The 202,506-nt window shown below is 41.6% G+C and overlaps 2 protein-coding genes across 15 annotated transcripts; one reads left to right on the forward strand and one right to left on the reverse strand.

The window, feature by feature from the left end:
• Window positions 1-17,223: 17,223 nt before the first annotated feature.
• Window positions 17,224-163,046, reverse strand: WDR7 (WD repeat domain 7). 7 transcript variants are annotated; one of them, XM_075021897.1, is made up of 29 exons: window positions 162,930-163,046; window positions 149,963-150,134; window positions 148,659-148,765; window positions 143,815-143,893; window positions 143,113-143,278; window positions 141,151-141,227; window positions 137,946-138,065; window positions 137,604-137,749; window positions 136,433-136,535; window positions 135,236-135,377; window positions 134,474-134,722; window positions 133,243-133,463; window positions 132,312-132,507; window positions 130,924-131,138; window positions 124,008-124,777; window positions 123,315-123,403; window positions 119,489-119,578; window positions 117,344-117,462; window positions 115,620-115,743; window positions 108,295-108,408; window positions 85,514-85,735; window positions 66,066-66,252; window positions 55,501-55,618; window positions 54,516-54,665; window positions 53,765-53,847; window positions 47,075-47,174; window positions 20,511-20,615; window positions 17,603-17,807; window positions 17,224-17,433 (listed from the first exon to the last, which is right to left on the reverse strand). In XM_075021897.1, exons 2-28 carry the CDS (start codon window positions 150,119-150,121, stop codon window positions 17,604-17,606), a joined length of 4,455 nt encoding a protein of 1,484 aa, XP_074877998.1. In that variant the 5' UTR covers window positions 150,122-150,134; window positions 162,930-163,046; the 3' UTR covers window positions 17,224-17,433; window position 17,603. The 7 variants fall into 7 exon arrangements, with proteins under 7 accessions (XP_074877998.1, XP_074877994.1, XP_074877996.1 ...); XM_075021893.1 differs by having other exon boundaries at window positions 143,113-143,287; XM_075021895.1 differs by having other exon boundaries at window positions 143,113-143,287; window positions 162,992-163,009.
• Window positions 163,047-165,727: 2,681 nt separating this feature from the next.
• On the forward strand, window positions 165,728-185,486 carry TXNL1 (thioredoxin like 1). 8 transcript variants are annotated; one of them, XR_012649146.1, is made up of 11 exons: window positions 165,729-165,988; window positions 168,323-168,419; window positions 169,529-169,702; window positions 173,259-173,381; window positions 173,762-173,831; window positions 174,471-174,643; window positions 177,649-177,753; window positions 179,429-179,465; window positions 181,768-181,815; window positions 182,837-182,877; window positions 185,238-185,486. XR_012649146.1 is itself a non-coding variant. In XM_075021690.1 (9 exons), the coding sequence occupies exons 1-9, from the start codon at window positions 165,891-165,893 to the stop codon at window positions 179,918-179,920; spliced, it is 903 nt and encodes a 300-aa protein (XP_074877791.1). In that variant the 5' UTR covers window positions 165,728-165,890; the 3' UTR covers window positions 179,921-179,935. The 8 variants fall into 8 exon arrangements, 5 of the variants coding, with proteins under 5 accessions (XP_074877791.1, XP_074877795.1, XP_074877792.1 ...); XR_012649147.1 differs by lacking the exon at window positions 179,429-179,465; XR_012649148.1 differs by lacking the exons at window positions 179,429-179,465; window positions 182,837-182,877 and adding an exon at window positions 183,159-183,372.
• Window positions 185,487-202,506: the final 17,020 nt, after the last annotated feature.

The raw sequence follows: 202,506 nt of genomic DNA on the forward strand, positions 1-202,506 counted from the left end.
GAAAAGCAGCAAAGCAGCAAAGCTTACCAATAGCCCCAAAGCTATTTTTTCTTGCCAAAAAAGTTGGGCTTTTTTTTCTCTAGAAAATGCAAATTCAGCTTTACTTTGCAGAAATACAGCTATCTAGGTTAATGAATAACTGTAAAATGCCCAGTATCCAAACCAGAACCTGGCCTGGAGCACGGTGGGTGAGATCCAGTCCAGGGGACGGGCAGCAAAGTGGGCAACCCCCCCACTGCTGCATTTGCAAGCCACCGTTTCATCCCTCTCTGCACCCTCTGGGATCCGCTCGGTCCCTCCACACCCTCTGGGATCCACTCGGTTCCCCGCTGCACGTCCACCAGCAGCTTATTCAGGGAATGGCTTCACACTCCTGACAAATTAAAGCTGCTTGATACTGTTCCGGCTTGGCAGAGCAGGCGTCCTTCCCGTCAGTGACAGCCGCTAATCACTCCCGGTTCGTTAGGAGTGACAGCCTCCCTCCCCTCCTGTCGCACCCCTCCCTGGGGGCTCCGGTGCTGCCTTTCCTGGAAGTTTTTCCTCTTCTGGTCCCCACGTTTTCGCATCAATCCGTAATTGGTGCGATTTCTTGCCCGGAGGTGCCCTGCCAGCGTGGAACCTGAGCTGGGCTTTGGGGTGCGTGTGTTTTGGTGTGCCGGAGCGATGGACCGCATCCTGCCTGATCCCAGAAACCACCCACTGGGGCTGGCAGAGCCGGCGCTGGGGAAGGCACAGGGCAGAGGGGAGGTGAGCAGATAGCAGGCTGTGAGCAAACAAGAAGAAAGCCCTTGTTCATCCCGTGCCTAACAAAACCTCGGGTCTTGCATCCAGGGGATGTCGCGATGGTGAAAAACGGGCTTGAAAAGTGCTCGGACACGCGGCTGGCTGGGGCTGCTCCCCTCGACACCGCCATCCTGCGCCGGGGCAGCCGCCCCTCGGTGCCGCCATCCTGGGGGGAGCCCTGTCCCCGCAGCCCCTCCTCGCTCCGTCCTCGCCCCCTCAAACGCGTGGTGGGACACGTGGCTGGCAGGACCCCCGCTGCCACCTTGGAAGGTGGTCCTGGGGACAAGTCCCCCTCCACGTCCCGCCACCGCCGCAGTGCCGGCCGAAGCACCGGGGCCCCGCCGAGCGGAGCAGACGGCATTTGGTCGGGGCAGTTTAAGCCAGCCAGGATTTAGATTAACCCAGAAAGAAGAGCGGACAAATTGAGAGCACTGAATTGGGGCGTTTAGCTGCAAATCACAAAGTTCGGTCTAAAACACGCCTAATGAAGGCACTTGTCCGAAGGCGAAAGCCCCCACGTTTGGCAGTCCAGCCCCTCACCGTCGGCACCCCACGGCAGCCCGGGTGCTGCAGCTGCTGGGGGTTTTGGCAGGCACGGCTCTGGTCCCGGTGCCGCTTCGGCACCCAGCCAGCCCCCGGCTCGGAATCGCACGTGGCCGTGGCCTGGCCACCCTCGGCGGGGGACGCCGGCTTCCCCGAGGCAAGGATCGGCCGTCCGCATCACACCACGCCGGGACGAGGCGGGCAGGAGCTGGGCATGACCGACGGGAGCCATGGTCTGGCCTTCTCACGGCCACATTCCTTCTCCCAGGCTCTCCCAGCAAAGCGCCTGCCCCCAGCAGTAACCCCAGGCGGGGACCCCGGGGGTCCCGGCAGCACAGGCAGCCGGGACAAGCCCCCAGGCACGGTCCCCGGGGTTGGCACGGACCGTCGCCCCGCAGCAGCATCACCCTCGCCTCGCGCTGCAAATGCCCACCACAGCTACCCCAGCACAGGCGGCAGGGCTGCCCTGTCTGAAAAAAAAGCCAATACGGCTTTCTAATGCCAGTTTTACTGCTGGTTGTTCTTTTTTTTTTCCAAATTTGGGCCCAGATTTTGCAGCTACCTATTTTATATACGACTGGGAGCTGAATTTTCAGCTGTGTCAATCCCCTGCCTTGCTGGGAAACCTAATATCCCAAAATAAAAATCTATATTTAATACTCTAAGCACATCCAATAGTTACATAATTCACATCTATTAGCTAAGTACAGTAATGAGTGCTCTGCATTTTTAAAACATCAGTTAATTGTCTCCCTCCTCCCTGGCAGCGCAGAAGAACAGACAGAAAAGGCACAAAATGAATCCCACAAAACCACATCTGACAGGTTTAAAAATCTATTTTCCTACAAGGAAATATGGGAAGGACGGGTGATTAATGAAAGACTATGAGGAAAAGGTTTTATCCAGCAGATTAATTTCAACGTGTGTTTAAATCCTTCGCGGAGTTGGACAAGATGCTTGGAGGCGAAGCCGGGGGGGCTCCCAGGGGCTGACCGGGCGGCCGCCCTGCCCGGCTCCCTTGCGCTGCCGGCTCCATCGCCCTGCCCGGCTCCCTGAAATCCACTTCTGATGAGCACTGAGTTTGGCTGGACAAAAGCATGGGCCTGACGGGGCGAGGGGGCCGTACCCGGATCGGAGCCGATGCCGGGGGATTACAGCGGGGAGGGAGCGCTCAGCCCCACGGCGTGCGGGATGGCATCGCCGGAGAGCTCACGCCTGGCGTGTGACCGCCGTGGCTAATCCCTGAGGATGCCATCACCTCCAAGAGCTCAGCCCACAGCACCGATCCTCCTTTGGGGGGATTTATTTATTTATTTATTTGTTTTCCCCCGTGGGAAGAGGTCTGTTAGGTTCAAGGGTGGTGATGCTGGGGAAAGCGCAGGGTTTGGGTATCGAAGGCAGAAAGGGATTGCCGTCCCCTCCTCGGCAGCGGGCTACTGGCCCTTGCCTGTCACTGGGCACTTTTCCGCAGTGGTAGTTCTAAGCAGTTTGGAGAGACTTTGTAGGAAATCTTAATTTTAAGCATAATATTGATTTACCTGGAAAATCAAGTAAGCATAACTGCATAAGCAAAATTATAACTTTTTAGAGTCAGCCCCCGCTCTGAATAATGCTGACTGGGTTTTACAAAAAGAGAAATATTTTTAACATCCGCGTGTGATTTCCCCCGCAGAGACAAATAACGAGGGCAGGAGAATGAATCTGGCATATATGGAGGGCAATCATTTAAAGCTTTCATGTTTAGGGAGCAATTAATTATCCAAACCTCCAGTTTTGGAGAAGAAGATATTTAATCTCTTTTAATCCCTTGTGACTCGAACCTCTGACCTGAAAACCATGACCTTCGGCATCCCACGCTGCCTCCCTTGGGACAGAACTGAACGAAGGACCGTTGTTTTGTAAACAAACCTTCCACAAATCCTGGGAAATGTTGCCCAGGAAAGCTTTGCTGTCGGCTGCCTCACAAGATGGGCTCTTAAAAATATAACATGGAAGCAAGTGACGTGCAGCATCGTGGATCCTGCCAAGTCCCGGAGCCCTGGCACCCACAGCCAGGGCACGCACAAGGCTGGGGGTTTGCTCGTTTAGTTATCGGTCATCAAACCCTGATCGAGCAACGGCAGGATTTGGAAGCTGATCGTTTGGTGCTGCATACACCTTGCTCGTGGCATGTTATCAGCTGTTTTACTGACATCAATTCTAATGACTTGGATTGTCCCTCACCTACATAATTCAAAGCTGACATTACGTTGTGCAAAGTAAACCCGGATACACTTGAGCGGGGGCTACTGCGCGTTTCCTAGCATAGCTCTTTGCTTGCCTTCTGCTCGTTCAGCTAAAGAGCCAGGGCAGGGACTTACTATTTATTGTTGTGCAAAAACAGACTTTGATGAATGATTGTAAAAGCTCTGGACCCCCCCCCCCCCCATAAATCTGGAAAAATCACTCAAATTTTAGTCTAATCTCAATCTCTTTTAAAATAACGAAAGATGGCACGATCTGGTTTTTCTCCCGTAGTTTTTTTCCTGCACCCTCTTGATACCAGAGCATCCATCCGAAGACAGAGGAAAGGGGATTTCTTCCAAGCCACTGGGAGAACCTTGCCTTTGCCTGACCCATGCCCTGGGGATCGTGAGGGCTGGGGTTCTGAAGGTCTGCAAGAGGTGTGACAGGCAGGTACAGAGCCGGGGCGATCACTCCCTCCCAAACGGAATAATTACCAGTCATTGCGGATGGAATAAATAAACTGTCCCTGATAGGTGGCTCGTGGTTCCAGGTTCACGAGTCCCATTTATGCTCCTTCCAAATACCCTATATCATTTGTAAGACAGCAGACCATTAGGGAGTTGATATTAGCCTTACCTGCAGGCTTATACGCGAAGATGAATTGCTGTACATAGTCAAAGTATCTCTTCTGCGGGGAAAACAACACTGGGATACAAGTGAGGAAAATGAGAACACCGAGCGATGCTTTCATTTAATTTATCTGCGGATGGTGCGACACGCTTCCATTAACCGTGGGGCGGGATACGTACGTTAACCACGGTGAGGGTCGTGCAGGCTTTGCTAATTAATGTTTGGCTCATGGAAGGAAAGAATCTCCCTCCCGCAGCCAGAGGTCTGCAACACTTCATGAGCAGGTGGATGTCTTCAGTAAACTGAAAAGTACAGAAAATTGACACTGAAACAAGTAATCATGGTGCCGTTGGCTGAAGCTTGCTCCGCTTCCCATTTCCCATGGTAAGCCTTCCCTCGGGAATGCGTGCGCCTGACCCTAAACTTTCCCCATTTTCCAAGCCAATGCACTTGATGGGAACTCATCTTGCTGCTCGCGCCCTGATTACATACCCCGCGGATCTCCAGGGGTGGGACCGCTGCCAATTTAGAGTTGGCCGAATCCATTTCACTTACGCAGCTTTTCAAAGATTGGGTTCGGGCTCTGGGCTTTGTTTGTTTGTTTCCATTCCTTGCGGCTCAGCAGACGGCCTCGCCTGTGAAACAAACGCCATTCGGCGTTACCCTCGCTCTCGTGGAAAACACGCACACGTATATCGTGTTTCCTTTAAAACAAACCCACGTTGGGGAACGACCGCTCAGGAAACGATGCTTTAGTGCCAGGTTTTTAAGGGTGTTTGCTCCCCCCTTTTCAATTTTTAGTAAGCTAGTAAAAATCAATAGGCCTGTGTTCCCATCTGCACGCCACCTGACATCCCATGAATGATCAATGGGGCTCACGGAGGGGCTCTCAGGAAAGCCGAGCGCTGCAGCGGCCACGGCAGACGGAGATTCCGGCGCTTCGGCTTCTTCCTCTCCCCGTTCGGTCTTTGCTGCCGTCGGGCCGCGGTGCCCTGCACGAGAGCAGCCCCAACGGTGCCGGAGAGGACAAGCAGCAGCAGCGGCAGCTCGGCAGACGTACACCTCCGTCGGCTCCGCTCGAGGATTTGCCCGAAACTCCAGGAGTTACACCGGAGCAGCGGCACGCAGGCGAGCTCAGCCTGCGAAGGCTGGGAGCGAAGCCCGGCCGGGGACGTTGCACAGGTCCCCGATCCGCGCTCCCTGGGCTCGGCAGAGCTGGTGGCATTAAAAACCCGAAAGAGCAAGTGCTGCGCAGAGGGCGAGCATCGGGCAGTGCCACGCAGCACCGGGACCGTAGAGGCTCAAGCAGTACCTGGGGAAAAATCGCTTTCCAAGTGGTTCCCCAGCAGTTCCTCGGGGAGCCGGGGATGCTGCCCGCGAGGAGGCAAAGTGCTGAGACCCTGCCGAAAACACGACCTCCATCTCAGCCTGAGGCTGAGGCTCCTGCGCCGGTGGAAACGTGGGAAGGGGCCCACGGGGGCTGGGGGCTGGCGGTGCCGACGTTCGGCCAGGGCTGGTCCAGCAGGCACCGGCGGGAGGTGGGAAGCATCCCCGGCCACAGTGGCAGGGATGGGGGTGGGAAAAGCAGGAGCGGGAGACACGTCCATCTCACCTCTCTCCCTGCCGAGACAAGCAGAGTTTTATTTCTGGAAGCAATTTAATGGTTTGCTGATAACTTTGATTGGTTTTGTGTCAGGTTAGCTTTTAATCTCTGCTCTGGTCCGCTTCATTCTTTAAAATAACTGTGATTAAAGGATGCTGTTCCAGCATCGCACGCGCTCACGGGCATGCGTGTGATGGTGCACGGGCAGATGGCTCCTGCCTGCTGACCCTCCCTGCCCGCTGCTGACACGTCCGAGATTCAGGCTGGGACCATGCCGCTGCCATCGGCACTGCTCCTCCTGAGGAAGGATGGGGAGAAAACGGCCACGGAGGAAGGAAAGCTGCTTGGAGAGAAAAGGTAGTAGAGACACTGATAGCTACTGATCTGCAACACACAGGGAGGTGTACCCCCACCCCAGGGAGGTGCACCCACCTCGGGCACAGCCTCACCACCTTCCCATCCCACCGACCCCAGTGTTGCCCCCTCTTGTCCCCGTCCCCTCCACTGTGCACCTCTCCCCCCCAGTCCCCATTCCAGCACCAGCCCAGAGGACCCTCACGTGCTCGTGCATCCTCTCCGATTGCTGCTGCGTGTCCAACTTTGTTTTCCAGGTGCCTGAAGTGAAACGGATGGGCATTTGCACTGCACTCTGGTAAGGCAGGTGATGCTGCTTCCCCGGCGATGCTCCTTCAGCTCTACTTCCCACGTCCCGCCTCCTTCCAAACTGCCCCCATCCCAGGAGCAGACCTTCCCATCCCAGCCTGGCCGGTTGGGCTGGGCCGCGTCCCTGGTGTGTGTTTAACCGGCGTTTCTCTGGCCAACTGCTGCCACGAGGCTGGGTGGGCAGAGCGTGCTGCTGCTCGGGGTCAGCTTCCCACCTCTGCTTTCGCCCGGGCAGAGCAGGGTGAAGCCTTGGACACACGCACGGCTAAATGGCAGCATGTGCTGGGAAGAGTTACGAATGGTGGTTTTGGGGCGTAGGACCCCCCTGCACCCCTCAGGCAGCCCCTTGCTCCCACGGGGCCACTGAGCAGCTTTTGGGAGAGGATGCTGCTGGCTGCCGTGCCTCTCCGCAGCCCCTGGAGTCGCAGAGAACCCTCAACATACCACACCTTTCACGCTCCCAAACGAATTTTCTTCAGATGCAGCCTCTGGGCAGAAAACGGGCCTGTTCTTGGCAAACACACCAGGAGGGGAAAGAAAACCCCAGCCTGAAGTTCCTGGGCACGCCGATGGTTTCCTTCACTCCGGGGCAGATGCAGATTTTAATCAATGAGATCGATGGCGAACGCTCACGGGCTGCAGGAACGGAGAAGGGGCTGCCGGCGAGCGGCCGCAAGATGGATGACCAGCGGCAGAGGAGCTGGGGGAGGTCAGAGGTGACCGTCACCTCGAGATCTAATCTGCAGCTCGCCCCCTCCGCGACGGGCGCTGCCCGGGCTCCTACGGCAGCTCCTGCCCTCTCGCTGCCTAACGGCAGGCAGCCCTCGCCTGCCCTCTCCCACGGCCCCACTCCCCGCTGCGTAACCCCCTTACCTTCCCACACGCGCTTCGCGTGAGCGGGGGTTTCTCTCAAGTCACCATCCCCAAGCAGAGGATGCAAATCAGATCTTTTGCCTGCAGAGCAAAGCACATGCCAAAAGCTGCCTCGTCTCCTTCTGTCGTTTGCCTTTGCCTTGCCCATCCTGGCTCCCCAGACGCCATCAGAGACCCTTTCCCGAGGCCCGGCCGCCCCGGAGCCACCTGCCCCGAAACCCAGCGCTGGGGAGCAGCCGGTGTGATCCCCACAGCAGGCACGGCCGGCCACCCAGGGCCACATCCAGTCTGGTCTGGAGCATCTCCAGGGATGGAGACAGCACCGCCTGCCAGGGCAGCCTGCGCTGGGGCTTGGGCTCCCCCACAGCCACCTCTGTCCCCTTCTCCCTTCTTCCTCCAGAAAGCTCACCTGAACGTGAAACCTTGGCTCAGAACCCCACATCCCCTGGGGCGGACAAGGACAAACTGGGCCGCCTTGTATTTCGGAGCAAGCACTGGGCAAGAAGGTTTCCTTGAGAGGGTAGCTCTGCCTCTCCTCCTGAGCCGTACAAAATGCGCGAGTACCTGCTCAGCTTCGTTCCCACCTAGCTGCACGGGATGCTGCAGTCCAAGCCTCCTCTCCGAATTAGGAGGCGGCTGAGGGCTCCCTTCTCCCAGCACTTGCCCCAACCCAGAGCATCACATCTCCTCCCCAGTCCCCTCCTGCCCGGCACAAACACCCCACACCAACGCTCCCAGTTTGTTCTCTGCCTTTGGTGTCGATGGTGAGCGCTCTTTGCCGGTGTCACCTTGACTATCTGAATAACCTGGCTGCACAGAACAGCATTTTCCAGAAAAACAATGATTTGCCAAAATGACTTTGCCTGGCCCGAGTTTTTTGGCAGAGCGAACAGGAGGCCTAGCAGTCCGCTCTCATAAAAAAAACATTACCCAGGTTTGAAAGCACGGCTCAGCGAGCCCAGGGAAATGGCTCTGCGTGTCTCGGCAGATCGCACCGGGATTTGGGTTTGGCCCCGGAGCGTCTGGTGCTCACTCCGAAGGCTCCTGCTCAGCCACACACGCTTTGCAGTCGTTCTCTGATCGTTTGGTTCCCTCTCGCGCAGTCTTTGGCTCCCAGGGTTCGTTCTGCTCCCCATCCTCCTCCCTCTTGCCTTCCCTCTCCTTGAGCCGGGCAGTCCGGCAGCTGGCGGAACCACAGTTGCATTTGTTTCTGCAACAAATCCGGGACTGCTCTAAAATGGATTTTAAGTCACTTTCTGGCTAAACTGCAAACATGGTGATAATATGCAGCCTGCCTTAATAACTTCTCTGTTCTTAAGGCAGAAAGAAATATTTTTTGTGACTCTGCAGCAGTGCTGTGCATTGCTGAACAGGTTCCCATTTGGCTCCATACTGTTTTGCATTTCATTGCAATTCATTATCATACTATCTCTGTCCTGATATATCATAAAATCCACTTTTGAGAGCCTCCTGGAGTAACAAGATAATTAAAAATGGGTCAACATTATCCTTCAAGACAGAAAGGTAGAAAACACCTTCTCCCACAGGTACCCGCGCTGCCGGGCGGCCAGCTGGCTGCAAAGCAGCCCGTGCAGCAGCAGCGGTGGTCCCGTCTCCAAAGGGCACGTCCAGAGCATCCGCTCCCCTCCTCACCCCTGCCCACCCCCAGGCGCCTCAGACTCAGCGCTGGTGCCAGTGGGGTGACCGCTTAGGTGTATTTGTGAACCGAGATGACCATGAAAGCCGACCAAACGGCTCACTGTTACTCCTAGTCCTTGCAGGCTGCCAAAGAAGCCTTTATCTTTTAACGAGACCTAAATGAAAGAAATATCATTCATACTATAATCCGGGCTAAATTTATAAATGGTGTCACCCCACTCCCACCAGTGGAAGGGGATGACGACTGGGGTTGGACCCAGAGCTGGTTTTTACAATGTCATTATTCAATAAGAAACACAATATTTCATAACGTATAGTATAAAAGCAGTCAGGTGCAGTGAGAGCTGCAAAACATGATCCTTGATACTCATTACCATCAAACGCACCTCCACGAACTTGACCAACGGCAACGGTCACGGCAACCCCAACCATGGGGAAACTTCTCTTCTGGTTTTCCCTTCGTCTCAGGCAGCTTGGTACCGGCAGTCTGATGGTCAGGACAGTGGCTGTGCTCTTGGACAAAGCCACCGTCGTATTTCAGACAAGGTGGGATGCTCCCTCAAATGGTCTGTTCTGCTGGCCCGGACCGAGCATCGGTGGCCCCAATGCACCCACACACAGTTGCCATATTTCTTGCATTGCTACCAGATCTCAACTGACAAACACAGGCGACATACATAAACTAAGGTGTAAGAACACACTCTTACTAGAGAGTAACAGAAAAAATAAAGCCAGAAATCTTTGAGATATCGAAGATGTAAATACCATAACACTGCATCAGGTCCCAAGCGGGTCCTTGAAGGTGACCTTGGGTATTCTGGCAGTCATGGCCCAGCTGATCTACCACCACACATAGTCACAGCTCTGTCACTTGAATATCTTCTCATCAGCTGTATCTTTGCAGATTGGACTGGTAAGCAATGGAGGATGAAGTCAGCCAGACTGCCAAGAGAGAAGCCTTCTGCCCAAGCCAGCTGATGGCACCTTTGAAGCCCTAGGCCACGCAGAAGATGAAGAAATGGGTCTTTTAAAATAAACATGCAGTAGGTGAGATCGGAATGTGAATACTGATAAAAACAGTACTGCAGTCAACTTCCCTCCCCCTTGGCTCTGGATAAACTTGTAAGAAGAAATACTCTTGCTAAAATCACCCCGACTTGACCGCAACATTTGCTTTGACTTCAGAGGAGGACTAATCTCAGGGAGGAACGAGTACAGCAGCTTTCCCCAGCGGCCAGCCCTACCCGAGACACCAGGACGCCCCGGCTGTCCCACGACACTGGTCACGAGAGGGTGACACCAGGCAGCGACACTGCCAGCGCAGCGAGCGAGGACACGCGCCTGAACAGCGAGGGGCAGGAGGCACGCCTTGATGTCAGAAATCAAATTTAAACTTGGAAGATGTGCAGATTCCACCACCATTTTTATGATAAAAACATCAGCTTTCTTTTACTGTATTGTAAATTGGGAGTAGCTCTACAGGAATGAATAAATGCCTGTTTAAAGCCAGTTACTTCAGTAAATAAACATCTCCCCCCCCTCATTTTAAGCTACTCCAGTCCTTTGCAAATAGGTTTCCAATTTACAAAAATCAATTAAAATCATATATTCTAAATGTAACAACCAACAATGATCTTCCCGTAGATGTCATTCAGCCTTCATTTTAAAACCAAAATCAACATTCAAAAAGCTATGCTGCTGCAGCAGAAAGTTTCACCTTTTAATTTTTCATACAGGATTAATTTTTAATTTTCAGACATCAGAGATAGAGGGAAGTTCCCCAGGAGCCCTCCTGTTCAAAGAGCACTCCAGGCAACTATTGCCATCAAGTGTCAATTTATCCCACTGAAGACTCTGATGCAGATTTTTACCGATATTTTTTGTTCAGACAAAAGTATTATCGCTGGTAAAGTTTCAGTGTTTGCTAAAAGCCCGGCACAGCCTGGACCACTTGTGGGGAGAACAGAAGAAACCCCTGTCCTGCTTTCTCCTCAGCTCCCCGGACCGTGGCGAGCACTGTCCCTGCCCAGCGTCGGGCACCCAGGACCTTCCGAGGTCCCTCACCGCACGTTACGCCAGGCAGCGTTGGTCCGAAATCACAGTGGCATAGGTGTTACCAGACGTGCGCTCCTTCCACGCACGCTCAAAGACCTTGAACACAGGAAGGACCATCCGAGAGGCTTAATTTACAAACTGAGATACTCCTGAATTTCTTACAGACTCGATGTCCCACAAATCCCACAAAGGGTCCTGACGGTTTTGCAAACCTCGGGACTGAATACCCGCGGCAGCCCATCTCGGTTTGCTGTGTGCTCCCCAGTGCCCACAAGCTCTCCGAAGCTCCCGCGCAGCCTCCCGTGTTCCCAGGACAGCAAACCTGGCCGTCAGTCCTGCTGCCTCTACACGGGAGGGAACAAGGAGGAAGAGGAACTTTTTCCCTGGTTGTGCTTTCCTGGCAATGGAAACAGAGGGAGAGAGACCAGGGCTGTAGCTGGCCAGGAGCTCTGTTTTCTAAAGGGAAAAGTAACTTGCACAGCTTCTGGAGCTTGCGGGGTGATGTTCAGAAGATATATTCAACTTTGGGTTCTTCTGCACATCGGTTGCTTGTGGAAGTTCCTGCAGCATCCAGAGGGCAAGACACCTTTGGGTCCCCTCCAATTTCTGCTATTAATGCATTGGCTTTTAAATACGTAAGCTGCTGCTAAGCAGGTTAAAGGCCTTCCACTTACACTTCTTTGATTGCATACAACTTGTCAATTTGAAGAAGTGTTTTGGCTACAAAAAATCACTGTTTGAAACTGAACTAACTGACTCCCAAATGTTTCATTTTCTGAGCACTGGCCTTACCCTGCCTGCATCTGAAGGGGCACATCCAGCACGAGAGGAGCGGGCAGCAGGAACGTCCTCAGCGCTGGTGCGTTTCGTGGCCGCATCCCTCTCCGTGGGATGGGAAGCCTTGCTCTCGGGACACGGGGATCAGGCTGCTCTAAGCTGATGCCTGTCTGGCGACCAGGGGATCCCAAGGCGAGCCTGTCCCAGAAACCTGCAGAATACCAAGCACACCAACATCCAAGTTCTGACCGTGCCCTGCAGGGCACAGCATTGCCCGAACGCGTGGGGAACTCCGGCAGAGAGCAGGAGAGGTGGTACCCACCCCTTCACATCAGGCCAGAGGGAGCGAGATGCGTATGGACGGATTTCTGAGTCAGCTGCAAGGAATGCTGATCGTCGGCAAGACACACGCCACGTACGACCGTAACATTATGCTCTTTGGAAAAAACCTCTGATCAATACATTTGATGGAGTTTACACTGACCTCAGTGGTCTGCATTTTCAAATAGCTTTGGTTTTAGGCACGATTGACGTATTTTGAGGAGGACATCAACCAAACGCACACGCAAGCCTTGAACACAGCCTGGCTCCTGCCGCGGTCGGCAGCGCTGCCGGCAGGACGGGCTCCTCCGGACGGGAGGCACGGCCGCGGCACCGGCAGAGCCCCTGGGTGATGAGCCGTGACGAGGGAAAGCGGGGGAGCCCTCCCTCATGTTTTATGCAACTGAAGGCAGCAGATTTGATGTGCCTGGTATAATTTTTCTGGAGGTTTTTTTTTTTTTTCTGTAAGTCTCAAGTGACTTCTCATTTCCAGCATCTTACTCCAAATAACGCTAATTAGTGGATTAGATGCTAATTAGACAATCTCCATTGCATCAGTTCAGGCAGAATATTGTGTGACAGTTTGGAGACAATCACGCATATGCAATTAATAATGCACAAGTCCATCGCTCCGTATCCCAATCACCTTCTCTCAGGTTGGCTCGTTTCCCTCAGCCTTAATGCATGCTCTTTCAAGCCGGAGAAAGGAGCACCTTCCCATTCGATCTCATCCGCCCCTTCCTCTCCCTCCCCTCCTCTGTCCCAGCGGCTGGCCGTCAGTCCGTCCCCCGCGTGCCGCCCAGCCGCTCCCCGGCACCGTCTGAAGGCCGGTACGGCCGCTCCATCGCTAACGTCGTCCCCTTCGGGCCGCGGTGCCGCACCGCCTCCGTCTCCGACGCGCAACGTGGCCGATTCTGCCCCTGCCCCTCCCCACCTTTGGCCGCCAGCTCCTCACCGCTGCCGTGAACATCCCGGGCGGTCCCTCACGTTTCCAGCCACGGTGCGGGCATCGCGTCCTCCCTCCTCCTCCCCCCAAGGATACGCAAGACGCCGCTTGGCTTTACGCAACGCGTCGGGGCAGTTTCATTACTTGGGTCGGTATTAAACGAGTCCAGCGCAACGTCCTAATCGTTCACGCCACTCTGCATCGAGTTCCTCGCGTGAAATTCACCTCGACGCGATTTTACAGCTCTCGGCCAAAGGTGGGGTCGTACGTCCAGCGCCAGGACAGGGACGGAGGTTCCCAGCCAGCGCGGCGTTAAGCCACGGAGGATGTCGTCCTCCATCGCGGCCCTTGCCCAGATCCCGCCCGGAGCCGCAGTCGGGAAGGGGTTGGCACCGACCGCCCCGCTCGCTCGCTTTGCGGCACGGGCACGGGCGCAGCTCCGTCAGACCTAACTCACCCGGCAAAAACCGCAGGTGCCAACAAAACCTTGGTCAAGGAGCGGTGGAAGGGCCGCAGCGCTTTTGATCATTTTGAGTAGTACCCAAGTACATGGCCAGATATTTAATTACCAAAAAATGATGCTGCATAAATGAAAAAAATATTGATCTTTTTGCATCAAAATGCAATCATGCCAAATCAAAAACAATTAATGTCCTGAATGCAGATATATAGCAGGAAATAGGCACGTACTTTTTATAGGTAAATTGCTTAAGGTATAATCTAGGCTTTAGTATATTTTCATTTCTATTAAACGAGGAGACAGCAGTGAGCACTGAGCTCACTACATTTGACCGTCTCTCTACACAAATCAAACAGTTCATATTTTGCGAAGTAAAGAGCAAAACCAGCGCATCTAATTTTTGAAATTCTTCTGGCTTTTCTTTTTGACCTTTGGTATTTGTACGTATCGATGCTCTCTCTAAACCATTGCACAAAAACACCTTGAAGTGTCAAGCTTTAAAAATGAGTCTTCTTTTCTCTTTCTCCTGTGCAGCCTGGATTATCTTGGCCTTGTCAAAATACATTCTCTAGTTAGAGGTTGGAAATATTTCCCTCCTGGCTCCCCAGTATTGATTTTTCAAGGCTCAGCTCTGCCTGTCAGCCGAGGAGGGGAGAGGTGAGAGTTCGCCCGGCGCTGCCTGCCTGTGCCTCCCGCGCCGCCGTGCCCCGTCCCTCGCAGCCAACCCCGCATCGCCCACCGAGCCGCCACCAGCGCGCCTTACCTGCAAGGAAACACCGGAGCCACGGGTGTTTTAACACGTTCCCGCACCCCAAAATTGAGGATTCACATGATTCCTCTGTGGGTTTTTCGTTTTGAAGGCTGCTGAGGTCGTGTGTGACCGGGCTCCGGCCGTCCCTGGCTCACCCCATGCCCCTTGGCAAGCCGCACGGCACTGGGGCTTCCTCTGCAAGCAAACACAGCTACCATTTTTTAAAAATAATCTGTATCGCAGATTCCAACCCAAACACAATGCTACATTAAATGCACTTGGTAGTCCTGCACGCCACCTCAGAAAAATCTGTGTTTAATTTGTTTCAGTTACTTTCTTTGGGGAAACACAAACCAGAGGATGAGGGAAGAGCATCACCTGGCACATGCCAGTGTTGGTGAATTTCTGGAAGATGAGTATTCCCTTGTTTGCCTGGATACACTGCTTTGGGAGTTAAGAGACCTTTACTCTCAGCACCCTTCTACCTTCGTTGCTTGTAACAAAGGCTGAAGCCTCTTCACCACACCCCCCTGCCTGCTCTTACGGTGACTCATTCTGCTCTCATTCGTGCTGATTTTCAAATGAAAAGGAAGAAGTTTCTTAAACAGTGTAAAGACTTCAGAGTACTGGCCCATAAATCAGCAGCAGGCAATTATTTACACACCATCAGGCTGATGCCACGAAACCAACACTCTCCAATACAATTCAGTTTTATTTCACAAGCATATTTACACCAGGAAGTTTAATACATACAGAGGACGGGGAGTGGATTCGTCAAGAAGTTGCTGGAGAGGCAGACACTTGAACCATTCACCATACACGGTGACTTCAATCATCACAACATTTTCATACAGGTGTCTCATCATGTCATCTTTTGCTTGTAAACTGCCAGTGAAGCCACATACGTCTCTACATTTACAAGGACAAGTCCAAATACAGTACTAACAAATCAATAAAGCACTAAAAGCTTACACCGGAATGACAATACACATTTCACTGCAGTGCTGAGAGCGCGAGGCTGGGCAAAAGTTCAGGACTGGGCTTCACAGAGTGACCGAAGCGGCGGGCTGGGTTTAACCGGCGCGCACAGCAGCGAGCTGGGGAGGGACCTCCAGCCCAGCGGGGACCATGCCGGACCCGTGCCCAGCCCGGCGGCCGGGGACGTGGGGCAGACTGGCCCCAGCTCCAGTCAGGGACATTTGGGGGGTTAGCGACTCCTCCGCAAGAGAGTCTCTCTCCACTAACGCTTCGGCTCTTGCTACATGAACTGATTTTCAGGCAGGACGGCGAGGAAAATTACCAGCTCTCTTCCGTGTTTGAGAAAATCCATTACGCTTCTAGCTTAAAACAAACATTTTAATGCATATATAATTCAAGATGTTTGTTCACTATACCACAAAGGAAATCACTGCAGGGGCACGGTCCCCATTCCTACTGGGGCCGCATTTTGTTTTGAAAATAAACACGTATACATAACGTGATATCTACCGTAACCTAACGGATAGGATCCTGGGATACCGGTGGGAGAACGTTTACAGGCTACCTTAGCACTCTCCTCATAAGCCTACACTGAAAATTACAGCATTTCATTCTACGGATGAAAAGACTCTGTTAGCTCTCCTTTTTTTTTTTGATCTCCAAGGTTACATATATATCTGTATAAACACAATGTACATGCATGTTGCATTAGTTCACTTAGAAAAGACCCTGATATTCTACTACAGAGTTCTCCACTATATACTACATTCCCGCCAGAGAAAAGATTAAACTTTACGGCAGTTTGTGTTAAACATTCCTAATGGTCTTAATTTCTTGCTTTTTAAATTTTTTAAAATTATTTTTAAACAGCAAACAGATATGTAACTTCTGGACTGTAAATCTCACTTTCATGTACAGTGTACTACACAGACCACCTAAAAAAAAAAAAATCAATGCTTTTTACATTTAGAAGCCATTTTTAAAATTAATTTATTCCTTTTTGGGGAAGGGAAGATTCTATAAGTACCATTTTTACTTTATTACGTAAAGACAGCCTTCTTAGTTCTGTGAGCTTTTCAGACAAAAATGGCAAAGAAAAAGCTATACAAACATATACATCAATATGTTTAAATAAAATAGTATTTTATAGATTTTTTTCTTTACTGTGAGCATAAACCAGCATACTTTCACACTATTAAATATTTCACAAAATTAGATATGTAAGAAGAGGGAAACACAGTCACAGGTAATGTTACACAGGAATATTCCTACTGAAGAAAACGTTTCAATATATCCATTCAAATAACTTACCTTCTACATACTTCTCATCATTTTTCCAGCTAGAATTGCTCCCCACCGTTGCCATTTGTGCCGCCTCCCTCCAGGACCCGTGTCCTTGCCCTCTGGTCCCCCAGTGAAGCCACCGTGGGAGCCGTGGCTGTGACACAAGCGCAGGGTGGCACGGCGTGGTGCAGTCTCACTGCCCTGCACATCTCGGCACAAATGGGAGCGGCTTTAGGAAGAAAAAGCTTTTTGTCTTTTTTTTTTTTAAAATAAATACCTGCATTGGTAGCAAAAACCACCTTTATATATAAATACTCCTTTTTTCAAGTTTGCTATTCCATCTTAAAGAGATTTTTTTTTAATTTATTTACATGTGGACTATTATTCTTTCTTCCAGACTACAGGAAACAGTGACTGGGCACAGCAGCACTTCCAATTCTCTTGAAAACTGAGACTTTGCATGAGGAAACATCCCCTTCAGATCAGAACACAGGCCATCCACCCCCCGAAACTACTCAACCCCCTCCCCATCTCGAGGCAACGAGCCCCTCATTAAGAAAGCCAAGTGCCTAGCTCTGAGATGCATCAGCCACCATCATTCAGTGGTCACTAGGAGAAAGTATATGTAAACAATGAGCCTTTTTGGTAAACACTGAGATTCTGCAAGAGTCTCCGAAGGAAAAACGTGTTTAATGAGGGCTGCTGCATTAACTCAATATCCAGCGAGGAAGGGGCTGGGTTCAGCCCGGCTGCAAAGCCTGGTTTGATTCCTGCCGCTGCAGATCTGGCCGAGGAGCGCCGTCACAGTGTTACTGATCCCCCGCTTCTGCTGCGCCACGCAAGGAGCACGTTCCCCAGCACCGTCGCCTTCCTCCTCCCGGCTGCAAGGAAAAACCAGCCGGCGTCAGCGCAGCCGCCCCGCAGAGCCGGGCAGGAGCCCACCGGCGGTCTGCAGGCACTGGCGTGGGCAACCCGTGTGAGGAGCACAGAGACAGGGAGAATTACGAGGAACTTCGAAAAAGAAATGGATTTCTAGCGCGGGGGATTTACCCTAGACCATAAAGCGATGCTCCTTGCCGTCGTGAGCCATGAGGATGACGTTTCGGTTGGAGGTCCAGATGAGCCGTGCCAGCCTGAGGGCGTTGTGAGAGCCCGGCGAGGCCGGCTGGACGGGGGGGACCTGGTAGGTTTTGATGCAGCGGAGCTGGGGCGCAGAGTTCAGCATGCCGATGCTCCCCAGGAGAGAGGTGTTCATCTGCAAAGACACCCACGGGTGACCCACCCTGCCTGCAGCTTCTGGGGCTGGGTCACCACCCGCAACGCGCACCCGGACCTCCTCCCAGACATCGATATCTCTGCGACCCCTGGGACCAGTGCTGTCTCAAAGCAGGCTTAATCAAAATTTCATTAGACTGGGGCCAAGCAATGCCGTTTACTGGAAGGGTAGCTGAGCGTTTAGGTGGCGTGCTGGGTGGTCTGGATGGTGGTTAATGACCACGACACACAACTGTGCACAATGGAGGACCTGCTGAACTCAGTGGGCATACCCTACTGCGCTCCTTGCGGGGAATTTATAAAGGCATGCTAAGCATAAGCATACACAATCAGAATTTAAGGAAAAACCATGAAATATTAATAAGATTATATTTATGCTAGAATATTATTTATGAAAATCATAAAAAAACTAAAGCAGAATAGATGCAGACTAAAGAGCAGTCATCATGATAGGTACGAACAGACAAAACCCACCAACAAGAGCTTTTTTATTGTCTGGTAGATGAAGAGGCCATTCAGAAGAGATCTGTTGAGTTACACTCTTTGGAAAGCAGGCCAATTATTGCTGATGCATCGTCTCGCTCCACATTTTTAAAAATGATTCTCTGATCTAACTCACCGAGATACACAAAATCCTACGCTTTCTGAAATGCTGCTTTACTCTCAAAAACCTTTCTATCCGCATGCATCGCAACCCTAGGATTTCCATCAGCAGGCGGCCGGCCGGCTGCATCCCTGAGACGTGCCCCGTGAAACCTTGGCAAATCCTGGGACATTTAAGGCGCGTTATTGCTGATGCCACGTCCTGAATTCTGATCAGTACAAAGTACAAGCCATTACTTTTTCCTGGCTCTTCTCGGCAGCAGAGCGGTGTCAGAGGGTGTAAATCATGGCATCTCTAGCAGGGAGCATGCAAGCACCACTGACATTTTCACAATTTAAATCATCTTGAGTAATAACCCTTTTAAGATGACTAATGTTACTGATTTTCCTGCATTAATAATAGTGCCAAATAGAACACAGAAGGGAAAAATCACTAGTGCACGAGGTCACATTTTAAAACTAAATGTGTAGGTATATTTAACTCTTTGTGTAAAAGCCACTTTAATGTGAACGTTTATACACCTGGACGAGTGTGGCAGATCACAACTTAAAACTTGTGCCTGACTCTTCTTTCCCTGCCAATTCTAAAAGATCTAGACCGACTGCTTTCCAGATTTTCCCCAAGCACTTAAATTGAATAAATGTAACTGATGGATGAAGATTCTTGCTGTTCTCATTTACTGTTTCAGAAAGCACACAATATAACGATGGATAATAATTTAGGAATTTTTTAATGGCACCTGTAGAACTACTGAATGACAGAAAACTGGGCAAGTATGTTAAAGAATGTAACTGGTACTTATGGGCATACTGAGTTCTGTTCTATAGTCTGATTACTGTAAGACTCCATGATTTTGATAGCACACATTGGTCAATCAGATCAGTTGCTGCCAAATAAAGTATATTTTAAGTCTAACGCCATTTGAAAGAAGAAAAAAAATCCTGCTTGGGGAATGTAGGCAGCAGCCTACAACCAACACAAAATATTCATACTAATGTGAGATTACAAAGAAAAGGATTGCTCGTATGTTAAAGGAAATAAACCTCTAGATACATCACAAAATGGTGGCCTCTCAGTTTCTCCTTGTGTTCCAGACCCTCTTTATATCGTTTATATCTCAGCTTTCCTGCTTTCAGTACCATTAGGGAAACAGAAGACAGCTCCACACTGTGTGGCACAGCCCAGCACAGGGGTCCCTGATGCTGCCACCACACAAGGGCTTGGAGCGGAGCTGGGCACAGGGGCACCGGCACCACGGTACTGGGAACCAGTGTTTGACCTGAGAGTTTTGCATCAAGCTTAAAAAAAAAAAAAAAAAAATAGGAGGCATGTTCCTGAAGCTTACTCTCTGTTGGAATTGATGGGCTTGCAGGAATTGGAGAAGAAAACTTCCTACTGGTAGGAAGGGGACAGGTACCAGGGAGAAGCCGCTGCCCTGGCCTGTGCAGAACTAGCCAGGGGTCTCCTACATGGCTCTACATTTTATCCAGTTGATATCTTAGGTATGTGAAGTTGAACTATTACAACAGTATCGTACTCAAAATATCAAACATGAAAGTTTATCATTTGAGAATGTGCTCTGATTGCCCAGAAGTGACGTACGGATGTGTATGCAAACAGCCCCATCCCTCACCCATGGATACCTGCAAGAAGTGCTTAAATAGAAATAATGACAGGAAAAATCCCCTGCATTACAGGGTCACCACTACTCAAAGCTGTCTTCACAAGCCTGCAGGGATGGTGAAGGAAGAGTTGTGCAGCAGAGAGGCGCAGGGGACCGGGGGACCGAGCTCAGGCCAGCAGCCGACCCTGCCCTGCCCGCACGGGTGCCTGAAGGCAGAGGAGCACGCTCGCTTCGGGGTAAGATGGGGGGGTAGGATGGGAGGGCAGCGTGGGGCTGGCTGGTGAGTGACAAAACTCTGTGCTGAGATTTCAGCTTCTGCCCTAACTTCTGGGACTCGCCTGTTGTCAGCATTTCCTTATGTATTACACCATTATGGAACAATGTTAAAAGAAAGTCTCAAACGTGAGTTTACTAACCACGTGCACGCAGACAGACGGACGGTAACGCATCCTTACCTGCCAGAAGGAGAGGTGGCTGTCGGAATTGGAGTACGTGGCGAGGTACCGGCCGTCAGGGGCAAAAGCCACCGCAGTTATCGGTCCTTTATGGCCATGGATAGTCTGGCAAGAGGGAGAGAGAACAGGAACATAGAAGATTAACTACCCATCATCACGACGTTGCTGAACAGACTTTTAAGTAAACACAAATGCACATGTACGTGAACTTCTACAAAACTTTTTTGGAAAACTGAGGGAGACCATTACCAGCAGTAAAAATTAATACTATGTGGAAATGCCTCTTCATATTCACCTGCATTTTCCGTTATTCTAGCACTCATTTTCTGACTGTCATTGTGTTAATCGGCAAATACCCCTGAGGAGCAAAGAAAAGCTCTTCTGCAGAGGTTGGTTCCCGTCGGTCGGGGAGGACAGGAGGGCGGCACGTGCTGCTCCCGTGCAACCGAAGGAATGGCATGAAATGTAACTCCTGCTGTCACACGCAGGGACTTGTGCTCAGCACAGAGCATGCCCTTTCCTCAGGGCATTTAATGCCTCCAGACAACCCAAACCATGGAAGTACACCACTGAAATGTCCTTCTTACCAGGTGGGACTTAAGCACGTACCGCTCAGTATTAAATATCATGACAATTTCTTCTAAGTGTTCTCATAGCTGCTTAGCTAATAAAACAGAATTAAATCATCATATGAACACATTCCCTGCCAAATCCGGTTTTTAAACCAAAGTAATTTGTCAGGTATATGAACATAAATGCGTCTTTAACGGGAATTTTTTTAAAAAATGTAATACTTAATGCTCCCCAAAGGAGGTTGTAAATTGGATGTCTAGGAGCCTCCAGGTGGCTAAGCAGCAGGCAAGGAATGGTAAGAAGCACAACTTGGCCGCCCCCCCCCCTTTATAAACAGTCTTTGCAGAAATGTCACCCCGTTCAGAGTGCTAAACTTTTTCAGTGGGGTCCCTGGCCCCAGCGCGAGAGGCCGGGAGCAGAGCTGGGCAGCAGGCATGGCTGCACCCCCAGTTGCTCCAGCACCCGCTTCCCCCACGGTGGTTAAAGTTACTGCACTCGTGCCACTGCTCCTTCGGCAGGACAGCCATAGCGTAACTCTACGCAGGAACAGTAACAAGAAGACCACAAACTCCGTTCCAATGGCACAGGAACGTAATCGCTTTTTTGTAAAAACCTCCCCAAGAGGCAGATGATGGGCTGCAGAATTACATCCACCCGCAGCCAGACCTGTTCATCCTTTACAGCTGCACCTCTGTGTGCACTGACAACCGTTGCACTCTCTACCCCAACAAACAACAGAAATATTTGCATTGCAATGTAAAGGGTCTAGGTATGCTTACACAAAACATATCCCAAACACGGGGAGTGGACTGACAAAGCAGACACAGCTGCCCCCTCACAGCACTGTGCCTGGCCACCGAGCGAAGGCATCCTTTATGCCCAGTTTTGCTTCAACTAGAAGCATGCAATTAAAATCCTTTGAACTACTGCCATAATAAATGTAATTAAAAGTTCAAAAAAAAAAAAGTTCACCTTTTATTGTAGGTGAAGCATAAGGGATTTTTTTCAGAAATAGTACACCTGGAAGGTACCTAGTATTTTCTCAGATTAGAACTTCAACTATTATGTGAAACACATACTTTTCACGGCAGCGCATCATAGATGCATAGACGTGCACCACACATTTGTGATGCACATCTTTTGCCATCAAAAAGTTTTCCAAGGCCAAGTAATGGACTCCTAGCTCCAGACAATCTTCGACAACATGTAATGTTACAGACCCCGCTACCGTCGCTCCCTTACAGCACACCCTTCTGCACAGCGTTACGGCAGCGACGGGTCCTCGCAGGCAAGGCAGGAGATCGGCACTCCACGCTCCACCCGGCTGTGCTGCCAGTCGCTGGTGTCAGCTCAGCAAGTCGCACGTCCTGCCGCTCACACACCACACCTACAGCTGCAGCCTCACCAGCATTAAATCATTGTTTCTTACAATATCCAACAATATAAACACGTATGTTGGAAACCGCATGAAAAATTACTCACTTATTCCATGGTCAGAGTCACCGTTAAGATCTTATTTACTCATTACCTGAGGTTACTGTTCAACAGCTGCAAAACACGCGGATGCTTTACAAGAGACAGACTCATTTGTGCTATGTCTTCTCTAACGCTTTGAAGATCTTAAAAGGGACAAAGCCAGGTAGCTCACCTACCCTCCCACCTTATAACCCAGCGGTACAAAACCTGAGAGCCCCTCTCGTAGCTGGTACCCCCGCTCCGGTCAGCACCAAGGCCTGGTTTCTCCCACCCACTCCCCAGGGACCCTGCCTGAGGATGGGGAGAGCACCGGCCAGTGCCGGGGCTGGTATCGGAAGCGCACAAAGTATTTCTTTGAAAATCAACAATAGCAGCTCTTTTCTGCATTAAGAGGCTCTGTGCCAACTTTAAATTGGCAGGGCTTAACTGTGCGAAAAAAGACTTTGTAATATTTATTGAGTAAAATGAGGCTGCAAAAATGAAAGTACTGCTCCTGTACCCATCACTGGGACATTAAAAGATGAAGACCTTCTCAGAATGGTACACTGCATTTTAAAAGTTAGCCTTATATATTAAGAAACCATTAATATATTCGTTTTGTGTTTATCATGTAAAAGGTGAGTCAACTCCAATAGAACCCCCAACCTATGTCTTTAATGTAATCACCACAGCTTAGGACAAAAGTTTGAAAGGGCAATTAATTAGATGATCCAATGTTTAGACCCATCAAACTCTTTAGCGCTTAACAAGCAAGTAATACTTGTCAATAAAATATGTTTTGGTAATACAAAGGTAGAAAATCAATAGTACTTGCACACTTGTTGCTCTTTTTACTACTGAAAATGTGTTCCAATAAGTACAATCCTTAAGGGAATTAATCTGCTTTGTTATTTAAAGGAAGTGCTTCTCTAATTGATGCTAATCCTTTCAAGCCAAGATTTATTTTTTGGTGCGCTATCTAAACTTGTGCTTTGCAATGCTCATCTTGTGTTTCCGAGGCCAATGAGTAAGCGTAACAAAAACAAATTATTGCTGCTCATTCAAAATATTCTGCTTGCACCCATACATTTGGTGCTTAGACTCCCCTGGCTGGCACCGCTTTGCTGCAGTGCTGAACGCTGCATTAATGGATTACAGCACTAATGCTTCAGCGGAGAACGCATGCCAAACACACGCTCTTTGGGATTGCTTTCAAGTTACTATGTGCAGTTTTTCAGCTCCAAAGCAGTTATATTGGCACATGATGAAAAGTATGCAAAAATCTGCACAATACTGGTTTGGAAAGAGGCTTCATTCTGAACGGCAGAGACGGTGGGACAAAGTGCAGCTGTTTGCAGCTTCCCTCTGCCCAAGCAATTGTTTTTTAATGGAAGGATGCTCCTGGGAGACTATTTGACTTCTGCACCTGCCACTGTCGTTGTCCTGTAACACATGATATACTGAAGCTATGACAACCTAATTCTAAGTCCAATATTTGGTAAACTCTGCACTGAACTGCAATATTCTGTTAAAGGTGACATAAAAAATAAACACTGTATCACTGCAGCAATTTTATTTTCATAAATATACTGAAATGCATACTTTAAATTGATAAAGTAACTTATGTACTCCTATAGAGACACACTAATATTTTATCACCTTTATTATTTGATATTTATCTCCCCAATCTCTAGGGGTACCTTAACTAAAGGCAAACAAAAAATTCACTTACTAAGAAAGCAGCACGCCTAACGCATCCCCAGAAGCACTGCCTTTCCAGTACCCATCGTGTGAAAGACGTACAAAAGCAGAGGTTTGCCACAGCTGACCCATACCCTTAACATGATGCGCTTGCTTTTAGCTTGGAGCAGTAGGAAAATACCAGCTCCAACTTTTGCGTGGGATACAAATAATCTCTGGGCAAGGGATGGTTTTTTGAAAATTAAGGAGGCGGCAATTCTGTAAGTCCTTCATGGATCAGTGAGGAATCCCTGGCAATGACTTCACGGGCAATTTCAGCAGCCAAGCTGGGGCAATCTGCCACAGCAACTGCCTAGAAGTGTTCTTAGACATAAATGAAACATGATACAAGAACGTAAGTAAATCACAAACATAAAACTCATTATGCTAAAGGCAAAGCAAACAACAGTCAGTTAACAACTGAAATGTTAAGCTGAAAATCATTGGTGTTGATGGCGCTACTGAAAAATGTACCTCTCCCTCTACTTCCCCCTCCCAACTAAATAAAAATAATACAAGTTTAGAATAGATCTTAATAAATAAAGCTAGGTCTGACAGATCAGTCATTCCTAGAGGATTTTTTTTTTTAATTGCATAACAAATAACAACCAGAAATGAGCCAACAAGAAAAAAAAGAGGTTAGTAGTGCTTTACTGACACGCATATATCTCTCTGAGGCTGCCTGGCAGTGGCATACACCGAGTGATTCCACATCACAGAAACAAAAGTTTTCTTTTCTTCTTTTTTGTTTTTTAAATTAAAAATTAGAAGTTGGATTTTAATGCTAACGTAGGATGCAAAACCCTGCAGAACATATACAGAGCCCAAACTGTGGGGAGGAATAAATATCGGCCTTTGAGATAATGAGAAAAATGGCAGACCTATGAAGTGAATATATAAAAATAAGTACTTACGATGACTGCTGCAAAGGTAAACAGAAGCCCCTGCAGTGCCTGCTCGGCTGCTCTCACTTCAGTCACGGGGAGATTAACAGCACCTTTGCGAGGGTGCGATGTGCTATGCCCAGGACCCATTTTTCTTTTTTCAGAGATTGTGAATCTTATCTTTGTTTGCAGCAGCACTCCTTCCTGGGCTCCTGCATATCTGTCTTCTTTTGCTACACAGGTCTTCACATCATACTTTCATGTGACAAATTTACTTATTTCAGAATATATGCAGTTAAGATCGGTACCTGCAATGGAGGGGGTACCAGGGATTTTCAACAGATGGTAAGAAGTCCCCATTTGCCACTACGCTCCTGACCTTCTGCTTCCAGCGGCAGTTGCTCTAGCTGTGCCTCTTGAATATTAACCTGCAGTTGAAAGGGTTCTGGATCTACAGCCCTGGCTCTCCAGGAGCTGACAAGCACGGGAGTACTACAGCAAGCATGGAAACCAGCACGGACCCTACCCACAGAGGGTCAAAGTTGGTATTTAAACACAGTGGACATCATCTACTCACGCGCCACCAACACAAGTAGGATTTATGTAACTTTTTACTATGTTTTAATTCTGTTTCTATAGAAATATGATGGATTCTCAATAACATGAAACTTAGAACTCCTATGCTTAAAAGTCTTGAATAATATAAAGTAAGTATACTCATGTTCGTGTTTAAAGAAGAAGAAAACACACTTATTTACAGCTGTCCTCGCTGGATGAGCCTGCCAAGCGAAGTCTTTCCCTCATGCTGAGCACCTCCCTAGCCAAGGCCAGGCACCCCCCAGCCACCGCGCTGGCCCCAGCCCACAGCAGGCAGGGGCAGGGCATCCTCAGCCTTTGGTTTTTATGAAAACAAAGTTCTATAAAACTAAACGGCTTCACCTGAAAAGATATCTAAAATATGATCTCATTTTTCGTACCAATAGTAAGTTCTTTCAAGATGGCCCTTCAGAGGTTTTTATGAACACTTTAAAAAATAACTCCCCACTTTCCAAGCAATTTAGTGGAAATATCTAAAATACTATTAACTTAAAACAGTTTCAGTATCTTTAATAATTTAATTTCCGTGTTAGTTCCAGGAATACTAACAACTGCAGTAAAAATTTCAGGATGGTACTGAGAAAAAAGAGTATATTTGCATCTTTAAATTAATTTTCTTCCTGTCCTTTAAGTGGCTTCTCAATAATATCAAGATAAAATCAAAGTGCATGTATTACATTTTTTAACTTAATAAAATATATAACTTAATTTTTAACCTTACAGTAATACAGTTTTGCATCAGCCAATACAATTACTCAGTATTCAAATGTGCCGTGCATGATCTGACAGGCAGCATTCAATGGGAGCAGAAAGTGCCCTTGAACGGCCGTGTATAAAAATACATTTATCACCCGACTGGCAGGCCGGCTGTCAGTCAATATATGCCTCTCATTTGTTAGGAGGTTCTCCTGCTGTGAGTCCCTCATTACAATTTGCTTTTACTTCCTGGGCAAATGACAACCAGAAAATGAGGCAGCTTCTTTCTCGACTGAACTTAATCCAGAAAAAATTAGATGACAGCTGCAGCCACCCAAGTGTTACAGGATGGTTTAAAACCGTCCCCAAATTGTACGGCTCCAGCCCCAAACCACTTTTTGATGCTGCACAGAAGAGCTGAGAACTGGCCTTCTCTTTCCCGAAACCATCACTGTAATAAAAGCGTGCACTTGGATCTCCAAAAACCAACTCAGCCTGCCTTTCAAACACCCCCATGTTCACAAAAAATTGATGTATGCTCTTGCTTTAAGAAGGTACTTGTCAGTTCAAAATTTTCACGGGGACCATGAAGATCCATCAATTAATTGCCCCAAACTTATAAAGCAGCCACCTCATAATATCAGCAGTGATTTTTTCCTCTGTGAAACTAATGCCGCTGCACTTTAAATAAAGGTTCATAATACTGTAATGTAACCTCAGAATACCTACATAAGTATGTTAGACAACTTGGTATTGTTACTGAAATCCATATTTTCTTGACACTGACCACTTTGAAAGAGGTTTCAACAGCTCATAGGCTAAGATTTATGGTTTAACATCTAGGAAAATAATTTAATATATAAATTCTGAGTATGATTAGGATATTCTTAAATCACTGTTAAAAGGGGTATAATAATAATTGCAAGCAGTTTGTGTAAAAAAACCCCAACCAACCAACCAACCAAAAACACCAAAAAAACCCCCCAAAACCGAAGTATAGATAAGAATCTAGACAAGGGTTCATACTGGACAAATACCAGGGCTCTGGATTTGCACACGCTTGCTGCTGGGAAGCCCTATAAAAGCTTTAGATCTTGCACCACAAATCCCTCAAGGCTGATATTCAACGGTAGTGAGGAAGTTTGGGCTGATACCCCAGTGCCAGAGAGCACTTTACAGGGAGAAGACACATTGAATGCTCTCCAAAAAATCCCAACATGGACCAGATTTACCACTTATTACATGGACTTCATCTAACCAACCATCAAAATGCAAATCACATCCTTAATGAGAACAGCTGTATAAATTGTTAGAAAGACAAAATAAAACCAAAATAAATGACAGCAATCCAAGCAGCATGGTGTACGGCTGATCAGAGGTTGCATCGCAGCGGAGCACCGTGAGGAAGGAGGCAAGGGTAGGAGCGCAAGAAACTTTTTAAAACATTAATCTAATGGGTCTCCAATTCTAAGGGCAACAAAGGGAGTTCATTTAATGACTACCTGAAGGCCTTAGGGAAAAATACTTACTCTTTTTAATAGCAGAAGGAAGGCAGGCTGTGGAGGCTACCGGTACCCCCACCCCAGTACAAAACCCACAGCAGCACTGTCCCTGCACCCCACACCACTCCTGCCATGGCATGGCAAGCGCTCCAAGCAAAACCCAGTCAAATCCGTTATTCAGCCACGGGAGAACACACAACCCATGGACAAGAACTGAGAAGAACGATGGATTCTGGCTACACGATTCAGGCGTGATTTGCAATTTTAAAAAGTGAGAGTAAAAGTAAGTATTATTAAAACAGATTTCAGGAGCAGATAGGATAGGTGACATTATTTTCCTAGCAAACACGTAAGTTTGATACAATTCATCAGCGACCTGTACTGAAACAGTCGAGTTCATAGAACAGTCATTTTTAAACATAAGAAACTTAGGTAAAGAACGAAATTGTCACCTAGATAACCCTGTATGGCTTAGAGCACCAGAGAGTGATGAGAGAGGGAATGTGCTCTCTTATAGACACTGTTTGTCAAAACCTACTGAAAGAAAAAGCTATCGAAAATTCTAACTAGACTAAGAATGAAATGCTGCCCTACAGTGAGTTAACAGGAGATGGGAATACATGGAGCATCCCCTCTTCCTATGTAGTTACTTACTGTTAGGGAAATACTGCTTAATAATAAGAGTTAAACCAATCAAAATCTGCTTTTCACCTGCCTACATATGCTGACTTCTATTTGATAGCTGATAATCGGAGTACATAGCGGCTGGAGCAGGAAGCATTTCCAACCTCTAAAGCTCCTCCGGTGACGAGCTAGATGTGGTCACAGCAATCCCAGTTCTTCTCCTTTCCTATTCGACCAACCGTCATGAGATCTGCAGCCAGGCACAACGTTCCCGTAAGTTTCCCACTCCTTCCAGCCAAAGTGCATTTTGCTAAGGTATCCTTTGGCTAAAATTCATTCTAATCTGTGTCAGCATAGATGAAACCATGAGAGCTATGGGATTTTTGGCACAGTGAGAAGCACTTGTCCTCAAACATTCTGTTAAGATGCAGCTCTTCCCTTTCAGCTCCAGCTTTACCCACCCAAGTTTTAAAGAAAACTAGTTACAACGGTGTCACAGTCATAGCTGGAGCACCAGAGTATTTTTAACCTTTGAATTCAGAGCCTTCAATGCACTTGCAAAACACACAAATCCATAATTCCCAAGTGACCCAAGACTTTAAAGAAAAGCGTTCAGCAACTCCGACGGAGTAGGAAAAGCTAACGAGATCAGTGCTTCCCACCAGGATGGTGGGGTTTGGGGACTTAATTATCCTTCTAGAAGTGTCTTCTGCCCTGCGGACTCTGGGAAAGCAACTCTGCTGTCACTTTTGAAGCTAGTCTTCTGATTCTCACCGCTTCTTGCTCTAATTTTCTAATCAGCACCAGCTGTATTTCCAGGTCTTTAGCAGCACCTGGGCAAACTGTCACATGCTGCAGTGCTCCCTGACACTGCTTGCTCTTTCCACAGTTACCACTTGTGTCCTCTTCCAAGGGTCACAAGCATCAGCATCAAGATTATCAAAACAAGTGGAAACTCGGAAATCACCGTCCTCAATTTTAAAATTTTTGGAGAAGATTTTCTTACAAGACTAAGTCTTTCTTACAAGTAGTTTGTGTATGATGGTTTACGCTTAGCGATGCAATATTGTTGCATTTGAAAAACACAGCAGCTTTCGGAATTTTTTTTTTAAATAATTTATGCTGCTTTTGAGGCCCACCTTACTCAACTGGGAACACTGAGACCTCCATGTGCAAATATGCACATCCAGTGATCTCCACCAGGACACTGTGCCACCTTCTTGTCACCGCAAGCAGCGCTAGACAGGAACACCAGAACTGCAGTGCGTAATGACTAGTCCTCCTTGCACCACATCCCAGTCTACTGTGAAAAAAGTCCTCCACCTAACAAGAGTTTCACTTTTCTACCATCAAAAAAGCATATATTTTTATATTATTCAGATCATGGACATTACTACATTCCTCAATATTTTGCAATTAAAACATCACTAAACAGCGGTTGGGATGGGTGGAGAGGAAGAGGTGAAGTCCTCTGGGCCCTACATTCAAAATGCACCTGGGTGTTCAGAAACACTGTGAATAGTATCAGGGCCACTTAGTTCACACAACTGCTCTAAATTTCAGGAAAATACATTCATGATAAGAGTAATAATACCTGGAGCATTATATGCCATTGTACAGCTATAAAACCTTAAAACAAGTTAGTGCTCAATAATTACTCAACAATTGACAAAGTATAAGAGAAGCTATGTTCACAAATCTTTCTGGTTATGAGTTATTAAATATGTTAGGGATACAGATTTTCTTTGCTTGGTGTTAATTGTTTCAATTCCTTCTGATATGCACTTCTATATCTGGATTAAAAGCTTTAGTTTCATCGCAGATTCCTAAGTCCCTCTCTCTCCACAGCTGAAAAGCCATTTTGCAGCCACTTCAGCAGTGCTGGGACTGAATCACAAGCAGGTGTCCCCATGCCTCCGGGAGAAATGCAGCCCCGGCAGCACAGTTCTCCTTTGGATTCAGGAGGTCTCACTGAGACCCTGCTCCATCACCATTCCAGCCCTTCCCTGTGCTCAGACACCTATCGGTCTTGCACTTACGGATGCGACAAGCAAAGCAGAAAGCAGTTGGGCACAAAGCCCGAGTTCAGGACTGTGTTTTTCCCTAACGGAGAACAAACCCCCGAAAGCAAAAATGCATTCACAAAGGTCATGTCTAGATTGGAGAAATAGGTCAGTTAAAAAAATGGGTTAGCAACATGATTCTAAACAGTTCTGTACAGCTACAGAGAGAGAGTCATGTTTAAATATGTGCTTGTTGGCCATGGGCAACCCTAAAGGGAGAAACCCAGATTTGACCCTCACCATTTAATGCATATTAGTGCTCTGTTTATACTTAAAATATGGAATATAAATTAAATGTGATTTTGCAAGTTATGAATTGGGAGTTAACATTAGACTTAAATCTTGTTTTTAAAAGGTATTTGCATACACTCTTGTTTCAGCCTTTCTTTAACGGAAGTGATAGTCTTTTAAGAAAAAGGACAATAGTTCTTACACACAGAGGTTACTGACAACAATTTATCTGGCTATACACTGCCAAATCTGCATGGGGTAATCTAGGGATTCTCTCTTTAACAAAAATAGCATTTCTGAGAAATTATTTCCTATGAAAGTTATAAGAACAATTGAAAAAAAAAAAAAATCCTTATTCCCCTTCCCAGCTGGATGGTTCCCTGGACAGCTCCAGAAAACTGCTTTAGCAGCATCTGAAGAAAAAAGCTTTTTATAGAAGGGGAAAAAGAAGAGTCAAGGCTACTTTTTGTGTAGGAAATAGTGTCTGAATAGGAAGTAACAGCTACACTAGATATAATCTTAGATACATGGAAACGCAATTTTCTTTACAGACCTCAGTATAAAATCTGTACACCGACTTTTCTGTCACTGCTCCTATGGATGCTACTCAGTGCTGTACGAAATCTGTAACTCAGCAGGGGGCTTGTGGCCTCTGAGCCTGGTCAGTAAGTTTAATATCTTTTCCCAGTCTATTTGACTTTTGTATACTGAATTGTAGCACTTCAAAAAGGAAAAAACCCCTTACTGGAATGGATTACACTGTCAGCTCTCCACTTTGGAAGCCGAGAGCTGAGGCATAAGAGTTAAGTAGAAAGCCATAGCTGAATCAATTTTTTATTTCATTTTTACTAACTTTGATTATTCAAGAGCAGTCCTGATTTCTGCTCTTGGACTCACAGTCCTCACTTGGCATCTATCCCTGCCTTCCCACTTCCAACAAGATGTTCCTGTACCTGCAAACGTGGTATGCATGCAAAGGCAAGAGAAGTAAGCTCCTTTAAACTAGTCTCCAAATCAACTATAAAAAAGTACAGAAAGAGAAAAAACCTGTCTTTTAGCAAACTAGCACTGCTGATCAGCATGACCTAAAAAGCAAATTTAGTGATTCCCGAGGCTTCGTTACTTAGCCTTCTGAGGCTGGAAAGTTGGAGTGGAGTTATGGTATGAATTTATAGTACACTTGCTAGGCTGTACGTGAGGAGTCTCAGTTTGCATTTGTTACTTGTAGCTTAATGCATATATTTATATGTGCAAAGTAGATTTATCTGCAATGCACAGAGGCAGATTTGGTGCAGATCAACAATATCCAAGTGGAGAGCTAATGCGGAGGAGTTAGTGTGCTGTAAATTCACACCTTGGCTAAATCTCCACCAGTCTCCCATGTAGAAGCACATCAGCACAGTTTACTCTCACAAAATATACTGCTAAATTACCACCAGCTAACCAACTGGGCATAATTAAACAGTGTTTTTAAAAGACATTTGAGAAACTTGAAAAAAGTGGCTATTTTGTTATTGCATCCCTAATGTAGCTGGGATTTGCTGTTGATAGGATAAGACCATTTCTTGTTACAATGAAAATGAATAAAATCCCTCAACTGTATTATTGGGTGTGTTTAGAAAATCGGGGTAAAGCTACCGCAGCCTACCGGGAAAACGGGTCTGTCTCACACAGGATAGTATGATGCCTTCCTTCTGCTGTGAGGCTATCCTGCACTGGCAGTACAATGTAAGAAGAACTAAAGAGCGAGGCTTGCATCTGTATCAATGAGGACATGAAAATGTAAGTCCCAGTGCAGCCAAAGCATGTCCCCTTAAACTCCTGTCTCTCTTGCTAGCGATGCACTTATTACTGCCTTGTATTATGTTACTATGGATTTTTCCTTGTGAACTTTGCTATTGCTTATGTGAGTCAGATTCTAAACAAAACCAAAGAGAAAGCATCCCCAGCCCCCCTTCCACATTACCATGGCTGTTTGTGCCACAGACAGGGCACAACAGATTATTTTTAGAGCAGAAGTACACTGCACTAAATGTGCTTCCACATGTGCTACGTGCCTAGAGGACAGTACGATGGCATTCGCGCTGCAGCCTAACGGCTTCTTCCCTTCCCTTCCTGCCTCCAGTCAGAGAAGGATTTTGGCCTATGAAATTAAAAGGTTATACTCACTAATTATCTTTTATCTGCAATTTGAGGATGTGTGTTTCTACTAACAAATTTTCCTGCCTCATCTGAACTTGTCAGTGCGACAGTGTCAGTAAATGCACTTACAGGTTCAGATTGTAGGATAGCTAGCTATCTTTTTCTACATTTAAAATACCATATTTGAGAACACTGTCTTTTATTCAGTAATCAAACTAAACCAAGCCATCTCGCATCAGCAACTACTCATTCTAAACATAATATGAAATAATTTTCTGCCTTACATCAGAATAAAAATTTGCAAAGGCATCTAGGTACTGAAATAAAATAATACTATGCACAATTCGATTACTGCTTTGACTGCCAAAGCTCTGATGTTAATTCTGCAGTGAGCCAAATAAAGTACCCCGGACCAAACAGTATTGATTCTAACCAATGTTTAAAAGCATCTTTTGCTTTGAAATAAACCAATCCAAAACTCAGGCTTCTCTTTAATCTTCCATTGAAAATGACAGAGTTTTTACGTACCAAAGCTTGTATCTGCACCATCTGCAGATTCCTCCTGGGGAGGCACTCTGCGGCGGTGAAGCAAAGGGATGCTCACTGCAGGGATCCCATAAAGGGGGCCGGGGGCTCCCCCAGCTATGCACCCTCCACCGGCCACTCTCCCCACGGACACCCGGCCGGGCAGGAGCAAGTGCCAGGGTAAGGGAGTGATTACAGAAGAAAACATCTAAAGAATGAGATACTACTCAGCTAACTGAACCATTTGTTTCCATGACAAGCCCCTTACGCATCCAGTGCTAGAGGTGTACAGCAGGTTTACACTAGGCATGGCTCACTTTAATATCAGCTACAAGTATCTCTATGAAATGCAGTTCTAAATATCTATGATGAAACCCAAGATTTAATCAATGAAAATAGAATACTTTATGGCTTTCTTGACTATACCGTGAGCTTTTTCTCTGCGTGCGCTTTACCAAGCCATTCTCTATTCACAGGGAACGCAGACCCGACTCTAAGTCCCAGCTGGCATCCAGACCCCAGGAACGCCTTGGTGTACACGTAACCGTATCAATAACAGCAATGACATTGGCTTCAGCAGATTTCTTTACAGGAGACAAAGTTTTCATAAGTTACCCATCAAAATATACTGCTGTATATACTACCCTATATCACCTATAGCTCAATGCTGGTGAGGAGTTTCTGTTTTCAGAGGGAATGCTCCATGTTTCCAAGCCTGGAGCCACCAGCCAAAAGGAACATATGGACAGGCATGCAAAATACCCAGGCTAAGTCAACAGCCAAAAATCCCCTAAAAAATGAGAACAGCACTGGAGGTACACTGATATTTTCCCATAATAAATTCATGGACTAGGTCAGTTTGAGCCCCCTCAGTGGGAAGGACCCAAGATGTATTTTCTGAAAAAGGCTCCACCTCTTACACTGGTAAGGGGCCCAGAAGATGTAACAGCAGCAGACAGCTTTAGTTCTCGTGCTTCAGCTAAAGTCTTTGATTAGTGACTGTGTAAGGGCAAGTCTCCCATTATATACCCAAACACTTACAGTTCTAAAGGACAAGAAATATTAGCAAATAGCTTGTATGTATGGATTAAATGGAGGATTTTGGACCAGAGTCTGTTATCCAGCAAGAATTTACCTGACAACTTTAAGTAAGAGATAATCACATTGACCCCAAGTTTCTGGGCTCCATGTACAGTCAATGAGAGAAACAGATTCTCGAAAGCTTCGTGCAGGAGCTCACACATCCCTCTGTAGTAGACACGTTACACAAACTAAATGAAATGCCTGCTGCTTACCTGCACAACAGGGAAAAGCCCCCAAAGAATGTAGGCGAGTTAATTCTTACGGATTATCATGATTAGAATTAATGAATAATGACACTAAATATGTTTTGGCTATAAAATAGTGCTAGAGACTGCGATGAGCAAAATATTATTAAGCAACTTCCAGATGCTAATACTTTCCCATCATTCCAAAGTCAACAACAACCATGTATCCTAAAATCTAGTTACCTGAAATATATCTCTACAGTCTGATAACACTGATTTAGTGTTCAATTTGAAAAAAAAAAAAAAGTAGCAGAGTATCATTCTTTTTCTGTACTACTGCACCTCTAAGTACAGGAATTTCAATTGCATGTTGACGATAAATTTACAATCTTATGCAAATTATTAATAATTTGCTTAGAATTTAACACGAACCTTTAACTGCTTCCAACCTGCTGAGACTGCTTCTAGCCTAGCAAAAATGACTATGCATTTTTTTTCTTCATATTCTTAATAAATATATTTCTTTAAAAATAAAAAAAAGAAAGAAGCACATCTCCTGGGTCATGACTTTGCACAGTATGTAAGTCACTTCAGAAAACCTCAAAACTGTCAGTTTGTAAAATCAATGGAAAAGATGACGTTTGGAATGGGAAGCGTAATTCAGCCACGCCGGCAGCGGCAGGAGCACACTGCGGCGGCATCAATGAGCTGCAATGTGGCACGTTTATCATTAGATAATCACTCCCCCAGAGGATTAGCAGCACACAGATGAACCTTGTGCCACACAACACACTTGGGGTGTCATTAGCTCATGATAACCCCACTCCCTGCCATCTCCTATTGCTTAATTAGAGGTTACAAAGGTTATAATAGGACTAAAAGAACTTGGGCGAACAGAACTTGCAACGAGTGATACCTTAATCAATTCAAAACCGGGGGCTGCACATGTGTAGTCAACAAAGGCGTAGATGAGAGACCAGAAGCATGCATTGTGTTTTAAATTAATGAGCTAAAACTTCAGGAGAATGAAGAAATCTAGACATACACTAGGCCTTATTTTCCCTTGACAAATTCCAACTTTTTCAAGTAGAATTTTGCCTAATTCAAAAGCCATGTATAAATACTAGAAAAAAAGAAGGATTTTAGGATATAAAATTTAGGAAATAAATTACCAAGTGCATCCCAAGCAGAAGAAACAACATCTCCAGGGTGTCTCAAGCAGAAGCATGCTAAGCTACATACATGTTTGAGAAACTTCATCGTGACTGCAAAATTACAAATCGTGTTTCTCCGTCTAAGTGTTTTATTTTTGGTTAAAAATTGCCAGCCATCCTAAACCAGCATGTTTCATGCAGAGCACTGTGGCTGAGAGGTTTAATGGCATGTCTTCTGCTATGTTTTGTAAACAAAGGCCACATTTGCAGATGGAGCAGCCACAGATCTGCTGCACTCAGAACTGTTTTCCAATTCACTGTGAAACATCAATTATCTTTATCAAATAACAGTATCTCATCTCAGTCCATTATCAAGATGGAGTCTTATTTTAGCTGGACTGCAGCCCTACCTGTATATCAAGGCTGGCCGCAGTGCCAGAGTGAGTGAAAGGCTGTGAAATAATCAATAATCATCATCAAATTGTGGTCGACAGGTTGTGAGGATGGAAGTTTTTGATGAAACCTCAACCTTTTTTTGTGCAGCTGATAAAGCTTAACCTTTGCAATACCTGATAACTATGACTCAGTTAAAGGCAGCTCTGCATACACTTAAAAGCTTTGACTGCTCGAAACCCCGCTGGAATCGCTCAGTTGAAGTGGGTAGCACCTTCACGCCATCAAACATCCCTCTGGTGCTGAGCAAGTCAGCGGACACAGAACCACTGCAAACCTGTTTCGGTGAGTTTTATACACACCCCCTCGTCTTCCAAGAAAGGCGAACCATGCTTGGTTCTGAAGCTGTACCAGTAAAAGGTCAGCCTAAAAAGGACAACCTGTGCATAACAATGAACAGGATCAAGAGAAAAATTGCCAGCAAGTATTTGTCTATTTAAATGTAGGCAGCTTTCTGTTATCCAGAATAAAAGCGGGATGAGATCACACAGATAAAGGAAAAAAAAAAAAGCATAAAAACATACATGCATTAGGCTAATCGCACAGCAGCCTTTCTGTTGAAGTTGTTATTCTTATTCAGCCCTTTTCTTATGGTAATTTCCTTTCAAAATAGACTTAAGAGAATAAGGTTGTAAACATTTTGTACCGGGTTTTCATTTTTGAGCATAGCATGAGTAATCTGCAACCTGAATACAACCTCCCTGGGAAGAATGAAGAGGTGATTCAGCCATACATTTTCCCTTTTAGCAATCCATCAGTTTCTGTAGAAATAGAAATTTGAGGAAATTTGTCAGAAGTCACATGAACAAGCAGAATGGGAATTTCAAGGAGAATGTACATCTCTAATTTTCTGGGCTGGAACAGTGTTTAGGTAGCGCATGGAAACAGAAGTTCCACCAGACAAACCACACATAAGCACAAAGTCACCGCTACCTTGAAAACACACACAACCAACCCAACCCCACCCCACCACCTTGACCAGCTTTCTCAGCACTCGAGACAACTGTGGAAGTTTACTGTTGGCCAGACTGAGCAAGTAACACAAAAACAGTCTGGAATTTTGATTAGACAGATGGAAAGCCTTCATAAAGCTTCAACAAATTCTGTGGGATCTGGGAATACCTTTCTGCATTATCACTGAAAAATCAGTCATAAACTTCCAGGCCACCACAACATGCCCAAAGGGACAAGCCAGCCCTCACGCTGCCTTACGGACGAGTGAGTCCCAGTTGTTCCCCAGGGAAATTCAACCAGAAGAGCTGGCCGTGCAGAGACCCGGCTGCGTGCAGGACACTCTTGCCGATGGCAAGCTGTGCCATGAGCTGGGGCAGGAGAAGGCCCTCCGTGAGCTCACACCCCGCTGGAGCATCCATGGGTCCCAGCTGCGGCAACAGCACATCTCCTGCTCAGGGAGGCTCTTGAGCTCCTCGGTGGTGTGAAGTTTTTGCCCGCCTCAGTTGCAAGAGAGGCAGCTACCCTGTCTGCCTGCACAGAACTGCAGCTCGGCTCATAAACAGTCATTTGGCCTCAGTAGGAATAAATAAATAAAAAATTACCTCTTGGGCATTAACTCCTCAGGCTTATCAGGCCATGAAAACTGATGTAAAACCAACAATCCATTCAGAATATAGTCGCATTTCAATTCGGCAAGTTATTGTCAAAACACCAAATCTGTGGTCCCTTTCCTACACTGAATCCCTGTTACATTGTTTAGCCCATATAAAGATCTCAGTCTCAACCTCTGAGAGACACAGGAAGACACTGGAAGGCTAAAACAATAATTAACGTCTATTTCCTGGCAAACCCAGAAGTGACACGCAAGATTAAAGACTTATTTATGCCCATCGCCAGATATTTTCAGAACCTTGCTTAAAACTGCTGATTTTCTCTTCAGACAAAAGAATAAATTGCAACAAAGTCATTTGCTTTTCCAAATAAAAAACTTCACAAGACATGCACTGAGAATTGTAGCCAAATGTAGGAGCTTTGAATGAAGCAGCCAAAGAGCTCACAGCTCATTAACATGGACTCCCAACAATCGTTAGAAAAACCAGGACGTTCCAGGGAAAGGAAGAGAGCTCACGGTATTAGTTGTACCTTAAAGAGCAGAGAGAAAGACCTGAATAATTATAGGCTTACCTACCTGATGCTAATTGCCCCCAAGAAAGGTATGTTTCACATGAAATTGATACTAATTAAACATTTATATAAATATAATATAAACATTGTCAACAATGTAGTTTTATAGAAAAGAGGTTGTAACAAGCAAGCTTAGTGAAATATATGGTTTTGATGATAAAAGTCAAAGCCCTCATGTGGCAAGACTTCTGAAAGGTATTTGGTGCAGTCTTACACATTCCTGGGAGAAATGAAAATGATACATAATGAACAGGTTGGCTGTTAGATGGATTAAATATTGGTTAATCGATGTGGTTTGGAATGCAGCCGTAAACAGAAAAACTGCTGAATTGGTGCATTTCTCCCAGGGTCCCAAAAGGGCCTGTCTTAACCTAAAAGCCATGCAAAAGCTGCTGCTGATAGAGCTTGAGGAGAACACCGAGAGGGTTTGGGGAGGTAAAAACAGAGCAGCACTATCCTTGAGAGCATCCTGGGCTGGCTGGGCCTGCCAGCATCCCTCCAGCCCAGAGGAGCCTCATCTCTGGTTTGTCGAGTACAATGGCAGGACTTTGACCACAGTCTACAGCACTCACGTGTAGGAAACAAATTAACAATTTCTTACACAAATTAACAGTTAAACGTAAAACGGGACCTGCGGGTCAGAAGTTGAAGCTAAAGCAAAGTCAAACTAGAAACAAAATATAGCTTTAATAATGAAAATAATTAACTATTGAAACAACTCATGATGATTCTGGCAGATTTTTCCATTACTGGAAGATTTAAGATCAAGATGAGATGATCTTCTGAAGATACCCATTGGCCAGTGATGCTGGATTTAAGCGCCCTGCCCCATGCAGGAGGTCAGACCCGATGATCGCAAAGATCCCTTCTCACTTCTCTCCTTCCCTCTGCCCGGGAGCCGCCAGTCATCAGCTCCCTCCATTTACAATTTCGCTTTCCTGAGAGAGACATCACCCGTGATGAATACACACTGAACTGCTAAATGCCGCTCTGGAGACCGCCGATGTCACTCTGATGGATGTGGCACCAGGCACTATTAAAAAATAAAAAAATCTGCTCTCACAGGGAACTTAGGTCCTCCCTAGGTGTGGAGGGGGCTCAGCATCTCCCAGAGGGCTGCTCGACACACCGCCGGACTTGGAAATCCTCCTACAGAGCCTTTACCTCCCACCGTCTGTCTCGGCATACCGTGTTTTTGAAGGATTTAAAAATATTCTGGTCACAAACCCATTACTTCTCCAGCAACGGAAGATGCTAAATGGATTCAATAGCAAATACTGTATGAATTTATTTCTAAAAATGTGCCAAAGTTTAGCTAGTATTTTAAATAATTCTAATTTAAGCTTCAGAACAAAGTTCCTGGTGCAGTTTAATACCAGAAAATTGCTTCTTGTGGAACAGTCCTATTTATGAAAAAGCAAAGAAATCCCCCCACAGCGACAGTTCACAGTAATAATCTAAAGTACAGTGTAAAATAATATTAGTGTAAAAACCAAAACTATTGCAAAGGAGTCCTCCCCATAATCTCCTCCAAGATATGGCTTTTTTATAGTAAAATATAATTTAATGGATTTGAAAAAAACCCCACAGCTAAACTGTTTGATATTTCTATTCATCATAATTATTTTGGAACTTATTATCAAAGCATCTAAAATTTTAAAAGTGATCTTGACATTTTATGTTGTCTCCCTTTTCATAACAGTTTTTTTGTTTTGTTTTTTTTCTTTTTTTTTCTTAAGACCCTCACAAATTCTTTTGATTATTCAAACATTTCAAAAGCCGTGCTGATACAGCCTCACACAACCTTTCTCTGCGATTTGCAGTAACAAAGCACAGCCGAAAGAGCCTCCTCTTCTGCAAGTCCGCTGCCGCCGTGCAGGACGGAGCTAAGCGCAGGGCACGGGTCCCCGCTGCAACGGGGTACAAAGACAACCCTAAAATGGCTCCAACACCTTGCTCCCCATATAACGAAATGGCTCTCCAGAAAGGCGGCAGTTGCTCTTCGGCTAGATCGGTTGGCTTCCAGAGCCACGTAGCAATAAGATAGTATGTTTTATTATGAGTGTCATGGAGACGGTGTGAAAAATCAAGAGCCATAGGCAGTGAGCGGCAATGGGTCAATACTGTTCACCGAGACATTGTGTAGATAATCAACAACAAGGCCCTGGGTTCTCTCTGCGCTGCAAACAGCTGAAGGGCAAATCAATACCGCCATGGGAAGGACACTGCCCGGCTCCGCTCCCCATAATACACCGCTGCTGCTGCAGGAAAGCACCGAAAAACCAAATGAATTCCAACTTCGCTTGTGTCTCACGCTGGGCACTGGGAATACCAAGTAACACTTGGAAAATATTTAATAAATAATTTAACAGAAAAGAGAAAGAGGGAGAGAGAGAACCTAATCTCTATATTAAATTATGGAAAAAATAGTTAAAAAAAGATACGTATTTGGAATACTCATGGAATACAAAGGGGCTGTAATTTCCGTTCTGATTTAATGTTTTAAAAATAAACTAAAATCCAAAACCCCTGAAACGAATAAGATACTTCCTTGAAAGTAAGATTAAATGTAGAACATTGTAAATTTTTTAAATCTTATAATTAATAATCTATATTTTAGAATATTAGGTAGAATTCACAGCTTAATATGCATATCTGAACAGCAGTAATGCAAACCAAAAGCAAAATACTGAAATGCTGGCTTTGAGGCAACATTTTATTGGTAGTATTAATAATTGACACCTTACTAAATAAGTGATAGTAATATAGTAAATTTTACTGGAAAAAACCCATCACATATAAATGTTGATTTATTATTTGTTAAAAAAGGTGATTCTTGACATCCATCATTCTGTTAATCATTAGATGTAATTTCTCTGCCAGTATGTACAACCACCTTTCCTGAAACAAAATAAACATGTCCTGGAAGGAAAAAACCCTATACAAAATGTTTTTGTTTTCTATTATTTCAGTTAAAATGCCTCCCTTTTTTCTTCAAGCAGATGAAAAAATTCCTGTCATTTCACCTATAGCGTAAAAATAAAGTAACCACATTGAGTATGCATATTTAGGCCAGCAGTTTGCTCTTTGCTCTACTGCTGATAATTACTACAAATTTTTCTACCAACTATAAACTGTCAAATCTGTGACATAATTTCAGTAACACAAACCCCCACACTGCTCAGATCCTGCCATCAACTGAACTTAAAAGTGATTTTTTTTTTTTTTTTTTTTAGTATGGCTGCGTGATGTGAAAAACTAACATTTTAAGCTTTATTTTTGTCACCATAACTATGTTAGTATGCACAGTGCTAAGTTACCAGATTATAGTTCCATGAATTATTCAACGCAAACATCACAAAATCAAAAGCAACTGCAAGCAATGAAATCTCTTTCTTTTATGAGGATTTCTGATATTTTTCTTCAGGCATCTCCAGGGCAACGCGGCTTCGGCGCACCGGGGCGGCACCCCGTCAGCGCCAGCGGTGCCCCGACAGCCGCCCGCTTCGTCCCCCCGCGCAGCAGCACCCCTGGGGCTTGGGAGCGAGGGTCTGAGAGTGAGGAGCTCGTCTCGCTTCTGCACTGAGCCAGCGGACAGGTCCTGCAGCAACCACCGGCTTGCCTTGGGGCTGAGGAGCCTGCCTGCCCTCCTGCCCGCAGCCCCGAGCCGACCACTGGCACGGGGTGCCCAAACCTGCGCAGAGGGATCCCCAGCAGCTCTAGCAGACACGGCTCAAACATCCCCTTGCAAAGGAGGCTCCCACAAGCTACCACAGCTCACCTGAGCTTGCTGCCTTGATCTCAGAGAGGAGAAGTGGTGGCCCTAAAAGCAGGTGTCCAGTTTGAAGCACCAGAGCAGAGATGCTGCACAGACCAAGTAGGAAGGAAGAGATGTTCAGTTCCAGGAAAAAGGAAGCAGAGAGCCTTTATCTGTCTCCAGATGGGATTGCCTAATTTTGCACGTGACCCAAAGGAATGGGAACACGTCGGTGTGGGCACAGGTTCCCCCCCGAACAGTCTCACGACCGTCAGTCACACGGCTGTTGGAGCACGATCCGCTACTGCACATCAAGCCCATGAAACTACCCCGCCCCGCTTTTGGGAAAGGTAAGCATGAGGAATGTGGGGTGAGCTCAGGGAACCCCACTGTTCACTCAGCTTTTTGAGAAACACGAAGAACAACATTTTTAGTGATACTATATCTAACTCTGGCTTATACACGCATGACATACTGAATTCATTGCTCTCCGTAAATGCTACCAGCAGGTCCCCTGGTGCTGCTCTCCAGAAGCATTTGTGAAGCCAGAGGTGATGGGCAGAGGCAGCAGATCCAGACACCAGGACTGAGCTGGGGGACCACGCACTGCATAGCCCTCCTGCTTGGGAGACAGGTGGCATCCCGACCATACCACTGGCCATAGCACACTGACCCCCGGCTTCAGCGGGGCCAGGACAGCACACGCGTGCCCTTGACTGAGGAGAAGGATGCTGGCTGTCTACAACACCTTTTGCCATAAGCCAAGGTTTTAATTGAAGCTGCAATGCTTTAACTGATGGAGAGCTTTTATTCCCAAATGCTCTTCATAGCCGCTGCTCCCTGATACTCCCTGGGACCACAGGAGGTGACGGTGGTTTAGACTGGCTTTGGTGTGAAAGAAAAGAAAAACCCAAAGATGCACCTCCCCACGTGAGTTCTTGAGCCGTGGGGGTTCGATGACCTGAGTCCCACACCCTACGCTAAGGGATGGCCTCCATGGTACTTTGGTAATAAACCACCAAAAAAATGCATCGGGAGCAAGAAACAAATCTAAAGGGAGAAGAGGAGGTTCTGCATTACAGGAACACACACGGGCACAACAGGGACATGTCAAAAACGTGAGCTTTCATGTGCAGTTTCATCTGGCAAAACAATATTCAGATAAAATGCTTCCCAAGTTCTGCTTTTGTGTGGTTTCATAGAAGGTGAGAAGGGAAAGATTCGGGGTAACTCAGCAGTAAGACTGGAATAAACACTGAAGTCAGTCTGTGTGAGCCAAGAACATAAATGAGTATTTTGCCTAAGGAGGATTAAGAAAAATGCAGAGTATGTTACAGAGAAGGAGTTTTTAGGGTCCTCTGTTCTTTTCACCTTTCAAAACAAAGGCTGAAAGTGAGTGTTAAGGCTGTCTGTAAATAAGGCAAAAGGGTAAAAACCAAGGAGAGGAACTGATTATTTAAGCTAAAGGTCAAAGGTGGTACAAAGACTCAGATAGCCATAACTATATTGGTGTGGGAATAAAAAAACCAAACCAAAACAAAACCATTTCTAACCCTTGATTATTTTAACCCACCAATATTCTGGAACAACCTTCCACTGGGTGTCGAGAAACTTGCTCAGGTGTTAGAAGATGCCATGCCTGCTGCAGCAGGAACAAGCCTTCACATCCCAGGGAGGTCCCACCTGCAATACCCACAGCTTATTATTCTCCCCTTCTGCTTATCTCAGCATTAATCTCAATTAATGTATACCCTTAATGATGAGTATAAATGGGGTGGGAGGAAGGGGAAAGCAGTTCCCCCTCTTCTTATCCAATAAGTAATTTTGACACCTGATTAAAAACAGCTTACATGTGAGTTGTGATGGGGCAACTAATAAAACTTCCATGTGTATTTCATACTTTTACTTGCAAAACACCAACATATTTACTAAATGCAAAATTACGTTTATGGCTTCAAGAAAAGATTCAAAGAATCATCCTTTTTTTAAATAGTGAATGACTAAGCAATTTTTTGATAGTATGTTTCCGGTAACATTGTTCAAAAAACATTATAAACAGAAAGAAGCAGAATGAGCTTAAGCTAGATGATGGCCTGTGTTAGACAAACATTTTTCTTGTTAGAAATGAAGCAGCAATTAGTACAGAAAGTGAAAAGGTCCCAACAGGAGAGCAGGAGGGAGGGAGGCTGGCCCAAGGGCTCCAGTGCACCCACCGTCCCAGCGCTGGCGACTGCTCACCCAGTTCTTCCCACATACGTGTCCTAATTCATCCTCCAGTTAAACACACTAAGGCAATTAAAATATTTTCATAAACATTTTGAAACTTTAATTTTGAAGCTTTAACTTCTGTAAAAAAGTAAACTAGAAATTTGAGCTTTTTTCCAATTTCAAAACTTTTTAATCTACACAGTCCTGAAGTTATTTCACATCTTCTGAGCAGCCTGAAATCTGCAACTGTGAGAAATAATTTAAAAGATCAGATTTGGAATAAGGAACCTGTATCCAATAGATGGCGTTGCCCCCTAATAATCATATATCTGGCACTCACCAAATTTTTCTATCTCATGAATAATAATAAAATCTGCAAAGGACCCTGCCCTAATCATCCTGAAAGTCCTTTCACTCATACCCATCTCTGCTTTCCATGATCTATGTGGAAGCTTATTAAGAAAGTAAGAAAACAAATGCTGTGCATATTCACCAACACATCAAATTAACTGAGCAAATCATTCAGACAATTTACTGGTAGAAACCTGGAGTTAGCTCCAGGAGCCTCAGAGAACAGGCTGCCAGCTGACACGGAGGAGAGGTCACTTCAGAGAAAAGGCTGGCAAACAGCTACGCACAATCCCCTTCAAACAGCTGGTGGGTATTATGCAGACTCCACTTTAAAAGAACCAAAGAAAAAAGTAAAGGAGAGAAAAATAGGGTATTTTAGCATGCCTGCCAAACCAAGGGCAAACCAAGCCGGAGGGGTGATTTTCCTGGAAGATTTAGCCCTAGACATACATGCAGCTGTAAGCACACTTTGCCATCCTGCCTACCAGCACTTCTGGGCTTCTGCAAAACTGGTGCGAATCACCAGGTTGTGTAAGATGTGTTACAGACCCACCCAGAACTCACATGGCGAAGCCAGACATGCCAGAACTACCCTGTATACTAAGAAACTCCTCTGCTCACCTTGGCCCCAGCTCAGTAGCTGAAGTACGAATTAGACAAAGTTAAAAGTGCAAGGATGACAGCACTGGTTAAATGCCGCTGCTAAATGGAAGGACAGGTCTTGTCACCACTCTCCTTGTGCTCTGAAAGCAGAGACATAAGGAAGTGTATAGCTGTGCTCTTCACCTCTCCCCCTCCAACAGCATCAGGAATTAGCTGTTAGTTTGAGATGCCAGGACTTCCCAGACTTATCTGGACTTCGCACTCTCCATTTTCAGTGCAATGATGCACACCGAAAGGGATTGTGGTCAGTGTCTCCTAAAGGCCAGTGGGAGACGTTCAGCTGCTTCATCATGCTGGCTGCTGGATAGGTGGGAAGAAAGTCATGCAACATGTGCAGGCTCCTTGCACAATCAAGGAAACGTATCTGGAAAGAAGGCTACGCTCAGCTCTGCAGCATGTTGGACGTCTCGGCTAGGACTGCAGGACAGCAAAGATGCTCAGTGACATTGGATATATCAATATACAGCAGTTCTTGTGGACCCATTTCATAGTTAAATTAATAAATCATGATCCAAATGACTTAAGCTAAAACAAGATAGAGCAGTCCATATATCCTATTTGCCTGCATTATATAGCTATTTATAAAATAAATCTGGCCATCTCAGCTTCCACAGGACAGCTGTCTAAACAAAAAATACTAGAACATACAGTGTCATCAGCTACCAGATTTGGGAAATAAAACTCAAAATTTCAGAACAGAAAACGAACCAGCCGTGTACACCTAAGCATGCAGTTCTGCCAGCAGATCTAGCAGGAAGAAATTTATGCTACCTTCTCTATAATGCACGTTTTGTAAGGACCAAAGATAACAGCTTTTAGAAACAACAAAAAAATTATATTGACACACACACAAAAGAATAAGGCAGATTCAAAATATAGATATTTTATCCAAGCCTTATAAATGGTATTGAAATTCAATAAGAAATAATAGCTGATCACATAGTGCAAGGAATAATAAAGAACATTACCAATGAACTTTTCTGAAAAGATACAAACTTTTCTGAAAAGGCAAATACTTTGTCATTTAAACATTTTTAATTCCACACACTCATTTCAACATTATCCTTAAGTATACCCTCTTCTAGGTCACTAGTAACTGGTAAGAAATTAAGTATCTTATTTAACAGCAAAAAAACTGTAAATACCTCAAACATAAGCATCATGGCATTTTGTAGAGAGGAGTTTTAGGAAAAAAAACCAAACCAAACCTTGGTGGATTTTCTTTGTGACTTCTATAGTAGAGAAGTATACTGCTATAAACCCTAACTTTTAAAAATCAGATTTTTCATTTATTTCAGAGCAGGGGTATCGCCTAACTTTAGGCTTTCATTATTAACCCATCTGTGGCACCCATTCAGTTCCAGTGAATGAAGACAGTAGGGCTCTATATACTTTGAGTCCTTCATTAAACTATTGATCCCCTCAGCATTATCCATAATGTTCCAGCAGCTCAGCATGTCAACTGATGCAGAGCTCGCTGCTCTTTCCTTTCAATAACTTCCACACTTTATGGGGAGGAAGTCACAATGATTTATTTACCTGACATTTCCCAGTCCGGATGTCGTAGAGGGCCACTGAACCATGGCGAGCTCCCACTGCTATTCTGTGACTCCGCTCGTAATAGCTGACCATGTAGAACCTGAATTGAACATTATAACAAGTAACAGGTGAGATCTGACCTGCTTGCATGATGTTAAAATTAATTTGCAATGCCATTGGGTAATTAACATTAGTGCTAGAACAGAGATTTGATTTAAAAATCCATCAGCTGCCAGTTTTCATACTTGGCATTCAGCAAACAAAGCCAACTGATGTTTGATACATTACCACAGAATCAGATCAGATTTATTTATTTTTACTACCCGGTGCTGAACGCTTCCACTGAGTTTGGGAATAATCTATGTGATAATCATCAGGTCCCTGAATGTCCACGGGCATATCTTGTTTACAGTGCAATACCACAATAATGCTGGATGTCAAATGGTTAAACAAGACAATCTAACACCCTGAATGATTTCAGAGCACTTTTACTTGAATATCAAATGAGAAAGAATGAAAGAAAGTATAGGGAAAAAAATATGCACACTCATAAATTTTTGATTGGCATTAAAAAAAAAAAAAAGTCATCAAATGCTCTCTAATCCAATAACATCCTCCAGGTGAAAAGGGACCGAGAAGCCTGCAGTAGTCTTTAACATCCAGTGTGACTGTACAGCATTGATCTGAATTCAAACAATTGCAAAAGTCAAGGAATTTCTACACCTTGAAACACGAGAGAGTCTAAATCCTTATTTCAAATTCAAATCTTTGGGAATATCATTGTGCCTTTCTTATAAAAAGGAGAGCAGACCTGTGAAAACTGCCGACTGCATTTCCAATTAAATTTTACTTTTACAGGTAAATTTTACTATAACAAAGTCTGCCAGAGATTCCTAGAATCAGACCACAAAAATATGTTGCTGACCATATTTACGGCTTCAAACAAGAAACCTTACAATGATCTATCTCCTTGTTCTTCAGGATTCCCAGAGTGCCATAGCAACTGCTCTCATACAGGTACGATACACTTGTTTCTACAGTGCAGGATGGCAGTCAGGAAGAAAAACAGCATGAAACATGGTGTTACAGAAAAAAAAAGAAAAATAAGAAAGAAAATCGCTAGTTGTTGTGCAGGAGAAAGGGCAAGGCTAAGTAGCTCAGATGCACTTTTGCATCCGTGTCCACCCGTCCCCGGGGTCTCCCATGCCCATCACCCCTCCCCAGCTCGCCGCTTTCCGTTTTTCTCTTGGACTCTCGGCGATACTTTCCACAAAATACCTTCCCTCGCCCTTCCCCATCCCCTCCTGGTGGAAGGGGTGCCACCCCCCGCGGAGGGCCCTCCCGAGGTGCGGACCCCCCAGCACCCACAGCCGGGTGCCTGGGACCAGGCTCACCAGCTGCAGCTCCACAAAAAAGGGTGCTGCAGCAGGGGGACGCAGGTGGCTTCAAGCAAGACCGGAGGGGAGGCACCGACCGTGAAAGAGCCGACGGCTCTGCTGGCAATTCCCACTCGAGGGCAAGACAAAGATTATTTCCTTGTCTAACTCTTACTCTACCTGGCACGGCCAACCGATACAGCAAAGACCTTCGTGAAAGCCTACCAGTGCTCAGACATGCTGTCCCACACCGCATGGGCTGTGGCCAGCACAGAACCCTCCTTTCGCAAAGCGTGCAAGTAGGGTGATGGGCAGCTTTTTAACACTCCCTTTTCTGGGGATATGGAAATATTTCCAGGCTGCATACCATCTCTGTTACTTTCTTTTGCAGCCAGCATCTGCCTCATCAATCTGCTTTTCGTATTCCTTTGGTCAGTGGCGGCCACACAACTTATTTATTATTGAGTAATAATAATTTCTCATTTATTATTTAGACAACAAAAAGGAGTGCTTAGAAAAAAATCAAAAGCTGTTGGTAAATAGCTTGGGAGCAGGAGAGGCAGGAGCCAGTCACGAGAAAAAAGAAGAGAAAAGGGATAAAGCTGTGGGCAAACAGGTACCCGCAGGGTCTAAAGCCCGTCATACGTGCTGAATAAGGCATGGGACTGTAATTAGAAAGCATTTGCATTTTTCACTATTTCATGTCAAACTGCAAACACCTGCATAATTAAAGTGGTGCCCCAGGTGAACAGGGAAGGGGCTATTTTTAAGGCTATTTTATATGCCAGCAAACTCGGGATTTATATATAAACATAAAAAACCCCACAGGCTGCTTGATCATTACAAGTAAAACGGACTACAACAGAAAGTTTCTATGTAAAATGTTTTATATCCCCATTAATTCTATTACACTACTGAATGGGCGCAGTCCACTTGTCTCCTCCAATAGATTTAGAAAGAGAATATCACATACTGTTATATGTAAGCAAACAGCATTTCTCTCCTTACTGCATTTAAATGCCCATTTAGACAGAGCGCTGAGTCAGTATTTTTCTTTGAAAAGAAGAATCCATCAGACTAAATAACAACAGAGGGTTTGGGAGGAAAAAAACCTTCAAGGAAATAGATGGTTTTGAGTATAATTTTCTAAAAAAAAAATTACTCCTTAAACTGACATTCAGTTGTCAGCTCTTTAGCCTCATTCTTTTATCTTTTAGTTAGGTTAGCACTGTTACAACCACAGACAGATTTAAATATTTTAATCCTTTGCACCCCTTTCTAAACTTCTATATGGTAGAGTTCAGTAAAGAATGATATGCTAGCATGTATTTAGACTATGCTACAAATTCAGTTTTGCAAGTTTAGCTGGTGCATCCATATCCATAGTCGGCATCTTAATGGAGACCCTGCTCTGAGTCCTGCCCCATTACTGCTCTGCAGAGAAACTTCTGTTGGCCAGCAGACCACTGCTTCCAGCTTTTGGAGGAACTCTGCTGGAACTGACAGAACCGGGCTGCTGTTGCTGGTATCAGCTAATCCTCTACATTAAGGGACAAGCCCACAGCCTTCTCTTCTACCTTGTTCCAAATGAAAACTGGGTACATCAAGAGAAAGACGGCCCAGCCTCCCCCTGCTGATCTCGGCACCCTCAGCGGTCTCTTCCACACATACCTTCAGGTCCTCTGCAATACAAGTCATGATGCCGGGGTAACATGCTGCAAAGGCTGCAAGCTGAGTGAAAGCTGGCATCCTGCAATGGGCTGACCACCGGGATACCACACTGCAGGGTGGGAACTCAGCATAAGCAGGCTGCGTTAAGGACTTAGTAGGAAAATGACCTTTCTTCTTCCACCAAATACTAGCAAGCACGCTTGACAGTTGGAAATGGGGCTGCTTGGGCTGGCTTGGGTTTAATCTGATACTGGAAAAGCCAACAGCAGCCACACTGTGGTTCAGTGAAGGCCCACCAACTGTTTTAAAACCTGAATTAGTGACTGCTAAAGTATCTAAGGGGTTCTAAAACATTATTGTTTTTTTAAATTAACATTCTAATTTAAAACCAGCACAAAAATGGAATGTTAAATCTTCATTAAAAAAAATTGTTGTTTAACATCACAGCTTCATTAAATCTTAATTTCAAACTTCAGTATCTTGCAATAGCCAGAGGGATTCTGTATTAAAGTTTCGATATTCTCCAGTCCTATTTCACATTTCATTCTTTTTTCTCTCCCTTCTACAGAATGAGGCTTCAGGCTCCCTTGAGCATTACCACAATAGCACCTCCAGCTGATGGACTCTGATTCCTTCAATTATACTCTCCAAAATCCTAGAAATAATCAAGGTATAAAATTTTGTTGTACAACCTCACTTTGTCTAATCCTTGAAATTCTCACTCTGCCTGCAAGACTACTCCCTAGTAAAAAAGCCATAAAAAACACTTGTTATTTTAAATTTAATCTATCTTCCCATGTGAGACTATGCTGTTACACAGACCGCTTTAACTCAGCAGCCTGTACTAAATACATGACCTGACCAAGCAGAGTCCATCAGGGACCACTCAGCTCCAATGCAACTGCTGAATCTGGAAAAGGCTCAAGTCTAACAGAATTTTGCAACCTTCAATATTATCCTTCGCAATTTTAAAGAAATTCAGAAATATTTCATATTCATTGCATTGTACTTCAATACTTATTTTATTTTGATAAGAAAAGGGTTTGCATACAGCATGCCAAAAGGCAGTACGAGCCTCTATAAAGAATAACACTTATGGGAAAAACAAATAGACACCATAATCATATGCTGTAAGATATGGTATCCAAAAATATCCACAGCGATGGATTTACCTCATCACCACCCATCAGGATTGAGTCACGCTCACAGCAATTAGCAGCATGACTGCTACATTTGTACAACAGTAAAAAAGGCTGAAAACCCGAGAGGAATGATAATCAGGTACTTTAACCCAGCACACTGCTGCTCCCAGCCCTGGGTTTAATGTTCTGCTGAAACAGGAGCATCACTTCCAAGAGACCGCAGAGGCACCAACAAACATGAGTACAGCCATGAGTAAGGTACCTCCATAATGTCCTCGAGGAAGCAGAGTTTGCACACCAAGCACTGAGACACCTGAATGATTTTGCCACAACAGGGGTGCACATAATGCAGTACAGCAGAAAGAGTACTGGGATATTAAAAGAATTAACAATAGGATTATGTCAAAGTGTTTCCACTTGGAATCTCTCCAGAGGTTCAACCACTTGTTAAAATCTGACGAAAATTTCCATTGGGCTGAATGATCACATCAGTGGGGTGCTGTATCATTTTTACAATGGCCATAACTATGTAGAATAGGAAATATTACTAGTAATTTAACTGAATTTTAAAATAACGTATCACTATAAAAATACAACAGGAATAGGGAGATTTTTGCACTTATTTCTACTTATCCTTGCATTTATATTTTAAGGTAAGCCTTTTAAAGTATCAGGAAGAAGGAAGATTACCTCTATCGGTATCCTACCTGTCAACAGGATAATTGTTCTTTTCTTGAAACTATTTAATATTTTAATAGCTTATTACATTAAAATGTAATTGTTGACAGGTGATTATTATAATTTATTGGTTGCACCAGCTTAATAGTATAACTGGGATAGTTATCATAGTCTAAAGATACTGTAAGTGTTCACATTTTATAAATCACATTTTACTATTTGAAAGTACCTTTTTAAGAGTGAAGTAGAAGTAGCCCAAGACAAAGACAACCAATGATGCTGAATTCCCAAAGAAGGTCAGCAGGAGCCAGCGTCTGAACTGCCACTCGTGCCTTTCGGCGAACTGCCAAGTCACTGACAACGTGAGCACAAGACAGCCACTGCACTACTCTTCCCCTATGATTTTGTGCAAATTCATACTTGTTATTTTACTGAGCTACCTGTCACCAGGGATGGAGAACTTTAAATGCTGCCCAAGACGTTTCCACACGCTGCAGAGTGAGGGGCAGCTCAAAGCGACCAGCAGCGCTCTCTACACTTTGCAAGGTTTAATTTCAACTGAATCTCCTGCATCTAGTGCAAGCATCCCAAAAATATTCCTAAAACCAGGGGAGAGGGCAGCCTGCTACCATAAGGGCGAGGGTTACATTCTCTGCCTACAACAACAATTTTGGAGCACAACCTGGTCCCTTGGCAGACACCTGGGAGACAGTCACAGGGCAGTGAAAGCAAGGCTCTATTCCAGGAAGGCATTTGGTGCTATCTATTTCTTACATCCATTTCACTGACCTTTCCTATGGGATGGCACTGCTATGCCTGTGTGAACAGCTCAGAAGGACTTGGAAGTGCCTGGACAGGAGATGGTCTCCCCCGATAACTATGCCCTACCGCCAGCTACTAGGCAAATTACCACAGTTAGCTATTGCCACAAAGGAAGTAACATTTATTCTCAAAATTCTCCATTAGAGAATGTTTCAGAGAACAAAACAGAGTCAGGCTTAAGCTTCCTATGAATGAAAAGTTTACTTGGTATTTGGCTAAACTCCTGGCATGAGAGCATGCTTTGCTGAAGGACTGTGCTGCTGACAACAGATCTTGAAATGCAAGTAAAGAGCTCCTGGTTTGACAAGCCCTGGGCCCTCAGCACACCGGGAAATCTCACTCTGACATACCTTACATTGGCTGCTCATGGCTTAGTCTGAAGGTACTAATGGACAGCAGTTGGCTGCGAGGTGTTTATGCAAACCACCACAATGCAGGTCCCCTGCACGGGTTGTCTAGGAACACCACCACCACCACCACACCCCCAAACCACATCCTTATTTTCTGCTGTCACCATTTTCTTTTTTCCCTAGTCGCTTTGATGGTGGCAACTAATTCATTCAGGCAGGTTGTACATATTGGAATCTAACTTTGTTACTCAAGTACATTATTCTCATTTTTGTAACAACAAAGATATTGATAAATCCTTTGGAGGAAGCTGCCCAGCTTCTGTGGCTGTTCCAATGGAGTAGATAGGATATATGGAGGGGTAGCAGGACAGTTTTTCATGAGATTACACAATATTTTTCTGGTTTTGGACTTCTAAAATATCCAAACTTCAAGAAGTTCTTAATGCTTTTCTTCTCTGATCCACATCTCTGTCAGATGTGGCAGAGAACTAAAAGCCTACAAAGGCTCATACCTGAGCTAAAAACACTCTTCACATTTGTTGTTTTAAGGGGCAAGCACCATGTAAAAGAGTGTTTTACTCTTAAATAAGAAATATATCCTGCTGGTGACCCTACAATTTACTTTACAGTATTCTTGGAGGAAGAGCTCACCTGCAGATGGCTGGAAAGCATTCCTGAAGACCCTTTTTCTTAACTAAAGATCCTTCAAGGCAATACATGATGATGTCCATAACCTTGGAAACAAAAGTTAAAATCACATGACATACTGTATTTTATGTTTCATAATAGAAGTTCTAACAGGCAAAAATAGAGAATTTCTGTGCCTGATTGCATCTTTAATACCTAACTTTAAAATGCAATTGGGATAAAACAAACAATAACTGTCTTGCATATGATAGAGTTTACAACAGCAGTGGTACTGGCAACTGGAACCATTCAGAGTACCCATAAACAGTTCTAAACCAACAAACTACTGGTAAACATAAGTATCAGAGCTCTTTAAGTAGCTCTGGTGTGAAAAAGGCCTCTGGGCATCAGTATCAAAGTTACAAATCTGATACATCATCTGTACCATTCTTCAACAATATTCGTTAGCACCAACAAATGCAACAGACAAAAACATCCATGTGATCCCCCAGCACGTCCAAGTACCAGCGCGATGAGCACACCCGTATCTCCAGCATACTCTCTTGCTTGGTTTTTTTCCCAAACAATGCAATTTAATGAAATTTAAATGCAATTTTGAAGTTCAAAAAATGAGCTGGGTGGTATAAAACAAATCCTCTTCACACACACAAAGGTTGTGGTCCATGGAGAAAGAAATCCTACGATTTGACTCCAGGCCAACACATTGTTCACTGTTATATCAAACCCACAAGCAGATATGGCAGAACAGCCTTACCTCCACAAGAAGGTCCACAACATCAGTAGGCATCTTCTCAATAAGTATCTCAATGACTCTCAAGATCTCTCCTTTAGCCCGAGCAAGAGTGGTGGTGTGAATATTCTGCTGAGACTGTGTGTTCGCTGCAAGGGCAGTGTGTCTGTGCACCTACCAAAGAGCAGGGTTACAGGTGGAGACTCGCATCTCTAAATATTCTCCATCTGTGCTTACTGTTATACACATGTGTTACATTAAGAAAGCCTGTACTGCAGAATGCTTTGCTTTACTTTGAGACCTATGGATTGTTTCTCCCTCCCCCGTTACTCATCATCAGTAGAGCCACTAATGGTTATCCTTGATGTAGTTTTTAAACAAGGGCTTACCTGCTTTGAGTAATTCTTAATCTCTTAAAACTAAAGGTCAAGATAAGGAAATGCCTGGGTCTCGATTACATAATTTCCACATACTTGTACATCTTTCTTCAGGTATTAGATGGCTGCTTTATAACAAGCTTTTTTTGGCCGGCCACTGATCATCACCCATCCTATTGCTTTAGCTCAGCCAAAGCTCCAGGCTGCATCTGGGTTCACTCAGGCGACTCTCAGACAGACCATGCCCAGCCTACACTAACCTCACAGCAGTGTCCCTTCCTCCTCACCCTCCAAACCCCATGGCTAAGTCTCCACTCTGTCTTAATCCATACTTAATGGGGTCGTGTCTGCATTGCCTAAAGCAAGCAGGAATTTACACATTGCTATTGGAAGTTTACATAAATGGGATACAACAAATTAAGACAGACACAACTCAACGGACTCAGTTAAATATTGCTCCTGTCATAAACTATGGGTGATTTGGATATCTGCAAGAATACAAATATTACACTTGCTGTTTCCCTTTTTGGGAGGAAGGGAGGGACATTTGGTTCTCTATCTCTGTTCACAAGCCAGAAGTCTCAAAGCTCGGAGGAAAAGCTGCTGCAGCCGAGCTGACTGGCCCTGCTCACCTCCTTGGCGATGGTGGTGATGAAGGCGGGTGGTCTGGCGGTGGCGATGAGGGAGAGAGCGTGCCGCGCCGAGCGGGCAGAGTCGGCGGCTGGACTCAGGGGCAGCCCCATTGTGATGCTAAACGGGCACCAGACAAAGAGAGGAGAAAGAAAAGGAGCATTAGAAATATAGAGTGAAAAGATTAGAAACAGCTTATAATGTCAGTTCAAGGTCAACGGGAGCACTCAAACAGTTAGAATATAATGGACTTCCAACAATGAGCAGTGATTAGGAGTCAGGGTGTTCTATCATCAAATACAAAATCGAATAATTAACCATGAAGATTGAAAACAGTATGTGCATCTGTCCAAAGTGTTAAAAAGGCCTTGTTAACAAATTATCTGTATGTGCTGAATACATATCACCCAACTGAGGACAAGGCAAACACAGAATGTCTTCCCAAGAATTTATGGTTTATTCTTTTACAACATTTTAAACGCAGGCTGAAAAAATACCCTGTTCATAGTAATTCTCCTTAATTCAGCTAAGTACTGGTTATAGGAGAGAAAAGCAAGAAGCTTCTTGAAGAACTAAAACCACCAAATCTATTCGGTTTGATTTTCTTTACTGCATGACTCAGTTGCAGCAGCATGATGCGATGACAGACAGCCCCATACCGTATGTTTTCTAATTACTGAAATTATTCCAAACCTCTTTAGAATCTCTAACACTGAGGTTTTAACTGCAATTCTTCAAATAACAGTAAGGGATTAACTGGCATCTGAATTTCCCATACACAATGCTTTTATTTGCTATGACAAGATAAATGCAAGAAACAATAAAGTAGTAAGTACCCAATAAGTACACTAAGCAAAAATAAAATCTGGTATTTGGTAATTGAGATCATATGTACCTGACAAAGACGACACACAAGCTAATTTTTGTCTGAAAGCTTCCTTTCTTGAAATTGTACTATTTTAATTATCACTGTTGTGTATGTCACGGCAGAGCCCAGTTTTGTTAGGCTAGTTGTACCTTATCCAGCAATTCTACAAATCCTTCCTGCGCTCCCACCCATGGGCCACCCAAAGCACTCCCAGGCCATGGCCCCAGAGCATAGGTACCTCTCCGGGCTATCAACGTGGTGCTTTTAGTAAATCAAGCTAACACATACAGGTGTATCTGATCCGTGTCTAAATACGAGAGTACAGAATTCAGCAATGAGGGTTATACAGATTAGGGAAGAGCAGCGTTGTGGCAAGGCAGTATTTCAGTGCTGGTTTTGATGCACTGCAGGCACACAGGTCTCTCTGGGTGAGGACATTTCAGCAGGGGAAAACTGCAGCAGTGCAGGGGGAAGAAATGGTGGGGAAAGAGCTGTGGGGAAATCAGGGATGAATGTGCTCTGAGATGGAATCGGGCTTTTACAGAAGGGGAGGGAACACCTGGGAACCAGTGTGCGTTGGGATTAACGTGAAACATTCGACCTACCTCACAAAGGAAACTTTCTCTTACATGACTATTGCAGCACAGAAAGACAGTCCACAAACCAGTTTGCCAGCTCTAAAACATTTTAAAGTCTTCCTATAACATATAGTCTGATCAATCCTGCTGCTATGACCACAATTCCACCAAGCAGCAGCCCTAGAAGTTTGTGGGGTGTTTTGTTTAGTTCTTTCATTTTAAGTAAAGGAAAGACAAAACAAAAGAAAGCTAATTTCTTTTGCTCTGTCCTGGTATCAGTCCACCATTTGAGCATGTGGCAATTCTCCATGGATTTTACTAAGTCATGAAAAATGGTGTTTGAGAATGCACTGAAAGCCCTCCTCAGCTATCCTTTGTTATTTTACTTAAGAGATTAAGTAACCAAAAAAAAGCATTAACCTGTAAACAACATATATAGGTTTACTCTTTTTCTGTGGAAACAAAGTACTTCTCTGCATACGACCATGGGCAGCAATCGCCATTTCTGAGGCTCAGAGAGGGAGCGGATCCTCCCACGCTGCACAGGAAGATTGCAGCTCCCAAACACATGTAAGTGAACAGCACTAACCGGCCAACACAGAGGGATCAAGTTTTGAAGCTGTTCTGACACCTTAGCTGGTTATATTACAAGTATATGTGAATGCTAAACGTTCATAAAAATGAAGCTTTTTGTTAAAGCAACTATGTCATTCGAGTGCATGTTAACAATACAAGACAGTTTTATTACATGAAAAGAGATGGTATCTGCAGCTTTCACTGCTATCAATGTGATTTCAGATGGTTTAATACTTTGACAGATGCACATGAGATAAAAATACTTTCAAAAAAATGAGTACTAGTCCAGTGAAACAATCTTATCTAGAATCTACAGTTTCAGAAGAATACCATGCATTTCTAAATGCCGAGGATGGCCCAGTTGGGTAAATTATGGCTCATTACAATGCACAGTACAATGACAACAGAGCACCAGAAAGCTGTTAGCAGCTCTGCACCAACAGCAACCATAACCAGGCATCTCATTCTGCAGCCTTTACACATCTGCGCAGTCCTGCCGCTGCCAGAGGATTACTCATTTAAGTAAGGGCTGCCACTGCCAGCCCTCCCACTGCATCCATTTTACACATTTGATGCTATTAGAATGGCCAAATGGGAACACACTGCTCCAAATCCCTAGACTACCTACACTAGTTCAGATGCTGCTGGCCAGAGATTCAGCTGTGTCCACTTCGCTCAGCATACCTGGGAGGCAAAGGGCCAAAAGATCTCTCTTTTTACTCCTCCGGACGTACTGGGCTGTTTGGCTTAGCCCTTACTTAACACCTTAGAGGATCCTCAATACTTCTTTAAACCAGAAAGCTGCCAGCAACCTCTATAGCAGGCAAGCCACAGAAAATAAAAGCGGAGTCATGGAGAACTGTAAAATCATTCCACACTTCTATCCCTTTAGCATCTTTGTGTGCTTCCAAACTGGTAAAAACTGGTTTATCAGGGTCAACAAAGTTCATTTTGCTCTGAAAGCAAAAAGTTGGACACAGACTGCTCTGAAAATAAACGAGGGAAAGGAGAAACTGTACCAACCCCAAAGGTGTGGAAACCACAATACACGTCTTGTATTCCAGGTGCAGCACTTCCCCCCCCCCACCCCCCCAAACTATACAGCATCAGTGTTTCTACCATGCCATGCCACAAAGCCCACATGAAGTCCAAACCCATAGGAACTTGACATGGCAAGCAAAAGCATTCGTTCACTCATTCAAACTCCAAAAATATTTGGGTTAATCTGTCTATTCACCTTGTGATGTCAACATTTGAGAGCTTCTCTTCTTTTGGGCTAAACCAGAAAATTTACTTATCTGCAACGGAAGTTATTCTGATGTTTCCTATCCCAGATCTTACAATGACATTATCTGGAAGTGAGATGGGAGGAAATATACATTTTCAGAGCCAGGAGGGAGAGTACAAAAGGTGTCCCATCCCGTCCCCAACACTTCAACAAGAGACCACATGTGCAAATGTGAGTAAGAGAAAATAAGCGTGACATGGCAATTCCTCAGATGCAATGAAAATCTCCTCTTGGGCACTATTTGAAGGGGTTTTTCCTCCCCTGTGCTCTTCTACTGATTTTTTTGGTAAAGAGTAACAGAAGTTTACGAACCCACCTAGCTTATCGCAAAGTCTTTTCATGATTTTGCAGAGGATTTAGGTAGCATATGGTAACTGAACAGTTAGCTTACTTATTTCTTTAATTCTTCCAGTTTTTGAAAGAGAGAGGTGTCTATAGAAGACAACACACTCTCTTGATTTCTTTTTTAATTGTCTTTAAAAATAATTCTATATGCAATATCTAATTTAATATTGTGAAAGCTTACAAACTGAATACTTTGCAACAAAGAACTTCAGGGTGGTTAAAGCATTCTCTGTCAAATTAACTATTTTTCCAGAGCAACAACAAGATGAGGTATGGATCAATCACCATTTTACAGACCTGAATTCACATAAATACAAACCAAAGTTTATTATAATTTTCCTTCCCATTCCTCAACATCATTGTATGCATTAAAACTACTGAATTTGAAAATGAATAAAGTCTCTGCAACAATAAAGGTGCCCCCATTGGCCTTTTACTTTTAAAACCACATTTGAATATAACAAAAAATCCTGTACAGATGTTACAGACAAAGCGATGAACCAGGAAGAAGGTGGTATCAGAGTCAGGCTTTCAGAGGGCCTCATTATCTCCCAAAAGCAATCACACCCCTAGCGCCTCAGTACTTTTTTCTCTAAAAAAGCTTCGTGTTTCTGCCAGGAGCATTTTTCCTTACAGGATGCTTGGTAAAGCGTGCATTTTCCTGAAAAGCAACAGGCTTTTTGTTAATTCATTAGCATGGCTCAGCAGTGGTAGTATGTGGGCAGAGATTAACCCCCTCCTGGGGCTGGGCCAGCTGCTCTGCACGTCCTCTTTCAGAGGAAAGCCCTGCGAGACTGGACAGGCACACTGCACCAAAACCCACAACAAAACCAAAGCAGATGTAAAACTAACGTACAGAGGGAAACGCTGGCTTTCACACCCAGACTTCTATTCTTTTACTGATGAGTTTTAGGACTCCTGTACGTCCAGCAAGAGTCGGCAGCATGTGTTGTCCCTCTTGTCCTCATCCTGCCCCCTGACTTCCCACTGCACCATAAGCAGACATTTGAGGAATCGTTTCTGTACACATAACAGACAAAATGGATGCAGCTTGTCCTGTAACGCATGCCTTTAACACCAGAGATGATATTCTACCTGCAAACGACAGTAAAAAACTTGGATTTATTACTGTATTTATTTGTGCTTTTGATTTGTGCCTTTTAGCTCATTTCTAGAAGGCTGATTCTCAGTGGCCAGTATCCTGCATCATCAGGGAATGATGCGTTTTCTTTTCCCAAATCCATCACCAACTCCCCCCACACCAGTAATCTGAACATCTTGATTATTTGGGGAACCAGTATGCTATCTGAATAATGTTTTCAGTGAAATACAGACTTTTTTAATAGATGACTTTATATGTTTAGCACAAGTTATCAAAACTGCAGAGTAATGTTTATGTACTACACTATATACAAAAAATAAGGAAGATGCATTTAAAAAGCTGATTCTCAAAACAAGTGGAAAACAATGAGCTACCTGGGAAGAGCTGTAGGTAACACCTAAGAAAAAGGCAGGCAGAAAAGGTTTCAATGGCAATGAACAGAAATCGTAGCAATCGGATCTCTACATTTCTTGACTTACATAAAGCAATGCCAGATGAAAACTTCATGGGACTAAGAATGTGAAATTTCAGCACAAAAGGTAATGATCGTGATTAATATCTTTTTGCTAACTGGATTCAAAGAAGGAAGCTGAGCACTGACCCAGCTGGTTGCACAGAGATCCGAGAGGGAACTCACAAAGGACGTGATTCCACAGGGATCTTTTGAAGGGTGTAGAGACGGGGCCATCTCGCCTTTCAGGGAAAGCTGCTATTCTGCAAAATGGATGGGCATTAAGCCCCTTTTCTCTCCTCTGGCTGGAGACTTCACTTTGATGCTCCGAGGTCAGCGGAAGAGGAAAAAGGGAAGATGGGTACATCCCACCTCATTTAACAGAAACCTCTATGTCAATACACCTCAAAACCATTCTTGTTTATATGGGCAGCCTTGAAGTGAAGGCTGAGTGAACAGGAGGAACCAAACTCCCTCTGCAGCATAAAGCCAGCAAGTGTGGTATGCTCCTCTTCCTCCTCCTCCTCCTCCTCCTCTTCCTCAGCCTCCATGAGAGGCTGCAGGTGCCAGTGGACCACTGACCTTCCTGTGGTACAGCTGCGGCTCATCTATGCTGAGCTCCAGCCTCCTGGAATCCAAGCGCTAAACCAGAACTGACACGGACAAAAATCCCTGCCATTTCCAGGTTTAAATCATTTCTGTAGTGGCAGCATGTGGTAGCTTGCCACATCACCTTTAGGACCAAGTACCCAGCTCACATTTCTCCTTTAAATGCCTCAATTTCAGCAGTTGTTTAGGCAATGTTCTTAAAATGTTCCACTGTACTTGAAAACTAGGGATGTCCCTACTATATATCCTATGGCTCCACAGATAGAATCCATAAGAAAATAAAAGTATAGTAAAGCTTTCCACTAAACACAATCAAAACTAAAGAGATTTAGCCTAATTATTTTAGTACACACATATATATAAAAACATACGGATCGATTAGAATGCAATTTGCTAATTTTGGTATATTATATCATAATCTATATCAAACCGTAGCTGTAATTCAAAGAGCAAAAATAATGGACAGCAATGATCCCTACCATCATCCATGCCAAGAAATCAAAGCCTAATAAATGCTAGAAAAATACTCTTAATCCTCACAACTGAGCAGTTTCATTTGGCGTGGCAGGCTAGCACAGTATAACCTTTGGGGACTAGGATGAACTGGGAGAGTGGAGGAGTTATAAATACCAGAGTTTTGGTTAACAGCTTATATTTATTTAATTCAGAAGGGAAAAAAAGAAAAACACTGCTATTTTTTTTGGTCAATAAATGTGAAGTGATTTTTTTTTTTTAAAGCAGAAGCTTGACATAAAAGCTCTTTCATAAAACGTTCTTAACATCAGGGAGAGAAGCCAGGCAGCTGTGCGCTGTTATTGTGTACACGGTAAATCAGGCACAAAAAGGGGCAGCTCAGCAGGGCACCGGGAGGGTAAGATGCACACTTAACCCCCTGCACACATTGTTGCTCTATTTCTTTCCATCTTCGTCTGTCTGCAGTCGGTACTGTATCTGTCATGAATGTAACAGGCCATTTTCAATCTAAATCTTGTTATGGATTAATAAGCAAACACTTTCTCGCTTATTATGCAATTTATCATGATGAAAATTGCATTGGGCTCCTCAAGGCTACATGCTGATACATTCATTTATTCAGTGCTCTGTGGATAGAGAGCCATACTAATCTTTATGACAGCTAAGGATGTAATCGCAAGATGAAAATGACTTTCTGAAGAACTGTGTTCACTTGGCTTCTGTAGGTCTACATTTACATACAATAGGGCTTAGGAGATTCTCTGGGAAGGTAAAACATTCTGGTTTCTTTTGTCACACTACAAGAAATAATTGAAGTTCAGTCAAGTAACAATATTAACCCAGTTTGTACATATTTCTCCATTAACACCCCCCAACACACGGCAATCCTTCATTCTTTACATCTTGAGGAAATTAAAACTCTTATATAAAATGGGTAATACCTGCCCTAGTATAATGTAAAAGAAAGTCAGAAACCTTAACACCTCCACAGATGGATGATAAAATGCATACAGGGTATTAAGACAACCCTGGTCAGTTCCTTATTGCATGTAGCATTTAAAATGTGTGTGTTTACAAACATTTGTAAACACATTTGTAATGTAAAATTCATTCACAATAGAGCAGTTTTCAGAACTGTAAGATTTGAAAACGAATTCTAAGGTTAAATGCTATGGGCAGGTAAATGCTCACGGTGTTAAATGTTATTGCTACAATCAAAAGAAATTCTTGACTAAAATAGAAAAGTAACTAAAAATATAAATACATAGCTTAAACACCTGACTTATTTCCAATTAGAAGGATATTCTACAGTTCCATAGTGAGACATAAAAGTAAAGTGTTTGCTGTGATTTAGCAAACAATAGCCTTAGAATAAAACGGAAAGCTGGCTAATCTTTTAAGGATTTTTTTTTTTAATACCTAAAGTAATGTTACTACTGCAATGCTGCCAACAAGAACATCTGTAAGCTAAGCAAACCTCCTCCTTCTGCTAAGCACACTGTTTTACATGTACATGAATATTCACCTGACCGCTGAAGGCCTACTGCAGTTTTAAAATAGTTTTAAAGTACTGCAGACATTTCCTTGTCCTTTAATGTAAAACTCCCTTCTCCCACATGCTTCAGGATACATCCAGAAAGCTTGACAGACATTAGCAATGCCATCAAGCAAAATATTACCTGCTGAAAAATGAACCTCTGCATTTTATGAAAGGAAATACAGTAAAATTAATACCTAAATAATCAATTATGATGACCTCGGCAATTTCAGACACTGTTTTTCTTTTTTTCCCCAAGCAAAAACCTCGCAAAGAAAATGTCACGGACCAGTCAGCCATCTTCCTTTAGGAATTAAATTGTTTCCCCATTAACGAATGGTTTATCAATTACTGAGTCGCTTACAGTTTAACTCTTAAGGAACACTACAAATTAAAATATTACGTAGAAAGCACTATGTAAATTAAAAATTAAGCACAAAATACATTCAAAAAACCTCGAGAATATTCATGCAGTGCTTAGGATGCCAGACATAGAAAGCATTAAAACTGCACTTGGTGCAGATTAGGAAAGCTCTACTGAAACAAACAGCACCACTGCGATTCATAACAGCTGAAGGTTTTGTTTATATTCTGCATGGAAACACGCCCCAGCAGCACAGATTCAAAATGCAGGACTGCGAACGCGCTAACGGCCTATGCATTTAAGAACATAAACTTGCTTAACAACAAAAACATGCTGGGGTTTTATTAGAAAAAACATCAATGACTTCTGTATTTTTGTGATGAAAATTATTATTAAATTTAAATATTTTTAGTAACAGTTGTTTTCCAAGGGGATATCTGCAGAACTTTAATACTACAGTATTAATTCATACTGACAACCAAATAAATACGAAATTTGTATTTGCCCAAGGCAATCCTCCACCTAGAGCAGGAGCTACATGTTTTGTATGTCCTAACTGGGGACTGATTTGTTCCTATGCAAGAGCCGTGTACCTACAAATGAAAATTTTGTCTCAGTGGCACTAATGTATATCCACTTATATTTTCCAAGGTTTTCCATTAAAACCAGGAAGCTTGAAATAGATTTCAAAGCCAATTACATAAAGCATAGTATCATTGTTTTATTTCATATAAACAGCCTACTGTGGTTGCTTCTTATAGTGACTTTTTGTTTTTTTCTTTATATATACATAGAAATCAAAGCCTCTCTTTTTGCATGTTTAAGTGGTTTGCTTTTTTTAATAAAAAGTAAATACAGAAAAAATTGTTCAGATAGAGATTTAGAATAAGTTTCAGACGAGATGATCAATTTTACAACAAACAATAATAAAAATAAGGACTATATTGCAAAACCCTTTCCTGCGCAAATAGTCCTGTTGTCATTAATCAGGTTAATGGTGTGAGTAAGGACTGTTCATGTGAGAATCGGGGCCCCAGTTGAAATTTATTACATTTAGTCCTCGGATCATAAAATTCATGGCTACTCAACAAAAATGCTACTCATGTCCTGCAAAGTTACACATATTAAATAAATCCCAAGTGCTAATATTCCAGAATCCCATTATCTTAACACAAATGCATTAGAAAAAAGCAAGACGCTACCTTTATTACACAAGTCATCTTAATGACTTCACTTACGCATTTAGCCATAATTATTTGATTTAGCCATAATTATTTGATGGTGTGATTGATAGTACATGACACTGTCAAGTGTAACAACTTTTGTACACACCTGTGTATACAAAACTAGAAGTTGTACAATTATAGTAACTGTTAAGAAGTGGAACAAATAGGCACTTATAGTTCCATGCACACACACACAAAAATTATAAACAGTATCACATTTTTGCTGTGCATTTTATGTCAAAGTATCAGACTTCCTCATTAAATTTGTGTGCTCCCCCCCCCCTTACAAATACTTAATTGAAAGATTTTATTTCAAGGAGGTTAGAACAGAGGTACAAGACAGCATACCATATAAATCTTGATTTAGGATGCTTTAATAAGTTGTTCCCCGACCCTAGAGACAGGCTGTGGTCTACTGAGTTTATGATTTCTTAGCAATCCTTAAATCTATGAGTTACCTTGATGCTATTAACAGCGATGCTGTTGATAAAATAACCACCTTTTCGAAAACATACTTTCCGAAACAATTTAAATCTCGATGGGGTGGCTTGTAAAACCATGGGAAAAAAAATAATCCACGTACTCAGACACACTGGTGGAAAATACCTTCTGAAAAGACCATTTTTACAGTTAAGAAAGGGTAAAAAAAAAAATATATATATATTATGTTAAAGACAGACAGACATATTTTAGATATAAAAAAATGTTTTAACTTGCTTCTTTTCTCAAAATTACTAGCAATGCGACCAGAAGATTAATGCTGTGTAGCCCTGGGCAATGTCTACCAAGTGTTTGGTGTCTCCTACTTTTAGATGGGGTGACCCACAGTGCCAAGAGAAGCCAGCACCGCAGTGCTACTGTGCACAAGCGACTGGATCTCTCCTGCTGTGGTTTAACTTTCTCCTTTCTGAGATCGCCCACCAGAGCCGCCTGAGGCTGCAAACCAAGCCAGACTAAAGCAGATTTGAAATTGTAATTTAGATGGTACTGGTTCAAAAGCAAAACTTGAAACAAGGAGTTATTCCTTGGTCCCACCTTCTTGCCAAGTACCACAGCTGTTGGGATTTGAACCAACTGCTGCAAAACCGAGATCTACAGGTCAGAAAGAATGCAGGTAAGTATTTGTAAGTGAATAAATGAGATACCTACTTCGCAAGCTGTTTCTCCGCGTCAGCGCAGAGCTCCAGAAGGCCCATCAGCACGGCAGAGACATCCATGTAGGGCTCCCAGACGGTAAAGCCGCGGCCGATGAGGTCGATGGCGGTTCTGCGGATGGTGCTGTGCGCAGGCAGCTTGGGGCTGGGCGGCTGCAGCAGCAGAAACGTCAGCGCCTTGCCTGCAGTGCAGAGCGGGAGAGAATGGGACAATGAAAAGAGAGCTGCAGAATTGATTTTGCCTTGTTTCCAAATACTTGCTGTTGGGAAACGTGTAGTAAGGAAACCTGCTCATAAGTCACCATATTAAAGCTTTATCTCACCAAGAAACTGCAGAAGCTTACAACTGCAGGGTCCTCCCAAAGTCAGCGAAAAAGAGAAAGACATGTGGGTATCAGTTATGTGAATTAACTGTAGGGTATGTGATGCCCAGAGACTCCCTGGGCCATGGATTTCATACGGAATCCAGGATGGCAACCACAGTAGTCCTCAAACGCGGACACTAATGACGCTTGGAAAGGCAGTGGATACTAGCGTAGACGGTCTCAGATAAACGGTATCCATGCTCCCTGACATCACTCTTAGCTCAACAAACAGCAGAAGGCAAGGAGACTGTTCTGCTACGCACAAGCACAGGACGGATTAGAAGTGTGCACCCCGTTAGCAATGCTGCAACCCTGCCAGTTGCTGCCTATGAGAATTTTAAAGCTTTCTCAATGGCAACGATGGCCAGTTTGTTACTGAAACGCATCAGACTACACGGCACAGCTTAATCAAACTGGCCAATATTGCCAGTGTGGACTCTTAAACATAGTATTTTCACTACAAAAGAAATAGTACTAAATGTATTTTTTTGGAAAAAATATAAGAAGTCTACATGCCTACATATTTCTGCCCAGAAATTGTGCAAAAGAAGTCAGAATAAATCAAAACAGAAACGATAAGAAAAAATCCTCCCTTCAACAGACACTTGCTAAGAAAACCCTGAAAATCTGTAATAACATTAACATAGGTAATGAAGTTTTCAGAAAAAAGGCACATCATTTTGAAAGGATGTCTAAGAAAAACTAGCTTAAAAGATGAAACTCAGGAAAATATCAGTTAAAATAAACCATGTTAAGATTACAGTTGTTCATCAGTATCTCAGCTACAGGTAGAAGCAAATCATGCTAGATGTGCTTAACTGAGTGAGGAACAGCAAAAATAAGTCACTGAAGTCTCCAAAACAACCTCTTGTTTCCAAACGTGCCACGCGCCTGCCCGTGCAGGGACTCAGAGGAGGTGGCACCACCAGCTCCGTTCTTTAAAATCCTGTGCTCACCACGATGCCTTCACCTCAGCAATCAGCAGAGATGACGTTTAATTCAAGTGAACCACGCAGTGACTAGCGCCGCAAGAGTGATGCTGTCTCGCTGCTTAGCACGGGGTGCCGGCGAGGCACCCTCCCGCAGCCAAAGGCAGCTGGCTGGGGCTGGGGGCTCTGCCCCGAAAGGTGCCCGCTGCGCTGGGAGCCCACCCGCAGCATCACCTCCCTTCCCGAGGGCTGCACGCCCGACTCGTGCGTTTTACTGTCATCACCTCACAGCGTTGGTGTCCATCCTCACTAACTCACTCTCTCTCCTCCCCACAATGCCTTTTTTTCTTTTAGAGAGAAATATAGCTTAAGGGGGTGGGGGCGAGAGAGAGAAATGATGTCCCAAACAACTTCAACACACCTGAATTCTGATCCAGGTTCTGCATATTGAGAAAACTTGATTAATAATGTCATTTAATAGACTGTTTTTTTACAAAAATAATTACATCTATAAAAATGTGTAGGAGGGCTAAAACAAGCAAGTCTTCCAGATAAAGATAATTTATCATTAGCTCTACATAATTATTTGTTACCTCTTAATAATGTTCATTTAGCTTGCTATTGTGATAAAGATGACCTATTGATTTTAACAGGTTTTTCTTTAGTTTTCAGAACCATCCTCTATGAGTTGCTCATTTTGTTTATTAAATAAACCACCTGTCATTTTAAGCACTCAGAAAAGCTGACAAACACCTTTTAGTCCATTCACTCTAAGCCCTTATACCTGTGAAACAAAAGAACTGAAAGTTTCTTCTTGAAGTGCATAGCAGTCCATGAAGCTCTAGTTTGTGTGAATTTTATGTCTCAAATATAAGAACCTTATTAAAAAGTGTGACTACTCAAACATTACTACAATGAAATATGCCTACCTTTTTCACAGGAATCCTCCTAGCATTGCTCCTGCTGACACCTACCTTGCGTAAATTGAGCTAAGGAAAAAGATGAACTAAACAAAAGTCATTCTGCTGCCCGTTTCTCAGCCTGGACATCTTTGTTTAAGCTTTGACTTGGCTTAAATGAACGAATTAATATTGACAAAAACATCAACTAAGCTAATGAGTTGTTAGTTAAGGCAATAAACATGTCACATTAGAGTCAGCGCAGTAAAGAGGTAATTAGCCCTGGAAAAGCTCTGCTGATTGGGGCTGCGGAGATCCTTTGCTCTTAACCTTTGAGTCCATTATGCGGAGCAGGACCGGGAGCAGCCACGCTAATGTGCATCCCCGGGACCCGCAGCCTCACCCGCGCAGCCCAGGGCAGGTCCCTGCTCGCGCCTGGCGCTGATTCGGCATCTTTTAGCGAACCGACACACTCGCGCTACCATCAGACGGGCAAGACAATACCTATTTAAAGGCATTGGGCTATCACGGTGATGTGACAGAAAAGATCCTACCAAACCAGAATGCAGCTTGTGACTGCACTTCAGCGTGCTCCTCCTGCTATTCAATGCATACTGAAATTACTATAAGCAGGGAGCTGTGTCCTCCTTGCTGGAAGTCTAACTAACAACATAGTCTTTAAACAAAAAATAAAAAAATCTGCCCTAGCAAAAAGTAAGTTTTGATGATTTACATGTACTTTCTGTTATAAAAAGTCATTAGAAACAAACTTAGCAGAAACATAGCTCAGGAAATTACATTCCTATATAAATTTGTATTAAAATATAATTTTGTTCCAGGTGTTTTAATTTGCATTGGTACACATACGCCACAAGCATATGGAAATGAAAAAAGCCGTACAGGAAGTAATCCAGGGTGCAGAAGGCAGTGATTTTGTCCCTGGATAGAACTGACTACCTCGTCAGTACCAGGGAGTTATCAGGACTACCAAAAACAGACTGGATTTTTCTCAACCAGTAGAGAAGGATAAAATTTTGTACACAAGTACTGAAGTGCTTTCAACATTTAGGATAGAGATAGCCAATCTGCCAGTTCTCTGAAACTAGTTCTATATATCCTCACAGGAAACACCCTATGTGACAGCACACAGATACCCCCACAAAAAGCTAGGCCTAGCAAACAATGGCGTAGTTAAAAATCTTTCTACTTTTTCACGTTTACTTGAACACTAAAATAAAGGTGTGAGTCTTTGCTCTTTATGTCACTTTTATTAACGAAAATATGACATGAATACTAAAGCTTATCAGTTATCTTCAATGCATATAGCCCCCTGGATTTCTAAAATGTCTTTCCTTGCTGAATCTCAAGAGCTTTGACCATATTACATCAGTCAGCATTGTTATCCCCATTTTGCCGATAGATTTAAAAAAATTAAATAATTTGCACAGGAAAAATCAATAGCGCAGGCATGAACAAGACACTGATAACTCTGATTCCCATTCTCATAATTTGCCACAAGATCAAGTTCCAACTAAATAAAAATGATGAACTCCAAGAATATGATTTAACTTGCTTTGCATCTTTTTCTTATTTTCTATTAAAAATAAGAAGTGAAGAATCATAGCTCTGACTTTTTTTTCAGTCTGCCCTCTCTCCCTGTGTCCGTCAGCACAGTGTTCTTTTACAAGACATGAAACCAAACTGTGACCCTTTCTGAATGATTTTTTCCTGATTTGACGTATACCTGTGTGAAATGTCCAGAGAAAGATAGAAATACAAATTTGGATAGCTGGGTTAAAAATCCATATCCCTTAATCCCTCCCTACTTCTAGTGCAGTGAATTTTTATTACATATCTTCTCTCATCTTTCAGACAGGTATAAAACCAGAGGCTATATTTAGGCCTAACTTACAAATTAACTAGTCAAATTATTTGAAGAATTTTTTCTAAAAATGTAATAATGAAAAGATTTTTTTTTTCAATCACATTCAATGTCAAATTTCTTAATTTTTATAGAACTCGTTTTCAGCATTTTTTTTTGACCTTTAATGTCATTCTGACACTTAAACGTTTTCAACTGAACTTATGCTAGGAGATACTTCCTTTTTGCTGATGACCTCTCCAAGTCATTTAAGTACCATTCTTGCAACAGGTGCAATGCCTGCAACTTCTAAGGTAATTTCAGAATTTACATGGATGTGTAGTTTTTTAAATTTCTTTTCAAAAGTACAGTCTTCGAGTATATTAAGAAGCTAAGTAGTTACTGTGCGTCACAGTAACGAGACTGCATTTTATTCAAAGTGAAAAACAATTTAGAATTACATTAGAGTTGCTCCTGCATAAAAGGAGAAAAGCAAAGAGGCTGAAAAGAAATGTTCCCCAATTGCCACATGTCAGAGCAAGTGACACCACTAAAATCCCGCAGAATCCCCCGGCAGGCGAGCTGCAGCGCTGGGGCAGCTGTGCTGTCATTGTGCACTGCGTTACCAGCCAAGGGGATGCCCGGCTAGGGAAGGCAGAGACATCCCTTCAGAAAGCCTGGATTGCTGTGCAGCCATTTTGTTCTGCAGATCAGACAAGATAGCTGCCAGGTTTCTATCTGCGGCTCGCGCTCACGCGAGGACTGTCGGATCGCGTCGCCGGTTGGTCACTTTGCGCCGTTTCATTCGCTGTGCAACAATTCAAAATTAATTCTGAATATTCCCGACGCAGTCAGATTTTCCAGGGGCGGCGCAGGCTGCCCTTACCTGCTGGCGGCCGAGAACAATAGGACATTCACTGTGCAGGCAATCGATAGCCCCCACCCGCTCCTCCCAGCCACTGCAAAGGGAGAGAAACAATTCCCGCTCGCGGGGCTCGCCGCTCGGCACGCAGCCGCTGGAGGTTTGGCTTTGCTCTTCTGAGGGCTGGGGGACAGCCCCTTCTATCACAAATACTCAAGAAGTAATAGAGTTTTGAAAAATCTCTAGAGAAAGGTAGTCCCTGCTTACTTTGTCAGTAAATTTAAATTGTTGCTTGAGGCTCCCATTAGCTGAAAAAAAGAGCAAAAGTTCGGATTAGCAAAAATGTCCATTTAAAACGACATTTATGACTTGCTGTAAGTCTTCTTTTGCATTTACATCGAAAAGGCGAATGTTTCTAAGTGTACAAATGCTAAAGGATGGGTAACGGGAGCACAGCAGAGGTGACGATGCAGCACGTGCCAGCAGGATGCCGAGAGACCCGCTCTGCCATCCCGCCCCGTGCCGCAGCTGCCTGCCGGCTGCCAGCCTGCACGGGGAAGCAAAGTTTGTCCTGAAATTTATAACAACCTCAGGATTTCGCAAATTAAAAGCTTCCTAATTTAATGTGTTTCTGCAGCACATATATAACTTGATGCTTTATTGAACAGTTAAGATTTCACTGTTTAACAATAAAAGAAAAAAAATAGTTTTTTTTGTCTCATACCTGATCAGAAAGGAAGTGTCCTCATCTACTCTGAAGACTTAAAAACATCAGAAATGTTATTTAAGATTAAGGGGAACATTTCCTCCGTGTTAATTATCTATGTAAATTCTGGAAATTTAACAGAGCTTTAACAGGTCAGAGCAACCAATCCTAGATACAGTAAATTCCCAGCATTTCTATTAAATGGCGTAATATCTATTGCTTTTTACATTAAGTGAACAGACAGCAAAGAATATTTGTAAGTGGGGCCAGATGAACGCTGCCCCTAAGCTGTTTTAAAATTAGGTAAGATTTTGCATAATTCGTTAGGAAGGGAGACAAAGGAAAAAGAAGAAAGCATTTGTAATAGCTGTTTTCCCAGTCTTTTCTGTCTAACTCTGGCCTAGTTAAACTGACCTAACAATGCCATTTTTCTTCCTCTCAAAATCTGCAGTGGGGGAATCAAATGTGAAAGCAAGATCAATTCTGTTCCAAGACAGTAAATGAGTTTTAGATCAGACTTGTTTCAATTTATGGAGAGAACCCAACTATGCTGGCTTAAATGCATTCTTCCTCTAACTATGAGATTGTATTACGGTGCTATAGAAAGAGTAAACTATCATTATTTTAATCCAAAATTTGTTTATAATCTAGTGGGAAGGAGAAAGCCAATACGACTTGGGTCATAACCGTGCATTAAACTTTGTATTTTCATTCCCCTTAATTGTATAATTCCATTAAACCATGCTATTTATTTTAATCTAAATTATGTAATGTTTTCTAAATAAAGCTATTTCCATAAAAATGATCATCATTTCATAGGAAGTAGCTGTTTTTTCCATCACAGTGCTGACCAAACTATAAGTCGATCTCAGAAGTTTTCTCCTATTACACATAATTGTAAGAAATTTTCTTAAGCAGTTTCGACAACTTGTGACCTACATGACAGTGGAAGATGCACAATATCAACAAAGTAAGTCAAGTCAATGCAACAACTTGCGAGACTCAGGGGTCACAACTTAACATTCTCTATAGCACCGGTGCCTGATACATAAACATATCCATACCAACAATGATATGTATTTTATTCTCAACTGCTGCAAAGCCACATGAGCAATACAAAATCTCAGGGCAGTCCAGCTCCTTTCTCCCCAGGCTCTGTCACCCCAAAGGTGCCTGTACCCTCAATTTTGGTAGCACACCTATAGCTGGGTCTGTGTTGCAGCTGATGTCACCGTCCTTACGCTCTTTACAGGGCAACCCTGTAACTGATTCAACCAGGTTTATCTTTGGAGAAAATAAACCCCAAGTTACCAGGCATTACTGGAGCAAGGGGTTGTGTTTGTGTGTACTTGAGTACTTTTGAAGATGAAATCAAAGCTCTCCAAAGGCAGGACATATGGTAAAAATGGCTCCTTTTCTTTTTGGGTATTGCCACACATTTTGAATAACAACCCATTCAAGCCATCAGTTGAAACAAAGACTCTAGCAATAACATCTCTTATGCTAAACTGGTAACTACAGCAACAGAAAGATAACCACACAAGCAGCGATTAGTTTTCCAACACACAGATCTCCGAACCAGCTTACTACAGTGTCAGCCCAGTGCCGGCGCTGATGGATTGCTTCCCTGGCAGCAGCTAGCTGTGTTAGACAGTTTGAAATTGTACTCCTAGACAATGCGCTATCGTCTTTACTCTGCGGAGGACACAAGGACTAGCTGAAGGAGTGACTGAAGGAGTTGGGTCTCTTCGCCCTGGAAAAGAGAAGGCTCAGGGGGACCTCATCACAGTGCTCCAGTACTTAAAGGGCAGCTGCAAAGAGGACAGAGGGTCTCCCTTCACAAGGAGCCATACAGAGAAGACAAGGGGCAACGGGTACAAGTTGCACCATGAAAGGTTTCGTATTCACAGAAGAGTTTTTTTTACAGCGAGAACAATCATTCACTGGAACAACTTCCCTGGGGACACGGTGGAGTCCCCATCACTGGAGGTTTTCACGATGCAGTTGGGGCAGGGTGTTAGATAGTCTCATCTCAGCTTCCTCTCCCACAAAAGGTTGAACAAGATGATATTTCGAGGTCCCTTCCAACCTGGGCTGTTCTGTGATTCTGTGATTTCTACTGCTGTTCTCCATAGTAATTTATTCCAACCAGCTGCACACCACCATCTCAGAGATGACCCCCAATACGATACTCAAGTAATACACATTTGAGTTGATTACGTGCTCCTATGCTATGACACTTCACAAGGATTAATGCAAATGCTTACAAAACATAAAATTAAAGAAATCTGAAGTTAACAAGGGATGTATATATTTAAACAAGTTTTTGTTGTTGTTTGTTTTTTTTTTAATACACTAAAAGTGCTATGTACAGCCAGTTGCACAATGACACAACTCTGTTGCCTACATGGAAAGAGGCACACAATGAAAAGGTGGAAAATAACATTGATACAGTATATGTAATATAAAAGACTTCAAAATTTATGGCCACACAGATGCCCTTACATACATGTAAGGATAGGACACGCCATTTGATGAAAGACTGTCATCCAGTCTTATCACTGTGAGCCACTGATACAGTATCTATTTAAAAAGTTCCTGCTGTAGACAAGCAGATAGGGAAACTGCCCCAAACCCCCAGGCTCCCACTGCCTAACTGTCAGCAGGCTGGACTGCATTAAGGGTTAACCCTTCAACATACCCTGTTTACTGCAGTTTCTACTACTCCTTGTTATTCCATGAATGCTTAATCCTGCTCACATCTTCAAGCAACGAATTCCCCAGGCCAGCCTAATGTGCTTGGTGCTGGAGCAACACAGTGAGCCTGGGGGAACAGACAGAGAAGTAGGAGGGGAGCCCTGGCAGCACCCCAAAGTGACTATGTTTCTAATGCTTACATGGCTCTGGCAGCAGCAGCATCGCTTGAGACCAGAGCCCTCCTGCTCGACTGCGTTCTGACAACACAGCTGGTACTTCTCTGAAGAACAAGGGCAACAAAAAGACAACTACGATTTTCACACATTTCTTACTCAGCAAATCCCACCTTCTACCCAATGAACGCAAAAGCTCCCAGCAAAGACTATTAATTAGAAAAAAAGGTCAAGTGAGACTCCAAAACAGTTAGGAGAAATAATTTCCAATAATTATAATCCTAAGCATTAATCAACCCATCCATTGTAAATCCAAATCCCTGCTAGCTGCCTCAAAAGCAGTATTATGCCAATTATTTTTGTATGCTGTCTCCCACATTTCTCCTTCCTAAAATGAGTAAGTCTAATTGTCTCACAGGTGTTTTCCTGGGTTTGCGATTATTCTTATCACATGTATCTGTGAGACGGCAAAACTGATTCCTCTCCTATTCTTTTAAGGTAAGGATGCTTGGCTTGGCATCTGCAACCTTAATGAAGGAATAATGTTAATTTGTATGATGAATTAAATTAGTTTCTGAGTTTCTCTTCATCTCACTCATTACAAAGGCAAGCACAGGCTGATTTATCGACTTGTCACAGCTTAGGAAGCAGCAGTTCATAAAAAAGTTATTCTGAAGTGTTTTTTTAAAACATGCAAACTATTGATTGACAATGTTTGGACACTATTTTCTTAGATACAGACACTGAACAGCAAAAAGCATATGCAGCTTTGGTTTTCCCATTTGACATATGAAGAATATGTATTTTAAGTTGGCAACATTGCATGTAGATAATGTAATGGAATCCTCAAACACACTATTGTTTGCTGGTTGTTTAAGCCCCCTTTAACATTTCAATACCTGCTGTGTCAAACACTGACTCTAAATGTAATGCTAGTTTAAGTGCAGGTATCAGCCATATAAAAACATAGCAAAATAAAACTACAATTTTTTGAGAATATTTTTTGGGGAAAGAATTCCTCTTTTCCCTTTAGCACATCTATCCCAGCTAGAACATGCGTGACCAAAATGGAACGATAATCTAGACTTTGCACATGATCTGTCTTACTAAAGACTGTTATTGCTCGTTGTGCCATCAGTGGTACTCAGCGCATTTCATCAGCCTCCCAACCAGTTGGCTATTTGTGAAAAATGGAAATTGTAATCAGATTCCATTGAGAGGACTTTTCACCACCCATATCAGGAAGGAAAGAATGTATCTCAGATAATAAGCCCGATCACAACGCTCTGTGGCCAGAAAACATCTATTGCAATTATGAACCACAGCTGCAAAGTACAAAACTTATCTAGCACAGCAAACAGGTAAGCATCCCTGCTCTCGGTTCTCTTTGTTACCTGTCCCTGACACTGAAGCTATACCTTCCTTCAGATATGCATAGTACTGGCAGCATCAGTTCTGTTGTTCTCACAATAAAACTGCTTCATAAAAAATAAGCAAAATAGCTGTATACACAAAAAAGTGAATTTATATTTTTCTGAATTTCCCACCTAAATGCAAAAATGGATATTACAGAAACTGCTTTTAAATATTCAGATACTCATAGGCAAGGACTGTTGAAAAAGACAGTTCCTTCGGGAGACGGCAGGGAGAGGCGAGCCCAGCTGATGAGTGGGTACCATCTGCTATTGCCTTGGGGTGGCACACTGAGCAACCCCGGCAGATCTGCTCAGTGCTGAGAAACGCTTGCCACTGGACTGTGATCTTTACATAAATGCTGTTTCTAAGGAGTGCAAACGCATATACACCCACAAACATGGAAATAAAAAACGCTCTAATTAATCATGGTACATCCCGCTAGCCTGATATTACATTTACTCGGGTAGGTATCCTCCTCTTAAGCTACAGCTGCTTCCCGTACATACATTTCCCTCAGGACATTAAAACACACAGCTGTAAGTCTGAAGTCATAAGAGCTTAAATCAGGAATTATACACCTCGCAAACGCTATGAGGTTTTCAGCAATGTTACGTATCTCACCCCAGCTTGAGGAGGGGCTGTGAAGAGCAGTGGGAACAGAACTGTCATGGGACTGGACCTAACCCGAAAGGGCCAATTCCTCGGGTCCCCCGTGCAACACAAGGCACTTGGTCATGCAAGGCGCATTTTGGAGAATTAGGGGCTCACATGAGACACGACTAGAGCGAGGAAGGGGGTTCTGGGGCGTCAGAAGGGAGCTCTTGTGTCTGGACCAAAAAGACAGAATCCCACTCGAACTGCCTCTCACCATAAAACACCATATTATCCAGATCACCAAAAGCCACCGGGGCTGTGCTCTCCGCACTTTTCCATCAAACATCAACATGATCCCTACACCTGTCCAACCACCCATTTTCAGAAGAACCACAGTAAACTAAAGTCTCCAACTCTGGTGCCATCAGCAGTGTTTTCAGAGGGGACTAGGGGATGGCATGCTCAGACCAGCAGCGAAATCATACACATTTTGTTTTCTCAGGAAATGACTAACGTGTCTATCTCCTGTGATACTCTTCATTCAAATAGATACCTGAGTTACCCTCGCATACTTCTACAAGAAAAACTTCTGTTCCTTATCTGTAAAATGGGAATAATATTGTCCCTTTAAGTTTTGCAAAAACCCACTCATATCTGACACATTTGTAGAGCAGTTTTTTCAGTACATTTGGTACTATACCAAACCTTTTACCCTAAACCAGCTTTCCCCAAGACCAGCCGCACCTGCAAATGGCTCGGCTGTTGGCAGTGCGGACCCGGGGATCAACTTGCAGAGCTCGGCATCTTGGGGCAATTGCAATTATGAACCATGGGGCAGCCAGAGCCTCTGCACTGAGCGGGCCCACACTTTGTGCTCCAGGTAACGTGGGACACGCAAGCGCGTCCCCTCCCAGCACGCTCTCCTGCACACAAGGCACGCTTTGCTGCACCGGCTCGCCCCGGGGACGGGCCCCTTCCACGTGCTTAATGGGGTGAGCTTGGGAATTACCATGAAACTGCAGCCTGCGACATTTAACGGCTTGAATTTACGACCTCGGTGCTCATCAGACAACAAGTCTGTGCCTCCTCTCTGCCCGCCCGCAGCGCACGCACACCGGTGCTGTCATCGTGGGCAGAGCGGCTCCCACGGCCCCGCGCAGGCTCAGCTCTCCCTCCGGCACCTTCCCAAGGCACCTTCGCTGGGTTTAGCCTCTCCTCGCCCCAGCGAACGCAGCTTTGCCCTGTCTGCTCGCACGCAGCGGCACGCCAGGTCTCACAGCGCTGCTGCTGCCCCACGAGCAGCCTGGAAAAAACAGGGTGTTTCGGTTTCCTGCCCATCAGATGAAAACGTGTGTGTTCTCTGGTGGAAGTGTTTGCATTTTGCCCAGTATTTCATATGAGGGCCCACGCACAAACATTTGGAAACGGAAAGCAGACAGAGACAAGGTCCATGGCCACAAATGCGGTTACGGCCGTCCGTCACCGAGACGCTTCTTGGCAGGTCTGATGCCCTCCGGGGGAATGGCCCATGGCTGGTCCGAGCAGCCTGCAGGACTCTGGAAAGCTGAAGTTGGAGGTAAAAATACAGTACCTTGAATTTTTATTGCCCCCAAATGGGGTATCCGTCTCAAAGCTAAGCCTTCACTTACAGAGGCAGAAAACACAACTGATGGGGACTTGTTTGGTGCGGAGGCTTCCCCATAGGCTAAACACAAAGAAGAGAGATTTTAAGTTTGCTGAGATACAACCCATTACAACAGCCAGAATACTAAATACGCAAAAAAAATCTCTGACCAAAAATTTATAATTCAAATCACTCATCTCCTACAGGATTTGGGGAAAAAGGTGAATATAATTTTTAAGATTTGATTTTGTTGCTAAAGCCAAAACCCAGATTTAAATTAGGGCATAATATCTGCCACAAAGATTGACTGTTTTCTGCTATACAGATTGACTATTTTTTCTAAATATTATCTCTGAGGCTAAGATATAGATTTTCATAAACCACCGTTTTTCGTTTTTTGTTTTTTTTTTTTTTTTTTTTTTTTTTTCCTTCAGGGACAAAATTCTGCTCGAGACACTGATCTAATCACACCAACTGAAGGAAAAAAGCACATTTTAGACTTACTAGTACACTGAATTTCACAGCATGCTGACTGAAATGTACAGATCCAAATACAGAGAATAATGTAAAGAACCACAGGATCCGTGCAAATCTGAGTAGCTTTCTGCATAACTGATCTAAAAATACAGCCAACAAAATGGCACGCACTGCTAGCAAGCTCATTATGAACAATAAAATCAGTTATTTGCTTTAATCACGCTGTTGTGTTTTTGTTTTTGTTTAAATTAAGTTACCGAGCCATTTTGCCTAATTTGCTCTGAAAAGCTGCGGTTCAGGTGCTCAACTGATTTATTGCTTCTGTAAGTGATGATCCCAAGCGCTCGCTCGTCTGTATTAATTGCTGCTGCTAGCTCAGCCTATCAGCTCTGCAGTAGGTGCATACAATTAGTGGGGAGTGACCTCCTCCTCACAGGGGTTGTCTCCTCCTTACTGGAGTGGCAACTTAAATAATTTCACAATACAAAACTAATGCATCAAAAGGCATTAGAAAAGGTTTCTAGCTAGGTGATGGAGCAAAAAATCCCACATTCACCAAGAATCTCAAGTTTATCCTGTGTTAAATTCTATTTTCAGATGAAATACATTTGGGATACTATTGAAAAATCTGTAATGCTGGAAACCTCAATTTAACAAAACATGTGAAATACCCAACTGCGCGCTCCAAGTAATCTTGTGCTTGCTCACTTTTTGTGTGCCTACATAAGCGTAAAACTGGATTGCAAAGCCACAGCACATCTTGAAAAGTAAACCTCTCTCTAACATATGCAGACACAACTCCATCAGCAAAAGAAATATTGTGAAGATAAATATATGGCTTAGAAAAGGCATTCACAGGCTGTACTGATGAGACTTTTAGAAGATAATACTGAGTGGTGAAGCCTGAATATCAGGCAGTAAATAATGCAAAAGAGCAGAAATCCAAAATTGAGGAAAACAACAACATGCGCGATATCTCATCCACTTTGTATGGCAACGGTCCCATACTAGAACTAGAGACCTGACCTGTGATCCTCACCACATGCTGTTTATCCTTGCCTACCCTCCTCTACTTCCAGCCCCGTACCAGTGCTGCCCAGCTCCCCCTCAGCAGGTTTGCCTGTGCTGCCCTCATCCTCAGGTTTGACGTACATCCCTGGGAGAGGACAGAAAAGGACAAGGTGGACATACACCTAATGCAAAAGCTGCTTCCTTAATGGCAAATCCCAGCTTTAAACACAGGTGTACTAAATTTCCAACGTTTTTGAAATTGTATTTACTTTGAAAAATAAGTATTGTCTTCATCCTAACCTAATGACTTAACTGCTTTGGCTGAGGGTTTCCAGAGACATGGCTGAACAGTATAAAGGTAACTGCTCAAAGGTGTAACATTTTACAAACATGGCTCTGTAATGGAAAAAGTGTCTTAACACCAGGCAGTACAACCCTACGCAGCTATGCAGACAAGTGTATTTCTATTTCTGCCCAGAAATTTCACTTGCTTCCCCTCCTGCCCGACAGGCAAGAAGGTCAGCTGCCATGAATTTGGGACATCATAATTAAAAAATGAAAAATGGTATCATGAGTCTGTGTTAGGAATCTAACTGCTGGCTAGCTTATTCAATCCAGAAACCAGCAAAACTGGAGTGACTACCATGGATTATGTAATGTTGAAACCCTAAAATTCACTTTGGAAGAAAGTATGTACATGCAGCGTGCTAAAACAATATAAATAACTCAATACCATGAACACGCTGTCGCATATGACACTGACTGAGTTAAAGGGCAAACCGCTTATTAAAAACTATATTGACGGCAGATGCTTTGAAAAAATGCATTAACAACAGAATCAAGTATTTTCATACTCAGGACAGAACAGTCATTCAGATTTATCAGCCCATTAACTTTATATACACAGTATTAGCTGCAGTTTAAGTGTGATGCGGTGCATCTGTAATGAGAAGTTCTTTGGGTGGCATTTTATAATTAAATATCTCATGAACTATTTGTAAGGTCAACAGAGATTAATGCAGGATGTCAGGCAAGGTCACCACATGGATTTCTAGAGAATTCCACCCTCTCAAAAAGGCGTTATCACAATAATTATTTTCTTAATACAGTAAATCACAACATGCACAATTTATACAGCAAAAACTCCACATGCATTAACAGTATAAATGATGAAATAATTTGTTTTGATAACTTATTTTGAAATAGAAAATACTGTGGCTTTAGGCTACACGCAATGTTTCTCATTACTTTGGATAACTCACAGCATAGACTTTCAGTATATGATAACAAAATATGATGGTTAAAGAGGTATTGCACCTTAGACTGAAGAGGAGGAGAGGCATCATCAGGAATGGTTTCTGGAAACGCTGTCACACAGGTGGCCAGCAGAAAGCTGCAGCACCTCCCAGCTCCCCCCACCCTAGCATCCCCTGGTAGTGAGTGGGGGGAAAGGAAGCTGTGCTCCTTCCAGGAGTGGTTACAGGGCAGCCACCCAGCACCAGGCTTCGGTCAGCTCGAACTGCATGCTGCAGCACCAGCAAGTCAAATATACAACTTGAAATGGAGGAAAACTAGTAATTTCATTAACTGTTACTGGCTCACACCATCACTTAACGTCCTACAGCCAGCTTTCACAAGACCAGACTACACCTTATCAACTCTGCATCTGTTCTGAAGGGCCAAAAAGATTTTCTGTGCCACTGGAAGACAAAGAAATAACCTGTATGTATTTTAGTATGGTGTCTGAAAGTCACAGTACGACACATATCAAAAAGAAAAACCTTAAGTCTGAGTGCGTACTAGGAATTTTGCTTTTTCTTGTTCAAAGAACTGAATTTCTGAACAACTGTCCAGTTGTCAAAGTAATTCCTTCTGCAGTATTACATATGTGGTGTAAGGATTTTAAGAAGCATGATCACATAAAGAAAAAAACCTTCACGATAACAGCGTTTCCTGGCAAGCAATATTTCCATTTTCAGCAAGTCTTCGCCTATCCTGTCCCCCTTTGGGGGCACCTTGCTGCAGTACAATCCCCTCACAGGTGCGCTGAGGAGCAGGCTCACACAAGACTAGAGCAGACCTCCAACAGCAAACGTCAGCCTGGGGCTTCACGCTGACACCCTTCTATTTCACGGCTATCCAAAGAACCTGCTCTAGATGAGACGTGTTCCAGATGGGTATGGTGGAAATGCTTCAAAACAAAGCTGTTCCGAATACTATACCTGCTGTTGGAGGTACTGGCATATCATGCTCTACTTGAGCAAAATATCTGAGAAAATAGCATCCTCTCACCTGTGTGGAAATGCAACATTGTACTGTGGGTTCAGGGCAGGTCACACAAGCAAGACAGCAATACTGACTTAGATCAAATTTTTATAGTACAGGCTGTATGTAAAATGAAGATCAAGTTTACTGCTAATGCCATCATCAACCAAAAGTGTAACCCAGTATTTCCTGTATTTTTTTCCCTCCAACTAGTCTTTATTCTTGATCCTCCTCTGGCTCTTCACCTATTTCAGATATTACTTTACAGCCTTGATCTAAATTTTCAGCATTTAACGTGTCAAGCTTCATCTACATTAAAGACTGAATTTCAACCTATCAGTCAGCCAGACAGTTGTGCAGTGTTTCTGAGAGTATGATTAATAGGCGTTCAAAGCTGGAGTTCATAACTCTGCTAAGCTTAACGTAACAAAAATAACATGCAAATAGATAAACAAAGACACTGGAGGAAAGAACTTGTGAGGATCAAAGAAGTGCCTCAGCCATGCTTCTGATAAAGCAACACCATCAGCTACAGGCTCACATCAGACCTATACAGCTGTGAGAACAGCAAAGACAAGGCACTGTTGATGGAAATGATCTGACTTCTTTTCCATGGCAGATTAGGCAACGTTAGGCTCAATAGCCTTTTGGAAGTATAGCATAAATGAAACCAACTTCACTTGTGGAATGTGCCACTGGGAGACTGGAGAAGACAAAGCTCATGTCTGCATTGCTAACAGCTTTCAAACAACGCAGAGAGCACTCTGCACTGCTTAGAGTCTAATGAAGATGTCAGCATGCTCTTATTTCAGGAAACTCGAAAAGACAAATAAAGCTTATTTTGACTCTGTGCCCAGGTATCAGTCTGGAAAGATAAGAAGCCTGACTCAGCCTCGCACTGTAACAGAAAAACAGAGAAGAACCTGTTTTGTCCACCTGAGGACAGACAATCCCTTGTGCTGGCTCATTCAGAGACATGGGAAGGTCTCCTCCATCCTTTCATTTCCTGATACCTTTTGAAGAGACAAATAGCTTAGAAACTTAAAATGGGCAACAACGCAGAACACAGGAGAAAACAAATAAAGACACAAAATAACCCCCTCATAACCCCAGTTTAAAAAAAAAATAAAAATACAAGTATTTAAAGCAGAGTTCCGTATATGTGCAAGAAACTGTAAAAGATGAGGAAGCAGAGAACTGTCAGACTTTTTATTTCAGTTTGCAAAGGGCTGACAGAATAGTCCTGTTTACTAAAGCAGTGGATCTACAAATGAGTTATATGAAGATGTCAGCTGAAAAAAATGACAGACCTTTCTCTAGGATTCTCAGACATACAACTTGGTTTGTGAAGAGCTGCATAGCCAACCCTACATTTCGACACTGTCACAACCAGGACTGCACATGTTGCAGATGTGAGCACTGTGTTGCATGTGTGCTCTCTCAATTAGCCTTTGCTTTGCCTTCCAAAAAAAAAATCAGTGGAAGAAGCACCATGCTTCATGGAAGATGAATTTCAGCCATCTACTGTGTGGAAGATGGAGGCTGTGCCTACACCAGTGACTTAGGCAGTGCTCCACGATGTTCCTGAGCTTCTGAACATGTTCTTCTACAATTCAGTTGAAATGCCTGCTAGCACAGTGCTGTTGTGTGCCAGCTAACACCTTTCCACGCAACTCCTGGGCATGGCTCGGGGCTGCGTGGGCAACGGACCATTCCCCACCTTTTCTGGAGGTGCACACCACCACCTTTTCTGGAGGCTAAGTGAATTTATCAGTATGGGTGCAAACCATACCACGCTAGCAGTCCTCAGCAGAAGGGAATAGTCTACAATATGTTTAATCTATTAGTACAGTAACAAAGCTGTATTTATCTATTATTGTTATAGTATTACATTACTGTGTAACTAAAAAGGCAGCACTTTCCCTGCACTTCATTAAAACAAAAATATAAAATTTATCATCATTATGAAACTCATTATCTGCATATTTTATAGGAAAATGAGTTGGAGTAAAAAATTACTTAGAAAAAACCAGAATGAGTTTTGCACCTTTTCTGACCAGAACTCTTTGTTGCCTAATACAAACCCTGGGAGTGAGACGACTCTCTGGTACAAGCAAGCAGAAACACAAGTAATGAAACCAATACAAAGCATGTGCTCAGTCATGCTGTGGCAGACAAGGCCTTCAAGACTTCTTGTGCTAAAGGGACAGAATACTGCTCTGCGAGACAATCAGCTCCTCCAAATCATTTTCAGGTTTGATGCACTGAACAGTGCACTTTGGAAGTAAGCGTGCACAGCTAACGTAACCAGGGCTCCCAACGGAAGGACAGTCCTCCTCTTTTATCATTACTACCAGTCCTCTCCCTGTAATAGCTTTGAGTTGAGACAATACGCTGCTTTTCAATTATTTGGTTTTTTTTCACTTCTCCTCAAAGGGACTTGGGCATCAGGTGAAGACTGAACAAATGCAAGAGGAGAAATCCACTGCTGTGGAATAATTTTAAAGCTAACCAGAGTGTGGATGTTTTTTCAAGCAATACTGGCAATGAGTCTGTAGTGCTACAGAGATCTTAAAGAGATGACAAAGGGGACTTTTGCCAAACTCCACATAAAACAAATACCAGCATGCTCAGGAACCTGGCTAAAATAATTGCATGAACCCAGGGCACTGTACTTGCATTTGCTTCTAGTGGATTTTGCACTATTAACATCGAATAGTCAATGCATAGATATGTAATTATCTCTGGTAAGATCACATTTACTCTCCATACTAAGGATAATCCCAGCAACACTGCAGTACTAATTTTGATATAGAACCAGAAAGTAACACTTTATACAGCACACCTTGAATTCCACCATTTTCTATTAAACTCATCTGTGTCTGATTTTTATATCAGACACTTTGCATGCTTCCCCCACCCTCATCTCTCCTTATTGCCAAGTATGTTTTTCTGTAGCCTACCGATCCACATCCCCAAAACATATGTGTGTGAAGTAAGAAAACTCACCACCGCTTAGTTACAGGGGGAATTGCTCCACCAAGAGCAATACCTAGCCAAATGCTGAAAATGAGGATTAGTCAACGGAAGAGTCAGGAGTAGTGCTGACAGTCTCCTCTCTCTCTCTCTACTAGCCCAAGGAATGGTTTTGGGATTTAAAAAAAAAAAAAAAAAAAAGAATTACATACATAAATGCAGTCTTAAATGCAAGTGTTTTGGTTTAACTGGGAGGAGAATAAAGGATGTCAGAATTTCAGCAGAAGAGCTGGCCAATGCCGGGAAGCGCCGAGCGTGGTTGGGGCCTCCCTCCCAGCAGCACCACTGCAAACCCCAAGACCAGTCACCAGCTCCACCGCTCTGTTCCGCTCGCTCGGCGCTGATTTCTTGGCAACCTCTTATTGTGGTGTTGCTTATTGTACGTTCAAAATATCTAATCTTTACCTTTTCCACTGAAGGACATTTTAAATGAACCAGTCTGTACTGAAATGTAAATAACTCCCCTTCCTCCTCACCCCCCTGCCCCAAACACCAGAGCAAGGGAAAATAGTATCCTGGGTTACTCACATGTGTGCCTCGCCAAGGAATAATTTGATCCACCGCTAGTCAAACCAAATCCCTCGGGAATTTGACTGGAACTACGTGGCCGAGTGAGAAGTTTCGGAGGTTCGATTTCAGCTCCAAATTCTGCCCCAATCACCCCCAGCAGGACAATGGCCGTGGCTTGCTTCCGTCTCTCTTCATAGGACGTCGATATTTTTTTCATTTGTGGGAGACCAGACAGACAACCTAAAATGAAAAGTAAGAAATATGACAAAAATCAAAAGCAGGGCTGTTCTTTAATACTCTAAACAACATTGTGTTTCCCAGAGAAAATAAAAGAGGTTTCTGTTTAACTTAAATCATGTCTTCAGGACAGTTACTGCCCTTACCAGGATTTTTGGCTGGTGGAGATGATTCCATTTTACTTTTCAAAACATACAATGCACGATAAAAGTCTAAATACCACCTACTGCAAGGTTTGTCTTCAGTGAAACCCACCCTTCAAAAACTGTCAAGATCTCACGGGGAAAAAAGAGCCACCAGAAAACTGTCTCGTTTCACAGCTTTTAAAAGATCTGTGGAATTCTGTTTGTCTAGTTTTTATAAAAGGTGATTTTTGGTTTGCTTCTTGTTAATTTTAAATTTGCATAACAAGTTGTAATTTATTTTTTTTTTAAGAAGAGAGATTTTTAGGATAACTTATTTGTATTAAACAAAAGCATCTTTTTGTTTTAGAATCCATCATCACATTCAGATTCTTACTACATTTTAGCATAACAGTATATGCATTAAACCAAACTACTATTTTGTACACTAAAATGTTACCTATGGTATTTCAACAAACATTCTTAAAAACAGTGAAAAAAACTCACTGTATTATGAGCTTTAAATAAAACTGAAATTTACATTGTTAGTCTAATATAGCCCAGAGACTTTGAATTTCACTAAGCAGATGAAGTTTTTTGGGTTTTGTTTTTTGTGGTTTTTTTTTTTTTTGAGTAAAGAAACAAAACCTTACAAGAAATTGACTGGAATGAAAATACCATATTCATTTACTCTGACAAGTACAGTTCACTTTTACCTGTAATACTAATTCACGGCATACTAGGAAATGTCCTACCATATATTCTACAAAAATAATGGAGTCTTAATCCACTGTTAAACCTTTGCCAAGAAGTCGGAAGGCACCACCTGGCACTGAACGAGACTTATCGGGCTTGTGGATTAATGAAGGGTGAATTAGCGAGTCACACTGTACATCTCTCTCTGCTAATGGCATTCACACAGCTCGATAGGAAACGAAACATTACCTACGAGAAAGCTAACCAAATTTTAGAACCTGTGTTAGAAGACCATCCTCGTTCAGGCAACCAGGCTGCGGATGTGACGGCGATGTGCCAGCCAAAAGGGAGAGAAAAACAACAGAAAGCTTAACAATGGTAGTAGGGGAGGGGAAAAAAAAAAAGGAAAAAAATCAATAGTAACTGCCTTCAGAGGAAGAAGGATGAAAACGGGCTGTAACAGCCAAAGCAAAAAATCTAACAGTTTTAATTGCTTAGCCATGGCTTATCCCAGTCGCGCCATCTGCAGACACCGGTTTCTCATCAACATTTGCATATAGCCCGTTTGCACGTTACACCTTGCCGCAGCCTCCCGTCCCCGGCGCCCAAGGGCCGCCGGCGGGTGCGCGGCAGCTCCCGCCCGGCCGCGCGCAGCGTGGCCCAGCACACCCCCTTTCCCGGGGTGCCCCCCGCCAAAGGGCATCGCTGCGAATGACGGATGGCGGCTCCCTCCCGGCTCCCCGCGGCCGCCCCTCGCCCAGGTGCTCAGACAGAGCCCGGCGTGACATCTTAGATCAAGATGAATTGGCACAAACTCCTGATCCAAGATTGTTTTATACCATTTAATTTAGTTTCTTCCCCTGCTTGGATGAGCACAGCCCTGGTTATGGATTTCTATTCTAATGTGCTGCAGCAGGCGCGGGGAGCAGGCAGCGGAGCAGATGCTGGAGCAGGGGACGGCGGGATGCTGATCAATAGGCGAGGCGCTGACCCCGGCCACGCCGCCCGCGCCGGCCACGGCTCCCAGGCGAGGAAGAAAGGAAGAGCGAACACATGTGCTGCTTCCAGTAGGAAATTAAACCGCGGGGGCACTCGGCGCGATGCGCCCTCCCCCCCGCCCGCCTTTCATTTGATTACAGCAATATGAAGTTAACCCTTCGTTAGGTCCCCGAGGACGGATTTCAAGAGCATCCTTCAAATTCGAGGCCCGGCTCAGCAGAACTTTGGCTTGGCAACTTTAAACGGCCAACACCGAACCGGTGGGCGTCCGCAAGCTCCGCGCCTCCCTTGTCCCGCGGCCGGCCGGGAGCGCTGCCGTCGCGCAGCACGCGACGATGCGTTTCGTCTGCAATTAATACGGGATCCAGCGGGAAAACTCCCGGGCCTGCAGCGGCATGGTGCTGTGCGCTCGGCGTAGACTTGCAGCTGAGCTAATTCCTACCGCTGACCCCGCGACTCCAGCACCCAGATGTCGAGGAGATAATTCTTTGTTAACCAAACAATGAATTCCAACCAGAACAGGGTGGGAAATATTCTTAGAATGTTTCATTAGCAATCTGGCACGGGATGGTCTTTATCCTGCTCGCTGCTGCAGCGTAGGATTTTCTGCCTCAAAACAACAAACCCAAGAAACTAAAAAAACCAACAAAACAAAACGAAAACAACCCAATAAACACCCCCCGTCCCCAAGTCAAAAAAACCCCAAACCAACAAAATCCCAACCCTCCTCCCAGCAACATTCTTCCCCAAAACCTCCAGATGAGAGGGGGAAAAAAACCCCCTTAAATATTTTTGCATTTACTTTTTTTTTTTTTTTAATTACTAGCAGAAACACACAATTAATTGTAATGATTTCCTCCAAATAAACTGGCAGCCATTTGGGAGATTTTAAAATGAAATAATGTCTATAAAAGTAGTGCTTTCTACAGTTTCATTTGTCTCATGAAAATTTGGTATTTTCTCACAGCGACGTGCCTCCATTTAATCATGCTAAAGGGTGACACACAGATCCATTTTCTTGACAGGACGGTTGATCACCCTATCACAGTAAGAAAATTAATAACCTCAAATAGCTCTATGTGGAAAACAGAAGCTACACTGGTGAAAGGACAAAAACGTTCTACGTTTTAGTTGTAAAAATAACACACTTCCAGATCCACACACCAAAAGAGAAACCTATCGCGTCCATGCGCTTACCCAGCTGGGTTTTCTTTAGACAAAATGACCTTATTAAATATTTCAAAATATCTCTGTTTTTGGGAATTAAACATCCACAACTGCTTAGAGGAGACAGCTTTACAGATAGCGCAAAGCATATTTATGAAGTCTTTAAAATATAGGTAAAATATTTCAGAAGTTTAAATTATTTAAAAGGCTGTGAGATATTGATTACTTCATTTAAAAAGCAGTCAGAGAGTACAGCCATGAGGTCAGGATAAATTTAACAGTTTGAACCACTTTACTAAATAACTCTAAAGATCACATTAATTGGCTTTGCACAGTTCTTGAGTAAAATTAATTTTATCCTAGCTTACAATAAAAGGATTAAAAGACAAATTAAGTTCTCCAGGTTTAACTGGAATAGGAATCAATGGATTTGAATTAAGGCTGAGGTGGTTTTATGAGAGATGGACTGCTACCAGATACTTCATATCTGCTATTAGGCGCATACTGATGGTACTCCCGTATTGTATTAGGTATTAAAGCATCGCAGAAGTAGGTGCCAGACCCATTTATTACTATCAAACATACCGTCTGAACCCGTGGTGCTGCCGTGGTGGTTCTGAGCACAGAAGGGTGGCCTCCGGCGGCCCCAGTCCACCAAAACCATGCCCAGCCGTGCTCCATCAAACGGCCACCGACATGGAGAGCCACCCAGCCACAGCGTGGTGAATGACAACCCAACACAATTAATTAGAGGGTTGTAATTGCGTCCTATGATTTAAATGAAAGTGTAATCACTGAGATTTAGTCGCAACGTTTAATGTACATAAAAGTCTTTAAAGTGAAAAAACCCAGGAAAGATGTTGCAGTAGCCCCATTTCCATATGCTCCAACAGCCAAGAAAGAATCCTCATCTGAGCTCAAATACAGTGCCAGGTACACCAGAGTGAGGGTCTACAGGTTTTTGGCAGCGGTAAGCCCATTAATATATATAAAATTTTGAAAACATATATTTGAAATGAATAAAATAATTTGCTCAAGACCACAAACATACTTTGCATCAAATGTGGTGGAGAACTCAAACCTTGCATCCCAATCTGGTTTTTTAAGGGTACAGAGAAAACTGACAACTAAAGGCCTCTCGATTTTTGTCACAGCTCATTATTTCCCAGCACTGAATGCACGCAAGTCAGAATTCACTATCTGTAGGTGAAAGCTTGCAAACTGAACTCCACGGAAAGCATCGCCATTTTTCTGTCCTGTCTGCCAGGTCTCTCTCTACATTTCTTCTGACAAGTTTTCTGTTTATTTATGAAGGGGAGGTTTGTAAGTGGGCAGGTTGGGATAAGGATTTCCAACCATCCTTCTTTTTCCTCTCTCTCTTTCAGGCTTGAAAAAAATACATAGTTAGTTAAATTCAGAGAATCCTCACAGTCCTTCCATCAGATGCCAGGGAGGAAACAAACACACACCAAAACGCGGTAGAGACTGAACGTATTGGCAACAACCACTGAAACTGTTCACATCTGCAACTGTAATCATTTTTCTGTACCAGATGGGATATGATAAAAGAATGCACAAGAGCTACGGGGGGGAATGCAATTTTGCTTAGATTCATCTTAACTGTCAATAATTTAAAATATTTCTTCATGTCAATTGCACTATTTTCTTACAGTAAATAAATTTACATAATGCTCTGCGTGTGAACTAAAAAGGAAATAGCAAAAAAATTTAAGAAAACTGTATACTAAATGTGCCTATGAGAGATACTTACTTATCCTTACCTTTAATTGTTCAGGATTCTTAAACCAGTCAAAGCCATGTAGGGTTTGCCTACATTTCTAGTTTTTCAGATTATACACAGATGAATAATTACAGTAATTTCAGCACCTCCTGAAAGCTTATAAAGCCAGAGAGTTCACAATAAATCAGAACTGAAAAAAATATTATAAAGAAATAACAATAACAGAAAGTGGCCACGAGGAAAATATAGAAAGACAGGAAACAATCTATTTTATCTAACGTTATGAAAACTGTGGTTACTCATTACTAACCTTACATTACTAAAAGTATTTTGATTGCTTGAAAGTGCAGCCATTCCTATATACACAGCTCCCTCCACCGGCACAGCAGAGAAGGGTCCCCGTGAGCCCAGGAGGGCAAACGGCGAGGGATGCTCTGGGCCGGGACAGGCGGCAGCGGGGGCTCGGACCCATCTCACCTGACTGAGCTCCCGACCCCTCACTCTCAACGTGTTACTACAAAATATTAAGTGACTCCATACAGTCTCTTCACACCTCTACAGTTTGGCTTAGTCTCGAATAACCACCTTAGTTTTTAAGAAAATGAAGCACCTTCCCATGACAGCAACAACAGCAGCAGCAACAACAACAAAACCCAAACCAAACCACCACCACACCCCACAACCCCCAAAAGACAGCGTGGGTTTTGGATGCGGGTCTTTTGCTTACAAGTGGTCTTTGCTAAATACACTTCTGGTAGTTCAAGTTACATTTGCTTAATTATTGTTTGTTCCTACTATCAGAGTGTAAATGCAACACACATGAGAAAATTTGGTCCAACAGAAGGAAAAATAAATCTGTGTCTAAACCTACCTTTTCTTTGACTCCTTTCTGCTGTGCACAGCCTCTACACAGGAGCTGAAGTTCCTGCCTGGAAGTGCCAACACCAATGGGAAGCTCGGGAACTTCTCCCAGTAAAGCCCTGTCAGCCCACCCGCAAGACAGTAACTTCTCACAATGTATTTCCTTATTTCCTCAGTTACTACATGCACTCAGAATGCTTGTACTAAAGATAGCGCTAAATACCACAGAAAGACCTCTTCTGATAAAATAATGTATAAAGAACAATTGTGAAAGGACACGTACCCGGGTGAAATATGCCACCGAGTGCTGCCAAGTGTGTGCCAAAGTTAAAGCTACCTTGGTGAAGGTTTATCTTACACATTCATTCTCCTACCACTTACAACAAAGGCAAGTATAGAAAGCTTTTTTCTTTGGAGCAACTTATTTCTATTTCTGGTCTTTTGTTCATTGATAGTGACAAAATATCTGCAAATAGGGAAAACTGACACATTCCTGAAGTTGTGATCCTTACCGCTTCTAAGCCAGAGCAATTCCATAGTCTTCAACATATTTATGAGATTTACATGAGTGCAGAATGAAAGCTCCCATATTTTGTGAAACTAATTTTTTTTCTCCTCCCACATTAAAAAAATATTTTCCAACTTGACTGCCACCATGACAGTCAATATATGTCAGTTGAGCACAACACAGAAGTCTGGCAATACAGTGGTTAAAGAGATTATCTGTGATTGCTAACTCTGAAACATAATATTTATCTTCTATGGTTATTAAGCATTTTTTACCATTTTCATGTTTGCTGTTTTCATAGTACTTCATGTTGGGATGTTCCAGGAAACACATATGAGAGGGAGAATCAAACACAGATTTCAAACAGTAGCTTGCTCACTAAGACATAACACATTTTGTAATCAAACTTTTTACTATTCCTATAATTGAGATGAGCACTATAAAAGATTAAAACCAAACTACACCGTAGCATTATCCATATATAGTTGAAATTCACACTGTTTGAATTAAAATTTACTCAAAAAAAGAAGTACAGGCATCTTAGCATTATAACAATTAGTATTTTTAAATTAATTTGCTTGCTGTGTTTTATAAAGGTATCTGCTAAAAACTATTAGACACGGGAAGGGAGCCACATAAGAAAAAAAACAAATACATTTTGTGAAAGTTTCCTGCACATTTCTATTATTCTCATTGATAAGGTACATATGTTTTAAAAAGAGATATGTATGTGTTTAGATAGTGAAAGAGGACTCGATAAAACCACTTGAAAATAAATTAGGTAAGGATGAGCAAAATAACTGCTCTGGAATAAAAACAAGAGCTGGTTTTGGGGGGCTTTGTTTTGTTTTGTTTTTCCTCCCCCCCAAAGTCTCCTCCCTGTTGGCACACTGAGCTGATTTATTTGATAATGCCTGTCTTGCTATTTTCTTCTCGTGTCCACAGTGAGGTATTTGAAATAATGGAGTTTTGTTACTACTGTAAAGACTGGAAATATTTAAACCTTATTTTTTTAATATTTCATAGGACATCTTACAACAGCCAAGTTTAATAACTAAGTATCATTAAATCACATAGCTTTGTATTATTAAAGGCAGGACATTTTCTGGTTTACTTTTTGATAATGTATTCCCTGTGTGACGCCAGTAATATGGTTTCATGCAGGTAGCCAGCTGCAGCAACTTCAAAAGACAGGAGAATTATAAAACCTCTCATGGTGAATAATAACATTTATTAGGTCAGTATAGAATATTATTTTTAGAAAAGACCATTGCAGCCACCAAAAGATTTTAAAAAATTGGGGAAAAAAAAAGTTCCTCTTCCTTAAATCTTTCATTTAAGACCCGATCTCAAATCAAAGGGTCTGACCCCACCGACGACCTCAGGTCAGACACCTGGGGAGGTTAGAGTCCACATGTAAATCCCCATAGTTTATCCACACGCTACACTGAAACATGCGCTACTGAAAAATGGCAATGTATTTGTTAATTAAAAATGGTAGTTTTCAGGATAACGAAACCTGCCAGGAATCTGTTAGCCTCCCATCAAAGCATTACATAGTAGCTACTGGCAGCCTTAAGGGTTAAGACACTGATTTTCTTCTGCATAGGTGGTGCTATTTTAAGCCAATAGTGTGTTTAAACCCACACCAATGAAATCAATACAGCACGGCTCTACTCAAGGTGAGACCAAATAAACCTGTCGGAAGCTCTGAGAAATAGGCTTTGCAGTACACACCGAGTGCTAAGTGCCTTTCAGCCCAGAGATCTGTCATTAAATAATCATTAGCCATCATTCATTCTTCCTAAAAAGCTCAACGCCTGAACTTGTTCGGTATCCACTAGGCATTAGTGCAGCCCCCCGTGCTCATTAGCGCTTCGGGATGGTTGCGCCGCTCCTCAACAACGCGCTGCCTTGGTCCAGCACGCCTGGAAACGACCGCTCCTCCACGAACAGTGCTCATGTACCTCCCAGCCTGCCAAGCCTACTTCATCCACCAAGCACGCCCTAAAAATTTTACAAATGAGTGTTTAAGTCACTTGGCCTTCTCTTGCAACAAGACAAATGTGTAGTACGGCTCTCTGTGTTTACCCATGCACTGAGGATTTGCCAAAAACATTCTGTACCTTGGAAAAGCGGAACAGCATTGCCTAAATCCCGGGCTGTTTCACGCATTCAGATTAAAGCTAGTGAGAGAGGACATGTATTAATTACTTTCATACAGTTATAGATTCTTACCTGGCCTTGCTGCAACTTTTTTTGCAGTAGGAAACATTGACTTGAGTGCCAATTATTACTTTATAATGAAGCTATATGAAACTAGCAGCAAACTGGTGTCATCTATGTAACTGTAAATACTAAGGTTGCTAATGTCAGTCACTGTCCGTCTGTAACATACTAATAAAAACCCAAGAGATTTCATAGTTACTGAATACCGGAAGCAAGGAAAACAATGATAAATTTCACCTTTGGAATATACAGGCATAGAGGTTAACCTGTTTTCTCTTAGCAATAAACCTTCCTTTTTTCACCAATGCTTTGTGAACTCTATGCTGAAAACATCTGTTTGCTTTCAAAAAGCGAGCAAAAAAATGAGTTGTTTTCTTCAGTATGCATTTTCACCAACAAGCTTGACTAAGCAATCATCATCATAAACTAATTTAATTCTATTATATGCCATATAGCCCAAAGTATTTAATTACTTGAGAATAAATTTTACCAGTGACATTTGATTGTTTCATACCACATCCAAAAGACACACGTCAGCTATGTAAGTACTAATTGTCCCCCAACATTGCTGTTTCAATTTTTAGATGTAGTTTTGTGCTGCAATTTCCAGAAATCTGTATCTCTTCATAACTGTCTACATAAATGAATCATAAATAAAAGCATTTTAAATGTTCGTCATACCTTTTCATAATTTTGATTATAATCACTTTAATGTCACTTCTAACAAGGGAAGTTTTGATGCATTAACTCAGTGCTTTAAAAACAGCAAGTCACACTGAATAAAATGTGCCTGATATTTCCCCAACTGAACAGCAGAGAATCCATTTTGTCTTTGACTATTTCCCTGCTCTCAGCCCTGCAAGGAAGCAGCATCCTCACCCATTTTGTGTTCCCAGATGCTGCAGCACAGTGAAATATTCCGTCATAAAAGAAATGGCACAGCAGAAAATTCCAGTAAACTGCCACAGATTAGAATGGTGGCTGCAAAGAGTACTTATGCTATGTAAAAAAGCACATTTCCACATGAGCCCAGCAGCCTTATGAAAATTACAGCGTGATGTCTGTCTTGCAGTTTTCTAAATGTATGACAACTCTGAGCATTTAAATAACTCTACCATTAAATTATACATATCTTGTAATTCCATCAGAGAAACCAAATATTACAGACCAGTGAAAGACTGTATTACTAACATTTGTATTAAAAGTAACTAGTTTGCACATAACTAAACCCAGATAAATGTAAACATAAGATTTTATTATTTTTTTCAACAGCACTTAATAAGCTGTTAATAAGAGACAATTAAATAAATTTATTGTTGAGTTCCAGATCTCTTTAGACACAGGTAAGACTCCAATAAAACCAGTACAAATCTGGACTTCACATTCTGAAGTATGATTATTATTTTATTGAAAGGAACATAAGAGTAAAGCTATTTTAAATTATAGTCATTTTGAAACCAAATGGCAACTTTTTTGATGCTTTATGAAAAAGATGTTGTTCCTATTGGAAATCAATAGAAAGGCAGTAGAAATTAGATAGCTATGATTTGCCAAGAAATCAATAAGAAATAGAGCAATATCAGAACCCACGTTCTTTAACTTTTACATATTAAAATTTGACTTGCATGTGAACAGAAATTTAAGAACTTACAGGAGAAAACACGTGAGGTGCCATTATATTTTTGTGATGTGTCCATCATATCATGTCTGACAATTTAAGGTATTTTGCTTTTAAGACCTTTCTGATTTTGACAGACTAAAATACATTCCCACTGCTTAAAGACATTATTTAATTTGAAATGATTTAATACATCCTTAAGAACATTCTGTAACACAAAAAATCACTGTCAAATATTTATTTGCAGGCACCTCCTATGATGCTTTGCATCAGCCATCACTGGGAGGGGCAGGGGGAACCTACAGCTGCAAAGGCACCAAACCTGCACTTAGTAAATCATGGCGCAAGAACAACGGGTAGTGCTGAGCAGCACCCCACAACAAAGCAAGTTTTTCTATATGGCAATATTCGGGGCAAAAGGAAAGCTTTTAGCTGCATAACAGAGAGAATTTAGACTAAGATGGGGGTAACTTTCATCAGGAATTTTTTGCCCCAACTTACCCTCCCTGTCCCCGTCCCCCCCCCCCAACCCCAACAAAAAAAACCCCAAACCCCTGCGTTGGGAGGTACTTTTCAGCACTGTTCCAGAGCCTTCCCATACAGCCTTTGCACTCCAGGTACGTCCTGGTATGACAGTATAGGTACACAAACACATTTCAGTTCCTGCCCCATGCCTACAGATGGAAAGGAATTCCATTGATACTGTGAAACACATTTTAATATTTATTTGTGGCTTATTTAGCAAAATAGAGAGTCTTTAGACCAACATTCTTTAATACTTAAACAAGTTTTACTTGAACTATAGTAGGCTTTACTTTTCCATGGGATCATTTTAATCAAACAGCGAAAGCAACAAGAGGCAATTCTCATTTTCTGATTCGCTTTCATCCGATACAGCTAGAAACTGGAAAAACAGCATCTCTTCAAGAGGCAGGTGCAGGTTTGCGTGGGAGCAAGAAGTGGCAGCAGGGAGGGAGGAAGCCGTGGGGCAGTACCAGAACCGCACCGGCCCTGCAGAAGCTGAAGACCCTCTGCCGCGGCCAGGGAGCCCCGGGGCCGGGGAACCCCAGGGCTGGGGAACCCCAGGGCCGAGCTGGTGCGATGCACGACCCTGCGAAGCAGTTCCCACCCTGGTACAGGCAGAGAGGGACCCGGCGCTGCCTTTCAGCACGTGCGATTTACACACGGCTTTATCGAGGGCTCCAGTGCTGAATACAGAACACACTCTATTTGGCTTTCAGTCAATTAAGCTTTAAGCTGTCAGCAAACAAGACTTTTAAGTTAATTTTGAATCACCACAAATCAAGTTGAAGGTTGTGAAAGGGCACGCTCACATGCCGGCATGAAAAAAGGCAGTTTAATTGCCTCTGAATAGCTATTATATGCTGCAATTGGCCTATTGAATCTTAGATGATCTATTTATTTATCAAAGTGCAAAGACTGGTAAAAGAATGAAGTGTATGAACTTTAATCATCCTCTCTCTTGCGTAAGTAGGTAAAATTAAAGTTTTTGCATATAAGTAGTACTCTCAAAATTATATCTTTTAACACAGGTCAATATGTTTACATTATATTTTACTTTTGAATAGTTACAGCTGTCCAAACTACAGCTGAAATGTGAAAATAAGCAATTTCCAACACAACAAGGCATTGCTATTTTTTTTTTAATCTTCCATCAGGTTTTTCATATACTATGTAGATAACTGATGTTTTGAACCTGCTAGCTTGAAAACTTGACTATCCAGAAGGTGTAGAAAAATGCTGTAAAATGCTATAAAACCAGCTGCTATTAAAGTGTGTTACAAAAAACTGCTACAAATTTCATACTAGACCTCTGTCTTCATGAAAAATAGTTTTGTTTAGAATAAAATGACATTGGACTGCACCCACAGGAATGGGTCTTCAGAACTTAGAAGTTTTTTCATTGATCTACCTAGAAAAACTGCAACACAAACTACAAAAATGCCATTTTTAAAATGTATCAGCAGAACTAATTAATTTTAAGAATAACATTCTCTAACTTTGCTGTGACTAACCCTATGCTTACAATACACAGTTAACCATGAAAAGGGTCCAGTTGGTTTCTTAAGACAAGGCATACATATATATACACGCACCCCCACAGAACAGTAAAGTCTAGAATTATCACAAGTGAATGGACAAAATTTCTCTTTTTGTAACTAACTACAAGAAGATGCGTTCAAATGTTAATAGTCCAACCAGCTGCAATTCTTCACTTGTTAAATGATGCAAGATGCTGACTAGGTATTCTCCTTCCCTTCAAATCCTACTCACAGAACAAGACAGCCTTGGGGAATTCACATCATGTGTTTTAGGTACCCGAAGGACAACCCACGACCCTAATTGCCTTGAGTTACTGGAAAGAGGTATGGAAGGAAATTCAGAATGCCAAAATCAGGAGCCTCAAGGTACAGATTGGTACCCACTGTTCATTGCTCCAAATGTCAGCCTGGTCCCTTGTACAGCTTTTGTTTTTCATTGCTCCTTTCACCCTGGGGGAAGATTCACAAACTGAAATTGTGATAATGGCTCCCTTACCCACTTAATATTGGCCTCAGTCAAAACACTCCATGTTTTATGTTCTTCCTATCATCAGGTCCTGCAAAACTTGCGTGAAGAAGCATGGTTTGCATATAAAAACTGAAGAATTATGCGTAGCTAAAAAAAACTTCAAAGAATCATTGAGAAGTAGTGAAAAAGTTCTGCCAATGATGGAAAAAAGTAACCAAAACTACATGTGTGAAAAGTTTGCTCTTCCAGCACTAGAAGAGACCAGGTGTAAGGAAAAGATGTGGTTACAACTAAATTTCTCGTTTCACACCTGCATTTAATCAAGCCGTCCCATGTCATGAGGAAAGTCCAGCTGGAGCTCTGGAAGAAGAGGCCACTGGTCCGGTGACTGCTCAGGCTCTGCGGGGCTGGAGAGAGGGAGAGGAGAGGCTGGCTGCAGGCTGCAGCACAGAGAGCATGGGAAGCAAAGCCCAGCACAGTCCTGCAGGCACGGGCCAATCTGCCGGTCTCACGCTGTTACGACTACCTCCTGCTTGCTCTGAGCAGCACAGCTTATTACACGGCATGAAGAGAGATGGGTCAGGAGGATTTTCTGGAGAGAGAAGCAGAGCTTCCACAGAGCACTTTGATTCATGCAAGAAAGATGAATGTTTAGAGCAAATGAGATGCAACAGCTACTCACTACATCCAGGTGACCACACAAGCCTTTCCTTGGACAGGAAGGTGAAGGATGGGGGTTCTACGGCACATATTTATGATCTCATCCTGGCATACCATGCAGACTGGTACAGACCACAGTCCTGCTATCACAAACAATTACCTGGTCAACAATTTCTGCTCAGCCAGTTATTGTGCTACTGGATACCTGTAGCTAGTTCTGGGATGTCAACACAGAGAAATATTTTCTTCTTTTTTTTAAGTCAAACATAGACCTTAGTGCTGAGACAACACCTGATATTTTTGAGAAGGAAAATAGGTCAGAGAAGGTGATAGGGCATTAAAGTCACAAGAGCAGTACACAGAGCAAATGTGTTTTAAACTGATGAAGTGGGGACCTCTGAAAGGATTACCCCAAGAAATGTAGCCTACATATTGTCAGGGTTACAGAAAGTGTTCAGATGACATATGAAGGCATATGAACCCACGGGTGAGCAGACCACTGGATCCATGCAGATTGTATCTCTTCCTTCACAAATCAAAGCAGACCCTAACGCACCAGCGGTTTAACTCTGAGTTATAGAGATGTCCTGTACCCACACAAGTAAACTCTGCCCATGTTTGGTTCTTTTAATAAGCAATATATAATTATAAATGAAATTGTAGCTTGACATTTTAAACCTTATTTAACTTCTACGTAAATTTTCACAAGTGAGTCCAAAAACATAAATTAAAAAAGCACAGAGGTTTCAGGTCTTTGCTTTACATCGCTACTTCATTGCCTCGGGAATTCGTATAACCTCAGGGCAATAGCATTTAGATATCTACGTAACAAACACAGCCATTTCAGAATTGTTATTACTGCTGTTGATGCAGTAAATTCATATTCTGTAATGAACTTACTGGATTACAGATGGAAAACAGCTCATCTGTTGCATAAAACAGTAGACAGTGATCTCAAACTACGGATGTCCAGTAAAGTTAAACAAAAAAACCCTTCCCAATTTCAGAAGTTGCTTCAAGACTAAAGGAAACCTTGAAGTTGTATGTTATATTTAACAATATATTGGTCATCAAATAAATGATTCATGTAATAATAACCAGCACAAGCTTCTGGGAAAGTAATCTCCACATGAAATTCCTAGACTCCAGTAGTTCTTATGGCGACACTCGTAAGAACTGTCTTCCATGTGGAAAAGGTTAATTTACACAAGAAAATACTGCTAAAAGCCATGGATACTATGTACATTAGCAGCAGAACAGCTTCTTAAAGCATTTGGTCCATGATTAAAGCTAACATCCCAAGACACTTACACCTTGCCAGCACTGTTATATTTAGCACGTGCAATCAAGCTTAAACTTACTGAGGTGGATTAAGGGAAATCTGAGAGATGTTTGTCACCACACACCTTTCTGAAATGCTGGACGTTAGAAGGAGCTGTACCAATGCTGTCACAGGTCCCAAAGCCAGCACAGGGGTAGTGTTACCTGCATTAGCTGTGTTTTACCAAAGGCCTCACTTCTTGCTGCACTTCTTGCTAGGGCTGTGGCACGCGTTGCAAGAGACTTCCCAGCCCGCTACCATGCAGGGAGTAAAACTCCCGTCGAACATTAAAACACAAAGGCTTGCTGTGCCTCTGAAGGAATTCTTCAAATCTAAGACAAACATGACAACATAGACTTTTTTTTTTCTTTTTGCAAAACAACAGCTGTAAAGAAGCTGGCTAAGAACTGTAGCGAAGCTGGTGGCCTTGCTATGTCCCAAATGCATTGCCCAGCAATGACAGAAAACAGAAACTGCTTGTACGCTCACGTGCCTCAACCATCGAAGAAAACATTGTAGAGAAATTTAAGCATATTCCTGCCACACACTTTAATGCCATTACGCTATTATTAGAATGAAAAAAGAAAACCCAGGAAGTATGAGACTTATGAAGCTTTTGGTTGCAACGCTAACCAAAAAGGAGGCATAACAGAATAAAAAGAACACAAAAAATGAGGACTTGCAAGAACATTAGGAAAACTGTGCTTCAATACATTGCTTTTATAACCTGTGCCTCTTTAAAACTCCACTTCTACACCTGAAGAAATTACTCTAAATAATTTTTACTGTAACTATCTTTCAAAAGTCTTTGATTGAGTTAAGGAAAACACCAACACTGAAGCGCCTCTGCCTAATGTCACTGAGAGAAGAATACAATTAAGGTACAAATGTTTTTCTAAGACAAAGAGAACTAACTTTTCCCAAGTTAATACGGTTTTTCAGAGTAACTGCAGCACAAAAGGAGACTGCGCAGCGCTGGAAGAAGACATCTGCCACCAAAACAACAAAAGAATTTCAGACAAGAGACCCAGATCGATTTTCACAAAGTACTGATGTATAAAGGACACATTGATGCCGACTTCCCACTTTCACACACAAAATAAGACTGTGTAAGGACTGATACTACTTAGACACATTCTGCGAAGTTTAGTATGAAGCTATATATCACCAAGTAATTATAGATACCAGAAAGTTTACAAAACTAAATGAAAAAGTTATGTTTTCAAATACAAAAGCAAGCATTTGTAGATGAATGCATGTTAAAGACCGCTTCTTGTGCTACACTAAAAAATCAGTATTTAATACCATCTTTATTCAAAAAATATGGCTTCCATGTAATATACTGATTCCACTGAAATATGTGATAGATGAAGTAAATACTTTAAAATTTGAAAAGTTACTTGCTCCTGTGATTAAGTTCTGGCCCTTAAATTAGTACGACACAGTGTAAATACATAGGTATAGAGAGAACGCTAAACTGAATTAACGCACTGAAACATCCACCCTGTGGACATGGCAGCTCTGCCAGGTTTTTAGGCTCAGCGGATTCGCTGCCCTCGTGGGAGGCAGGAAGAGAGGCCGGGCTGTCCCCAGCAGCTTTCACTACTAGTCCGTAACTACACAAACCCTGCAGCAGACGGGTAACTGCAATCGGAGTTCTGCACACCCTTTCCGAAGCAGCTCCCCGAGATGACACCTTCCAGCTGGCAGACAAGCAGCTGCTGAACAACGTGAAGCTGGCACACATGGCCACGTGCCCAGGTTTTTCTGTGTTCAGCTCCGTGGCTCACAAGCTGAAGAAAAACCGATGTTGCCTCCCACAGAGGACAAAGATATTTAACAATGCTGCAATCCAAGTTGGAGCTTAAAACCTATGTATATCGCCTTTGTTAAGTAAATAATGTTGAAATTTTTATTAAAGTTTTTGAAGTGTTAGTTATTTCTAAACCAACACACACGTTACAACTCAAGGCGCGCTGGCAGCCCTTGCCCAGCTCCTGCTGCAGCTGCCAGGCGCTGCTGAGGACGGACCCTGCAGCGCTCAGTGCTGCCCACAGCTCCCAACTCCGCAAATGCTCTGCTCTACGCTTCTCCGTTAATTAGAAAACACCCCACCAGTACGCAAACAAACCAGTTTTCTTGAATTAGTACTTCCTTAATGAATACATGTAGCACTCTCCCAACGCTGACAGATGCCATTCAGACAGATGTCAAGCCCATAACGCCCTCACAGAGAGCGGAGCTCTTAATGGCGTTTACTGGGCGACATCTGCTTGACTGGCAGATGCCCGTATCTTTTCCAATACATGCAGCTTTGTTGAAAAAACTCCATGTTTTTACATGAATTATGTTCCCTTAAAAAAAAAAAAAGGAACAGAATTTTACCCGTAATTTCATGCTTCCTTGTAGACAGCTAATTACAAATTCTAGGAACCTAGATTCTCAATTAACTTGGTATACAATTATCTATTTGGCACATTTCTCAAGGTGCTTCAGAATTCCTGTTAGTACACAGGAAAACTCCATTAAAAATTAACTTTTACATGTTAAATAACCTGTGTCTGTGAATTCATATTCCGTTTTTAATTGTAACAGAGATGAGTCACTGTGTATTTTCTCTATTTTCTTAATTAGCATCTGAAAGGGATGAAGTTTGCTTTAGATGATAAAACCCTCACTTTTCTGGTGTTTTACACAATAGTCAGTGCATGATATGGTAGATGGTTTTCCAATGAGTGATTAAATACAAACTAAAAGCTTCTTTGATCTCTCTATGGTGGGCTTCAGAGATACAAAAATGTATGTGACAGGATTTGTGGAAGGTACTCAGGTTCAGGATAACCTACTTAAAAGAAACCCAGCAGGAACTTTGTCCAGAGGCTGACTCTTTTGGCACCCTCATTGTGCTGAACAGTGGGCCACTGGCTTGTTTGCTGGGGATGGCAGATGGTTTCATTTGTTGTGTACCTCCACTCCACCCCAAATTTTCAGTGGAAGTCTGGCTGGTAACGGGAGGGACGCAATGGGCAATGGCACCTGTCGCTCCCACTTCATTGAAGTCCAGCTCCAGCAGTAAGAAAGAGAATGAAGAGAAACCACCAAAGTAGTCCAGAAACTCAGTATATTATTAAAAAATAAAGAAAAAAGCATAGTACATGACTTAACAGGTGACTGTCTACAACTTTCAGTTTGCAATTTGCTGAAATATTTTCTTTTGTTACAGGGTAAGCCTTTGAGTAAAAAATTGTAATAGCACACAGAGAATAATAATACATCACCTAGGAACTAATTCAAAACTACTTCAAATTAGTCATATGGTACCAAAATCGGAAAGCCTAGACAGTGCAGGTAAAATAAGAAGTGCTCAAAATACGAGAAAATGCTGGAAGTGAAAAATGTTTGCAGATGCCTTCCATGTACTGCTGCACTTCAACAGCAGTGACGGTGCGTAAGATACAAGATGAATCACAAGAAACACAATCCCTGCCCTTACACTGTTGAATCTTTAACACAGACAAATACTGCCACTGATTAAAGAGCTATTTTGAAGTTTAGAATATGGGTTAATCTAGCAATATTTCTTGCTTCTGACTTTACCAGTTAAGGGATAATTATTGCTGAAAAAATACTAGTCATTATGCACAAAAATAGATTTGTGAATATTGAAAGAAGAGACTTAAAAGAGTAAATTTTCATGTTGACAGACATTTATCAGTAGCATTGCCAGATTTTATTTTCCATATAAACTTTCGTATGTGCACTACTATAACTGCTGGAAGTCTCTTGTATCAGAAAAAATCATGTCTGTACAATGCAGAAGTCATACATTAGCATGTGCTTGACTAAGACTCATTTTGGTTACACGGCTAAACAAGGAGTATTTTTAAAGCACCTATTTACTGCCTTAACCTGCTACAAGATGTTTTCAAACAGGTCTGTCTTTCTCTGTGCAAGGGATCACCAAGGGACAAGGAGAAGGCTGACCATTATTTCTTCCCATTCTGTGCACTAACATGTCACAGCAGCATGCAGAAGGAAATGGACTGGATCAAATAGTAAGCCTTATCTCTGTAGCTAAAGCAGTCCACGTACCCTATGGCCAAGCTTTTTGGAATGACAGATCCTAAGGAATAAATTGCATTTCAATTCAATTCCCCACTATCCTGATGGAGCTATTGACTATGCTATATCACAGTGTTTCCCAAAATGATAAACGTTTATGTTGGCTCAAGTAGAATTTAATGAAAATGTATCAGTTACTGGTTTTATTTATGGAAATACCAAAAAGAATAATTGGTCCAATAACAGTGTATTTAACTGTCAACTGTCAGGCCACCTGTTGGAGTGTTATCATTTTACAAGCAAGTCAGCTTAAGCAAGTTGTTGGTGCTAGGTTTCTGCTCCTCAGAGCAGTGTTACCCCCTAGGAGCGGGCACAAGACGGGGCACAGCAGTCTGTGCCTTGGATTTCCCACCCACTGACATTTTATTTTCACATAGCTTTTAAAACAAAGTGTAGGAAAACCATAAACTGTTTACTGTTTAATAGCAAACAACAGATTTTCTAAATCAAATCAATCAGGGGGCACGAAGTCTGTTCCCTGAGGTTGGAATGACATTCCAAGGACATCTAACCCCCCCTTCCAGGGAGCCCTGCGACTTAGGTAAAACTTCTCCAAATTTCTCAGAATTAGAACAAAACTTCTAGCAGAACTCTTTGGGCTTTCACACACGAACATGGCACCATTGCTTCATAGCAAAAGGAAGGTCCAGATTAATTCCAACATACACCTTCTCTTCCACCAAAGCACTGCAGCAACACTTCGGCTGAGCTTGCTGCTGAGTGAAGCACAGTTCCATGAAGTGGTCCAGGCACAGATTTAAACACAGAGGTATATTTTTGAAAGCCTTTTATCTACAAAACCAAGGCAGTCTATATTTCTACAGTCTTTGCAGCTGAGGTGGCTGTACATGCCATTCAGTGTTCATGGAAGGGGGAAAAAGGTTTAAAAAAAATCGGACTTTAATTAGAACCAGGAACAAGTTTGTGCTTTGCAAGCGTCATTATCAATACTAACGTGACTAAGGTTATCATTACAAAACGTGATTGCCATGGAAAAATTCCACATTGTGCAATGCTGAAGAGCCTGGGGGTATTATCTTGGTCAGTAGAACAGAGATTGGAACAAGCTCTTCATGGCAAGAGTCATCTTTCATTGTAGCAGCACCATCAGCACTAACATCTTAACCAAAACCTGGCATTCCTATTACAACCACAAGCGATACCGAACGTCACCGATAGGACATTCGTGAAAGTCTGGAAACATCTACTGTTACCTTGGGAATTAATTGGAACTAAATTAATTCTAAACTTGCTAGTAGTTTCTGTCGATTAGGTATAAGAACTATCCATACAATATTCAGACTATAGCTCATATTATGCCCCAGTATGTTACTTATTTCCATTACTAAGGTAACGTTGCACAGCTCAGAGGCAAACACTTGGCAACCAGAAGTTACTTCCTTTAAGTTCTTAATTTCCAAAACAGCTCCACACAGTAAATTCAGTGGATTTCTAAAGACAGCCTATTTATGCTATGATATAATTTTCTTTGCAAGTAAATAAATCTCTCAGAGGTAGTGATACACTACAATGCTCCCTTTTTCACAGCACCAGTGACATTTGCCCTTTATCCCTGTTACATGCTCAGCCACGTCCTTGTTTTACTACCACTATAGATGCTGGTGCACCTGTGCTAAAACATAATGACAAATATCTGTATTTCCAAATATGTAACAATACTATGTTGTCGTGTTGTTTTTTTTTTCTTGAAGTATTTTGCTCTTCCTTTATTTACTGGAAAAACGTATTTGCATTTCTAAATTAAAACTTAGATGCTACCTTGGAGCCTCAGATTACATGGAAAATAGATTACAAATTACAAAATTTAAAAAAAAATTTTGAAAAGTCCATTTACCATCATGATGAATTGCAAAATTTCAACCACCGAAGCCAGTAGATTTTATACTGAACTAGGGAAAAATGCTGTTGTCCACATGCAAATTATTTAAGCAAAATATTTGCTCTACTTTTAGTTACCCAGAAAAGTCTTTCAGGCATTAAGCACAGAAATACATACCACTACTACATTGGAAGACTATTCATGTGTGTATTTTCAGTGCATTTGAAGATAAACCCCATTTTCTAAATAACTCCTGCATGTGTGTTTTTAAATGCTTAAGAGGCACTGTAGAGTATTACTGAAGTATTTTCCAGAAACAGGCTTCAGTGCTTTTCAGCCAGCTAAGCTAAAATGCTTTAATCTCTAAAAGGACTGATGTGAAAGTCATCCTTTTAAGAAATTATTTGGATAAATGAAAGCATTTGGTGAATCTCAATTTGAACTGAAAAAAATCCTGTTGACCACTGCACACCAGCATTACTTTGTGCAGTCAAATCAATAAATATTAGCCTTAATAGGACCACTAAAGAAAGAAACTGCATATTTTTAAGATAAGGTTAAGTTTAAATTGTCTCAAAATTCTTTTTTTTTCCCTATTCTACCAACACAAAACTAATTGTATTCAATTGTAGACTGAAATTTCACCTTTACTCAGGATACTTTTTTAAAATTCAACTCCTTTTAGTAACAGAAACACTTACTCTGTAAATAAAATTGTTACTACCATCAGACTCTAACAACATAGCAGATAGGTTTCTGAAAAAAAATCAAAACTCAGTGTAGCACATAGCAAAAAACCGCACATAATTTGGAACTTACTCCATTAAAGCATCCCACCTTCAATCTTTCCTGTGAAAAGAACATGCGACATCGAAGGGGCAGAATGCTATCCCAGATACAACACACACTTGTTTATAATACTGCTATTGCTAAAGCTTCAGAAAAAGAACCAGAAGGTCTCTGACAGACATGGAGCCAAAGAGATGGTATATGTTCCTGAAGGAAACACTGATCTGATGTACATGCTGGGGAAATCTGTTTCAGGGTATGCCAAGCCCATTCATTAATTTATTTTTATTTTTTTTCTGAGGGTCCATCCTCTATTCTTTGTTGTTTCTTGACAAGTCCTGCATCGTCCCCTAGCTGCTAAAGGCATTTCCAGCATCTACCTCCCTCTTGGCTATTTCCAGTTAGCCTTTTACCCTCAACCTGTGTTAATGCTCCCTCTCCAGACAGGCTCCTCTTCCACCAGCAGTAATCCTGTCTCAGGCACCTTCAACCAGAGACTTGACCCAAAACTAGATCTGTCATACTAACCGTCTTCAGGTCAATAGGAATAACTAGTTTTCTTTTAGACTTTCACAAAAATCTATACAAAGCTCAGCCAAAGGGGGAAAAAAAAAAAAAAAGCTTTCATGCTCTATAATCTGCAGTATGCTATGCTAAAATACATACTGTAATCATTCAAATTCCAAGGATATTGATATTGAGCATATAGATATTTTCCTTATGACACTGCATAAATAACCATGGAAAGAATCAAAAGATAATTGCCATAATTAAATGCATACTTTTGTATGGTCTGTCATTTCAGAATATGCCTTGACGGACCAGAACTCGACTTTACCTGCCAGTCCACAATGAACTACAGCAACAGTAAAAGGCTGTGAGTATTGTAGAAATGAAATACACTTGAATTCTACGTGCAACAAACTAGCAGCACTTACTTGTAGAAAACAAACAAGCAAGGAAAACAACTCAATTCAGTCACGCAGACTGAGGGTAGCACCATTACATCAGATCTTTCACCAAGGTAGATAATTTAAGGGCTAACTATAAAGAATCACATAAAGCCTTTATTCTTCAAGAACCACAAGCTAAACATGTTGGCTGCAGGCAGATTTAAAAGCTCAAAACACATACATTAAAAAATATATTATGATTCAGAAGTAACACAATAATATTTTAGTAGTTACAGTTAAGCAGGTATTTAGTTTTTGTCTACAGCTCTTTTCTACTTCTTCATAAGCAGCCTTAGTATTTTGTTTTCTCATGAAAAATATGCTATTTGGCAGAAAGTGTTCCACCTCCTCTGCACAGTACCTAGTATGTAAAAAAATAACATATTCATTATATTAATGCTCACCTGCTGTGATGTCATCATCAACCAGATCATGCTCCTCTTCCTGAACTTTTGCTTCTGTTCCCAATGAATCTGGGCTTGCACTACCAGTTTGAATGGCTTCCGTGGTTACTCCAGCTGAAATAAACAACCAAAACCACTCACAAAGTCAGTGATTTTGGTACATAAGATCCTTAGATCAGGAAAAAAAAAAAGTAATTATCTTTTGATATTCTGAATCATGCAATGTAACTCTATGAAACATAAATAAAATAAAGAGCAACTATTTTCTGGTTTCCCTTCATACTGTATGCAGACTTTTCACAAACCTCTCCTTTAAAAATCTTTTCCACACTGTCAACATCTCTTCTATATTTTCTTCTATTTCTGCCATCTTCTAGCATCATTGAAAATATTAGATATACATATTACATGCTAACAACTTATTTAGCCACAAAATACAGAGTTCCAGCAGAACTTCTTTTACATCTCCCCTCAATACTTCATCTGTCTTCCAAAAAAAGTGCCATTTTTCCAGGCGAGCTTCATAGTGTATTAATTCAGCTGACTCATTCTATGTCATTTCGGTTGGGATGCATCTGTTAGTTGCTATTAGAAACTACACAATGAACACCAAATCATGCCACATAACACCACGCAATTAAAGTTATAATTCACCTGTTTATACTCTACCCAATTACAAATTTTAATTATTCCCTATATGAGCCTTACCACAATTCAATCAAAGCATTATCAAAAGAAGTGTTTTGTTAAGGGTAAAAAAAGTAGTCTCACAAATAGGCTTCCCAAAGAGCTTTAGGAAAGCTAAAAAGCAGACTGAGGGGGGAGGAAAAAAAAAAAAAAAAAAAGCCCTGATAACATTTCTTTCCTCCCAATACATCCTCTGTGTCAGCTTATACTGTCAAAAATCTTATTATATGAAGCAATTGCTGCTTTACTGATTGCAGCATTACGTTTGCAATCCACAGGGGCATTAAGTCCCCGTTAAAAAAAGGACCATGGCCCTTTGTCAGCACGAACCAAATTTCAACAAGAAATTAAGTCTCTGCAAACGACCCTGCCTTGTGGAAGGCCAACAGCTCTTGCTGACCGACACAAGCACCAGCAATGGCTTGGCACTGGGCAGTGGAGAACTGCCCACTCTACCTGCTGCTGCTCCTCTCCTGCTTTTAGATCATCTTATGAAATCATTAATGTGCATTACTTCAGTTCTTGGTAGTTTTCATGCAATAATTTGCTAGTCTTCTCCAAACATATGAATACGATTGATAAATGGAAAGATGACGGCATCAAAGTAAATCACAAGGGGGGAAATCTCTGTCAGCTGTCTACAACAACATTTGTGAATCCACACCTGAAAGCCATTTAACTCTGGGTCATCTTGAAATCAGTTCAGAAACATTAACATTCTCATGGGTATTCAGATTTTACTTTTTTAAGTACTGTTTTTAAATACTAAGTATTCACAGCAAAGTACTTATACCTTGTGATAACACAGTTATTTTGTCTGACAGCAATTTCTTACTTATTCTGACATAACCTCTTTATAAAGAAACTAGTACCTTTTAAGAACTTTCTGAACGCCCTTCCCATTGTGTCAACACACATAAAAAACAGTGACAACAAATATACAACCAGACTGGAACACACTGCCAAATCAATAGTATATCACTTCATTAAGCATGCTGGCATGACTGCACAGAGATCACATGCAATTACAAATTGCACATGAACCTTATTCAGGACACTTTTAAAAATAAGGAGTTCACTGTTACAGTGCAGCTGTTGCAGCCCATGGGCATCTCTCTGTGGGGTCTTCACCAGCATCCACACAGACACCAGGATTCCAGCACCACTTCACCAAAATACTTTTTGATCTTCATCTTCAAGCACCAATTATTTTCTAACACTACTATTTATTTGTGCATACCCACTGGAGTCGGCCAGTGTCTTGAGGGGAAGAGAAAAGGTTATTTTTTAAGCACTGCTCTACATTTTGCATCATAGTTAGTACAAGGAGCTGCTAATCTCTGAAGGCATAGCAAGCACCTAGCTGTTCCCTAAATACCACTTCCATAGTCCAAAATTCTTTCTTTCCACATCCAGAGAAGGGTGAAGAGTTCACATGCCTTTTAAAAACTGTAGTATGAAGGCTCTGACTGATGAGCTTTCATCTCAGAGGGAGTATTTTCTGTGGTTGAACACCCAAGTTGGTAGAAGTCAAGAGTATAGCAGTCCCTAAACAGTAAGTTTAGGCTGGGACAAAATTCAAACCCTTTGATTTATTTAATTATTACCTCACCTCTTTCCCTGCTTTCTAGCCCTGAGTTGCTGAAAAGAGGCTGAATTTCCATATTAGAGGTGCTATACCTTTCTAAAGAGCTTCGCGAGACTAGTTGCAACGCAGCGGAAGGAAGAAAGTCCCTTTGCATGAGTTGATTTTAAGTACAGTGTATAAAAATTTAGAAAAGTTTATTAAAATTTTATATAATTAAAATAAAAATATCAGTAAAAATCTATTTAATCAGAACGATTAAACATTCCTCAAAAAGCAGTGAACAGGTAAAGCCAAAAGGGGAAAAAAATAGCCATCACACAAAATTTGTCAGGCAATAAATTATCATTTCCTCTCAATGAAAATCCAGCAAGAAGGAACATGTATTCCTGGACACAAGTCTTTTCTACATAATTCACCAAAAATGACTCAGAAACATGTTTTAGAAGTGAAAAGATCATAAAACCCTGAATGTATTAGAAATAAGCCAGCTGACGTATTAGAAAAATACTGGAAGATTAAGTGAGATATACTTGTTTTAAAAACTCATGACATTATTACAATTTACTATTTACTGCAGCATCCTAAACTCATTATTCATTTAATACATTAAAATGTTGCAGCGCAAAATTATTTGCCTTACTTCTTTGTGCTCTTTTAAGTCAAACCTTGCACCAGTAAGATGATCAACCACATATATAAACAGCAACGTCTTTGGGGTCCAATCAAACTATGCTTACTCAATAAAAACTCTCATTTAAATCGATGGAAGTTTAATTAAGTTTTACTCAATTAATCTGGCTTTAAATAAAACTTTCTAACAGAAATATAAATCTAGTAGAAATACATTCATAAAAGCTGACAACAGCATATTTGTTATTACATTATTATAGGACTTTTCATATTCATTTTGCTTTCCAGTGATAACACTGATTATTACTGGAAGCAGTTTAGAGAGACACACAATTTAAGGATATCTGTTTAAATTTCTTTAATTTTGTGCTGCCACATTTAAGATTTTCACTTAAAAAGAAACAGTAATTTGACACAAATGTTTACCTGAATGAACTGGGTTTTAGCAACATGGGAAGCAAGTGAAGTGCCTATACTTAATTTCTGTGCAGAATGTACTGAAAACAGATTTCTGCAGAGGCTGACCAGCACTGCCCGCATCCTGGCAGCCCATGACAGGCAGCCTGCCTGCCTCGCATTAATTCACTCCACACCGCTCCGATCGATCCCGGGCAGCTCCCAGCCGCCCTGCGCGGGCTGCCTGTCTGCTGGCTTCATCCGCATCCCACATGCACACAAAGGCCGGGGCAAGATAACCTTCTGCTTTCCATTAAAGCCATAGGAGCCATTTTTGTATCTGCAGTAACATCACATATTTAAAAATATATCTGTCCCTCCAGGGCTTGGCGGACAGACCCACCACCAAGAGCTTTCAGGCGTCCCACTGCACAGAGCCCTGAAATGACGCCTTCAGCATTTTAAGAAAACATTTACACTGACCAAGGTAAAATAAATAAAGAAATAAAATAGAAACATAATATTCAGCAAAGAAATCCCTTTAAAAAGATAATTTAATTTGCAGAATCTGTTTGACACTGAAGATAGCCCTTGCTCTTCAAAATAAGCAGGCAGGAAAAGGCAGTAGCATGTTTCCCTTTTTGAACTTCGCCTGAAAACACATCGTTGTGGCAAATGCCCCACAGACTATGCTGCATTTCAGAAACAATTGTATGCTGTGCAAATGAGGAGCAGATAAGGCTATGGCAAATATTTACAGTCGCATGACATAATCTTGGTAGATACAAGATGAAGCCTTGAAAGCTTAACTGTTTTCCTCCCTGTGGGAGCCTGAAAAATACCAACACCTGCAACATCTCTCATAGGTTTAATTCATAGCATCACTTATACATCCATTCCCATTTGATGCAGGGTCAACAAGCTGACATGCCAATTTTGGATTTGAAGGCCCAAATAAAACAAAGATTTATTGTTCCCCCTACAAGGTGCTATGAAACGAAGCCTAATGTGTCTGAACACCTGAACTGCAAATCGTGCGACGCAGAAGCCATTCAGGCAGCTGTTAGCGAGCAGCTCAGAGCCGTGACAGGGTAAAGGGCCCATTTGAGGTGGTCCCCGCAGCACAAGGTGGTGGCGTGCGGGCAGACCCACAAAAGAGAAAATAAGATCTGCTTGGCTTTCTCCCTGCTCCTCCACCTGCCTTCTACAGGGGGACAGTAATCTCTCTTGCATCAGTTAAAAGATTATTAAGAGATAACCCTGTGCAAATTTGCCTGTCTTTCAAGTCCCCTGAACACATTCTATCAAAACGCTGGGAGACATGCCAGTTGCTTGATCTGTACAAGTAAGGTCATGTCCCAGAATTGCTATTGGATCTGAGCAGCAAATATACAAATGGGGAAAAGATTTCATCGCCGTTTGCTAGTACTACACACTTGATTCATTCAAGAGCCAATTAAATGCATATGACAAAATATCATATATCAGCAGCAAGCTTCTATTAGTGATTACCACTTGTTTTAATTAAAACAAACCTGTTAATGTGCAAGAGAAGCACTGTTTCTACATCACACATATAAGAACTATTGCAGAGCAATAACATATGCTGGACACAAAAACATGCTGATAATAATTTATGCCGCTATATCAAGAGGCAAAATCGGGAGGAGTGGAGAATGAAGGAATCAAAGCAATATTTCTTCATCTTTCATATTTCTTCTCCTTACCTTTCTAGCATAAAACTATACTTTTCAGAAGTCCATTGCATCCATTTTGGCCATCCTAAATAATTCTTATCCCCTTCAATTCCTCCCTAGACCTTTAAAAAACATGTCATTTTTAAATTATGTCTTACAATGTTACTAATATATACACTTTGCTCTTTACCCACAACAGCAACATTTGTAGCTCCTTATTTTGTTTCTCCTTTCTGATACCCTAATTATTACTCTTCTTCAGAGTGTCAGCATTTTTGTGTACGTTCATACAGACAATAACACTATTAAATGCCTTCTCAGTCCTGTCATTCATAGTTTGCAACACTGTTAGCATAAAAAATGAATTCCAATTTGCTAGTCATAACCTGTTTTGCTTTCACAATATTGAACATTTACATTCAAGTCATTCATTCAGCCATGCTTAGCTGATCTATTTTATATTTTCTTCCTGTGTCTTAAAACTTTCTTTTTCTGATAGATAAGCACATCCTAATTTAGTGTGAAAACAAATTGTATGCTTTGATTTCCTAATGACTAGCAGAGGCCAAAATACTGTATACGTACTTGAATTAAATGCATACAAAATACTCAAGTTTTTTCTTAAATGAGTCAGTCCCTGACTATTGCTATAAAAATGCATGCCATGCTTCTAACCTGAACACAAACATTAAGCACAAGAGGCAGAACAAAATATTATGCTTCCAACTGACACAAATGTAAAATAGAACAGCATACTCTTCTCTAAAACTTTCAAATGTAATTGTTTAAGTAATGAGCAGTACTGGAAATAGCAAATTATTGAAACTAATATGAATTACTGGTTGTTTACAAGTATATTAAAAAGAAATTCCTTTTTTGGAAACAGTCAACTGGCTGAAGAAAGCACTGCAGAGTGGTTTATGTACACTTCACCAAGACAATTATGTCCATAACTTCACATCCAACAAGGTCATTCAGTATCATTCCAGAGAAAAGAAATTAGTAATTATCAACAGTTTCTATAGCAGCTACTCCTCAGAGTAACGGGCAACTATATCTGTATTCTACAAACTGACCTCATAAGGAGATAAATTAAAAAATACATCCTAACATAAAAAATGGCACAAATATCTATCAGTATGAATCAAGGCTCTTTCACATGTACATACAATATACTTTCACTTACTATTCACAGCTTGGCTGCACGTCTAACTGTGCAACAACATCCCAGTAATAAGGCAAATGCTACATGGCTGAAGGCTGTAATTAACAACAGCTTAGTCTTAACAACAAATTCTCAACATCACTTTAAAGTACTGTGTTCCATGTAATTTATGCATTCAATTTAGATTTAATAAGATTATTACACATCTCTCAAAAATCAATTGGTATTTAATATAGATCTCTCTCTGAATAGAAACTACATTCTTCAGTGGAAAAAGAATCTCATTTTAAGAAAGATGAGCATGTAGGACTTAAAAGAAAACATTCTCATTCATGAAGATATAAATTTTTACTGGTTTATTATATATGGCAGATGTATCTGGACATTATTCTGTAAGGCAAGTTCCTAGATGGATAATTGAATGGGGGATCTTATGATGCTCACAGATCTTCCAAGAATATATTCTTAAGAGTCTGTACAACCTCTGCTTTAATAACAATGTATAAAATGTAAATAGGTATTTTGGAGAAAAATGCAACAGATTAGATAGTGGTCAGTAGCTATTTAATTTATTTGGAGAATAATCTTTACCCAGTATCTCCTTGCAGCACTTGGTAAGCAATGGCTTTGAACACCCAACTGGGTAGGAGTTGCATCAAATATTTAACAGACCCTGATGGACATATGCTGCACAACCCTGTATTAGCTCCTTTCAGAATCCTTTCATACTCTTGGGATGCCTAAGGATCCCTTTATAACAATTCCTATAATCTAATTATACATTCTTTGAAAAGGAATGTCAGTGGTTTACCACCAGTACCTTGTAATTTTATCAGCCCTTTTCACAGCAGATTTCTTTCCTGAAAACTCCAAACTACATCCTAGCCCCTCAGCAGCAGGGACAGCATTTGCAAAAGACACTCCCATTCCAATGAGATGTACTGAAGTGTTCATTTCACTTCATCAGCATTAGTGACCTTATGTGATTTCATGATTGTGAAATTACTTTGAAAAGTTCAAGAAACTTTGCTATATAACCAGATTTTTCCCCTAGAATTTTCCCCTAGATTGGTAGCATTGTTCATAATTTCATGTACAAAATGCCTTTTTTTCTTTTATCTAGCAACCAAGTTATTTTCAGGTTTAACACAGCATTACTTACGTGATATAACGCTGTCAATGTACTGTGGTAAATAAGGAGCCCACGCATCAATGGTTTCCTTCCGACCTGCCTGCTCGATTCTTCTCAGTTCTGCTAGCAATAAGGCCTGGGCAGCTTCTCTTACCTGTAAAGCCAACAGGAATATTGTACAAACTCAAACATTTGTCAGTATGTTTTCAATATAATTTAGCAAGAATGAAAGAAAAAATACCTGCAAAAAAGTAAACTACACTTTTAGAAGACCTTCATTTTCTCCCATCCCTCTCCACCATAAACACAGAAGCAAAATAACCACGAATAGGACATGCCCAGGACACAGCGAAGATGTGCTGCCTCACAAGAAAACTAGGGGATGAACGTCACAACTCAGTCCCTGGCATGAGTGCAGTGCATAAGCCAAACAACTGTCCCACCTCCTCCCGGCCTCCATGGAATGCCTTCCTCAGCACAGACAGCAAGACTGACTGAGGCTGTCTCCCATTCCATAAAGTGAATGGGAAGACAGGTTTCTCACTCAAGGAAATAAGGCTGAACCTTATGTTTGTGCTGATGCATTGAAAGGCCACCAAAATTCTAGTTTTCTGGAAGCAATTTGTGATCACGCCTCTCTACAGTATTTCCAAAGCTGGGTCCAAAGTTCCGAATGTGCAATGAATAAAGTTTTCTAAATGTCATGAATGTGGCAATATAAAAGCAAAACAAACAAAAAAACCCACTTAAACATATTTTTTCACATTATATTTACTCATTTACTACATATTACAGAAGACTGAGCAATGAAAGCAGAGGAAAAAATACATAAAAAGTTCCCCAAAGTTTAAAAAAAACAAACAACAGAGTTCTTACACCAATAAATACAAAATACTATCTTGTACTACTTGTCCCCCATTAATATCCCTTGTTCCACCCGAAGAGTTCATAAATGCACAATCATAAATACAAAATTATTTTTGGTCTAAAAGATTTAACACACACATGATTTGATCAAGGTAAAATAAAAAATTGTGGACAGAATATAAATACACTAACCTGACACCTTAGGATATCCAGTTAACTGGACTTCTGTTGCTTACAAATTTTAATGAGTTTCAAAGTAATTACCCTCTCAGGAAACCACCTCACAGTATATCCTATCTAGCAAAAGAACAGGCAATCAGGTAGCAAAAAACCATATTCCCAATTAAGTTACAGGACCGCTGAGGACCTACAGTCTACAACCCAGCTCTGTCATTCCTTTCCCACTTGGAAAGCTGCACAGTCAACAAATTTTTTGCCACACCAGCACAGGTGTAGTGTTAAGGCCCACTAGTCATTTATCAAACAGTTGGGTGACAAACCATTTACTGGCTACTGTATACATGCTCCAAAAAATAGAGCAACTCAGCAGTCTCTTGAAAAATATAGAGTAGGGTTTTTTTAATCCTAATAAGATTCTTAATGGCATCATGAAAGTTTTTAATCGAATAATTTCTTTTAAAAAACCCCATATGTACAGCATCCAGAAGGTTAAATAAATAAATATATATACACACATGTGATCACTTTACTCCACATTTTGACAGGTTAACTGGAAAATTAACTTACTGAATCTGAAATAAATAACAACCGCGGGAACTTGTGTCAGAAAAGAATTCTTTTTTTTTTATATTAAGGGAAAACGTGATCAGTAAAAGACAACATAAAGACCAAAAAACCTAGGAGTGCAAAATTACTACTGAAATCACCTCCAAGCATCGATCCTGCCACCTGCGAGCCAGCATCTCCAGAAGAGGAGGTCTGAATTTATCCAGTCCCAATAGGTCAGGGAGCATTACACAGTGCATAGCAGCGAGCTGGCTCCACCCTGTTAAAACACATCACAACAGGAAGGTAAACATCATAAACACCGAAGCAAGTTTAAATTCAAAATGCCATCAAGTAAATTTACATTGGCCCCTGGCCTGGTACACAGTAGATCTTCAGGAGAAGGTGGGACAAAGAGGGAGAGGAAAAAAAACAATAGAACCACTTCTGCAGCAGAACAACAGAATTGTTTCTTCTGCTGTAGGAACCTGGGGCTCACCCCATCATGGGCTGCACCCCATCTTTACTGATCCCAGCTGACCTCAGGGCAGGTTGTACAGTGCATGTGCTTTCTGTATCAGACAGGAATGAGCTCTTCCAGGCATAAATCATACCTTGTGATCTAGGTGGTGAGATCTTTTAAACACATGCAAGGGTCAAACGAGGTATCAGCAGAAGACTGCCTCAAATCAGTCCTGATCAAACATAAACATCCCTCTTCCTCCCCAGCCCCTCTCAAAAAGACTTCAGTGTCTAGTCACATGCTTGGATTTTAAACTCGCAGGCTCAAGAATATACTCAACATACGTACAAAACAAAAAAGAAGTCCCTAAAATATTATGGCCAATTTTTTGCAAAAGCATAAGCCGTAGTTCTGAGTTCAAGATTTAGAAGCCCTATTCAAACTATAATTAGTATTACTTATCATGATATTTTAATGTCCTACATGCAAGTGTGATTTAATTCAATTACAGAAAACTTAGCATATGAATTACCACTAGAAAGAGTACATAGAATGTTCTGTCCCGTTTTAAAAGGTATGCAAATATGTCTAAGTGCATGTTTGTCTGCTATCCTTATCTTTCCATCTAAATCTTACTTCAACATGCTTACCTCAGATGCATTCATACTGCAAGCCTGCAACGTTACATAGTTAAAACCAGCAAAGATAAGCATTATCAAGCTCAAACAACATAACCTTTAAAAATGCTTGTAAAGTACTCTATGCAAAATACTGTTCTAGTATTATGATCTACATTGACTTGAGAAACTGGAGAAATACTTCAGGTGAGCATACAGATCTATATTTTTAGATTATCACCAATACTGAGCACAAAAATCTAAATATTTTAACTAATAAAGCTCTTCATGGTGCTACAAGAAAAGAAATCATTATGTCAATTTTCCTTAAAGAAAAATGGATTTAAAAGAGGAATTTCCAATTAAAGAGAGCACTGTTTCTAATACTTGAGATGCATGAAAGTAGGAATTTATAGCTTAGTAATAAGGGCATAAAAATTCTGATTTAAAGCAACTTGCTGACAGGGATAAAAGGGGTTTTTGTTTGTTTGTTGTGCCAATCTTTTTGACAGAAAGACATTCTTCATAATGTGCATAAATATTTATTAGAAAAAATAATCCCCAACACAAACCCCAAGTATTTTAAATAAACACTAAGTTTTCATAAGCACCAAAAATAAAATTTAAATGACATGAAACTGATTTTTTTTGTTTCACTTTAAAGGAGCATTAAATTTGTGGTCCTTCAATTTGTAACGTGGACTACAGAGTGTTGGTGCTTATTCACCTCGGGAGCACAAGACCTATCCCATGCTCATCCCAGCAGGTCTGTCTGAAGCTCTAGGTGGGGCTGACCCTTCGTACCAAGAAGCGGCACTCACACTCACAGCCGAGAGATGGGACACAGCACCCGCATGGAACACACCACACGTGTTGTGGCTTCTCTCCTTCATATACTACCGAAGGGTAAAGGCATATGTATTTTCCCTACTTAAAAAAGGGCTGAGATTTTTTGTCAAAAGACAACAGCAAACCCAAACAAGATCCGAAATACCATCTTTGATACATTAGTTGAGAACTGAACTTACAGACAGTCCAAGACACACAAACAGGATCTGCTTACCCTCTACCAGCATTAATGGCAAAATATACAAAAACCCTCATTGCCTGTCTTTTTTACAAAGAAAAATTCCTACGCAGATCAAATTAAAGTCATGTCATAATAATGATAAGGGACATTAGTTGAAAGTAAAAGACAAATAGATAGAAAAGTGAGAAAAGAATACCTTCATTGACTAAGAAACAGGTATGTAAAGTAGGAGCAGTGTCAGAGCCAGAGTGACCAGCTTCAGTGCTAGAAGAAACAGCAGGAGCAACTTGCAGAGGAAAGAAGAAATAAAGAGAAAAAAAAATAGGAAAGTGAGGAGAGCAGCTTCTGAAAAACAGATTAGTATCACTGAAGAATGAAAAACAAAACTGGAAGAAACTGTGATAATATTCAACTTAAAAAAAAAACTCTAGGTTTTACAAGAAGTGCAATGCCAGTGAGAGGAAGACATGCAACTGCAGAGAAACACAGATACACTAACAGAAACTTGCATGTTTTGAAAAGACAAAAGTACCTGTAAATAAAGCAATTACAAACATGTCTTTAGATACTACATTTGGTTTGACAGCACAGTTGACTATGAATTTTAAAAACAGGAGTTTTGCTGCTGCTTCTTGTGCTTTTCCCATATTTAGATAGATTTGGAATTTGTACTACTCATTAAAAACCCCTAGAAATAACCCCTTTTAAACCTGGGCTGCCCCATCTGTCACTAAAATGTCACAGAATGTATTACTGATGGTTAGTTTTAATATAGGTTCATTTTAAATGTGTCTCCATTCAAATAATTTTAAGCCTATACCAAAGAAAGGACTAAAAATCTAAAGCAGAAGCGTGCAAAGCTTACAGAGTAAGACTACAGGCAAGCAACTGCAGAAGAGCACAGTTCGAGCATGTTACTCAAAACAGTATCTGTGACATTTATTTTGTAAACTCCATCATTTCTTGGTGCAAATGTAATTTAAAAGCAGTTCTAAACATTGTACTTCCACTAATGCTTCACGACTTAGTATTACCACATGAAAAGATGCGCAGACCTTATGGCATACACATGCTACAACCCGAGGTCAATGTGGAGATTTAGAGGTCACTATCTGACACTTCCTTCCTATAGAGAAATTACCATATGTCATGCACAAGCATCTTCAAATTAATCCTCCTCTCTTATTCCGTTGCAGAACAACAATGGGTTCAAGCTCCTGAACCGATTAAGCATTGTCTTCTGAATGGTCTGTTTGCTTTTCATGCAGTGAACTTCTTTTGTCACCGTGGGACATCTGCATCAAAACTACTTTTTCCATACTTTTCACACAAATGCATCATGATGGCACGTGTACAGTGACAGGATGACTAGCGTAAATCACTTCATGACAGCAAAACCTAGTTTCAGTAGATGTGTAAAAAAAGCTATTCATTTTACGAAAAAGACTGTAAAAAACCCCCACAAAACCACCCCATACCGAAACTTAAGTCTTACTCTGAAGCTTCTTTTTTGCCTTATTTTGTTGTAGTTGTTCGCTCTCCTCCAACATCAGTAATTACAACAATGACTGTAATGAACCAGTGGCCGAGTAGCACAGAGCTGTGCTCATCTCAGGACAAATACAGGTCAAATTGATGGAAATCAAGCATGTCATAAAATGCATTAATTGTATCTCTAACTGATTTTTAAGAATAATAGCGCTAGAAATATATGAGTAGCAAGATACTGCAAGCAGCATACAATTGGATGTAAAGATAAGACATTGAGGAAACTTATGACCCAAGAGTACCACTTAGAAACAAAATAATTTTCCCCCAAGAGCATGTGAGACATGCCACCAGACACAGAAAGAGATAACAATTTAGGAACAGGAGTATTTTTCTCTATTTTTGACAGCACACAGAATTTCATTTTTGTCAATTGTTTCTCATGAAGTTACAAATTTTTCCACTGGGTAACTAAAGTATGTCTATCCCCAAAATTAGGAAAGCTATTTCAAAGGAAAAATAAAAAAATCACATAGTTGTCTTTCAGGAAAGAAAAGCCATAATGGAACTATATCTTTAAAACCAAGACACAGACACAGACCCTCTCTGTGACAAATATGTTTTTTCCTTGCATTGAACTTGCCATATAGACACCATCTCTGAGAAATCCTGATCTTTCAAATAATTATCTTTCAAAGAAGGGAAAAAAAACCCAACCAACCACCCACCAAAAAAACAAAATCAAAAAAGCCCCACATGTCGAGACAAGAGTCCCAATTTTTTTTAATTCTGTTTTTTGTTACTGACTGCTACTTCTCTATTTATGTAGCATATGTTTCATGATCATGAAAAAAGCTTGACCAATACCATTCTTGAAACTGATTTTCCCTTTCCAAAGATCTCAGTAAGTTAATATTTACATTTAGGAAAAGAATAAATACACACAAATGTTGCTGATGGGCAAATTTCCTCCTCAGACACAAACATCCCCCTTTTTTGCATCTGACTGAAGAAAATCAAACAGTTGATGTATAAGTTTCCTGCTGTGCTTACTAGCTCTCTAATACAAGAGCAGTTCCACAGTTAAACATTTTTTAAAGATATATCTTTAATGTACATGTTTAAAGATTGTACACTACGGTAAATACCACAATGACAAAGTATTTGTATTCTGCAAAATACAATGATTTTATATACTGCAAGTTTCTCTGTATTCATATAGCTTGAAAAGACAGAGTTTTAATAGTTAACAGGTAAAAGTTAAGAGACAATTGCCATTCTCAAAGTAAATTTTAATAAGTCCTGAGGGCTATATGCTTTATAGATTATTAAATAAAAAACCCAACAAACACATCACGGGAAAAAAGAAAAACCTTTCCTCTTTTGCCCTACAGTATATGCATGCAGCTAGGCTGACATCCACAAAAATCCCAAAGAACTGTAAAAAGAGCAATGATGTGTACACCTTTCCCCTTTGTTTTATCATACAGCAAAACATGTACGACAAAGGTTACGTATATACATTCCCCTCAAGCCATAAACAGCCTTCAACTAGTCCCAAGGGGATTTTATTCCCGTTATCCCAGTGGGTAAATCCCGCCCCTCCTCTTTCGGGCACCACAGCCGTACTGCGCTGCCTTTGGTCCCCACGAGCCCGCACCAGCTGCCGCCCCAAGAGTCGCCCCACACTCTTCCCAACAGTTCACTTGCTCCTTAGTTCTGAGCTCAAGTCAGAACTGGCCACATCACAGGGTGGTTTACATTTACTGTATTTCTGGCATTAAGAAGAGTAGCTCACTTGCCCCATCAAACAGCAGCTCTAATTTAAAGAGCAAACAGGAAGGTGCCTCCTCCTCCTCCTCTATCTCTCCAGTCCCAGCAGGACTGTTTCTGTGTGCTCCTGCTGCCCGGAGGAGTATCTAGTCCCTGCTCCACTCTACTCCAGTGGAAAAGTCATGTCTAATCTTGGGTACATCCTTCTTTTACATCACATGTTGTTTTACTTCCTGTACTTAACCATTGTACTTATGAAAGATAAAATGCAGGCTATTAAAAGATCCTTCAGTATCATCCACTGCCATCTTTCATAACTGCAAGTGATGAAAATAGCAACAGCAGTAGAAGTAGTGTTAAAACAATTTCTTCCTCCTCCTTAAAAAGGAGAGGAAATGTATACATACTACTCAGATGTGTTTACCTTTATGCTTTAGTTTATAACATACATAAACATTTTTGTCTTAGTCTGTATAGGCCGTAGCTACAGACTTTAAGCCTCTTACTATCACCTCAACACCAATATGTTTGGGACCACTTAAAATATGCAGAAATTCATTGCCAGGGAATGACTTTGTGACAGTAACAGCATCTTATATTGGTTCTTAGAAAGGTCTTAGTCATTAAAATTTTTGTCTAGAATATTACACTACTTTTTTGTCCCACATAGAAGCTAGCAAATCACTTGATAGTAAGGTGGTAACTTCAGTGTCAAGAGCTGAAATGACATATCAAATTGTTCCAAAGCAAGTGATATTTACCTTGCTTAATTTGTCCTTGGGCTGCATGGCTTGAAATTGAAGGGGGTGCCTTCACTTTTGACATCTCAGGAGTACCTGGCCTAGGTGGCCTAAACACAAAATATACATGAAGGGGGGGAAAAAGGAGCATAGTGGAAGGGCGAGGGAGAAAGGGAAAAAAAAAAAAAAAAAAAAAGAGATTATTTGCTAAAGATACCGTGACTAAACAAACTTTGAAAAGCAACCCTATAAAAAACAATCAGTTTGACAGAAAAGAAAAATAAATCTCATTTACATTTCCTAGGAAAGCTTATTTTTTGGTAATAAAAAGTTCATCTGTATGTTTTGATTTATTTAGAATTTGACCTACTCATTATAAAAACTCTTTAAAACCAATAAGCACTAAAAAGGAGGACAGAAATAGCCTCTCAGACCTACCAGCACATATGTTAATACAACTCCATGTTCTATTAACATTGTAAGTTACGTAACTCCATTCAAAGCAATATAGTTATCTTGGTGTAAAAAAAACCCACAAACAAAACACCTACATTCAAGAAAAAAAAATACACTCAGTTCCATCTAGGTACCAAAGGTTTTCATAGCCATTTAATACATCAAACCCCACAGTAAAATGAAACAAAATGAAATGCTGTATTAAAATAGAGACTCTGAAAGAAAGTTATCACACGTTCAAGTGAGTATTTGCCATACCTGGTTGGACCTTTCTTCATGTGGTCTCCAATAAAAGTTGCATTGGTCATACTCATCAGCGTGTTGGCAAGTGAGATAACAGACAGGAGATGCTGAGTGGTGACAGCACGTGATACACCGTACGTCCCCTTTCCGAGCCCTTCTGTAATGGACATTTTCCTTCCTAACTCCACACTATCATACGATGGTTTGCCTACAGGCTGATTATAGCCAGGAAGCATCAGAGACATGTGGCCTCCTCTAGACAGGAGGCCAAAGGACACTGAACAGTGTGGCTTAAGCATCCCAAGACGATCAAGGCAAAGCTCATCTAGAACAGAATTTAGGCCCCAGGCATGAAGACAGGACATAAAAAGCTTTGCTGTGTCCATGGTTAGATTATATTCTAATAAAGTTAATGGTTTAGATTTGCTAGAGCGATATTCTGGGTCACCGTCTTCTCTTCTCTGTCTTATCGATTCTTCATCCTCATCTTCATCATCAAGAAGATGCTCTTTTATATTCTCTTTGATTGTTTCCTTGACCTGCTGGAAGAGGACGGCTGCTCGTTTGCCAGTCAAAAAGGAGCCTCCTTTGTCAGACCCGCCAGAGGCTTTCTGTAAATTCTCTGGAGAAATGAGTGCAGTGTTGGGTCTGGAGGCCTCCTCAGTCAGTAGCTGAATGATCAGGGCTTCTACGTCAAAGAAGAGCACATGTATATCCGGATCTGTTAAGTTAGTCTTTATAGCTTGAACCATCAGGGAGTTATGTGAATATTTAGGTAAATTCCCCTGAACAAAGGAAAAGAAAAAAAATTAAAATTTCATTTGGATTACTTTCTTAACACTTTTCACAAAGTTAATTCACAAATTAAGGAAGCTGTGGATGATCAAAGTTTGAAAACTCCCATGGGTATAAAACATGTTATGATAAATATTATAAAAATATCAGTGAAGAATTTTACAGCACTTTTCACAGTGTCAGGAATGTCAGACTTGTGATCGAGTGTTGCACCCCTAAAATACAGAAATTTCACTTGCAGAAGTTTATCAGATAAATAGAACTCTCTAAGACAGAAGTTCACATTTCTTTCTCATGAATTCCAAAAGATAATAGTTATACTCCAACAAACAATAAGATTTCAATATTTTGTTCTTAAACTTAAAACACATTAAATATTTCCTATTTGGATACTGAAGTATAGCATCAATTTATGCCATTGAAAATAAGCTACTAATAAATTCGTCCAGATACGCATTATGTTTGTCACTTGTTCATTCCACTAAAGTCCCTCTACTTCCTCTTTCCCTTCCTTCCAAGGTGGGGGTGGGGGAAGGAAAAGAAAAGAAAATTAAAATGCTATGGGATAAAAGCTGAAAAAAATCAAAGGACATTGGATGAAAGAACATTAACAGAAGTTTTTAAGCATTGTGAGAACTTTATTCTCTCCATAACCAACACAAAATTATGCTCAAGTACTTAGTTTCCTCAAACAGGCAAAAAAGAGAATCTTTTAACAGAAATAAACCCTGTTCAAATTAAGTAAAATATTATTTCTCCTCTTTAACCATTTAATTAACAGCTTGAAAGACACAAGGTTGAATATTCATGTTAGATGCACATAATTACAAAGTCATAGCAAGAAAAACCTACAGGAGAAGCAGTGAATAAGTTTAGTGATGAAGAAGCATTCTTGATGCTTGTACTAGTCACTGCAGAACTTAAACCCTGTGCTCAGTTGACAGCCAAGTCTAAGGGAATACATAAAAATAATTACCCTACACAAGTCTAAGAATGGCTGCAGGAGGAATGGTACTTTTTCCCCAAAACTGATATAGACCGAATGGTTTGTTCAGAAAACATCAACCTTTACTGAAATTAGAATTAACCCAAAAGTTCTTAATATATCACCAATAAAAGTGATACAGTCAAGGCTCCTATGTCTTTTCTCTTCTATAACTCAACAGCCTTAACATTTCTACAAACTTTCAGTTTGGTAGACTCTAAAATTTCCATTCTCTGTTGTCTTTTTTTAAGCCACAAAAGCACATTTTACAGCTTGATAGTTATTTAGAAATTAACAAGGCTTGCAGTTTTCATATATACACTGTATGTATACATATTTATGTATGCATATATATATACACCCACTTACGCTATAAATATATACAGACTACACAAATAACCATCATACACTCTATATATCAGGCAAAAATTTGAACATCCTATGTATATTTACACTAATCCGTAATAGGTTTTTACCGTATTCTATATACATCCTGATATATTGCTTCCTTTGTTCACTGATGTGAAGCAATGTGCACATCTTACGAAGCCTTAAATAACCTGGGTCATAGGAGTGCTCACCACTGGAAATCTGCTGAGTTATAAAACTACATTATTTCTTTATAATTTACCCATTGTCTTGCATTTTTCATCCCTTTTCATTCTACTTCTGAACACTAACAAATGTGCTTATCACTATGAATCACAGAAACAAATGTATATTCTACTTATAATTGGAAAACTGGACATGCATATGTACCATTTATTGTCTCTCAAGGACTTTTTTCAAGACAGTAAGCATTTGTAGTCCTACAACTACTTGGCTGCTTTAAGTTTTGTACAAGTTTCATAGCACGTGTTTGAAAACTGAAGTAATTTTTATATTTTCCTTTTCCATTATAGCTGTTAAGACCCCCAAAATGCTGTTGGCATGAAAGAATATAATATCCACCCCATCACATTCAATTATTGTTCCAGTGTATGAACCTGGCTTTGAAATAAGCTTATTATTTTAATTCTCAAAGTTCTCATTCACACAGATTTGTGTCTTGTAAAGCACTCTGCTTTTTCTGTGGCTGTTAGTTACTGTATATCCTGGAAGAGTGTAAGATTGCTTTCTACAGCAAAAAAATTTTCAGAGGAAAAACTGACCATTCCAAAGTTTTACATTAGCTTTATATTTGGAAACCAATGGGTCCAAAAGAGGCTCCGCTACCCTGACCTGCCATCAAGCACAGCTGATGATTCAGCCACAGCTTCCTCGCGATTTACTTCTGACTACTGCTTTGGAGCAACTCAAGAATAACCTCTCCCCTTGACTGTTTCACAGCAAGATGCCCAGGGGAAAAAATAGAGTAAGAAACTGCTCCTTTAATCCTGTCTAAACATAATATGCACAAAGTGTATTTATCTAAAACAATCCACTATGTTAATCTTATTTGATATTGTAATCTTCATTTTTCTACCACACTAATAATTTATTTAATTTGCAGACTCTTAATTTAAGGCTGCTAATATTTCGCTTAGTTAGAACAAATACCTACATATGTTTTACTACATGGTATTGAAGCAGAGAAGAGCAAGTACAATTATTGGTTTGCTTGCTGCACTCACTAGTTCTTGCTTGCTTTCAGAGGATGATTCTCAACAAATACACATAAATATTTTACATTATTCCAACACACTCATTTTCTAACAAACAAACCAGATACCAAAAGCGCACGTGCGCGCACACACACACACACAGAGCAATATTCAAAACATATCAAAAGACTCTCCAACAATGAAATGCAGACCTGGCAAAATCTTCAATACTATCTGCTATTCCACTAGAATCAAATAATGTTAAATTTCTGTCTTTCCTCAAATTAAAATTCATTTCACTTATGTAACGAAGTTAAGGCACTACCAGAAGGAAACCTTGTATTTGGTCACAGGGATTATGAAAGAAAAATTAAACAGAGACCAACCTCCTCACTCCCTGTTCTTACATTCTCAGAGGAGCTGCAGCGCAGGCTAGCTCACCGTGCCAGACAAAACAGCCAGGGCCTAACGCAATCAGCACTAGAGCAAATAGCCAAATTCTGCTCCTTTCCCTGTGGTCAACTTGGAGAATGAATAAACTATGCTTATTAAATAAATTTGCCATGAGAAGCAAATAATGGCTAATTGAAACCAGAATAGAACACTTAGATGTCAATAAATAATAGCTGCAAATTATGTTCTACAATGCACAGAGTTATTCACATATTCCTTATTTATTTAAAAACTTCTAGTTATTTTCTCAGAAAGTAATGTAGGGAACTTTTTATTAAATGGTCTCTGGTAATGGTCACAATGGTAAAATTAAAAGCAACAATATAATAAAAATATTTTAGCTATTAATCATCATTGACCTCTGGCATAGAACACATTTGGGTGTGCTATGTATCATGCCATTGTAGGTAGCAACACCTTCATTAGATGTGAGGAACCTGCACATAAAACACGTATATTTGCACAGCATGTACAAGTGCAACATTCATACTTACGTATGTGAACAGTCATACTGGATGCAGCAGGGATACCAGCACACAAGTCTGAACACACATGTATTTGTAGAAGCATGATGGTGGTGTTCTAAGGAATGATCTCTCTAAGTGACATTTCTTTTCCAAACAGATTATAACAGAAGAAGGCAATATAAAGAAAGAAGTGACAAAAGCCAAGCCAGTGAGCTGCTGGGAGCAGAGCTCTGCTGCTCTCTGCCGGTCACAGCCCAGACTAACAGAACCTGGGCAGCCTGCATTAATGCAAAGGAAAACAAAAGTGAAAATACAAGCTCTTTTTGTTTGGACTCGGGTAATATTTTTGAATGGCATTGACGGACTAAACTAATTTAATACCTGTCTACTCTGATAGGTCTTTATTAGGAAGAAAGTTATGATGAATGGTAGCATATTGGAATCACCAACAAGAGCAAACGTAAGCAGGACACAACCACAGAATCGCTAAGGTTGGTGATCCTCCAATCCAACCCCCTGCTCAAAGCAGGATCCACTAGAGCATGTTGCTCAGGGCAAGGAAAGCCTCTTCCATATTTCTCTAATATGTGACTCTAAGGATATTTTATCCTTCAAGATAATTTTGCACTTCCTTCTATTAATCTTTAGCAGAAAGATAAAAATGTAAAAGTCAGGGGTCATATTCCTTCTGTGACAGAGTTCATAAAATCCTCACAAGGTCAGGACTTACCTTTTCTCTGTATTTGGCTAAAACAAAAATGCATGATGCAAAGCCCAAGAGAAAGTTCTTCCTTCAAGCTCTCCTCTGACAATCTATACTGACATGCTATTGAGCCCACCAGCTAAACTACCATCGATAGTTAAGCCCGCTTCTGAAATTCACTGTTTGCTTTTTTGTTCCATCTCTACCATCTCTGCGATGTGATGCTGTTAGCTGCCTGTTAGTTTTCAAAATGGTCAGTCCAAATCCATCAGGCTGAATAATAATTAGGCACATTAAAATTACCAGGATATTCAGAACTAACTCTTGCACCATTCTATCCTCCATACTGAAGTTCCTTAAAATTTTTTTCAGTGTACTAGCTTTCCTGCTCTTTATATAATTTGAAATCCAAGTTACTTCTCATTGCGAGATATCAATTCAGAAAAGAGCTCATTACTAGCTGTTAAAAAAGGAACTTCCCCACATCTCAAAATATTTACGGTGCTTCCAGCTTCTGCAATAATAACCAGTATGGAGGAAAATCATCCTGACTACAGAGATCAATGTGCAGGCTCACCATCCAGCTATTACTCTAACACTTGAACGACTCTTATCAGAAAGGTCTGCTTACCAGAATTCTTAATACGAGCATTTACTTATTGCTCAGATTGCTAAGTAGCCTGTTGTTGTACTCAGCAACATCCATATAGATTGTAAAGTTTTGTGTCTAAATGAATATATGTAAACGTGCCATGGCTCACACGCTCTCCATATACATAGACATACCGTACTCAGGAAAAGTTAATGAATGCTTTTAACAAGTTACTACAGATAGTTCCATTTTAATTCATCACCTAAATCATAAAACATAATTTTAAAAGTTCTTAAACATTAAGCATTGAAATACTTAGGAATCAAGTAAGCCTATTAATATCTTCTAGCATTAAACACTTAAGATCTTTTCTCAAACCGTAATGAATTTTCAGCATTTAAGTAACTTTGGCTCCATTCATATCTGTTTGTACATATATTTCAGTAATACTTTTTCTGAACTGTCACACAGCAACAACTACCAAAACAAAATAAAATCAAGCTCTAGCTTCACTATTAGCAAGATCTGCAGGAACGTATAAAGCATGTCCAATATGGGGGGAAGACAGAAAAAGCTAGATCAATGCTGATTCCGTTCCTCAAAGTTCACACAAACTGAAAAGGGTGAGACTTGCTTCTGATGGATATGGGTCACAGGCTGGTTCCTTGTCAACCCATCAATACTACAAATTAACAGAATGTATACAATTGAGCAAATATTCCAGATTTTATGAAATGCTGCTAAATCCAGATTTTAAATAAACTCAATCTGAAAAAAACCCAGTAGAATGCATACTGAAATAGGAGGTAACATCATAAACAGTAACATAAATTGAGGAACACATCCAAAGAGATATGGAAGGGATTGTGTTGGGTGATATTAAAAACATATTACTACCTATCTAGAAAGAGAGGAATTTATTTGGTGCATAACCTCTACTCTTACTGAACCTAGAGAAAAGATAGTGAAAGCAGTACAGTTATAGACAGGGAAGAAGAAGTTTAAAAGTGTTAGAATCCAGCAAGGAAAACCACTACCACTGAAAGCACAAAATGGAACAAACATAAACGAAATGTGTTTTTAAAACGTAACTCTAGATAACACCATCTGCATTGGAAGCTGCACAATGACGTTGAAGAAGGCTGGTATTTTTTGTTCAAGGAAAGTGAACTCTTAGGACTGATCCAAGGCCAGGTAAAGCTAGTTCAGGACTTTCTGTTAAAATTTCAGAAAGCTTTGAGTAAGAACCTTTCAGTTACAACGATGAACACTTCCCATATTTTATTCAATTATTTATGGAAATAAATGTTTCAAGTGCTGCATTAAAAATAGACGAACTGAAACACGACTTACCTTGTCAGACGCTTCGGAAGCAAGTAGGTTAGTGGCAAGAGTCTGTAGTTTCTGATGCGCCACGTTTTTCAGAGCAGCCAGACTACGCCTAGTCATGGCCTGCTTCAGGTTGACGGCGGGATGGCTCAGGGAGTCCACAGCCGCTGGGACTGCTTCATCACAGGCATTCAGGATTTCCACTGCTGTTATTCCCATCACACATCTGTCCAGTGCACCTGCAAATATTTTGAAAAGCATGAATTTAAGCAGAAACAATTCAGAATGTCCAAAATATCACAAGTACAACAACGGGCAAAGATAATTTATGCCACAGGATGCAATTCATAAACTTTCCGCTGTGTTAACAGCTATTTGTAGAACTAACATTCCTAAAGGGATGGAATTTCCTAAATTTCCATGAAGCTGAAGTGTGCAAGGAATAAACATATTAACAAAAAACGAGACAAGTTTAAAAAACCCACAATGTGATTCTGTGCTGACCAGACAGTGATGACTGTAATTGCTCAACATTTTTAGTGGAAGGCTGTTTTCAAACATTTTGAATTCCCTCTCCCACCCAACTACCTGTGTGGATTAGATTTTCCACAATGGATTTCAGGTTCCTCTTTGCCTCCTAGAGCTTCAATAAAAACCAATTCTCATCTAGTTTTCACAATAAGCTGCAAATAATATTCAGACATTATTGCAGGTTTGCGGTTTTTTCTTAAGTGAGTGAAGGAGTTAAAAGGTAATTACATATTGCATATATTTTGATGCATTTTTTCCTCACTTATTCCCTGTCAAACATCACAAAACTTTCTAGAACAAAGCTGTTTTTATTTTATGCCTTGTTGCCCATTCTGTTACGGCTCATTTTTAGTTTCTTCTAAACTAAGTGTTAGTCCCTTTAACAAAAAAAAACCAACAAAAAAACCCACAAACCAACCAAAAAATCCTACAGAAAACAATAGAAAAACCAAGACAAACACTGTTTTCACTCTACAGATGAGGAAACTATTGTAGATTCAAGGTACTGCACTTCTACACCAAGCTTTGAAGAAAATTGCTGAGGAAGCACGGTCACTAATAAACTGAGAGAACACTACATGCGCAGCCAGCACTTTAAGTGGTCTCTCTAAAGATAACTAGGAGAACATTTAAGGGTATGATAGCCACAGCAAGCTATTCTTCTCCAAAACTAAATAAGTTATTCCAAATACTAAAATATGTATTTAAGAAAAGCTTATACAATCTAAAAATTTTGTGAATATGTGGAGTGCTATGTTTCCAAATATAAATGTGCAAAAAAATTTTAACTCTTCTCTCAGATGCAAGTTACACAGAACTATAATCAAATACATATATATATATATAAATTGTTTAATCAATATCTTTGAACTTAACCGTACCAGTATCCATTTGCCAGACGTACACAGACCCATCTGAACATCCTACCACCAAATAGTCATCAGAAGGCCTCCATTTTATTACTTGAATAGGGAAAAGGTGACGGGATGCCAGCATGATGCATTTTTTCTCCCGCAGACTCAGAAGACCAACTGAGTGATCACTGGCAACAGAGCAAATACAGTGCTGGACTCTTGCCTAATAAAAGAAAAAAAAAAAAAAAAAGAAAAGAAATCTTAAACATAATGCAGAGAGTTTGCATTTAATAATCTCTTCTTCAGTGGGCCAAGCATGGTGATCAACAACCTATTTTATAAACAAAAAACAGGCACGTAAGTCTATGGATAAACTCACTGAGGTCACCAGAAAGAGTATTTCCCTTGCAGAAATTCTCCTGAAGACAAGCTCTTGCATATCAAAGAACAAACAGGTATTAGAATCTGTTTTGTTGAGCAAAAAAAGAGAAACCATAGTTTTCAAGTAAATCGATGTCATTTTGTTCATTAAATTCTACCTACTCATCCAAGTTACAAAAGACAAAATTGCCTTTAAAACCCATGGCCTAAGTGTTAGGGAATGCTTGGCCGTCACATTCGCAAACACCTTCAGGGGAAAGACTGCTTCAATGTTGTGGAAATCCTCTCCCACTGTTAATGCTGGCCATCATAAAATGCCAAGCATTTCCTTAGCTAGCTAGGTTTTAATATCTATTTTTTCCACTGTTTTTAATCTTTTATGTAGCTAAAACATGATGCACACAAAACCAAGATTAACAGAACAAACGTTTTTATGTGTCTGCAAGAGTTCTACACTGGGTCAGTGCTACATCTTCAGTATTTCATATTAAATTCATATTCTCAAGAAGGATTTGAGGAGCTGTACCATTTATACACAGTGTGAGACAGGTTATCAGACATATCATGTAAAACTTACACTACAGTTTTCTGGTGGAACTAGAAGCTGTGTAATTTCTCCACCATGTACACAGAAGATATGTTTCATCTCTCCAGAAAATATATCCCATATGATGACTGAGAAATCCACACCACCTGAGATCAAATACCTTTGATCATAACGAGAAGAAACCTGATGAGGATACAATAAACATGTGATTTTGTTTCGATGGCCTCGGAGAGTCCGGTGAGGTGGCCAACCTGAGAAATTGGGTAAGGGGTGAAAAGAGGAAAAGAAAATTTAGAGAGAGAGAGAGAAAAAAAAAAAAGTAATTCAGTAGAACAATTAACAATCCAAACCACTGTTCTTGATTAAAAAAAAAGAAACAAAAAACCCCAAAAAACCCAGACATACTGCAATTTTTGACAGAAATTCTTATAAAATTAGCTTTGTCTTTTTTTAAAATGTTCATAATTTTTTCTACTGGACACAGACTGAATGATTCATTTTGTTTTGCTGTACTTCCTCACTTTGAAGTAATTCAGCTTTTTATAAGGGTAAGAACCACCAACACTTATTTGCAGAATGATGCATCAACTCTGAGGCAATCCAGCTTCATATTAAGAAAAAAAAATTTGTATAAAGTTATATACAGTAAATCAGTTACATAAAGGAAACAGTACAACCAACAGCCTTGTATATAACTGACAAGCTCGTACTTGTATTCACAGAAAAATATCTACATGTCTTTTTCATTTATTAGCATTTGTAAAATCAAACCCAAAAAGTATTAAAATAACATTATCTGGAACCAAAATATACAACAGCAGGCCAAGGTATAACACTCAACTAACTACACAATACGCAAAGAGGAATTCTCTGTTAGATGTGTTATTTTCCCAACGACAGCTCCATAGGCACACCGATAGCCCAGCTGAACGCAGTGCCCAGAACAATTCTGAGATAGAGACGGGAGGTGTGCCTTGCCGTATCTTTGCTACTGCATCTCAAAAACCCAGGAGAAATATCCAAAGCTTTCCAGTGAAGGGACCTTGCCCAAAATTGATGCAAGCTGGCCACAGTTAATTTATTACTTGGGTTTCTCATTATAAGTAATAGAACACCAAAAATGGTTAAGAAAAGAGCAATATGATTTCTACCTGTAAAATGACTTAAAGCTCACTTTGTGAAATTATTTCTTACTTCAGTATATTTCGTGACAGGCACACACTGTAATCCAACTGTGCTTTTCAAAAGCTTATTTGCATACCTCTCCTAAGCATATGCTCTCCTTGCAGCAGCTGAACTATAGCAGTTTGTGTTGCTGGCACAATAACAATGCTTCCATCTTCACGACCACAAACCAAACGCCCATGTGCTGGGATATACACACTGGCTGTAACTTTAAGTGGTTCATTGATGTTTGGTATTAAGCTTAGTTGGTCTATAATCCCAGCAGGGCGAGGAGTAAGTTTATCAAAAGCTTCCTGGAGGGATACTGAAGTTGTCGTTTGCAGTCCTGTTTAAAAAGAAAAGAAAAAAAAAAAAAGCAAGGGGTGAGGTGGGAGGAGGATTTTAAAAAAAATCAAGAATGGAAATTAGAAAAGGTTTTCTGAAGATACCAAAGTTTAAATACACCATGTTACAATGCTTTGTTCAAAGTAAATGGTACATACTGGAGATTAATTTACTGACTACCTGAGTGAAGCTACAGCAACACATGGAAACGATATATGAGAGAACTGGAAAAGGATATGATTTAAGCTACATTGGCAGGCAGCAATGACCATAGCTAGTATTTGGAATAAAGCAGTTAAATTGTAATAACTGAAAAATATTCAGAGTCAATGAAGATTTTGATCATATATGAAAAAAAATTAAGTTACTTTAACTCTTAAAAAAAAACAGCTTCATGTATCTGTAGGAAAAGCAGCAGTGCTTTATCCAGCAACAAAATACATATTGAAAAAAAAAAAAAAAAAAAGAGATGCCCATTAAAAGACTTGGCAACAAAACTGTTAATTAGGTATACCTTTTGCACTATCTTGTTGTTCAAGAGTATCAGGCACACTCCAAATACACAGTCTCCCTGAAGAGTCTCCTTGGATTAACAGTTTATAGGAAAACTCCCTATGTCCACAGAAGAATCGAGTAACCGGAGGACATATTAGTAGCTGTTAAAAAAAAAAATAAAAAATTAACAACTTCAGAACACATGCAAACCATATACTGATCTCAAAATTTACTTTCCCCACATAATCCTCTGTACCTTTTAAAAGCAAGACAAAAAAAATAGATACTTTATGCTTTATCTTTCTTACAGGAGGAAGAATAAATACAGCAATATGAATCAGAAGAAACAAGTCACAAGTTTAGGGGAGAGGAAAAAGGATTTTTGTACATATTTGGTTTCGTTCTAAATATATTCATATTTAGAATATTTTATATATACGTGTGCATTCTAAAATTGTTAACATTCTAATTGCAGTGGTGAGTTGAAGTTATACCACTCAGTAAGGAACATGGTCCACAACAAAAGTAAAAAAGTTTTAGTATTGATTGACAACAACAAAAAAATCAAATATATAAATGTTTCAAGGTCCAAATTTGGCAACAGGTTAAAAGGTTAAGATAAAAAAAGGATTCCTACAATAGTCTTGTAATAACAGCATTTGTAAATCAGACAGTTACTTATACCTAATAGTATAGGTGTAAGTACTAGATATATCATACAGCAGTCTTAGATATATTAGTTTATAGCAGAAAAATACAATAGCAGTATTATAGCAGTTCACAATACAGTATAAAAATGAAGTATAGCTCAAAGAGGACTTAGGCCTATGAAATTTGATTTTCTTTACTTTGCAAGGATTAAGCTTTCAAATTCCAAGTTGTGATTCTAAAAGCTCTTGCTCAATTATTGCCTAATCATCATGCACATCACAACTCAACTTCTAATTCTCCAGGCATTGATAAATGATAATGTGTCAGTATACAGGAACTGAAGATTCACTTGACCAGAGACTAACCTCTGCATTTATTTGAAAACCAACAAGAACCAAACCAAACCAAACAGCAGGGTAATTGTATCTGTCTACTTTCTCTAAGAAAAGAAGAAATCCTAAAGGTCTACTTTGAAAGAGAAGAACTTGTCATGATGTATGCATGTTTCAACTCTCTAAAAGAGAAATGCAGTCCATAAAAGAAACTCCAAAGAAATATATTTTACCTGTTTATCTGCTCTGTCCAACACACTGTACAATAAAGGCGGAATTAGATTTTCTACTGCTTTCCCCACATCTCTGCGAAATGAATCACTAGCTGGTAGACAGCTGGGTTTAAGAACAAAGAGAAAGGAATCAAATCCCTTGTATTACTAGAGAGTGATCACTACATCACTACCTAACTAAATAATACTAAGCAAAAGCAACCCCCAAGCCCTTAAACATTACATTTTTTTCAATTGTTAATACAGTGTATAGCAGATCATTACTCTAATTTTAATGTACAGGGTATGCTTCATCAATTAATAACTGCTCCAAATGTGTCCAGCTCAGTTCCCCCACACATTCAGAACTGAAGGAAAAAAGAATGAAGGAAGCCTGGTTTTAGGTCCGCTTTGGACTTCAACACACCTGGCCTCCCTCAGGACCAAAACACACCAAACCCAGGGATTCCTCTGGCAGATCACCAGATAGATCTGCTTGCATCCTTATGCTCTGATCACTTAAGAGGGTGAGAAAGGAGTTCTCACCTAATTTATGTGAGAATATTCAAGGATCTCCAAGATAAAACTGTATCTCTACCCAGAACAAGATGTTTGCATGTCATGAAGATGTCAGAAGAAAAGTTTTTTATTTTACTTTTGCCATTCTACATTTATTTAACCTTTTTGATACCTAATTTTAAATTAATTTTGTATTTTCACATTTATGTGCACAAACTCAGCTGTTCGCGCCTTCCCTTCGTGGGCTGGAAGAGTATTCTGTTACAGTAATACAATCATCATTTACATTCTACTCCATACAGAAAAATCTTATTTCTTCCTTATTTAGACCTGGTTAAGGAAATATTTAAGTTGAATTTTATTTTATGACACTTTTTCAACAGCAAAATGCACCTCTTCCCATCACACAGCTCCATTAGGAAGTGAGAAAGAGTGTAGTATCAGAAAATAGTGAAGCAATCTTGGTTGAGGCAATCTAAATTACTGAGCATTTCTTCAACATGATACATTTAGGGGACACACACTTTAAAATATGCTCATGGAATACTAGTTTCTGCAACATGCATATGATTTTGTAACAAAATAAAAGCCAAAGATACTCAATATTTCTTCAAAGTTGCTCATGTTTCTATCTCAAAATAATAAATAAATGGAGTATTTCATTGTTGAATACCTGGCTGGTAATTTATATATGAAACTCTGTCCATCTTCTGTCCATACAATCACTTTATCAGCTGACACAAAGTCACCACCAGTCCAGGTCTGATCGTTTTCACTAGGGACTGAACATAAGAGGGAATAATCTCCAGCATCAAAAACCTGAAAAGAAACAGCAAAGCCTGTTGTCATTAACCAATTACAGATTAAAATGCCCAGAGAGCAGCTAATTTCGATTTCAATATAGACACATTAAAAGGACTTAGAGCATCTTGATCTAAATGTCTTACTGGCAATCTAATTAAATCAGCTTCTACAGTGAAAAGCAGCCAGGTGTTGTTCAGCTAGCTTGCCTTACCCTCCAGTATTTGGAACACACTACCAACAACGACCGCTGGGTAAACGCACAGAAAGAAATGCTTTGACAGTTTTGACAATAAATAGGTTTTGATTCCTCTTCAAATACTGGTGTTGTATCCTAAAAACAAACAAACAAAACCAACATTAAATTAACTGCATTTTATTTAAAATTATAAATCTGAAATTAAATAGAGCCATATTACCTTATTATAGAACAACATCTTCAAAAAAGGCATTTCTTGATGGTTTTAAATTTACTCAAGTCAAAAGCTTGTCAATGTTTCTGTAAATTTTAACTGAAATAAATGCTTATGTTTTATTTTGATACTCTATGGGTATATCATACCTTGAATACCAACTCTCCTGTGATAAAGAGTCAAGTCTGCAGACTCTGTCACGAGTACAAGAGTAGCAAATGTGCAGAAAAGAAGTGATAGGTAAGAAATTGGCTTGTAGAGACAGACAAAAAAGACACCACCAGCAGGTTATCACTTTTATTTAGAGAGCGTATGTGTATAGCTATAATCAGGCACGAAGACTGACCAGCACACCAGCAGAGCCGGAGAGCTGAACTGCTGAATACGCGAGCCCATTCCCTTCCTCACGTCTCAAAGTTTTCAGCTGTAGACTGACCCTTGGCCAGAGGTTAAGATTCAGTCACTGCTGACAACATTCTTTTGAGATTCAACCTAGCACTATCAAATAGCACAGGATCTTAATCATTTAGCCCAACACCCTCTACCGAGTCCAAGTATCAGACTGATCTACCCCATTGGTGCTGTACCTTGATTAATCTGGGCCCACCTTAAAGCAAAACTTTCTCTTCTGGTTGTATTAAAGATGGCCACTGCTAACCTGTCCAGATCCAGAACACACAGGAACTAGATCCCAAACTAATCCTCACTTTGACTGAGTGTCCATTTTCATTCTGACTTGAGATACCATAAAGGAAGGAGGGACAGTCATGCCATTTCATCACCTGAAAAGTCTGGTTTACAGTTATAAAAACCTGGCTGAAACAACAGAATGCAGATACCCTGCTATGGTATAAACAGGAGACCTACAGAAAGACCTGTCTGCAATGCCAGTCACTTTAACTGATTTCAAAGGGCTCTTCACTTTCATAAAAAGCAACCTTATTTATTGAGACAGGGCAGAGAAAGTCAGGATAGCCAGGCAATTAAGGCAGAAGCAGGGACTCAGATGTCCTAGATCACAACTCCTTACTCTGTTACAGATCTCTATGGCAAGACAGTATTTTCCTGAAATATTTCCTCAACTTCAAGATGGGGAATAAGCATTATGTCCTACACAGAAGCCATTTAAGTGCTCAGACAACGTGACAGCAATCAGCATCTGAAACTGAGAGTCTCTATACAGAACAACACACAGATGGAAATTGGATAACAAGAAAATACCCGGCTGATTTTTTTTCTTGCTCAAATTGAACTTAGGAACATGACAGAGAATATGCAATGGAAAAGGGACTACGCCATCTCATAAATGCCAGATGGCCAACTTCGAAGGAGAAACCAAACACTTGTAACAGTTCTTATTCTATTATTCCTCATAAGGAGATCTGCAAGAGCATGTGGTATCCTCTTTCATCACTTAAGTCCAACAAATTCCCCAGCTGGACAGATTAGTGGTGCCTATTTAGTATCATCACTGTCAATGAATTACCTTGCACCCAGATAGCTGAAACGAAGCAGATTCAGCTCACGTTTCATTCTTTCAAGGTTCCCCATATCCCAAATACACTAGACAGTGATAAGCTCCTGTTTAGCTACATCTTCGCGTTTCTTACTTTAGTAACAGCCAATACTCTTCACTGCTTACAGCTGCCTCTTTTTTTTTTTGTCGCTGTTAAACGTGATGTTAGCTAAAACATTACTAGCTGCATAACAAGGGTTTCCGGAAAATGCTTTGAGAGCAACATAATTTCATCAAGTTTGAAACTATGAAGCAAAAAACCATGAATACCACCTCTGTTCCCTGACAAGGTCAAAAGGAAAGAATTCCATTATATTGGTCTTCCAAGCTAATGCAAACTGCATTGCTTTTGCATTATAAATATTCTGGAAATAAACAAGTTCAACAAAAAAATAGTTCATTTATATATCTAAGGTTATTTTTCCATAGGTGCTATAGTAAAGTACATCTTTTACAAGAGGTTTCTCTGAATAGCTAATTAGCCAGAGGTCTATGAGACATGTAGCAAATCTCCTTTAAGTCCTTTAAGACTTTTATTCATTAGGACACAGGAAGGCAGGAACTGCCAAGTAACAAAGAGAACTCTAGATAACCCCTAATAATGAATATTCCTAAAAACTGTACTCTGCTCAGCAAACCCTTCAGGCATCTCCACACCTCTCCGTACCTTTCTCAAAGAAAATACTACATTTATATAATAAAATCTAATACTAAATTTAACTATGATGAAAATTTTTTAAAATTTAAGTACAGATATTTTAAGAGCATAAGAAATGCAGCTAGAGAACTTAATCTTAAAAAAAATGAAGCATTGTGATAAAGTCACTTCTATAATGCCACCACCATATTAAGACCCACACTTCCTATGTAGTACAGGGCAAGCTTTAACTCTGACTTATTTCTTCTATCTGTACTATACAGAGTAAACATGTATTTATTAACATCATCTCTTTCAACTAATGAGTAGTTATACAGCAAGCTCTTGCATTTTTGCGTGTACTGAATAAAGTTATGCATGCAGTACAGCACCCCATCAGTTTGGAAAGTTAAACATTACTGTAACAATCTTTGTTACTAAATTCCCTTTGGAACTCAAATCTCCTGTGGAATGTAATATGAGATGACTTAACGAAAGAATAGGACTTTTAAAGGGGAAAAATTAAAAGGAAAACATTTGTATATTAACAAGAATATTTGTACATTTAACACAAATAATTAAATGGTACAAAAAAAAAAGATTTGTAGAAATTGGAGTTTATCCTACTCCTGATTTTGAAATAAGTTCTCTGAGTCTAATCTTTCTCATGTTTGGAGTTCTGCTGGTAACTTGAAGAATCAGTAAAGCAAAATTAAGGAAGTTGATTCTCAAATGGCAAACAGGAAAAACAGCATAATATCATTAGGTAGCTGGAAGAACAGGAAACAACATTAACAGAAGCTCTCCCTTCATCACAACAGGAAATATCATTAATTCAAAAGCCTTTGTTTACCTGCATCCGACTAACTTCAGAGGTTATTATCCATACTTTCAGGATGCCAGTCACTGAAACTGCTACAACAGTATCCTCTGGGGAAAAACAAACATTAGGCTGATAAGTACAAGGACGTCTTCATTTTGTTGCACACTTGTGCTTATCTGAGTACAAAAATATACTGAGAGTACCTCAACATTAAAAGTTTACCAAAACATTCCTGAAGTGTTTGCTTCAAAATCAAATGTTTATTTGCAAAGTGGTATTCCAGAAGTACATATGCACATGCACAGATTCCATGGGTTTGTGTTTACATCTCAATTAATACTCAGGGCTCAAATTAAATGGGGGAAGGGAAGTCACAGTTGTTTCTAGTATTGCTATCACACATTGTGGGCTGTCCCATCACTCTCCCCAAAGGCAAGGGGTTACTCTCCCAAGAGGAGAGATTTGTTGCTTATGCCTAGCTGTCTGCCCACACCAGCCTGCAAGGACACTGAAGTTTAATGGGAAACATGCTCCAGTTGTACAGCTGCCCAAGCATCTCTTGGCTGCAGGTTCCCAAAGGGCATCTCTGCAAAATTACTCCATTAGAGTTACTGCCTTCAGAAAAACCAAAGTATATCAAGTGCTAGTCAAACTTTCTAGACATTCGTGTTTCTACCAGACAAATCTGGTGTAAAACCAAAATCCAAGGCGTAACTTCTTGATTACAGTATAAAAGCAATTACAAAACAAGAAATAAAATTAAAGACAGTATCAGGAAACACTTAATACCAGAGTTCACTTCCAGTTGTTCCAGCAACTTAAATGGTGTGGGGATAGCAATCGAGCTTTCCCTTCCAGGACTTCAGGAACACTCAGTTTACAACTCTGTCAGCCTTAACTCAAGATAAAAGTCTCTCCTTTTTGTCAGGATCATCTTCCTTAATGTTCCCCAAACCTCTTAGGAATTACAGTCTCCACAACAGGAAAACCTGAGTGAGACACCTCTCCACCTCAGCTGCCAGAATTTAAAGCCTAACAAATTAACACAAACTAGCAGAGCAAAACAGATGTGTGGACAGGTATCACTTCAAGCCATGTCAACTAATCTACCACCAAACATGAGCCTGCTCACATACCTCTCACTAAACTGACTGTCATCACTTTTAGAAGTTCCTCCCTCTACAGTCTTTAGTTTTTTTTAATCCTATTGTATACTTTAATCAGCATATTCCTTAAACACATTTCCTACAATAATAGCTTTGAAAATGTTATGACAGTACTTTTTGTAAGCTACTAATCACAAGAAATACTCATAGTACGTATATATCTTGTAAAAAATTACAAAGTTTGGCTTGCCAAATGATCTCGATATATACTATACATCACATTAGTAATGCAGATGACAGCCTTAGCATTTAGAGTGCTTGCACCCCTTCCTTCAGTCTCATGCCAGTTTCCAGACTTTTGCTGTCAGAGTGCTCTCCAGAACTCTTTCTCAATTCTCAAAGAGAAAATAAGTTATCACCCTAATGGAATATGCTTTAATTAAAAAAAAAAAAAAAAAAAGAAAGCACTCTTCCCGTAGGAAGGTTCCTTGTCTTGCAGGTTTCAGCAGATGCACACACTGAAGATGACAGAACTGAATCTATCTAGTAGGTGAGCCTGGATCCTGACGAGCACACACACACAGGGCGACTTGGCTAGATTTTAGGTTCTGTTCATCAGAAAGCAGTTACATTTTAGCCAGAGCCAAAACTCTCATTTGATGGAACAGCAACAGAGATAATACCGCATAGATACTAACTAGCCTCTTTTTCAGGGACTAGAAACAGCCATATATACTTGCTTTTTGGAAAGGTTAGTGCTTGCTGGGTGTTGCCCAAGATCACAGGGAGTAATGTTCTAATTCCTCCCCAGGTCCTTGAAAAAGTTGAAAACAGTGTTTCTCTCACAGGGAGGCAAAGCCATAACAAAAGCAAGAAAAATAATTACCTTGTGTTCTATCGGATCGAATGATAGTCATTGAGCTGATCCAGTCAGGAGATATCTTTGATAATAAAGAATAAAGAACTTCAAGGCTAGTAGCATCCACAACAAGAATTTCTGGATAATGTCCATGGCATAATAATCTTCCTTCACGCTGAGTCCCAACTGTAAACTGATAGAACTAAACGGATATTAACAAAATACAGAAATTATCCTCCTTGTGACACACTGGCTACTTCATTTTTAATCCAAACCATAACTTCATAAAAATATTCTAATGCCTATATGTTTAGAAATTACTATTCTGCACTAACGAGGGGAGCTTTTTGCAGAAGCCCCCTTGCTCCTGTTCTCTTCCCAAGGCAATCCTTACCCTGTACACCCAGCTCTCCTGTGGCTGACAGAAGCCTGCCTCAGCCTTCCCTGCTAAGATCATTCTTATGCTCCCACCTCCCCTGGCAGTACTCCTCCAAAAATTTTCTTTCCAGCCTCTCTTATTAACTATGATACATTTTTTCAAATGCTGAAAAAATGCCCTAGGGCATTTGATGATACAGCATAAACTATGTAGGAGATACTGAAATATGCATATAATGTCATTATTAAGCTTAAAACCAAACAAAACAGCCTTGCTTTGATAACTGATCTATAGTTATCCATGCATTACAATATAGAATAGGACCTCTGAAACATACACAAAGTACTAACCTGTATGCCAGTATGTGTGCAGGCTAGTTTAGTAAACTCTATGCATCTCCCATCATTCACATCCCACAGACACATCTCCCTGAAATATAAAAGGCAGATTAAAACTACATGGAAAATATTTCAATTGTCCAAGAGTCTAAAAATCATTTACATCAGGAGAAACTTAACCATTTGAACCATTTGTTAGTGACTATATGAATTGTATTTAGATAAAGGAAACTCAAAAGCAACTTGAATTTCCAGTCCTTCTATGTGAATCTAGACAACCTCTTCTTCCCTACAAAGATAAGGGAAACCAGTGAAATGCCAAGGTTCATCATAAACAATCAATGTTAAGTAAACACAAGTATACAACAGAGAATTTCTCACTTCTCTCACAAATGTTTCAAGTCATTACATACTTCTACTGCATCCCTAAGTCATCCAAAGATTAGCCTGCCTCCTCCCCATTTGTAAGGAAGAGAATAGCATTACAGAAAACAGAACTGTGTCAGGTGGCAGTGAACGCTGCGGGTTTTTCTGAAGGCCCAGGCTGTTGAGAGGTGGAAGCATCACCTGGTACTCTTCAGCACTTGTAAGACCAAACTGAAAGCACTAAACAACAAATTATAAATAGTACCAGTAGATACTTTTCTGACTTGCCTTATGAACAAATATTAGTTACCTATATTAATTCATTCCAATTAGCAGCCATTCTCCCTATTTACAGTATTTTTAAAAAAACCCAACACTTTTAAAATTTTATATTAAAATTTAATCAGAACAGAATCTGTCAGCTGCTTTCTCAACTTTTTTCCCTTTACATCAGATATATAATTTCACAATGAAAACATATTTTGGTTCTAAATCCAATGGAAAAGATTACATAGTACTGCAATCACTACAAGATGGAAATTCTAAGTTTTGACACATTCAACTCTCAACTTACAGGTTAGAAGGTTCTTCAGTCATATTGTTCCCTGCTTTTTCCAGATAAAAAACTTCTTTATTTTATTTGGATAAATGACAGACCTATACCTGGCCAGCTACATTTACACAGGCAGAGGTTAAGAAATTTCTTCCTCAACCAAAGTTGAGCAAATCGGCCTCAGCCTGGAGGTCCACCTTTCCATAAAAGCCTTTTAAAAACAAAGCAGATAAACAAAAAATCCAGACTCAAACTTCTTTCTCCTTTTCTGGTATGCAAAACAAGCTTATGAAAGTCTGTCATTCTAACAGTAAGTTCTGTACATGAATGAAGCAGCCCTCAAGAACAGACTGATGCTCTTGGAAGGAATACCGTTGCAAATATTTCCAGGTCAAATATTCTGCCTAGTTGTCATGGTTTAATCCCAGCCAGCAACTAACCACCACACAGCTGCTCACTCACTTGCCCCCCACCCAGCAGGATGGGGGAGAGAATCAGGAAAAAAAAAGTAAAACTCATGGGTTGAGACAAGAACAGTTTAATAAAACAGAAAGGAAGAAACTAATAATGATAATAGTAACAATAATAAAATGACATTAATAATAAAAGGACTGGAATATACAAGTGATGCACAATGCAGTTGCTCACCACCCACTGACTGATGCCCAGTTAGCTCCCGAACAGTGATCCCCCCAGCCCCACTCCCCCCAGTTTAGATACTGGGCATGATGCCATATGGTATGGAATATCACTTTGGCCAGTTTGGGTCACTGCCCTGGCTGTGTCCCCTCCCAACTTGTTGTGCCCCTCCAGCCTTCCTGCTGGCTGGGCATGAGAAACTGAAAAATCCTTGACTTAGTATAAACACTATTTCACAACTGAAAACATCAGTGTGTTATCAACATTCTTCTCATACTGAACCCAAAACACAGCGCTGTACCAGCCACTAGGAAGATAATTAACTCCATCCCAGCTGAAACCAGGACACTAGTGAAAGACAGCCAAGTCGGAAATGTTAACTTTTCAAAGCAAACTTTGAAAAGGTAAAGTGGAAAGGCATACTTTAAAAACAAATTACACATGCATACCACATTAAATCTAAGAGTGTTCAAAGTCTCCATTAGTTTAAGAAGGAATATTATGATGTCTAGTTGCAACTTCTTTCAAAAATAGTTACTTTTATTCCAGAATAACAGTGTCTGCAAAAGGACCTAATCCATTTTAAACCTATACCTCCCCTCAACAAGTAGCATGTTCCCTGTGCTGTTAAGACTCAAGAAAGAGATGCTAAAAATCAGCACTATTATGAGATGGCCTGCCACAGGACAGAAGTGAAGGGCAGCCCATCTTGTTCAATGCAAGTCCATGGAGGAAGATGATGCATTTGTAACTGAAATGCTTATACCTCTACTTGGAAACTCAGAAGCTATTCTAAACTGTTGATAACAACAGTAGTTACTCCAACTCCGTGAACCAAAACTAGGCTCATATTTTGGGGAAAAAAAAGCTCCTGCCTTCCAGAATGACTCTAACACAAGAATAAGTCCATGGCCCATTTCCTAGAAACGGCTTGCTGATAATGAGGATTCACTTTCATATAGCCAGCCAGAGTACGAGTGTAGATACAAGGATATGGGGAATGCATCCTCCTCACTCACGGGGGCTGGCCTGGGCTCACAGCCAAGTCCGATAAGTTGCTGTCTGATCTTGAAGAGCTCAAGAAAGTGCTGGAAGCTGTCTCGGCAGCGGCTCCCTGTCTCTGAGAGGCTGTTTAAGCTGGGTCCTCTTCCCCATCCTGCCTGAGCTGCGCTGCCAGCCTGGCCACAGTGACCTGGACCCCAGCTCCCAATGGCCACTAACACCCAGGGGCACGGGGGAAAAGCTAAATAACATGTGTGAGTTATGAACGACAAAACTAGTTGGTCCCAAAGCTTTGACCTGTAATTTATCAAATTGTGTATCTTTTCAATAAATTAGCCCCAAATCTACACTAAAATCTGAGTGTACAAAGCATATTTGTATTGGGTTTGCGTGGCAAGGTTTTGGTAGCGGAGGGGCTACAGGGGTGGCTTCCCTGAGAAGCTGCTAGAAGCTTCCCCTATGTCCAACAGAGCCAATGTCAGCCGGCTCCAAGATGGACCCACCGCTGGCCAAGGCTGAGCCCATCAGTGACAGTGGTAGCGCCTCGGGATAACAGATTTAAGAAGGGAAAAAAAAAAAAAAAGTTGCTACAGCACAGAAAGTGCAGCTGGAGAAAGGAGTGAGAACATGTAAGAGAAACAGCCCTGCAGACCCCCAGGTCAGTGAAGAAGGAGGAGGAGGAGGTGCTCCAGGCACCGGAGCAGAGATTCCCCTGCAGCCCGTGGGGAAGACCATGGTGAGGCAGGCTGTCCCCCTGCAGCTCATGGAGGTCCACAGTGGAGCAGATATCCACCTGCAACCCATGGAGGACCCCACACCGGAGCAGGTGGGTGCCCGAAGGAGGCTGTGACCCCGTGGGAAGCCCACGCTGGAGCAGGCTCCTGGCAGGACCTGTGGCCCCGTGCAGACAGAAGCCCATGCTGTGGAGCAGGTTTTCTGGCAGGACTTGTGACCCCATGGGGGACCCACACTGGAGCAGTCTGTGCCTGAAGGACTGAATGCACCCTGTGGAAGGGACCCACACTGGAGCAGTTTCTGAAGAACTGCAGCCCGTGGGAAGGACCCACGTTGGAGAAGTTTGTGGAGGACTGTCTCCCGTGGGAGGGACCCCATGCTGGAGCAGGGGAAGAGTGTGATGAGTCCTGCCCCTGAAGAGGATGAAGCGGCAGAGACAACATGTGATGAACTGACTGTAACCCCCATTCCTCATCCCTCTGCACTGCCGGGGGAGGTAGAGAGAGAATTCAGGAGTGAATCTGTGCTTAGGAAGAAGGGAGGAGTGGGGGGAAGGTTTTTTAAGATTTGGTTTTATTTCTCATTACCTTACTCTGGTTTGATTAGCAATAAATTAATTTTCCCCAAGTCAAGTCTGTTTTGCTCGTGATGGTAACTGGTTGAGTGATTTCTCTCTGTCCTCATCTCAACCCACAAGCCTTTTATTATATTTTCTCTCCCCTGTCTAGCTGAGGGTGGGAAGTGATAGAGTGGCTACATGGTGCTTAGCTGCTGGCTGGGGTTAAACCACAACAATATTTTATTGAAAAGTTAAAGTATGCCTTTTTTTTTAAATTACTCTATTATAATCCCCATTAATGCCAACTGCATGAAAAATCCTTCCCCCTTCTTCCCTCTAAACAGTTACTCTGATAAGTAAATAAAACCTCTTAAAAAATAAAATGTGTTTGCTCATGTTTTTTTTCTTAAGGATAAAAATCAAACACTGCATCAGAAATATAGATAAATTGTGTGACAGGTTTCCACATTTTAAAACACGTATTAGGCATCATTTCCTGCCAACAAGCTACACAACTCAAGCTTGCTTTCACTCAAGAAACAGATCTTGGATAAGCAGAGAAAAAGGAATAAAATATGCATCTACTGTCAACTGAACTGACAAACTCGAGCAAGCAAAAAGATGACAGAAATCACAGTTTCCTTGACTGAAGGAAACAACACCACACATCTCACTGCCCATCCAAACATAAATCACATTTAGTGCTCCACATATTGCTTTACATACAGCTGTGTGATGTCCTGCCGCTGGCTCCCACGGTACAACAAATGACAGAGGAAGCCCTCCAGGACTTCGGGCACTTCCCTACGCTCCTTTCAGGCCACAAATCCAAAATTCACACCACACTCAATATCTACAGTGGAGAAGTCCCACTATTTGGAATATCTATAGACATCATACTAAGTAAAAACTATCCTGTATGTAAACAACCTGATCTCTCCTCTACCCTTAATGTCCATTATTTAACAGATCTGCATATTAATAAACCCTCAGGAAACTCACCCGCTTTCTGATGCACTCACTATATACTGCTTTTCATTGGAAGCAGAGGCCTTTGACAAACAAGTAATTGAGGCTGTATGACCAAACAGCAGAGCTCTGGGATTAATCTAGAATCAGGGAAATAAAAAGTGAAGTAAAAATAACATAGTCACTATTACTTAACCAGAATATACATATTCCAGATTTCCATTTTATGTATTATGTAAATATTTATCTGTTAATACACACACATTTAATTAGCATAGCAGTGGATATATAACCTTGAGTTTGCAGAGAATGCTGTTATAATACATGAAAAAAAAAGTTTCTACCTAATACTGTAATGCAAATTTGTGGAAAAAAAAAAAATGCATTTTGCAAACTCATGCTATCAATATTTTTAAACCATAAGCTGTACTTGGCCCAATTTGAATGAAAAAGTTGTGTTGCACTGCAACCATAGTTCCCCCCCAATCAAGTATAGTTCACAACCCTATATATTCATAAATAAGTTTATATAAAGCCCATGCATAGATTAAAAATAAAAAATAAAACTGCCCTTTATTTGTCCCTTCTAGAAAGAACTAGTTGCTTTACCCCATTCTTTCTTTTTACATATACCAGACATAAACATAATTTATGGGGGTAACTCTCAGACATTGAGATTTTTATGTATTCATTATAAACTCTTCCTGAAGCATGTTGCTTTTTTTTTTTTTTTTTTGTTACAGGAAAGGATTGTTTTACTATTCCATTCCAAGAGTTTAAAACTTTTTGTACCAAGGCAAACTACAAGATCATATTCAAAACAGACACTTGCAGATTTCAACTCTAGGGCAGCCACTGGCATAAAACAATTAATTATCAACCTTTATCTCTGCTACAAGCCTTTTTCCTCTTTCAGTTACCATGTGAAAAAAAATAGTTGAATAAAATAACCACCATAAAAAGTTCTCTAAGTACAGTCTTCTGATCACTGGAATCTGTTTTCACAAAACAATTAAGCAGTTAAGCCTGAAAGTAACAACTAGTTTAGAGCAGTTCCAGAAAAAAGGAAGCAATTACTTAAAAAAAATTACTGCAGGAGCAGCAACAAAGTTCAAGAGCAAAAACGTCTCTTTCTAATCTGAAATATTCATTAAGGGAAGCATCTTGTGTCAATCCAGGCCTCATGAGAGGGAGAAAGAAAGGACAAGTGAACAGGGCGTAGAGAGAACTGAAGACCAAAATAGATACTACAATATCAAAGAATAAAATCATATGGGCAACAATGATACACACTTTAAACACACAAAAAGCTAAGATTATACAGACTTTAGTCTTACCTCTAAATCTAAAGAAAGGTCCCAGAGACATATTTGTCCATCATGGCAGCCTGTGACGATCATCGACGCATCCTCCATGAGCAGCAGGGTGGATATGCAGTGCGTGGGGGCTTTACGACCCCACAGGACGATGGGCAGAACGAGGCTGTTCCCTGCCATTTTGCTTACACGCCTGTCAATTTAATCAAGATAATAAATATTACATCTCAGCAGGTATGCCATTCCTGCACTTAGCACGTTCTTATCCTCACAAAAACTTAAAAAAATTAGTCTGAAAGTCACAGTACTTTTGAAAAGTGTGTAGTCATCTGGAGAAAGATCCAGAGCCTATTTTTCACTAAAGGTTGTTGCAAATCTACAAATGCCTACTATCAGGCATATAGTAGCTGCTGCAGCCCTGGGACTTAAAGTGCTTGTTACTTCAAAATTATTCTAAAAAGGGTGATTTTGGCAAAAGTACGTGTGTGTATAGGAATATGCTGTTTGGTACCTATACATGTAGGGACATGCCACTTTGAAAAGTATCTTCTGCAAAATGTGTAAGAAATCAAAATTGTGAAGTTACAGTACTACCACAGTTCACTGTATTTTTCAAGTGACTATTTAAAGAATGTTATTTAATCCACATATGAAGATGAATGCATTCCCTGTTGAGAGAAGAGGTGAGATGGTATACTGTAATTTATTTGAAAAATGGTATATATTGTGACTACGTTTCTTCTCTATAAAATGTTTATGAAGTCACTTCAGACTGTCAAAGCCAAAAATTTCTTGGTGACTGGGAAATAGAGAACAAACATGTTTGAATCATAACTTCAGAGAGAACGAAGACATCGTAGAAACTCAAGTTGTAGTAATAAAAAACAGTTAAGAGGATTACCACAAGATTTAAACACCAAAACAAACCACTGTTTTTGTTAGCAACATTCTGAGCTTGCCAACCACTTAAACGTTTTTATTATGTACAATCCTTGAATCCCAGTTTGCTTATACTGAGCTTGTCAATGTTTTGTCAGTTCTCCGGCTGGACAAGGGCCAATGCAAGCAGCAGCTCTGGGGACTGCCTGCCTGCACCCCCTGCCTGCACCCCCTGCCTGCAACGCCGTGGCAGGGAACACAAGAAAGTCCATGAGCAGGAAAAAGAAACTGTAAATACAAGACTTTCTTTTGCTTTCCAGGTAACTGACTGAACTCATGATTGTTTGGGGTATACTTTTGGGGTACATTCTACATTTAATAAATAAAAAAGCTAGAATTTAAGGTATATTTTGATTGCACCAATGGTGAGTTTATAAAAGACATGAAAGATCCATTCCAGTTACTATTACTCTCTCAGAAACAACTGAAAAATGGTACATGTAACCATGGGTGTCTTATTCTGGATTGAGAGTTGTAGGAGTTCACTGCGGTAAAAGTTTGAGTTATGGAAAGTTATTGCTTGGAGCATTTAGTGATAAATGAATGGGTGAAACGGTTGTGTTAAATAAATAAACAAATGCTCCTTAGGTACTATCTTGTGGAGGTTTATGTTCTGAACTTACCACAGCTCAAAACAGAGCAGAAGCTCTGATTTAGAGGAGTATAAACATACCAAACACAGGCAGGATTCACTGAAGACATTTTTAAAAAATGTGTATTTTCCTGTCTTTCTATAGATACATACATATTCTTCTAGCTTGAGCAACCCAGCAATATTTGCATTTGTTCACAGATATGTAAATTTATTTTACAGCTCTTCAGAAGAGGGAAAAAAAATTCTGAATTACGACAGAGGAAAAATAAAGGTCATCCTGAATCTAAGGTTCACTACAACTGCACTTCTCCACTGCGACAACCACAGTTCCCCTTCGTGTCCCCATGATACTCCGATCAGACAACAGCAATGGTTAAAAGGAACTCACTAGCAAACGAGTAGAGTCATGCCGACCCACTGTCCAGCTATTGCCAAATACCACACCACAAAATAATCCCACCTGACCTTTTACCAGAGGAAGCACAAGCATGAGCTCCAGATTTCTATGGAAGTTGTGGGAATTTAATCAAGTAATCTTCAGTTCCACTGAAAACTATCATGCAAGGTTTAGCAGCTGTCCTTTGAGACAAACTCAAATTTGATATAAACAGAGACAACTACAGAGATCTTGCTTGCACCAACCATGAACTTGACTTTTTGATTTTACATTACCCTGGCCATTCCCAGCGGTTGCTCCCACACTTAAATAAGTGCTTTCTGCATCAAAAATACCTTCCATTTCAAAACATTGGTTTTTTACTATACTACATGGAGTTCAACACAAATTAATGTCATCTCTCACCTATATAAAAATTACAGTGCAATTTCTACAAGAAAGTAGTTTTTTATTAATTTTGACAAATGCTGCATATACTCCTAGTGCAACCAACCTCTGCAGCCAGAGAAATCGAACATGATAATGTACATGGAAAAATGGGGGAAGGGAAGACAGCAAGAGCAGAATAATGAATAGCTAAGTATTACAAACTGTAAAACAGCTTACAGGGCCAGCTGGACATCACAATCCTCAAACTTCTGAAAAGTGAGAGATGCATTATGGTTTTTCACAAAATCCGTATCATAAAAACAGTAATTCCACTTACTATGAAGAGCCATTTTATGCCAACTCTTTTCTCACATCCAATTGGACTATCTTTATCAACAACTACTTATGTTAGTCAGAGTTGTTATTTAATGAACAAGTATAAATAAAGACCAACAATCAAGCATTTAATCTACTGCAACATACTAAAAGCTACCCTGGAACTAGTAGTTGTAAAACATGCCTGTAAATGTAGTGTTAATTGTTATGCAATGTTAGATCAATTGTTCTGTCTGGATGATCACAATACAGCACCATAAAATAATGAAAAAATTGTAAAGAATCTGGTGACTTTACCAAGAGCTACAATTCTAAAAAATTATTGCTTTAGAGTGAAATAACCATAAAAATATAGTGAAAAACAGAAATAAAGTGTTGGGATGTAATACAAAAATGTGCAAACAACGGCAACAAAAATCACCAAACAATCAAAAATACACATTTAACTCTTTTACCACCTGTTTTTTTGTAATGAAATAAAACAAAGGACACACTAGGAAAGGTGGGGAGAGATAGAAACGTCTTTGCTTTATATATACTAAAGCACTTGAATACCAACCAAGGTACAACATTCTTTACAAACTGTTCTCCCCTTGCTACCTGCAAAAAGCTCCCTTAGCAGCTCCACTACTGTGGACTAGAAATGCAAAACTGCCCAGATTAATCCTGAAAGATGCCACAACTGCAGCCCCCGCCAGTAACACACACAGAGCATTCCTCTCACCCCCCTGACTAGAAGACCCGCTGGTTAGCAGTGATCGCAAAAGTACTTGTTTGACCACACTTCCTCCAAGGGTATTTTTCATGACAGTAAATGGTATTTGATCATCAGTGTCATCTATGCACTAAGTTTTAATGGATAATAAAGCAATCCATCAATAATTTCAGAGCTGAAAAATCTAGCAGTAAAAATCCTGATAAGCAACATGAAAATATCTTCTCGTTCTTTTCATTTCCTGTTGCTCACAGATCAGGGACCAAGTCACAATATTTACATGTCACTCGATTGTTTCAGGGATGCAAGTGGCTACACTTTTGAATAAATACAGAAGCTCCCCTAGCAGGGCACAAAATTGTTCCTTGAAATTTTTAAGTCAGTTTAATACTCTTCCAAACTATTTATAAAAACTTTAAAATTGATAGCACTATAAATATATACTTAAACCGAATTTTCAAAAGGAACATACAGGATATTACAACACACAAAAGTATTAGCACATATAAGTAACCTAATGCATTTTATATTTTCCATGCAAAAAAACATGAGAGAAAGCACTGAAAACATTAATAGCAATATACTTTCTAAAGGCTTACAGATATTCACATTTCAAAACTTTTATCTAAGAGAAACAGAATTCTTAGAATATTTCATATCGACCCTTGGGAGAGAGAGCAAAAAGAAAAAACTACCTCTTTCCTTCTAGTTTTTTATTATTGTACCGCAATGCCTTCATTAAAAACTTCATTTTCAGGAAGTACCACAAGCTCATTTTAACAGCTGAAGAATTCAGTCTACAGAAAACAACCCTTCTCTATCATTGGCGAACACTGAATACATCCCCTGCAAAGGCCAAAACTCACTTATTGTCTGTAAACAATCGATAATTTTTTTTACATCAATGATGACAAACTACAGTAGCAAATAAACATTGTACCACTGACAAATGGTCAAAAAGCATGCAGTGAGTCATTACAAATGAAATCCCACGTTCTAGCTATTTATACCTTTCTAGAATAAACTATTTTTGCAGAAAAGGGAACTGGAACTTTGAACTGGAAAATGGAGATGTCAGACTGAGTAGAGTTCTTCCTGCTTAATACCCCTGTCTTCATTGGCTTGTTAAGTTCTTCTCTATCACTTCCAGAAGCACCAGAATCCCCGTTTCCTTCCTCCAAACACCCAGTAAAAGAATGAGCTGGTGTTTTTGCATATATGTAGGGGTGTATGTGTGTATATAAATGTATGTATGTATAAAAGCATACTTGTAGCTATTTTGCTTCACTTTCAAATTACCTCCCCCAGAGACAATAAATACACAGATGCAGGAATGTGGGAAAAGACTTGACAAAAGCAGAGGCTCTCTTTTTCGTTCTCTGCCCCACAACAAAGGATCTTTTCTCTCCCTCATATTTGTTTTTTCATAAGGTGAGAGTTGCAATGTAGATCACAGCATCGCTATCATTTGCAGTGTCCTAGGAAGTTATTTCCACTCGCATCTTTGGAGTCAAAGCCCCTCTTCTTCAGTCCCTTTGCACAACCCTGATAGGTGACACTTGGTATCCCAAACCCAAATAGTCTCTCATACTCCCTCTGAATAAATGCTGGCTCTTCCGCTACTCGCCTACAGCAGATAACTGCTGCTTATACCTGGAAGTTGCCATCTCTTTGAGGATGTACCAGAATAGTCCAGAGTAGCAGGGCATGTTTCGCCAGACACAATGACTAGAAAAATATAAAATTAACATTGGGGGGGGGTGGGGGGGTGTCCCATTAAAACTAAAGTATCTTAGATGTCTGTTTTTCTGCTGCTCTGTCTTTACCTAACTGCAAACACAAACGCTGAACCACCCCGATAGCCTTCTACTGGATCACTCCAACACATCAATATCTGCCTTGTACTGGGAAGCCCCAGACTGCACACAGTCCTGCAGTGCAGCCTTGTAATCCTTCCTCTCTTTTTCTTGGCTTGCTGGCTACAGTCTTGCTAATACAGTCCAGCATGCAACTCTCTTGGCCACAAGGACACACAGCTTCTTATCTACCAGGATGCCCAGGTCCTTTACTGCAAAGCTGCTGTCCAGCCCATTGTCTCCCAGCCTGTGTGCCATTTCAGATGCAGGACTTTCCATGGTCATCAGGAACTTCCCCCCCATTACCATGACCTTCCAGACATAGAGAGCAGTCTCCCAACCACATCAGCCACTGATTGGTCCTATGGATTTTGATTTTCCCCCATAAAAACCAAGCCAAAAGTGGCACTGAGTACCTCAGCCTTTTTCATGCTTTTGTTACTAGGTGCACTACATTGTCAAAACACAAGCCAATTACAGCTATAGACACATACATCTCAGTTATGTTCTTTGTATTTAAAGAGAAAGTGATTCTTCAGGTTAGCAGATGATCCAAAACCTCTAAAAATAATATGCTAATCTGATAGAATAGTCAAGTGACTCTTTCAACTTCACTGCTTAAGGCTGGTATTTAGGTGAATTTCATAATCTGGGATAAATTCCTATTTGAGTAAAGCTATTAAACTGATCTCTTAAGTACAACATATTAAATATTGAATCAAAGACTCACATAAACATCTTGATCAAACCATAGTCCTCTAAATACTAACTAGCACTTTCAGGACTCGTAAGCTATGGTAAACTACTCACAGCTAACTTACTGAACCAAATTACAATCAGAAAACATAACAGTAATTTCAGATCAAAGTCTGATAATGACATTACAAGGCAGATACATAGAAAAAATTTAAAGTTAACAGTAGCTTATTATTCAATATAATATAATGATATATATATATAATATATATAATATAATGAGTAGGTAGGATAGCCACAGGTATAAAGACAAAGGTCAGATGCACAGTCAGAAAGCTTTATAACAATTGTTTTTGTAACAGATTAAAGATAGAGTCATGTAATTTTTCTGCTTCATCTGCCATACGAAATAAAATTAATACGCAGCAAATCAGAATAACACCTAAACAAAAAGCTTCTGCACACAAACCACAGCAGGACTCAAAGTCTTTATCATATGGGTTATTACCTTCTGCCACAACCCACGCTTGGGAAGTAATTCCAGTATTTTAAAAAATTATTAGCATTCCTGTCCATCTGTTTTTTGCATATACTTTCATCTTTCCAAGTGACAGCAACAGACAGGCAAAAAAAAAAAAATCACAAACCTTCCTCCACCTGTATACAAACTGTTCCTGAAACAGGAGCATTCTATTGGCAATTTTCTCAAGTTTTCCCACAACTTTCTGTCATGATGGGAAGTCTCAAGACCTCATTAAATCTCGTAAGCCGCAAGTTATTTACCCTGAAACAGCATCCATAACCAGGATTTTTACAGCAAGAAAAAGCACCCAAACAAAATTAATTTATAGTAGGAAGCCCAGCAGCTAGTGAGAGCTACTTTTCCCCTTCGCATTGCCCTGGGACAATAAAACCAGTTTCCTTTCACACCTGTCACTGGCAAGTGGATGTAATCCTCTAGCTGGTAGCATTTCCATGCCCTGTGTGCAGGGAAAGAGAAACAGTTGTGGCCAGTACAGCATCCGATACGTACGTAGACTTCCTTGCCCTCATATATTCCAGTGGATAGATATATGAGGAAAGGTTTAAGAAGTAGCAGGGATAATGATGTTGCAGGCTGCACAAGTAGAAAACAAAGTTAAAGGAGAGGAAGGAAGAACACGGGATTGGAGATGTCTCCAGGTGAGATTACCGGAACGTACAATTAACACTGTGCTTCAGTACAACTAAACACACTGCCCAACTCATTTGATCTGCTGATGACTTTCAAAGCACAGATGAGGCAGACAGAAGCACACAACTTCTTCACCCTCTTACAGCACCTAGCCCTAACAGTTTGCGCACATAACTTTAAAACATCGGCAATATTGCTAGAACTACAAAACCATGAGAGTAATTTCAGTTTAATCACAAAAAGAAACTTGTTTTAGGTTTAGCCTGTGTGCATGAACACTAAGCAACCATCGTGTTGCTGATCTGCCATATGTGACCACACTGGAATTCACAGTTACCTGGACACTTTCAGAACCACTGCATGCCTAAGTGCTATGGATTGCTCTGGTCTAGAGCAAATCACAGCGGTACCTCCCAAACAGAGACAGAGGGTGTCAGCTGTACACATAAATCCAGTCAGATTGGTAGAATACTTCAGTACTTTCATGTCCCATTACAGCACTGTAGCATGACACTGCCCAGATTTTGCTCAGCGAGCCCCGTGCTGCCGCCCTTGGGGAGGCAGATCCAGGTACACCAGGCGCACGGGAAGGATACAAGGCAGGCCAGGAGAGAGGAACATGTCTTTTGGGAAAGAAGTAAAAAGATAAGTAAATCTACCTTTGTCTTAACAGAGCACAGTAAAAGCCAAGAAGAGCTCTTTCCAAACACATTTATGTCAGTTAAAGCACATGCATATAAAGAATTAACCTTAGGATATATGTGGACACCAAAAGAATCTGCCAAAAAAAAAAAAGTCTATGAATTGACTGTTTCTTTATCACACATACTTTTAGTATGTGACAGTTCCAAAATGAATCACTAAAGGCTGTCAAATGAACATCGGCTTTTAAATAAATGTAACTGTGCTTATGTTCAAACAAAGCAACTCAGGTTAAGAATAAATCATTCCTTTCCCTATCAATGTTTACCACATGTTAATGCTATTTTACTGTATTTTCAGCAGAATTTAAATTACATTATTAATCAGATTTGCCACCAATAAGTACAGAGATGGTTGCCATCCATGACATCAGGACAAACCTTCTAAGTGGATTGCATATTTAAAGTGAACAGCAGTTTTTATGCCTAATATTTTTCACACATACAGAATCCTTCATTCAAAAAGACATTAGTTAAGCATTGTAACACCCCTCCTAAAACCATTTGCATAAAGACAATCATACATTTACGGCAAAGGCTCATTTCTGTTACATCATGGCGTCCATTTGAGTAATCCAATGCATTTTATAAAAATCTGATTATTTTAATTATAATTACAAATGACCTTTTCCATTTAATACTTGGGGATAGAGAAAAAGGATTAACAAGGTAGGGAGAAGAAGATTAAGTACTTTACCCAGAGTTGCAGAAATCTTTCACTATCAGAACCCACATATTTAGACAACCACACCTTTCTTTAAACAGATGGTAAGTAAACAAACAATTCTGTTATTAAATACAAATGGTCAGTAAAGTTTGCTATGTCAATTAAATTGTGCTCGTTTCTGAAGGTCTGTCAGTAATTTTCAGAGTCTTCTGGAATTAGTTCTGAATCACTAGACGAAGAGCTGAAGTGCAAAATATTTTTGCTTTATTATCCTATCATTAATCTAACAAAATGAGTTTGAATCACAGAACAGCTAAGGTTGGCAGGCACTTCATGGGATCACACCCTCCAACCCCCTGCAAAATCCAGGTCAGCTACAGCAGGTTACCCCAGACCATGTCCGGTTGAGTTCTGGATATCTCCAAGGATGGAGACTCCACAACCTCGCCCTGTACAACTCCTGTTCCAGTGCTCAGCTACCCTCCAGCTAGGCTTCATGCTACCAACGGCAGCCCTTTGAGCCAGACCATTCCGTGGGTTTTCAATCCACTTCACTGTCCACTTATCCAGACCCATACATCAACAGCTTGTCTGTAAGGATCTTACAGGAAACTGTGTGTAAGCCTTACTATAGTCAAGATAAACAACACTCACTGCTCTCCCTCATCCACCAGGCCCGTCATCTCATCACGGGAGGTTATCAGGTTAGTTATGCACAACTTGCCCTTTGTAAATCCATGCCAACTCAGAAGTCTGAGAAAGCTTTCAAAAAGGTAATACTTTTTCAGCAAATAAATCTCTGGTTTTTTGTTGTTTTCTTTTTTTTAGCTAAAAGAAATTTTGGACAATATTTGCAAGATACAAAATACTATAAAACAATCTATCAGGTCAGGTCTTACACTTTGACACATGCAACAAATCATTATCATTTCAGCCTGCATCTGATAGGCACTGAATACAAAACTTAGAGAATAACTGTGCCTTTATACATTATCCAATTAACAGCACACTGTTCTGATTTGCAACTACAAAAAGATTATTGCAACACTATGCTAAAAACTACTTACAAAAAGAAGTATTAAAAAAATGTAGTTTTTCACTAAGAGTATTATGAGTAAACAAGTGAAGAATGCAATCAATTTTGTTAGCTGTACAATCAAGAAAGAATTTGTTCACGATGACAGCAAAGTCAGGAAACTGGCGTAGCAAAAAGATAGGTAAACCAGTGTGGTGGTGCATTTCTTTGCCCCCCACTGGACTGATTTATGAACTCGGGAAGGCTCACTAGCCCTTCGTGTAAGTGTAAGGAGCCGGGCAGCGAAGCGACCCTTGGCTGTGCCAGGAACTCTTCCCCAGCTGAGACAGGGAGATCTGCTGTGCGTCTCAAGGACTCCTGCTGCCCGGCGGAGGGAGGCGGGGGACGGGAGGAGAGAGAGCCACTTCTCAGAACAACCTGCAGCCAGTTCCCTCTCCTAATGACCTGCAGACCTTGTTATTACAGTCCTCCCCGACACTCTGGGAGCAGCCCCTCTCTGTGTTTTGAGTTCTTCTCCAACAGCCTGGGGATTTTCCAGCACAGCTGGCATCCCAGTAATTTGTTGATGGCAAAAGTCAATCACCTTCCAAGCCTACAAGCATCGGTACTACAGGAGGCCCTTGGAGCTGTCCTGGACCGCAGCGGGATGGGACCAGCATCTCCCCCTGAGCGGGACGCCTCTCGGAGCTCCCAAACTCTCCTGTTTGCGAAAATCGGAGGTCTGTTGCCAAAAGCCAACACAGCTGGGGCAGATTCTCTCCACTCCTTGAGGCTCAACCCTTTGCCCATTGAGAGAAACACCAAAGCATCGACATGAATATTTTCACTGACCTCGAGGGGAATTTTTAACAGGCATACCTCTTTTTCCTCTCTCTCTTTTTCTCTCTTTTACTCTTACATGTCTTTCTCTTAGTGTCTTTATGCACATGCATGTACTAACCTGACTAGTCTAAAGTTATAGTGAGTATATTATAAGATATAAGTGATTACTTTCAAATTTATACTTAAATTACTGTCGTGATTTTTATTCAACCATAAATGGATTTTAGGCTGCTATTGCACTCTTAATCCCTTTAGATATAAACCGTTGCCCAAGTCTGAGACTAGGAGTCGATCCAGCCGCACCTAGACTCCGACAGGAGTTTAGAAAGCAAAGGGGTCTTCTCTGAACCTCGTGACTCAACAGGAGGGTCTTCCTTACCCTTTCCCACATTCCCTTTTACCCTATTACGTTTTTAGTCCCTAGATACATAAATTTAGTTTGATTCTGATTTAATTTTCTTGTGTGCATTTCATCCATGTGTACTAAGTAATAGAGCAAACCTTGCCATCGAATTCTGTGAAGTTGCACTTTTATACAAATTCCTGTTAAATCATTTTTCTATTACTAATACAATTGGAGGTGATTCTTTATGCAATTAGAACCCCTCTCTCTCATTTTTAACCCCCCCCCCCCGCCCCGTGACAACCAGGAGCATTAATGCCCCCCTCATGCACATGGGCATGCATGCACACACAAATACACATGCAAAATGGGATAGCAGCTGGGGAGTTAAACTGGAACTACATTCAGTTTGATACTCAACTTTACTTGTTACAATACACACAAAAGAGCCCCCAGCAGCTATCAAGAACTGATGTATCCCTACATAAGCAAGAGGTGCAAGGACTTTCCAAAGGCCCCAATTTCGTAAGCACAGCCCACTTAATTTTACTGCTATGAATATTCACACTGACCTCACTAACCCTACTCACTGAAACAGAACTAAGCATATCTGCAGGAGAGAACTAACTTACTGTTCTGAACTTGGTCAAAACTGTTAAATTTATATGAAGTGAAAAGGTGATTTCAATCCAGGTAATAATGACTAACAAGCCAGACCATCATTCTCATTATGCTGATCAAGGATTAAAAAATTAATGGTACCTGGCCTTCTTTTATCCCCATGTACTTTGTTGATTCAAAATTCATCACCTCACATCTTCTTTTGCTTCTCCCCTAAATCAGGAGCTTCTCCATATCATTGTGCAGCCAGTACCTCTACATCCCCCAAAGTCAATTTATCTGTAAGAGCTATCTCCAAACCGCAATGCTACATCACCTAACACATCTGTACTTCGAGCACCCTGAGACGATACTTGTCGCAGGGCTCTGTGTCTTGAATGGGCCATTAAGTATTACGGTAATCTAAATAAAAAGATCATGTTACCGTCAAACCTTCCCAATATACCCAAGATCAAAGATAAATTCAACAAATGCAAACTTGTGCACAAAATAGAAACTGAAATGTAACTAGTTAAGACATAAGCTCTTCCTTAATCTTCAGGTGGCAATAGCAACAAAGACAATCCAATGAGAGATTATTGCTTGCCCCTTGCCCCAGCTGAGTGAATGACTACAAAAGTCTGATTTAAAAGCATTTAACAACATGAAGGTGAGATTGGTTATCCCCCCCAAACCCCCACCATTCCCTGTATAGATAGTAGGTTACAAAACAAGAAAGAAGAAATAAGCTGGAACTCCAAATCCTTCATTATAGTTAACAGATACCTTTGAAAGCCGTTTGCAGGTTTTTCTGGCACTTAATTTGATGACGCATTAAATCCGCATATATTTTTCCTGTTTAAAATTGTCATGATCACATGAAAGACAGTTATCCAAAGCAGTTGCAGAGTAAACGCTAAATCATATCCCTAGTTTCCAGTAATGCCACGGCTGTCACAGAAAAAGGAAACAGATCAGAGAGGCGGCGATGTAACAAAAAATGGGCATTAAAAGCAATTTGATTTCCGACAACGGATTACTTCTCTGCAGAGAGTCACTCCTTAGGTGACTTTCCCTTCACAGAGAAGGAGCTCTCCGTCCCACTAACAGCCGGCTGCTTACTACCGACCACTGCTACACACAGCCCGGCTGACCCCGGCCCGGCGGTGCGGTCTGGGCGGAAACTCGTTGAAAGCCCAAGCCTGAGCCCCGCAGGCGTTGCGGCGGAGAGCCGGTACCCGGCATCGCCCGCCCAGGTGAAGCCGCCCGAACCTGCTGCCGCAGGGTGCCGGTGGGGCTGCGGCGGGCGCGCAGCAGTGGAGCGGGGGGGGGGCTCGAACCGCACCGCACCGCTCTCAGCCGCCCGGCTCCCGGCAGCGCACGGAGCCCCCTTCCACCCGCCCCGCGGCGAGGGCACGCCAGGCCCAGCCCCGCGGCCGGGCCGGGCCCACGCCGCCGCTGCCCACGCCGCCTCAGCGGGCCGGGGGCGGGAGACCGCAGGCCGCCGCCACCTGCTGCCGCCCGCCGGGGGCGGAGGCTGCCACCGCCCCCAGGCAGGTGCCGGTGCCGCCGCCGCCGCCGCCCCCTCCCGCACGACACGGCGGCCCGCCCCGCCGCACGGGGGGGCCCGAGGGCCGACCGCCAGACCGGCGGGGGTCGGGGCAGCGCGGGGGCCGGCGGCGAGCCCCGCCGCCCGCGGGAGAAGGTGCCCTCCGCCCGAAGGCCGCCGGCGGACCGCTCACCTGTCCCCGCCGGGGCGGTGGGGAGGGTCCCCGGGCGCCGCGCCCCCGCCGCGCTCCCTCACCCGCGCCCGGTGACGGCGACCAGCTGACACCGCCGGCTGCCGTGACTCCTACCACCACTGTCGCAAAGCCCCCGGCCGTCGTGACTGACGGCAGGCAGAGGCAGCCGGCGTCGCCATGGAAACCGGGCGGAGGACCGGGCCCCGTTCTGCCGCGGCGGCTGCGTGAGGCGGTCGCGCGGGGGCGGGAGCTCTTCGGCGGGGCCCGGGTGGCGGTGCCGCGGTCAGGGCCGGCGGAACGGAGCGGAGCGGAGCGGAGCGGGCGGCGGGCTCCCCCCGCCCCGGTTTGGGCCCACTTGGCGGAAGAGGGGCGCGCGGGGAGCGCCTGCCGGGAGGTCTCCGGGAAGCTTCCGGGGAGAGACTTCTGCTCAGCCGTTACCGAGGGGCTTCGTCACGGGCAGGGCAGCGGAACGGCAGCGGGGTGGAAATACTGCCGGTCTGAGGATGAAAAATGCTGTCCTCTGACGGCTGCTCGCGGAGAAATTTACGCAAAAGCACGTGCGGGGTGCAGAAAGCCTGTTGATATGTTGTCAGTAATGACACTGCAAAACGGGGTAGAGAAAGTTCTGGCTTTCATTTCTGTTTTTACTTAGTTTATCCTGGAGCGTGGTTAATACAAACATTTCACTAATCTCTCGCTTCCCCCCTCCCTTACTGCTTCTGAGCATTTACACCTACTCATTTTTTCAGTACTTGTCACACTCACTTCGCTTTGTAAAAGAACTATAGTATCAGGAAACTGAAAAAAAAATTTACGTAATTACTGTCTGCAAAAGAGAAGTGTCACCCCCATAATGTCACAAAAACTAGTCAATAACAAAACGAGGACAATTTTTAAGTTGGCACATTTTGAGGGAATTCCTTCTTCCAACTTTTCAGTGAAATAAAGGAGAGGTCTTGGCAGATAGCAAGACCTATTGACTTTATTTCTTTATTCTCTTTGCAAGCGCAACATTTTTACTGTTGGGTTTTCGTATGCATGAGTAATGGGTTTTAGTTACATACAAATCATCAAAGAAGCTGATGCTAATGGCAGTTCAGTGGTGGTTTTCTCCTTCCTATCAGCTGTTTTGACAGTGTGCATCAATACATCACAGCTGTTTAGGACAGAAAGGGAAAATTATTTCTGCTGTTGAAACTAGAGACAACATTTTCTCTTGGCCAGAAGCAATTCAAATAGTGAAATGAGTTCACAACTTGCTTTACTATATGTTGGCACATAACACACTACCTATATGGGGACTTGATATCGGATACGTTAAATACCACCAGTTCCCTAAAGACAAAGCAACTCCACATTTTTATTGCTGTTGAATTAGTAAGCAATTTCGGTTCAACTGCAGAATATAAAAGGATGGATGAACATTGTTACTATGTTGGTATATTTTTGATGATAAAAGTAATGGTGAGATATATCAGTCTATCTGTATAAAGATATGCAAATTACATACAGCCACGTGACTCCTGGCAAGTGAGCATTGATACCCTGTCATCCAAGAACAGATGCCTGTCTGTAACAGCAGCCTATTTAGCATGTGAATTACTTTCAGCTGGGAGAATGGAGATTCTCCAGTTGTCCTATAGTAATAAATTCCTGAAGCCAATGTTGCTCAAAGTTGTGTGGCATTATATCAGGAGTAGGTATTTTTTCTTGCTCTCATGTTTAGAGAGATTGTTTTAAAGTAGCTACTATAAAAGGCTCAAGGATGTTTTTTTGAGTTACAGAAAGCATTACATTTTCTTAAAATAAGGTGCTAATAAAAATGTTAAATATTTTCACTTTGTTAATTATACCATTTTATCTGTCTCACCATTGTACACATGAGAAGGCTCAGACCTTCTTTATTTTTACCTTGAGGGTGGTCAAAGACTGGGACAGGTTTCCCAGAGAGGTCTCCAAATCTCCATCCTTGGAGATGCTCGAAACCACCTTGGCAGGCCTGTAGCTGCCAGGCCACAAGCAGCCTCCCAGGGTGCCTTCCTGATCCAGTAGTTCCTCAGTCCTATGTTTTTCTAGTACACAACACAGGTTAGTGAGCTTCAGATGCAGCAGATGATGCCTGCCGGGGAGGTGGGATGGGGTATTTTGACAACTGAGTTTCTTTGCTGATTTTGTACATCTAGTATTAGTGGTCTCAGAGACAGCTTCAGCAGCCAGCGTTGGTCAGAGTGCTGCTCTGCTCATCCTCAAAAATCACAGTGGAGCAGTAAGACCTGATTTCCTCTGCTTCAACTCGTGTTAACAGAAGGCTTGCAGGATAAAACATGGCTTATTTTTTTAGTTCCTACGTTCCTAGAACTAGTTCTGGCCAAAGCACTGGTGCAGGCCCTGGAACAGAAAAGCCGGGTGCTGGTTCTCCTCCCCGTTCCTGAGAAAGGAATGGCGTCCAGCCCCTTGCCAGACTCCGCAGCTACTCCCCGTCGCGGTGCTCAACCCTTCTCCCACCGGCGGAGCTCCGCAGCCGAGCTCTACCCGCCCTCCTCCTCAGCCGCCTTCTGCCCCAGACCAAGATGGCGCGTCTCCCCTCCCACAATTCACCGCGCTTGCCCCTAACCAAAATGGCTGACGGCCGGGCGGCGGCTTCACCCCTTCCGTCGCTGCCCTGTCCCAAAATGGCGGCAGCCGGGCAGTGGCTTCACCCCTTCCCGCCCTGCCCTCTCTCAAAATGGCGGCGGCCGGGCGCGGCGCTCGCGAGAGGTAGCCCCGCCCCGCCCCAAGATGTCCGCCCGGCGGGCCCGGTCTGGGAGCGGTGTGGCGGACGCGCCTGCGCCCTGAGCCGAGCGGTGCATGCCGGGCACCCCCTTCCCGCCGTGACGCTGCAGATAGCAGGCCGGTACCGCCGCCGCCGTCCGTCCCCCTCCTTCCCCCCTCAGCGCGGGCCCCGCCGCCGTCCCGGCGAGGATGGTGGGCGTGAAGGTGATCGCGAACGACACCGAGTTCCAGCCTGAGCTCAGCGCTGCCGGTTCCCGCCTGGCCGTCGTCAAGTTCACCATGCGGGGGTGAGTGAAGGTGGGATACGGGCTCCCGTTTCTCTTCACGCTGGGCAGGGGCGACGCGGGGAGCGCCCCGGGGCGGCGGGCCGGCCGCCCCGGGGCGCTCCCCGCGCGGCCCCTGCCCCCCGGGTCCTCCCCCGCCGCGGCCTCGTTCCCGCTGAGGCAGCGGAGAGCGGGAGCTGGGCCTGACCCAACCGGGAGGCGTCTCCTCACGGCCCCGTCAGCCGGCCTTGCCGCTCCCGGCCCGGTCTGGGAGTGAGGAGGCTGGCCGGGAGCGAGAGGACCGCTGAGGGCCTTGAGGGGACTTTGGTGGGGGTTTTTTTCTTTATTATTTTGAGGCGAGGCAAGGCTTCGGACTTGAGAAGGGCAGTTAGCTGGCAAAATGCTGTATCATTTTGGTCACTAGCCAGCTGCGGGGGGGGTCAGAGCTGCGAGCTAATGCTTTTTTAGCGTTAGTGACACTCCCTGTCTGTAGCATATCAATACAGTTGCAGCATCGGGATGGTGTTTCCTATTTCTGGGGTTAAATTCACTTTTTTTGCAGCCGAGCCAGCTTCCCCTGCCCTCTGAACTTGTCATTCTTCAGGTGCTCTGAGGAGATCAGATGCTATGCTGGCTTAAAATCTGGTTGCAGGTCAGGAAGCCACTGTTAACAGAGGGCAGAGACAACTGCATCTTGCTTGGTTTCTGCTAAAAACATCTCTTGCCTCCATAAAACTTAGCTGGATCCTCATCCTTTTTGCCCGGGGCAAGCAGATGTCCTTTTTCCCATACTCAGCAGGGATTTGAAGTACAGGTGTGGTTGGTGTAATCTGGATGAATTGGTGACCAAAGGAAATCACAACAATTCAGTTATTCACAGTAATCTGTGGGAGGCTAGGGAGAATAGCGATGGTGTTGGGGGTCTTGGGCTTCAAAGCGCACCTCATTATTGTCAAAGTCCTAGCTTTTAGTGCCTATACTTTTTTTTTTCCCTCATCTTTCTACCACCTATTTAAATGTGCAGTTGAACCATTCCACTTCCAATGGCTGTTTGGAGGTCAAAAGACTTCAGGTGTGATATGAAAGAGATGGTGAAAGATCTTATACTTGGAAGAGGCCACAAGGTCACTAGCTGGGTGTCTGAATGGGTACTGAAAAAAGCATTCATATACATGCATCTGATGTCTGATTGCTGCTGCTTAGTTATGGGGTTGGGGTTTGGTGTTTGTTGTTTTTTTTTTTAGGTAAGTCCACTTCATCCATAACTGTAGAGGTGTTGGTGATCTCAGTAATACTGTGTACATGTGTGCCCAGGAAAATGTTTCAATTACAGACTACCCAATATGTTAGGTTCCAGTTACGTTAATGGATTGATGTCTTAGCGTATAAATATCTGTGAGTTTGCCTTGCTATGCTGCTATGGATCCATACCCTCTCTGTCAAGAGAGAATAGAAAAGGTGAAGCGGATCTCATCTGTGCTGTTTTACAGCTATGTGTGTTGGCAGATTCACATTGACAGAGCTCTCTGGTTTAGCTACAGCCTATGCTGATATGCTGTTGGAGGGAGTTTCTACTGGTTGGGTGGGGTTTGTTTTTTTTTTTTTGCTGTTTTGCTTTTTAATTGCTTCTTTCACAGCAAATTGAGTTGTGAGACTATCCCTATGGAGGAATAGTTGCATCTGTACACTTCATATATGCCAGCAAAGGTATCATAATTAACAAATACATATTTTCAGCCAAGGTGATACAGTTAAGTCAGCAGAAGTCAGGTCTGTGTTACCAGGGTCAAATAAGTATGGTAGTAACTGGTTACAGTGTATTAAGTGTATTGTAGTAAGAATTCTATGATTATTGCAAAAGGTTTGATACATTATTGCTGTTAAATATTTCAAGTCATACATAGATATTGCTATAGATACTATTTTTTCACAGGATGTAACATGGAGTGCTAGTACTAATTTTCTGTTAAAAGTGGTGTTTGCTGTTTCAGGAAAAGAACGGAACTCTTTGCCCTCCCTTGTGTCACTTTAGTTAGCAGGACTTTAGCTTGTGGTAAAAGATGCCGGAGCTAAACCCATTAGATGGAAAATAGGAAGTTAGTATTAATTGATAGGTGAAGCTAATCATGTGACATTGAAGCTGTCTGAGGAAGTGGGAATTAACACTTCATGATGTGTTTCTCAATGTCATTCTTAATTGTATCACCAGGATTGCTCACCATCTGTCAGCCAGGTAGGAAGGTTATTTTTACATGTACCAAGGATATCAGTAAGAACATGAATGTGCTAATTCTATTTGGGGCAGACATTTTTCAAAAAAAAGGTTGAGTTAAATTAAACTGTATGTTGTTTTCACAGATGTGGCCCTTGCTTAAGGATAGCCCCAGCTTTCAATGCTCTGAGTAACAAATATCCCCAGGCAACTTTTTTGGAAGTAGATGTGCATCAATGCCAGGTTGGTATTCAAACCCATATTTTTGGTTGTAAGACAAAGAGCAGATAATGTCATGAATGGGAAACTTGAAGAAAGACTGTTCAGACAGTAGACTGAGTAGCGTCCTGTGGCTGTTGACATGCTTGGTGAATCACAAGTAGCCGTATCGTGAAATTCTCCAAAATTAGGATATGCACAAAGATGTGAACAAACAACACTTTTGTTTAGAAAAGCATTCTTGCAGTTATCCCTGTGATGTCCTTCATTTAAGCAGCGTACAGTCAGTTTAACAGTTCCTGCTGCTTGTACTATTTAGATAACACCGCTAAATGTGGAAGATAGCACTAGTATGAATTAAAAAGAGTAAGTCTTTCCAAACAAATATTGGTGTAATTATTGAGCAAAATGAAAACTGCAATAAACTGATATGATTAGTGGGACTAGATTCCTCTCAAGTACTACTCAACTGTTTTTAACAGACAACAGTGTTGCAGGTGAGCTGTTGATTGACTTCAGGGTTGTTAACAAAAATTAACAATGGTATGTTGAAAGGAAGTGTCTTGAATTACTACAAATTATAATGGAGAGAGATGAACATCAAAGTGGTAACAATGTTTGCAAATGACACTAAATTAAGGAAAGTTTTGGAAAAACTACTGTGGGTGCATGACAGGTAGGAATACAGGTAGAAATCAAATGGAATTCACCTTCTACAGCAGCAGGCTGCAGTTCCTGGGTGCGCAGGAACGTGGCTTGGGAGAGGAAGGAATGCAGGTGTAAAGAAAGCTTGTAAAATAAGTGTTAAATTAAGCCATCCTCCACTTTCGAAAGCAAATGAGTAATGATTTTTATGGTGTACCAACAAATCTATTGACAATGTGAAGTCTGTTCAAAGAATGCCCAAATGTGTAAAGGATTAGGAGGATCTGAAGAATTTAAATTAACTTAAAATTGTTGTCTGAGTTAAAGCTGTTTATAAAACAACAAATACTGTTTGTGATGTTTGAGGTGATGTAGCTTGTTAAATATGTAGTGTGTGCATTCTTATCTAGGTGAAGCAAGCTAATGTTTCTGTCTAATATTGGTAATACTCTGTTAGGTAACACTTGTAACTAATTTATGCATTCTAGGGAACAGCTGCTACCAATAATATATCAGCAACGCCGACATTTCTGTTTTTCCGAAACAAAGTGCGAATCGACCAATATCAAGGAGCAGATGCTGTAGGTTTAGAAGAAAAAATTAAACAGCACCTGGAGAATGATCCTGGAAACAGTGAAGATACAGATATCCCGAAAGGATATGTATGCATCTCTTATCTTAAGATACTTTTTTTTTAAATATTCAAGTTATGCAAACATTAAAAAAAATTTATCTCTTGCTTTCTAAACATACTCTAAGTCAAGTCAAATAATGGTACTTTAGGCAAAACTGCAATTTCCCCATGGCTTTGAGAAGATCACTTGTCTGGGTTTCCTTTTTCAGACAAAATTAAAAAACTAACATGTACATATTTAGTAACTATGGTTATAGAATTATAAAATGTTTTAAGAAAAATCTCCATGCATAGCCCTTAGTCATTCATTGAATAATGAATCTAATGTTTAATGATGAGCTTTTTGCTGCAGCTCCTTATTCTGCTTCTTTCTTTCTTCTCAGACATCCCAATCTGTCTTCCCAAAACGTTTTTTAAAGTGTAAAAATGTCCATGGGAAAAGACATTGTTAAACATGGTTGTCAAAAATATTGAAAAGTTGCTCTAGTTGTTCCTTAAGAAATCCTCTCTGTTGTTTATGTGGTGGTAGGTTCATTTGGGGTTTTCCTTTTTTCTTCTTGCTCCCTACCCTTTCTTTAATCTTCTTTATTTCATCTCTTTAAAAAAAAAAAAAGGGGGGGGGGAGAGATTCTGCTGTCAAAGGAATTAACCTTCGTAACAGTTCAGCTCCATCTTCCTCTATTGCAGCTTGCCCTGAAAATAGGATGCCTTTGGGAGGGTATTGTTAGATAAACGATATCTCATGATATATTTTCTTCTGCCTAATTGCTAATGTTTGCAGAAGTGGATGGTATTACAAAGTGTTCTCTTTAGATTTCTTCTTGCCTGTAAAAGAATGACAAGGATATAAAAGTATATAAAGTAAAAAATGTGTCACAGGAAAAGATTATGTGCCTGGTCTGAGTAGCATACAAGACTTCTTGCTGATTGTGAATTTCCTTTCAATTTAATGCTTAATGTGTATTGTTTCACTTCTGTAGGGGTACTGCATATCACTCCAGTAATTGCTGATCAAGCATTCACAGATAATGTAAAGTAATAACTTGTAACTTTTTTTAGTAATTTGTAAAAAAGAAAAGTGAACGTTTCTAAATACATGTTCTCAAACTGAATGGTTTTTAAACCTTGCATCAAAATCTCTCATAACTAAAATTTGATGTTACATGTACTTATGAAGAATTTAAAAATTGGTACTCATGAACAGATTTCTTTTTTATCATTGCATAATTTGCCCATGTCTCCTAGGTAAATCAGAACTTTGTAGGGATACTTGATTTTTTTGGCCAAAATTTCGGTAAGGGAGCAATCTGCTTAGAAATATTGGTGCTCTCGGGAAATTATTTTCGCCATGTTCTGCGTGTTTTCATGTTACCTCAAGGCAATTGTGCCTTGCAAATCATAAGCCTGTCTGACAGCTGTACTAACAAACACATGTAAATGAGAACTCTAATGTGACAAAACACTTTCCTAGAGCTGTCGTCTTAGGTGGTATTCTCCAAGCAATCCTTGGTGTAATATTACTCATTAAATGAGATTATACTTTTGGTAGAACAATAGACAAACACAGTTAGTTATGTGGTGTATTACATTTTGCCTAAATCATGCGTCACAGTTCAGCGCTTAGCTAGTTGCTGTAGTGTGCGCGTTACTTTGCATTGGTGAATCTAATACGTTAAACTTTGCTGTGATGAGTATCTGTAGAACCCAAAATTATGCTGTTAAATGCAAAACCAAGTTTTTTGGAGGTTAAGTATTTTAAATTCATAGCTAGCTGTATCCTATCAGGCAAATGTAAGCAGGGTGCAAATCCAGCTGAATATTTCTCATTTAAATGAGCTGCAACAGTGCAGGTCACTTGAATTTCTAGCAGTTCAGCTACTTTCTAACTGTTCCACGGCATGCATTGCACTTCACTTTATAAGTGAACACTTACATTTTTAATTACTGTGAAATCCTCTGTCGAACTATGGGGATGTCAAAAGACAAAGGTTCAGCTTGTTAGCTTTGGAGCCCTAAACACACTGAAAATCATTCAAGTAACAACTTCAGGTCTGCTTAATTAGATTGGTTTTGAGATGAACACACCACCTCGTATTGAAAGTTAATCTTCTAGGAGGTGGTGTCTTACCCCTATGAATCAAGTCCTGAGTATGTTCAGGGCTGTATAAGTCAAGCAGGAATTCCATTTGACCTGTAAGTGGTAGGCTGAAATGCTATTTTAGGATATGCTTGACCCAAACTGGGCTGCTCTTGGCTCCAGGGAAGTATCTTCATTCTCTCGCACAGCTGTGTGTTCCTTTTCTTTGCTTACCTTCTATCTACTGAGCATGCGAGTTGCAAGCTAAGCCTTCATTTGGATGCTGGGAGGGGGATAAGTATTTTTTGCTCAGAATAACATTGTTGCAAGAGCTAAGGGAAGTGGCATACAGGAAAAGGGTTGTATTCTCTCAGCAGTCTGTTTTTGGATTCTGTTTGTACCATGAAGCTATAGCCTGAGTTGTTGTAAGCAGTAATTTTCAAGCTAGTGTGTGCTTTTTTTCAAGAGTGGTATATTATTCTTTGGGACCTAGTAGATGCCTTTAAGAAGGGTATTTTTGGGTCGTTATCCTAAAAGTTCCTTTAGTTTCTTAGGTCTGGACTGTTCTATGGCTGTACACTGATCTTGAATTTGTACTGTTACGGTGTGAGATGTTGATGCTCTGTCTTCAGGCCTTAAGATATGAAATACTTGATTTTTAGCCTGACTTACTTTGCTTCAATTGAATTTGGTTTACTTTAGTTGCAGGCAAAAAATTCTGGTTATCTGGAAATTGATACAGATTATTCTGCCTCTGCAAGAATACCACCTTTTAAATGGCTTGGAGCATGGATAGCAGTCTGCTTTAGTCTGAGAATGTATATATGCTAAAACTTTTAGTTGGACCCTTTACAGAAGAGCTGAGCAGTAAACCAAACTGGTTCATTGTGAATAGTGTTGCTTTTGTTTTTTGCTATTCTGTGTTTTTGCCAAAGTATATGGAAAAAGGAGTGGGAAAAGGTTTCATAAAGTTAATTTGTACACAGTGCTGAAAAAGAAGTAAAATAAGACTAGCTTTGCATATAAAGCCTGGTAAGAGCTATAGTGGTGGTCTTTCAACGTGTTCTGCAATATGTAGTATATTTTTGGGGAGGCCCATATCTGGGTGGTTTGGTTTTTTTCCCTGTTAAGTTGATCATAGCTCCAGTCTAATGTCAGTTTGTGTTGTGACTTCGATACTGTAGTCTTGTTTATCAAAAGTATATCTGAAAATTCTCCCTGTGCCCAGTTTCTTATTCTTGAAATGGCAAGTGTGTGTTCCAGGGGTGCAGGATTTGAATGGAGGGGAGAAATGTTGTTCAGTTATGAACCGAATACATCCGAGTACTACAGTATTCGTAGTTTGTGTTTGTAATGTCTTTTGATATAAACCCCTGAGGTTTTCTGTGTGTCTTGTTATTTTAATCTGTTGAATGAAGAATTTCATTCATTCCAATGCTTACTAATCCCAGATGAGTTCATGGTGCACTTATCATGCACTCAGCAATGCTCTTGCTTTTACTTTCAGATGGATTTAATGCCATTTATCAATAAAGCCGGCTGTGAATGTCTTAATGAGAGTGATGAGCATGGATTTGATAATTGTTTACGTAAAGACTCTACCTACTTGGAATCAGACTGTGATGAGCAGGTACAGTAGATATTTTTAAGTGAGATATTTTCAATGATGGTCTAGTCTGCAAGCATTTGTTTTAAGAACTTGTCTACTTTACAATATTATGGTAGTGTAAGTAAGAGTGGGAGATGGTAGTAGGATGTAAGTAAAATTAGTATAAAAAGGTGGTTGTAGCATTTCCAGTTTCACATCCCTTTATGTATGGAAAAAATTCCAAATGGAGTAGTGTTTGCTGACATTTTAAAGTGACAGACTAGTGCATGTGTGGAATATGATGAAGGTAAGTTCTTAATTTTATTTCAAAGCTCAGGCTTATTTGTAGTTAATTATTGTGCTATGTTTGTTTTTAAGAATGAAGAAAACAGTGTTCAACAGCAACTTTTTTTTTTCCACAGCTGCTTATTACTGTAGCTTTTAGTCAACCTGTCAAGCTTTATTCTATGAAACTTCAGGGGCCAGATAATGGTGAGTGAAGTGTCAGTTTAATCATATCTTTGAAACTAAAGCTTTGCCCATGTTTAGCTGAATTTTCTAAAAAAATGACAATGTTGGCCCTGGAACCTTTTACCTTCTGAGAATCCCACAGCAGCTTCAGTAGATTTGTTGTAAATGAACTACATAACAAATTATCGCATTCATTTTTCACTGACCTTGTGCATGGGTATTGGGTATGATGCAAATATAAATATTTACTGTAGTTTGATATGCTGCAAAGAGAAACTTATGTTTAACTCAAGAATTCATGTGAGAGCTACTGAAAGGTACGGTTTAGTTTTTATGGTAAGTGAGTTTACATTATAAAATTACATAAAATGTTTAGGTTATATGTGTTAAATGACACAGCAAAACTATTATTTTTAGACTTTTTATTGTTTTGGGTTTTTTTGTGGAATTCTGTGTCTGACACATAGATGAGTAGTGCAACTTTGGATGTCCTTCAGTATCCAGGGTGGTGATGTAGGATTGGCAGATAAGATACTAGAACTGTAGAAGCTTATGCCTTCCTTGAGTGCTGTCTAGAGACTGTGATAAGTGAGCGCTTCTCAATCAGTGTTTTGAAAATGTATTTGAACAATGGAATACCACTCCTATATTTTAACACAGGGCAAGGTCCAAAGTACATAAAAATCTTTATCAACCTTCCTCGATCTATGGATTTTGAAGAAGCAGAAAGAAGTGAACCAACTCAAGCCCTGGAACTGACACCAGATGATATTAAAGAAGATGGTATTATCCAGCTTCGCTATGTAAAATTTCAGAATGTTAACAGTGTAACTGTAAGTAAAGTTTCTGTTCTGAGATCTCTGCAGTCTGAAAACTTAATAGGTTTTTAAAGCGCTGTGCATGTTTGTTGATTTAATTGCAAATGTCCTTAATTTCTCTCTGCTGATTGCATACTGTGTGTTTATGCTAAAAGTATTTCAGGAATTTAAGGTGAGACAAGGCTGTCTGCATGCAATGTCTCTTTCGGCCTAAGGTTTACTTTCACCCATTGACGAGGTAGTGTGCTGTTTAATACAACTTGAGTTTTTACTAACACGGCGTCTTCATTTGAAGAGTTGAGGAGACAAGGAATCCAGTTCCTCAGTAATCTGATTGCAGAAATGACAGATTTCTCTGAGTATCAAGTGAAGTACTTGCAATGTCTTTAAACTCAATACCTGCCTTCTGTGAGGGTTCTTAAATGCTGTAATCAAATCACCTTTCTCTTTTAATGAGCTCTCCAATTCTCTTGCTTAAGAGACTTTCCACAGATTTCACATAGGGTTTTTGACTGCTAAATGCAGGTGCGGATTCCCCTCTTAGATTTTAAAACGAAATGTTCTAGTGCAATATGTGTGATGACTAAATTGATGCTGGAATTGCGTTATGCTTGGCATCATCCTGGTACTGCGCTAGCCCCGTTTCCTGCAGTATTGTGTTGAACTGTTTTTCCAATATGACCCCTGAATTCTTTTCTGTGGAAATGCTTTTTGTGGCCTGAATTACGCTTTTGCAGATGTATGGACTTACAGTTGATTGAATTAAGCTATATTTTAGTGGGCCGGCCACAGAAGTCACCAGCTGCTTATGAGTTACAGGTAACTCCAGAACATTGATCCACCCTCAATCTTTTTATCACACTTTTTCCTCTCTAAAAAGGTTTCTGGTAAATTTCTAAATTACTATTTGTGGACTGCATTTTAGATCAGTTGGCTACTTTCATGTTTAGCCATGATTTACTAGCAATTATTTTAAAGGTAATGGGAGGTGAACCTAAATAACTCCTTTTCATGTCTGTTATTTCTATGGAGTTACCTTTGTGACCAACTTTATCCTCTGCCAAATGAAACGGAGATCGGTCACAGAGGCTTATATTCTACAAAGCTGTGCTGACGAGTACAAGTTCCGTATTTGTTCTTTAATAAAATCCTGTGTCAGCTTTAGACAGGATGATGTGCAAACATTAGACAAGTGATAAGGTGATTAAATAGATGTTCTGCTTGTTTGCACTATTTGCATGTGGACACTGCAGTAGCACTCCCCTAGTTTCCTAGCTAAACCTGGATTCTGTATTTAAGATTTCTGAAAATGAGATGGCCAGTCATCTTGTCCACCACTTGGCTTTTTGGTGCAGGTGATGAAGGTCTGCTTGCTTACATAGTCCCGCAGATAAAATTCTTCCATTTGTTTCCTAATGAACTGGAGGAGGCGCAGTTGTCATACCACTGTGGTTTAACCCCATCCCGCAACTAAGCCCCACGCAGCTGCTTGCTTGTTCCCCACCCCCAGGTGGGATGGCGGGGAGAATCGGAAGAGTGAAAGTGAGAAAAAAGGAATTCATTCTCCACTTCCCATCAGCAGGCAGGTGTTCAGCCATCTCCAGGAAAGCAGGGCTCCATCATGTGTAATGGTGACCAAGTAACAAATTGTCCTGCTTTTCTGCCATGTATAATCAGAAATACTTACTGAACACTTCCATGTCAGTATTAGTAAGTTTATACTTCATTTATGTATATCACTGGTAGGTTTGTTAGTTTTAACTTACCTGGTTTATTAATTCTATACCCTGTAGTTTCTAATCCATATAATTCAGCATATGGAAATCTGTTTTTCCCTGTTTGTTGTGTGCTTCTCTTCATTACTGCTATTTCAGAGGCACTTTTTTTTCTGTACTTGTTGAACTTTTCATATCATTACTGAGACAGAATCTTTGAACACATTGCAGTTCACCTCTGTTAGACAAAAGTCACTCCTTGACATGGTCTTCTGTTTCTTACTGTCAGAAGAGTACTTTCTTCAGCATTTCAACCCTCACCTTCCATACATCTTGTTTGTATAGGAAAATATAGTCTTCCAGCTTCAGGGAAGCCACTTGCAGAGGTGAATGTGCTGGTTTAGATCAGCAATCCATCTTGCTTATCATGCACTTGCAAGCATCTGGTGTTGTCAAAAAAATTTTTTAGTATGGGGCAAGCAGGTAGTGATGCATACCCTCCAGTATTTGGCACAGGCAATTTCTGAGGCAGAAAGGGCATTTTCATAGACACTGGCTATGGCTTATGGAAAGGGTGTGGTGCGTGCTATCCCTTGCCCACCTGTTGTCCTCCTCCTCCTCCTCCTTTCTTTCCTCTGCTTCTGATGCCACTACTTTCTTTCTTTCTCATTCCTCCTTTCTCCATGCTCACAATAAAGTGTGGAAAGATCCACAAACACCTCATTGCTCTTATAACACCAAGTTCCTTACTAATACTATTTCATGCAAAAAAAATGTTCTTTCACTTGTCCACTTTAAAAAGTGTAGTGGTTCCAGCAATAATTTTGTAGTTCATATTTCAAAAGAAGCTTGATTTGTTTGAAACCCTAAAATAGCTTGATAGATCTAGTATCCATGCTGTAAAACATGTAATTATGGAAACTATAGTAGTAAACTACATGTGAATAGTGTTAGGGGCTTCAGCAAGCATAGTTAAATTGATATGTAACTTCATTTCCAGTCAGATTCTAGTGAACTGTGACTTCTTAAAGCCTGTTTTTGCTTGCTGAATGTGGTCTCAGGTTGGAAGTAGAAGCTGGGAAAGTCCAAACTGTGTGGGTTTTGTAACAAACTACCAGGAAAATAATGGCATTCTATATAATCATTATTTTAAATAAGAGGACAATAGCTTCTCTAAAGGTTACAGAGGCCTTTATAATTGGAAAAACTGTTAATTTGGTTAGTTCAAAAATCTTGGGCACCTAAGTTTTTTTGTATTAATGGACAGTTTATCTTAACTCTTGTGTTTGGGATTTTTTTCTTTAGTTGTTTGTCCAATCCAATCATGGTGATGAAGAGACAACAAGAATTACATACTTCACATTTATTGGAACTCCAGTCCAAGCGACAAATATGAATGACTTCAAGCGAGTGAGTCCTCTTTCTTAAAAACACTTTTGAATCTTTTAAACCTACTCAGAAGTAGGTTGACAGAAAAGATACACTTGGTTGTTACTACGATTCCGCAACTTAAGGTAGTTTTGGCATCCAAAAGAAAATGTGTAACTTTATCTTACAGATCTTTGGTATTGCTTACAAGTTTTTGTTCACCAACTTTTGTAAAAATTTGGGGGTAAGAATGTACATATGAAAACTTGAGGGACTGTCAAGTTACATACACTATAGACAATGTTGGTTTTTAAACAGCTGTGAGATGTCTTGATTTTGAAACTTGCTTTCTGATGTTCAGGAAGTAGAGAAGCAATTGCATGTACAAACTAGACTCCTTGTGATTGACTTGACTTATGCTTTGAAGAATTTTATTCACTGGGCAACATTAATCTTGAGATCTGAAAACTATTTGGTCACAAGGTGTCTTATATTAAACATACCTGCTTTTTAAAGAGGAAATGAAGCAAACAGCTTGTTACAGTATGACTTTAGACACTACTGTTGAACAATAAGGCACTCTTTTTTTTTTTTTTTTGAGAATGTGAAACGGGTTTGAAAGGATTGAAGCTTTTAAAGCTACTTGCAGCTTCTTCAAAATGTAATATGTCTGTTTTAAAATAAACTGCTTTAAAACTTAGTAGCCTTTGTGAAAGGGCAAATACTGCTGTAACACTTGCCTACAAACCAATAACATTGAAAGCGCCACAGAATTTATTATCCAAATAACCTATAACTTTGGAAGGTTAAAAATGCTAACACTCACCAACATGTCACGTACTTGGAATTTTTAACACCAAAACTTGATCTTCTACATGTAAACCTTAGTATCTTTGCAGGTAATAATGAAGTTAATAAATAGAAGTTTAATGGGTTTTGCTCGCTTTCAGTGAAACTTGAAGTCACTGGAACAGTTGTTCTAATGTACTAAAATTAACTGGATATCAATTTTAGACCTCCTAATGTAGCACTTCCAATTCTCCCAAAACTAGAAATACGTTAATTGATTTACAGTCTGCTTGCATTTTTTGGTTTGTACAGCTTTTTTGTGAATACTGATGGTATTAGGGCATCCCCTGCAATGAGTTGTGCAACTACTATTTTAACATCATTAATCTGCAGTACTTTCTGGTATTGTGAGGGGGATGGGACCCTGACTCAGTATTTGATCTCTGTCTCACTTTCAGTTCTTTGTAAAGTATGTGAATTAGTTTTTGCTTTCAAAAGTACTGAAAATTTACTTCCAACAAGTGCACTCTTTAAACCTGAGCTTCTGATTGTTAAACTAGTGATTTTTTTAATTTTTTTTTTAAATTGATAATCCTGATTGGGATGCACCTCATAAAGCAATTCAGGTATTTTGTAGAATGTTACGTGTATTTGAGACTAGTGCTGAGCCTGCACAACGTGTTCCCTACAGTATTTTAAGTTGCATAGATAAAACATTAGTTTGGACACAGTATTGAAGGACTACCTTAGCCTGAACTCTCTGCTGTAACAGTCTGGGCTCCAGTCAGTGTTTGTGTAGGGAGTGGGTTTTTTAATTCACACATGCCCTCACACAACCCTTTAACGACATTAAAAATAGCGTGGGTCTCCAGGCATCTCAGCCCTCTACTGTAGTTAGAGGGGATTTACAGATGTCTCTCCGTTCTAGATGCACTGTGGATGCTTGGAAGCTGCTACATGGCCTGGTAAATACTATGCCAGTTAACAATTTTGGTTTCCTTAAAGTTTGCAGGTGAACGCCTTGGCTCTATCAAGGAGTGTGCCTTTGTGTCTTGTGAGATCTGTTTAAATCGAAGGGGAGGGGGCGCAAACCTACAACTGCGTAGACATGAGACAGTCCCATGGTGTTAGCATTGTGCTGGTAATGTCAGGATGTTAAGGAACTGGTCAGAACAGCCTTAAATAGCGGAGCAGGCATTACTGGGTTATGAAGTGGCTGATCTTGTCTCAATTCAGATACTCATAGACACTATATGTAATATTCCTATTTTCCTTCCTGAACATGTAGTTTTAATATTAGGCTGTTAAAATATTTCATCATAACAAATGGGATGTGTAGTCTGGCAGAGTTGCAGTGCTCTTAGGAATTTTAACTTTTGTTTCCTCTCTTCCAGTGATCCTGTCAGTTATGAAACCTTAATATAGCGTTGGGCATTAATTATATTTAGGTTTGTAGATTAACTGGGAAACCTTATCTTTCTTTTCATCTCCTTGGGTAGTTACCTACACTACTACTACTCACTGCTTTCATCTGTCTCATTCCCTTATCTCAGTCAGTCTCTACTGTTCATATTTCTCATCTAATTATGATAAAAATAGTATTGTCATAAGATTAACAAGATGGGGAATGCTTTTTTTTCCTTGAGTTTGAGAAGTGTTTGTAAGAATCTGTTAAATACCTTATTTGAAGGGCTTGAATTAGCAAGTAGACATAATGTGATTCCAGTCATGTTTCTATGATTGATCACATCTATGCATGTTCATTTTCAAAGTAAAAAATAAAACCAACACATTGGTTTGAATGAATTCTGCTAAGGATCAGGCTAATGTATTTTGCTTCCCAATTAGGGTGGGGTCTGAACACATGCTTTTAGTTACAGAAGCTTACTGCTCAGCAGTTGATGGTTAAGGTGCATAACTGCAGGTCCCATGTCCTGCAGGCAGTTGAGGAATACTTGTGTTTGCTTGTGTGGTGCTCTGCTAACACCAGTAGGGCTGTAAGAAGAATCATCTCTTCTTGATCAGGGAGTCAGTTCATGTGTTTAATATAAATTGTTTCCAGTACTTATGCTATCAAATAGAAAGCTGGAATTCATCTACTCTGAAACATAACAGAAGTACTAAGCAGGTGTAGTTAAGTCAGTCCTTTGTTAGTGATTTTGGCCTCAGATTAGTTTGGACATACATAGAATCACACAACAGCCCAGGTTGGAAGGGACCTCAGAAGACCACCTGATCCAACCGTGCGTGGAAGCAGCAGCCTAGATGACATTATCTAGCACCCTGTCCAACCGCATCTTGAAAACCTCCAGCAATGGGGACTCTGCAGCATCCCTGTGGAGGTTGTTCCAGTGATTGACTGGTCTCACTGTAAAAAAAAAAGTGTCTTTCATTTTCTTGCATGTAGTTGGTATTGCTGGATTGAGTGAGTAAAGTTATAAAAGCTGCTTTCAAACTTGTTTTAATATGTTGTATGTATCCTGCTCCTTGCACAACTTGATTTTTACCCTCTGGGAAGGAGGGAAGTCTTTGAAGTGATGGAAAAGAGGGACATGAAGGAAAAAGTTCTGCTTAAAACTGACTGCAGTGTAGTGAGTTAAGCACAGAGTAGTGGGGAGACACCTATTTGCTTTGCTTAAATTAAGAGGCCCTCAACAGCAGAGAACCTGGATGAATATTCCCTTCCTCTATGTATTTAATATATTCTGAAATGCTTCTGGAAAAGCTTGATTTATAGGCATGTTTGTTTTAAAAAATATCCTTAACACTAAAGTGTTTATGCTGCTGTTTCTTGGCCACACAGGGTCTGACTTACAGCATAAATGATCATTCAAACTACTGTAGTAGACTGCATTTGAGTTGTAGTAGATTGCATTTGCTATTTGCTTCTGATGCTCAGTTGGACTAGTTTGTTGGGCAGGCAGCTAAAAGTGTAAAAGTGCAAGTTTTGTGTTTTTTTTACTATTGATTGATAGCTTAGAAGTAGGTAGGTTCCTGTGAATCTTGTGGTGAACTTGTAAACATACCTTTATTTTTGGAAAAGCATGCAACTGTTGATGTCCAATATAGTTCTTGTTTATTTCTGGTATTAATGAATAAAACATACTGCTGCTCAGTTTTGAGGTTGGGGCGTAGATGAATATCGACAGGTTGTGGGATATTTTTTTGTCCCCTCTCAAAAAGGCTTTCTTTCTACTCAGAACTGCTTATTTGCACTACATGCTGCTGCTTTTTTTTCTTGTAACATCTTGTTTGTTTGTTTTTCAGCTTAACTTCCCATTTCTAAAGAACTAAAAAGGCAGAAGAAATTAAAAAGTAATAATAAGATTGAAGTTGTCTTGCACTACTCCCTTCCTTGCTCTCTCTGCTCATCTAGCATCTCTTTCACCCTTTCCACAATCTCAGCACTGGTACAAGAGCCGCCTTCTCTGCACCTTCTACCATCAGGAAAAGCCTTCTCTACCTTCTGACTCATCAACTCATCTTTCCCCTCCACTCCCTGCTCCAAATCTTACCTTAAACACTTCTCTTTACCTTTCAGTCTTACCAAATTTCTGTCCCACTGTTATCCTGAACTTGACATTCTAAAGGCATACCATACAGTACTTTTACAAATCATTTTCTGTAATTAATTTTTCAGCCTGTATTGAATTTTGTAAAGCTGTTTGAGATGCAGCTTGTGAAATGCTCTATCAAGACTTGACTTTTTTTAGTGTCTTAGTGGAGCTTAGTGTTTTTCTTTGTTGTGACCCTTCCGTAAGTAGTAGACAAGCCAGAATGGGCTGGAAAGTACTACTCTTTATTGTCCCTCTGGTGGCACTGGGCACCTGCTCAGGGAAGACACAGTGAAGAGTTGGTGAGTGTTTGTACATATGTGGCCTGATTAGGGGTCTCCAACAGCATCCTACTAATTTTACTTGCTCAACCTCTTTATATATATTTAAAACAAACAAAACCAACTCTGCTCCAGAAGGTTCAGTAATAGTGTTTTCAGTCCTCCTCTTGGTAATGAACCATAGAGTTGGTTGTGTTTTTGTCACCGTCAGGCTCTGGACTGATGCTTGGGAAAAAGCCAAACAATTGAAGAAAAGCTAGCTCCAAAACCGACATCTTTTGTGCAGGAGTTACAGGCTGTAACCACTACCTTAGAATGCACTAGATGGCAGTTTTTTCTGTAAAAGGAAGGAAAACGGATCTACTTCTGAGAAAGGAATAATGACAATTGTTTGGTTTAAATAGCCCATTTCCTTTTGGGAAGGTGGAGTGGGATAGTCAGAAAATGGGGTTTTGACCTGTGATGACAAAATATCCACATCAGTATGATTGATTTTCACAGATAATACACATGGGCGAGTTGTCAATTTCTGCCTCAGACTGGTATAGCAATATTTTTAATTCATGTTCCACACTCGCTAACATCTAATCTTTAATCTTTTAACTGTGTTTTTTTGGTTTTTCTTTTTTTAAATTTTTTTTCTTAATCTGTGTGTGAACACAGTTTGGTGCTTTGGAAACACACAAAGAATAAATATTGCTTCTTGACAAGTTTAACTTTTTTTTTAACTTGATTAATTGGATCTTAATGCAAGTGATGTGGCTTCTGATTTTTTTTTTCTTCTTTCCTCATGTTGTCAAATTGGAATTTTCCTGACCTTAAGCCTTAGGTTGAATTTACAGCTTGGTGAAATGCTCCTGGTCAAGGGTTCCTTGGAGGTGAAAATGGTCTTCAAAAGTACTTTTCATCAGTAGATATCAATTACTTTGTGACAGTGATGACTCAGCTGACCAAAAGCAGCTGCATAGTGAAAAATTCTCTCTCTTGGAATCTGACAAGAAATGAAAGAAGGGGAAGGATCAGGAAGAATACTTCCAGTGGGTCCATGAGAATTCCCAAGTTCAGGGCTGTGGGTGTTTTGGGTTTTTTGTTTGTTTTGTTTCTTCCCCCTGGTCCTGTTGTTCACTATTGACTGTATGAATCTTGTGTGGTATATTGTCACTTAACTCCAGAGGTAATTAATACTTAACACATTTGCTATAGCAGTCAATTGGTTAGAATACAAGAAAGGTTTCGCTTCTTCGTTTTCAGCATTATTATGAGTAGTAGTGGGAAATTCTATGCTTCATTAGTGTAATCTTCAAATCTCTGTTCATGTGAATTCTCAGGACACCTTATCAGAGCCATAAGTGCTGCTCTAGTTAGATGGAAATGAATTGGGAATCAGTGCCTTGCCCAAAGTCCCTCCTGCAGTTTGAAGTTTTAAACTTTAAGACTTATTTTCTTTTTATTTTGGTTTGGCTTATAAATGGATATTTTTTCAAGGGTCTGCAAGAGCACTAGAATTATGTCTGAAGCTTTTCAGAAAGGTGACTAAAATGGCATCGTTTCCTGCTCTCAGGATTTTGTGTTCAGTTATCTTAAGGAAGGGGACTGGATACCCTTCTGCAGTGAACTACGCTAACTTTATACTTGCACAGCAGTATATACAGAATGCTGGAGTTGCACTTGCTGTTGGCTGGCAAATCAACTCACCAAAGTCTGGTGGCAGTGGTGATCTTTTCTGAAAAGGGAAGCACTAAGCTGACTCTGATTCCAGGTGGAGTTTGCAGAATTGGAGATAGGAGACTTGGTAAGGAATAATGTTTTGACAAAGAATAACTGAAAATCAGGTGACTTCCAGATTTCTTTATAGGTTTGAGCTGCATTATAAGGTAAATGTTCTCAGTTAGGTAGATGGCAAGGATGCCAAGGGAAATTAAAAACTTCTATTTGAGCACCCAGTGGTTCTCTTCCCATTACAATATTTTATATAGTGTATTAAGGTTGAATGCTTGGTATATAACTGTTGTGGTTTAACCACAGCCAGTAATTAAGCACCAAGCAGCTGCTCACTCATTCCCCGCCCCGGCCCCTCCACCACCCCCTGCAGTAGGATGGGGGAGAGAATAGGAAAAAACAAAAGTAAAACTTATGGGTTGAGATGAGAACAGTTTAATAGAACAGAAAGGAAGAAACTAATAATGATGATAACAATAATAAAATAAAAATAATAATAGAATTGGAATATACAAGTGATGCACAGTGCAATTGCTCACCACCCACTGACTGATGCCCAGTTAGTTCCCGAACAGTGATCCCCCCCAACCCCACTCCCCCCAGTTTATATACTGGGCATGATGTCACATGGTATGGAATACCCCTTTGGCCAGTTTGGGTCAGCTGCCCTGGCTGTGTCCCCTCCCAACTTCTTGTGTCCCTCCAGCCTTCCTGCTGGCTGCGCATGAGAAGCTGAAAAATCCTTGACTTAGTCTAAACATTATTAGGGACAACTGAAAACATCAGTGTGTTATCAACATTCTGCTCCTACTGAACCCAAAACACAGCACTGTACCAGCTACTAGGAAGACAGTTAGCTCTATCCCAGTTGAAACCAGGACAATAACATACTTTTAAGTGTGGTCTGTTCTGTTGCAGTGACTGCCTTCTAACTTTTCCCAAAATGAGACTGATGCTTTGCTGTGTGTATGAGTAGTAAAGATAAGGTTTCTTGTGTGGTTCGTATCCCTCTTAACCCCGTAGAGGGATTCACAGCTTCTGCAAGTGCTACAATAATGCATGCTTATATGCATTAACTTAGTTGAAAATTCAGTTGCACTTGTTTATTTTGAGACTTACTTTAAAAAATACTTGGCAGGACTTTTTTGGTTAAACATTATTTCTGTTTTTTTTCTCTTATCAGGTAGTTGGCAAAAAAGGAGAGAGCCACTAGGACGCAAAAGACACTGGAAGGCCTTAACACAATCAGAGATCTTCACTTTTATCTACAACTCCTGGATAATTGCTTGACCATAACCAGAGACTGTCAATCTGTTTCATTTAATGCCATTACCAATAAATCATTGCTTTTGTTGAGATGGAGTTTCCCTAGCGTGTTTCTGTTGTAATCCTCGTACATGTATTTGTAAATAAAATTCATTACTTTTGCCAAGTTTAATTTTGTTATTCTAGTAACTGGTCTTTCTTTGTTCCATTTAAACTTCAAAACTCAACTGGCTTATCTTTAGAAACAGAAGACATAATGTAGTTTGCATTTGTTCAGAGAGTTTGTAGTGTCAAATATAAGCGAAACGTAGATGGCCTTCAGAGGCCATCTAAAAATAAAATCCGAGCTGCTTTATTACAAGACCAAGTGAACTTAGGATCATTGTTCCCATGAAATACAGATACTTTTCAGATAGGAATAACTTCACCTGTTTTGGAAATTTCCATTTCCCTCCCCACCTCAGAAAGCGTAGGGGGAGGAAGCATATTTAAAGTTACCATTCCATTAATGTGCAGATTTGTTGGAAATGGAATGCTGATGCAAGCTGTTTGGCACTGAGAATTCTTGAGTTATCTGAATGTGGAGGTTTGTTTTAATATTATTAGAAAATATTGACCTTGTTTCCCAGGCAGACTCTAGCAAGCTGTGCAGTTATTTGGATGTTTGTGCACCCCACCTGAACATAAATTCCTTACTACTTTTGTTGGGTGTTTTTCCTCTCTCTGGATCTTGATAAGGAAATGTTTATTGCAAATACTAATTTTACTTAATTGGAATTCCTGTACTACTTCGGTAAATTTTCTTGGAAGTGTGCCCTAAGTAATTTTAATAAATCGGGCATTGATCAGCACCATATACATATAATACTGTATAAATTCCCAGTAAAACTTGCTAAGTGTTTTAATTGGCATAATTAATTTCTTTGTAAAGTTAAATTTGTTACATTTCTAATTACCATAAATCCCACTAAGGCTTAAATCCTGTCCTAATTGGCATTCCTTCCTTGAACACAGTAGGGTGGTTTTCTTCTGGCTTGGCAGATTTGTATGTTAATACCAAGTTAACTTTCTGTTAGCATAGATATTTTCTCCAAACAGAAAACTGGGGATTGTCTAGAAAAACATTCTTTCTGAGAGGCACTTTTTTTTTTCTCACTGTATCACTGCATACTCCAGGATACTCATCTGCCTGTATTCTAGTCAATGGCATGTGATGATGGCTTGGTTTCTTTCATACTTCCATAATGTTTTGCTTCAGTGGGACGTGTAAGGCATGTAACACACTGTATATAGAATATAAATCGTTTTTAAATATAATGGAGGGCAATATGAATAACTGTTCCTGTTTATAATTTTGTACACTAATTACCTTTTGGGTTATTGTTTAAGTGCCTCATCTTAAGTATTGCTTACCTCATAATATTTATACCTGAGAAATTTGATAACCTAGTGATTCACATCTTTGTAAAAGAGTAGTCAAATTTATATTGTTTATGAGACTCTTCTGTGATTTCCTTGGTTGCATGATGCATACCTTACGTAATGATACTATGTACATAGATCTAAATAAATGTTTAGAGGTAACTGTCACATGTTTCACTTAATGGAAAATGGGGTAGAATTATGGACAGTGAGCTAAAAATCACAAAACTGAAGTTACAATGTAATGCTGTCTTTTAAGTGGCATTACCCTTACATGGTGTTCCTGGGTGCAGGTGGATCTCGCAGGATGCGTGCTTGCAATGCAGCCCCCTTCGCCTGGGGTTTTTGAGTTTTGGCCTTAAAAGGAAAAGTCACACTGACCAGTTGATCTGTTTCATAACTGAGTAGGAGTCTCAAAAGGGGACCATAATGCTGCTTGTGTTCAAATAATACGGAGGCTGTGATAATTGAAATTTGTTGATAGTCCAAGCTGCAGATGACTAACATTCACTGTTGTGAGGTTAAATGGGTTCCCTGCTCCGTTCGCTAATTTTTATATATCTTAAGGCTGATGTTTGTTTGGGATAGGCGGGTGAAATAAGCTGTCCTGGTGCTCATAAGTCTTACTGAGGTAAGTGGCATGTGTGTGCAGTAATTACTTACATGCTTTGATATGCAAGCAAGGTCTGGCACGGCTTGGATAGCAGTCCCGTCCCCCTCCAGCCGGCCCACCCCTTGCTGCTTTGTGTCTCCCAAAGGTTGATCTGTTGAACTTTCAGTGAAATACTGAAAGGTTGCAGAAAATCTGTGGGTGCATACATATTTTATAGCAAATGTCCTGGTTCAACTGGGAACTTAAAGAATAGTTTTACCTGGAACCTTCTCTTGCTTCCTTCAGGGTTGGCAAGCCGGTCGGGAGATTTGCTTAGCGTCTTTAAATGCTGAAAAGGCTCTTTAGTCGTGGGGTTCCCCAGGACTGAGCATATTGGCCAGGGTATCAGGTTGGGGACTGCATAGCAGAATTAATCTGCAGAGTGATGCCTTAGTTAGAGTTTCGCCATGTAAAATGTTCCTGCGTGGATGCGTTGAAAAGGCTGAGAAGGGGGACTTGAATTGCTAGCAGATATTGTACCCTGGGAGCCTTTGATGTAGGCTTGTCTCGTCTTCATCCTTTGTTACTTGTGTATTGAGATTAATAAGCACATATTACTAGAGAGCTGCTGGACTTGATCTAAAGGCTGCTAGAGAGAGCAAATACAGCACTAGGGAAGTTGTTTATTTTCATGTTCATAGTCCTCAATGTTTTTATTTCTGATAAGAGTTTGAGGTATTGGAAGACTAACCTCTAAATATCATTTGCCTTCTAAATTAATGGAGAAAGTATAAGAAGTAATAACGGTTAGAAGCTAAAGCCTGAAAAAGTGCTTGTGGTCAAGGAGGTACATCTCCAATCTGCTCAATTCCTTCAAAATAACTGCATTTCCTATTCCTCAGTTAGCTGAAGGTGCTTGTAACATTTTGTAGGCAATAGGAGACCTAATGTGACACATCCTCTTAAAATGTGGTGAGGAGGAAATCAAGAGTATGGTCAGAGGTGATAAAGAAGCAGAAGTGTGTCGGGTCCTCTCCTTTTTCTCAGGTCGGCTTTGCAGTGCTGGGAGCAATGAAATGGCTCAGTAACAGAATTGGTAGGTGAAGAACCCATGGCTGCTCTCCCATGATGCTTCTGTATGAATGTCTTATATGGGGCTTGACTTGGGGGCGAATGTCCTGGGCTAGTTACATCCTGTGTAGGGGGAAATACCCTGATGGAACCTGCATAGCTGCTTTTGTGGATGCAGTGCTTTTTTAGGTAGAGTATTTAAAATACTTTGTATATGCAAGGAATGTCAGAAGTAATAAAATGAGAGGAGACTTCTAATGTCCAAAGTGTTAACAACTTAACCTGCAGCAAACTCCACTTTTGAAAAAGTTATGTTTTGTTGGGTTTTTTGTTTTTGTTTTTTTTTCCTTTAACAGCCAGTTTGTAACTGAATTTAGAAGAGTATTTTTGAGATATACCAATAAAATGCCTAGGTACTGACTCGCGTATCAGCACTTTACATAATATAAAATTCACTCTTGTTAGGGAACATTCTTTGTCACTGAATTTAACTCCTAGCCTAGTTTGGCATGAGCTCGGGTGCATTCTGTGCATCTTAACTGTTCACTTCTAGGTCTCTTAAAGTTTTGTCTCTATGATACCAAATTTATTTCTTCCTGTGGCTCAAACTTAGAAGGGTCTTTTCTACTTGAGTATTTCTTAATAAAGTGTCTTCCTTCACGCCATGCGTTTTTGCATGCACTGAAAAGAGAGTAACTTGTTCTATGCGTAATTCTCAAAACAAGTATTTCTTTTAAAGTTCAGGAAAGCATTCCCCTGCTTGATACCAGCATGTTGCAAAGGTGGTTTAAAGCATACGTGTAATTTCTTTTTTCCCGTAGCCTTTAATGACAGAATGGTTGTCTTGATATTGAATCTCCAATAAAGTTCCCTTGAAGAATCGCACAACATGAGAATGTTGAATGATGGAATAACGTTTCTTATTCTTCATGCAGTGGAGAAGAGATCTACATTGTGTAAACTATGCTGTGGATGCACTGTGCTCCCCTGCCCTCTGCTCTTCCTTACTGCCACCTTCAAGGTGTAGCATGCTTTGTGCCTCAAATAAAGTAAAATATGCAAGGTTGCCATTAAAAAATAAAAATGCATGTACAGAACCGTGCCTGGAGAAAGCTGGATCCCAGTTGGCTGTGTGAAGAAGCATTTTGCTGCAATGGTTGAATACTGAGCAGTCCAGATCGTTCTGTGCCTTATCCTTCAGCACTTCGCTGGTGCTGGTTTCCCTTACCTCGATGTTGTTGTCAGGGATGATGCCAGGCTGTGCTCCGAATCTCCAGCCGCAACACTGTGCTGTGCCAGTTTTACCACCCTCTTTCTGGGGAGCTGCTCTGGGAACATGCGCAGGAGGCCGTGAGTCTATTCCAGCTACTTCTGGACTATTTTTTGAAAGGTACTTCACATGTTTTACTGATGTCAGAATGCCAGTTTTTATCAGGAAGCTGACCAGGATAGAAGAAATAAATACTTAAATTACCTTTCCGAGTATGGACTCTTGCTAAAAAATGTGTATATAAATTAGTTTGTGTGATAATGTGGTATTTTTTATAAAGCTGTGTTGACTGGCATGAACTGTGTTCCTGCCTCTTGATTATCTTTTGATAATCTTCAAGCTTCTGTTGTTTTGGGTTGTTGGTTTGGGTTTTTCGGGGGTTTTTTTTGGTTTTGTTTTGGGGTTTTTTTTGTATCAGGACTGATGTCAAAGCAACTCCTACTTAATTGGTCTTGAATATTGGCAGAATTTTGAAAGTTTTTCACTTCTTGATTTTTCTTCATTGAAATGCAGGGTATTGCTGAAACAAACCTGGCGAGGGTGCACAGATAATGCACCACAGCACTGTTTAATTTATGTCTTGATGAAATGTTGCTTGAACACAGCTACCTCACGTCTGTGGCTGGCTTAACTGAGATCTTATTTGTTCCTGCATAGTTCTGGGTGGATACTGCTTTTCTAAGTTTGAGTGGCTACCGCTTTCTTACGATGGCCGACCTTATTCAAAGGTTAAAAGGCAATTTTCTTTTTTGCTTCTTCCTGGAAATGTGTTTGAAGAACCAGACTATGCCACACAACGGGAGCTGCCCTGGCGGTTGGGCTCAAGCCTCGTTGTTCGCGACACTGTTTGGGGACAGACTTTTTGGTGGGACTTGTTGCGATGGGACGAGGGGCAGTGGTTTTGAAGTAAAAGAGGGGAGATTCCGGCTAGATATAAGGAAGAAATGTTTTACGATGAGGGTGGTGAGGCACGGGAACAGGTTGCCCAGAGAGGTGGTGGATGCCCCGTCCCTGGAACTGCTCAAGGCCAGGTTGGATGGGTCTTTGAGACCTGATCTAGTGGAAGACATCCCTGCCCGTGGCAGGGGGCTTGGACTAGGTGACCTTTGAAGGTCCCTTCCACCCTGACACCCCCCCGTCCCCGTGTAACACCAGCAGGCCGGGCAGCTTGACCGCAGGGCCGCGTTTGCCTTCCTGCCGCCCAGGGCCCTGAGGCGCTGTTGGGGCGCCTGGCGCGGCGGGACACCCCCCCTGCCCCGGCCGCGGCCCTGACCGACCGCCGTGTGTCCCCCCCGGCCCTGACCGACCGCCGTGTGTCCCCCCCGGCCCTGACCGACCGCCGCGTGTCCCCCCCGGCCCGGGCCGGCCCTGACCGACCGCCGCGTGTCCCCCCCGGCCCGGGCCGGCCCTGACCGACCGCCGCGTGTCCCCCCCGGCGGCCTCCGCCGGCGGCGGTGCCAGCAGGCCGCGGGTCGCTCCCGCCCGCCCCCAGCAGGTGGCGCCGCCGGCCCGGCGGAGCCGGCCCGGCCGGGAGCGGGCGGAGCGAGGGCCGCCGGTGCCGCCGCGCCGGGGCCCGGTGTTGCCGGGGCGGCTGGCAGCCGTGAGGCGGGTCGGCCCCGGTCCGGGGGGCTGTGAGCCTTGCCGAGGCGGGCGATCCGCCCCGGGAGCAGGACGCTTCCCCTTCGTTTTGTTCCAAAGGGACACCCCCCCCCCGGCCCCGCTGCCGACCCCCGAAAGCGCTCCGTGGAGCGGGCGGCGGGCCGGCGCTTTGCTTGTCGGGGGCGTAAGCGCTGGAGGGTCGGAGCCGGGGGAGGGAGAGTGGGGTGGGCGAAGGGACCCCGTTCCCTGGCGACGCGGGGGGGGCTGCGGCCTCGCCCGCCCTCGGGCCGGGGGGAGCCTGGGGGCTGCTGCCGAGGTCCGGGCACCCCGCGTTCCTCGGTGCTTGGGGCCGTACAGCCGGGGGGGGAAAGGGGAAAACATCGACGCCGGCTGAGGGACCGCTGAGTGCGAAAGCCAGGAGAACGCCAGGGAAGTTTTAGCTGGCAGCCCCCTCGGCCTCGGCAGGGGATGGAGGTCGGCTGGGCGAGGGAAGGAAACCCGGCGCTCTTCCCGCCTTGTGCCCCGCTTCCCCTGCTGCTGCAGTCGAGGCAGAAGCTGAAAGCGTTCTCACTGGAGAGGGACGGCGACAGAAGCGGTGGGACGGCTACCGGGGGACGGCGTGTGGCTCCCCTAGCTCCACACGAAGGCTTTGTTTGCATATATAACTTAAAAAAAAAAAGTTCACTTGAACTGTGGTCAACAGCGATAAGTAGTTTATGCAGGCTGATCGAATTAAAGTTCACAATACTCGAAATTAGCACTTGGTTCTCACATTGGAAAATACGTGCTGTGCAGCGGTTCTGTATCAAGCCGGGGTCAGGAGAAGTCGCTCGGCATCCTGCTAGGCTCGCGCTTAAATCACGTTCCTGTTGCATTCGGTTGGAACAGCAGAGTGTTGCAAAGGTTGAGGTGGTTAAGCTCAATTAATTATGCTACCTTAAAATATATATCTGAATCTTCTGAAGCTTTGCAAGTGTGAAATTTGCTGTACAGTTCGTCTCTTGTGTTGCATTTTGCACCAGCTTGTTTCCTTTTCGTGCTACCTCCAGTGGCTAGATGTGAACACTTAAACCAAAACAAACAAACAAATGAAAAAAAACCTCCAAAACCCCAGCCCATCCCATAAAGTGGCTACATGTGGGTGATGCTGCCGGAGTTGTTATGGGCTGATCAGAAACAAACCTCTGAAACAAGCGCTCTGCTTCACTCCTTGCGCTGTGCCATTGACTGAAGCCCAGTGCCGGTAATCGGTGTGCCAATGTTTACAGAGATATTTATTTTTTGCTGATCGCCTTACTGGAAATATTAATCTTGTATTCTTATGCCAGAATCTATAATTGGTGGTCTGCCAGATATTTACCAAAATGATTTTTCCCTGATAAAACATATTCTATCTTTTGTCGTTCATTTTCAGACTGCTGCAGAATGTAAAGGGCCAGAGAAAAATAACCTGAATTCAGTAGCAGAGGGTTTTGGCCATACTTAATTTAGTAGAAGCCTGAGTTTTAACGGAACAGAAGCTATCACAATTAATCTGTCCTGTGGTGTTCACTTGTACAGCTTAAGAAGCTTGCCCCGAAGTTCAGCAGGTGCCTCCTGCCGCGTGTTTGCAGCCCTTTGCTTGAATGGAAATGCAGGTGGAAGTCAGGAGCCATAGCTGCCATTACCCATCAGGTACGCCTCAGTGACGACGCAGTTATCAATAAGGCTTGATCATTGTTTAATCAGGACATGATTAACTTAAGGATATTTTTTGCAATGGATGTGTGCACTCTGGGCGTGTGCGTGCACATATTTATGCAAAGGCGAGCATATACACAGCTAGCTCCACAAAAATTCCCTCAATCAAGAAATTATGCCATTTAAGATTAAATTTGTAAAACTCAGTCTAGACAATACACAATTATAGAGGGTGCACATTACAGGAGTTTTGAAATGTCGAACGTAGTCCTACGTTGGATACTAATGGTGCTGAGGAATCTGCAGCTGTCTGTATTGGATGTGAGTAGAACCAGTCCTTGGAGAGTGGGAAATGGCAGGAACTGCCTCTAACTATTGTAATCGACAAGATTATCCCATTAATCATATTTGTCTCCGGGAGTACCTTAGTTCTAACTCTAAGTGTTGTTTTTCCCTTGGTGCATCACATGCAAAAAAGCCTCTAATTGAAAACAATGCAGAGACAAAATCAAAATGCTTGTAAATGTGTGCTGAGTTCTAGCTGCTAGCAGGAGTGGAATCGATGGCACACACAGCCACCGAGCCGATGGCATCGCCAACGTCCTTCCACACCTGTAAAATGTTATTTTTTGCTTTGAATATTGCCGGTATTCTTAGTGTACAGAAGGGGCTAACACTGCTGTTCCGACAGAAAAAGGACCCGGTTTGGGAGGGGGAGATGGCAGAGATGCTTTCTTCAGGGCCTGCGTTCTATGCAGGGGTGAAACCAGTGGGAGACGCAGGTAAATCTATGGAAGTCCTCAAAAATACAGCACTGTGAGAGCCAGAATTGCTGTCAGTGAATGAATGTTGAATAGACCTGGCTCTATTAGCGTTGTATTTCCTTTCAGCCATGCTGTAGCAGCTACATTTGATCCCAGAATTTTCCTCTCCATTCGGAGATGTGAAAAGGAGAGGAAATGATATGTATCTGGTTAAAAGGTTAACTTGTATGATTTTGTATGTCTGTGTTGTTTTAAATTAATTCACCTAAATTTCAGAGGTATCTGAACTATGTGTCTCTATTAGGCACTCTGACAGATTGTCTAATTGTTTTTTCTAATTCAGATCTGTAATTGCCAGAGTGAATCTACATTTAGATGGATTACCCAAAACCTGCCTGCTGCTGGCAGGACCTCTGGTGAGAGGTGGGGGGAAATAACTTTCTTTTTATTCCCATATCTGCACATGTAGCCATGAAGAGCAGCTCTCTCCGCTGATCCCCTCCAGCCTGCCTGTCGTCTTTTGTTTCACAGGCTGCATCTCTGGTTTGAACAGACCCCCGCAAGACTGACAGCTTAATCCTGGCGTGCTCCTCCACAGGGCGACTGCCTGCGCAGACGGCATCTCCCGCTCGCCGCCCCCGTGCTCCGCAGGCTCCGTGGCAGCAGGAGCGCTCTGACGGTAGGTACGTAACTTGCCCTGTGCCTTGGTACCGATGGCAAGGTGGGGAGGGTCTTCCCAGGTTCACAGCCACGCCTGCCTGGCTCCGACACTGAATGCTGGTGTGTCCGAGGCTGTCGGAGGGATGCTGCTGGGGCTGGCGTTGTAATTGCATTGGAGAAGGGAAGGTTGCTCCTTGCCTTGGCCAAGCAGGAAGACTCTCTGCTGCAGTATTGCGGCTCCCAGCGTTCAAAAATTGAGTTAGACATACTCACTAGAAAGCAATAGGTTGATAAATAATAGGTAACATTTAAAAACCACACGGTCTGTTGTATTTGGCCCTGTCTCTTAAGGTAGAGCAAGCTTCTATGTTTTCTCTTTGGGCTGTGAACAGATGTTAAAGGTGACTTGATGTGGGGAGTTGGGGCTGTAAAGGGCTACAAAATACTATACTCTCTGCAGCTGTGAGTGGCTCACACTGCACTCATGTTCCTCCTGCAGCATAGCACTTGGCCTCTGCTGCTGCGACCTGTGAAGGTAAGGTTAAAAGACTAGATAGACAGAGGCTGTTTTGATGCACTTGGGCTGCTGCTCCTGCGAAACCTTCATCCTTCTGTCTCTGGTCAGGGCGCTCTGAATTCCGTCTCTGCAGCTCCTGTCCTAATCCACTTTTAACCACAGTCATGGATGCTTCAGCAAAGTACATATTTCATTAGAAAACTCATAAGCATCCCAAAAGCTGAAGATTAATTCCATAGACTGTGGCTTTCCCTCCTCCCTGCTCCCCACGAGCTGTCTGCATCCTCCACCTATCCCCCCGGTTAGCATGTGCTGTCCGTGCAGTTCTGTTACGGGATTTCTCTCCCCTGCAGCTCCTCTCATGCCCAAGCTAGCAGAAGAAAAGCAAACTTACCTTCCTGTCAGTCCCAGTGCTGCCGGCTGTGGGACAAACGGGGGTTGGCAGGTACCGTATCAGTGCTTTATGCTGCACACCAGCCTCTTGTGAAACGATCTGCGTGTTTGGACGTCTGGCCCTTGCTGGATCCTATCCCAGTGGCTTGCTGCAGCGCACTATTCCTGCTAACAGCAAACTGTTCATCCAGCTCATCCCAGTGACCTGTTGGGCCATCTCTGAGCGGGATTCCAAACTAAATATGTTCAGTGAGGCTGGGCCGGTACCTGTGTCACTGTGTTACATCATCAGTGCATTCTTAGCTAAATCCAGCCAAAAAAACCCCAAACTCCACAAATCCTCATCTCTACTGTCACTTTCCATTCCCAAGCCCAAGTTCTTCTAACATAAGTCAGCTTTCCTTTCCCCAAAATTAACAGAATGAAAATTAACTTGGTACATATGCATGAGTGTGCGAAGAGCAGAGTACTTGTGTGGTGCTGATACAACAGACAAAACACAACACTTACTGAAAAATGCTTCTGTATGCAGAGAGTTCTGCTGAAATGATGCCCCTGCAGCTGTTGGGGACCGTACAGGGACATTTATGTGTGAGGTCAGGACCTCAGATCACAGCCAGGAACTGAGGCAAGAGCTGACAGCAATCGTGGTGCAACCTCAGTAATGTGCTCACATAGGCGTGAAAGTTGTGTGTGTGTGTGTGTGTATACATATATATATATATATATATATATATACAAATGCATCTATATAAATGTTTGTGTGTGTGTGTAATATATATAGAAAATAAAAATCCCTGTGGTCAAATTACAGAAATATTTAAAAATTCTAAGTAAACCCAAATGCATTCCATGCATAACCTGGGCTGATAATTGTTATCAGGCACTGATACTTGCAGCTAAGCATGATTCTTTGGACCCTGTGGCTCAGAGCTGCATCAGTTGTGAGTTCTGCCTGAACAAGAAGTCTGCTCCATCTTGAGATTTTTGATGAAATATACAGAGCGGGCAGGGAAAAAACCAGCATTTTGAAACTGAGGCGTGTCATGTTGGGTCTGTCTTGGAGGTGCAAATTTGAGTGCAGATGAAGTGATCCTGGTACCTTGTGTGTTTTCTTCCTCAGAAGGAAGTGTCCAGCTGGAAAGCCTTCAGCAATAGGTGGCCTTGGCCATAACAGCTTCAACGCCAAATGGGTGGAACGTGGACCTGTTTCCAGGTGTAGGTACGTTTGCAGTATGCAGTTAAGGCCATTGTATGTCTTCTATCTTGGTGTGTGAATGTGTCTTTTCTTATTTTCCACTCTTTGCCTTTTGTCTAAGTTTTCTGTGTCCTTTGTTCTAGAGTTGTTACCTGAAAAGGGTGGTGAAGAAGCTTGCTGTAGGGCATAACATAATACTGACCTACCTGCAGAGCCAGCAGCAGTTTGGAATGTGCAGGTGAGCTCCTGGTAACTCCGGTTTTAACTTGAGTGCCAGGTACAGGGGCACTTCACAGAATAATGGGGTCAATTTTGCATTCTTCATAGAAACCTCTTTTTTATTTCTTGCTCGAGGCTCTCTGTTTCCCCACGGGCCCTATGGGAAGCCCTGATTGTGGCTGCTCTGCAGCCCCTCCTTGTCCGAGTCCCGGGATCTCGCCTCGTTACTCGGAGGGATCTGAAAGGATCTGGTGGGGTCCAGAAGCAGGACAACAAAAGAGGCCTTGGTCATCTCTGCGATACAGCTACAAAACCTGCTCTGCTTCCCTTGTGCTTGCTGTTCAGCAGAGGTCTGGTGGGCTTGATGTTCAGGTAGAAGGACTGGCTGGAGTTCATCCCATAGATGTTGGATGAGCTGCTGGGGTTGGTAGGTCTGGAAGGGATGAGGCCAACGCATGGATCATCTCTTTGTTTCTTGACAGTCCAGCCCAACCAGCAGAGTAGGTTGCTTGCAGTAACCAGGTTTTGGCAGCGGCAGTGTGGATTCCCTCAGCAGAGGAGAGAGTCATGGTCTTGGCTTGCTCTGCTAAGTGTTACCATATTTCTTCTTACTTCCATTTCCTCTGGGCTGAGTTTCAGCTCAGCTTTCTTCCTCCAGATGCTCGTATCTGACAGACATCTCGTTACTTGTGATGAAGTTCATTGAACCAGATGAGAAGACAGTGTGTATTCAAACACCCATGTCAACTTGGTGGCATCGGAGATTTAGTCCCGGATCCTGAGAAAGAGGAGGAGCAGGGTATTGCAGTGCTTCACACGTTTCTGGACAGTAAAAATCACCTTCTGTTCCCTGCAGTCTGTCAAAAGGAAAGTGAACTGAACCATCCCCTTCAGCTGTGTCTTCTGTGGGAATAAGTAATATGCACAGTGCTGAAAAGCCCAGGTCAGGTCCCGTTTAGCTCTGAGAACTGCCTGTCCTCAGCCGTGAATCGCTCACAGGATTCAGCAAAGGTGATTAAAGGATCCTTCACCCTTCGGTGTAAGCAGCGTGGCATGCAACTGGAGTATGCTAATACACAGGAATAATATAAATTACTAGTGCCAAGCCCTGAAATGTGGATGTCCTGGTTAGATGCTCAGTTCAGCTCCAATAGACACGGGACTGCCCAAGTTATTGGTTTACCCACGTAATGTGAATTTCCTGAGTACCTGGTCAGAGGGTCAGCATTGGGCTCCCTCTGTGTATTCCTCCCTAAATCTGACGAGTTCCCTGGTTTCAAAATGCTTGACAGCATATGCAAAACTGTGAGAGCTCAAACGGATTCAAAGCATTGGTCACACAAATGGCTAATGTTTGCTATTCTGGACGTTAATTTCATAAAATTAATCTAACACATCTTGAGGGAAATTAGCGCATGCAGATGCTATCATTTATCACAATTATTTTAAAAGCTCTAATCTAGCACTTCATCGAATTCTTCACATCCACTTGCATGTCAAGCGCTGCAGGAGAGTGTCTTTGCCCATGGAAGCGTCACATCCTTTCACCTGGCTGGCTCTGAGGGGGGGTGGCCGGGCAGAGAGCGGCTGGGGGGGTGTGGGGCAGGGGGGCTCAGCCCCCCTTCCACCCCAGGAGAGGTGGTGGTGGCACCAGGGAGGGGAATGTCACCCACCCCATGTGAACTATGGAAACCTCATTACTGTGTACATGCAGTCCCTCCCTTTTCAGGATGACGCTGGAGGTACCTGTCTTGTCGTCTCTCTTAATGCTATAGTGAGCGCCTTCAGTGCAGTTCTGGCTGCAGCTGTAAGCTGTGAATTTCTTTAAAACCTGGGCAGGGAACATGCTCCTGGTCCCAGCACAGTTTTCAAAGTTCCAACAATGTTGTTAGCCCAAATTGGGGCAAAAAATGCCCAAATTTCCTATGAAATAACAAACTGAAGGAAAAAAAGTTGAAAGCTATCAAAATGTTCCTTTATTAACCCTGTAGCACTTAATTTGAATTTTGACTTTTAGGGAAAAAAATCTGTAACTAAATATGTCTTAAAAAGCTGTTACTTTGAAAAAGGTGAAAGCATCAGTTACCCCTGAAAGAACAAAAAATACAGACAGGAAACTACTTCTATTTTGTGAATCTGTCATTTAAATGAATATGCTTTCAGCAGTGATTTTCATTTTTTTTGGCAAGAATCTCCTGCTTCTGTTCACTTTTTAAGTCTTTTGATGCAATGGAGAAATGCTCCTCTGCAGAAAGCTAAGTAGTTTTGCCTGCTGCAGTCAGGAGGTGTACGTTGAGCAGAGAGGGTTGTTTCTGGGAGGCTGTGCTGGTGCATTTCTTTGCCCCTCTCCAGGCTGATGTACAGACTCGGGAAGGCTCGCCAGCCCTCGGCGTAAGCGTGAGGAGCCGGGCAGCGAAGCGACCCTTGGCTGTGCCAGGAACTCTTCCCCAGCTGAGACAGGGAGATCTGCTGTGCGTCTCAAGGACTCCTGCTGCCCGGCGGAGGGAGGCGGGGGACGGGAGGAGAGAGAGCCACTTCTCAGAACAACCTGCAGCCAGTTCTCTCTCCTAACGACCTGCAGACCTTGTTAGTACAGTCCTCCCCCGACAGGCTGGGAGCAGCCCCTCTCTGTGTTTGGAGTTCTTCTCAGTCTCAGAATTTCCCTTATCTGCATGTGAAATGGTACCAGCACAGCTGGCATCCCAGCAGTTTGTCGATGGCAAAAGTCCATCACCTCCCGAACCTACAAGCAGCGGTGCTACGGGAGGCCCTTGGAGCTCTCCCGGACCGCAGCGGGATGGGACCAGCATCTCCCCCTGAGCGGGACGCCTCTCGGAGCTCCCAAACTCTCCTGTTTGTTTGGGAAAATCGGAGGTCTGTCGCCGAAAGCCGACATGGCCAGGGCTGGTTCTCTCTGCTCCTTGAGGCTCGACCCTTCATCTGTTGAAACAAATGCCAAAGCATTCAAATCGAATATTTTCACTGAACTCAAGGGGAATTTTTAATAGGTATACCTCTTTTTCTCTCTTTTATTCTCTTGTATGTATTTATCTTAGCATCTTTATGCATGCATATGTACTAACCTCAGTAGTCTATAGTAAGTATGTTGTAGCCAGTATATTGTAAGATACAAGTTAATACTTTCAAATTTATACTTAAATTACTGTCGTGATTTTTATTCAACCATAAATGGATTTTAGGCTGCTATTGCACTCATAATCCCTTTAGATATAAACCGTTGCCCAAGTCTGGGACTAGGAGTCGATCCAGCCGCACCTAGACTCCGACAGGAGTTTAGAAAGCAAGGGGGTCTTCTCTGAACCTCGTGACTCGATGGGAGGGTCTCCCTTACCCTTTCCCATGTTCCCTTTTACCCTATTATGTTTTCAGTTCCTGTATACATAAGTTTAGTTCGATTCTGATTTAATTTTCCTGTGTGCATTTCATCCATGTACTAAGTAATAGAGTGAACCTTGCCATTGAATTCTGTGAAGTTGCACTTCTATACAAATTTCTATTAAATCATTTTTCTATTGCTAATACAATTGGAAGTGATTCTTTAAGCGATCCAAACCCCTCTCATTTTTTTAATTTCCCCTGCGACAGAGGCTCGAGCAAGCAGCAGCTGTTTTCCCAGGTGCTTGCAGGGAGGTGGAAGGTAGAGGCCGAGAGCGGTGACGGCTGATGCCGGAGCAGCCGCGGGGGTCTGTGGACCGGCTTTCGTGACGGTTTGCTGGTCGCGAGGTACAGTTGCACTTTGTAGTAATCCATACAGCTTGCTTCTGACTTGTAAGTCTCGGGGCCTGTGGATTGAGCCAACAGACAATTACCTGGCACATAACCGACTCCTCCGTTCAAGGCTATAAATATGTCAGGGTACAATAGTCCTTTATTACTGTGGAATGAAATAAAGACGTGATTTCAAATGTCATGCTTTGGATATTCAATCAGCATTTCCAATATCGTGCATAAACAATAAATTATCATATGATGTAATTTAATATCATTCTGCTTCCAGTACAGGAGGCAGAGGGAAAAAAAAAAAGCTATATTCAGAAATTCAATCAAACCGCTTGATTTTTCAAAGGCACAAAGCACCTGAGAGTTCCCAGTGATGCCTCATGTTAGCAGAGATTTTCCTCTAGATAAAGAACTCATGATAATGAGCTGTGAGGCTGAATGGTTAAAACAATTATCCCCTAGAAATTCCCAGAGCTTTTTTCAACAAGTCAGAGCAGTTAAAGCCAGCAGAAAAGAACATTTGAACAATTTTTCATTGGAAAATATACTTTTGTTGAAACTGAAATGGTTTATGGGATCACTGCACTTTTCATAAAATTTTCAGTGAAAGAATTTTGAAAGGATTCACAAACAAAATGGAAAATTACCTTTCTGATTTATTTTAGGATAGCATTTTGTATGATCTAAAATAACATATGACGGTCAAAATGCTTCATTTCCATAAGGTCATGTTGGTATTTTTAAACGGAAATATTTTGGAATTTCCATTACACATATTTTTAGTATTTGGATTTTCCTGATTCAATACAAAGCCAAATTTTGCCATGGAGCAATTCCTCTAAAGGCAAGAATTTCACTTTTCTGGATGTATTTAATTATTGTGCTGTCATGTTGTCTGCCCTTCATTCACACGTGTGAGTCTTGTCTTGATGCTGTGAAGGCAGGCACAAGGTGGACTACTGTTATGCAGTTACTGAACCCCACTCTGCAAGCACTCTTGGGGAAAAATGAAAAATCTGCCTTGCTAGTATATTTTGTATTAAAAAAAAAAAAAATCAGGAAAGACTAAAAACAACTGATGTTGCTGCTTTAGGTTTCTGTCCAAGGGAGCACGTAAGCATGGACATAACGTCAGGCTGGTCCATAGTCCTGCTCCCCTCGGTGGGGCTCTGTACCTGGGTAAGTGCTGGCCGATACTGGGGAGCTAGCAGATCCATTTGCTGCTGGCTCCCTGGATCACTTCTCAGTGCTCATACTCGATTGCCAGTTTTCAGTTCCTCTTGGTCTGGCTTGTGCCAACATGTTATTTGCATTACTGATAATGTTACATGTGGAAATGAATGGCTTCTTTTGAAATCAGCGCGAACGTATAGAGCCTAAAAGCAATCGTACAAAAATGAAACCAAACTGTATGCTTCCAAGCTGTGTAATTGCAGAACAAGATGCTAATGTTCGTCAAAAATGCAGGCTTTTGCCTAAATGACATGCTTTGTGGGAGTAATTAATTTGTATTTAATTATTATCTAACTTGTGAAGAAATGTTCTGAAGAAGTCATATCTTCAGCACAAGTCTTTCAACTTTTTTCTTTAAGATAAATTTCTTCTTTAGACTCGCAGCATTTTATATTTCGTATGATAACACCAACAGGAGACTGCTTAGCAAAAGTCAATACTTACAGTTTTTGCCTTTAAGGCTATCTCATAATTATGTATTTAACTAATCAACACTCCAGAACTTCCAGATGCAACAGATACAGGGTTTGTGAATGATTTCCCTATATACATCTTAATTTTCTAGCAGCAGCTGTAATTTATGGGATTCCACACGGAATAGCAGGGCTAATGATGAGCAAATGTGTTTTTAAAGTTCTACTGGATGCAAACGCTGGTATATGGTGAAAGGGATGAAAACAGATGACTTCTGAGCGTCAAAGCTCTTGCCTCTTGTGTGTAAATGCTCCCAAATCCTGGGTTGGCAAAGCAGAGCTCCGGAGTTGTTCAGAGTAAAACTCCTGGCCCTGTTTTCATGTAGGCGAGGTGGGGCTCATCTGTGTTGAATT

Source organism: Buteo buteo, chromosome Z (genome assembly GCF_964188355.1).
Source record: "Buteo buteo chromosome Z, bButBut1.hap1.1, whole genome shotgun sequence".
NCBI classification, from domain to species: Eukaryota; Metazoa; Chordata; class Aves; order Accipitriformes; family Accipitridae; genus Buteo; species Buteo buteo.

Bases quoted from the DNA above. Each gene is read 5' to 3' on its own strand.
- TXNL1 (XM_075021690.1), top strand. From the start codon at position 165,891: ATGGTGGGCGTGAAGGTGATCGCGAACGACACCGAGTTCCAGCCTGAG. The intron at 168,420-169,528 runs GTTGGTATTCAA...TATGCATTCTAG, and splicing joins TAGATGTGCATCAATGCCAG to GGAACAGCTGCTACCAATAA. The intron at 177,754-179,428 runs GTGAGTCCTCTT...TCTCCGTTCTAG, and splicing joins ATATGAATGACTTCAAGCGA to ATGCACTGTGGATGCTTGGA.
- WDR7 (XM_075021893.1), bottom strand. From the start codon at position 150,121: ATGGCAGGGAACAGCCTCGTTCTGCCCATCGTCCTGTGGGGTCGTAAA. The intron at 85,736-108,294 runs GTGAGCATTAAT...TTTTCATTTTAG, and splicing joins TGATGATGACATCACAGCAG to GTTGTCTGTCTGGTCTCCCA. The intron at 55,619-66,065 runs GTAGGTATCTCA...GTGCCCGTTTAG, and splicing joins GCGGAGAAACAGCTTGCGAA to CATCACAATGGGGCTGCCCC.